Source organism: Mustela lutreola, chromosome 2 (genome assembly GCF_030435805.1).
Source record: "Mustela lutreola isolate mMusLut2 chromosome 2, mMusLut2.pri, whole genome shotgun sequence".
In the NCBI taxonomy this organism is placed as follows: Eukaryota; Metazoa; Chordata; class Mammalia; order Carnivora; family Mustelidae; genus Mustela; species Mustela lutreola.
In genome coordinates, this window is record NC_081291.1 from 93784248 (window position 1) to 94051066 (window position 266819).

At 39.0% G+C, this 266819-nt stretch overlaps 2 protein-coding genes and 1 pseudogene across 6 annotated transcripts; all 3 read left to right on the forward strand.

Annotated features, from left to right (window-relative positions):
- Positions 1–2084: 2084 nt before the first annotated feature.
- On the forward strand, positions 2085–72644 carry ACP3 (acid phosphatase 3). Of its 4 annotated transcripts, XR_009350893.1 has the most exons (14): positions 2087–2302; positions 9586–9681; positions 19957–20043; positions 20695–20847; positions 25952–26050; positions 30170–30262; positions 32020–32152; positions 36456–36538; positions 38725–38828; positions 43166–43335; positions 54765–54928; positions 59023–59064; positions 68838–68984; positions 71525–72644. XR_009350893.1 is itself a non-coding variant. In XM_059162606.1 (12 exons), the coding sequence occupies exons 1-11, from the start codon at positions 2186–2188 to the stop codon at positions 54881–54883; spliced, it is 1254 nt and encodes a 417-aa protein (XP_059018589.1). In that variant the 5' UTR covers positions 2087–2185; the 3' UTR covers positions 54884–54928; positions 59023–61768. The 4 variants fall into 4 exon arrangements, 3 of the variants coding, with proteins under 3 accessions (XP_059018590.1, XP_059018589.1, XP_059018588.1); XM_059162606.1 differs by lacking the exons at positions 68838–68984; positions 71525–72644 and having other exon boundaries at positions 59023–61768; XM_059162607.1 differs by lacking the exons at positions 54765–54928; positions 59023–59064; positions 68838–68984; positions 71525–72644 and adding an exon at positions 44010–44796 and having other exon boundaries at positions 2085–2302.
- Positions 72645–109630: 36986 nt separating this feature from the next.
- On the forward strand, positions 109631–234394 carry DNAJC13 (DnaJ heat shock protein family (Hsp40) member C13). 2 transcript variants are annotated; one of them, XM_059162608.1, is made up of 57 exons: positions 109631–109950; positions 129184–129264; positions 146093–146168; positions 146962–147111; positions 147613–147654; positions 150523–150723; positions 154104–154310; positions 154402–154497; positions 154865–154956; positions 158909–159075; positions 159180–159259; positions 159342–159511; positions 160478–160577; positions 162739–162846; positions 163448–163603; positions 164686–164742; positions 166745–166866; positions 168997–169072; positions 169348–169443; positions 170224–170367; positions 173414–173428; positions 173998–174080; positions 175639–175792; positions 178887–178990; positions 179078–179237; positions 180912–180974; positions 182890–182991; positions 184398–184502; positions 185313–185515; positions 186596–186680; positions 189574–189728; positions 190249–190294; positions 192331–192485; positions 193797–193998; positions 195605–195720; positions 196550–196628; positions 198024–198159; positions 199903–200087; positions 200525–200599; positions 202190–202309; positions 203480–203659; positions 204396–204563; positions 206845–206958; positions 208471–208587; positions 209902–210079; positions 211515–211606; positions 213256–213355; positions 215498–215572; positions 215790–215902; positions 220637–220806; positions 220955–220997; positions 221340–221513; positions 223060–223239; positions 223533–223673; positions 225416–225559; positions 227742–227841; positions 233528–234394. In XM_059162608.1, exons 2-57 carry the CDS (start codon positions 129197–129199, stop codon positions 233632–233634), a joined length of 6747 nt encoding a protein of 2248 aa, XP_059018591.1. In that variant the 5' UTR covers positions 109631–109950; positions 129184–129196; the 3' UTR covers positions 233635–234394. The 2 variants fall into 2 exon arrangements, with proteins under 2 accessions (XP_059018591.1, XP_059018592.1); XM_059162609.1 differs by lacking the exon at positions 173414–173428 and having other exon boundaries at positions 109632–109950.
- On the forward strand, positions 147195–147262 carry LOC131826106 (U4 spliceosomal RNA; annotated as a pseudogene).
- Positions 234395–266819: the final 32425 nt, after the last annotated feature.

The following is a 266819-nucleotide window of genomic DNA, read 5'->3' on the forward strand; positions in this document are numbered from 1 at the left end:
TTGACATAAAAATTACTGGCACCCTTTCTTGGGACACCCAATTTTTTTTTTAAGTCTCACCTTTTTTCTTTATTTTTTTAAAGATTTTATTTATTTATTTTTGAGAGAGAGCACAAGCAGGGGGAGCAGAAGAAGGAGAAGGGGACTTGCTCTCCACTGAGCAAGGGGGACTCGACCCCAGGACCCTGGGATCATGACCTGAGCTGAAAGCAGAGGCTTAACTGACTGAGCCACCCAGGCACCCTGAAGTCTCACCTTTAAAGCTACCATATCTGCATATTTATTCCAGACGACTCTTTAAGCCTTCACAAAGGCCTTATGAATTCAAGGTTCAAGAAACCAAGGAAGATTCTTAAGTGAATTTAATCTGAGTATTCAGATCTATATCTATAATCTTCTCCTCCCCTTATAATTTAATAATCAAAGTAGAAGTTAGGGTGATGACTATGGTAGAGAATAGAAGTATAAACTATCCACTTATTCCAAACGGAACCAGTTTAGGTTGAGATGTATTCAATATAATTATCGTTTTTTGGTTTCTCTCTCTAAGAATTGTTTGCTGCTCCCGCTACTACTATTGTTGCTACTTGGAGGGCTACAAGATCCCAGAGGAGGTGATGCAGAGAAAGTAGGATCTGGATCAGAAGTGGGTTTTATCCAACCCAACACAACAAGGCATAGGTGGGTTAGAGAACCAGAGACATTACCAGGAAGCACTAGGCCTATAGCCAGGCATCAAGCCAGAGGTAGATAAGGAAGAAGACAGGACAACAAAGGAGCCAACCTGATCCTTGAAAAAACATTGAACAGGATGATGTATCTGGTACAATTTAAGGCATGTGGGTCGAAGCCAAGTGAAAGGTAAATGGGAGCTGGAGCTTCCTCGGTCAGGTTGCCTGGTGCACACAGCAGGGACCATCAGTGCAGCAATTTCAAATCTGCCCTGGACCAGCTCTCAACCTCCATCCCTTATCCCTGAATGCATCTCCTCAAAATGTCACCCACTGAAAACGACAATGGGGACTGGCAGGTGAAGAATGTGATAGCAAACATAGGGTCCCCAATCCCCTGAAATGTCTAACCCTTCCACACACTCATTTATTCTTCACACACGCTCTTCCATACCAAAAGAAGCACCCACTTCCCCACACACCACACGCTTGGGCATTCTGTGATCCCTTCACCACAGAACCCTCTTGCCACAGGTACAATGTACCAGAGACCACCTTGTGAGACCAACCATTGATCTCCCTCTGCTGAGGGGGTAGGTTCAGCCTACAATGCGGCTGATGGGTTGAGGGGAAAAATGGAAAGCTAAATTCCCTCAGTCCGTCCCTGATGAGATCAGGGCTGGAGAGGCAAGGCTGTGACTCACCCAGAATGCAGAATGCAGGGCTCAGGGCCCACGACGGTGACTGACAGCATAGAGTTACGAGTCAGTTTGTTGTTGCTGTCATCGTTTTTCAATTGTGTCAGGTTAGGAAAGGTACTTCTAACCCTAATTTTGAGACACCATAGATAAACCCCACATATCTGAAGGTGTCACTAAAAGTTTTCAAAATAAGATTTCTCTTACTTTTCTTCAATTCAAAAACACCTCTCGAAATTTTTAAAACAGATAATAAAATAATAAAAACACCTCTCTAGGCTACATGAGAGTTTTACAAAAGGGAGCCAAGTTCGGCCTGGGGAATAGACCTAAAATATGCCAGTACTCGCAGTCCCTTCCATATTTCTGTGCCTGTATTTCTGAATTTCCAAATTCCCAGTTAGGAATAACAGGCCTAAGGTTTCTAAAGTTGAGGCAGATCCCTTTCCCAAGTGACAGCCACAAAGAAACACTGTATCACACCTTATCTAAAGAAAAGGGAATGGTAAACTTTAGGGGGAAAAAAGTGTCCCAACATGCTCCCTGACCTTGAGCAACAGCTTTCCCCTCTCCGGTTCTCAGCATTCTACCTTCAAACCAGAAGACTGGGATCTCTAACTCCCAGCCCTCAAATTACCCAACCAGACAATTGCCAAACCCCGCCCCAAACTACCTGGTGATCTTAATATTTCTGCGTCTGGCTCCGCCCAGGGACTCCTTCCCTTCCAAGCCCTTTGTTAAATAGCTTGCCCTCTAAATGGCTTTTGCTCTGGAAACAGCACCTCGGAACTCCAGCCCGAGAAAGCACTCCCCAGTATGAGGGCTGCCCTGCTCCCCGTGGCCAGGGCAGCAAGCCTTGGCCTTAGCTTCTGGCTTCTGCTCTCCTGGGTAGACCGAGGTGTGGTCGCCAAGGAGCTCAAGTTTGTGACTTTGGTGAGTAGACTTTTCTCCTTGTTTTTCCCTTAAAACTGTTACCAGCTGGGGCTGATACCCAGGTCAGGTTTCACTTTACCCCCTACTGTGGTCTCCCAGAGTCCTAACTCAGAAAGTGCATAATCAAGTTTCGCAAGCTCCTCCTAACGAATACTTAACGTGTCCTGACAAAAAGTGTTTGCTTTGGCTATTTGTGCCTTTGCCGCTGTTATTTATTTATTCACGTATTTCACAGCTGCCCTGAGTGTGTGTTTTCCTCCTGACAGCCACAGACGCTGTGCCGGAAGCCCCAGCTGGCCACGTTAGCCCCAGGAGCTAACCAGGCTTCCCTCAGGGTGATGATTATTTGCTTGCAAACCAAAGAACAGCCATCTTCTGCATGAAGAAGCCCCTTCCCCTTTTCTTTATCAGGAAATTGGAAACTCTATCTGCCAACCGTCTTTGAAGCATAAAAGTGAAACTAAATTCGAGAAATTTCAGGGAGGACTTCCTGTTATGTAGATTTGATTGATCATTAAAATAATGTTTTTCTCCACCTCCGTATGTGTGACAAGTTGTGGGGAAAGCGGGGTGGCTGATGTGTAATGGGAAGGAAAGAAAATACACTGTGGACGTTTTCTTAAAAGTAGGTAGGAAGGGGGTTTGCGAAGTGAAGGGGATTTATCACTTTCCTGGGAGTCCTGGGGTTGATCCCTGTGTGTCCCTGGGTTTCCTTGTTTGTGATTTTCTCTGTATCTCTAATTCTCTTAACCTGTTGCACTCACTGTCTCCACCCCCTCCCGTCCTGCCTCTGCCCCTTTCTTTGTCTTTCACACCTGCTCTCTCAATCTCTCTCTCCCTCGCCTTTTTTGATAGATGGAAAATACGCTGGTAAATAAGTAAATTTTCTTCCTGTGAGAATACTCAAAATTTATTTCTATAATTTTCAGGGAGGTCATCCTTGACCTAAAAAAATCAAACATAAAATTCCTGTTTCCTCAGCTGAGTGTTTTCAGAACTCCTTTCTTTCTCTTCCACAGAACAAATTTCATAACCATATGATTATGCAAATTATGATTATTAGTGCAATAAATCTTTACTAGGTCATGAGTCAACAAATGAGAGAGAATCAGAGAAACATATCATCAATTTATTTACAAGTGATTTACCAGCTGTCAGACTTCTGTGCTGAAAAAAGAACCTGTGTCATATCGAGTACCTTCTGTAAAGAAATCCATGCAAGTGGGACTTTTACTTATATTCATGGGTTTCTTGCCAACACATACATTAAGCAAGTCTGGGGGACACAGCAGAAACTGCACTCTCAACACTGTAGACCTGTGGCAAGTTGGCTGAGAGGTAATCGTCTGTGAGGTATTACAGTGAACTTGGAGTTAACCGCATGTGGTCAATTCTGTGTCTGTTTTACTCCATCCAGCACAGGCTCACTCCCCTTGACTACCAAATGGTCGAGGGCTTCCTTTCTCCCTCCTCACTCTCAGTTAACAGGTGTTCAGGGACTACAACTTAATTCTACCCTAAGAAAAACCTGACAGACACACCTGGGTGGCTCAGTTAAGCAAGCATCTGCTATCACCTCAGGTTATGATCTCAGGGTCCTGGGATGGAATCCCACTTTAGACTCCCTGCTCAACAGGGAGTCTGCTTCTCCCTTTGCTTGCTGCTCCCTTGCTTGTGTTCTCTCTCTCTGACAAATGAATAAATAAAATCTAAAAAGATTTTATTTATTCATTTGTCAGAGAGTGAGCACAGGCAGACAGAATGGCAGGCAGAGGCAGAGGGAGAAGCAGACTCCCTGCTGAGCAAGGAGCCCAATGCGGGACTTGATCCCAGGACGCTGGGATCATGACCTGAGCCGAAGGCTGCCACTTAACCAACTGAGCCACCCAGGTGTCCCTGAATAAATAAAATCTTAAAAAAAAAAAAAAAGGAAAGAAAGAAAGAAACGACAAGAAAACCTTACAAAGATAGCTCTTTTGGAGCTATAAAGATTAACATTTATCACACAAGGCTAATGTTAATGATTTTTCCCAGCAAGGCTTTCTTCCATTAATGGTAGATGAAAAGCAACTTAATACAGCTTCTTGGCCCTTACCAAAGAATGTCTAAGGACTTGAGCGATGAGATACTACTTTTTTTTTTATTGATTATGGAGAATATTTGACCAAAAATGGTTAAATTATATACCCAGGCAAATCCTTAGAAAATTATTAGAACCAGAATAAAAGAAAGGTGCCTCTAATTAAAGTGGTAACATTTGTAACAATAACCAATCATCACTCGATGTTATTATATGCCGGGCACTGTTCTGAGAGTACGATATGGAAAATGTCCCTCCTTCCAACAACCCTGTGAAGTAGGGTTCCTAGGAAAACACAGGACACCCAGTTAAGTTTGAATTTCAGATAAACAGCAAATAATTTTATAGCATAAACTATGTTTCGTGCAATATTTGGGCATCCTGCAGTTTGGTTTGCTCCATCTGGCAACTGCTCTTTAAAATTTTACAGAAACTTTACTATCTCTGTTTTATAGATAAAGATATTGAGACGCAAAGAGGCTAAGCAACTTGTCCATAGTTACGTGGTAGCCGTGGTTTGTCAGGATATGAATCCAGGCTGTGTGACGGAGGCTCTGAGCCTGATCCCTATACATAGCCCATTCCTGCTGAAATGGAGCCAGCACATGGAGCTGAGAGCTCCCCCTGGAGGTTAGGTGCGCAGACAGCTCATAATCAGTAGGTAGTCTACTTGCTGTTATTCTGTGATCCAGGAAAAATAAATCTTTCCCACTTCTGAGACGCTGTCCTTGGCAGAAAGAGCAGGAAACTGTCCTTGGCTCTTGTTCTGTCTCATGAACAGAGTTATCACACAATCTTAAAACAGGTTTATCAACGTGTGTCCCATGGAATGCTAGTTTGACAAGTTGTTAACAGGAGTTGCTTGGAAGAAAAAATGGGTTTCAGGAGTCAAATCCGTTTTGGGAACAAAACAAGAGTCACATTGTATTTCAGGTCTCTAAAGGGCAGGACTCGTCAGTCTTTAATCAGTCTAACATCTCTGGGCACCTGAGTGGCTCAGTCAGTTAAACATCTGCCTTTGGCTCAGGTCATGATCCCAGCCAGGGTCCGGGTATCTGGCTTCCTGCTCAGTGGGGAGTCTGCTTTTCCCTCTCCCTCTGTCCTTCTGCTCATGCTCTCTTTCTCTCCCTCTCTTGCTTTATCTCAAATAAACAAATAAAATCTTTAAAAATGATAATAATAATATTTTAATATGTGCTGTGGCTGTAAAGGAAAGGAGCTAGTAGGAAACTATATTTCCTAAAATTTGACCACAGAAACCACCTCCTCTTTTCCCAGAGCGTCCCATAGAAAACCCTTAGAGAATCATTATTTTTAACTTTTTAGAGAACGAGTAATAAGTATGGTGAGTCTGGGAGGTCAAAAGAGACCTCTCTTGGTTGCCTTTTTCAGAAGGGAAGGGACCTGGATTCAGTGACCACCAGGATTAGAAGTAGGAGGAGGACATTCCAGGCTGATGGAACTTCACCGCCCTGAGGCTGGAACAATGTATTGGATGCAACAGCAGGGGCTCTGTGGCTAAGCATGTTTAACAAAAGTGTAAGATAGTAGCATCAAGGTCGGCAGGGCCAGATCAGGTAGGATGATGTAATACGGCAAACCCACTCAGCAGACTGGATAGAGATGGATCATTCCTGGGAGAACCAGACCATGGTTCTGTTTTTTAGAAAGTCACCTGTGATCTAAAAAGATAAAGTGAACGTGATGTGGGGGAGAAAACAGTGGGTAGCATTCATGGAAACCAAGGGATCTGGATGGCTCGTTCCGTCTCTTTGAACCTAAGTTTCCTTTTTGGTTCAGGACAGCAATAGGGCCAGCCTGGCCTTGCAGGAGTTCTGAGAATTGAAAGAGAGAGCAGGGAAGAGACTGTACAAAACCCTGGAGGGTTACACGGACATAAGAGGTTGTTATCCTGGATGTCTTCCTATTGCAGTTACCGCTGGGGCTGCAGAACAGTCCTGGGGCTGACCCTACATGTTTAGGTTTCTGAAGGATATCATACAGTACGATTGCTGGACTGAGAACAGCAGTTACAAATTTGGCAGAGCAGCTGTTAAGAAGTTTGCCTTACCACAGGCTTAAAAGCACTGAGGCACAGTCTAAAGGCTCCAGCTGAAACTCCAGGAGCTCAAGAATGGCATATGTGTACTTGAGGGCGCTCACTGATATGCATACCGACACATGCACACTGACACACACACACACATACTGATTTCCAGCGTCTGGGGATGCGGAGCGGGATGGTTTATTAATTGTCTCTGGTGGACACCCCTTTTGAGGAGCTCACAGCTTGTTTGAGCCACTATTTAAAAAATCCTTAAACCTTACTGCAGTATAGGGAGGTACAATTATTCCTGACCTGTAAGGACTGAGTAAGAAAGCTTGTTCAAGCCTGTGATTATGTTCCAGGGCTCTGCTGTTTAAATAACCCTCCTCTAAGGGCACCATGCTTATTTTTCTCCCTAGGCTACACTGTCATTTAGATGCATAATCTCAGTTCTATTTTTTAAGTAGTATTTGGGATTGTTGCTTACATCAGAGTTTTCCTGTAGTGCAACACCACCCCATCCCCTGCAACACAGAGAGCTTCTGATCTTAGAGGAAAAGTTCATAACGAAGCCCCAGATCCTGGATAGCCCACTGAAGGGATGCGAGGGTGTGTTTTAGCAGAGAAATGAGCCTCTTAACACGGGTTAAGAATGCTCGCATTGCAGGCACACCGTCTATGCTTGGATCTCTACTGTGTCATTTACATGCTGTGTGACCTTGGGGAGGTCACTTAACTAAGACTGATTTCCTTGTTTGTGAAATGAAGATAATATTCATAAATGCTTTGTAGAACTGATGAATGGATTAAATTATGAGAAGCACTTAGCACAGTTTCTGGGACATATCAAGCATTCAAAAAACCTTGAGGGACGCCTGAGTGGCTCAGTCGGTTGAGTGTCTGCCTTCGGCTCAGTTCATGACCCTGGGGTCCTGGAATCAAGTCTCCTTCTCCCTCTGCCCTTCACCCTACTTGTGCTCGCACACTCTCTCTCTCAAATAAATAAATAAAATCTTAAAAACAAAACAAAACAAAAACCTTGAGCTATTGTGGTTAAAGGCTGGTAAGAAGCATTGTAAATTATTTTACTATATCTCTCATCTAACTTCCCTTTGGCCAACTTAGGCATTCCCAACCAGAGATGATTTTGCCCCCTACAGCACATTTGGCAATGTCTGGAGAACTTTTTGATTGTCACAGTTAGGGACTGCTATTGCACTCTAGTGTGCAAAGGCCAGACATGCCACTAAACATTCTACAGGGAATAGGATAGCCCCTCACAAGGAATTATCCAGCCCAAAATGTCAACAGTGCTGAGGCTGAGATGCCCTGGAAACTAAACGTTGTAGGATTTATAATCAACTGAAACCACGTAACAATTTTAGTTACTCAGATCTAAGGAAGTATTTTGCACAATTACCTGGGATCTAAAAAGTCCAAAATATGTTTAGATTATAGAAAGAGAACTAATGAGGGGCCCCTGGGTGGCTCAGTCATTAAGCGTCTGCCTTCAACTCAGGTCATGATCCCAGGATCCTGGAATCAAGCCCCCCATCAGGCTCCCTGTTCAGCGAGGAACCTGCTTCTCCCTCTCCTGCTCCCCCTGCTTGTGTTCCCTCTCTCACTTTCTCTCTCTCTATCAAATAAATAAAATCTTTTTTAAAAAATTAAGGAAAAGAAAGAAAGATAGATAGATAGATCCACTACACCACGGTCTTTGTTTACAATGGCCTGTTCTGCTGCAATTTTTATTTCTCACCAGTTTAGGGGACCAAAAGGTAAGTTTTCTTTAGACACCAGAGACACAACCCAGGTCCTGCAAGCCTCCCTCACTTTCCTGGAATCCCATCTGAAAGATGGCTAAAATTGACAACTCTTCCTTACTCTGTGTCTCCTGGAGCATCTTAGCCAGGATGCTAAATGACAAGTGCAGGAAATCTCAGATAATGCAAGGTATCCTGCGGCCCTCCTCTGTATTAAAAATGCTTGCTGGCATCAGTATAGACTTCATCTTGGACTTCTGGAGTATTTTTCATGTCTTATCTTTTGCTGATAAAACAGCTTTGTATTTAGTTTGGTATTTTATTCAGAAAGCGTATTGGACTCAGAAAATACCAACATTTCGAAAGTCCTGACTACTCTCTCCAAAGAGGAAAATGTGCAATCAAAATAGCATGACATGTATACAAATCCTAAGGTATTAAGAATTAGCTTTTCTAATCTCCCTTTCCGTAAGTCCTTTATGTCTCATCTCCTAAAAATTAATAAATCATTGGCTCAAGATGGTCACAAATTGTATGTGACATTTAAAAGCGACTAGTATTATCATATGTAAAATCTTTTACACCGTAATTAAGAAAGAATACTTCTCATCAGAGCCTGTCTGCAATAAAGTGTTCTTGCAGAGTACCTGGGTGGCTCAGTGGGTTAAGCCTTTGCCTTTGGGCTCAGGTCATGATCTCAGAGTCCTGGGATCGAGGCCCGAATCGGGCTCTCTGCTCAGCAGGGAGACTGCTTTCCCCCTCTCTTGCCTCTCTGCCTACTTGTGATTTCCCTCTCTATCAAATAAATAAATAAAATCTTTTAAAAAGTAAACAATAAAGTGATCATGCTAAACTTTGTGTTCCTCCTTGCCCCAATATACAAACCAGTCTCTGTGTATGGCTCGTCTGCTTCCTAATGATGGACTGTCTCTTCACTTACATTACCTGAAACACGGGAAAGTGTTAGTGAGATGCAAACAGTGGTTCTTAACCTGAGATTTACCTGGGAGGCCTTTTTTATTTTAAAGATTTATTTACTTATTTATTTGAGAGGGAGAGAGAACCAGCAGGGAGGACAGGGAGAAACAGACTCCCCACTGAGCAGGGAACCAGACGCAGGACTTGATCCAATAACCCTGAGGTCATGACCTGAGTTGAAGACAGACACTTAACCCACTGAGCCACCCAAGCACCCCTTAAATGAGGAGGTCTTAAAAATCCTGATGCTCCGAATCACTTCTCGGCCTTTTAACTAAGATCAAGTGTAAAATCCTGATGCCCTGGCCACATCCCAATGTTGAGAACCAGTGGTTTAGAAGAATATCTATGAGGATGAGCTGAACTAAAACACCTAAGTGAAATTTGTAATGTTACTGTCTTGATCTCTTTTCAGGTATTTAGGCATGGAGACCGAAGTCCCATTGAAACCTTCCCTAATGACCCCATTAAGGAATCCTCATGGCCCCAAGGATTTGGCCAACTCACTCAGGTTGGTTGGATTTTCAGCTAAAAGGTTGCTGATGAGTCTTAAGGGAAACTGTGGAGTTTGTAATACATTGAAACCAAATAACCACTTAAGTTACTCAGATCTGGGAGATTATTTTGCATAATTACCTAGGAACTAAAAAGTCTAAAGTGTGTTTTGATCATGAAAGGCGAGGCAGTAATGGTTAACTTTGATAATTTCTGATCATGACCAAGTCACCCCTTGTGACTAGTAACTGTAGGAAAATTGTATAAAATTGCCCGTTTTGATCTTTTTTTTTTTTTTTTTTTTTTTTTTTTTTGCCCTGTTTGGCTTTATTAAAGTATAAGAGCTGTGCATGGCAACAGATGAACACATGAGCTTAAAGATGCTGAGGAGAGCCAAGAGATCCTTGGAAGCCAGCCCCTGAGTTGCTCAGCCTCCCTCCAAGGAAGCAGACAATAATCTTGTAATTGATAAACTGAATCAGCAGGTTTGGGAAGACAGGATTCCTTTGGAAGTGCTGATGCCAAATTTGATTTTTTTTATCAGCTAGATATACTGGGATTGGGCCTTCTTATAAGCGGTTCCTAAAAAATACTAAAGGAGAAGGTGAATGGGTGGGGGTGGGGGACAAAGGCACTGTAGTCCCTGCTCCAGAGCACCACTCCCTTCTCTTGCAACAGAGGGTGGCTCTTCTGTTCGGAGTCGGAGGCCCCATGTGTTGCTTCTGCTCTGATCAAAGCACTGTTTAAATACATTAAGAAAATGTCATAGACTGTTTAGAGTAGAATATCCCTAAACTTTTAACTAAGCATTTAAACCAATGGGTCTCAGTCTTGGCTAAACACTGAAATTATTTGGAGAGCTTTAAAAAATGTCGATGTCTGTCTGCCTCCCAGACAGAGGTTCTTACTTAATTCATCTAGGGTATAGCCTGGACATTGGGATTTTTAGAATCCCTCAGCTGATCAGTTGACTCTAATGTGCAGCCAAGTCTGAGAACCACTTCCCTAATTCAACCACAATGTTTCATAAAGGAGAAACCCCACAGAGGCTGTTTGAGGTCAGCACTTTTGGGCTCCCCGATCACAGCTCCTCCCACCATACCTTACTCCTACCCAGCTTTCAGCCCCTTAAAGGGATGGTAGGGGATGGTAATAAAAATTCAGGGCTACTTCTTTTTTATTTATTTATTTATTTATTTATTTATTTGACAGAGAGAAATCACAAGTAGATGGAGAGGCAGGCAGAGAGAGAGAGAGGGAAGCAGGCTCTCTGCTGAGCAGAGAGCCTGATGCGGGACTCGATCCCAGGACTCTGAGATCATGACCTGAGCCGAAGGCAGCGGCTTAACCCACTGAGCCACCCAGGCACCCCAGGGCTACTTCTTAATACCTGTGGCTGTGGGAAGACTCTTCCCTTGTTCAGCTTTTCCAGTAAGACTATAAGATTCTTTCAGGCTGTGAGATCTGGATTCTCCTTCTGGAAGTCTCTTGACTAGCCATCACATTTCCTAAAGCAGTGTTTCTCAAGCTTCCTAGAATGAATGTATCATTTGGGGATCTTGTTAAAATGTAGGTTCTAACAGTCAAAGGAAATGAAAACACTAATTCAAAAAGATATCTGCACCCCTGTGTTCATTGCAGCGTTATTTACAATAGCCGGGCTATAGAAACAACCTAAATGCCCATCAACAAATGGATGAATAAAGAAGTTGTGGTATAGATAGATAGATAGATATTATAATGGAACATTATTTAGCCATAAAAATGATAAAATCCTGCTGTCTATGACAACATGGATAAAACTTGAGGACATTATGCTAGATAATAAAAGCCAGACAAAGACAAATACTATATGATCTCGTTTATATGTGGAATCTAAAAAAATTTTAAGAACCAAACTCATTGAAAAAGGAATCAGATTTGTGGTTAACCAGAGGCAGGGGGTTGGGCGGGGGAGAAAACTGGGGAAAAGGTGGTCAAAAGGTACAAACTTCCAGTTACAAGGTAAATAAGTAGTAGGGATTTAATGTACAGTGTAACAACTATGGATAAAACAGCTCTATTAACACATGTGGAAGTTGTTAAGAGGGTAAATTCCAAGAGTTCTCATCACAAGGAAAAACAATTTCTTTGCTTTCTCTTTTTTTTTTTTTTTTTTTTTTTTTTTTTTTTTTTATTTTTTATAAACATATATTTTTTATATACATATATTTTTATCCCCAGGTCTGTGAATCACCAGGTTTACACACTTCACAGCACTCACCAAATCACATACCCTCCCCAATGTCCATAATCCCACCCCCTTCTCCCCAACCCCCTCCCCCCGGCAACCCTCAGTTTGTTTTGTGAGATTAAGAGTCACTTATGGTTTGTCTCCCTCCCAATCCCATCTTGTTTCATTTATTCTTCTACCCACTTAAGCCTCCATGTTGCATCACCACTTCCTCATATCAGGGAGATCATATGATAGTTGTCTTTCTCTGCTTGACTTATTTCGCTAAGCATGATACGCTCTAGTTCCATCCATGTTGTTGCAAATGGCAAGATTTCATTTCTTTTGATGGCTGCATAGTATTCCATTGTGTATATATACCACATCTTCTTGATCCATTCATCTGTTGATGGACATCTAGGTTCTTTCCATAGTTTGGCTATTGTGGACATTGCTGCTATAAACATTCGGGTGCATGTGTCCCTTTGGATCACTACATTTGTATCTTTAGGGTAAATACCCAATAGTGCAATTGCTGGGTCATAGGGCAGTTCTATTTTCAACATTTTGAGGAACCTCCATGCTGTTTTCCAGAGTGGCTGCACCAGCTTGCATTCCCACCAACAGTGTAGGAGGGTTCCCCTTTCTCCGCATCCTCGCCAGCATCTGTCATTTCCTGACTTGTTGATTTTAGCCATTCTGACTGGTGTGAGGTGATATCTCATTGTGGTTTTGATTTGTATTTCCCTGATGCCAAGTGATATGGAGCACTTTTTCATGTGTCTGTTGGCCATCTGGATGTCTTCTTTGCAGAAATGTCTGTTCATGTCTTCTGCCCATTTCTTGATTGGATTATTTGTTCTTTGGGTGTTGAGTTTGCTAAGTTCTTTATAGATTCTGGACACTAGTCCTTTATCTGATATGTCGTTTGCAAATATCTTCTCCCATTCTGTCAGTTGTCTTTTGATTTTGTTAACTGTTTCCTTTGCTGTGCAAAAGCTTTTGATCTTGATGAAATCCCAGTAGTTCATTTTTTCCCTTGCTTCCCTTGCCTTTTGCGTTGTTCCTAGGAAGATGTTGCTGCGGCAGAGGTCGAAGAGGTTGCTGCCCGTGTTCTCCTCAAGGATTTTGATGGATTCCTTTCGTACATTGAGGTCCTTCATCCATTTTGAGTCTATTTTTGTGTGTGGTGTAAGGAAATGGTCCAATTTCATTTTTCTGCATGTGGCTGTCCAATTTTCCCAGCACCATTTATTGAAAAGGCTGTCTTTTTTCCATTGGACATTCTTTCCTGCTTTGTCGAAGATTAGTTGACCATAGAGTTGAGGGTCTATTTCTGGGCTCTCTATTCTGTTCCATTGATCTATGTGTCTGTTTTTGTGCCAGTACCATGCTGTCTTGATGATGACAGCTTTGTAATAGAGCTTGAAGTCCGGAATTGTGATGCCACCAACGTTGGCTTTCTTTTTCAATATCCCTTTGGCTATTCGAGGTCTTTTCTGGTTCCATATAAATTTTAGAATTATTTGTTCCATTTCTTTGAAAAAGATGGATGGTACTTTGATAGGAATTGCATTAAATGTGTAGATTGCTTTAGGTAGCATAGACATTTTCACAATATTTATTCTTCCAATCCAGGAGCATGGAACATTTTTCCATTTCTTTGTGTCTTCCTCAATTTCTTTCATGAGTACTTTATAGTTTTCTGAGTATAGATTCTGTGTCTCTTTGGTTAGGTTTATTCCTAGGTATCTTATGGTTTTGGATGCAATTGTAAATGGGATTGACTCCTTAATATCTCTTTCTTCTGTCTTGCTGTTGGTGTAGAGAAATGCAACTGATTTCTGTGCATTGATTTTATATCCTGACACTTTACTGAATTCCTGTATAAGTTCTAGCAGTTTTGGAGTGGAGTCTTTTGGGTTTTCCACATATAGTATCATATCATCTGCGAAGAGTGATAATTTGACTTCTTCTTTGCCGATTTGGATGCCTTTAATTTCCTTTTGTTGTCTGATTGCTGAGGCTAGGACCTCTAGTACGATGTTGAATAGCAGTGGTGATAATGGACATCCCTGCCGTGTTCCTGACCTTAGCGGAAAAGCTTTCAGTTTTTCTCCATTGAGAATGATATTTGCGGTGGGTTTTTCATAGATGGCTTTGATGATATTGAGGTATGTGCCCTCTATCCCTACACTTTGAAGAGTTTTGATCAGGAAGGGATGTTGTACTTTGTCAAATGCTTTTTCAGCATCTATTGAGAGTATCATATGGTTCTTGTTCTTACTTTTATTGATGTGTTGTATCACATTGACTGATTTGCGGATGTTGAACCAACCTTGCAGCCCTGGAATAAATCCCACTTGGTCGTGGTGAATAATCTTTTTAATGTACTGTTGAATCCGATTGGCTAGTATTTTGTTGAGTATTTTCGCATCTGTGTTCATCAAGGATATCGGTCTATAGCTCTCTTTTTTGGTGGGATCCTTGTCTGGTTTTGGGATCAAGGTGATGCTGGCCTCATAAAATGAGTTTGGAAGTTTTCCTTCCATTTCTATTTTTTGGAACAGTTTCAGGAGAATAGGAATTAGTTCTTCTTTAAATGTTTGGTAGAATTCCCCCGGGAAGCCGTCTGGCCCTGGGCTTTTGTTTGTTTGGAGATTTTTAATGACTGTTTCAATCTCCTTACTGGTTATGGGTCTGTTCAGGCTTTCTATTTCTTCATGGTTCAGTTGTGGTAGTTTATATGTTTCTAGGAATGCATCCATTTCTTCCAGATTGTCAAATTTATTGCCGTAGAGTTGCTCATAGTATGTTCTTATAATAGTTTGTATTTCCTTGGTGTTAGTTGTGATCTCTCCTCTTTCATTCATGATTTTATTTATTTGGGTCCTTTCTCTTTTCTTTTTGATAAGTCAGGCCAGGGGTTTATCAATTTTATTAATTCTTTCAAAGAACCAGCTCCTAGTTTCGTTGATTTGTTCTATTGTTTTTTTGGTTTCTATTTCATTGATTTCTGCTCTGATCTTTATGATTTCTCTTCTCCTGCTGGGCTTAGGGTTTCTTTCTTGTTCCTTCTCCAGCTCCTTTAGGTGTAGGGTTAGGTTGTGTACCTGAGACCTTTCTTGTTTCTTGAGAAAGGCTTGTACCGCTATATATTTTCCTCTCAGGACTGCCTTTGTTGTGTCCCACAGATTTTGAACCGTTGTATTTTCATTATCATTTGTTTCCATGATTTTTTTCAATTCTTCTTTAATTTCCCGGTTGACCCATTCATTCTTTAGAAGGATACTCTTTAGTCTCCATGTATTTGGGTTCTTTCCAAACTTCCTTTTGTGGTTGAGTTCTAGCTTTAGAGCATTGTGGTCTGAAAATATGCAGGGAATGATCCCAATCTTTTGATACCGGTTGAGTCCTGATTTAGGACCGAGGATGTGATCTATTCTGGAGAATGTACCATGTGCACTAGAGAAGAATGTGTATTCTGTTGCTTTGGGATGAAATATTCTGAATATATCTGTGATGTCCATCTGGTCCAGTGTGTCATTTAAGGCCTTTATTTCCTTGCTGATCTTTTGCTTGGATGACCTGTCCATTTCAGTGAGGGGAATATTAAAGTCCCCTACTATTATTGTATTGTTGTTTATGTGTTTCTTTGATTTTGTTATTAATTGGTTTATATAGTTGGCTGCTCCCACGTTGGGGGCATAGATATTTAAAATTGTTAAATCTTCTTGTTGGACAGACCCTTTGAGTATGATATAGTGTCCTTCCTCATCTCTTATTACAGTCTTTGGCTTAAAATCTAATTGATCTGATATAAGGATTGCCACTCCTGCTTTCTTCTGATGTCCATTAGCATGGTAAATTCTTTTCCACCCCCTCACTTTAAATCTGGAGGTGTCTTCGGGCTTAAAATGAGTTTCTTGGAGGCAACATATAGATGGGTTTTGTTTTTTTATCCATTCTGATACTCTGTGTCTTTTGACAGGGGCATTTAGCCCATTCACATTCAGGGTAACTATTGAGAGATATGAATTTAGTGCCATTGTATTGCCTGTAAGGTGACTGTTACTGTATATGGTCTCTGTTCCTTTCTGATCTACCACTTGTAGGCTCTCTCTTTGCTTAGAGGACCCCTTTCAATATTTCCTGTAGAGCTGGTTTGGTATTTGCAAATTCTTTCAGTTGTTGTTTGTCCTGGAAGCTTTTAATCTCTCCTTCTATTTTCAATGATAGCCTAGCTGGATATAGTATTCTTGGCTGCATGTTTTTCTCGTTTAGTGCTCTGAAAATATCATGCCAGCTCTTTCTGGCCTGCCAGGTCTCTGTGGATAAGTCAGCTGCCAATCTAATATTTTTACCATTGTATGTTACAGACTTCTTTTCCCGGGCTGCTTTCAGGATTTTCTCTTTGTCATTGAGACTTGTAAATTTTACTATTATGTGACGGGGTGTGGGCCTATTCTTATTTATTTTGAGGGGCATTCTCTGAACCTCCTGAATTTTGATGCTTGTTCCCTTTGCCATATTGGGGAAATTCTCCCCAATAATTCTCTCCAGTATACCTTCTGCTCCCCTCTCACTTTCTTCTTCTTCTGGAATCCCAATTATTCTAATGTTGTTTCGTCTTATGGTGTCACTTATTTCTCGAATTCTCCCCTCGTGGTCCAGTAGCTGTTTGTCCCTCTTTTGATCAGCTTCTTTATTCTCTGTCATTTGGTCTTCTATATCACTAATTCTTTCTTCTGCCTCATTTATCCTAGCAGTGAGAGCCTCCATTTTTGATTGCACCTCATTAATAGCTTTTTTGATTTCAACTTGGTTAGATTTTAGTTCTTTTATTTCTCCAGAAAGGGCTTTTATATCTCTCGAGAGGGTTTCTCTAATATCTTCCATGCCTTTTTCGAGCCCGGCTAGAACCTTGAGAATTGTCATTCTGAACTCTAGATCTGACATATTACCGATGTCTGTATTGATTAGGTCCCTAGCCTTCGGTACTGCCTCTTGTTCTTTTTTTTGTGGTGAATTTTTACGTCTTGTCATTTTGTCCAGATAAGAGTAAATGAAGGGGCAAGTAAAATACTAAAAGGGTGGCAACAACCCCAGGAAAATATGCTTTAGCCAAATTAGAAGAGATCCAAAATCGTGAGTGGGGAGAAAGGGGATAAAAAGAGGTTCAAAAAGGAAGAAAGAAAAAAGAAAAAAAAAAAAAAAAAAAAAAAAAAAAGAAAAGAATTTTTTTTAAAAAAGAAAACACCTAAGAAAAATGTAAAAAAATATATATATATATTAGATAAACTAGTAAAAAATCGTTAAAAAAGAAAAAGGTAACAGTTAAAAAAAAAAAAAAATTTTACCCGAAGGCGAGAAAAAAAAAAAAAAAATGAAAAAGAAAAAATTAAATTAACTGCAAGACTAAAAAAAATCACAGGAAAAAAGCCATGAGTTCCGTGCTTGGCTTTCTCCTCCTCTGGAATTCTGCTGCTCTCCTAGGTATTGAAACCGCACTCCTTGGTAGGTGAGCTTGGTCTCGGCTGGATTTCTTGTTGATCTTCTGGGGGAGGGGCCTGTTGTAGTGATTTTCAAGTGTCTTTGCCCCAGGCGGAATTACACCGCCCTTACCCGGGGCCGGGGTGAGTAATCCGCTCGGGTTTGCTTTCAGGAGCTTTTGTTCCCTGAGCGCTTTCCGTAGAGTTCCAGAGGACGGGAATACAAATGGCGGCCTCCTGGTCTCCGGCCCGGAGGAGCCGAGAGCCCAGGGCCCCACTCCTCAGTGCGCCCTCAGAGAACAGCGCCCAGTTACTCCCGTCTGCCTGACCTCCGGCCGCGCTCCGAGCTCACCGAGCCTGCGACCGGTTCAAGGTAACACGGAGCTGCGAGCTTACTGTCGGCTCTGTCTCTGTAGCCGGCTTTCCCGTTCCAATACCCGCAAGCTCTGCGACACTCAGACACCCCCGATCCTTCTGTGACCCTGCGGGACCTGAGGCCACGCTGACCCCGCGTGGGCTTCGCTCCGGTTTAGCCTCTGGAGCGATGTCCCTCCGCGGAACAGACTTTTAAAAGTCCTGATTTTGTGCGCGGTTGCTCCGCCGCTTGCCGGGAGCCGGCCCCTCCCCCCGGGGTCTATCTTCCCGTCGCTTTGGATTCACTTCTCCGCCGGTCCTACCTTTCAGAAAGTGGTTGTTTTTCTGTTTCCAGAATTGCTGTTCTTCTTCTCTTCGATCTGCCGATGGATTTTCAGGTGTTTGCAATCTTTAGATAAGCTATCTAGCTGATCTCCGGCTAGCTGAAGCAGTCTCAGCTTGCTACTTCTCCACCATCTTGACTCCTCCCCCTGCTTTCTCTTTTTATTGTATCTCTATGAAATGACAGATGCTAACTAAATTTATAACAGTGATCATTTCCCAATATATGTAAACCAAATTGTATGCTGTATATCTTAAACTTATACAGTGATATATGTCAATTCTATCGCAATAAAACTTAGGGGGAAAAATGCAGATTCTAATTCAGCATGTCTGACATGGACTTAAGAGTCTTTATTTCTAACATACTCCAAGGTGAAGCCAGTGATGCTGGTACATGGCCTCTCTTGAAGTCACAAAGTTCTAGAGCTCAAATTCCTGCCCTTGGCCAGGTACTTGCAATCTACATCATGACAAGGTGATGGCCTTCCAGGTCAGTGGTTCTCAAAGTGTGGTCCCTGGACGAGCAACATCACCATTACTTGGAAACATGTCAGAAATGTAGATTGTCTGGCCCTCCCCACTGAACCAGAAACTCGGGGCTTCAGTTCTTGGAACCTTGTTTCAGTGACTCCTCCAGGTGATTCTGTGCACACTGACATTTGAAAACCACTGCTCTATAGAAGATGACTCTGGTCAAAATGCAGCTGTCAGTTAGTACAACAAATTAGGCCCAAAGTACCTGCTTCTTTACCTACCCGTGTCATCCAGGAAACTAGCAAAACTCAAAGCACGCATTACTCTTTTCCCATCTCCTTCCCCAACCTAGGGGTCAGTGATGATCATGGCAGCTAGGACCACAAGCAAAGGCACGAGTGGGACCAAGCAGAGGCTACAAGGACCACAGGCTTTCTAACTCCTGAAGCTCTAATAAAACTCGGGATTAAAGACAGACTTGAAGGCAGTGTTTCTCAAAGCATGGCACTCTACTGCATGGATCTGAATCACTTGGGGTGCTTGTTAAAATGCAGATTCCAGGGCCACCCTGGGATCTAACAAACAGGAAATCTCTGAGGACAATGCTCAGGCATCTGCATTTCAACAAGCATCACTAGATAATTTTGCTGCTGATGCACAGTAATGCTTGAGGATCACTGAACTAAATCAGCATTTCTTAATGATTACTGGCCATCAGAATCTTAGGAAGCTTGTTAAAAAAGGCGTTCCTGAGCTCCACCCCCTCAGTAGATCAAGATGGGGCCTAAGAATCTGGTTTCTAACATATTCCCAAGTGATGCTAATCCTGCTGATCCCCAGACCACACTTGGAGTAACAGGCTCTAGTTTTTCATGAACCGGGCATAAATAAACTGTGCAGATAATAAATCATTACACCCAGAGGTTGAAAGTGATCTTCAGATTCATCAAGCCCAGCTTCTTATCAGGTGGTTGAATTTCTTCCACAAAAGCTCCACTGGTTAACCAACTGGTTAACCTGCTCTCTTGAATGTTCTACCAACAAAGATGAGCCAGTGATGTTCTACCACACCAGAGATGAACCATTTACTTAGATCAGTCACCAGCTATTAACTGTGCAAGGCTCTATGTGTAGTGCTAACGAAGGTTACATGAATTTTCTCAAGTAGTCATGGCTGAAGAGCACAACTCTCTTTTCTTGTTTTTATTTAAAAATATGTAAATATGTCTATATTTCATTTACATAAAATATGTAAATATGTTTATACTTCATTTTATTTAAAAATATGTAAATATATTGAATTACTAAATTACACCATGGTTTGCTTTACACATTGAATAAGGAAAGATGAGACTCGTACATGAAATGCACAGAATTTACTTCTACTGATTTTTGCTTTTATTTGTTCCCATAGCTGGGCATGGAGCAGCATTATGAACTTGGACAGTATATAAGGAAAAGATATAGAAAATTTTTGAATGAGTCCTACAAACCTGAACAGGCAAGTTGGGGAGCCAGGCGTGGGAACCTTTTACCATGAAAGAATTTAACGTAATGTTGCATTTGCAAAAGTGCTTTTCCTGGTTCTGAAGAACTTACACAAGTCAGAGATCTTATTTACAAATGCACTCCTCTTTTTTTTAAGATTATGTTTATTCATGAGAGAATGAGAGCATGAGTGGGGGAAGGGGCCGAGGGAGAGGAAGAAGCAGACTCCCCACCAAGCAGGGAGCGTGATGTGGGGCTCAATCCAAGGACTCTGGGATCATGATCTGAGCTGAAGACAGTCATTTAACTAACCGAGCCACCCAGGTGCCCCAAATGTACTACTTTTTATACAAATACTTTGTTCCTAAAAAATGTATGAATATGAGTTAAGTTCAAAATTTTATGGACACCTATGGTAAATACTTTGGCTTGGCAGGTAGCTACCACTTAATTGGTCTCTTTGTCAATTCAACTATTGACATAGCTGGTGGCATTCTCCCAATACTGTCTCTTTCATAGTAGACATTATGATCATGATGCTACCACAGTGTTTGCTAATGTTTTCCTGTGAGGGTCCTGGCCTCTCTCAGATGTACTCCTTGCTCCACAGGGAAAAATGCACAGTTCTGATCAGTTGGAATCTCCTTTGATTTTCCCACTCTAGGTTTATATTCAAAGTACGGACATTGATCGGACTTTGATGAGTGCTATGGTAAACCTTGCAGGCCTGTTTCCTCCAGAGGGTGTCAGTATCTGGAATCCCAGCCTACCCTGGCAGCCCATCCCGGTGCACACGGTCTCTCTTTCTGAAGATCGAGTGAGTATTCTGGAAAAACCACCTGTTTGGCCTAGGAGGAGGAAAGCAAGTCACCTCGTACTTGTGGGTTGGGAGGTCTGGACACTGCTCAGTCTGTGCAATCTTAATCCTTTTCTGTAAAGGGGCACAGGACATAGTAGGATATAGGAAGCCCCAGGCAAGAGAGAGTAGCAACAGAATAACAGAATTTCAGTTTCGATCTTTATCATCATTGTTTTGCCACCCCTTCAACAAATGGCAATATGGGGGCGCCTGGGTAGTGCAGTCAATTAAGTGGCCAACTCTTGGTTTCAGCTCTGGTCATGATCTCCCAGTCGTGTGATCAAGCCCCACATTGGGCTCTGTGTTCCACACTCAGCGCCAAGTGTGCCTGAGTTTCTCTCTCCCTGTCCCTCTGCCCCTCCCCACTACATGCTCACTCTCTCTAAAATAAATAAATCTTTTTTTTTTTTTAATGGCAGTTTGCCCCTCTCCTTCTTCACATGTACACACACATACACACACACATACATAGTTCCCCCTGTTCTACCTTCAATTCCCAGGTTTTTGGTGTGCCACGTAGGGTTCTCCTGCCTCCAGATTCTTCTAAGACTTCTCTACCTACAAAATACTCCTCTCCACATGAAAACCCCATTCTGAGGCAGGGGGAAAGAAAATTTGAGGGCATAGTCAGTGACCAGCACTTTGATACGTGTCATCATAGTTACCTTTCATAAATAACCTTGAAAGGACACTATTACTGTTCTCCTTTTATAGCCAGGGAAATATGTGCTCAGAGAGAAAAACAAAATGGGCCCAGGGACACAAAGCTGGTAATCATCACCACTGGGACAAGAACTAGGCTTATCTCATTCCAGTACCTGAAAAAAAGTGTTTAAATCCTGGCACCGGGGGCACTCTCTATAACAAATCAGGATCCCTGAGGGTAGGACAGAGGCATCAGTACTTTTAAAATATTCTCCCTACATGATTCTAGTGGACAGCCAAGTGTAAGAACCAGTACTGTAAACCAAGCTGCCTGAATGAGGCTATCTGAAAGAAACTCTCAAATTTATTTGTGCTGGGTGGGATGCACCAAAAGCTCTTTAACATTTTCAGAGGAATTGCTTTTGGTTTTAAATAGCATTAAATAACTCTAATCTCCCAGGTGTGGAATTTAAGACTATATGTAGGAGGGGCACCTGGGTGGCTCCATCAGTTGGGCGTCCGACCTGATTTTGGCTTGGGTCTTGATCTCAGGGTTGGGAGATTGAGCCCTGCTTTGGGCTTTGTGCTGGGCATGGAGCCTGCTTTAGTTTCTCTCTCTCCTTCTCCCTCTGTCTCTCCCCCTTCTAAAAAGTAAAAACTGGGGACCCCTGGGTGGCTCAGTGGATTAAGCCTCTGCCTTCAGCTCAGGTCATGATCTCAGGGTCCTAGGATCAACCCTGCATTGAGCTCTCTGCTCAGCAGGGAGACTGCTTCCCCCTCTCTCTGCCTGCCTCTACTTGTGATCTCTCTCTCTCTCTCTCTCTGTCAAATAAATAAAATCTTTAAAAATAATAAAAAGTAAAAATTTAAGAAAAAAAAGATTATATGAAGGATATAGCTTGGGACAAGGAATCCATCCTGATTCCCCTGCAGCCACTGTCAGCATGACCGTGTGCTCTCTCGGTAGCTGAGGCTTAGCATGACTTCTGCACTCGGACTCAGGAGCCCCCGGGGTAGGCTTCCATCCTCTTTGCCCTGTCAGTACTCCTAGACACTTGACTTAACTGTTGCAACTGATGACATAAGAATCTTTCCCAAATACTTTGTAGAAAACAGCCTGACCCTGTCAATCTCACTCTAGGTAAATCTGCTCCAACCACTTTTTCTGATGTTTCCTGAAAAGCAGGATTATTCATTTGTACCTCCTTCCTTCACAGAATCAAGAGAGAAGTATTATGATGATCTGTATTTTTAGGAGTTTGTGAATATTTTCTTCCAAAAGGAAAAAAAAAATCACTTTGGCCTTTTCTGCATAGACAGACACTAGAGAGCAGCACCAAATTCAGCCAGCATAGACCAAGGCAGATGTTTAATACTTAATCCTAAAAGATAGTAATTAAATTATGTAGTAAGGAGATTATAGGAGCTATTAGAAGAGGAAAAGAGAGGGGTATCTGGGTGGCTCAGTCGGTTAAGTGTCTGCCTTCATTGTGATCTCAGGGTTCTGGGATCACGTCCTGTGCCGGGCTCCCTGCTCAGTGGGAGCTGCTTCTCCCTCTGCATCCTGCTTGTGCGCTTTTCTCTCTCTCTGTCAAATAAATAAATAAAATATTGGGAAAAAAAAAAAAAAGGAAAAGAGAAAAAGGAGAGTGAGCAAGAGAGAAGCAAGATTATCCACTCATGGCTTCTAGCTGTGTCCTCACTAAGGCAAAACCATTCTGACATCAACCAAGAAACCGGACAAACATCCATTGGTCAACACACAATTATTCCCAGAGCTGTGATAAGTGCTGTAGAGAAATATAAGGCCAGGTTTCTCCCCTCATTTATCATCCCTTCGATGAAAACAGATTTGCATTGTTGACACGTGTAGACCACGATACAAAGCGATGGGCAATGAAGCAAGGACAAGCTGCACCTGCTAGAGGAACTCACAGAACGACGCCCCCGTGGCGCTAACACAGGACAACCGTTCTTCACTGAGAGAGTGAGAGCTTGAACCAGACCTCAGAGGGGAAGGAAAGGAGAAGAAAACCCCCAAAGCATGGCAGTGGGTGACTATACAGAGGGCTTGCCCTTCTGTGTCGAGTTCTTATTTAGAAGGAATGAAAATGTCTGACTCTGTTGGGCCCAGACACGAGAATCTGAATACTTCAGGATGATTTGTGAAAACCCGGTTAAGAAACGGAGGAGCTTTTGTGAATTGCAGAATGCTGGTCAGATATTTAGGTGTTTAATCCCACTTATTTTCACCCTCTTTCAATATTCGGGATGAGAAAATGAAAGTCTAGGAAGGTTGAGTAATTCACTAAAACCTAGACCTTTAAATGAAGAGTCCTATGCCTTTGGTACTACTGGTACTACTCCTCCGCAGTACCGTTCCTTCTGTGGGAAAATCGGAAGACCATGCAGGGAGATTGAGCTGCAAAGCAGCGGGCATAAAAAGAACCCATGCACATTCGTTCTTCAGTACTGTGCACACATGATGAGCAGTGCTCCAAGGCATCTTGTATGACCACAGTTTGGAAGGAAAGGATACTGGAGCCTCACAGAATAAATGTGGAAGCCATTGAGGAATGAGGAAATGAAGCTCTGAAATTAGATGGTAAATACTGAGAGGAAGGAAAGCAAAGTTAGGCAAATGTCACTGCATCAGGAAGCAACTTATTTATTTATTTAGATTTTATTTAAGAGCGAGAGTGTGAACACAAGAGCGTGGGGGAGGGGCAGAGGGAGAGGAGAATCAGACACCCCCCTGAGCAGGGAGCCAGATACGGGACCCCAAGATCCCAGGATCACAACCTGAGCTGAAATCAAATGCTTAGATGACTGAGCCACCCAGATGCCCCAGGAAGAAGCTTATTTTTAAAAAGTTTTCTGAGCAGCTACAAATAGGCCAGACTCTGTTCTAGGCATTGACAACACAGCAATGGATAAGACAGACAAGATCCTGGCTGTCCTTGAGTTGATATTTTATAAGAAATAGATGATAAAGTAAAAAGAAGTAATAATCTGAAATGGAGATGAGTTCCCCAAAGGAAGTAAAGCAAGGTGACATGATCATGGCTGGGGCTGAGTTAGAAGAGCCTGGTGGGAGTGTCTGGGGGCAAGGTCTCAGGCAGGGAACAGTCCCCTAAGCCTGTGGATTCAGGGACCACAAGAGGCCCAAGTGTTGCTGGAGAAAAATTAGAGGACAGTAGCAGGAAAGCAGCGCAGTGATCTCTAGAGTTAACTTAGTTTGAGTTTTATTCCAAGTAAGATGAAAGCCAGTGAAGGTTACAAACTACAGAATGGCATGATCTAATTAATGCTTTAGAAAGATTGGTGTTTATAAAAAATAAAACGAAAAGGATTAGCATAGCTGTGGACGTGGAGAATGAACTGTAAAATGGAATGAGTGGATGGATGCCTACTGACCAAATACAAGGCTCCGACGTCAGTCAAATCACAAGTTATGATGGTTTGGACTGGGAGGGAACAATGAATATGAGGAAGAGAAGTCTATTTTGGATGTATTTTGAAAGTAAACAAGCAAAACTGATTAGTCTATGAATCAGGATGATAAATTTTACCATCGGCCAAAGAAGATTACAAAGGCGAAATGGTTAAAAATGAAACTGACTTCAGTTTTGTACGTGTTGAACTTGAAGAAAAAGAGCAACATCCGAGTAGTGGTATCCACTAAGGGCTGGAAATACAGGGCCGGCCACAAATAAAAAGTCAGAGCAACAAAATTAGCTGTGGGCCACCAACCTATAGATTATATTCAAGACTAGAGAAGATTGTCAAACTTAAGCTCATCCTTTTGTCCTCATAATGGGTTTTAAAATACATTTTTCTATATATTTAGCATATGCCTTTATTTTGACCAGAACATAAGTTAATGAGGGGTTAATCATTCTCTTAAGATTCTTTCCAGAACCTCTTATTCATTTCTCTGTACTTGGGGCGGGGGGAGGGGAAGAAGCAGTGTTGCAGGATGCCTTTGCCCACACATGTGTATCTTGTGCTAGAAATTACATTTCTAGCACAAGATACACAGGTCCAGCAGGAAGTGAAATAATAGTTACATCAACATGGAAAACCAGAAAGTGTGAGTATTTACCAACAATGCAGGCCTATTTAGGCAAGCTCATGAAAGAAGTGTGAGTACTTACCAACAATGCAGGCCTATTTAGGCAAGCTCATGAAAGGAAAAAAAAAAAGCTTTTTGGTTCTGGGTGCATATCCTACTATTTAAGACCACAGATCATTTATCTCTTTTTCCTCAATTTTAGAATTTCCATTCAGTTCAAAACTCATTTGAATCTTTTATTCAGGTCACTTTGTACCTAATGAAGCTTAAAATATGGCTGCAGTTTCTTTAGCAAAGTTCTTCTGACTAATAAAGAATTCATGATCTTTCTTTTGTCCTCAGTTGCTATACCTGCCTTTCCGGGACTGCCCTCGTTTTAAAGAACTTAAGGAGGAGACTCTCAAATCGACAGAATTCCAGAAGAGGTTGCATCCTTATAAGGTTAGAAAATGTGTTCTTTTGCGGGGTACAGGAAGGTGGGGAGGGCCAAGACAAAGGATGAAGCCCCAGGTTCTTACAAGTGTGGGAGGAATGTGTCTGCCAATGGCCAGTTATTGCAGTGGGTTAAAACATTTAATGAGTGCCAGTCATAACTATCTGGTCCTCTTCCCTACGTGGGGCCACAGCCAGTAAAGAAGCCAATCCCTTTCTGATCCTATCCCCATGTGCCAGAAGGAACTAGATGAAAGTACATGGCTGGGTCAGAATAAAAGCAAGTCTAAAATGATCTGCCTTAATGAGGCTGAGGGGCTGCGACATTGATTTCACATACAAAGGATAGTCTTTTTTATTTTATGTTTCTACTTTGCAAAATATCCCTTTTTAAGACTATGCAAAAGGTAGATATAATGCTTTGTGTATTTAAAAATAAAATTTTAAATCTCTAATACATTTACATGGTTCACAAATTTTAAAAATATAAAAAGGAATACAGTGGAAAGTCTCTTAATGACCCCACAGGTAACTGGTGGCACCATTTTCTTATATAGTCTTGCAGTTTCTTTATGCTTATATAAATAAATATGAATATATTCTGGTAGTTTCCCCTTTGCTACACAAAAGGAGTATACTGTCACAGAGATGGACACCTTGGATTTTTTTCATTTAACAATATACCTTATAAATATCACTCTATCTGTACATAAAGAGTTTCCTCATTTTTTATAACTGCATTTGGATTTGTGGATGTACCATACTTTTTTAACCAGTTCATACTGAAGAACAAGTGAGTCGTTTCTAATCATTTACAGTCTATATGACTATCTTGTGCATCTGAATAATTTCACAAGAATATCTGTGGAATGATATCCCAGAAGTAGAAATTCTGGGGAAATTTGAAATATTGTCAAATTGCCCTCCAAAGAAGTTATGCTAATATCTGCCCCAGTCAACAAAGCATAGGATTGCCTGTTCCTCTACAGCCTTGCCAACAATGTATAGACAACTTCGGGGATATTTGCCAATCTGTAGGTAAAAAATGGTATCACTAGAAGCCTTTCCTCTAAAATCAGCAACAAGGCAAGGAAGCCCAGTATCATCACCATAATAAAGCATTGTGCAGTAGTCTTTTTCTCTTAGGATGAGTGAGTTTAGGATATCTTTATCTAGTTAAATGCCTTTTGAATTTTCAGTTGTCTTCATATTCCTTGGCCATTTAGCTTCTGGATTCTTGATTTTCTGCTTTCTATATATTTTAGGAGCTTTCTCCATGTATTTTGATTTTTTTTTTTTCCTGTGACATAAATGGCATGGTTTCTATTGTCTGCCTGTTGATATTAGTTATAGTATTTTCACCATGTAATAGTCTTAAGTGTGCTGATGTATTGATACATGGTTTGTATATTTATAGTTATATTTAGAGAAGCTTTCTCCATTCCTAGGCTTCAAAGGAAGTCTGTAATGTTTTCTTCTAATTCCACTATATCTTCTTCATTTTTGTGTGGATCCATTTATACTGGGGTTAGGTACAAAATTTGTATCCTGATTAAGTTTACCCATATTAACTAATCGCCCAATCACTACTGAATAGTCCATCTCTTCCCTTTAAATATATTACAATTCCCCCATTTGTGTGGTCTGTTGCTGGAATTTTTATTCTATTCAATTATTCTTTCATTTTACTAGCCAAAACTACAATGTTGTACTTAGTAAGACTTTATACCTGCTTTAATATCTAAAAGGCTTGTACCCCTCATTCTCAACTTTCCTGAGTTTTCATGGCTCTTTTTTATTTTCTTTGTGAATTTTAGAATCAGCTTGTCTCGGTTCCAAAAACATGTTTTTTACTGTCTAGTGTTTTTATTGGGATCATATTGAATTTATAAATTAACTTGGAGAATTTGCAACTCTATGACATTGAAGTTTCCTTTCTAAGAACATGGTACATTTTCCTATTTGTTCTTCAAGAATTTTTTAAGGTTTTCTTCACATAGGTCTTTACATTTATCTTTAAGTTTGTTCTAAAATTATAATATCTACAAATAACCTTGACTTACCTCTACTTTTCCAATATTCCTCTGATTCTTTTTTTTTTAAGATTTTATTTATTTATTTGACAGAGAGAGAGACAACAAGTAGGCAGAGAGGCAGGCAGAGAAAGAGGAAGGAAAGCAGGCTCCCTGCTGAGCAGAGAACCCAATGTGGGGCTCGATCCCAGGACCCTGAGATCGTAACCTGAGCCAAAGGCAGAAGCTTTAGCCCACTGAGCCACCCAGGTGCCCCTGATTTCTTCTTTTTTAAAAAAAGATTCTTATTTATTTTTTGACAGGAAGAGAGTAAGAGCACAAGTAGGGGGAGTGGCAGAAGGAGAGGGAAAAGCAGGCTCCCCACTGAGCAGAGAGCCTGATGTGGGGCTCCATCCCAGGATCCAGAGATCATGACCTGAGCCAAAGGCAGATGCTTAACCAACTGAGCCACCCAGGTGCCCCCTACCTCTGATTTCTTTTGTGCCTTTGCACTGGCCAGCACTTAGAGTACAGTAGGACATAAGGGCATTGACTGTGAGCATTCTCATCTTATTTTTTATTTTAGAAGTGTTTTTCTATTAAGCATGCTGGCTTTAGGACCAAATAGAGATATTTGTACCAAATTAAGGAACTAACCATCCTTCCTATTTTATTGATTATTTTGAACAATACTTGTGTTTAACTTTTCGAAAAATCTTTTTAGCATTATTTAAATATAATCAAGGAGTGCCTGGGCAGTTTAGTTGGTTAAGTGTCTGACTCTTGACTTCAGCTCAGGTCATGATCGAAGGTCCTGGGATCAAACCCCACAAAGGGCTCCATGCTCAGCAGGGAGTCTCCTTCTCTCTCCCTCTCCCTCTGCCCCCTCCGCACCATCCCCCCACCATGCCCATGAACTCTCCCTCTCTCTCAAATAAATAAATAAATCACGTGTGTGTGTGTGTGTGTGTGTGTGTGTGTTATCAAGTTATTTTTCTCCTTGGATCAGTTACTAAGATGAATTATATTCTTAGATTTGCTCTAATGAGCCATCTTTACATGTCTAGGCTCAAGCCCCTTTCTTCGGATATCAAATTATTTGTCAATATTTTACTCAGAGCTTTTGCATTCATATTCAAAGTACCATTGGACTACAGTTTTTTTTTTCCTGGCCAGTCTTTTTGTCAGTGTCAGTGTTGCACTTAGTTCTTAAAAATGTTTTGGAAGTTTTTTTTTTCTTTCCCTACATTCTATAACAGTTAAAATAGCACTGGAATAATTTGCTCCTGAATGTCTTGGTAGAATTTCTTTATAAAGTCATCTGGCCCTGGAGTTTTTGTTTCATTTGGCTTGGCTTGGGGATGGGGGGGGGGGGTCTTTAATATATTTATTTTATGGATATCTGTTTGGGTTAATATTGGCAAATTATATTTTCTTAGCAAATTTATCCATCAAATAATACCTCCCACAAGGATTCCTAGAAATTGCTGCCTAATTCATCAGGCAGATAGCCGAGTAGTGGGTCTCGTGACTGTGACAATCCAAGAATAATACAGAAGCTAGAGAAATGTTTACATCCCACCCAGATTTCAAATTTATAGCCAGATAGCGGGTCCAGTTTCTATGGTATATTCCTGAGGTGCTCCAGCTTAAGAAATGTTTTCCCTTCTCACCTTGACTTGTCATTTTTATGTGAGTTCTACTTCACCTACTTCCCCCCAAATTTTGAGGGAGTACACTTGGCCTGATTCCGGGACAACCCAGGAACGCGCGGCAGTAAGCCAGCATGCACCCATACTTTTAATGTAATCATGAGATGCTCAATTAGTATTCGTGAAATTGTTTGGGTTCATATTACCACAGCTGATGTTTCTGGTGCACATTTCAATGGGTGGCACATTTGCCCCACAGGGAACCCTGGTAATGTTTGGAGACACTTCTGGTTGTCACAACTGAGGGATTAGGGCTGATGGTAAGCATCTTGTTGGCAAGAGGCCAGGCAGACAGCCAAACACCCTACAAAGCCAGAGCACCCTCCACAACAACCAAATAGCAGTAATGCAGAGACTGACTGACTCTAATGCAGAAATGTTTTCTCTGTCCATGTGTGTTTCAGAATTTTATAGAAACCCTGCCAACATTTACAGGATACCATACCGAGGACCTTTTTGGAATGTGGACTAAAGTCTACGACCCTTTATTTTGTGAGGTAAAAGAAAAAATATCAAAGATTAACTTGCAATCTGATTTTTTTACTTATGCCTACTTTGAAACAGATAAATACACTTTCTTACACTTTTTGGCAGATATATTATGCTTCCTTTGACATTGAAACATAATTCGAGACTTCTTTATATTAAATTGAAAACTCTAACTTTTTCTCTCCATTATTTATGTTTTCACCTTTTAGAAAATTGTGGGCAAAATTGCTTTTCTTTTGTCTTGCCATTTACTTATTTGTCAGTCCCTCGGGAATGCTGGGCTCCTGTCATGGATTTTAATGAAAAAAGCAATATTATTATAAGACAGAGAAAAAAAAAGTACCTGATTTCTGGATATACAAATAAGCAAGACAACTTTAAGCCAGGCTATTGAAATTGGTTTGTTGGGAATCTCTTTCTTGCTGTACGTGCATATGAAATACTACATCAGTTAACTGTTGGGGTTTTCAAGGCTACTTGGTATTTTTCACTCACTAAACACCATCTACTGGCCTAAAGGAGTACTCCATAATCCTGTTTTTCCCACTGGGTTTACTGAATCCTGGGGCAAAATTCTGACCACCCATAGGACTGATAACTACCTGTGATCTTGAGATCATCTTGAGGGCCCGGGAACCAGCAACTACGTTCATGGTTCTGTGTCAGTAACAAATGACACAGTTTGCCCCCTCCACAACAGAGTTTATTGACCTTCACATGACCTTCCTGATAGTTTCACTAGATCATTAGCATCTGTTTCAAGGAAGGTTTATTAGCCTTATAAAAGACTCTCCAGGGGTGCCTCCTTGGCTAGTCAGTTAAGCATCTGATGCTCGGTTTAGGCTCAGGTCTTGATCTCAGGGTCATGAGATGGAGCTCCATGTCTGGCTCTGTCCTGGGTGTAGAGCCTGCTTAGGATTCTCTCTCTTCCTCTGCCCCTCCCCACCTCAAATAAATAAATAAATCTTAAAAAAAAAAAAAAAAATACCTTCAGTGGACACAAGAGCCCACATTTTGGCTTAAGTCTTGATTTTTTTTTTTCTTCCTTACGATGGGTTGATCTGAGCTGCTCTGTGCTGTGGCCATGGTGCTTGATTTCCTCACTTCTCTCCCACTTATTTCCTCACTAGAGACTCCACTTGGATCTCTTTCAAGTACTCTCAATCCTACCTTTAAATGTGGGGGATTCTTAATGAACTTTTCATAGCAAGTAATAAATATTGGCAGGAAGTCTACACCAGCTCTGCTCTCCAGCTTATTCATCCATTTAATACATATTCACCAAAAGCCTGCTGTGTGTATGCTTCACATTCCCCAGGAGCGAGTAAACTGAAAGCTGATGGGAGTGGAGGGTCTGGTACTGAAGCTCCAGAAATACACTGCCTCTCCCAGCTGTCCTCTCAGGTTGACAGAAATATCATCTAACCCTGTCAGTGTTACCTTCCCCACAGGTTCATAGATTTCTAAACCTTTCATAAAGGAATGAGGTATATTCTTGCCCTACCTTACCCTTACTCTGCAAAACAGAAATCCTCCTTTGGACCCAGAGTTTAGCCAAAAGCTATGGAATTCCTAGGAGGGAGCTAATCAGTCTCTGTGAATGTCCCTTCTGAAAATCAATACCACTACATACGACAAAGCAAAGTTTTCCTCGAAAGAAAGGGCTGGATAAGAAAGGCTAGACCCAGCAGTTCTTACAGGGCAAAGAGGACAAAGGAGTCAACGAATAAAAATACACATTTTCTTCCCTTTTTCTTTGCTCCAGAGTATTCACAATTTCACTCTACCCTCGTGGGCCACAGAAGAAACCATGTTTAAGTTGAAAAAATTATCAGAATTATCTATCCTGTCCATCTATGGAATTCACAAGCAGAAAGAGAAATCTAGACTGCAGGGGGGTAAGTATATAAAAAAGTGAAAGGACTATACTAGATCTGTGGTTGAGTGATTGGGGTCTGAGTGCTGTCCCACCAGTAATCCGCTATGTGACATTGGACTAGTCACTTTATCACTACTGCACTAGTTTCCGTTCTGCAAAATGGGGATAATAATGATACCTCCTCACAGGTAGTAAGGATTAAAATAAATGTTCATTTTAAATATTCAAAAAGTTTGGGACAAACAGTACCTGGTACTTAATACACTGTCAATAAACACTGTGTGTTTTTATAGTCCTTAATATTGCCCAATCTGAGTCTTGGTTTTCCCATCTGGAAATGAAAGCTTTGCCCTAAAGCTAAATGATACTTTCATGCTTTCCAAATCAAACACTGAAGGATTTTGTATCTAAGCCCATGAAAAGCAATTGTGTCTGGTGGCCTATAGGATGAATTTTTCAAGTGGAAAGTATGATAAAAAGGGGCCTGTTTTCCTGAGGTCCTTGATGGTAGCCATTGCTAAAGTTAATAAAACCTATTTTCCAGACTAATTATGTTACATAGATTCATACATATTGCAATTGACAATTAATGACACAGCTTAAATTTTTCCATTGGCGTTGAAAGTGATGCCTCCTTTCAGCTGTGTTTGGCCTTTCCTAGCAGAGGACATCCTATCAGAATGAAAGTAGACCTAGGCAAAAGGCTGCCAAGCCTTTATAATCAGGATAGCTGGGTGGAAGAAAGAAGGTAGAGCCAGGACAGCAAGAGATGCTGATGCCTCTGAGGTTGGTTGGGCAGCAGGCATTGGACTAGTCACTTTATCACTAGTGTTAGTGTAGTCAGGGGGTGTCAGACGTAGGTGTTAACTAGACCTTAAAAGTGAGGAGGGAGAGCAAGAGAAGGTCCATTATGTCAGGTTAACAGTGAAGAAATTCTAAGCCACAGGAGGTGTTCCAAGTCATAGACTCTAGACAGTTTGGGAAAAACAGAGCAATCCCATCAAGACTCCAACCATCGCCAGACCCTATTCACTGTGGGGCCACATCCAGTTCAGCAGGGCCCCAGGAGAAGGCTTAGAGTCAAGGCATCCTGGCTGTTGGACCAACTGGGCAGATGTTCAGTCATGGCTGTGTGTAGGGACCTGGCCCAGGCAGCAGCCCTGTCTGATGCGCAAACAAGGAAGGAGGCAAAGGGTGGACTTTGGGCCCCACTGGCTACATATACACTGGGTCTTACTCCTGAACCCCCAGTACCACACCGGGTACCACCCAATCCCAAGTCACATCAATGGTGGAGATAGGGCTCTTGATTGAGTTCCCCCAACTAGTCACAATGGGCTGAGGTCTTCAGCCCCTCACTACTCGACATGCAGGCCAGGGAGCAGCAGCAGCAGCAACTGCATCAGCAAGCTGCTGGTTGGAAATGCAGGATCTCAGGCTCCACCCCAGACCGGCTGGATCAGAATCTGCCTTCTCCTGAAATCCCTAGGCACCTCACGAAACACAAAAATTCAGAAGCACTTCTCTCGATGCAAGAAATGCTAAAGACGTGGGTAGGGGAAGCCAGACAGAAACCGAGAACAGTCTAATAATAGATGTAGGCGTCTGTATAGGGAGAAAAACTGGGCGTTTTCCTCAGAGTTTGTTCACGTTTCTTCTTGTTTTCCTTTGACTACTAGACATGGCATTTCAGGGAGGTCACTTCCCGGCTCAATCTGGGCTTCCCCTCTGATGAGTGTATTAAACTAGATCCTGTCTGTTTAGAGTCCTTCCTTCAGGTGTTCCTTTTGGTTTCGGACTTCAAAGGCGGGTATTGGTGTGAACGCACCTGTCCTGTACTCTGGAGAAGTCCAGGCTATTGACTGGCCAGGAAATCCTTTCCTGAGTGATTCCTGCCAAAACCCAAGTTCTGCCTATTGTTTGGATCTGGCTAGGCAAGGGAGATCTGTCAGCTGCGTGCTTGTTGGATGATGAGGCGGCTAAACACAATCCTACAGAAAAAAACACGTATTGTCCGGGTGACACAGAGTCACACGGGAACATCAGGACTTTGACCGGCATCTTCCCATATTTGCCAAAACTTTTGTTCCATCAGTTGGTTTTAGGGATGCCACAATCTGGTACTCTGTACTCCTCCACCCACCTCCTTCTACACACACACACACACACACACACACACACACCACAAAAATTCCTATGATTCGTGTAGGAATTTTGGATATATGGCTGGTTGTATCTGTAGTAAGACCAACATCTCCTTGCTCTGTGCTGCAGGTTGGTGTAAGCTAGAGCCTGCAAGCCAAATCCAGCCTCTGCCTATTTTTTATAAGTAAAATGTGACTGAAACTCAGCCATGCTCATTAGGTAGGACTATGGCTGTTTTGGGGGCTTCCCCCTGGAAGGGAACAGTTATGGCCAACCGTAGGGTCCCAGAACCTAAAACGTTGACTGTGGTCCTTCACAGAAAGTGTGCCAGCCCCTGCTATAGCTCAAGAGTGTGGGAAGGGAAGTGTGTGTCTTCTACTTGGTGATACTTCGTCGAGTGTAGCAGTCACCAGATGATGCAATAGGGAACTCAGAAGCTAGCCTGTGATACTTAATCCTTAGGGTAGCCTAAGGATTAAGGGGGATGCTGGGTTCAGAGAAATTCATCCCCTCTATGCACATGGTGTGGAATCTTGAACAAGTTGCTGAATGTCTCGGAACTTCAGTGTCCCCTGCCATGAACACAATCATTGGCATGCCAGAGTCTGGAGAAAACTGTGGTGGTTACCCCTGGGTTCTTCTGGGGCGAGATGGACCATCACCCCAGAACCAAGAGCTGATATCATATCCCATTATCGACACTGAAGCCTGCTGCAGAGACACTTGTGGAAGTCAGGTTTCTGATAGATGATGGTATTGTCCCTAAAGGATGCTGAGAAAGCCACCTTCTCTGAAGCAGAGTGATAAAGACTTGTTGGAGATGTGGCTTCCTGCTTCTTCCATTCCTAGTCGGGGGTGTCCAGAATCTACAGAAAGAGCAGACTGCCTCCCTTCCTAATTAGCCCTTTATGGTGCTTCTTGGTAGACAGATAAATAAACAGTCTCTTTGTACTATTTTATGAGCTTTTTAAGGGCAGGCGTCTGATTCACCTAGCATAGTATCTGACCTGTGGTAGCTGCTCAGTGTGTTGGCTGAGTGGACCACAGAGTCTAGAATGACAGTCTGTTAACATCAACGCCCTACTCTTTACAGAAACAAACTTGTCATTCTGGAGCCAGGAGAGTACACATGTAGTAAAGAAACCATCCAGGGGGTGGGGGAGGGGTGGCACAGTGGGTTGAGTACAGCTCTTGGTTTTGGCTTGTGATCTCCGGGTCATGGGATTGAGCCCCACATCCAGCTCCACATTCAGGGTGGAGTCTGTTTCAGTCTTTATCTCTCTCCCCCTTCCTCTGCCACTCCTTCCTGTGCTTACTCTCTCTCTCTCTCAAATAAATTAATAAATCTTTAAAAAAAAAAAAAACACCAGAGATATAAGGAGTCTTCCAGTGATGGTTGTGGAAATCCCTGGGGCACCATGTCCTCAAGCCAGGACCTAGCACCCCAAGATACCCCTCAGCCTTCAGCATCTGCCAAGAGGATGGAGACTCAGAGTGGTGTTCCTGGTGAGGAACAACAAATATGAGGGTGAGAGCTCTCCTCTAGGGAGCCCTTAGATGGAAGATGCTGGCTGCCCTCTAATAGTAATCCCCAGGGTCACCTGAAGAAATGGTCCACAGAAGATATCCCATGACCTGTACAGATATCCAGAGAGCTGCTACTCCCATGGCCTCCCACAGGTTTGACTACCTCAGAATAGTCAAAGAGGGATGCCAGGTGCACAGAGTTGTGCAAGAGGGATGAAGAAAAAGTAGATAGATTGTCTACAAAGTAAATGCCAGGCTGTCATTTCAGGGCTTCCCTAGAGAAAAGCTCCAGCTAGCAACTGTCTGAAAAATGCCATTTGTAATTCCTTCCAAGTTCCTCAACCTCCTTTCTCATGTTTGGACAAAATCTGGGGATAGTAAGGTCCTCGTGTGCCAATCCAACTCTCCTTGCCCAGCCTGTATATGAGTCACTATATGTGGCTGGGCCTCAGCTTTCTCACTATAAATGGGGAACAGAAGTCAGAATCCAGTAAAATAACATAAAGCACACAGTAGGTGCTCAACCAGAGTTCTTTCTTTTCCTCTCTTAAGTTCTGAGACTCAGGGCAGAGAGAATCGCAAAGTAGGAATTAACAAAATGTTTAAGCCCATGTTTGGTTCAGCTCCGTTGTTGGTCTGTCTTTTTGAAGGTGTCCTGGTCAGTGAGATCCTCACAAACATGAACAGTGCAACTCAGCCATCGAACCACAGAAAACTCGTCATGTATTCCGCGGTAAGTATTTTCACCTCCACTCAACAGCCATCCGTTCAGGCAGTGATCTCTTTAAGGAGGGAGCCTCATTTTCTTCATCATCACCTCCCTTTTGCCCAATAGATGGTAAATATTTTAGATATTGATTCTTCAGCTGTCCTAAATATGTGTCTATATGACCACTGTGTGGTTGGCACTTTTAAATTTTTTTTTATTTTAATTTTTAAATTTGATACATAATTCTGGCCCTTGAGGAGTTTACAATCTAGGACTCACAAAAAAACATAAACACCCTACAAAGCAGTATAGAAATGCAGCACAAGCAAGTCTTTGGTGGCATGGAGAAGGGAAGCATCCCTTCTGTTCCAAACTAAAAGCAGAGCAGGAACGGGATGCGGTGATGAATGGGATGTGGGCGGGGAGTAAGGATGTGGAGGGAAAACCACAGGTGAAGGCTATGTTTCAAGCCTCCAGGACTGGAAGGAGGGTGGAGCCATTAACAGAGGTGCTCTCGGGCCAGGGAGATGTAGCAATTTAGACAGCTGGGTTTGAAATGCCAGGCAGCGCCCAAATAGAAATTGCAAGAGACAAAGGGACTAGAAGAGAGAAGGGGGGAAGAGAGCTGCAACGTGAAGTTAGAGCTACATTGGATGCAGAAAGACTTCAATCTGAGGAGCAGGAGCCAGGGAAAGAGGCACTGTTCAGGGAGTTGGGGGGTGGGATTCAAGGGGTGCATTGAGCACTGAAATGGCTGTACATGGAGTCTGCAATGAGTCCTGCAATCAGGACACACAGTATGGGAACTCGGCTTCCCACCCACTTCTTTATGATGGAGCATTTCTCAGATGTGACTTGGCTGGAGAAAGCCACGTTTTCATTCTGCAGGAAGATGGAAGAAGTAACTCCAGATACAGGGAAGTCTGTTTATCATCAAAGGTTCTGAGTGGTGTAAGACAAAAGCTCATGGATGGAACAGAATGTAGTCCTTCTGGAGAGGGGCTTCCTGAAACCAGTCCATTCTGCCAGTTTTTTTAGTTTCTCATCTGGTTTCCTGTTCTAATTGGTGTGACTTCTTGCAAGTTATAATTCCGTAACTAGTTCCTTGTGCAGGAAATCAGTTCTAAGCCCTTTTTAATATGTGTACATGCCATATAGTTTAGGCACCCAAACATTTTGCCCATTTTGTAGATACAGATGCTGAAGACTTTCAAAGATTATCAAGTTAATTAGTGGCAAAACTGGGATTGAAAACCAGCCCCCTGTGCCCTCCAACCACTCGGGGATAAACAACTAACAATTACTTTTGAGCTATGCTCTCTATTTCCTTACATTTTGACCTCTCTAACATTTATAACCTTATATATTCTTCCCCAGCTTTACTTTTTAAAGATATTTTTTATTCATTTATTTGAGAGAGAGAGAGCACAAGCAGGGGGAGAGGCTGAGGGAGAAGCAGATTCCCCACTGAGCAGGGAGCCTGACATGGGATTCAATCCCAGGACCCTGGGGTCATGACCTGAGCTAAAGGCAGACACTTAAACAACTGAGCCACCCAGGCATTCCTCTTCTCCAACTTTAAAATCAGATTATTCTAATCTGTAGAAGAAATATAATCTAGCATTAATATGTTCCAAAATGTTTTAAAATTTAAACAATCTAGAACAGAGATGTTCAACTGGGGAAAAGCATGGTACAAAACCTGAACACCAGACTCAAATTTACTTTCTTCCATTTTGGGGTTATATGACATCAAGCAAGTTATTTAACTTATCTGGGCCTGTTTGTTCTTTTTTTTTTTTTTTTTTTTTTTTTTAAGATTTCATTTATTTATTTTATAGAGAAAGGGATAGAGAAGAGGGAGCAGGGGGAGTGGTAGAGAGAGAAGCAGGCCTCTTGCTGAGCAGGGAGCCTAATGTGGGGCTCTGATCCCAGGACCCTGGGATCATGACCTGGGCCCAAGGCAGACACTAATGACTGAGCCACCCAGGTGCCCCCTGTTTGTTCATCTTTTTAATGGGAATGTACTGCCTAGCACACAACAGATGCTCCACCAAAATTAGCCCTTCCCCCTCTCTACCAGGGGGGTATGACAAATTTAAGTGATTCAGAAACCATCATGGTTCTCTACAAGGGCTTAGTACTACCTGTGGAATGTACATCTGAACCAAAGGTAAAGATGGAAAATGATTTGTTTCAAATTCCCACAGCATGACACTACCGTGAGTGGCCTACAGATGGCACTAGATGTTTACAATGGAATCCTTCCTCCCTATGCTTCGTGCCACATAATGGAATTGTATCTTGAGAAGGGGTAAGTATCTAAGAGGTGCTTTTCACACTTAATACTGGACCCCAGGGTTTATTATTATTATTATTATATAATATTATTGTATTGTATTAAATATTTCTTAAAATATTTAATTTTCAATTAAGTACATAAAAAATATAAGTACCTAAAATAAAATACTAGGCAAAATAATTCCCTAAGTTAAAAATATTGCTATTTTTTTACACTTTCAAATTTCATGAAACAATTTTATCCAAACTCTTTGTATGCATCTTAACTTGTGTCTTCATCAGTAGAGGCACTTTGAGTCCCCTAAAACTGTTTTACAGATATATTAACAGGGGCGCCTGGGTGGTTCAGTCCATCAAGTGTCTGCCTTAGGCTCAGGTCATGATCCCAGGGTCCTAGAATTGACCCCCACAACTGGCTCTTGCTCAGCAGGAAACTGCTTCTCCCTCTCCTCCCCACTTGTGCTCTGTCTCTTGCTATCTCTGTCACTGTCTCTTTCTCTCTCAAATAAATAAATAAAATCTTTTTTAAAAAACATATATTGGGACACCTGGGTGGCTCAGTTGGTTGGACGACTGCCTTCGGCTCAGGTCATGATCCTGGAGTTCCGGGATCGAGTCCCACATCAGGCTCCCAGCTCCATGGAGAGTCTGCTTCTCCTTCTGACCTTCTCCTCGCTCATGCTCTCTCTCACTGTCTCTCTCTTAAATAAATAAATAAAATCTTTTAAAAATATATATATATATTAACTAATAAGGGTAATTTTGGTTACCGTACAAATGAACCTCAGATTCTCAGAGGCTTATCCCAATGGACACTTCTTTTTCATTCATCTAATACTCCACCAGTGATGTCCGTGGTTGGTTGCAGCACCTGGGGGGCTCAGTCGGTTAAGTGTCAACTCTTGATTTTGGCTGAGGTCATGATCTCAGGGTCATGATCTTAGAGTCATGAGATCGAGCCACACCTCAAACTCAGCACTGGGCATGGAGACTGCTTAAGATTCTCTTTTCCTTTCCTCCCCCCCCTAAAAAAAAAAAAGAGAGAGAGATGACCTGACCCATTAGGAGGTGACTCAATCATACTGTGATTTGGGGACACAGGGTTCTATAGGAAGTTATGTACCACCCCCCTACAGTCAGAGGCCATCAGCACTGAGGCAAGACCCTCTACCAGCAAAAAGATTACAACTCGCTGCAAGCTCAGATGATGACTAGCATTTTTTTAGCAATAAAGTATTCTTAATTAACTTACACACATTTTTTAGGTGTAATGCTATTGCACATTTAATACACTTCAGTGTAGTATAAACATAACTTTCTATAGAAGGCTATAACTCCCATAGGTACACTAGTGATTCCTCTTTGATGGATTTGGGCAAAGTAAATTGAAAGGATTCACCATTTTAAACGCCATTAAGAACATTCATGATTCAGGAGAAGATGTCAAAATATCAACATTAACAGAAGTTTGGAGGAAGTTGATTCCAAAGCCCTCATAGATGACTTAGAGGGATTTAAGACTTCAGTGCAGATGTGGTAGAAATAGCAAGAGAACTAGAATTAGAAGCAGAGCCTGAAGATGGGACTGGACTGCTACAACCTAATGACCAAACTAACGGGTGAGGAGTTGCTTCTTATGGATGGGCAAAGAAGGTGGTTTCTTGAGATGGAAACTACGCCTGGTGAAGATGCTGGGAACATTGCTGAAATGACAAAGGATTGAGAATATCACATAAACTCAGTTGATGAAGTAGCAGCAGGGTTTGAGGGCACTGACTCTAATTTTGAAAGAAGTTCTACTGTAGGTAAAATGCTCACAAACAGCATCACATGCTGCAGAGAGATGGTTGGTGAAAGGAAGGGTCAATCAATGTGGCGACTTCACTGTTGCCTTATTTTAATAAATTGCCACAGTCACTCCAGCCTTCGGCAACCACCACCCTACAGTCAGAGGCCATCAGCACTGAGGCAAGACCCTCTACCAGCAAAAAGATTACAAATCGCTGCAAGCTCAGATGATGGTTAGCATTTTTTTAGCAATAAAGTATTCTCTTTTTTTTTTCTTTTTTTTTTTAATTTTTTATTTTTTATAAACATATATTTTTATCCCCAGGGGTACAGGTCTGTGAATCACCAGGTTTACACACTTCACAGCACTCACCAAAGCACATACCCTCCCCAATGTCCATAATCCCACCCCCTTCTCCCAAACCCCCTCCCCCCAGCAACCCTCAGTTTGTTTTGTGAGATTAAGAGTCACTTATGGTTTGTCTCCCTCCCAATCCCATCTTGTTTCATTTATTCTTCTCGTACCCACTTAAGCCCCCATGTTGCATCATCACTTCCTCACATCAGGGAGATCATATGATAGTTGTCTTTCTCCGCTTGACTTATTTCACTAAGCATGATACGCTCTAGTTCCATCCATGTTGTCGCAAATGGCAAGATTTCATTTCTTTTGATGAGCAATAAAGTATTCTTAATTAACTTACACACATTTTTTAGGTGTAATGCTATTGCACATTTAATATACTACAGTATAGTATAAACATAACTTCTGTATGCACTGGGAAACCAGATAATTGATTTGATTCACTGTATTATAATATTTGCTTTATTGTGGTGGTCTGAAACCAAACCCACAGTATCTCCAAGGAATGCGTCTAGTTGCTTGGTCTCACCTACATGCAAGGGAGTCTGGGAAATGTAGTCCCTTCTCAGCCATAACTCTAGTATGTGGAAAGAGAATCATGAATTTTGATCAACTATTAGTCATCTTTGCCATATCATCTTGAGAAAAAAGATACTGTCACTGGGAACATCATTCCAGGGTATAAGTAGTCATTCACATAATATTGGGAAGTTTTGAAAAACATATCTCTAGGAATGCCTGGGTGGCTCAGTCTGTTAAACGGCTGCCTTTGGCTCAGTTCATGATCCCAGGGTCTTGGGACTGAGTCCCACATCAGGCTCCTTGCTTGGCAGTGGGGAGCCTGCTTCTCCCTCTGCCTGTGCTCCCCCTGTTCATGCTCCCTCCCTCCCTCTCTCTCTCTGACAAATAAGTAGATAAATCCTAATACACACACACACACACGTACATACATACACACATATACTTGTGGTTACTACTGGTTATGTGGCTTTTAAAAGTGAAATTTTTTTAATGATTTATTTATTCATTTTAGAGACAGAGAGAGCACAAGCAGGAGAGGTAGAGGGAGAGAGAGAGAATCTCAAGCAGACTTCGCATCTAGCAAAGAGCCCGACTCAGGCCTCAATCCCCTGACCATGAGATCATGACCTGAGCCGAAACCAAGAGTCAGGTGCTTAAAAACAACTGTACCACCCAGGCACCCCTGAAAGTGATATTTTAAAAGGCTTACTTATAAAAACACCCAATGGTTGCAGTTGTGAGGTTTCTACCCCAAGAATGATCACTAAATCCTACCTGAGCTTCTTTCCTGCCTCTTTGGCAAATGACTCCATAGGCTCTCAAACTAATTTTATAAGGCTGGCATACACCTTGTTTTTTCAAATAAAGTATCAAATATGAGAGAGTATAGGGACTTAGGTATACACCCACACCTTCTCTCTGAGGTATAATTTTTACAAAGTCTGGATGTATATTTAATTAAGCAGATATGTTAAATATTGCTCAGTTCCATGTTTATTACCTGAATAAGGAGAGCAGAGATACCTTTGTTCAGAGGAAAACCTAAAAGAAATCCTGAGAGAAGAAGAGAGAAAATGAAGTAAATGAGAATCATGAAGGGGAGAGAATAAGAGAAGGAAAACCCAATATCCCACCTGCTCCCCACTTCTTATTCAAAGTCTCTTCAGATCACCCCAATTCCCCCCAACCATCTCCTTTCAGCTCCCTCTCCAATTAAACTTTCTGGTCCCCACCTCTTTTGCCCCTGGTTATCTAACAAACCAGCCCTCCCATTTCCACCCTCTGGATCTGGCCCACCTGTACCAATCTACCCATCTCACACCTAAGTTAGCTAATATTCACTCATTCCTGTAAATTCTTCCCCTCTTAACCTGTGTCTTCTTAACATTTTTTTTTAAAGATCTTTTCTATTTGAGAGAAAGAGCACATGGTGGGGAGGGGCAGAGGGAGAAGCAGACTCCCCGCTGAGCAGGGAGCCCAATGCAGAACTTGATCCCAGAACCCTGGGATCATGACCCAAGCCGAAGGCAGATGCTTAACCGACTAAGCCACCCAGAAGCCCCTAACTTCTTAACTTCTTAACTACAGCTGACATATTATGGGCCAGGTGGAAAATAACTCAATGGCAATTCAACAACACAGAGCTAACAGCTCTGTCTTCTACCTTCCCCCACCAGGGAGTACTTTGTAGAGATGTACTACCGGAATGAGACACAGCACGAGCCATATCCCCTCACGCTGCCAGGCTGCATTCCCAGCTGTCCTCTGACGGAGTTTACTAAGCTGGTTGCTCCTGTGATCCCCCAAGACTGGTCCACGGAGTGTATGACCACAAGCAAAGACCAAGGTACCGGGGATGTTTGAGTTAGTGTGTCTGCAGAGCTCTGCAGAAAAGGCAGAATACCCTTTCTCCAGGCAGATGTGGCTTTGAGAATATGACTCGGCCATCACCCCCAGATTTGAGGGAAATGGGTTCGGGGTGATAATTGTCTGTTTCAGGGGCCCCCAACTTCAGTCAACTCCTACCTCTCTCCCTGCCCCCCCTTGCCTAAACCTTGGCTTGGTTTTTCTAGTGTTAATAGAAAAGGGTATCATGTCAAAATAGAATCAGAGATTAAACTTAGATCAAAGTTCATGGGCCTGCCATGAGCTATATGATTGGCCACACAGTTTTGGGGTCATTTTTTAAGAATTCCCAGCTATCAGTTGAGTGGGATTAAATGAGGTTGTTCTTTAAAGTGTCTGAAGTGAAACAGATTTCAAACAAAATCCATAATCTAGAGTGAGAGCAAAGAAAGGAAAAAGTTGATCCTAGGCAGATGGGCAAAGGACCAGCTTACCTATTGGTTCTGGCCTTCTTGCAAGGAAAGGCAGAAAAATGAATACAGTGGAACCATCTACAGAAATCGTCTACACTGGGAAGCTGGTCCTATCTTTTTCTATTTATGTTAAAACATATGGGGTAAAAAAAAAAAAAAGAAAAGAAAAGCTGAAAAGTAAATACCTCTTTGTATCCTTTAGCCCTGGAAATTGTACGTTACTTTTGAAGAAACCAAAAGCAAACTTTGCCGGAAAACTTTGTTGTATATAATATATATGGCAGCTCTTGGAGCACAGACATCCTAGCAAATAAGTAATATTATTTAAGCACACAACACACCAGAGATGAGAACCCTGCATGGGTGGTTTCCCACGAAGCTGGTAAGAGATGCCGACTCTGGAGTTGGTTTTAAGAGAGAAAGTACGATGACATGTATCAAAGTGGAATAAAATTATAAATGTAAGAATGTTCTAAGTGCCTCCAAGATCAAAACTTACTGGAATATTGAAAGTATGGCTGGGTGATGGCTGTCCTGAGCACAAGAGGGATGTGTAAGGCTTTGGATCCTGGGATCTTCAGAAAACCTAAGCAAGTTCACAGGTCCTGCGGAAATGACTCACTGTGCAAGAAGAACTCATGTGCCAATGACACCCTTTAGACTTGTGTAGATTGCCCGGGTGGCAGGTGCAACACATCTAGAGAACACTGTGCCACGTGACCATGACAGATAAAGATGAAACGGTTTCTAGAGATGGTATCTGCTGGATGCCAGAGTCCAGAGCAAAGCTATTCCCTTGCCTAGTGGGTTATGCGATGACTGACATTTGACATTGGTATATTTATTTGTATTACTTTTTCCCAAGTAAATATTTGTCCCCAGCAGTACCATCTAGTTACCCTTCCCTCCCTGTGCATGTAACTTCCCTCCAGCAGTAAGCCAAATGTAAAACAGTGAATAAAGTCGCTAGTAGGGAGTTCAGAACATTACTGTTACGATGAATTGTGAAAAGTGTGTATGTGTTAAATTAGAATGAAATCCAAGAAGGACCTATTTGAGGGGCTCTATTTTTGTTTGGGGATTTTATCTTAATGTAACTGGAAGGAAAATATTAATGGAAAGTAAAAATGATTTTGACTGCTTGGATGAATATCTTACATTGAAAATGTACTAAGTTCGGACTTTACTGCTTCAGAAAAAGGCTAAGCTGATGGACGGCTCTGCTTCATCTGTTAAGGGGGAACTTGCAAGAAAACACCCTGGGAAAATGTATAATGTAGCGGGGAAGCAAAAAGATACATATTACACAAGAGTTGTATCTTATGACTATAAGGGCTGCTAGGGGACTAGAGTTAACTGGATTTAGAGGGATGGAAGCAGTCAGGAATGGCAGCCAAGGCAATCTGTAGGAGGTAACAGCTGCACCATATGAAATCAGTTTGGATGGAGGTTTCTAATGGTGTGGCACAAGGTACTAGAAAGCCATTTATCAAATGTCTTAGTGGCTTGAACCTGGAAAGGGTAGTAGAGTTATTCAGCAGAAGATTCTGGGTCTAAGGAGATTCCCACACGTAATCAAGGGGCCAATTCTAATAAGATAAAATATCATCTCCACAAGAGCAAGGATCTTTATCTGTTGTGTTCTCTCTTAGATCTGTCCTCAGAAATAGCTGTGCCTGACATGGATTATCACTCAATAAATATTTGCTCCAGGAATGTATAAATTGCTTACCGTTCCTCCCTGAACCTACTGTCTCTATCTTGATTTGCAGCAATACCCAGTAATCTGGGAGTTAACTTTTGATCCCAACCTCTCCTTTATTCTCCATAGCTGATCTGTCCCCTCTTCTTACCAAACCTACCTATAGAGTGTTTATAAAACTCTTTTCCTCAAGACACCAGTGTCAGGGCACCTGGGTGGCTCAGTCGATTAAGCATCTGCCTTCAGCTCAGGTCATGATCGCAGGGTCCTGGGATCGAGCCCCATGTCAGGCTCCCTGCTCAGCAGGAACCTGCTTCTCCCTCTGCCCCACCACCCTCATGCTCTCTCTCGCACACTAGGATCAGCAACTTAATATTCAAATAGAGTGAAACTAATTACAAAATATGTTAATAAAGAGAAAACTTAGGGATTGTTGTGCTGGAGCCAATACCTACCAACCTCAAGAGTGCCACGTGCACATCTTTCCCAACTCTGAACTCAAAGACTTGACTTTGGCAGTGTGAAATTGGTCATGGTGTCCTAGCAGGAGCATTTTCACCACAGAAATCAGCATATGCCACAAATTAGTTTTGTTTCTTGTGGTTTTGATGCAGTTTACTAGCACGCCACTGGCGTTAGCTCATAGAGAGCTTGTTAAGAGTCTATAACATAAGGTGGTTTCCAACAAGATGAATTCAAAATCTGAACTCCTTTAAGGAAAAACATTTAGATTTGTTCCATGTGGTCTCAAAGAGTGATGGTTGGGGAAGCAGGTGAAAATTTCAGAAAGACAGACTGTGATCAGTGTGGGGAAATTCCTGGAACAGAAAGTCCTATTTGCCTTGACAGAGACACCATTAAGCAGGCCAAAGTATAAGAGGTTATAGGTATTGAGTGATTTCTTAGTAGGGCCACAAAATTTAGCTAATAAAAGTATGGGGTGCCCAGATACATTTGAATAATAGTTTTAACTACTGGATTTTTATATTATATTGGGGGGAAAATATAGATGACTACAGAATATTTAGGGTATCCTGAGAAAGCCAGTACAGAAAGCAGGACAGGGGTGCCTGGGTGGCTCAGTGGCTTAAAGCCTCTGCCTTTGGCTCAGGTCATGATCCCAGGATCCTGGGATCCAGCCTCACATGGGGGGGGGGGGGCTCTGCTCAGCGGGGAGCCTGCTTCCCTTTCTCTCTCTGCCTACTTGTGATCTCTGTCTGGCAAATAAATAAATAAAATTTTTAAAAAAAAAAGAAAAGAAAGCAGGACAAACCATTAAATAAAGTACACGCAGAATGCCTGACAGTCCCACCACCCATGAAATCCTACCCTCACCTATAAGCAGTGTTATTTACTTGTGCTAGTAGACCCAATCAGTTTCATTCTCATATCAACTAAGTTAAGCAGAGTCTTTGCTGGGAAATTCATAAGTCTAAGTTCCACACTATGTTACTTGAAAATGATAAAATTCTTTTTTAGAAAATACTTTTCTTAATTGCAGAATTTTACTGACACTATCAGACTTTCTTTGCTAACAGTCTCCCAAACCCTTTCTCAGTCTCCAACACCACATATTTCATGGGAAAGAGAATTAGTGGTAGGAAGTTCTAGTTTCCACCCTTATAGTCTTTATCAACCTGAGACTTCACAGTAAATATCCACATGCCCAAGGCAAGATCCAGACCTTTATACACCTTGAATCTTCAGACAATGCCTAGAACCTGGTACTTTCTGTCAAAATTTACTAAGTGAATAAATGTTCAGCCCTGTTGTGTCTGGGTGGCTCAGTCGGTTAAGCATCTCACTCTTGATTTTGGCTCTGGTTGTGATCTCAGGATTGTGAGATGGAACCCTGAGCTGCACTCCCCACTCAGCTGGGTGTCTGCTTAAGATTCTCTCTCTCTCCGGGGGCCTGGGTGGCTCAGTGGGTTAAGCCGCTGCCTTCGGCTCAGGTCATGATCTCAGGGTCCTGGGATAAGCCCCACATCAGGCTCTCTGCTCAGCAGGGAGCCTGCTTCCTCCTCTCTCTGCTTCTCTGCCTAGTTGTGATCTTTGTCTGTCAAATGAATAAATAAAATCTTAAAAAAAAAAAATTCTCTCTCTCCTTCTGCCCTGCCCGCCTCTCTCTCTGTCTCTCTCAAAATAAATAAATAAACCTTAAACATAAATCAACAGGGGCGCCTGGGTGGCTCAGTCATTAAGCGTCTACCTGAATTCAGCTGGGGTCATGATCCCAGGGTCCTGGAATCCAGCCCCATATGGGGCTCCCTGCGCAGTGGGAAGCCTGCTTCTCCCTCTCCCACTCCCCCTGCTTATGTTCCCTCTCTCGCTGTCTCTCTGTCAAATGAATAAATAAAATCTAAATAAATAAATACATATTCAGCCCTTCATACTTAGCCTGACTTCTTCGTGCTGGGCCCAGATATCAGAAGCCTAGAACCCAAGTGTTCAATAAATAGGGGAGAGAAACTACAAATGAGCCTCAAATGTGACTACACTATAAAGGCCCAGTCACTAACTACAAATGCATATGTATATGCCAATATGTCTGTGATGTTTGGTCTGTTTTCATCACAGTTACCTTGGCATTCTCTTGTTCCCCCATTGCTATTTAGAGCCCCTTCCAGCACCACCCCTCCCTCAGAGAGAAGGCCAATGACAGCACCCATTTCTCATTCTTGTTGCCACTTATCATCAGTTTCCCAGGACATGGGTCATCCTTCATTAATGACATTGGGAACTTGCTTTGGTATACACCAACTCACTCCTCAATTCCACACCTGTCCTCCATTTTAGGCAAGTCTGACATCACTCTAGTGGCCCATCCCATATACGCTGCCCACCACAGCAATATCCAACCCTCGATTAAGCCAACCACACAGTTTCTACATTCTGATCGGCTGAGTGGAACAGGAACCTATGGTTACCACTGTAGATTATGAACGTTGAAATTTCTATTGCACCCCAGCTGGATCTTTCAGCACTTCTTGGCAAACACATTCACCCTTACTGGATTCTTCTCCTGTATTCTACAGGAAAGCCTTGTTATTTTCCCCAAACTTTGAATTCCATCTTGGCTTCTTTAATTCTTATGAGATGTCCTAAGAAGAGCAAGACGGTCCATTGAAAAGTCTTTTAGGTTCTCCTGTCACTACCTCAAAATATGTTAATAGCCTTAACCTGCCTTTACTGCTGCCCCTCAGGAAAACATGTTCCTCCCTGAGTAACCTAACTCCTTTTCTCATGTATAGGATCCCACCGCTCATCTCCGAGGACCTTGACGAATCTTACTTAGCTTCATTTTCTTCCTCTGCTCTGGCTTCCTTCTACTAGGAACATTCCCAAATCTCTCATCAAAGAGTAGCTTCAAGCACCTGCTCTCAGTCTCTTCAATCCCAATTTTCTTGAACTAATTAATCATTTACATTCTGTATTTCCTCATCTCTCTCACTCCTGAGCTATTCAAAAAAATGATGGTCTTCCTACTATCCCTCTTTGGAAACATCCCTTTTGAAAGTCATCAGTGCCTAATCCAGCAACCTGTCTTTATTTTCCTGCCAATACCACACATCCCCATTTTACAGAGAAGAAAACTGAGCCTCAGAAAATAACATGCCTCAAGTGGTAGGGTCAGGATTCAAGCCTCACACTCTCCACCATATTTCTACTGTATCATCTTCCCTTTCTATCCCACACCAGCTTCTTGACTATCCCCCTGGGTCAGATTCCCAAAAATTAAATTAGTGGATCAAAGTATGTGAATATTCAATAAACAGTAGCTTTTTTTTTAGTACATATTATGTACCTAATCAGTGTCTGTGGAGGAGGCATTAAGTCTGCTGAGGAAATAGCAGCAAGACAAGAAAATTGCCCCCATGTGACCCAGACCCTTTGGCAGAGGCATGGGGAGGCAGGCCGGGAGGACAGGGAGATAAAGAATTAAAGAAGCCCTGATGGTTAAGGATGGTGAACACTATAATAGAGGACAGATGGGAAAGGCAATTAGCTTGAGTCTAAGCGGTCAGAGAAGGCTTTTCAGAGGAAGTGATGTTTAAACTAAAGCCTAAAGGAGAGAAAGAATTAACTGAGAGAGTAGAGGTGAGGAAAGAGGGGAAAGTTACCAGAAAAAAAAGAGAGAAAATGTGTAGAAACCCAAAGGCTAGACACAGCATGCAGCGTTTTAGGAATTAGAAGAACTATGTCTCACGAAGATGCTGAGGAGGTGGGCATTAAGTGTCTTAGGACAAACTGAGTAGCTCTGGCCATTAAAAGGTTTTAAGCAGATGGCACCTGGATGGGTCAGTTGGTTAAGTGTCTGCCTTCAGCTCAGGTCAGGTCCTGGGATCAAGTCCCACATCAGGTCCCCTGCTCAGCAGGGAGCCTGATTCTCCTTCTCCTAACCCCTCCCTCTTCTCTTCCCCCTGCTCCTATTCCCTCTCATTCACTCTCTCCCAGGTAAATAAAATCTTTAAAAAAAAAAAAAAAAAAAAGGTTAGGCAGAGGACATATGATGGGACTGGCTTCTTGTTTTAGAAAGACCTCTGCACTCCTTGGGGAGAGCAGATTGGAGAGCGGTGGGACTGAAGGCAGGGAGCAGGGCTGGGAGGCTGTTGCAGTAATCCAAGGATGCAGATGAGGGCACACTTTCTCAAAGGGGAAAAGAGGACAAGCAGGGGGGACTTGGAGGTAGGGGCTTTTAATACTTATTGCCAAAATAGTTTCCAGCAAAGTAATGCTGATTCACACTGCCTTCAGCGGCTTTCACGTGTTTCACGTGTCCCCGTGTGGTAAGAGGGCTTTCAGTCATTTCCAGCACTGTCTCTTCGCACGAGATACAACTGATCACGCCCTCTTTTTCTCAGATTCTAGAACATGACTCTGTCAAACTCACAAAATCCTTCACAGTACCAGGGAGTGTGTAATTTAAAAAATTAGGGCGAGAAAGAGAGAGACTGTCTCCTGAGCCTTTTCTGTGTTCTCAGGCTCATCCCTTCTTCCAGCCCCTAAATGTTCACATCCTATGTGCCGTCCTTGGTGGCCCCACTCTACCCTCACCATGAGCCGGTATCACCCAGGCCTCCATCTTCTACAATCCTTATTTCCATGTCTCCATGTAGCATTCTAGACCTGTTTTCTCCAGCCGCCTAATGATCGTTTCTACGAGGATAAGACGATATCTCAATCCTACAACTGAAATGAAAATTATTATGTCCTCCACTCCAAACTGATCCTTTTTAATGTGCTTCCAGTTTCAGTTCATAGCCTGATCATCTCCTTTACCCAAACGAGAACCCATGGGTCCCCAGGATTACACTTCTCCTTTACCAGTACATTTAGTCCCCAGCAGGGCCACTTCGGGGTCTGCTAGAATTCCCTCGTCCTCACTGTCAGGACCACACTTCCAGTGCTGAGCCCTCAGTATCTTGTCAAAGACATTTCTGCAGTTATCAGGCTTGGAACATCTCCACCATCCTATATTTCTTTGCAGTGATTTTCTTGTTTTAAGCACAAATGGAGCCCGGTCACTTCCATGTGTCCTACTTGCTAATGATTTCCATGTGCCCAAGACAAACCAGACCTTCTAAGACCTAGGCCCCAACGTCCCTCTCTGAACCTGTACTCCACCAGAAGCTATACTGCAGCAACTGCTCATCATTTCCCAAACACACTCGTGTGCAACTCATTCTGTCTCATGGCAAAGTCTTATTTACTTCAAAGGTCAGCTCAAATCTTAGCATCTCTCAAAAGGCTTTCCAACCTCTTTCTCTTCTAAATAGAAAGCTTTGTGTTAATCTCAGTTTTTTCTCTACTCCAGTGGCAAGTCTTTTACACTTTTATTTTACTGTTGATCACATGACCTCATAACTGTCTATCAGATTCTCCCACTAGATGTTGATGATCCCAAAAACAAGGGTCATGGAAATCCAGAATCCAGTACTGGGTTAGGCCAATAACTGGCCTACCATATGGTGTGTTCCCACTGCATGTCTAGGAAAGAAGGAAGGAAGGAAGGAAAAAGATTGAGAAAGCATACTCCATGGGACTACTATGACAACATGGCCAATAAAAATAATTGTAAATAAATTTTCAGATACGGTCATCCAAGGACATTAATTTTAAAGAATCATTAGTCTCTGCCTTCTTCGCTCATTTCCATTTAGTCCTTTCCTTCCTTCTTCAAGTCTGTTCATTTCCCTCTACCTTTTTATTAACTGCATTCACAGTGGTAATGGCACCTGTCCACTAGGATCTAACTTTATTAATATTCACCTTCTCATGATGCTAAGAGGCATCCTGACATCAGGAGAAGACCACTGAGTTCTAGATCAGTAGTTCTTTCCACAAATATTTATCGAGCACCTTCTATGTGCCAGGTACTATTGTAAGTGCCTAGATTACGTTCATGAACAAAAAAGACAAAGATTTCTGCCTTCATGAAGCTTATGTTCTATTAAAGGGCAAGAGGGATGGATAATAAATAATAAACATTGTGGAAGGTGAGGATTGTAAGTGCCAAGCTGGGGGTGGGCATGGGTAAAGGGCATATTGGGTTGTCCCTTTAAATGGAAAGCCCTCAGGGTGCCTGGGTGGCTCAGTGGGTTAAGGCCTCTGCCTTTGGCTCAGGTCATGATCTCAGGGTCCTGGGATCGAGCCCCACATCCAGCTCTCTGCTCATCAGGGAGCCTGCTTCCCCCCCTCTCTCTGCCTGCTTGTAATCTCTCTCTGTGTCAGATAAATAAATAAAATATTTTAAAAATAATAAAAAAATAAATAGAAAGCCCTCACTGAGAGATGAGATTTGAGGGGAGATTGGGTGGCTCAGTTGGTTAGGCATCAGAGTCTGGATTTCAGCTCAGGTCTTGATCTCGAGGTTGTAGGATCAAGCCCCAAATATGGCTCCAGGTTCAGGGATGAGTTTGCTTCAGATTCTTTCCTTCTTCCCTTCCCTCTGCTCACTTTCTTTCCTTGAAATAAATACATACATCTGAAAAATATATTTATATGAGATTTGAGCAAAGAAGGTGATGGAGTTACTTAATGCAGAGATTCATGAGAAGAGCGTCTAGGTGAGGGTAACAACTATAGCAAAGGCAGTAGATGGGGGTGTTTCTGGGATGTCTAAGAACAACAGGAAGGCCTGTGTGGCCAAAAGAGAGTAAGTGAGAGGAGAGTAGAAGGAGAGGAACGCCAAGAGGTTAATCAAGCCAAGTGTTACAGAGCCTTATACACTGTTGCCATTACGACTTTGGCTTTCATTCTGAGTGAGATAAACATTAATTGCAAACTTTGTTTTAAGTAGAAGAGTGTCATGATTTGACTTTAAGTCATTCAGCTGTTGTGCTGGAAATAGACTGTAGGGGAGAAAGGAAGAAAATAGGGAACAAGTCAGGAGGATGTTGTAGTGATTCTGGCAAAAGTTGATTGTGGTTCAAAACAGGGTGGTGGCAGAGAAGGGGAGAAATCATTGGTTTCTGGATATCATTTTTGGTAGAACCAACAGGATTTCCTGAAAGATTGATTACAAAATGTGAGAGAAAAAGAGGAAGTTTCCAAGACTTTGGGGCTGGGACACTAGAAGGAAGTTTCCATCAACTGAAATGGGAAGTGTGACAGGAAGAACAGAGTTTGAGGCAGGGGAGGGCACAGGGAATTGAGAGCTTAGTTTTGGACTTGTTGAGATTGAAAAGCCTATTAGATGTCCAAGGGACTATGTCAAATACGCAGTTAAATATATGAGCCTATGAATATATTTGGGGCAGATTTAAATATGGGAGTCATTAATGAATAGATAGTTTTTAAAATCATGAGACTGATAAACCCACATTTCTAACCCAAATACAATTATCTGCTATCCTTAGCCAAATTACCTAATCCCTCTTCTTTTTTTTCCTTCATCTCTGCAATGATAAGGTTAGGTTAAATAAGTGATTTTCAGCTGTGTTCAGTGGAGCACTTGGGCTTCCGTAGACAGAGCTGCCACAGTCAGAAAGATGTTTGCTCTCCCACTGCCTAAGCCAACAAGCAATCCTTTATTTTTACAGTCAGGATCCAACATACCTTTAGAGATGGTACAAATTGATATTTATTTTTTATACAGTATCATGGACTAGTGTGTGTGTGTGTGTGTGTGTGTGTGTGTGTAGAGGGTAACTTTCCAGATGAAATAATGAATAGCATCTCATAAAAAAATGACCCTGTGTATTTCCCCACAACTAGTCAGCTACCAAAGGGATATGTATAAATAAAGGTACAGATTAGCAATAGTACACAGTTATCCTAAAAATGCTTGTCATTGTTAACATGTGCTCAAGGTTTCCTCTCTGAAAGATACTTACTGAAAATCATATTTAGAAACTAAAAGATGTTATTCCATTTCTTTTAGACCCAATTAATGATAGCACTTCCTTTGACCCTGAAACTATTAGCAATTGATCATTTTAACTATATTATAATGTGTAAAGTTAATGCTGGGAAAAGACCTTAGAAATACTTCAGTCAAAAAAAAAAAAAAAAAAGGAGAGGGAAGGCAGCTGGGGTGGGTCAATCAGATAAGCATCTGACTGCTCAGATCCTGGTGTCAGGGTCCTAGGATCCCGTCCCGTAACAGGTCGCCCTTCCATCCCCCATCCCACCCTACCCCTCTTGTGGTCTCTTTGCCTGTCTCCCTCTATCAAAGAAATAAATAAATCTTTTATTTACTTAATGCATTTTTTTTAAGTTTCATTCATTTATCTGATAGAAAGAGAGAGCATAAGTGGAGGGGAAGAGGAAGAGGGAAAAGCAGACTCCCTGGGGAGCAGGGAGCCCTATGCAAGACTTGATCCTGGGATGCTGGGATCATGACCTGAGCTGAAGGCAGACACTTAACTGACTGAGCCACCCAGGCACCCTACATAAATAAATCTTAAAAAAACAAAAAAAAAAAAAAAAGAGAAAGAAAGAAGGAAAAGAAGAAAGAAAGAAAGAAAGAAAGAAAGAACAAAATACTTCAATTACCCTCCCTTTATAGTGGAGCTTAGGCCCAGAGGTCAAAGGTCATACCAGAACTGGACCCTAGGTCATCTCCTGACTCCCAGTCTAGTGTTCTTATCAACACAGTATGCTGATTTCAAGGTTGCCTCAGAAATGTCACTGAGGTTTACCATTAAGGCACTGATGTATGATCTTCCTATTTTTCTCATCTATTAATTTTACAATCTTTATATTTTCCCAATCCATTAATGTTACATTATTGCTTTTCCAATTTTTCCACAGTTCTAAGGGTCGTCCTTGCTGTTGCCTTTTGCCTGGTGTCTGGTGTCCTGGTGGTGCTGCTGTTTACCCTCCTCCGCTATGGGCCCTGCTGGCACAGAGACCCCTATCGGAACATCTGAGCAGATGGCTGGATAAGGACGGACCCACCAGACCAAACTCCTGGGGTGCATGATCTCTCAGTGATGCCTCATTCAAAGGACAGGCTTTCACAATGTGGCCATCATCCTGTCCACACCCTTCCCTTCGAACCTGTCTAGAGCAGGGTCCAAACTCCAAGAGACCCAAGGACTAGAGAATGAACCCACAAGTTACTTGGTTAGGTCTCCTGATGGTTGCCCTCCTCATAGCAGTATGGGCTTCTTATTCAGCTAGGAGGTCTTCTGCAAAGGATGGTAGTCCTCTAGATCTAGCATGGATGTCCAGAAAGAAAGAAAAATCGAACTCCAATCAGCCTTTTGCCTGTAAAGAGCAAAAGGTTGCAATGTGTGACAAAGACGTAGATTAAAGAAGACTGGATAATGAGGACAATTAAACTAGAAGTAGTATCATGTAGGATGATTCTTAAGAAGTAAGACCCAATTAGAAGGTATAAATGAATCATTTCTTTAGTTGTTAAGTAGATTTAATACAAATATGTACACACCCCTGAAAAGAAACCCCGCCCAGTGTTTAGTAGCTAACAGATTTCTGTGTGTGTATATGTGCTAACACACATAACATACACGTAGCTGTATTGAAACTGCCTTCGGGAGAGGGATTTCATTTTCAGAACCTGTAATATCAACTACTGTAATGGTAGCTCAGGTCATCTCCCCCACAACTTCTATAATGTGAAAAAAGCTAGAAAATCCAGGCAGCCATGGTTTTTTTGTTGTTTGTTTGTTTGTTTTTACCTCTACTGTCATCAGACCTCCATATTTTTATAGTTCCAATTTCTTTGTTTCATCTCAAAGTAAGAGATTTACTTTAATGAGAACTCTTCATGGCCATGATGAAATACTAATGTATTTAATCATCACAAATAGATCTGAATTTCTCAAGTGGCATGGCAGAAAGAAAAGTGAGCTGAAGGTTGATGACACCCTGGCACATCTCCGTACTGGCTTCAGGCCAATAACTTGGAACAAGTTCTTTTAAGTCTTAAAACTTGGCTTCATAATCTAAAAAAATGAAGAGTCTAGACTAGATGAATGAACATAGAAGTAACATCTAGTTCTCATGTTCTGTGAACAATTTATTTTTCATTTCATGCTGGGGATTCGTCATTGTCCAAGCAAGCACTTTCATGATTGATACCATTGCATTTAGCCTGAAATGGATTCTAAACAATCTTATCCCATGCTGACACTTTTACCATCCAGTTGGTGGGAAATTCAGTGTCATTCATTGGTAGGATTCTTCACCTTCTCAGGTATTACTAAAGGTCCCAGAATATAATTGGTGGGAAGAGTTGGATAAGAATCCTCTAGGCTACTGTCCACACTGGTATCCAGTAAACACACTGTCCATTCCCACATGGTCTCCTGAAGGTAGGCAGAGGACATCTGTGCATGGCCTCCAAGGCCATACACTTGGACTTTGCCATCCTGGCATTGTCCAGTCCCCTTCCTGGGATGATACCTATAAACCAGAAACTCTCCTAGAATCCTGCCCCATCTCTTAGTCTAGGAATCTTCCCCTCCCCTTGGATTCCACAGCTTTCTCCTGTAAACTTCAAGCGCTTACCTCTATCACTTTCTACATAATTCCTACTGAGCCAAGACTCTTAGGGGGGGAAAAAAAGCCTGAGAAGGAGGGAGTTATATTCTCTTGCCTGGCAACTGCTGCTTCCTCCTGCAACACAAAAGGCATGTAGGCAAAGAAATGCAAGATCCGGCTTCATCCTCAACCTGGGAAGGGGAAAAACATCTATAGCTGCAAGAACAAAGGACAAATTACCGTCTCTGTAAAGTAGCCAGCCATTTAGTAATGAGACCATAACATCTTATGCTAATACGTAATGAGATTTGAAAATAGAAGTAGAAAATAGAACCGTAAGTCATGGATTTTTTCACTTATTTAACAAACATTGATAGAGGACCTATTTGCTAAAAACTGGCTTAAATGCTAAATTGTCCATCCTTAATCTGACTGCCAAGGTGTTTGGCCGCAACAACAGCTTTATATAGGGTTGATGGAATATAAAAGTTTTCACCACCTTTCCCTAATATCATCTTTTAATACTGTCAGTAGCTAAAAGGACCCCTACTTTCTATTGTTTCTGGATTCTTTTTTAATATCCCTCATTTCTCTTCTTTTACCATCTCTTGATTATTGTAAAGAAAGCTTTCACGCCTGGCTTGGTTATTTCTTTTACCTTCCACAGAGCTGCTCTGTTGATAAACACTGTCATTGTTTTTCATAGTTAATGGCAGAGTAAAAAACACAAATGACAAATGATCTATAGTGACAAAGCTGGCAACACAAATCCACTGTACCATTCCTCAGGAAATAAGCTAATTATCTGTCTTCAACAGAAAAATATTCAAATTCCCTCTATCGATAAAAGTAACCTTTTCAGATGGATCAGAGAAGCTCAGTAGACATAAGGATAAATATTGTTTGAAAGATAACTGCTAGGATTGAGATAACTTCCGCTCTGAAATGTGTTGCCCACTTTGAATGGAAAATTTGAATTGGTATAGAGGTCTTGGAACAGGATTAGAGTAATGTAATCATTACCACATCACTTTAGGGAAATGTCCTAAAAAAATAAAATTCTAAGTAAGATGTACACAGAGAATTCCTAGCTAGAATGGCATTATGTAAAGAAGTATTAAGAGAATATGATTATATAAAAAGAATAATTTATGGTATTAGAAGAGTACAACACTTAGAGGCAAACATTTTATTGGAAGTCATTCAACCAACAGAATTTTTTATATCAGGACTGGCATTGCTTCTCCCTGAATTCAGTCGTGTTCCCATTCTCCCAGCTTCCTGTTCTCGAGCCATCTTGTTCTAATATTACTAGCATTGATCCTTTCTTCATTGCCAGGGGAGTTTCTTGGCAAGTGAAAGCCAAAATGAGTTTTCTCCTTCAGAACTCTCTTTATACAAACCCCATTGAGTAGTAATGAACATGTGCTACATTTTGGTGCTTTAGACCAGGGCTGTCTAACAGAAACATAATACAAGCCACAAATAAGGACCCCATATGGGATTTAAAATTTTCTAATAGCTACATTATAAAAAGGTAAAAGTCAATATAAAATTTATTCTAATAAAATTTAACCCAGTGTTTCGCAAAAAATCACTTTAACATGTCATTAATGTTTTAAAAATTATTAATGAGATATTTTTCAGGGGTTTTTTTTTTGGAGTAAGTATTTGAAGTCTGATGTGTATTTTACCCTTAAAGCATATCTCAGTTTGAACTAGGTACATGTCAAGTTTCAACAGCCGTATGTGGCTGGTATAATTGAACAATTATACTTTAGACAAGATGATGAACAGTTTTGAAGGAGAAAGAATGTTTTGGGTTGTTTTGTTTTAATTTGCAAGATTCACTTTCAGGTGATTGTGAAGAAGTGAAAGTCATCTTTCGTATACGTCTACATCTTCCTGTTTTTTATGTGTGCTGAATTGATCAAGGATTTTTCTGAAATGTTTTACTTGCAAACCTGTCTTAACAACAGTACCTTAGACTTTTTCCAAAACCATCCTATGCTAAATGAACTATTCCTCTTCCTACAAAATTTCTAAAGAAGGAATCTGACAACCCACTTGGACTATAAGTATTGCTAGATTGGGGGAGGGGTGCCTCTTAAATTTTTTATTAAATTTGTTGTTACAAGTAACTGTTTAAAACAAAAATAAATTCAGATAATACAGAAGGGTCTAAAATACAAGGTAAAAGTTCTTTCTACCCACTTCCACTCATCAGAGGCAAGCTTGTCAACAATATTTGGTTTTAGTTCTTCTAGTGACTAGCATGAATTTTATGAACTAACTTACACTTAGATTTTTCTGAAATTTCGCATCTTTCATTGCTCTTATAATGCAAGATGTCCTCTTTCTTGTACTGTTTTTTTTTCATTTTCTTGAAGTAATTTTTTAAAGGCTACTTGAGCACTAAGCTTTCTGATTCTGACATGTCCAAATATGTGTGTATTTGCCCTTTCACTTACCTATCAGTCAGCAATGTTTACATTTTCAGGTTGAAAATCAGTTTACCCCAGAATGTGAATGCAGTATTCTGTTGTTTTCTAACATACAGGACTGCTGATGAGAAGTCTGATTGGTATCGTTCTTATCCAATGTAAGTAATCTGGTGCTGTTTCCTTTCTTTTCTTTTCTTTTTCTGAAACTTTTTAAGTATTCTTTTTATCCATGGAATTCTGAAATTTCTCTAGAATGCATGTAGGCAGTGTACCTGTTTCCTATTTAATTATATCTGGCTTACACTTGTCTTTGACTCCAGAAAATTATATCCTTGAACTTGTATTTCCTGGATTTATCCTCCATGCTTCAACTTTTCTCACATATTTTCCAGCTTTTTATTTTATTTCTCTACATTCTAGGAGATTTTATTTTCCAGAACACTAATTTAGTCTCCAGCAAATCCATTCTTTTTTTATTTCTAAGAATACTTTCCTATTCATTGATTGTTCCTTTTTCATGATAGCCACTTCTTATTTTATGAATGCAATCTATTCTTGAATCTTTAAGAATCCTACTTGAGGGGTGCTTGGGGGGTTTAGTTGGTTGGGCACCTGCCTTTGGCTCAGATCATGATCTCCTGAGAGACTGAGCCCCAAGTCCGGGTCCCTCCTTAGCAAGAAGCCTGCTTCTCCCTCTCCCTCTGTCCACCCTGCCCCTGCCCCAATCACACACACACACTAGCTCGCTCTCTTTCAAATAAATAAATAAAAGCTTTAAAAAAAAAAAATTCTACTTGGAATTTTTTTCAAGTTCTCCTCTGTTCCCTAAATTACCTCTGTTTCTCTGGGCTCAGTTGTTTGAATTTATTAATCTTGGTCTTTCTCTTCCATGCTCTGGGTTTTTCTCAAATATTCATGAATCATAATCCACAAATGAAGAATTCTGTGGATTCGTAGGGATGGCTAATCTTGATTTCCCTTTTAGTCATGTATATCTCTTTTCCCAACAATATGTTCTTGAATAACTTCATTAAAATTCTTGTTAGCTTGGTATATTACTTACTGTGTGATGAGAGAAGCTCTAACCTTCTCTTTGGCTCTTTCCGAAAGAACCATGTTCATCTCTTGTGGGTCTGACTACAATTTCCCCATTTTGACTTCTTCATCAGTTCAATCTTACCTGTTTATCTTAGAAGAATTTCTCCAAACATCTGCTCTGCCACCGTCCCTCTCTGTAGCACTGTTATGATTTCATTCTTATTTTTAACATCTTTTATTTTACTGCAGGAAAACATTGGGAGGAAGGGAAGTTAAGTGCAATGGGTCTTTTTTTCCCTAAACAGGAAACCCTAAGTTTGTTTTTCTAGCAAAGGGGTCTATAATTGCATTCGTCAAAGTTTAAAAAGTTATGCTATTCAGTGAAGGAAAAAGAAAAAAGATATAATGCTATGTACACAATTTAATTTAATCTCACTAACATTTGCTAAGTTAATCTCACTAACATTTGCCAAGTGCCTGCTCTTAGAATGAAGTAGGGCCCATAGTTTCTCTCATATTTTTCTCTTTTTTTTTTAAGATTTTATTTATTTGTCAGAGAGAACACAAGCAGGGGGACCAGCAGACAGAGGGAGAAGCAGGCTCCCTACTGAGCAAGAAGCCTGAGGTCAGACTCCATCTTGGATGACCTGAGCCAAAGGCAGATGCTTAACTGACTGGGCCACCCAGGCATCCCTCTCTCATATTTTTCAAAGAAAATCTTAGCTCAAGGAAAGGTTAAATACCATTGTGCCATTGTTTGATGCAAGGAATACAGTACTGAATTATTTATAGACCCTGCCTTCATAAGGCTCACAGATAACATTAATTTCTTTAACTGGGTTTTTCTGTTTTTACTAGCTTATACTATTTTTCCTTCGTAGTGCCTCAAGGACTTGGCTCTTCCTTTGTAGTGCCGCCACCCAATTTTGCCCTTCAGTACCGAGTCTGGTTTTAAACCACGTGGCCTCCTTGTCCTTCTGGCTAATTTTGCACAACACTATAGCTACCTTCGGGGAGAAGGTAGCTATAGACGTCTGGACTGTCTTGGCAAGAAGGGGCCTGCTTGGCTGCCAGGGTGTCTCCAATATGAGAAACCTGGGAGCCTTCGTGACTGGTGAACCCAGGACTCCATAGGCAACCACTCCAAACAGGGTCTGATGCCACCAGCTTAAAGCTGCTGCCTCAGAAGGAGTTTTGGGAGGTGGGTTCCCTCCACCTGCTGGGGGTTATACAGGTGGTTCATGACAGACTGAAACTGCAGGCCCAGAGGCAGCTGACCAGATAGGTTCCCGTGGAGCCAGGGTCTTAGAACCGGGCAGCTACAGGGAGTATGTGCATCGGCCTAACCCAAGCCATAGCTGAAGCAAATGCGTCTATTCTCCCTGTAGAATCCGGACTGCCTTGCCTAGGTCGGGGTGCACCAGATGTTCTCCAATAAGAGACGCTCGCTGGAGAAACCAATACCGCATCAAGCCCCTAGTTCAAATTGGGGTTGACTGTTGCCTGCTGAAAGCTGCAGACTCAGAAAGCTTTGGGGGAGTGACCCCCCCTCCTCCCTGTAGGCTCATTCTGGAGCTCCCACACCTGGAGTGCTCCCACAGGCTGAGGCTGGCCCACAAGGTGTGGTTTGCACCTGCACACGTACGCAGTTCAGGGTGGCCAGGGAACCCGAACAGGGCAGGTGGAGAAGGAGGCTGGGTCAAAAGAGACTGCTGTTTCAGGTATCTGGCATCCCCCTAATTCTTTTTTTTTTTTTTAAGATTTTTTAAGATTTTATTTATTTGACATAGAGAGCAAGATCACAAGTAGGCAGAGGCAGGCAGAGAGAGAGTGGGAAGCAGGCTCCCTGCCGAGCAGAGAGCCCGATGTGGGGCTCGATCCCAGGACCCTGAGATCATGACCTGAGCCGAAGGCAGAGGCTTTAACCCACTGAGCCACCCAGGCACCCCTGGCATCCTCCTAATTCTAATCTTAACCTACACAAGTACCCATATTCTCCCTGAAGTTAAAGTCGGAGGAATCTGGACAGCCTTGCCAGAATAGGGCCTGGAGGGCAGCCGGGGAATCCTTCACTAAGGGACACCCGGGAGCCTCAATTATTGGTACAGACCCTATCAGACAGCCAGTCCAGACGGGGACTGACGGGGCCATCTAAATTGCCTCCTCAGAAAAGAATTTTGGATGGTGTGCTCCCTCCACCCTAGAGGCCATGCAGATGATTCCGAACTGGCTGGAGTCCACAGGCCCGGAGGGCTCAAGGGTTCCCAAGGCAGGCTGAAGACGTGTGCGCAGTACCAAGGGCCAGACCTGGGAGAAGACAAGTGTCTGGAGAAGCCAAGTCTCATGGGAGAGGGCTGTTGGGGATCCAAGGCATCTGCCTAATTCCAAGTCTTAACCAGCACATATTCATATGTAGGCATACCTCAGAAATACTGGGGTTCAGGGACGCCTGGGTGGCTCAGTGGGTTAAAGCCTCTGCCTTCGGCTCAGGTCGTGATCTCAGAGTCCTGGGATCAAGCCCCGCATCAGGCTCTCTGCTCAAGCAGGGAGCTTGCTTCCTCCTCTCTCGCTCTGCCCACCTCTCTGCCTACTTGTGATCTCTGTCCGTCAAATAAAAATCTTTAAAAAAAAAAAAAAAAAAAGGAAGGAAAGAAAGAAATACTGGGGTTCAGTCCCGGCTACTATAATAAAGCAAATATTGCTTTAAAAGGAGACAACTGAAATTTTTGGTTTCCCGGTATATATAAAAGTGATATTTGGGAACCCTGGGTGGCTCAATTGGTTGAGCATCTGACTATTGATTTCAGCTTAGGTCATGATCTCTGGGTTGTGAGATCGAGCCCCTCGTGGGGCTCAGACCATTGGGCAGGGAGCCTACTTAAAATGCTCTCTCTCGGGCGCCTGGGTGGCTCAGTGGGTTAAGCCGCTGCCTTCGGCTCAGGTCATGATCTCAGGGTCCTGGGATCGAGTCCCGCATCAGGCTCTCTGCTCAGCAGGGAGCCTGCTTCCTCCTCTCTCTGCCTGCCTCTCTGCTTACTTGTAATTTCTCTCTGTCAAATAAATAAATAAAATCTTTAAATAAAATAAAATGCTCTCTCTCCCTCTGCCCCTCCCTGCTCACGTGCTCATTCTCTTTCTTTCCCTCTCTCTCTCTCTAAATTAAGGGAGGGGGTATATTTACACTATACTGTAGCCTATTAAATGCAGTGCAATAGCACTGATGAGGGAACAGAAGGCTACCTGAGGGCAAAGCATAAACTGACGCCCTGCAACCTCCCCGCAGACCTCACCCCTGCTTGGCACAAATGTGACATTTTTCTAGGAATCTCCTAACTATCTTAATGTTAATGCCTTACTAGGGAGGTAAATAACCTTAACTTGACAATGGAAAGGCCTCCATTATCTCTTAGGTCCTCTTTAGATATGAAAATTCTTTCCAAAACTTCCGTTTCATTACTTCTCTGATTCCCAAGTATACAGTTACCACTCCTGAAGCCCACTCCATCCACCCGACCCGCTCCGTGTAGCTGCTCTTTCTGCCCACTAGTCCTGTCCCTGTGCTTTTCTTTCTTTTTTTTTTTTTTTAAGAATTTTTATTTATTTGACAGACATAAGCAGGCAGAGTAGCACATAGAGGGAGAGGGAGAAGCAGGCTAGGAGCCAGATGTGGAACTCGATTCCAGGACCCAGGAATCATGACCTGAGCCGAAGGCAGTCGCTTAACCAACTAAGCCACCCAGGTGCCCCCGCCCCTGTGCTTTAATAAACCACCATTTTGCACCAAAGACGTCTCAAGAATTCTTTCTTGGTTGTCAGCTCCGGACCTCACCCCACTGAACCTCACCAGTATTCCAAAACCACATCAGCATTAGCTCTTTAAAAAAAAAAAAAAAAAAAAAAAGTACATACCTTAAAGAATACTTGATTGCTAAAAATGCTAACCATCATCTGAGCTTTCAGCAAGTCATAACCACTGATCACAGATCACCATAACAAATATAATAAAGTTCAAAATACCGCAAGAACTACCAAAATGTGACAGAGACACAAAGTAAGCAAATGATGTTAGAAAGATGGCACCAATAGGTTTGTTTAATGCAGGGTTGCCACAGACTTTCAATTTTTAAAAAAAACAGTTATCTGCGACGCACAAAAAAGTGAGATACGCCTGTATTCTTAAGATTTCTTTCGGCCCCTTGTTCAAGAATATACATTGGTTTGATTCAAACCACATTCTCTATAAATACTTGATTTACCCAACCAGTAGTACTGTTGGTGCCTCATCACCTTTGGGTCAGTTTCAAGCTGGAGGAGTTCCATGCAGCCCCACCTGAAATTAATTAATTAGAGACATTGCCGAAGCATAACAAAACCAGCGGTTTGTGCCTAAGAATCCACAAGGATGTGAGGCACCTGGGTGGCTCAGTTGATTAAATGGCTGCCTTTGTCTTGGGCTGAAGCTGGAGAGCTAGGTTTTTGTCTCAGGGAGTCAAAGAATGAACCCCGTGGACAACAGAGTGAGTAAAACTATAGCAGTTTCTTTCTTTCCTTTCTTTCTTTTGAATTTTATTTTATTTTTCAGTGTTCCAAAATTCATTGTTTATGCACCACACCCAGTGATCCATGCAATATGTGCCCTCCTTAATACCCACCACCAGGCTCACCCAACCCCCGCCCCCCATCAAAACCCTCAGTTTGTTTCTCAGAGTCCACAGTCTCTCATTGTCTGTCTCCCCCTCCAATTTCCCCCAACTCACTTCTCTCCCAGTGTCCTCCATGTTATTCCGTATGCTCCACAAGTAAATGAAGCCATATGATTGACTTATTTCACTCAGCATAATCTCCTCCAGTCCCATCCATGTTGATACAAAAGTTGGGTACTCATAATACTCCATTGTATATATGGACCATATCTTCTTTATCCATTTGTCCCTTGAAGGACATTTTGGTTCTTTCCACAGTTTGGCGACTGTGGCCATTGCTGCTATGAACACTGGGGTACAGATGGCTCTTCTTTTTCTTAAGTGAAGATACACAAACAGCTCTCAAGAGTGAGAAGGGTTCTAACAGGGTTGCCAATGAAAACCTTTAGGGTTGGTCTTTTATAGAAAGCTAACCAGGGAGCTTAAATCCTTTTAACATCTCTATTGATAACCTTCAATGGCTTACTTCCTTTTTAGCATTGGTTATTCTTTGTTGGTCACAAGTAATTATCATAAAGACACCCACCCCCACACACTTAGAGCAGGGTGCTCCTATTTGTGCCCTTATCTCTGGTTTCCCCACACCTTCACATTCTGGGGATTTCTGCGAGCCTCATCACAAAGCCCCCTATCTATCTCTCCCTACATAGCCCCGTCTCTCCCTCACTCAAGGTCATGATCTCAGAATCCCAGAACGAGCCCCACATTGGGTGTCCCTGCTCAGTGGGGAGTCTGCTCCTCCTTCTCCCTCTGCCCCTCCCACCTGTTCATGGTCGAGCCCCCACACTCACTCTCTCTCAAATGAATAAATAAAAAATCTTTTTAAAAATCTTTTTTAAAAACAGATTCTACAAGGATGCTTGTTAAAGATTCAGATTCCCAGTCCTCAATCCCCCAAATTTCGATTTAGTAAGCCTAGAAATCTGCCTTGTTAGCAAGCACCACACCTGACTCTGCCATAGGCAGTTCCGGACCTGTTTGGAGAAACCCTGCTCTAAACTAGGCAGAAGCCCTCAGGCTGAGCCGAACACTCACCTGCTACTTACTTCAGGTTTGTCAACTTAGTCAAGAGTCTGTAAGGAACTCAGAGATCTCAAACTGCCTTAATTAAGTCGACATTGAAAATGTATTTTCTTTTTTTTTTTTTTTAAGATTTTATTTATTCATTTGACACAGAGAGATCACAAGTAGGCAGAGAGGCAGGCAGAGAGAGAGGAAGGGAAGCAGGCCCCCTGCTGAGCAGAGAGCCCGACGTGGGACTCCATCCCAGGACCCCGAGATCATGACCCGAGCTGAAGGCAGTGGCTCAACCCACTGAGCCACCCAGGCGCCCCTGAAAATGTATTTTCAAAAAAAGAAGTTGGAAACAGGCACACATTTGAAATGTAGTTTTAGTAGGTCTCATCTGAAGAAAGGAGGAAATTAAAGAAGTAAGCCCTATGAAAATTGTGGGTTTTGAGAACAAAGAGTGATGGCTCCTCAAAAGGTCGGCCATTCACAGTTTGTGGTTCCCAAAATAACAAATTTCGTTAGCAAATAAATAGAAATATGCTTACAGTGATCATATTTTCCAGGCCTAAACATGGGAAAAATAAACTTACAATGCAATCAAATGTTTGAAACAATAATTTCTCTGAAAAAACCTAGGACAAATAGTAACTTTACCGAAGATAAGTAAGTAACATACCAAAGAAAATTTATTTTTTGTTTTTATTTATTTATTTTTAATTTTTTAAAAAGATTTTATTTGTTTATCTCAGAGCAAGCACAAGCAGGAGGGCGGAAGGGAGGAGGGGAGGAATGAGGGGTGAGGGGTAGAAGCAGACTCCCTGCCCAGTAGGGAGCCTGACCGGAGGCTGCATTCTAGGACCCTGACCACCTGACCTGAGTCAAAGGCAGATGCTTAACTGAGTCAGCCAGATGCCCCTAAAGCCAAACTTTAATACATAACTCTTTGTTGCTATATCTTCTAAAACTACATGTAAGTACCACCTTTTCCTATCTATCTTCCATCCCCCTTACATGTGTTGTACAAAGTAAATCATACTTGAAATGAATAAGATAGGTGGGGGAAAGAAAACATGTGTGTCTCTCCTTCAATCTTTAGAAGTGTATTTTTTTTCCTTTTTCCCCCTTTTTTTGGCAGTGTCTTTTCACATTTATGTCTGATCTACATATAATGAAATTATTTTAAAATTTTATACAAGACGAGCTAAGTCTTTTAAGCCAAATTTTTGTCAAGTGCTTATGTGTTAGAAGTTACTATTCTTGGGGCTCCCTTGGTGGCTCAGTTGGTTGGGTAGCCAGCTCTTGATTTTGGCTGAGGTCATGATCTCAGGAGGGTTCTGACATTGAGCCTGGCATCAGGTTCTGCATGGAGTGTGGAAGCTGCTTAAGATTCTCTCTCTCTGCTCGGCAGGGAGCCTGCTTCCTCCTCTCTCTCTGCCTCCTCTCTCTCTGCTTGTGATCTCTATCTGTCAAATAAATAAAATCTAAAAATAATTTTAAAAATTAATAATGAAAACAGTTACTATTTTCAGTAAAGTGACTCAAGGAAATTTTTATTCAACACCATTTTCAAACATGGGGAACAAAAGAGAATAAGGTAGTAGAGCCAAATTTCATGGGTCTAAATCTGTGCCTGCCACTTGCTAGCCATATGATCCTGGGAAAGTTATTTAACATTCCCATGCCTCGGTTTCCTCATCTGTAAATGGGAATAATTATAGTACCTGTCTCAGAGGATTGTTATAGGAATAAACAGGTTAACATTTATAAAGTGCCAGGAAGAGTGCCCGGAACATAGTAAACACCATATAAGGGTTTGTTAAATAAAATATTGAATGAAAAGATAAGACTATCATTCCCAGCTAAAAACACTATGATTTTGAGTTTTATAAAGTTAAAAGAAGTAACCATGAGATGTCATTTTTCATTAGCTCTCTGTATAATCTTGAAAGCAAGGTTTTTTTCCCCCAATCTTCTTATACCACATTTTGAAATGACAACTATTATTAAAATGATGAAAAGTTTCATTTGGTGGAAGAATAAGAAAACTTGAGATCTTATTAAAAATATTACTTTGGCTGGGGATTTATTTCTGAGAGAGGATTCTTAATGTTCTCTGGAAAAATCAAAGCAAGATTTTAGCACAAGGTCAACTGTAATAGAATGCTTAAATAAAAGTCATTAAAACAGGAAGAGAGATTCCACAGTGAGGCCGGCTTAAGTTATTAACAATTCAATGGAAAGGTAGATACTGCAAACAAATGAACCAAAAACAAGCAAATGAGTGGTTTCTAAAGATGTTATCTTGTTAATGATAAAATAATTTCAAGTAGACTAATACTGAATATAGGTGGTAGATATCTCTCTTTCTTTGATCTCTTGCTACATACAGGGTAACTTCTTTCTTATAATTATAGATATAAATTACCTCCTCTGTGCCCAGGTTTCAATGACCTCAATGAAGCAGACATGGCAATGTCTCCAAAATTGAACAGCTGCTGGTGAACGGGAGCCCTTCAGTAATTAGGTGATTCCAAGCAGGGTCTAGTGATCCCCACAGTCAAATGATGAAGCGGCTTTTCCAGGCAGTGTTTGCATTCTCTCTGTAGTACGTCCATAGAAAATCATGAATGATCATTTCTCACAGCTTGGAAATCCTGAATAGAGTAGGCTACCAAGTTATTAAAACAGTCACTTTGTTCATCTTCTTTTTCCTTGCTACGCAGATCACCTTCCTGGCCTCTTAAGGGTGACATTCAGTTCAGATCATTCATCATGTACAAAATTACTTCTCTTGGTTTTCCGAAAGACTGACAGGGACAAATGGAGATGAGAAAAGCATTTACAATGCTTTTAAAGCAATGACGTTTCCAAACATAAGACATTAAGAAGCTGTTATTTTCATAATTTAAACATTTTACACACACACACACACACACACACACACACACACACACACGCAATTCTTAAGAAGTTACTCTTTGTTAAAATGTGGAAAAGTACCCATATGAATGGGATTGTGTGAACCTGGAACACCCTAGTTTCACTAAAGCAATTGATGACACATTCCTGTGGTCAACAAAGATATTTTGTACATTCATTTAACAAACATTTATATGGCACTTACTGTGTGCTGGTCCTGTGAGGTAGGTACAAATAGTAATATCATGTCCATTTTATAGGTGGAGAGTCAGAGGCTAAGTGATCTGCCTACAGTCTCAGAGCTGGAATGTGACAAAGATGTGATCTGAGCCCAAGATGTCCTCTTCTAGACAACATCCTTTTAAACTGCTAAACCATACTACCTTCCTTTGAGGAAAAGTACTCAGGTAAGATTCTCAGAAAATCACATCACATTCTTATTTTATTTTGTTGTGTTTTTTCTATCCAAAATGTCTCACTGGTGTGATGTGAATGCCTGAAGAAAATGACTGCTAAGATGATATGTGATTCCCATTCAAGTAGAATGTCCTTTTATTTTGGTAATTTCAAGCTTAATGTCTCTTAATGAAATTGAGGTGAGTGTTTTTTTAATTTTTTTTTTACTTTATTTAAGATAATAATATTCTTAATCTGACCATTTCAAAATCCCTGAAAGATTTAGGAAGCGACTCTATATTCACAGAATATATTATTCTCCCGATTAACTCTGACCTGCCACAATTACATAGACATGACCTTAAAGTGGTTTTTATGTAGATGCAATAGAATATGAAGATAAGATCTGATAGTCTCACATTTCATGAATGACATTTTGGGGCTAAGATATTCAAGTTAACAATCTAATATGTTGATGAAATAACCAGATATGTGTTAATAATTCAGCTCTCCCTTAGCTCCACTTAACAAAAAATTAGTGCTGAGAACTCTGAGTTGTCAAATCATCCCTTCATTTTAGTGCAGCAAGATCACTGCCAAACCATATCATCACATCTGAACAGCTGATTAGTATTGCAAGTCCATTATGAGCCCCTCAAAGAGGGCTAAACCTTGACCCCTAATTAATTAATTAATCAATAAAGACAAGTTTCCAGAAACCAGAGCACATGAACCAGAGCACATAACAATAAAGGTAGTCAACCTAAATTTAAAAATAAATTTACTAACCTAAAGTTAGTAAATTCAAATCTACTTTTACCAAATTAACACAATAACTTTATAGACCATAATTAATGATCCTTTTCAGGAAAATATGCTGAAATGAAAGTATTACTGCTTGCCCCATGAAAGATACATTGTCCTGTTGGAAGGCAGATGTAGATTCTAAATAGTGTTGCCCATTTTAGATCAGTCAAACATAAAATAAAATAATGCAAAGAATTGCTGGCATTATATGCTGGTCAAGTGACTATGAATAAGTGACTCCGTTTCTTCTTCTTTTTTTCTTTTCTTTTCTTGTTTTTTTTTTAGAAAGGGAGGGTGGGAAGGGACAGAGGGAGGAGGAGGAAGATCTTAAGGATACTCCACATGGCCAGCTCAGATACTGACACGGGGTTCGATCTCATGACCCTTAGATCATGACTTGAGCCAAAAATCAAGAGTCAGAAGCCTAACCCAGTGAGCTATCCAGGTGCCCCTAAATGACTCCATTTCTGTATTCCTCTCTCCTTTGTTGGATTTGCAACCCCTACATGCCAATTTCAAGCATTTTAGCTTCATCTTCACCATTTGGGCCATAACTATAGCAGTTATGGCCTAGTGTATCTTATAATTGACCCCTTTAAAAATATACTATCTCATGTGTGAACCCAGAAATGCTAGTTGTACATATTCTAATATATGTTAAGTTAAATTTGAACTACTATAATCATAAAAAGTTGATATGCACACTATCTGAAAGCACATGTGGCACATATATATTTTAGGAACCACTTCAATAATTCAGGAATCACTGAAAGTATTTCAAGAGAGATCCATTTGGGGGCACCTGGGTGGTTCAGTCGGTCAAGCCACAACTCTTGATTTCGGCTCAGACCCTGATCTAAGGGTCCTAGGATTGAACTCCTGTCTGGCTCTGTGCTCAGCATGGAGTCTGGTTGAGATTCATTCTCTCTGTCTCTTTCTCTCCCTCTGCCCCTCCCCTTCCTCAAATAATAAATAAATCTTTGGGTGGGGGAAGCTCATCTGGGAAAAAAAAGGATCCATTTGGTCCTCAGAGAGACTATGTGTGCCAAATAATGTTTCAAATGTATTAACTCATCTAAATCTCATTATACTTGAGAGGATGGAGGATCCTATTTTATTCCTAGTTTACAGATATGTAAATTGAGGTAGAGACAGATTAAGTCCCATGCCCAAATCAATAGCAGGCCCTATGGTGACACAGATTTCAGTCACAACAGGTTGACCTCAGAGCCCATACTAACAGCCATGACGGGATAGTGCTCCTCTGAGTCTGGAGAGTTCCTATGTTCATGTCCATATGTACAGAGATTGCTTCCAGCACAATGACACCATTTTAACTTGCATTTCCATTATCCTCTCTCAAATCCTCTCATACTCTGCCTTGGAGAGAATGTAACCTCTGAAAATCTTTGGGAGCCAAACCAGGAGTCAGCATTTGGGAAGGATCCTAGGGCGAAGCTGAGATCTTAGAAACAAGGCTGGGTACCTTAAGAATCATAGGCCAGGGGTGCCTGGGAGGCTCAGTCAGTTAAGCATCTGACTCTTGGTTTCCACGGAGGTTGTGATGTCATGGGTCCAGAGATCAAGTCCCGTGGTGGGCTCCTCTCTGAGAGGAGACTGCTTGAAGATTCTCTCTCTCTGCACCTCCCCCCACTCACGTGCTCGCATGCTCTCTCCTTCTTTCCTTCTTTCTAAAGTAAATAAGTAATTATATTTTTTAAAGATTTTATTTGTTTTTTCACAGCAAGAGAGAGCATGAGCTGAGGCGAGAGATAGAGGGAGAGGGAGAAACAGACTCCCCAACCGAGAGCAAGCCTGACACGGGACTCTATCCCAGGAACCCAAGATCATGACCTGAGCCAAAGGAAGATGTTCAATTGACTGAACAACCGAGGCACCCTAATAAATAAATCTTGTAAAAAAAAATAATCATAGGGCATTTATTGGACAATATATTTTGATTCGATCCTGTTACTCCCCGTAGTTCTTTAATGTCAACAAAATGCTATGCAATCCTCAATATGTCAAGAATTCCAGAGTTTCCTTTTTCTGCCTGTTAATTTGCTAATTAATATGAAGGATACAAAAGACATGTGGAACATGGATGGTCATGGTCCTCTGTTCTGTCTGTTACTCTCTAATGACCTGCCCCAAATTTCAGTGGCTTGAAACAGGCATTTTATTTTGCCCACGATTTTATAGGTCATGGATTCTGGAACAGTTCAGGGGAGTAACTTACCTCTAATCCACGTGGCATCTCATAGGATGGCTAAGATTGAAGAATCCACTTCCAATATGGCTTCTTCACCCAAGTGTTTAGTACTTCAGTGTTCCTTGGTTGCCTTTTCTCTCCATATAACATTTCATCCCCCAGGTCTCCTTCAGAGGAATTAGTTAGGTTTTTTTACAGCATGGTGGTCCAGGTTCATTGGGCTTCTAACATGGTGTCTTGCTTCTATGTGGAATAAAGTAGAAGCTGACAGGTCAGTTAAAGCGCCCATGCTCAAACTCAGGCTGGTCTGGCATCCCTTCTAACATATTCGGTTGGTCAGAGCTGTCACTGACAGGTTCGAGGGAGTGGAAAAAGAGTCTACCTCTTGATGGGGGAATGCCAAGGTCATATACTGAAGGAGCAAGCATATGCAGGAACACTGTTGCCACCTTCTCACGAACACACCGTCTGCCACACCTCAAAGAGCTTCTACTCTAGGACAGGGTTTCATAAACAAGAGTCTCTGCATAAAATTCAGGAGGTCTTTGAACTTAGGGAAAATTCTGCTTTCAGTTTCCCTAGTCTCTATGCTTTAGCATTTTTGGTCCGTTTTGAATACAAGCACAAATTACAATACTTAGAGCGACACCTGTGACTTTGTTACCAGTAAAAATTGCATATATTTTTACAGCACATTTTGTTGTTATAAGTGCCTCAAAATATCATTTATACTCATCACTATTTTGAAATTATAATGACAATAAAATCCTCCACTAGATCTTATGTGAAGTGTTAATAAAGAAGCAGTATAGAGCCTCCTGGGTGACTCAGTCCATTAAGCGTCCAACTCCTGATTTCCGCTCAGGTTGTGATAACAGGTTGTGAGATAAAGCCCTGTGTTGGGCTCAGCACTGGGTGTGGAGCCTGCTCAAGATTCTTCCTCGCCCTCTGCCCCCTCCTCTCTCTAAAAAAAGAAAAAAACAAAAACAAAAAAACAATGTATTACTCTGTTACAATTTTGGTTTTTAGCATTTTGATAGCTATATTTCAATTTAGATGGTCTCTCTTATAATCTTATATATTTTACTTTAAACATTTAAAAGCATTACTCCAGAAAGGGGTCTACAGACTGCACCAGAAAGCCAGAGGGTTTCATGGCTCAAAAGAAAGTTTAAGAATTCCTACCTTGGAGGAAGATCAAAGCACTAAACATATAAATATAAAATAATTAGAGAAGCCCTACATAATGGTAAAATCTAATGTTGAATGCTGTAGCACGGGCTTTAAGTACTATAGGATTTCTTCCTCCTGGTGCTATTATTTGATTCAAGATAACATGTTTTTTTGTTTGTTTGTTTGTTGTTTTTTGTTTTTTTTTTTTTAAAGATTTTATTTATTTGACAGACAGAGATCACAAGTAGGCAGAGAGGCAGGAAGAAGCAGGCTCCCTGCTGAGCAGAGAGCCCGATGCGGGGCTCAATCCCAGGACCCTGGGATCATGACCTGAGCCGAAGGCAGAGGCTTTAACCCACTGAGCCACCCAGGCGCCCCAAGATAACATGTTTTTTTAATGATTTTTGACAGTTGTATATTCTCATGTAATTATGATCACGGGAGGAATTAAAACAAAATGAAATCAACCTAAGCAGTTCAGATCTTCAAGAAATTTCTTAACTGGAGTGACTGGGTGGTTCAGTTGATTAAGTGTTGGATTTCAGCTCAAGTCACAATCCCAGAGTCCTGGGATCAAGTTCCCCATCAGGCTCGCTGCTCAGTGGGGAATCTGCTTCTCCCTCTCCCTCTGCCCCTCTTTCTGCTTGTGCTCTCTCTCTCTCTCTCTCTCTCTCAAATAAATAAATAATATCTTTTTAAAAATTTCTTAACTCCTAGTATCTAAAGAGTATCCTAAGATCCCAGAGAGGGAAAAACATGGCCTACAAGGGAATAAGAATATGATTTCACCTTAGGACTCTCTGAGAAAAATAATTATGAACTTAAGATTCTATACCTAGTAAACATGTCAATCAAGTGAGAAGGAAAAATAAAGTCACTTTCAGACATATAAGAATTCTGAAGTTTTATTTCTTATGCACCCTTCTAAGAAAATTACCTGAAGATATTCTCAGCCATAACAAGAATAAAATCCAAGAAAGGTAAAAATTTGAGATCTAAGAACACTGGCTTCAACCCAAGACAAGGGAAAAAGGAAATCAGGACGACAGGCTGGCATCCAGCCCAGAGCGCTCTCTGGTCCAGGTTGGAATAAGAAGGCAGAAGTTTCTGGAAAATATATCTTCAATAATTATATTGCATCTCTTACCGTGGATGGAATATGTTTAGGAAGATAGATGATCTTAGCGACTTGATAAAGACATATGACAAAAAAAGTAAAATAAAATAGAGACACTTTGCAATTATAGAATAATGAACAATATTAACACAATCACAATAATGGAAATACTGTGTGTTGGTGTTATCAATTTTAGATTCAACCAACAGACAAAGCATTCAAGGATTAATTATGATTACAGAAAAGAAGATGAAAGTTCTCAAATTTGGAGGAGATTACAGATAGAAAAGTAGAGAAGGAGGCAGAGGGAAGAATAGGAGTCCTAACTTACTCACGCTATTAATAATAGCTAATACTGAATAGTTACCATATGTTCATCCTGAGAGATAATATGAATTAATTCATCCAATTTCCCACAATGAGGACACTGAGGCACAAGGAAGTACCTAACTTTCTATCATTCGTTGCTTCTTACTCCATGAAAAGTCTAAAAAGTACAAGAATCACTTTATGATAGATCAAGAAAATAGGAGATTTATGTATATTATTTCTAGAAACTATAATGTATGTACCAAATGCATAATGGCACAAAAATGGGTACGTAGATGGCAATGTGATTTTTATAACTCCACAGGAACTGAATCAGTTTTGTACAGGTTCATGAATAGACAACCCAAAGGGAGGGAAAAGAATATAAATTCCAGAAATATGCACAAATGATATAAACTAATATACAGCACAGGTGATATTTCAGTGAAGAAAAGAGAGGGCTAAGCAACTGGCTAACTATTTAGAAAGAATATAAGAAAAAGTTTTCAGATGAACTACACATTTATATATATTATGTATATTTTATATATATATATATGGTTTTATTTATTTATTTTAGAGAGAGGCTGAGAGAGACAGAGCATAGAGGGAGAAGCAGACTCCCTGCTGAGGAGTCCAACGCGGGGCTTGATCCCAGGACCCTAAGATCATGACCTGAGCTGAAGGCAGACGTTTACCTGACTGAGCCACCCAGGCACCTCCATATTTATATTTTTAAATGAAATCATACATAGTATACCAAGAAAACTTGTAAGATTATACAGATATAACATATACATATAATTTGAGGAGTAGGAAAAGTTTCTCTTAAAGGCTTTCACTTAGAAGTGATGATCTATGAGATTAATAAATAAAACTACAGGGGCACCTGGGTGGCTCAGCAGGTTAAAGCCTCTGCCTTTGGCTTAGGTCATGATCCCAGGGTCCTGGGATGGAACCCCATGTCAGGCTCTCTCTTTAGCAGGGAGCCTGCTTCTCCCTCTGCCCCTCCCCCACCTCATGTGTTAAAAATCTTTAAAAATAAATAAATAATAAAAATAAAAATTAGAGCATGGAACAAAATAGCATAAGCAAAGTTAACAAACAACAAATAAACCTGGGAAGAAAATGGCAACATGAATGATAGCGGGCTTTTTTCTTTCCCGTGCAGGTAAGGAGTTCTTAGAAATTAATAAGAGGAAGGCCAACAATCCAATAAAAAAATACCTGACAAATGACAATACATGAAAAAGAAAATGCAAGTCACTTTCAAAGGGAAAACTTACTGAATGATATGCAGTTTGAAATGCAGCAAACTATCCAGGGATTTATGAAATTTTGTTTACATTAGATTCCACAGTTGAACCAACATTAACAACCCTCCTGAGAGCACTTCTGGTGATTTAGCAGGACAAAGAACAAATTAGTGGGATGGTGAACTAATGGAGCATAAGGAAATAAAAGTGAAAAATGTAAAGAGGAAAAAGGGAGGGAACTGGACAAGACTGGAGTTTGCTAGGTCAAGGGAAGAAACAATCAGCCCAAAAAACATTTCAAGCCTTAAAAAAGAGGTGCTGGATTAAGAAAGTCCAGGGTTAGTTGTGAATTTCAAGCTGGACAAGGAAAGAGAAGTGGGAAGAATGTGGCGCCAACACCAAAGGGAAGTTGGCTAGACGGAGGGGATCTGAGGTTTTTATGAGGCTAAATGGAGTGCAGGCATGAAAGAGCTAGAAGGATAGAAGTTTTGGTCAGTAACTGGGATTTTAGACTCATTTCTGAGATGGCTCAAATTTCCACATGCCAAATGTGACCCACTTAGTGAGTAACTGAACTGGAGAGAAAGTAGTCATTGGAGTTGAATTTGGGCAAGATTAATATTTTAGATGGACCATCTATAACACCTACCATCTGTAACAGTACTGAGACCCAAGAGTGGACATCGTCAGAATGGCCAGCAGATGATGTAGGGGAAGCAGCTGTTAGCAGGCATCCTGAAGGAGTACTTGTGGGAGAAGAGTAGGAGTGTGGACCCTGGGCTCTGCAAGGTCATAGTGTCGTGATGTCCGAGCTGGAAATGAACTGAAGAATTGCAAATTTCCGGTAATTAACAGATCTACTTATAATATCTATTTCAGCATACCTGGGTGGCTCAATTGGTTAGGTGACTGCCTTCAGCTTGGGTCATGGCCCTGGCGTCCTGGGATGGAGTCCCACATTAGGCTTCCCCTGCTCTGCAGGGAGCCTGCTTCTCCCCATCCCTCTGCCTGCCACTCCCCCTGCTTCTGCTCTCTCTGTGTCAAATAAATAAATAAAATCTTAAAATAATAATAATAATAATATCTATTTCATAAAGCTGTTGTGACAATCCAATGACATAACATATGTAAATAGCCTGGTGCAGTGGTAGCCAGCCTTATAATCAGCATAATTAGCCTTATTATGTATTCCTGGGAGCAAAGAGGAAATACATGTAATTAATCACTTTTCACATTTTCATTTGGGAGATGGAATACTGGAAAGCAGACTAAGGGACGTTCTATGTCATGCCACGATTCTGGAACTGGTTCCTTATTCCCAACACTGAATTAGTTCTTTCTTGGGGGTGGGGACAGGGAAGGGGAGGAGTTGGAAGGGTGGGGATGGAAAGCTGCATTCTTCAAAAACTCTCTAAATGTGTGTGGGCAAACAGAAATCTTTCAGTTTCACATGGGCAACAGAAAATACCGTAACAACTCCGATGAGTAAAGTAAAATAAGTCCTTGAATATTTTTAGGGAAAGATAGTACACTACTATAAAAAAGGAAAATATAGCTCAAAAAAATTTTTTTAGTCAGTTTAGCATCTTGATATAAAATACACTAATGGAGGGGTACCTGGGTGGCTCAGTGGGTTAAGCCTCTGCCTTAGGCTCAGCTCGGGCCCTGATCTCAGGATCATGGGATTAAGCCCCGAATCAGGCTTGCAAGTCAGCAGGTAGCCTGCTTCCCCTCTCTCTGCCTGCCTCTCTGCCTACTTGTGATCTCTGTCTGTCAAATACATAAATAAAATCTTTTAAAAAGAATGTACTAATGGGGGGCGCCTGGGTGGCTCAGTGGTTTGGGCTGCTGCCTTCGGCTCGGGTCATGATCTCAGGGTCCTGGGATCGAGCCCCGCATCGGGCTCCCTGCTCCGCAGGAAGCCTGCTTCCCTCTCTCTCTCTGCCTGCCTCTCTGCCTACTTGTGATCTCTGTCTGTCAAATAAATAAATAAAATCTTTAAAAAAAAAAAAAAGAATGTACTAATGGAAACTTTAAAAGAGCATGCCTTTTGAATTTTAATGAATTTCAATGAAATGTAGTTACAATTTGTAGTTACATAGATAAATAGATCGGTGGAATAAAGGTCTATATACTCATATATGTCCATTAATGAAACTGTTTATTATTAACTTGTTAGTTAAGTTTTTGACAAATTGCAATTATATTTTTGTGTGATAGAACTAGTTCATGGTTCCAGTTGTATATGATACAGATAAATAGCAGTTGATAGCTCAACAACAATCATTTATTTTTTAAAGCATAAAGCTATTTTCAACCATATGTCCATAAAAGACTTTTTTCTTAGGCTCACTCAATAGCTGTGTTTTTGATGGAACAAGATCGAAAACTGAGCAAATGTTGATGATTCTGATTGAGGGGTTAGAATTTGGCTCCAACCTCCTTCTTTTCTTCAAGAGCTCTTTAAAGATTTTATTTGTATATTTGAGAGAGAAAGAGCATAAGCCGGTGGCGGGGGGGGGGGGGTGGGGGGGACAGGGGATGGAAGCGGGTGGGTGGGTGGAGGATGGCAAACAGAGGGAGGGGGAAGCAGACTTCCTGCTGAGCAGGGACCCTACTGGGGCTCAGGACTCCAGGATCATGACCTGAGCCAAAGGCAAATGCTTAACTGACTTAGCCACCCAGGCGCTCCCTTCAAGCACTTTTTAAAAGAAAGGGACATTTAAAAATTTTTGTTATTTTTTTCTTTTTAAATTTTATATTCAGTAAAATTGCCCTTTGTCTTTTGGTATACAGTTGTATGTATTTTAATACATGTATAGATCCATGTATCCACCTCCATATCCATGTACAAAGCAGTTTCTTCACTCCCAAATATCCCTTGAGTGATCTCTTAATGGTCACTCCCCCTACCCATAGTCCCTGTGAATTTCTTTTTTTTTTTTCTTTTTAAAAATGTTATTTATGGGGCGCCTGGGTGGCTCAGTGGATTAAGCCGCTGCCTTCGGCTCAGGTCATGATCTCAGGGTCCTGGGATCGAGTCCCGCATCGGGCTTTCTGCTCAGCAGGGAGCCTGCTTCCCTCTCTCTCTCTCTCTGGCTGCCTCTCTGTCTACTTGTGATTTCTCTCTGTCAAATAAATAAATCTTTTAAAAAAAATGTTATTTATTTTTTTGACAGAGAGAAACACAGTGAGAGAGGCAGCATAGCAAGGGGAGTGGGAGAGGGAGAAGCAGGTTCCCTGTAGAGCAGGGAGTCCCACTCCATCCCAGAACCCAGGGGTCATGACCCAAACTGAAAGCAAATGCTTAGCAACTAAGCCACCCAGATGCCCCAATCCCTGTGGCTTTCTAATCTGGTTTTCTTCGTAGGTTAGCCTTTTGGAGACAGTCGTCTCAATGAGATCACCTAGCATGTAACTGTTGGAGAGTAACTTCTTGCACTCAGCATGCTTTTAAGATTCATCCAACTTGTTTTCTGTATCAAGGAGTCCGTTACTTTTTACTGCTGAATAGTACTCCTTAATACGGATTTACTACACTTAATTTATCTATTCACCCACTGAAGGAAATTTGTGTTGTTTCCAAATGTAGGGAATTACAAATACAGCTATGATAAACACTTCTGGGGTGCCTGGGTGGCTCAGTCATTAAGCGTCTGCCTTTGGCTTGGGTCATGATCCTGGGGTCCTGGGATGGAGTCCCACAGCTGGCTCCCTGCTCCCCCTGCTTGTGTTCCCTCTCTCACTGTGTCTCTTTCTCTCAAATAAATAAAATCTAAAAAATAAAAATAAATAAAATAAAACATCTGTGGTCAGATTTTTGTGTGGATATGTTTTCATTTCTTAAAGCAGTTACCAGGAGTGGAATTTTGGGGTCACAGCAGTAAGTTTATAAGAAACTATCAGTTTTCCAGAGTGGCTCTACCATTTTGCATTCCCACCAGTGGCACCTGGTGTGTTAGTAATTCCTATTTTAGTCACTCAGAAATGTAATGCTATCTCACTGATTACTGGAGTTTCCCCAACAGCTAATGATATTGAACATTTTTTTTCATGTGCCTCTTTGTCATCCATTTGATCTCTATGGTGAAACATCCACTCATTTCTTTGGTGGATTTTTAATTGAGTGTTTGTTTACTTATTGTTGACTCTTGAGACACCTTCATCTAATCTAGATTAAAGTCCTTTATCAATATGTGATTTGCAAATATTTCCTTCCCTCCCAGTCTGCAGCTTATATTTTCATTCTCCTAACAGTGTCTTCTGCAGAGCAAAAGGGTTATTTTTTTTTATTGTGACAAAACTCAATTTATCAATTTTATTATTTTTTTTAAGGAGAATACTTTTGGTGCCATAAGTAAGAATTCTTCACCAAATCTTAAGTCTTCTATGCTTTTTTCTAAAAATTGTACAGGTTTATATTTTATATTTAGGTCTCTGGTCCATTTTGAAATGATTTTTGTGTATTGCATCAGGTTCTGGTTGAAGTGCTTCTCTCTCTTTTTTAACCCAGGGATGTGCAATTGTTCCAACACCATTTGTAGAAAGACTGTTTTCATTTATTTATTTGTTTGTTTGTTTTAAGTAATATCTATGCCCAATGTGGGGCTTGAGCTCATGACTCCAAGATCAAGAGTGGGGTGTTTGTGTGCCTGGGTGGTTCAGTGGGTTAAGCCTCTGCCTTCAGCTCAGGTCATGATCTCAGGGTTCTGGGATCAAGGCCTGCATTGGGCTCACTGCTAGATGAGGAGCCTGCTTCCACCTCTCTCTCTGCCTGTCTCTCTGCCTACTTGTGAATTCTGTCTGTCAAATAAATAAATAAAATCTTAAAAAAAAAAAAAAAAAAAAAGGTTGGGTGTTCTACCAACTGAGCCAGCCAGATACTCCCAGACTTTTTTTTAATACTCTAAGTGGCTTTTGCATCTCTGTCAAAATTATAAATTATATGTGTGTCTATTTCTGGACTCTCTATCCTGTGCCACTGATCTCTGTGTCTATCTCTTCAACAACACCACACTGTCTTGATAAGTGTAGCTTCCTAGTGATTTTGGAAATCAAGTAGTGTGGTTTGTTAAAACAATTTTCTGAAAAAGATAAAAGCATAACTCAAACAGATTAAATGAACAGATTAATTTCTTTAATAGTTATATTAAAGAAATGTTAACTATTTTACTTTACTTGCCACTGAGGGAACTGAGCTGATATTATAAATCATTCAAAAGAAAGGTCAAGAGACACACATTTGTTCAGAGTAAAGGAATATTGAAATGAATTGTACATGGAGAAGAAACTGGTGTTTCCAGAGTGTGAGGGAATACATTTGAACCTCTACCAAATGAAACAGAAGGCCTATCTATCTTACAGTTATAAATCAGTTAGAATCAGAATCTGATTAGAATTAGAATTACAGTTAGAATCAGAATCTGATAAAGTCGAAAAGTACGCTTATAGAAAATGCATGGTTTTCCACTGAAGTACAAAATGTTCTTTCTACAGATTGCTCCAAATTTCTTCTTCCTTTAAAAAGTTATCTGACCTCTTCTACTTCCTTTGCTTTTTTTTTTTTTTTAAAGATTTTGTTTATTTATTTGTCAGAGAGAGAGCGAGCGAGAGCACAGGCAGACAGAGTGGAAGGCAGAGCCAGAGGGAGAAGCAGTCTCCCTGCGGAGCAAGGAGCCCAATGTGGGACTTGATCCCAGGACGCTGGGATCATGACCTGAGCCGAAGGCAGCTTCTTAACCAACTGAGCCACCCAGGCATCCCTCCTTTGCTTTTTCATATAAATGTTAGTATCAGCTTGTCTATATCTACCAAAACACCTGCTTGCCTTGGATTGGTACTGTATTAAGTCTATTGTTAATTTGGGGAGAAAATGAGATCTTTGCTTTGCTGAGTTTTCCAATTCAAGAATATGGTATGTTTTTTAATTAATGTCTTCTTTGATTTATCAGCATTTTGTAGTTTTTAGCATACAGTTTCTGTACATATTTTATTAGATCTAGACCAAAGTAGTGAATTGTTTGACCTATTATAAATTATATTTTTAAATATTTGCTTTCTAGTTTTACATTGTTCATGTATAACTGATTTTTGAGCATTGACTGTGTGTTATAACCCTGCTAAAGTTGTTAGTTCCGGCAGCTCTTCTGGGATAGCTTGAGATTTTCTACTTACAGAATCACGTTATCTGAGAATAGGAACTTTTTTGTTTTTTCTTTCAATTTGTATGTTGGGGTTTTTTGTTTTTTGTTTTTCTTGCCTCATTGCTCTGAGTTAAAATTTTCAATACAATGATGTAAAAGTAGACATTCTTAACTTATTCCCGACTTTAGAAGAAAGCATTTAACCATTAAGTATGATATTAGCTGTAAAGATATATATATATATCTCAAATATGTATATATATATATTTAAGAGAGAGAGAGAGATGCTCTTTAGCAGGTTGAAGAAATTCCCTTCTAATTCTAGTTTTTGTTCAGGATGATCTTTCTTTGTCTACTTCTGGTATCAGAATAATGCTAGTCTCATAAAATGACCTGGGATATGTTCCATTTTTTTCTATTTCATGGATGTTATTGTGTAGAATTGTTGCATTTCTCCTTTAGATGTTCCAAGAATTCATCTTTGGGACCATTAGGGCTGGGCAATTTCTTTTTGGAAGGCTTTTAACTACAAATTTAATTTCTTTAATAGTTATATTAAAGTTATATGACAGCTCATGTTATAGATTTTTCTTGGTTGAGCTGAAAATGGTCCATTTCATCTAAGATATTAAATTGTGTGCATAGGGTTATTCATAATATTCTCTTGTTAATCTTTTAGTGATTACAGAGTCTGTACTGATCTCTACATTTTTAGTCTGATATTGGTAACTTGCATCTTCTCTCTGTTTTTCTTTTTCAGTTTTGAAGTTATTCAGTTTTATTGCACTCAGAAACCCGCCTGTAGTTTAACTGATTTTCTCTATTTTCTGTATTAAGTTTTGTTAATTTATAGTCTCATCTCATTTTCCTTTGTTATCCTTGATTTGGGTTTAGTTTGCTTTTCTTTTTTCTAGCTTCTTAAGGTAAACGTAAGTAATTGATTTGATTATTTTTTTTCTTTTCTAATATAAGCATTTTAATGCTATAAATTTTCCTCTAAGCACTCCCTTAGCTGCATCCCACATATTTTGATATTACGTTAATTTTCATTTCATTCAAAATACTCATAATTTACTGTATAACTTCCTTTCCAGCCATGGATTATTTGGAAGTGTATTGATTAGCTTCAAGTGCTTAAGGATTTATCTGTTATATTTCTCTTACTGATTTGTAGTTTGATTTCATTATGGTGTGAGGATACACTTTGTATATTTTGAATTTTTAAAAATTTGTTAAGGTTTGTTTAAAGATTTAGAATACAGTCTGTCTTGGTGAATGTTCCATGTACACTGAAGAAAATATTTTCTTCTGTTGTTAGGTGGAATTTTTTCAAATATCTGTTGGTTGCTGGCTTTGTTTAATCACTCTATATCCTTGATATTCTATTAGCTCTATTACTGAGAAAGGAGTGTTGATGTCTCCAACTCTAATTATGGATTTGCCCCTCTCCTTCCAATTCTGTTAGTTTTTGCTTCATGTATTTTGAAATTCTGTTGTTAAATACACATTTAGGATTGTTACGGTTTCTCGGTTAGCTAACCCTTTCTATCACCAGTAATTTTCTTTTCTCTGAAGTCAGGTCTGACATCAATATAGCCACCTCAGCTCTCTTGAGTAGTGTCTGCATGGAAAATTTGCTTCCATTCTTTTACTTTAATCTATGTGTATCATGACATTTAAACTAAGTTTCTTGGGGCACGTGGGTAGCTCAGTTGGTTAAGCAAATGCCTTCAGCTCAGGTCATGATCCTGGAGTCCCAGGATCAATTCCCACCTCCTGTTCCCTGCTCGGCAGGGAGTCTGCTTCTCCTGCTGACCTCTCCCCTCTCATGCTCTCTCTCTCTCTCATTCTCTATCTCTCAAAACAAACAAACAAACTAACTAACTAACTAAAAATAAATGAAGTTTCTTATAGATGGCACTGAGATGGGTCATGTTTCTTTTTTTTTAAAAAAGATTTTATTTATTTATTTATTTGACAGAGAGAAATCACAAGTAGACGGAGAGGCAGGCAGAGAGAGAGAGGGAAACAGGCTCCCTGCTGAGCAGAGAGCCCGATGTGGGACTCGATCCCAGGACCCTGAGATCATGACCTGAGCCTAAGGCAGCGGCTTAACCCACTGAGCCACCCAGGCGCCCCTGGGTCATGTTTCTTAATCCATTCCAAGAACTGTTGTTACTAAACTGGAATGTTCAGATCATTTACATTAACCTTATTATTTATATGTTTGGATTTTGACTGATAGTATTCCAAATTCTGGTGTTCTCCTCTAATCTGTTATTTGCTTTCCAGAGTCTTCAAGTATTGTTCCATGCTTTCTGCCCAGGTTTTGTAGTTATAGTCAATGAAAGACAAGATATAAACTGTGCTTACTCCAGCTTATTTATAACTGGAACTCTGGGAATAATTATTGTTAGAGCTCCCCTTAATCTAGGGATTAGATTCCAAGTTTCTGACTGTCATGTTCAAGTTCCTATCTAATCCCAGGATCTCAAATTTGCCATGAATCCAACATACTTACATAAATACTTTCCTTCAGCAGTTAAAAAATAAAACAAGATTCTCAGGATTCCTAGGGAGAGCTGCTAGAAATATACCCAGCTGACTCAGAAGTTCCCCTTAGGACAGAGAGGCTTGGGGTGAGGACCCACAATGTTATAGACTTTTCTAAGGCCAAACCAAACCAGAATCTCTAGGTTGGTAGATGGCTGATGTCTCAAAATCATGCCATGTAGAGAAGGGTCATTTTTGAAGGTTTCACTGCCTTTCCCTCACATATTGCTTAAGTATACTCACATTATTTTTCAACTAGACACTGCTAAAGACTTCAACGATCCACCTTCTTTCAAAATTCCTAATTTAAGGCAAGTTTCAGTGTCTGTTAGCTCCATGTATGATAGCTTAGAATCTATAGGACTGAGACTGGGATGTTTCTGTCACTAAAATATTCTTTCTCTGGGCCCAGAGCATCTGAGATGTCTATTTACTGTGAGGAGGTACTTTCAGTGGTACCAGGACACAGAAAGTTCCTATTATTCCAGCATTTGTAGATATCCTTCATATGTACCTTTTGAATGGTCTAATCTTTGTGATTCAAGAAGCTAGGGCAGGTTCTTTTCCCAAAGATTTGAGGTTGCAGAAGGCTCAACTACTAGTTTGTGGGTGTAGTCTGCCACCTACTGTCCAAAAATAGTATTTGCATGCTTGCTTTCAAAGCTTAAAAACATGATTCAAAATACAAATTATGTTTCAGTGTTTCTTACGAATGAATGTGACGGCAAATCTGGATTTTTTTTAAATCCACAATCTAATGATATGCCTCCTCCATTCTAAACACTGTATCTCTATTCCCTTAATATTGGACCAGAACCTGGGCTTTAATTAATCTGCAGAAAAAAATATTATTAAGGGAGTGGGTTATATCAATCAAATTCTAAGGTGTTTTATTGCCCATGCATAGTTTGAGGTTTGATTAAGGTCTTCAGCTACTTCAAGGGAAAAAAACTTTTCTTCATCTAGATTTATATTCTGTGGTCAGGAATAAAGAAGAGGTAGAAAAAAGGGTAGACCAGACTTTGGCGATTTCATTTCTCTTCCCCTAGAAACTTCTGCCCCTACATCTTCCCAGGATTCCCTCCATGTCAACATTCAGATAGCAACTCACATGCTTCCTAGTGAGACTTTCCAGACCTCCTGAGTAAAGTAGCCACCCCTCCCCACCCCAGTCACTCTGTTACCCATTACCCTATTTTTATTTCTTCCCAACATTTAGCAATAACTGAAACTATTTGATTCATTTGTTTATCAATGTGTCTATTGTCTTCCTTCCCTACCCCAAAACCCACTAAAGGTAAGGGTCATTTTCTTGTTGACTGCTACATCCCAAACACTCAGAACAGGATCTGATCCACAGTATTTGTTGAAAAAAACTAATAGATACAGTTATTTTGTGAAATCAGCCATCTGCTTTGTACATTGTTTCCTACTAAATAGAGCCACAGAAGCTGGACAGAATGCATGGAATAACTCTGTGGAAGACTCTGGACAGTAAATAACAATGGGCAGGTTGGGGGGTGATGGGACACCAGAATTTGGAGTACCATCTATCTAAATCCAAAAATCCTGTCAAAAACAAGACAACAAGCCCAAAATGAAATCATTTATACTAAGTGCCATGTCATCAAACTTAGATTTAACTTAATTACAGTTTCATCTCTCCCAGAAATGAAATCTTAAACAGCCAATCACTACTGGTTAGGTATTCTTCCTGGTAGACCCCTTCCCTAAGGAAAAGTTCCTTTGCAATAACCAACTTACTTTTTCACCTAGTGTAACTTTCTTGTTCCCACTCTCTTCTGGCTATCGTGGTCTTTAATTTTATACAGGTCTTCAGGGCTTCTTTCTATCTGCTAGATTGGATGTTGCCCCTTATTCAAATTAGTTTTTGCTCAAATAAGCTCTTAAAATTTTTCATGTTTCAGTTTCTCTTTTAACAGTATCAATAATGACATAAGTGTAAATGATCTAAGGATACTTACTTAAACACAGGAAGTGTCAGGATGGATTAAATGACATGACCCAACTCCATGCCATCTGTAAGAAGCTCAGTTCAAATATGATACACGTGGATCAAAAGTAAAATTTTGGAAAAGATATACTTAATCCCAATAGGGGAGCAAATATCCCATTTCAAGCAAGTATCACATCATTCATTTGTGCATTCAGTCAGCAAATACTCATCGAAAATATACTGGGCTTAAGACATTACATAGCACAATTTTAGGGGTTACCAGGTAATCTTAAGAGCCATAGCTAAGGAACACCTGGATAGCTCAGTTAGTTAAGTGTCTAAATCTTGATTTTGGCTCAGGTCATGATCTCAGGGTCATGAAATCGAGCCCCAGGGCAGGCTCCACACTCAGTGAGATATCTGCTTGGGGTTCTCTCTTCCTCTACCTCTGACCTTCCCCCTGGCTCACTCTCACTCTCTCTTTCAAAGAAACAAATCTTAAAAAAAAAAAAAAAAAAAAAAAGCCACAGTTAGGAGTGAATTGCATTAGTTAGGTCATTGGGTCGCTGTGGGATAGGTAAAAATGGCAAACAAAAAACCTGCAACTCAATTCTTGAGATGGCTTTTGATCCATGAAGGTAAGGTTTCTACCTGTTCATGGAGATTTCCAGGAAAAGTGGTTAAGTGGAAATAAAATGGAAACAGCAAAATCAATTGATAGAATTAATCCTTTATTGGGTTGTACATCCTCTTTTTCAACAAAGCGTGTTTATTGAAACTAAAGTAGAGGGGCACCTGGGTGGCTCAGTTGTTTGGCATCTGCCTTCAGCTTGGGTCATGATTCCAGGGTCAGGGGATCGAGCCCCATGTCGAGCCCCATGTCGAGCCCCATGTCGGGCTCCCTGCTCAGTGGGGAGCCTGCTTCTCCCTTTCCGCTGCCCCATCCCTTTCTTGTGCTCATGATCTCTTAAATAAATAAATAAATCTTAAAAAAAAAAAAAACCCACTAAAGTAGAATATACACTAATCAGTCCTCCTTGTCACCTAAATAATAGTTTTACAGTTAGGAAAAAAGTTGAGACAAAGTTAGGAATCCTCACTAATGGATTTTCCATTCTATTTTTTTGTTAAACAGATACTATTTTCTTTAATGTAGGGGTTTCATTTTGCTCTGTTTTATCATTTTTACCATCCCATCATTTTCCAGGGACCATCTTGTGGTCTGCTGATGAATAACACACTCTTAGAAGTGTCTCTTAAGATTATGAATTAGTACCTAAAAATATGCAGAACATAAATTCATGTCTTAAACTTAGTAAATGTCAATATTTGATGAATGAATACATAAATGAATATGATATTTGTTTGATGTGAGGTATTTGTTTGCTCCTTTACTGGAATTTATAGATTCCAGCAACATTAAGTAGGATATTGCTACAATTTTAGAAAAATAATAGCAGGCAACACTTTCCAACTGCTTATCATGTGCCATATACTGTTCTAAGTGCTTCACAAATATTAACTGGTTTATAGTCTCAACAAACTTGAAAAAATATTCTTACCATCCCCATGTTTCAAAAGAGGAAACTGAGACATAGAGAGATTTCCTATCTGGCCTAAATTCACCTTTCTTAAAGAGGTAGTCAATGATAGAAATGGGATTCCCATCCATATGGTCTGGCTCCAAAGTTCTGGCTCTAAGCTACAACCAAGTTGTAGTCTAGGAAAAAGTTGAGTGTCCTGCAGAACCACCAGGAAGTCTCGTTATGACAGAGCCTTCTGTCATGGCCCCACCCACAGAGACCTAATTCTGTAGAACCAGGGTAAGATCCTAGAATTTGCCTCTTGTTAAGTTCTCAGTTCATTTAAGAGGGAGACAAGTTGCACCTGTGGACATTCCTACTCTGGCTAAAGAGGTCCCTGACCTTGAGAGATACTGCTCCAACTTCTCATGCAAATTGTGAGAGCCTAGTGAATTTGAGTAAACTAAACTATAATGTAGTATTCCCGCTCCCTGCTAGTTGATCCTATAAAGTATTATCTTCTTTGTGGTGATAACAAAGTCAATCCCAGATTCTAGCACTTAGCCCCAAATGAAATGATGCTGTTGGTTGATCACCATTGCAACTTTCTGTTGATTTCTCCCTCATTACCTGTCCCCTTCAATTTTACCTGAGCTATGCAGCCACTAAGAAAGGATACTATTCTGAAAAAGTATTTCTTACAGTTTTATTTTGCTCAAGATCAAAAATTTTGAAACTGTAGAAAAAGCACAGAAGTTAAAAAATATTTCTTATGTACCACTACCAAATGCTAACTGATTTTAATGTATTTGCTTCTAGTCACTTTTCCATTCCTATCTTTTTTTAAATAAAAAACTGGTATACCCTTATTAGAAGATCTCAGCAAATAGTGCTTGAAAAGACACACTGGAAATCAGGCTGAGCTGACTGGAGGCTGCCCCAGGCTGGCCTCAAATCTTTACAAATTTCATCCTTGAGGATACATCTGAGCAAAGAGGCATGTTCTAGAATATACTGATCTAACTCCTATCAGCAAAAGCCCAAGTTGCCTTAATAAGACTTTATAAATGTCCTCCTTGTTAAGAGGGCAAGAATTATGCTGATTTTATCTAGTTACGCTTTCATCCACAAAGAATTTCTCCTGTTCTCAGTGCTCAAATTACAAGCCACTAAAATCTGATCAAAAACTAAAACAAAGAACATTTAACCAAGACGTGCAGGTTCCTATTAAGGCATGTCTAATATCTCAGTTATTTTATTACTTTGAGCATGTAGTCTTATATTACCTAATTTAGCTACCTATAGTGATTAAATTCATGGTCAAATTTCCATTTCATTTCATAGCAACAAGTAAAAAGCAAGAATTCTTCTGACCCACTAGCTCAGAACCATGTTCTTCAAAGCTTTTCTACTGTTCTTGGAGTAGTTACAAAAATTACTTTCAACCTGTCTTGACTTGGACAAGCTCTCTAATCTCAGTTTCTTGATCTTTAAAATGTGAATGATAACATTATCTATTTCATAGAATTTGTTGAGGATTTACTGAGTTGATGCCTACAAAGCACCTATCAGTGACACATGGAGAACACAAGAAAGTAACAACTCCTATCTATTCTTTTTTTTTTTTTTTTTAAGATTTTATTTATTTATTTATTTGACAGAGAGAGATCACAAGTAGGCAGAGAGGCAGGCAGAGGGTGGGGGGGAAGCAGGCTCCCTGCTGAGCAGACAGCCCAATGTGGGGCTCGATCCCAGGACCCTGGGATCATGATCTGAGCCGAAAGCAGAGGCTTTAACCCTCTGAGCCACCCAGGCGCCCCAACTCCTATCTATTCTTAACAAGGATTGCATAATGGAAGTCCTGACTTGTTTTCAGACAATTTTGGAGAAGCAACGTTAAAGTTCATACTCTTGTGATGAGTTCAATAATGGGTAAAAGCAGATATAATGGCTACTTTAGTGGAGAAATGTGATAGGATATTAAATGGAAGTGCTGTTGTGAGAAATGAATTAAATGTACATGAAGAAATATGCTTTGTTAAGGACATGAAGGCAAGCAGAATCATAGATCACTTCCCTTTTTAGAGTATTGTCTCTAAGCCTGCATTCAACACCTTAAAACAGCCCAGAATAACAAAGAAGGAACAGAGAAATATATAACAATTTGTGTTTAATACATATAAATCATATCTATTATATGTGAATAATACATAAAAATTATATGCAAACAATAACATTGACTTAAGAGATAATTTTTGTCACTTTGCCATACAACTGAGCAATTCCACACCGAGGTATCTATCCAAGAAAAATGAGAACATGTCCAACTAAAGATTTGTACAAGAATGTCCACAGCAGCATTATTTGTATTCACCAAACACTGGAAACAATCCAAATGTCTGTCAGCTAGTAAAAGAACACATTGTGGTACATCCCTACGATGGAACACTTCCAGGAAATAAAAAGGAATTAACTGCTGACACATGCAACGGCATGGATAAACTTTGTAGACATGCTAACGAAGTCAGACACAAAAGACTGTATGTTATATGATTCTATTTATATGATGTTCTAGAAAAGGCAAATCCACAGAGACAGAAGGCAAATCAGAGTTAGCTTGAGGCTAAAAGTGGGAGCAGAGAATTACTGTAAACGAAAATGAAAAAGCTTTCTGGAGTGATTGAAATGTTCAAAAACTGGAGTGTGGTGATGGCTGCATAGCTGTACGAGTTTACTCAAATACAATGAACTGTGCACTTAAAAATGGGTAAATTTCATTATATGTAAATTGTCCATTAATAAAGCTGTTAAAAAGCTAGCAGGGGAAGAAACACTTTGTGGGTTGGAAAATAAAAACTAATGAAGACTGGAATTGTTAAGATTAAATCCGACAAGACTGAGACTCAGCTAAGTAATTACTGTCCAATATTGGTCCCCAAAGCATAAAGTACCCAAATGACTCCAATGACAAATTTAAATGCAGGAGAAAACAAATCCCATATATAAGAACTTGTGATAATATCAAATGAAAGTTACCTTTTACCTTTGTTTCAGCTTATACCTTTAAACAATGGTAAGAATCCTGAAAAGCAGCAGATAATTCAAATATGCTTAAATGGAAATGAATTTTTGTATAACAAAGTAGAAGCACTCACTGCATCTGAATAGACTGGAAAAATTCAATCAAATAGGACAGTGCGAAGTGTTAATTTACTAAAAGCATACCTTGTATGGTGCTGCAAACAACAGGAGAACTACATTTGTCCATCACCTGACTGTGCAGCTGACCTATTTGCTTGCAGGAGGACCAATTTTTAGTAAGCAATTTAGACCAATTTCTTTAAAATTTCATATGTGTAATTTTTTTAATATAAAAAATAAGAAAACATATGACAGCATTGTCTGGAATGGCAGGAACCTAGGAAAAAACTAAATATCCATTAATAAGGGAATTTAGAATAACGTGGAGCTCTCAAAATTACAGAGTTAGAGTTACATACACTGACACAGAGGAATATCCCTGGTATGCTGGAGAAAAAGCAAGATTTGTGGGCAGGTATAGAGTATCATCCCTCTTTTGTAAAAAATAAAACTGTGTTGGTCCAGATGTATGTAGGGTTGGTAAAAGTACAGAGAAAGGCTTGAAAGGATAAACTCCAGCAGAATGTAAATAACCTCAAGTAGCTGGATTTAGAGAGAGGTGGGTGATAGATCTCTGTATCGATTTTGTTTTGCTCTATCTCTCTGTTGTTAGACTGGTTACAATGAACAAAAAATTAGTTTGCAATTTCAAAAGTCAAATAAAAAAGTTGCTTTTGAGTGTTCGTTTCCTCATTCCTCATTGTATTCTCAAAACAGCAGAGTTAATCCAGAGAAACTGAGGGGTGTTTGTACTGTTTGAGAAAATTGAAATGACCGTATCATAGGAAAATTGTGCTCCTAGGACTCGATCGACTTTAGTCCCTCCTCCTTCCTCTGCCCACACTCAGCCAAATTCTTCATGTTGATATAGTAGACTTCGAATGAAATAAAACGGCAGAGCTGATTTCTTTCCTAAATGTGGAAGCAAAGGATAGCCACACCTGATCTCCTCGATGAACTTGGCTACTGCTATGTATGGATCAGCTGCCTTTTGTAGATGATTTACTGCCGAATCTCAATGTCAGTTGTTGATTTTTCCTGTTACTGTATTCCACATTGTTCAGATAAATTGTTTTTGGTAAACCAATCAAGCATATAAACCTATCTTGGAAGAAATTGATAGATGATACTTCAAAAATAAGCAAAATGGAAGCATGGCAATCTAAGTTTATTCAGTAACACAGGGTTTCCTCAATCTCAGTAGAATCTCAGTGGAATTACAGTAATTAGAAATCAGTTTAAACAGGGGCGCCTGGGTGGCTCAGTGGGTTAAGCCGCTGCCTTCGGCTCAGGTCATGATCTCAGGGTCCTGGGATCGAGTCCCGCATCGGGCTCTCTGCTCAGCAGGGAGCCTGCTTCCTTCTCTCTCTCTCTCTGCCTGCCTCTCAGTGTACTTGTAATTTCTCTCTGTCAAATAAATATATAAAATCTTTAAAAAAAAAAAAAAAAAAAAGAAATCAGTTTAAACAACGTGTGTTTCAACTTATTATTATTATTCTTTACCAGCCCTGTTCGTTGAGTTCAGAAACAGCTGCATTCAAAATAAAAGAAATAAGGAAGTGTAAAAAAGAAAAGAAAAGAAAAAAATCAAGTAGTCGATTGGAGTTGAAATGAAACTTTTTAAAAAACGTATTTTCTGGGGCACCTGGCTGGCTCAGTGGGTTAAGCCTCTGCCTTCGGCTCAGGTGATGATCTCAGGGGCCTGGGATCAAGCTCCACATCAGGCTCTCTGCTCAGCGGGGAACCTGCTCCCCCCCCCCCCCCCGCCTGCTTCTCTGCCTATTTGTGATCTCTCTCCCTGTCAAGTAAATAAATAAAATCTTTTTTTAAAAGTTTTTTCTTTATAAAGTGAAATGGTTAAAAGTGTAAGAACTGAATACTAGCTCTATGTGTGTATATGATTTAGGATAATTTTTCTTATCTCTAAAGTAAGAACTAATAATTCCATGTCTCTCATAAGGTTTTGAAGGATTAAATAAGATAATGCATGTATAGTGTCATTAGCACAGTGTCTGAAAAGAGGAAGTATTCAATAAACACCAGCTGCTGTTATTATTATTTGGGACTGTTCTATGATTAGGTATAAAACTGAGTCTTAGCAATACCTATCATGAACTTAATGTTCTTGAACTTACTGATACTTCTCAACCTGTATCAAACTCCTTTATAATGCAGTTGAATATAATCCTTATTCCTATGGGAGTTTAGATTTGCATTTTCAACATTGATTATTTATACTGAATTCCACAAGATTGCTCTACTGCTGTTGGTAATTCCTTTGTCTTGAAAATGTTTAGAACTTCCTTGCTTTTGGAGATAGCTAAAAGATAAAAGCAATAAAATACAGAATATGAGAGATGATCAGGGGATAGATGAGTCCAACTCCAAGAAGATCTAGGATAAAACATGACTGGAGGCTGTAGTCCTTAAAGGGATAGGATACTTAGATCACAGGATTGAAACATAAAAGAATCAATATCAGAATTGGGAGCGGTTGTTTTCAGGAAATCTTTGCAGACATTACCCCTGTGTTCATGTACTTTATTTTTGCAACATGCTTGGCATTTGTTATTACATAATAGGTATGCATATTACAAAAATAAGATAACTGTAGAAATATTCTAAGCCACAGGAAGGCTACAATTTATTGCAGAATGAGAAAGAATTGTACCAAACTGGGGCACCTGGGTGGCTCAGCAGGTTAAAGCCACTGCCTTCGGCTCAGGTCATGATCCCGGGGTCCTGGGATCGAGCCCCACATCAGGCTCTTTGCTTGGCAGGGAGCCTGCTTCTCCCTCTCTCTCTCTGCCTGCCTCTCTGCCTACTTGTGATCTCTCTCTGTCAAATAAATAAAAAAAATCTTAAAAATAAAAGAATTATACCAAACTGGATAATAAAAAAAGTCAAAAGATATCCTTACACATTTTTTAAAAGATTTTATTTATTTATTTGACAGAGAGAGACACAGCAAGAGAGGGAACACAAGCAAGGAGAGTGGGAGAGGGAGAAACAGGCTTCCTGCTGAGCAGGGAGCCTGATGCAGGGCTCGATTCCAGAACCCTGGGATCATGACCTGAGCCGCAGGCAGATGCTTAACAACTGAGCCACCCAGGCACTCCTCCTTGTACATTTTTTGAAATGACCTATGTCCAGTGATATTCGTTCCAGCCTTGTTCGTAAAAGCAAAAGATTAGAAACAACTGAAAGGTTCATCAATAGGGAGAAGTTGAATTATGGTTCATTTGTACAATGGAATAATTTTCAACCTTCACAAAGAATGAGACAAATGAAACCAATTTTGAAGATGTGTCATTAATCAAAAATATTAGATATCAAACTGTGGGTATGGTTTGCTACCATTGTGTCAAAATTAACTGTATATACACACATGTATACATACATATACACACATGTCTATCCATTATACATGTATACGTCTGTTTATTTATGGGTGTAAGATCTCTCTTGCAAGAGAGCAAGCAAGCATGAGTAGGAGGGAGGGAGGGGCAGAGGGAGAAGCAGACTCCCCACTGAATGGGGAGCCTGATATAGGACTCCATCCCAGGACTCTAGGATCATGACCTGAGCTGACTGAGCCACCCAGGCAGCCCCCTACAACTCACTCTTGTTATATCCTAGAATAGCTGGGATTAAAAAACACAGAAAAATTGAAATGCTATCAAATTTGTTTTTTTAATATTCTACCCATTTATTTGACACAGAGAGAGAGACAGAACAAGTAGGGGGAGCAGCAGGCAGAGGGAGAGGGAGAAGCAGACTCCCAGACGTGGGACTCGATCCCACGACCCTTGGATCATGACCCGAGGTAAAGGCAGATGCTTAACCAACTGAGCCACTCAGGTGCCCCAAAATGCTATCAGATTTTTAAGTGATATCTTTTTAGGGACCTGAGTTTAGCCTTCTAGGTACCTCAATGAAACAAATTATCATTGCAACTGTAGTCCTAATAGTAATGACAGCAGTATCGACTGTGCTCTTGCTATGTTACAGGTACTTTTCCATGCACTTTGGATATGCATAGAATTCTTCACTGTAACTCTATGAGGTGTATGTTCTTTTTACTCGTTTTAAGGTGACGAAATGGAGGCAGAGAGACTGAAGTAGCTTGCCTAACTCTCTCCCTCTTAAAGTGGGAACTGCAACTGTGGTCTTCATTCATCAAGGAGGGACAGCCAGTATCATTCTTATCGTCAAAATTCTCCTCTGATTTCAGCAAGACCCCTGCCAAGATGAATTCCTGGGTTGCTCTGAGCATAGCGCTCAAAATGCCTGCCTCACCCCATCCCAGCCAGCTTTAATGGGCACCAAGAGATGAACATGGGTGAGATGGGTTAACATCTTTGAGAAGAATGATGTACATTCTATTAATTCCCAAACACTTAAGCTAAAACAAGGTTTTTATAATCTCAATACAGGTAACATTACCATTTACCTAGCTGGTCATTTCTATAAGAAAAGTCCCTTTGTTCTCTGGACCTCATGTATTTTAGGAAAGCTATTGCTCTTTTTAAATAAGTCTAAAAAAACTTCCAACTGAAGAAAATTGTGGCAGAGATCTCCACACGAGGGCACTGGGGACAACAGACAATAAGGAGCAACTGAAGAAAGAGAAGGAGGTGACAAAGGAAACTGCTGACAGCTCCTACTGGCAAGCGGTAAGAAAAAAATCTATCTGAGCCGAGCTGTTTCCTAGCCTTCCACCTCCAGTAAGGACAGAGCTGGCTCAGAACAGGCATAATTCTGAAAATTATGAAATACATTAATGCCGGTACTGTGTTTTTTATGGGAGATTATAAAAACATTTTCCCCAAAGAGAGCAAGTTGACAACCTCTTTATTGTCCAGAGCAAATCTTTTACCCAGGATATGGAGGTTTAACCAGAGCTGATACAAAAGCAGAGGGAGACTCCTGCCCTTTGTTTCTGGGCTCAAATTCCCTCCCTTCTAGAACACTGGGCTCGTGAATGCACAGCATTGACACTTCAGACAAACAGCAGCAAGAAAACGGTTGACTATCTAGTGAGAGGGCGTCGTGCCTGGATCGCGGAAAGCCTTTTCTCAGCGACGTCAGCTCTAAACTAGAAGCCAAAACCTGGCTTATGGCAGCAGGAAGGTTACAAAGCAGTAACATCTTTCCTCTCTAAGGAGTCCGGCTTATGAAGAGAATACTGGTGTTGAGGCGGTAGCATGCAATACAGTAGCAAGTGGCGAGAGCCTGGAGCAGAACAGGGTCAGAAGTGAAGAACTGGGAGAAAAAAACAATCATCGATTTTACTTATTTATTTTTATGAATTTCGTTTTTAAGCCTTTGATATCAGAGAATGGAGCTGAGTCTGGTTCTGGCTGCCGTGGACTTCCCAAAGCCAGAAAAGGGTAGAAAGGGGAGAAAATACCTCCCTTTTTTGCTTTAGAAAGAGAAGTGTCAGCAAAAGGTATTGGTTTGGGTTTTTTTTGTTGTTGTTCTTTTTATCAGCAAAGCCAGTGTGCTGCTGTTGTTTGCTGGCCTAACAAAAATGAAATCAAGGCTTTCACCGAACAGCCTTCTATTCTTCTGCCAAATGCTGAATCAACAGCCCAGCTTCTGCAACAGCTTGCTTTAATGATCCTAGTCAGTTTCTGTTCATGTCATGCACTGGGTCACAAAGAGGAAAGAGGGAGAACAGAAAGCAGAGTGGGACAGAGACGAGTGCTTTGAAGGCTCTTTGGACTGATATCAAACCAGTTCCTCACAGAGGCGTAACCAGAATTATTTATTAGCTTCCTACTAGAGATGTTTTGTAGTTATTTCATGTAGCGTGGTAAAAATTAATGTTTTGTGAAATTGCCATCCTTCCCATTCAGTGGAGTACATTGAACTGTTCTTAACGAATCCTGTTGTGACCTTTAAAACTTCTCTGGGAATTTTGTTTTTATGGGTTCTTAAAACTGTGGTGACACTATCTGACCTGCAGAATCAAGGTTCTGTGTCAAATGAGATAAGCAAGGGTGCCTGGGTGGCTCAGTGGGTTAAGCCTCTGCCTTTGGTTTGGGACTTGATCTCAGGGTCCTGGGATAGAGCCCTGAATTGGGCTCTCTGCTCAGCAGGGAGACTGCTTCTCCCCTCTCTCTGCCTGCCTCTCTGCCTACTTGTGATTTCTCTGTGTCAAATAAATAAAATCTTTTTAAAAATAAATAAAAAAATAAAATGAGATAAGCAGCCTCCACGCAGAGGCTTGTTAGGGTCTGGGAGGGCTGCATGGTTCACTCTGGTCCCTCCCCTGTCAGGGCTCCAGTCCAGACCGGCTCTCACAGTCCAAATTGCTGGAGAGTTGAGTGAGCCCCCAGGGCTGTGTGTTCACAGGGATGACTTGTAGTAACAGTGTTGGCGTTCTGAGCCAGAGGAAGTCGGGCCTTCTTTTCAGATGCTCAAGCCGCCACTCCCTCCCGTCTGGATTTGCCATCATCCAGGACCCCAGCTGCAGAAAAGATGTTCAAGACCACAGTCATGGAGGGACAGCAGCAAGGAGTGATTTATTGCCTCATTCAACGAGAAACAACTCTAATAATCTGAAATTGTATAATTAAATACCACCTAAGTCAATGCAGCATCTTAACAAGCAAGGTTTATCAGCGTGTTTTTTTTTTTTTTTTTTTTTTTTTTTTTGTTTTTTTTTTTTTTTTTTTGTTTGTTTTTTTTTTTTTTATTTATTTTTTATTTTTTATAAACATATATTTTTTATATACATATATTTTTATCCCCAGGTCTGTGAATCACCAGGTTTACACACTTCACAGCACTCACCAAATCACATACCCTCCCCAATGTCCATAATCCCACCCCCTTCTCCCCAACCCCCTCCCCCCGGCAACCCTCAGTTTGTTTTGTGAGATTAAGAGTCACTTATGGTTTGTCTCCCTCCCAATCCCATCTTGTTTCATTTATTCTTCTACCCACTTAAGCCTCCATGTTGCATCACCACTTCCTCATATCAGGGAGATCATATGATAGTTGTCTTTCTCTGCTTGACTTATTTCGCTAAGCATGATACGCTCTAGTTCCATCCATGTTGTTGCAAATGGCAAGATTTCATTTCTTTTGATGGTATATATACACAATGGAATACTATCAGCGTGTTTTTATAGTGAATGTTGCCTGAGTAATGGACTATGTAGGAGGCCTCTTCAGCTCCATTGATGGGTTAATGGCCAAAGGGCTGTCGGTGATTTTTTATGTTAAAGTCCCCGTGAGTGAAGTTGAGGGAGGGAGTGATTAAAAAGTGAAGTAAAAAGGAAAAAAAAAAAAAAATACAGCTGGAGAAAGAGAGAGAAGAAATAAAAAGAGGTCAATTAAACATGTTTGAAGAGAAAACCAGCTTTCCTTGCTCATCCTTCAGGGGGCTGTCACCACCATTAAGGGCTGTGGTAATACATTCATCTGCCTACTTCTTTTTCTTTCTTTCTTTCTTTTTTTTTTTTTTAATAATTCTGCATTTTTTTTCAAGAAATTCAACATTTATTGTGAAAGTGCAGAGTCAATGCAAGAAATCTTTTATGGTTTTTGTCCTATGAACTAAGATTCTAGCAATTATTCTGAAAGTAACACACTCTAAAAAGTTCTAAGACTGGCCTCTAGAAACCAAAAGTCAATTTCCATGTCATGGTGCTTCAAAACACCAAAAGTGACTTGGCAATGATTAGATGGTTAGTAGTGTTACCAAATTATGCTGTTTATAAACATAATGGGGATTTAAATGCAAGGAGTATAATGTACTCTTCATTTCTGAATTCGTCTCACTTCTTAAAATATTGGGAGATGGTTCCCAATGTTGAACTAGTCCTCCTTCTTTTCCCAAGACACCTTCTGCTGGAAGAACAAGTGAATGAGTTAAGGAGTACAACTAAGGGAAACGAAGTAAAGAACCAACAGTTTCCAGGACCTCATTTCTTAATATACCTGATACTATACAGACGTGGACTCTGGGTGCAAGTCAACTGATAATGTAATAAATGAACTCAAATCCTAAGATATAGCCATTTTACTTTTTTTTTTTTAAATAAAAACATGAAAATGTCCTCCTTAATCCATCAGCTTTCACCCTATGCAGTTTAATTTCAGTTGATTTTGGATTATTTTGCAGTTTCACTTCCCCCTTGCCATTTATTGGATATCACTAGAAATAGACTATTTGTTTTCCACCTCTGCTACTCCTTTTTTTTTTTTTTTTAAAGATTTTACTTATTTGACAGAGAGAGCACAAGCAGGGGGAGCGGCAGAGGGAGAAGAGGGAGAAGTAGGCTCTCCGCTGAGGAGAGAATCCTCCTTTGGGCTCAATCCCAGAAATTTGGGATTATGACTTTGAACCAAGGGCAGATGCTCAACAAACGCCCCCATTTCTGTTACTCCCAATTTAACCTAAGTGGGCTGGAACTGAGGGATCAGTTGCTGTGAGGATAAGTTATATTTTCTGTGATTTATTTTTTTTTTAAAGATTTTATTTATTTATTTCTCAGACAGAGATCACAGTAGACAGAGAGGCAGGCAGAGAAAGAGGGAGAAGCAGGCTCCCTGCCGAGCAGAGAGCCCATGCGGGGCTCGACCCCAGGACTCTGGGATCATTACCTGAGCTGAAGGCAGATGCTTAACTGACTGAACCACCTGCAATGATAATTAAATCAGGGACACCTGGGTGGCTCAGATGCTGGGCACCTCCCTTTGGCTCAGGTCATGATCTCAGGGTCTTGGGTTTGAGCCCGCATCAGGCTCCCTGCTTTGTGGGAAGGCTGGTTCTCCCTCTCCCACCTCCCCCCGCTTGTATTCCCTCTCTTATTGTGTCTCTCTCTGTCAAATAAATAAATAAAATCTAAAAAAAAAGAAAAAAATTAAATCAGTTGATGCATTGAAGCTTATAGTTTGTAGCACAAAGAGTAACTATTCAATAAGTGATAGACATGAGATAGGTTGACATATGATATGATATTACTTTGAAAACTGGTCCAGGGGCGCCTGGGTGGCTCAGTGGGTTAAAGCCTCTGCTTTCAGCTCAGGTCATGATCCCAGGGTCCTGGGATTGAGTCCCGCATTGGGCTCTCTGCTCAGCAGGGAGTCTGCTTTCCTTCCTCTCTCACTGCCTGCCTCTCTGCCTACTTGTGATCTCTGCCTGTCAAATAAATTAAAAAAAAAAAAAAAAAACTGGTCCAAACTTAACTAAAGTTGTGGATTAACTGGAGTATCTTTTCCTTAGCCTTTTGAGATAGTATAGACATCCCTAATAACAAATTAAGCACCTTTTGGAAGAGGAAGGTGCTAAATAATGGTTTAGCACATTTTGCTTGTTTCTGACTTGGGGCACCGTGGTGCCACCATCTACTTGAATTTCTCACTGTATTATTCATTGGGGATGTTTTTGCAAAACCTGGTCTTATTCATGTTTTGGAACCAATTCAGTTGTTGACAAAGATTTAAATTTAGACATAAAAACCATTTTATCTTCATATTTGTAAATAATCTTAAATTCTTTAACATATATAAATGTAGAGGTATCGATGGCAAACATAGTTCTCTAATAGTTACATAGCTTCTCAAGGAAACAATATACAAACACAGACACATAGGTTAAAGAAATCCATGTTAGAGAAAATCTGTCTTCTTAGGCTATATAGAAAAACAGAATAAGAAGGACGTTATGCTTAGTGATTTGGTAAACTTTTATTTATCTATTATTATTTTTTAAAAGATTTTACTTATTTATTTGTCAGAGAGAGAGAGAGAGAGCTCAGAAGCAGGGGAAATAGCAGGCAGAGAGGGAAGCAGGCTTCTCGCCATGTAAGGAGCCCAACACAGAACGCATCCCAGAGGCCCGAGATCATGACCGGAGCCAAAGGCTCAATGGACTGAACCACCTAGGTGTCCCATGATTTGGTGAACTTTTAAAAAGTTCCTTAATCTAAGCTATTAATATGATTTTTGAAAGATTCTGTTATCAGACCATAAATGATACAACCTACAGATAAGACTGTCCGTTGGAAATTCCTTGGTTTAGAAATGTTAATGACCCTCGTGAAAAACTTAACCCCTAAACTTCTAACTAGCTATTACTATATTCATTTTCCTCCCTGGTGGAAATTCTCATTTGGTCATTCTCCTAAAACCATCTGTGTCTCTGTTAGGCATCCTTTTCTCCACCTACTGTTGGTACTAATAATCAAAACACAGTTTGTGTTCTTGTCATGGCAGAAAATCTTCAGGTTCCTAAAGAGTACTGAGGAAGGACCAGATGATCTAAACTGTCTATTGTTCAAAGTGTGCCATTTCATCTATAAATAAAAACAGGGGGCACCTGGGTGGCTCAGTGGGTTAAAACCTCTGCCTTCGGCTCAGGACATGACCTTAGGCTTTGGCACCAGGTGGATGTGAATTTAAATTCTAACTCTGGCACTTCCTTAAGGGGGAGCTTTGGGCTATCCCATTAGCCCTCTGAATGTTGGTGAGTTTCTCATCAATACAAAACAGGTAACAACATGTTAAAACAGATCAGGGCACAGGGTCAACTCTCAGGGCACAGTAATGCTGCTCCCTTAAAACTCTTCTTTGGGGGAGTTGCGTGGCTCAGTGGGTTAAAGCCTCTGCCTTCGGCTCAGGTCATGATCTCAGGGTCCTGGGATTGAGCCTCGAATCAGGCTCTCTGCTCAGCGGGGAGCCTGTTTCCTCCTCTCTCTCTTTGCCTGCCTCTCTGTCTACTTGTGATCCCTGTATGTCAAATAAATAAATAAAATCTTAAAAAAAAAACTCTTCTTTGATCTCTCATGCCTATCTCCAACTTCCATTTTCAACATAGTAATATAAAGCATCCTATTCTGTGAATATGTATTCACAGATTTTTTTGAATAAATAAGTAAACAAGCAAATAAATACATAAATAAATACCTCTCCATCTCAGAGCTGGGTTTAGATCATTAAAAGTCCTCAATTCTAGGGACACCTGGGTGGCTCAGTTGGTTGAGCGGCTGCCTTCGGCTCGGGTCGTGATCCCAGAGTCCTGGGACGAGTCCCACATCGGGCTCCTTGCTCGGCAGGGAGCCTGCTTCTCCCTCTGCCTCTGCCTGCCATTCTGTCTGCCTGTGCTCGCTCTCTCCCCCCCTCTCTCTGATAAATGAATAAAATCTTTAAAAAAAAAAAAAGTCCTCAATTCTATACCCATGAAATAAGTGAAGGGAACTCAACAAAATTGTGATTTTTCCCATGATTATTATTTTGGTGCTCTCTATAAAACATTAACTAGCAAATGCTTTTTAAGTTTCTTTTATCTTGGGAGTCCTTGCTTTGCTGGTGTCCTAAGAACTTTCTTAAACTGCTGACTGTGTAATCCAGCACTGCCCCAAATGTTCCATTATTTGCTTCTAAAATTACAGAGAAAGAGAACAAAAGGTATATAAGGAAGAGAGGAAGTTAACACTTTTGGAACAAGAATGGTGCTTACTAAGTGGTCCATAAAAGTTAGTTTTCTTCTGCACTTCTTTCTTGGTCTTTAAAATTCAGACAGTATGGGGTGCCTAGGTGGCTCAGTCAGTTGATGGTCTGCCTTTGGCTCAGGTCATGATCTCAGGGTCCTGGGATCGAGCCCCATGGAGCCTGCTTCTCCCTTTCCCTCTGCCCCTCCCCCTGCTTGTGTATGTGCTCTCCCTCTCTCTCTCAGATAAATAAATAAAATCTTAAAAAAAAATTAAAACTAAAACTTAGTATTAATTTAGTCTGTATTATGAAAGATAAGGATGTGACACATTTAGACTCTCTCCCTCTCCTCCCTTATCTCATGTTTAAGTTTATGATTTTTATTCTTCTATTATGAACATTTATGATATTAAATGATATTGATCTATTGTTATTAGACAGTGTGTCTTGAGTCTTAATACTCAAAACAACTGGAGTTGATAATATATTTTGCCTTCCTTTCACTGATAAGGAAATTGAGGTTAAAGTTAAGTAGCTAATAGATGGCAGAATTGGGATTTGAACATTTCCAAAATGAAGAAAAGATAAGAGAAAAAATATATCTCCCCAAGTAAGTAATTGCAGTGGCCAAAGATAATTATAAATGGGGGAAACATGGGGCCTTACTTGTAACTATACCATAGTTCCTTTCTAGTATAGTATGCTGCTTTCTACTGTCAAAGGTTTGTTTGACAGGCAGATCTGTAATAGATCGAATTTAACTGTGCCATCTTTTGAAACTGGGTAGCTGCGATGACTAGAAGATGTGAGTTACTTTTATATTAGTAAGATTTTTTTTTCAAATATTTTTAAATTAGAAGTTACCTTTTATTTTGTTTTACATTGATTTACTTTCTTTCTTTCTTTTTCCAAATCTCCAGTGCAGATTTGAGAACCAGTAGCTGAGCTTGAAACATTACTTCCTATATTAGTTGTATTTTCCTTTATGCTAAGTAAGTGGTTGCCACCTCATTTTTACTGCTGCTCAGAAGGAAAAAAAAGGTCATATTTTTCTTGGCAAAATTAGGTTTCACACAGAAATGACAGTCATATCATCTTCATATGCACAAAGTCAGCAAGAATTTAATTGTGTAATTAAGTTTTATGTTCTTAGATGAACATAATATGAACAAGTCATAATCCAGTATCAACAGATAGACATCTTTTCCTTGTAGTTGAGATGAATTTTGATGAAATCAATGGGAAGGAGAAGGTTCTATTGTACCTGATTAACTTTAGAGGATGTTTTCTCACCTTGATTTCTGTGCAAATGGGCCATTGGCATTCTAAAATGATCAAAATTTGGCTCATTATTCAAATATTCTATTGCACAACACTGCATGCATCTAGCTCTTTTCATATCATTAATATTCATGTATGACGTTAGCAAGGCGACTCTATTCTCTTGTAAGAAATAAAAAAATAATGACACCTTTTTGGCATGAACTATTTTATGATTTTTCATGATAAGAATATTCAGACACAATTGTCCAGAACTTGAACTTCCCCTGTTTTGTAGAATAATAGGCAGCTTAAATGTCTTTTTACCTTGTCTTGGTCAAACACAAGGATTATATAAACCAATTGGAGACCCTGAGATTAACTATAGTGGGGAAATCAGCAAGTAATGGGTAATCAGTAAGCAGGTGCTCCACATAGGTAATTTTGACTCTGACAATGATCTCTCAAGATATCAAAACCCTAGTTTTCGGATGAGGGAACTGAGGCTCAAAGAGAATCAGGGACTTGCCTGTGATATTTTACCACCTTATATTTCCTTAAAGAGCTGATGACTAAAAATGTCTGACTATAATAATTTCATAGCAGATTGAAAATCTTGTTCACTTCAAAATTTATGGGAAAACATATAGAAGCCTCTAGATTTTTCTCAAATCTGGTAATACTGGAAGTGTTTGCATTAACCAGGAAGAACATTTGAATTGGGAAAACTTCAGCAATGTGTGTATTGAAAAAAAGGAGAAAAAAGTCTTTGCGGTTAAGTTTATTTATTTATTTATTTATTTTTATTTATTTATTTTTAAGATTTTATTTATTTATTTGACAGAGGGAGACACAGGGAGAGAGAGAACACAAGGAGGGGGAGTGGGAGAGGAAGAAGCAGGCTTCTTGCTGAGCAGGGAGCCCAATGCTGGCTGTATTCCAGGACCCCAGGATCATGACCTGAGCCAAAGGCAGATGTTTAACAAGGGATCCTCCCAGGTGCCCCTGGGGTTAAGTTTAACAAAAGAACACAGAAAGGACTTTTCCTTAATCAATTAATTTTTCATTAATGGTTTCAAAGTGTGAAACGACAAACCAGGTATTTCATTTTCCCTCTTGATCCAACCTTGAAAATACGGTCAGAACTAGACAATCTTCTGTAATTAAATGAAAGTATCTTTTTGTTAATATAAGTGCAAAATCCTTTATATAACTTAATTACACTTTTTAAAAAGACACTTTCATTCATATTAATTAGTGACGTTTTAGAATCCTGGTGAGGTCCAGAGCTGACGGCCAAGAAAGAATTCTTGAGGCTTCTTTGGTGCAAAAAGGTGGTTTTATTAAAGCAAGGGCACAGGACTCATGGGCAGAAAGAGATGCTGCCCTGGGATTGGGAGGAGCAATCGATTATTGTAAGGGCCTATTTAGCCAGAGCGATTCCATCTTGGATTAAACAGTCATTTTGTTGTTTATGCAGGAAAACTTAAACTGACCCTGCCCTCCCACCCAGGGGACTGACCAGTCCCAGGTAACAAAGACCAAATACAAGGATGGGTCAGGCCAGGTGGAGGTATCCAATCAGTGGGGGCGCATACTGTCTCCCTAGCTACCAAGGAGTGTGGGTCCTGCCTTGGTAGCTAGGACTTTTGGGCGCCAATTCTGACTAAGGTGATAGGCTAGTTCAAATATCTATTAGGGGAAGTTGTAATTCAATTGGTCACTTATGTGTGACCTAGCATGACTGTGCAGCTTTCTCTGTGTGTTACAATCTCATTGGCCACCTGTGCGTGGCCAGGTTCAACCACATGGCCTTTGCCCTTAAAAGCTAGTCTGTAAGGCAGAAAGAGATCTCCCTCTCTGTAAGAGGTGCACCCCGAACTGTCGGTTTGATAAAGCTTTGCTTGACCTTCGCTTTGTATCAGTCTTGCTCCTTTAATCACGGACCCATTATTAGGGGACCTTTCAATTATATACTTTGGGGCTTAGGGAAGTAAAGATGAGGGAAGTTTCAAAAGGATTTTTTATGTGCTAAAGAAGACTCAAGGGATACCAGAGGCCTTGCAAAACCAAGCTCATCTTTCCCTCTAGCAAAACATTAACATTAAGAGGGTTGGCAGCTTCCTGGAAGAACATTTATAAGGACCTTTAATTTTATCTACATTTCCTTCTGCTTTGTTTTCCACATCATTCATAATAAAATTAGAGATCTTGGGGTAGGATTAAGTGAGTAGGGGAAACCAAGCTAAGATTTTTTCTTCCAGTTGTGGGAACTATGTATGTGCACAAACATATGTATACGCATCAAGGAATCCTTGTGTCAACATCATTTGTCACATGTTGGCAAAGATTTCAACTCTATATAACTATTACAATAGTAGAGAGGAACACAAAAAAACTGTATGTGGGGAGATAAACCTTGAGAAAAACTGAAAACACCACCCACATAAAAAATTAAAATTAAGTCTGGTAGGAGATGATCCTGCAGGAGTCTTAAGCTTGCCAACTCAACTGAAAAGTATTTTCTAACTCTGTGTTTGCACAAGATGGTCTAAACCAGCACTGTCCAAGAGAAATATAATAGGAGCCACCTATAACATTTTACATTTTCTAGTAGCTACATTAAAAAAAAGAAACAAGTGAAGTTAAATTTAATAATGTATTTTTTTTTAAAGATTTACTTATTTGAGAGTGGGGAATAGAGAGAACAGGAAGGGCAGAAAGAGAGAGAGCAAAACTCCAGTAGACTCCTCATCGAGCTCAGAGCCCAATGCTAGGCTCCATCTCACAACACTGAGATCATGACCTGAGACAAAGCCAAGAGTGGGATGCTTAACCAACTGTGCCACACAGGCGCCCCTTTTATACTGTATTTTATTTGACCAAATATATATCCAAAATATTATTTCAGTATGTTGTCAATTTATGTTATTAATGCAATATTTTGCCATTCTTCATACTAAATCTGATATATATCTTAGCTTTATTTCAAGTATTCAGGTGCTACACGGGGTTAGTGGCTACTGCACTGGAAAGTGTTCCAATCTTGCTGAATTACATAGAGTTCATAGGGATTTATTTTGGATCTGGACATTGATTTAATTAGGAAGAGCAATTTGACAGTAATAGGGAGTTTGAGAAACAGGTGGTTGACCATATTGTGGGTTCCCTAAACTCTGAAACCTCTCCTGACTTGTAAACTAACTTACACCACTGATGAAAGCTATTGATATCTAAAACTCTGTGAAAGACTGTCAGTATATGTCACACAATTTAGAAGGGCATCTTCTCTGTGTTCTACTTTCCTAACTAAATTTGATTTGTGTGCACTATGAAAGTGTCAGGAAAGCTGATGCAAATTTAAATTTTGAGTTAAAAGACAAATCCAGAAAGAGAAGTCTGAGGGCCTGCCTAGTATTTGTCACTCTTTTTAAAAAAGAGCGAGTATATGTGTTGGGGGTGGGGAAGAATAAGGAAAGAAGGGACAAGTCCTCCTATCCTTCCTGACTCCTGCGTTTAGTTCTAGTGTCTTAAGAATGACACCGACAAATTTGTACAAATCAAATTAGGATCAACCAAGGCAATTGTGAAAAAGACTTGAAACCACATCCTGTAAGCAACAGCTGAAAGCAAGAGGGATATGGCTTCGGAAGATAGGGAGCTGTGGCTGGGGTAGTCAGAGTGATAAGCAGAAGAGACAGAGACACACACATACAGAGGAAAAACAAAACAACCAAAATGTTCATGAAAGTGAGGTCAAACGGGTTCAATCCAAAGAACATAGTTTCTAAAAATGAAGATAAATGACTTTGGGAGGCAGGAAATTTTCCACTACCCAGGATGGGGGCATTTCATAATACCTAAGTCTCCTTCCAACTCTGAGAACCTATTTTATCTGTCCCAAATAGTGAACAGAAAGGCAGTGCGGAGGTTTTACTACTTCACTGGCCCTGATGTTACAAGTCCTGTGACTAAATCTGTTATCCTTAACCCACTGAGCCACCCAGGTGCCCCTAAATCTGTTATCCTTTAGAACAGGTCACCTTGGGCAAGTCTTGGACATGTCTCTTGGACACTCTGGGTTTGCTTCCTCTATAAAATAAAAATAATAAACTCCATACAGACTTCTGGAATTATCGGAAGGCTCTGGAACCTACAAAATGCCACGTTAAGTTTCTTTTTCCATGGCATAAGACAAGAAGACCTCTTAACTCAGCCCTCTTGTTTTTTTCTTCTTCTCCCCTTCTACTCTGTTTAAGGTGCTGTCCACACCCAGCTATTCCTGGCACCACCCCTTAGATGTACCTTATCTTACTGGGCAGTCAGTACAGGAAAGACTACTATCAGGCTAAATGCAGTCGTTTTCTGCCCCAAGGTAGGGCAAAGGGTCAATAGAGTCAAGAAGCAAAGTCTGTAAAAACCACTGTCTGTATTTTTCATTCTGCAGTCACCATCTTTAAAAACAAGCCAACCCCTGAAAGGGACTCTGAGACCTCAGTTTCACCATTGCTTTGCAGAATATTAAACCCCTTATCAGACACCTTTAACCCTCATAAAATAATGTATCCATGCAAGTCACCGCCATCCGTTTTTTGAGCTTTGCAGCAGAATCTTTCAGCAGAAAGATTCAGTTCTGGGAGAGATGATTGAAAGAACTTCCACAAACTTGCTCACAGCTAACACACAATGTCCCCTCTTTTCTCTAACCTGACGCCCCACTTCCGGCTGCTTCCCATGTGCGTTCAGGGAGATGGTATTGAGGGTACAGACTATGCAGTCGGACTGTTAGGGATCAAACACCAAGTCCATTACTGTGGGGAGGTGCCTTAATTTACCTGCAAAATGAGAATAATTCCTACTTTAGAGCTGAGGTTTAACTAATGCAAATGAAACCCTTGGGATGCGATCGATCAGCAGACAATAAATGGAACTACCAGTATTATCTTCCTGGCATTCCCATTGACAACAAGCCGTAGGCATCTCCCAAGCTTTAGTCTTGGCGACCTCCCAGACCAACCAAAATTTAAACCCTCAACTGTCGTTCTGGGTCTCAGCAGTGGTGAGCCTGCTGGCTCGCAATCCAGCCAAACAGGGTAGCAGGCTGAGCCTTCGGATTGCCTCGCGGATATTCCAAGGCATCTGAAGTCGGCCGAAGCGGGGGAAAGGCTTTAAAACAGAACTCCAGGGGCGCCTGGGTGGCTCAGTGGGTTAAGCTGCTGCCTTCGGCTGAGGTCATGATCTCAGGGTCCTGGCATGGAGTCCCTGGCATCGAGTCCCGCATCGGGCTCTCTGCTCAGCAGGGAGCCTGCTTCCCCCTCTCTCTCTCTGCCTGCCTCTCCGTCTACTTGTGATTTCTCTCTGTCAAATAAATAAATAAAAATATCTGTATTTAAAGAAAATAAAAATAAAAAAAAGATAAAACAGAACTCCAGGGGATTAGCAGTGCAAAGAACCGGCAAACAGCACAGCCTCCCGCAGGACTCGGAGGCACACGCCGAGGGGCGTGACTTTAGGAGAACACGCCGGAGGGGCGTGACTCCACCCGTGAGCGCGCGCGCGCTGCGGGGCGGGCCTTCCTCAGCACTGCGTGGACTCCGGATCCCACAGCCGGCCCCGTCACTCTGCGCATGTGTAAATTCTGGGGGCGGGCGGGCCGACAGAACGCGGAATTTCTCGGAAAGCGGGCAAATGGGACCGGGAACGCCGAGAAATGTGTGCGGGGAAGGGCGGGGGTAGAAGGGCGGGACAGAAGGCGGAAGAGTTGAAATCAGCTGACCTGGTCTCGTGACAGCCTGGGCGGTGGCGACGCAGGCGTATTGGAGCGCGGTTGCTGAAAGCCTGAGTGAAGATGGCGGCCTCCAGAGTGAGCCTCTGAGAGGCAGAGGGAGGAGGCGGAGGGGGCGGGGAGCCCGGGCCGCCGCGGCACCAGGAACCCGCGGCAGCGGAGCTACAGGGCCCCGACAGTGGAAAGGGGGAAGTGGTGAGGGGGAAGAGGCCGGAGGGCGCCTCATCTCACTCCGGACGCAGAGCCGGCGGCGGGAGGAGCTCGGGCTGGAGCCTCTCCAGCCTCCCGCGAAGGTAAACCACTCCGGGCACCGGCCTCTGGGGCTCTGCTTTACCCCTTCCCCACGTCACGGGGACTTGGGGGGCTAAGGACAAGGAAAAAAGAGGGGTGGCATTTTGGCCGCCGCAGCCCCCAGCTGCTAAGGAGAGCAGATTACCCTCCCCCAAGGCTGCTGGTCTGTTCCTCACGTCGGATCCCCCCTGGCACCAAGTGACATTTTCCCTGGGCACTGCCTTGTTCAGCCCCACCCCCTTTTTTTGGATTGTTTTTTCGTTTTATACCCACCATGGTCCCTAGATCCCCATTGTACATCCTTAGCCCCACACACCCCTTATTCCTCTCTGGGCTCCGCCCTCAGGGTTCCCTTCTAGCTTCCTGGCCTGAACACACTTTCTACTGGTTGCCGGCAACTCTTGTTTCCTGGGGTCCGCGACCCTTCTTCCCCCCCACGTCCGGTGTAGACTTTGACTCTCTTTGCTTAGCTTTGTTTCGTTTCGTTTGGAGATGGGGAGCACCCGCGTCGTTTTTTCAGCCTCTCCCTTTTTCAAAATCAAGTTTTTCCTTTCCTGCAGGGGAGCTTCTTTTCAGTGGCCTTTCCTTCACTGCTGTGGTTTTGCCTCTGCATGTGGTCTTTGGAATGGGTGAGGTTATCAGACGCTCAGTGAAGTGGCGGTTAAACGCAGATTTGACTTACTAGACTTAAGAAGAGTGCCTTCCCGTGAACTCTTATTGTAGGGTGTCCTGAGATTGTTTTCTTTATCAGTTGATGTCTTCGGATTGTTTCCTTTATCAGTTATGTGGGGCGGGTTAAAAAATCTCTCCCTAATGAAGCTGTAATCTCCCAAAATGATGATTTCTCTCTTCCCTTCTTTTCCCTTTTACCCTCTGTGATTTCTTGTAAACAGGAGGGCCTGTGCCTTATGCTTTTACCTCTTCTATGAAGGGCTTTACACTGTAGGGTTATTTTGAGCCTCGTGGAGTATGATGTCTTTCGAAAAAAATTTCAGAATATTTCTTCAGGATTTGCCCCTGTGATTGCCTTTCTTGCTATATTTTCTTTTTTACTTTCTGGATCTGATCGATTTCTAGGTTTGAAAGTACCCTCTGCAGAGTTCGAGGAAATTACAGTGGTCAGGTTTTGTAGTGATTATCAATATTCTGAGTCTATGTGAATATGAAATAGGATTTGCCCTAAAAAATTTAAAAAGGGAGATTTCAAAAACTCGCCAGAAATTCGGTATCCAAAAAAAAAAAAAAAAAACTTGATTCACATTTCTTTGGTTTCTGGAAAGTGCTAATTTTTTTGACTGAATTTAGCATATAACCTAAAACCTTGTTAACATTTTAAATGTAATATGAAACTGTTTAAGTAGTTATATCTCAAACTTGGCTATTGTTATTAATATCACAAGTCGTGTTTAGAAAATGTTACACTGTATTCCCAGTTTGAAAACAGGAAGTAGAACATATTAAGGGAGGAAAAGAATAGTCAGAGGGTTATTAAGAGATAGGAATGTCAGGAACCTTAAGTCTATAGTCCATATCATGGAAAATACCACTGTTTGTATTCCACTGGGAGGCAATGGGTGTTCTCTTTTTCTAAAGTGACAGTAGTAAATAGACTAAACTATATGAACATTATCAGTTCAAAAGTAATGGAATCATGGAAAGCGGGAATTATTGGTAAGAATTTAACTTTATCCACAAATATATAGAACGTAGTTGCTGAGGTGAACTATAACAATGCTGGCTTTATTAAGTTTGTAGAAAGGTTGATAGTGGAATCTGGTTCTTAGTAGATAGCAAATTACAATTGAAATAAAAAGAGGATCTGTTTTAACTAATTTGGATCTATTCCTTAACCAGGTCTGTTTACACAGGTGATTTTAATTGCTCTTACCCTTCCCTTGCTTCTCTGAGATACTAATTTTTAGTAAGGTAGAGGTAAGGCTGTGCACATAAACTATAGCAAAGATTTGGTTGCTAATAGTTTTAGGCTTAAATGTTGACTGTCATATTTAGCAGTGGTTAAAGTGCAGTTGTTTTGAAAGAAATCCTTTGAGTCTGTGTTTCCCAACTTCATTAAACCCAATAAGACTCCCTTTTTATTCCAAACAATTTGTAATACCTGCTCTATTACCTGGAGATTTTAAATAATATCACCACCTTCTGACTTTGGTCCTGGGTCAAGAAGAAGGCTTGCTCTCACTGTTGTACCAAAAAACAATGGGACTCACTTTAAATTCTTTTTTTGAGAACTGTTAAAGAACAGAGGTCACAGAGCCAACCATTGGCCAGTCTTTTAAGGAGAGAGTATACATGAATTGAGCGTCACGTTCATGGGACAGAACAGGACATTGGTAGGAAGAGTTCAGCTAGAATAGCTGACTAGCTGATGAATGCTAATTCTGAGTGCACCTTCTTCCAAGCTTTTTCTCCACAAACTCACTAGGCGTTCTTAGAAAAGATTGGAAAGAACCCTGGGGAGTGTCTGTTGTGGTAATGATCTAGAGGAATGGAAAAGCAGCAGAGCTTTCAAAAGGGGCACAAAACTCTGATTCTTTCTTTGTATCTTTTATAGAACAATAACATTTATCTGTGAAGGGCAGGGCATCTCTGCTGGCCTGTTGGTGAGCATTCATTGAGCTGGTAATGAAAGAAAAGGGGAGAGAATCTTCTCTGGGAGGAGCACTGAGTTTAAAACTGCAGCCTGGAGGAACAAGAAGATCACACCCCTGAGATCCAGGGATATAGAGTATCCCTAAGACTGAACCTTAATCAGAACTGCAGAGACTCTTTCCAGCCCCCTGCCACTATACGAAGTTTTGAATAACAAGTGAATGCATAATATTACTAGGAACAATATCATGCGAAGAGGCATAGCACAAAGAATCAGATAGACATTGCTTTAGTAAACCATCCCCCCGCCATAGGCACCAGCTATTCTGTAGATTTTCTGAAGCCTGTGGTACACTGAGAATAACCATAGCAACAGCAAATCATAAATCCAGCTCAACTCCTAAACAGATTAACACAAATTTTGCACTAAAGACCTACCAAAATAAAGACGTGCCCGTTTCCAGTCACAGAATTACTTACTTACTCAGTCTCTACTGTTCTGTACATGTCCAGCTTTCAACTGAAAATTATAAGGCATACATAAAAGGCAAAAAAAAAATTTTCTAGAGAAAGCAATCATCAGAAGAACACTTAGATTAACACAGATGCTGTTATCTGCGAGGGAATTTAAAATGACTATAATATGTTAAAGATTGAAGAGTGGATAATATGCAAGATCAGATGGGTAATTTTAGCTGATAGAAAGTGTAAGAATCAAAAGAAAGGCTAGAGGTATTGTTACACAGTAAATGAAAAATGCTTTTGGACTTACCAGAACTGACATAGCCAAGGAAAGAATCAGTAAATTTATTAATGGTAGAAGAAATTACCCAACTGACACACAAAGTTAAAACAAAACGAAATACCCTAGAGCTTAGGGATAGTGTTAAACATTTTAATATATAAATGATTAGAATCCCAGAAGAGAGAACAGAGTAGAAGAACTACTAAAATGTTTGAGGAAATAATAGAAAATTTTCCAAAAGTAATGTCAGACATCAAACCATGGATCCAGAAGCTTAGAGAACACCAAGCAAGATAAATACTGTCCCCCACTACCACCCACAAACTCAAAGCGCACATTGTACTTAAACTGAGGTAAACCAGGGACAGAGAGGAAGGTAACCAAAGAAAAGAGAAACCTATACAGAGGAGCAAAGAGTTGAAGCAGAGAAACCATTCAAACAAGAAGACAGTTGAGTGACAATTTTAAAGTACCAAAAGCAAAAAACAGCAAAAATATTTTCTTCAAAAATGAAGACAAAATACAACTGTCAAACAAAAGCCAAGAGAACTCAAAGTATAATCTCTCCATTTACATGATCGGTTCATTCCTAGAAAATTATATGCCTATTAAACTTTATGAAATGTACTTTGTGATTTATATTTAATACAGAATTAAAATTGGGATTGGTTATAAATAGGTTTTTACCTATGTTAATGCCTAACTGGATATTTGAAAGTCAGTTGAGGGCATTTCAACCTGTGGGACTGTCTTGTACATTGAGGGGAATCTAGCCCCATTCACTAAATCATAGTACAGTAGTCATCCTTTATTCACTTTTCATAGTTTCAGTTACATGAGGTTAGTAGCAGTCCAGAACCAGATGATCCTTCTAATATAGTGTTAGAAGGTCAGTAGTCGCCCAATGCTATATCATAGTGCCTGTGCTATTTACTCATATAATCTCATCACATAGGCATTTTATCTCAAATCAGAAGGCTAAGTGTAGTGCAGTAAGATATTTTGAGAGAGACTACATTCATATAACATTATAGTATATTGTTAAAATTGTTTCATCTTACTGTTAATATGTCACTATACCAAATTTATAAATTAAACTTTATTACAGTTACGTACATACAGGGTAAGAGTCTGTATGGGATTTGGTACTTTGTGGTTTCAGGAATCCACTGGGGGTCTTGGAACAGATTTCCTGAGGATAGGGGGTACTACTGTAGTGTTGCTCTCTTTTTTTTTCCTTTAGATTTTCTTTGTTAGAGAGCAGGAGGGGGAGGGGAGGGGCAGAGGGAGAGGAAGAAGGAAACTCCTTTCTGGGCAGTCAGCCTGATGTGGGGCTGGATGCCAGGACGCAGGGACCACGATTGGAGCTGAAGGCAGACCTGTAACCGACTGAGCCACCGTGGAACCCCTACTCTAGTGTTTCGAATCATAGCATCTTTAAAATTATAGTCACTAGTTTTCAACACATCTTTATGCTTTTGCAGTTTTTACTTGGTCAGCACATGCCAATCAGTAACATCTCTTGCAGTATGGAGTGATTTCTAATTGCAGGAACTCCTTTGAGAATCACTGATTTGGGAATATTTTTGTAGTAACTTAAACCAACGTGGTTGTGATCCTCTTTACTAACTTAGACTAAGTGTTCAGTAAAATCTTTATTTTATCAATAAAGCTAAACATAATTTGCTAGTAGTTCTTTTCACAGGCTCTTAACTTTATTCAACAGCTTGCATATTTGAGTTTTACTTGCACTTTTATGGACTGCTTATGAGGAAGTGATCTCTAAAACAACAAAGTTGGGCACCTGGGTGGCTCAGTGAGTTAAGTAGCTACCTTTGGCTCAGGTCATGATCTCAGGATCCTGAGATTGAGTCCTGCATCAGGTTCCCTGCCTTCTCCCTTCGCCTCTCCTTCCCCCCTGCCCATGCACACACACACTTCTCTCTCTCAAATAAATAATAAATAAAACTTTAAAACAACAGCAACAAAATCTACATTCAATGGGATTTTATTATTGCAGCATTCTAAATTGCCTTTAAAAGTAGACTACGCTGGGCGCCTGGGTGGCTCAGTGGGTTGAGCCTTCAGCTCGGGTCATGATCTCAGGGTCCTGGGATCGAGTCCCGCATCAGGCTCTCTGCTCAGCAGGGAGCCTGCTTCCCTCTCTCTCTGCCTGCCTCTCCATCTACTTGTGATTTCTCTCTGTCAAATAAATAAATAAAAATCTTTAAAAAAAAAAAAAAAGTAGACATACGCTGCCTAAGCAGAGTTCACATATTTAGCGCGTGGCCATCAGGAATACCTTTATGAAGCTGATGAGTAAAAATTTGATCTTTGGTGAACAAAAACAAAACCCGGAAGCAATATAAAATACTTAATTTGTTTTAATTTTGTCAAGTGTAGTTGCCAGAACATAATGGAGGGATTGATAAAGTTATGAATATAGGAGATTTTCCCAATATTTCATAAATTCTATGCTAATTATAGTAAAATTTAAATTCTTATAGATGAATTTCAGGCATGTATTCTTAGTCATCTAGTGCTTTGAGGTTTCTCTCCCCCTCAAATTTCTAGTTAAGATACAGAATGTATTTTGGATGTTTAGCAAATCTTAGAGCAGATTAAAGCCATTCCCCCTCCCAACCATAGATATGCTGGGTTTAATTTTAAAAGTGGAATTTTCCTCTTTTTCTTTTTTTTTTTTTAGTTAACTGGTAGATTGGGGTTTTCTTTAAAATCTGAAGAACTATGGCAGAGTTTGGAATAACAGGGATATTTCAGAAAGAGTCAAGAATCCTACATGTTGCTGTTTTGTGTTGGGTGAAAGGGAAATTGTAGTAGCCTAAGGTCCTTATCTTTTTTTTTTTTTTTTAAAGATTTTATTTATTTATTTGACAGAGAGAAATCACAAGTAGGCAGAGAGGCAGGCAGAGAGAGAGAGAGAGGAGGAAACAGGCTCCCTGCTGAGCAGAGAGCCCGATGCGGGACTCCATCCCAGGACCCTGAGATCATGACCTGAGCCGAAGGCAGCGGCTTAACCACTGAGCCACCCAGGCACCCGGTCCTTATCTTTTAATAGTGTGTTTGCCTACTAGGATGCTTACTGTAAAACTTCCTCTAAGTAGAATTTGCAATATGCTTAGGAAATTTAGTTCTCCATTATACCTTCACTACAGTGATAGAAAAAACAGCAACAAGTTAAAACATGGCAATCGAAAATCTCTTACCCATTAGGGTCTCTTTCGTGTAATAGAGGAAGATTATTAATTACCTGTTCGTGAGCTAAAGAAGAGCTTATTGAACAAGTACATTTTGTTCTTTCATGAGCCAGGTTAGCTTCAAAGATGAAATAGAAATTAGGTCTAAAAATTTTCAGGAATGTGTACAAACTAAAACTATGTAAATGATTATTAGCATCGGTTTCACAGGATTGCTTAAATGAGCACATTTGTTTGGGTTTTTTAGGTGACTTTCAGCATTTTTAAGTTCTGTAAAGAAAAGTCATAGTCATGCATATTTCTTGGAAAAAAACTTTTGTGTGTTACGACAGCTGTGAGAAGTAAGAATTATTCTCTTGGATGAAATCAGAGATTTAAAATACATGTGATAATAAAATACAGAGATAATATAAATAAAATACAGAGATAATAAAATAAAATACAGAGATAATAAAATACATGTGATAAAAATGTAAAGACGTATTTTTTTCAATATTTATATTGAATAGGAATGGCCAACAAAATTAACTGCTGTGGTATTTATGCTTGCCCCTTCGCCAATTAAGATACTATTAAAAGTGTTTCTTCAGATTTAGGGATTGCTTTTGAATCTCTTGCCCTTTATTTCATGAATCTGTATCTGATTTTTCATTGGAAAGGAATGGATTTTTAAAGAATGGGGAGATGAATCTTAGATTATTTGGCCTACCTGGTGGTGGTGGAAGTATTTAAAAGCTCATTTTGATGTGGCAGACAATGCAAAGGTTTCAGTATTACAACTTCTGGACAATTATTTGGATATATGATTGTCAGCTGAAATTTGATAGTATCACTGGCTTTCTTCTCTAGCCACATTTATCTTGAGTTAGTGGGTCCTTCAGAGCTTTTAGAAAGCTAAGGTAGGATGTATTAAAACTTTGCTTTGTGATCTATTTTATTTATTTATTTATTTATTTAAAAGATTTTATTTATTTATTTGACAGAGATCACAAGTAGGCAGAGAAGCAGGCAGAGAAAGAGGGGGAAGCAGGCTACCTGCTGAGCAGAGAGCCCAATGCGGGGCTCGATCCCAGGACCCTGGGATCATGACCTGAGCCGAAGGCAGAGGCTTTAACCCACTGAGCCACCCAGGCACCCCTGTGATCTATTTTATAAACTATTTTTTAACAAAGATTTTATTTATTTGAGAGAATGAGTTAGCATGTACAGGGGGAAGGGTAGAAAGAGAAGCAGATTCCCCCCTGAGCTGAAGGCAGGCCCTTAATGACAGCTACCCCCTGCTACCCCATGCCCCTTTTTAAACTGTTTGAAGACCCCTGTAAAGGAGTGTCTGGGTGGCTCAGATGGTTGGACGTCTGCCTTTGGCTCAGGTCATCGTCTCCAGGTCCTGGGCTCAAGCTGAATGTCAGGCTTGCAGCTCAGCCAGGAATCTGCTTCTCCCTCTGCCTCTCCCCCTGCTTGTGCTCTCTCTCTTTCTCTCTCTCTCAAATGATTAAACAAAAACTTAAAAAAAAAAAAAGACCTCTTAGGTATTATACACATTACACATACTGATTTGTTACTTATTTAGAAGGAAATACTTTTGCCTCTACTTGTGTTACGTATTAAAACATGAAGCTGAAAATTAAAAATTAAAAACGAAGGTTAAAGTTCATATCAGTTTTTCCCCATACACAGCACATTCTATCTAAGACAGTTGTAACTTTTTAATCTGGGTAAAAATTAATGTTCTATTAACTTTATATTTTGTGCTTGCTTCAACGGGATATCTAAAATTGGAGCTCTAACTATATATTTTTTAAGATTTTATTTATTTATTTGACAGAGAGAGGTCACAAGTGAGCAGGCAGAGGGAAAGGGGGAAGCAGGCTCCCTGCTGAGCAGAAAGCCCAATGTGGGGCTCCATCCCAGGACCCTGAAATCATGACCTGATCTGAAGGCAGAGATTTAACCCTCTGAACCACCCAGTTGCCCCAGCTATTTATATTTTAACCTTTTATTTGAAACAACTAGCATAGTGATATAGTTCACTCAGATTTTGAATCCATTTACAAATAAATGTAGGTCTTTAAAAAGCTAGTATTAAGGGATTCTCTCTTTGGTTATTACTCCAGATTAGCCCTTGCCTTAGCAGTGGTTCTCCCTCCCCCTGCATTTTTAATAGGATTTAGCTGTATGAGGAAATATTAAATTAATAAATTTGTTCCTATTATGTGACTGTATACCATATTTTCAGGTGTAGTGTTACAATGGAGCAGAAAAACAGGGTTTCTGTAGGCGATCTAGGTCAGAAAATAAAGGTAAAGGCAGTTCTTCCTCCCAAATTAATTTTTCATCTACAGCAAAGTTGAAGAACTTTACAGTACTTACTTACACTTACTTACACTTATCTCTGAGATTTTCACAATAACATTTACTACTTGCTTTATCATATATCCATTTTATTTTTTAATGCATTTCAGGACAAGCTCATGTTTTTAATTCATTATTTGAAATCAGAATTCTTTATGTTACAGATTCAAGGTGTAAAAATTAGTATCTTATCTGCTCTCTCTGAGTTGTTGTAATTGTGTAAAAATTCGTCTCAGTGGGTCATGCAAAATGTGTGCTTTAAAGGCAAATACCCTTTATTAAAGCCATTTTCTTAAACGTTATTTTTTTTTTAAGATTTTATTTATTTATTTGACAGAGAGAGATCACAAGTAGGCAGAGAGGCAGGCGGAGAGAGAGAGAGAGGAGGAAGCTGACTCTCTGCTGAGCAGAGAGCCCGACTCGAGATCATGACCCAAGCCGAAGGCAGCGGCTTAACCCACCGAGCCACCCAGGCGCCCAAAGCCATTTTCTTTACTCACTAGTGTATCACAGATGGTTCCCAACTTTATGATGACTTGACTTAAACTCTTTCAACTTTATAATGGGGTGTAAGTGTATGTATTCAGTAGAAACTGTATTTTGAATTTTGATATTCTCTCAGGCTAGCGCTATGTGGTATCCTATTCTCGTGATGCAGACAATGGCATTGAGCCGCGGCTCCCAGTCAGCCACAAAGTCACAAGGGTGAACAACTGATATGCTTACAACAATTCTGTTTTTCATTTTCAGTACAGTATTCAGTAAATCACATGAGATATTCAGTACTTTGTTATAAAATAGACATTGTATTAGATGATTTTGCCCAACTGTAGGCTAATGTGTTCTGAGCACATTTAAGGTAGGCTAGGCTAAGCTATGATGATTGGTAATTTACCAATCATCATATTAAATGATTGTATTAAATGCATTTTCAGTTTACAGTGGGCTTATCAGGAGGTAACCCCATAGTAAGTCAAAGAAGATCTGTATTTTTCTAAGTACATGCATTCATCTCTGGTTAAATGAGGACTCTGTTTTTACTTAAACACAGTACTTGCACATACACTTAAGTTTTGCTGTGTGTGCAGATTCTTTTGCTTATAGCTTGGCTGTAATCTGTCTGGGTTCCCATGGTGTTGAGGCCATTCAACCTGCTTTTTGTGCTTCATATCAGTTTGGTGTAGGCTTCTGCTTAGTGGACTCTCACATTCTGTGGTTTTGTGTCAAAATCGTGTCTTCTGAAAGATTGGTCTCATTTTATTCATAAATGATCTCAAATAGATTGCCAGTTTTACTGCCAGTAATAAATTAGAGAATGTGAGAACATTAAATGTTATTCGAAAGCATGAAGCAAGGGAATTCACTGAACAGGGTGAATCTAGCCAAACTGCCTGTGTTGCCCTGAATTTGACTTTTTAACCCTTAGAACAGTTCTCTCAAAAGAACAAACTGCTAAGTTGAAAAAAAAAAAAAAAACCCTCTGTAGGTGGTATAATAATAAGGTATGGAATGAGAACAAGCAAAGGCAGCTTAAAAAACTGGAGATACTTTCATTGTGTTTAGTTACAAATAATATGTAAATTTGTGTTTTTCTCATTAAAGAAAAGGTGTATCTTTGAGAATTTGAGGTGGTACACACAGAAATGAAGGAGATGAAATTTCTTTTTCTTTTTAGAGTTTCTTTAATGTACTTAGAGTGAGTAAGTAAGTGAGGGCCTGCGAGAGAGTGAGTGCACGGTGGGGCCGGTGTGGGGAGGATGAGAAGCAGCCTCCCTGCTGAGACAGTGCTCCATTCTAGGACCCCTGGATCATGACCTGAGCCAAAGGCAGAGGCTTAACCAACTGAGCCACCCAGATGCCCTGAAGGAGATGAAATTTAAGCAATAATTAGTTTGAACAGATAAATTCTTGCTAATTTGGGTACATCTCAACTACTGGCAGGGTGGCAAGTGCTGACTAGGCAGCTGCTACCAAGATCTCCTGCAGCAAGTTTGACATTTTGTTAGTTGGACAGTTCATTGCTATTTATAATTGCTATTTAGAGAATGTGCCTATAAATGACTTATTGCACTTACCTGCTTGATGCTTGAGCTGCTTGATACTAGAAGTTTTGCACATTTCCATCACTATTAATGGGAATTCTGGTTGCTTAAGAGTTTTGTCTCTGGGCAACAATTTTAGAAACACTTCTGGAGCTTATTAAAGAAATATGTAAATATTAATGGAGAAATACTTAAATATTAAATGGGACATAGATTATTTTTAGGGAGTGAAGTTCTTTTTTCCAAAAGTTTCTCAAACCATAGTTAACTTGTAGATACCAAAATAAATTAAAAAATATGTTGGTTTCACGTAAAGAGGTACTCTTCTAATGAGTGAGATTCCAGATACCTAAGTAGGCGATCTAAAATGTATTAAGTAACATTGACTTGAAAAATCATAGTATTTTGTGGGAATAAAGTTGGGAATAAAGTTGAAATAAAGAGAAGCTTAAATGTGAGATTACAGCTGATTTAAGGTAATTTTTAAAAATTGCATCTATCATGAGTATCTTAACCTTATATATATAATATATAAATATAAATATATAATATTTATGCCTTTTTATTTTTTCATTTCATTCATTTATTTTTGAGAGAGAGATAGTGAGCGTGTGTTCAGGAGTGTACACAGGCTTGGTGGGGGGAGGGGCAGAGGGAGAGGGAAAGAGAGGCTCCTAAGCAGTCTCCACACCCAGTGCAAAACCTGAAGTAGGGCTATATCTCACGACCCTGAGATCATGACCTGAGCTGAAATGAAGAGTCGGACTTAACCGACTGAGCCACCTAGATGCCCTTACTTATTTCTTTTTGAAAACCTTTTTAGATAAGATAAAATTGTAAAAAATAACAAGGAATGCCTGGGTGGCTCAGATGGTTAAGTGCCGCCTCAGGTCATGATCTCCAGGTCCTGGGATCAAGCCCCATGTCAGGCTCCCAGCCCAGTGGGGAGTCTGCTTCTCCCTCTCTCTTCCCTCTCCCCCTACTTGTGCTCTCTCTCTCCATCTCTGTCTCTGTATCTCTCTCAAATGAATAAATAAAATCTTTTTTAAAAAAGAATAAATAACAAGGGATAATAAAATAATGACACCCTAATTATATTCAACCTAGCTTAAGAAATGTATATTGCTATAGTTATCTTGGAATGAGCAGGTAAAAACTGCAAATACTGACTAAAGCAATAAAACACTGTACTTCTGAAGGTAGAAATCCTAGCTGATACTCTTTGGTGATATACATTGAATAAATACTACAAAGATTGAAATTAAAAGTTAAAAGACTTAGGATTAAGTAATTTAATAATTTTAACTTTCCTACCCAAGATGCCTTAAGAGAGATTACAGGGCCTTGTAAGCCTGAGAGTGAGAGAGGTAATCATAGAGAGATATGAAACAACTATTTCGTATCTAGAATAGTATGTTTAAAGTACAATAATCATTATTATGATTGCAATTAATATTTTTAGTGCTTATTCCGAGCCAGGCATCACACTATCCCGTTTATTTATATCATTTACTCCTTACCAAAGCCCTTTGCTACAAATACTGTTCTCTCTTTCTCAGATGAACCATGATTCCAAGAAGTTTAGGAAGCTTTTCTTCAAGTTACGCAGCCAGTAAATGGCAGTTTTTACTAATCTGTCTTCAACCATAAGTAACATCTAAAAAATTCACCATCTTTAGTTACACTGATGGTAGATTGAATATTAAAACTAATTTAGTGTGTATACTAATGTAGCTTCTTGTGCTAGTTATTAGTTATGTTTATGTGGTTTGGTGTCTGTGCAGTATGAACTATTTCCAAGTCTGTGTTTCAAAAATTAAACCATCACTTGAAGGACGCTGTGCTTGGTGGACCCCCTAGACTTGCCTTCACTCATTTTCCAGTGGTTCTCTTGAGGTTGTTCCAAGTCTCACTTTGAATGATACGTACTCAGTACAGAATATTTTATCCTGTTTCTTCTGCATTTTTCTGATATTTGTGTATTGCCATTATCCACTAGTGAGTTATTTGTGTGTCCAGGAGTATCCTCATGGTCTGAAAGAGTTACTGCAGTTTCCAGACCAGTTGCCTTCATAAGGTGAAATGACTGTATCACAAAGTGGTTAAGGTTTGATTGAGAATATAAAATAGATTTACCTGAAAATTTGGAGAGGTTAATATTACACTGTTGAGGGGTGCCTGGGTGGCTCAGTGGGGTAAGCCTCTGCCTTTGGCTCAGGTTATGATCTCAGGGTCCTGGGATCAAGCCCTGCATTAGGCTCTCTGCTCAGTGGGGAGCACTAACAGTGGGCTTCCCCCTGCTTCCTTCTTCTCTCTGCCTTCTCTCTTCCTTCATATCTCTGCCTACTTGTGATCTCTCTCTCTGTTGAATAAATAAATAAAATCTTTAAAAAATATATATATATATATATGTATATATATATATAAAACACTGTTGGGAAGTAGGTCCCAGCCTCAGATCTCATTAATCTGGTTATTTTAAAAGTTCATTGTTAGTTAAAGTAGTATTTTTCTGTTTTTGAACTCCTTAAAGGCTATTCTGGAATCCTATATTCATAACAAATTTCTGTCATGTTTGTTTTGAACACTTATTTAAAAAAATTTTTTTTCAGTTATTTTTTTAACTTTTTATTTATTTATTTGACACAGAGAGAAGGAGAGGGAGCAGCAGGCCCTTTGCTGATCAAGGACCCTGATGTGGGGCTCAATCCCACAACACCAGGATCATGACCTGAGCTGAAGGCAGACGTTCAACCCACTGAGCCACCCAGGCACCCCACTTAAAAAAAATTTTTAAGCTTACCTGTAGACAGAAATATTCAGCCTTGGTGCCTTGCCTTTTCTTTTTCTTTTGCCTTGTGTTGAGTGTGGCAGGTTGTTTCATTGTTTGAAATTGTGTGAGGGTAATAATTGGTACTAGTTCTGAATTAATCTAGGAATGTGCTGTCAAATGATAAACCTGTAATTACATGGTCAGAATGAATTTATTTTGAGTTCTTAAATTCAAGGGAAGGTTTTATTGCTTAGGATAAATACATAGTGTAGAGTTAAGCAGAGTGAATCCATAGTCTGGCCCAACTATTTACCGTAGTGACCTGGGAGAGTGGTATAAATTCTCTGTAGTTTTCTTGTCACTAAAATGGAGATCATCATATCATCATATCTATACCATATCATCATATCTATACCATATCATTATATCTATACCATAGTGGTGTTATGAAGACAAAATGAAGTAGGTGGATAAACGCATAGCCAAGGTCTGGCCTAATCATGAACATTTGATGAATACTCCATGAAACCTAGTTTTTGCATAATTTCAGGACATGATTTAAATCTGTTTATTAGAGTCACCATGCCTCCCCAATTTCAGGATAATCTTTACCAAGGGCTCAAAGTAAAAAAAGGATTATTCTGATTTCCATTATGAGGCTCTGCAGAAAGTAGTAATACATAGCACTGAATTATCCCCTTATTTGGCTATGTAGGTGAGTATCTCCTCCCTCTCTTACCTCTCAGATATACCTCTGCATGTATGTAATATGACTGAAGGCAAGCTTTTTTGGGTAGAGGAGTAGTTTTCTTCCAAAAAAGGCACTTCCATTTTACTGGCCTTTTTTGGTGGTGATTATTCAGGTTTGGAAGCACAATAGCAGTATCACTTGTTGCTTCCTAAAATGTTAGAGATAATTGTCAAATCTGCTGATTTTGGCCATAGGAACAGCTACTGATGTCCAGAGAGAGTTGAGGTACTTCTTTAATCTTATATTGTATTTTTTCTGTCAACATAGTTATCTGCATCGGTATTTCTTCTATTAGCCACATAATCAGTAGTTTAAAATTTTCTTAAATTTTATTTTATTGTGGTAAGAACACTTTAACATGAGATCTGTCCTCTTAACAGATTTTTAAGTGTGCAGTACAGTATTGTTAACTGTAGGCACCATGCTGTATAGCAGATCTCTGCAACTTAATTATCCTGCACAGCAGAAACTTTATACCCATTGATTAGCAACTCCCCCTTTCTACTGCACCCCAGTTCCTGGCAGCCACCATTCTACTCTCTGTTCTATGAGTTTGACTATTTTAGATAACTCATATAATACAGCATGGACTAATGCAGTATTGGCCCTTCTATGGCTGACTTATTTCACATAGCATCATGTCCCCCAAAGTTCACCTATGTTGCATATTGCAAGATTTCCTTCTTTTTCACGGCTGAAAAATACTCCTTTGTGTGTGTATACCACAATTTTTAATTTTTTCATCCATTGATGGATTTGAAGTTGTTTCCATATCTTGGCTCTTACAGAAAATGCTGTAGTGAACATGGGAGTTGACTCTTGAAGATCCTAATTTCAATTCTTTTGGATAAATACCTGGAAGTTTTGTTGCTGGATCTTATGTTAGTTCTATTTTTAATTGTTAGGAACTTCAGTACTGTTTCCCATACTCCCTATACCATTTTGCATTCTCACTACCAGTATTCAGTTTCTCTACATCCTTGCCAAAACTTGTTGTCTTTTGGCATTTTTGTTTGTTTTGATAATGGCCCTCATAACAGGTGTGAGGCAATATCTCATGCCTCTTTTTATTTTTTTAAGGTTTTACTTATTTATTTAATTTTGGGCAATCTCTACACCCAACGTGGGGCTTGAACTCACAACCCCGAGATCAGGAGTCATGTGCTCCACCAACTGAGCCAGCCATGCACCCCCTCTGGTGCTTTTGAGTTGCATTTCTCTGATAGTGACATTGAACATCTTTTCATATACCTGTTGGCCATTTGTATATCTTCCAATAGTTTAATTTTATACTAATGTGTATGTTAGATCTTCTCTCTCTTTCTTCTTTAACTATCCTAACCTAAGAACTCTGGAGTCTGGTGCTTTTATCACCACCAAGTTCCTAGGTCTTTAGAAAGTTGTAGATAAGCCTTCTTGATATAAACTTGGTTTAATTCTCCTCCTAAAAGATCTGTTTGAGTTAAGTATTCCCAAATCAGCAATACCTACAAAGTCATCTTTAGGAGTACGCCACCCCCCCCCCCCCCACCGTGGTCCTGGGGTCATGCTCTTAAGTTCCTTGGCACTATCTTTTTTTTTTTTTTTTAAGATTTTATTTATTTATTTGACAGAGATCACAAGTAGGCAGAGAAGCAGGCAGAGAGAGAGGAGGAAGCAGGCTCCCTGCCGAGTAGAGAGCCAGATGTGGAGCTCAATCCCAGGACACTGGGATCACGACCGAAGCCTAAGGCAGAGGCTTTAACCCAGTGAGCCACCCAGGCACCCCTGGTGCTATCATTTTAAAGTCTTTATTATTTTTCTCTCACCTTCATTTTAAATTTAAAGTCCCTTAATGATACCAGTCACTCTTCACTCAAGTGGATTTTCTTGTACAATTTTCTTGGTACAATTTTCTTGTACCAAGGTAGGCCTTGGCACAGAGTCTGTCAGTCAGGTAAGTTATGGTCTAGCAGTCCAAACTCCACTCCTTAGTATTGGTCATCACCTTTTGTGTCCCCCTTTTTTAATCACTTATTCCAATATTCAGTCGTAGTATATGAGGGGAAAGATAACATCTGTAGACCTATATTTTTCACTATTTTGCCATATTCTCAGAGATCCTACCTAAGTTTCTTTTCAGCAATGTCGTTTACTGCAAATGATTTAGAAGCCAGGAAAAATGTCTGCTGGTTTTAATAAGTCTTAGTTGGCTATCTGTTTCATCTCAGATACACAATCCAGGGGGGAAAAAAACAAACAAAATGCACCAACTGTCAGGACTATATTTAGCTGTCTCCATACACATTAGAAAGGAGGATGTCAGTTGACTGTAATTTCCTCTCTAGTAACATTAAAGGTTTCCCTAATCTTGCTGTTACTTGTGGTTCTCCTATTCCTCAGAGCATGAGTTGATGCTTTTCCAGAAGATTTGACAAAACCTTATTTAGGAGTACCTGTTAGAAAATCAAGTTTAAAGTGGACATCAGGATTTCCTGTGGGGTTGCTGCATTTCATTCATTCACTTAAGTACTTATTGAGCACCCATTCTGTGTCAGGAACTCTTGTAGACTTTGGGGATATATGTGTATAAATTAGCTTAACAGACAAAAATTCTTCTCTCTTGATAATGGTAGCAGGATTAGATGGGTAATAAATTGCACATTGAATAAATTGACAGTGAAAGTGCCATAGAGCAGGAATCAGGGGGAATTGAAGATGTAGAATGAGGAGAGTGATTACAATTTATAACAGGATAGTTAGGGTAGGCCTCATTATAAAAGTGACATTTAAACACAGATTTGAAGGATATGTGTACCATGTAGGTGTCCAGGGGAAGAGTGTTCTACATAGAGTATAGAGGCCCTTGCCACTTTGCTAATACAAAAATAGTAGGAATGAAGAAAGCAATTTCAAAATGGCAGTGTCTTTTAAAATGTTTTTGCTGTGGAGGTATATGTACTCAAGAGAAATAAAAACATGTTCATACAAATGCTATAAGCAGCATGATTCCTAATAGCCAAAAAGTAGAAACAACACAAATGTCCATCAACTGATAAATAAACAAAATGTGGTATATCTATACAATAGAAGGAAACTAATGCATTCCAGAGTGTGGTGAACTTTGAAAATGTCATGCTACATGAAAGAAGGCAGTCACAGAGACCACATTTTGTATGATTCATTTATATGAGATGTCTAAAATAGGCAAATCTGTAGTGACAGAAAGTAGATTAGTGGTTGCCAGGTGCTGGGAGTGAGTGGGAATGAGGAGTGACTGCTAACAGGGTTTCTTTATGGGATGACAAAAATGTTCTAAAAATGGCATTGGTTGTAGAACTCTGAATATGCTAAAAACCCCTGAATTGTATACTTAAAAAGGGTGAATTCTATGGTGTGTGAATTGTATCTTAAAAAGCTGTTATAAAAGTGTCCTTTTGAATGAAATTCGTTTTATTCACATTATTAGAAGACTACTTGCTGATTAAAAACAAATTAGACCAGTGTGAACCATAATGTGGTCGGAACCATAATTCTAGCTATTTAGTGTGCCCTGACACTTTGGTATGTGTCCAGTATTTTTTTAAGTACATTTCTAAGTAAGGGTGGGGAAAGATGGTCAGGTCACAAAAGAAGTAAATGACCATATTCATTTTAACTTTTATGCAGTATGAAGTAAACTATGTAGTATCTTCAAAATTTATGAGTCTTTTTTTAGTAAACAGTTCCAATAATTTATCCTGTACAATTAACTAAATTTAAATTTTTTTCATGAAATAGTTGGGTTCTGGATTTCATACACTTCTAGGTATAGTCAATAGACTAATTTTAAAACACGACACATAACATGGTCCCTCTGCATGAAGCTGGTTGGGAGCTATTACCCTGTGGTCTGTCGTACAAATTGGAGAGTCCTGAACTATTTGGTCTGTGTACTCTTCAGCCAGTTCACTCACCAAATTGTTTTTAGGTTTCTAAACACTTACTGTCAGTTTCTGTACTTAGCTTGATGCTTGCGATTACACTATAAGTAGTATTGTTCTAGTATATTCATATAGTGGAATACCATATAGCCTTAAAAAATCACTTCTTTTTAAAGAATATTTAATTCCATAGAAGGTTCTATAGAAGAAGGTTAAAATTGTGTGAAAACAGGCTTAAGCAGTATAATTGACAGTCTCAATTTTGTTTTAAAAACGCCTATTCTAAATAGAGGAGGGGAGGCTAGGATGATTATCTTTAGATGCTAGTATTTACTTTATGAGCATTTTAGATTTTTTGCCATGGACATTTTAGATTTTTTAATATTGTCATTTTTAAGTTAAATTGTATTTATAGTGGGTCTCCTTAAAGTGACAGTGACAGCAGAACAGCTGGCACTTAGTAACTCAATGAAAACCTTTTTGAGTTGATTTGATACTTGGCAGACATTTTTAGGTGCCCATATTGTGCCAAGGCATTGTTTGGTAATGTGTGATTTAAAGATGCATTTACTTGAACATTTCTTTATTAGGTCTCTACTCTTGGGATGTTGAAGGCAATTCTTGTCCTCAAGAAACCCAGTGTAGTAGAGAAGAGCAGGCAATCACAATATGGTGTGCTAAAGTCTGTGACAAAGATGTGAATAGATAGTGCCTGTTCCCTAAAACCTATGGTCTTGTGCCTTAAAATCAGTACTATATGGCAAGCTCTGAAAGTATGGTATGGGAGATTCAGGAAAAACTTGAAGGATAACTGTACTGAATTCAGCCATATTTTTATCTTCCAGGTTTCAGCACAAAATGAACATAATTAGGGAAAACAAGGATTTGGCATGTTTCTACACAACAAAACATTCATGGAGGGGAAAGTAAGTATTTCTGTTGGTTTTATTTTTCTGTGCTTCTATGAAGTATCATTTTAAATGTAACTTTCAATATCTTGAGTAGTACCACACAGCTCAGTTATGCCATTTAGCCCTTCTCTTCTGAAAAGCGTATGTGCATATTTTAAATGCAAATGCTACACTTGGAATCAATTATTGTTCTTTTTTTCTTTTGACATTTCTGGTTTTCTGTGTCTGTGTTAGGAGGGAGTTGGTAAGAATTAACAGTACCAAAAGGAAAACAGACCATCTATCTACCTTCCTGGATGTTGTCTATTAGTGATTGGATTATGTAGTGGCGGCAGAGTCTTAACTCCACAGCTTTATTGCCTGGAGACGAACCTGTGTGTGATGGCTGCATTTTTGTGTTGATTTGCCTGTCAGAGAAATGTGCTAATAGTGCATTTTATAATCTTTCTTTAGTCCTGTAATGAATTTTTAAAAATTGAGTTTGATCTTATTTTTTCCTTGGGGGAGGCAGTGACATTTTTTAGTAGCCTGCCTGGTCAGACCAAGATGTTGATGCTTCTGTTTCCTTTTTATAAAACCGGTGGTAATTCCTACTCCTCAGATTGCTGTGGGGATTAGGTGAAGTGACATGGAGTATGTGAAGGTTTTAAAATCATGCTTTAAACACACTGAGTATTCAGTAATGGGACCTGTTGACCATTACCAAAAACAGTTTCCTGTCTAATCCTTTTAGGTACCAGTAAGTAAAATGAGTGTTCCATGCTTTTGACAGTTAGGTGACCACACTATTCCACATCAGACCTCAGATAAACCATGCTATGTATACAAAGCCAGCCAACTTTAGATCTTTTGCTGGACTTTTCATCTTTTAGGTAATAGTGTAGTAACTTCTTAGAATGGTGCAATATCTGAATTCTGTAGTGTTTCTCATTTGCATTAACAAACTGACTATAATTTTGAAAGAGTATTTGTTTCCGTTTAGTAACTCAATTGTACGAGCTCCTAAATAAGGGAGCATAACTGTTACAAACTTGTAGAATATTTGTCTTGAAATTTTTTCTTCATTTGATTTCATTGAGCAAAGTTAGAAAATTGATGTACTCAGAGCAATGTGAGTCTCTTCAGTTCTTTGAATCAGCCTTTAAAAAATTGTATGTTGAAAAAATTTTTATTTTTTCCTCAAGTGGTAGATTGCTCTGATTATCATACTATAACTTCTATTTTTAGTACAAGTATAGCATACTGAAACATGAATTCTAAAGAATAAGCCTACTGCGGCACCTGGTTGGCTCAGTGTGTTAAAGCCTTTGCCTTCAGTTCAGGTCATGATCCCAGGGTCCTGGGATCGAGCCCCATATCGGGCTCTCTGATCCATGCGGAGCTTGCTTCCTCTTCTTTCTCTCTCTCTCTCTACTTGTGATCTCTGTCAAATAAATAAATAAATAAATTTCCAAAAAAAGAATAAGCTTACTGAATATTTATGTTTTGTGAACTTATCAATAATTCCAATCATCTGGAAAAAATTTTTTTGATGTTTTGGGAAAGTTGGGACTAAGACTTAAGACACCCTTTTTTTTTTTTCTTACCTAATAATTTGGAGCAGAACTGTTCATGTGCTTTCAGCACAATTCCTTGCCTCCATCATTGACACCTTGAAACTTTTTTGTTTTGTTTTAATAATATCTTTATTAAGATAAAATTTTACATAACATAAAATTCACCTTTTTAAAGTGTACAATTCGGTTGTTTTTAATATATTCAGTAGAGTTGTGGACACTAATCATTTTTGGAGCATTTTCATCATCTCCCCAAAAATCTTCTCTAATAATATTAGCAGTTACTTTCCTTTTTTCCTATCTTCTCAGTATCTGACAGCCACTAATCTACTTTCTATCACAAGATCAGCTTTTTTAAAAGATTTATTTATTTATTTTGAGAGTGAGGGTGAGTGCATGTGCACAAACACAGAGGGGAGGGGCAGTGGGAGAAGGAGAGAATCTTTTTTTTTTTTTTTTTTAAGATTTTATTTATTTATTTGACAGACAGAGATCACAAGTAGGCAGAGAGGCAGGCAGAGAGAGAGGAGGAAACAGGCTTCCCACTGAGCAGGGAGCCCGGATGCGGAGCTAGATCCTGGGATCATGAGCCTGAGCCGAAGGCAGAGGCTTTAACCCACTTAGCTACCCAGGTGCCCTGAGAAGGAGAGAATCTTAAGCAAACTCTGCTGAGTGCAGAGTCCAAAATGGAGCTCCATCCCAGTGACCCTGAGATCATGACCCGAGCTGAAACCAAGACCATGAAACCAGACTCATGACTGTTTTTCTCCTAGCATAGTGTTTGGAAGTTCATATTGTAGCTTGTGCATTTCATTTCTTTTTATTGCCAAGTAGTATTCTATTGTACGGATTTACTGCATTTGGTTTATCCATTCATCAGTTGATGGACATTTGTGTTGTTTATACTTTTTTACTGGTATGAATAATGCTGCTGTCAATGTCTGTGTGTAACCTTACAGGTGACTATTTATTTCCAGTTCTCTTGGGTACATACCTAGGAGTGGAATTGATGTTATATAGAATTATATAGTAACTCTACATTTAATTTTTTGCAATCCTACTATCAGGGTATGAGGAATCCAATTTCTCCACATCCTTACCAACACTTGTCATTGTCTGTCTTTTTTTATTTTAGTTATCCTAATAGATAGGAAGTGTTACTTTGTTGTCATTTTATTATTTTTAAAAATATTTATTAATCTCTTTTGAGAAAGAGTGCGTGCACTTGGTGTGTGAGTGGAGGGAGGGGCAGAAGGAGAGATTCTTCAAGCAGACTCCCCGCTGAGTGCAGAGCCTGAGGTGGGGCTCAGCCCCACAATCCCTGAGATCATGACCTGAGCTGAAACTAAGAGTCAGATTATTAACTGACTGAGCCACCCAGGCACCCCTTGTTGTGGTTTTAATTTGCATTTCCTTGATGACTAAAATGTTGAATATCTTTTTGTGTGTTTGTTGGCCATTTGTATATTTTCCACAAAATGTCTGTTCAAATCATTTATCCATTTTTTATTTGGGTTAGTCGTCCTTTTATTATTGAGTTGTAAGAGTTCGTTATATATTCCGAATACAGATTGCTTATCAGATAAATGGTTTACAGATATCTTCTGCTATTTTGTGGGTTGTCTTTTCACTTTCTTGATGGCTATCTTGATGGCTATCACCTGAAGCACAAAGTTTTTTATTTTGATGAAATCCAGTTTATCTTTTTCTTTTGCTGTTTGTGTTTTTGGTGTCATATCTGAGAAGCCGTTACTTAATCCAAGCTCTCAGAGATTTAATTCTATACTCGAAGAATTCTGTAGCTTCAGTTTTGGGTTAATTTTGTATATAGTGTGAAATAGGGGTCCAACTTTATTCTTTTGGCATGCAGATATCCAGTTGTCCCAACATCATTTGTCGAAAAAATTATTCTTTCCTCATTGAATTGTTACAGCACGCTTGTCAAGAATAATGGGCCATTCATATAAAAGTTTATTTCTGAACTGCCAGTTTTGTCCCATTGATCTATATACCTGACCTTATGCCAGAACTATTTTGTCTTGATTACTGTGGCTTTGTATTAAGTTTTTTTTTTTTTAAGATTTTATTTATTCATTTGACAGAGAGAGATCACAAGTAAGCAGAGAGGCAGGCAGAGAGAGAGGAAGGGAAGCAGGCTCCCTGCTGAGCAGAGAGCCCGATGCGGGACTCGATCCCAGGACCCTGAGATCATGACAGGAGCTTAACCCACTGAGCCACCCAGGCGCCCCTGTATTAAGTTTTAAAACTAGTAATTTGAGGTTCTAACTTTGTTGGTTTTCAAGATTGGGCTATTTTGGGTCTCTTGCATTTCCGTATGAATTTTAGTCAGCTAGTGAATTTTACAGAAAGGCTGCTGGGATTTTGATAGGGATTTTATTAAATGTGTGGATCAAATAGGAGAGTATTGCCACCCTAACAATATTGATTTGATCCATGAATGTGGGATGTCTATTTATTTACGTATTTAAATTTTCTTTCAGCAGTATTTTGTTGTTTTTAGTATACATACCTTGAAGCTTTTACCTTCTTGAAAGATCTTGCATTTCCAGAGTGTGATAGTTATTTCATTAATTATGTACATTATGATGTGGCAATCAAATTTTTATTATACTTAACCTATTTTATGTGGCCAGTTGTAGTCTTAATTTTAAAGCATTCCTCATCAGTGTTAATGTAAAAAACAAATGGTTAACATTAAAAGCTCTGTGTTGTTTCAGAGTTGTTAATTGCACCCTTTCTCTAGAAATAGGTCTATTTACGACAAATTTTACATGTGATTTTGGGGATTTAGGGCCTCAGTTTTAAGTCTCTTCGTGCCTGTATACATACTGCTAACCCAGGTACAACATTCAGAAAAATGTTATTGATAGTGGCAGCAAAGATGAATAAATATTTTTCTTCCTATGTATTTCTAAGTTAAAAATATATGTCTAAATTAAATATGTCGATATATTTAGAGGTGTTCTAAATTAAAAATAACCTTTCTCACATATTCCTTTGAGGATATTCATGTGACCTATTTCATGTTACCTTTGTAATAGTTTTCTTTTTTTTTTCTTTTTTCTTTTTTTTAAGATTTTATTTATTTATTTGACAGAGAGAGATCACAAGTAGGCAGAGAGGCAGGCAGAGAGAGAGAGAGGAGGAAGCAGGCTCCCCGCCGAGCAGAGAGCCCGATGCGGGACTCGATCCCAGGACCCTGAGATCATGACCCGAGCCGAAGGCAGCGGCTTAACCCACTGAGCCACCCAGGCGCCCCTGTAATAGTTTTCTTGTGTCTCATTTTGCAACCACTGTTCTGTGCTCTTATTAATTCAGGTTTATTCATGGTTAGTGTAGTCTCCTTAGCTGGCCAAGTAGCCTTTTCTTCTGTGCTTGTCATTTTCCCCCTTGGAAATCATATAACTGTATGTTTGTTGTGGCAGTAGCTGGTCAACGGAATAGATTTCAGGAGTAAAAAGCACTTTGCTTTCATGAAAGAGCAAAGTTTCCTTTTTGGCCTAAGCAAGCCATTTCTTTTTTCCTTTTTTTTTTTAGATTTTATTTATTTATTTGACAGACAGAGATCACAAGTAGGTAGGGAGAGAGGAGGAAGCAGGCTGGAGAGAGAGAGCCAGCCGGATGTGGGGCTCAATCCCAGGATCCTGGGATCATGACCTGAGCTGAAGGCACAGACTTTAACCCACTGAACCACCCAGGTGCCCCCCCAAGCAAGCCATTTCTAATAGGAAGAAGGATACATATATTTCAGTTAAAGCAGAAGTGCCGGGATGCCTGAGTGGCTTAGTCAGTTAAGTGTCTGCCTTTGGCTCTGGTCATGATCCCCAGATCCTGGGATGGAGTCCTGCATTGGGCTCCTAGCTCAGCAGAAAGTCTGCTTCTCCCTCTGTCTGCTGCTCGCCCTGTTCATGCTCTGTCTCTCTCCCTCTCTCTCTCGGACAAATAAATAAATCTTACAAAAAAAAAAAAAAAACAATGCACATTCACTTTGGGAAACTTTAGAATGATTTTCAAAATACAGATTTTTAGTTTTTTTCTGGGTAGAAATTACAAGTAAAATCTATGTGTGGATCACTTTGATATTTGCATACATTAATTATAGCAAATGCTCTGCATTTTAAGAGTAGCAATTTAGTGTCTGCACTAGATTTTAATATGTTGGGATGGATATATATGGTAATCAGTCTGTGGAATTAAATGGCTATGCTTATGACATTCATATACAATATGTGTAGTGACTAGATACAGAAAATTGAGAGGAAAATTGACTGAAAATGAAGCTGGCAAATTTCTGATACCTTTCTTATGTGTAGAACTAGAATCCTGCAAAAGAAGAGAATTTACAAGTGTTAGCCATCTGGAATTTACAAGTGTTACCAACTCTGATAATCCTAGAAATCTTGAGGATTTTTCACTTGCTTTGTTGATCTGGCTCTTGACCGTGCCAGCCTCTAAACCTCAGATGAGTCCATCTTGAATTATTTTTGTGTTTTCTTTATATAATTCTTTGTGCTTATTATCAGGCAGTCTGGGATTTGAACATTTTTCATCCAAAAGTGCAAATAATAATGTATCCCCTTTTTAGGAATTTTGTATTTACACATAGTTTTGCTTGTATTTAAAGCTAGCTTCAGGAGCAAAGATAGTCTTTTCAACAAGTGATGCTGATCATTTGGACATGCACATGCAAAAATTTAAAAAGGGAAAAGAAAAAAAAGAATCTAGGCACAGACTTAAACTTTTCATAAAAAATAACTAAAAAATGGATCACTGACCTAAATGTGAAACACAGAAGTCTTAAAGGATAACATGGGAGGGGCACCTTGGTGGCTCAGTGGATTAAGCTGCTGCCTTCGGCTCAGGTCATGGTCTCAGGGTCCTGGGATCGAGTCCTGCATCGGGCTCTCTGGTTGATGGGGATCCTGCTTCCCTCTCTCTCTCTCTCTGCCTGCCTCTCTGCTACTTGTGATCTCTCTCTGTCAAATAAATAAATAAAATCTTTTACAAAAAAATAACATGGGAGAAAACCTAGATGAATCTTGGGTTTGGTAATGACTTTTTAGATAAAACACCAAAGATGTGACCCATGAAGAAATGAATTGATCAGCCAGGTTTCATTAAAATTAAAAACTTCTCTGTGAAAGACGCTGTCAAGAGAATGTAAAAACAAGTGGGAGAAAATATTTGTAAAAGACACTTGACTATTTGACTATTCAAAGTATACAGAGAACCCTTAAAACTCAACATAAGAAAACAACCTTTACAAAATGAGCCAAAGACACTGGAGGCACCTGGGTGGCTCAGTGAGTTAAACCTCTGCCTTTAGCTTGGGTCATGATCTCGGGGTCCTGGAGTCGAGCCCCACATTGGGCTCTCTGCTCTGTGGGGAGCCTGCTCCCCCCCCATCTCTCTGCCTACCACTGCCTACTTGTGATCTCTCTCTGTCAAATGAATAAATAAAATCTTATTTAAAAAGAAAAATGAGCGAAAGACTTTAACAGGGATCTCACCAAAGTAGAAATACAGATGACAAATAAACATATGAAAAGATACTTTACGTCATCATGGAAATGTAGAGATCAGAACACTGGGCATGCCAAATGCTGGTAAGGATGTCCGAGCAAAGGGTCTCATCCATTGCTGGTGGGAATGCAAAATGGTATAGCCGCTTTGAAAGACTGTTTGGTGGTTTCTTATAAGACTCAAATCTCCTCTTACCGTATGATCCAGCAATCACACTCTATAATATTTACCCAAAAGAGTTGAAAATTATGTCTACACAAAAACCTGCACACAGATGTTTATAGCACCTTTATTCATAATTACCAAAACTTGGAAACAATCAAGATGTCCGTCAGTAAGTGAATGGATGGATAACCTGTAGTATGTGCAGGTAATGACTTATTCAGTGCTAAAACGTAATCAAGCATCAAGCTAGGAAAGAAACTTAAAAGCATACTACTGAGTGACAGTCTGAAAAGGTTGCATACTGTGAAGTCCAACTATATGATGTTGTAGAAAAGGCAGAACTTTGGAGACCGTAAAAAGATGAGTGGTTGCCAAGGTTTAGGGGGAGGGAGGAATAACAGACAAAGGAGCACAAAGGATATTTGGGGCAGTGAAACTTACTGTGTATGATATTGTAATGGTGGATACATGTCTTTATACATTTGTCCGAACCCATAGAATGTACAACACCAAAAATGAAGCCTAATGGGAACTGGATTTGTGTTGAAAATGATGTGTCATTGTAGTTTCAGTAGTTACAACAAATGTTATTCAAATGGAGTTTGACCAGAATCAGAGTATTGTGGTACTATATGCATAGGAACGATCACTTTGCCCATTAATTTTGTTCTGTGTTAGGTATGAATTTAGCAGTTGTGGTTACTGGAAACATCATGATACTAATTATAATTAATTCAGTTACTCTACTGGAGTTTTAAACCCCTCCTGTTACTCAACAGAATAATAGCAATAAGAATATCTAACATTTATTGATTTTATATAAATAGCAAGTGACAAATACTTGACATGGATTAGTTCTTTTAATCCTCATATTATAAGATAGATACATATACTGTATCTTTCAGATGGAGAAACTGAAGCTCAGAGAGGTTAAGCAAATTATCAGAGGATACATAGAAAGTGAATAGAATAGTCCAGATAGTATTCGAACCCAGGCAGTGACTCCAGAGCTGGCGGGGTAAACTATTATGCTGTAGTGCCTCCTTCAGCATTGCTTACCATTGATCTAACTCCTTGAGAGACCTTGCACTTTAGTTATCCTTAGTTTCATTATTTGATGGACTAAAATTCTAATTCAAGTAACTGGATTGTGAAGCTTTTAATAGTAAAAGGAAAAACCCTAGGTTCTTTGAGAATCCTAATGGCTTCCTAGAAATTGGTAGCCAAAACTTTTTTTTTAGATTTTATATATTTATTAGAGAGAGAGAGAGAGAGATCACAAGTAGGCAGAGAGGCAGGCAGAGAGAGACATAGAAGCAGACTCCGCACCGAGCAGAGAGCCCAATGCGGGGCTCTATCCCAGGACCCTGAGATCATGACCCCAGCTGAAGGCAGAGGCTTAACCCACTGAGTCTCTCAGGCGCCCCTGCCAAAACTTATTTTAAAATGGTTGAAGGAATTAGTGTTCAGCTTAGGAAAGAGGATTCAAAGTGAAAGTATGGTTGGGCAGAAATAATTTTGTATCCTATGTGAAGTTGAAAGACAGAACTTGAACCAGCAGGTGAAATTTGTGGGAAAGAATATATTGGCTTAATTCTAAGAAACAATGGTTAGTATCTGCAGTACTGGAAAAAAGAAATAGAATTGCTCTTAAGTTCCCTTGCACTGTAACGAACAATTAAAATTAGCCATCTTTGCTCAGGTTAAGGGGACTAGACTGGGTAACCTAAAAGCTGTCTTCCAACTCTGCTTAGATCTCTTTGGCTTATTTGAGGCCCATTGCATAGACTATTTGCTGAAAGAACTGAGGTTCAGTCTATAGCTATAACACCCTGAATGCTCCTGATCTGCTCTGATCTCAGAAGCTAAGCAGGATCAGACCTGGTTAGTACTTGGACAGGAGGTTCTTAACTCTTAAAGTAATACACAAAGGTTTTATAATCTCAGGAAATTTGAGAACCCATTTTTTTATAGTAAACCAAAAGCCTTTTTTTTTTTTTTTGTACTTTACAAAAAGAAAGTAATATTGAATTTTCTCTAAAAGAGTTGAATGGTAATGAAATTTTGTGTAGCAGAATATGGTGATGTTGACCAGTATTTTTGGAGCGTCTGTTGACACTTTTGTACATTTTTCATTGACACATGCTGGTTAAGAGTATTCAAGTCTGGAATTAACTTTCAAACAATGACTGACAAGTAACTTATCTCTTAACTACTTTGAAATTCATTTCAGATGTTTGAATTAGTTAACTTAATAATAAATAAAACATCAGAGGGTGCCTGGGTGGTCACACTCTTGATACCAGCCCAGGTCATGATCTCAGGGTTGTGAGATATAGGCTGGCTGTGACTCTGTGCTAGATGTGGAGTCTGCTTAAGACTCTCCCTCTCGGGGCACCTGGGTGGCTCAGTGGGTTAAAGCCTCTGCCTTTGGTTCGGGTCATGATCCCAGGGTCTTGGGATCGAGCCCTGCATTGGGCTCTATGCTCTGCGGGGAGCCTGCTTCCTCCTCTCTCTGCCTGCCTCTCTGCCTACTTGTGATCTCTGTCTGTCAAATAAATAAAAATCTTTAAAAAGGTGGGGGGCACCTGGGTGGCTCAGTGGGTTATTCCTCCGCCTTCAGCTCAGGTCATGATCCCAGGGTCCTGGGATTGAGCCCCGCATTGGACTCTCTGCTCAGCAGGGAGCCTGCTTCCCCCTCTCTCTCTGCCTACTTGTGATCTCTGCCAAACAAACAAACAAATAAATAAATAAATAAAAAGATTCTCCCTCTCTCAGGAACATGGCAAGGATGTCCATTATCACCACTGCTATTCAAAATAGTACTAGAAGTCCTAGCCTCAGCAGTCAGACAACAAAAAGAAATTAAAGGCATCCAAATCGGCAAAAAAGTCAAACTATCACTCTTTGTAGATGATATGATACTATATGTGGAAAACCCAAAAAGACTCCACTCCAAAACTACTAGAACTTGTACAGGAATTCAGTAAAGTGTCAGGATATAAAATCAATGCACAGAAATCAGTTGCATTTCCTTACACCAACGACAAGACAGAAGAAAGGGAAATTAAGGAGTCAGTCCCATTTACAATTGCACCCAAAACCATAAGGTACCTAGGAATAAACCTAACCAAAGAGGCAAAGAATTTGTACTCAGAAAACTATAAAGTACTCATAAAAGAAATTGAGGAAGACACAAAGAAATGGAAAAATGTTCTATGCTCATGGATTGGAAGAACAAATATTGTGAAAATATCTATGCTACCTAAAGCAATCTACACATTTAATGTAATCCCTATCAAAATCCCATTCATTTTTTTCAAAGAAATCGAACAAATAATCCTAAAATTTGTATGGAACCAGAAAAGACCTCGAATAGCCAGAGGAATATTGAAAAAGGAAGCCAAAGTTGGTGGCATCACAATTCCAGACTTCAGGCTCTATTAGAAAGCTGTCATCATCAAGACAGTATGGTACTGGCACAAAAACAGACACATGGATCAATGGAACAGAATGGGGAGCCCAGAAATAGACCCTCAACTCTATGGTTAACTAATCTTTGACAAAGCAGGAAAGAATGTCCAATGGGAAAAAAAACAGCCTCTTCAACAAATGGTGTTGGGAAAATTGGACAGCCACATGCAGAAAAGTGAAACCGGCCCACTTCCTTACACCACAGACGAAAATAGACTCAAAATGGATGAAGGACCTCAATGTGAGAAAGGAATCCATCAAAATCCTTGAGGAGAACGCAGGCAGCAACCTCTTTGACCTCAGCTGCAACAACTTCTTCCTAGGAACATCGCCAAAGGCAAGGGAAGCAAGGGCAAAAATGAACTATTGGGACTCCATCAAGATCAAAAGCTTTTGCACAGCCAAGGAAACAGTTAACAAAACCAAAAGACAACTGACAGAATGGGAGAAGATACTTGCAAACGACATATCAGATATATGGGCTAGTATCCAAAATCTATAAAGAGCTTATCAAACTCAACACCCAAAGAACAAATAATAACAATCAAGAAATGGGCAGAGGATATGAACAACATTTCTGCAAAGAAGACATCCAGATGGCCAACAGACACATGAAAAAGTGCTCCACATCACTCGGCATCAGGGAAATACAAATCAAAACCACAATGAGATACCACCTCACACCAGTCAGAATGGCTAAAATTAACAAGTCAGGAAATGACAGATGCTGGCGAGAATACGGAGAATGGGGAACCATCCTACACTGCTGGTGGGAATGCAAGGTGGTGCAGCCACTCTGGAAAAGAGCATGGAGGTTCCTCAAAAAGTTGAAAATTGAGTTACCCTGTGACCCAGCAATTGCACTACTGGGTATTTACCCTAAAGATAAAAACGTAGTGATCTGAAGGGGCACGTGCACCCGAATGTTTATAGCAGAAATGTCTACAATAACCAAACTATGGGAAGAACCTAGATGTCCATCAACAGACAAATGGATAAAGAAGATGTGTATATATATACAATGGAATACTATGCAGCCATCAAAAGAAATGAAATCTTGTCATTTGCGACGACATGGATGGAACTAGAGGGTATTAGGCTTAGTGAAATAAGTCGATTGGAGAAAGACAACTGTCATATGATCTCCCTGATATGAGGAAGTGGAGGTGCAACGTGGGAGGTTTGGGGGGTAGGAAAAGAATAAATGAAACAAGATGGGATCAGGAAGGAGACAAACCCTAAGAGACTCTTAATGTCACAAAACAAACTGAGGGTTGCCAGGGGGAGGGAGGTAGGAAGAGGGTGGTGGGATTATGGTCAGTGGGGAGGGTATGTGCTATGGTGAGTGCTTTGAAGTGTGTAAACCTGGCAATTCACAGACCTGCACCCTTGGGGCTAATAACACATTATATGTTTATTTAAAAATTTAAAAATTATTTAAAAAAAAGACTCTCCCTACCCACCTCATTCTCAAATAATAACAATGAAAATGTTGGTTCGAGACTGGGTCTTTGAGGGGCTGACTCCCTTATTTACTGCCATGTCCTTGAACCCAGCTCAAATAGGCTGGGTTTTTTTAATAGTTTTTTTTTTTTTTAAGATTTTATTTATTTGACAGACAGAGATCACAAGTAGGAAGAGAGGCAGGCAGAGAGAGAGAGAGCGCGGGAAGCAGGCTCCCTGCTGAGCAGAGAGCCCAAGGCGGGGCTCAATCCCAGGACCTTGAGATCGTCACCTGAGCCAAAGGCAGAGGCTTAACTTACTGAGCCACCCAGGTGCCCCTGATATATGCTCTTTCAATACTGGGTCAATCCATGGTAATACTTAATACAGTATCTGATCTAATACATTAGGATTTTTTCCCAAAAAAAGTTGCTGTAGAAAAAAAGTAGTGTCATGAAACGTATTTCAAAGAGGAAAGCAGTATTTATAAGGATTATAAAATTTAAGAAGGGCGTAACAGGGCCTCCCTGGGTAGCTCAGTCAGTTAAACATCTGACTCTTGATCTCAGCTCAGGGCTTGATCTCAGGGTAAGTTCAAGCTCTGCATTGGTTCCACATGGGTTTGTGTAGCCTACTTTAAAAAAAAGAATGGCATAGCATATTTTTATCTGCAGGAATTAGAATAATACAGGAGTGTTTGTTTTAATGTAGATTAATGTAACTTTAGTCTGTTGAAAAATATGAACATCACCTGTCATATTCAAAACTGGATTACATCCCCAGGTTTTGCTTCAATTGTCTTTGTTTCAGATGATCTTTCTCATCTCTGTCGGCAATATCATTAGCAACTTTTTACTGGTTCTTTTCTTTACCTCCAGTTGTTATGGGAGCAAAATGCCCCATAGAAAAGGTGCCTCAAGTATGTGTATTTAAATATTAGCTTTAGTGTCTTGATTCTAAATAAACATTAGTGTTAGTGGGTTATGTAAATTATGTTATTTATTAAGCTATCATATTAGAATAAATCTGTGAGTTAGGAAAACTTGAGAGAAGAAAATCATGTATTCCCTATATACATTTAATGATATGTATAACTTCAGTTCCTGAGTAAGACAGAAACAAGTACAATAAGTAAAGTCAATAATGAATATTAATTTTTCAGTTGGGGGAAAAGGTGTTTGTATATTTCTTCATGTTATGTAGATGGTATCATCTGTCCTAAGTTTCTCATACATTTTGTTTACTTTAGTCCTTGTTCCTTTTGTCATTTGATTTTAATATAGCTATATTTTATAAGAGCCTTTAGTATGATAATTTTAAGTAATTAGCCAACAAATTCATTTCAGACGAGATTGGGCGCGTTCAGGGTGGTATGGCCGTAGACCCAACAAATTCATTTCAAACCCAGAAGAACAGCAAATTAAGTTATAATTTATAAGGGGCATTTTCTGTTTGCAGATAGCAAATGGGAGTATTTCATAAAAATAAGACCTTTGTCATTTCCTGATGTTATAGTGGTTATGAGTAAAAAACTGATGTGAAATTAGTTGCTATTTGACATACATTCTTTTTTAAAAACAAGAGAAAATGAACATATCGTATTTGAATGCATGTTGATTTATGATTGAATAGGTTGGCCTGTTAAGCTATTTGACACTGAGCATGTGCCATATGTGTCCTGTGTGAGGAGATAGAGTTTCAAGATAATGAAGACTTATACCTCTCTGAACTTAGAGAATTTTGTTCTTTATGACTTAGGACACCAGTGACTTAGTAAAAGATATAAAAAAAAAACCTCTCAAGTTTGCAAGTGTTGTGACTAACACATGATACATGTGAGATCATTTAGGTTTTAATCTCTTAATCTGATATCTAAGGAGGCTTTACAGGTAATCTCTGAAGGTTTAGGGCTGCTTTTAAAGGTGTTTTTAATGACCTAGAAGTATTTGTTCTATACTTAAATAAAGTGCAGCAGCCGTTCTAGGGGGCAAAGAGGAGAATAGAAGAGAATTCTCTTAAGAATTTCCTTATAGCTTTCTTCTTAGGAAGGCTGTAGAGCTCAGTATTTTGTCTATAAAATAGGTCTGAATTCACTAGTCTTGACAGTATTTTGGGCCTAGTGGACACTTAACTCCAGGATCCTTTGTTGATGGATCTAGAATTTGCTCTCTCCAGTTATGGGAGTCACTAACCGCTGTAACTATTTAAATTTAAACTAATTAAATATAAATAAAATTTAAAATTTACTTGCATTAGCCACATTTCAAGTGCTCAGTAGTGACGTGACTCATAGCTACCTCTTTAGACAGTGTAGATATAGAGTGTTTCCATCTTCTTGGAAAGTTCCTTTGCATAGCACTGATCTAGACAAAAGTTACATGATAAAGATGTTAGAAGGGCTTTAGTTGTGTGGAGGAAATTAGTTTAGAATCGAAAAGAGTATCTTTTTAGCTGAGAGCCTTTAAGACTTTGAATGTGACATTAGTTGACACTGGAAACATTTCAGGCATTTAATTCTTCTATGTTTACTCCCAAAGTAAAATAAACAAATTCTGTAGTTCCATTTCAGGATTGTAGAAATAGGCATGTGTGACTTTCTAGATGATTCTGAAAGTTAGAATTTGTGAATTCACATTTCTGTCAGATATTTGATTTCATTGTGCAGTCTTCTGAGGCAGATACTGATTCAATAAGATCTTCTTTCTTTTCCCTGTTAATTGATAAGCCTCTGTAATAAAGCCTCTGAAGTTCTGAGACTTTTTAGCTGTTTAGGTTAATCCTCATGTACTTCACTAACCTCTCAACCCTCACCTGGCTTTAGAAAGCAGCAAATGAATGTTCTTACATTCAAAGAAGGTATCTGCATTCTTTAGATCTTTTCCCACTCCATTTTAGACATGTGAAAAAGATATTTATAATATTGCCATACTTTTTAAATATTTAATATTATAAAGATTAGTGAAATCTGTCATTTTCTTTTTTTCCCCAAATGGAAATAACATCATCCTTTTTATTATATACTAATTAGAAAAAAATGAAAATAGAAAAATTAAATTGTGAAAGATTTCTCTTAATCTCAGTGGAAATCCTTCTAGTACATTACCCTCAAGTCTGATAATGGCAGTTGGTTTAAGGCATGTGTATGTCTTTTTACTGTATTAGTAGCTGAAAGCAGAAAAACATGAGTTCCATAGATATCAAAAAGGCATTTGATTGTATTTAACATCCAGTTTTGGTAATTTAAGAATCTCTTAACTAAAATACAAATAGAAACTTCATTAAATATGACCAGTTAGATTAACAGAGTTTTCTAATATTGAACTCTGTTTTCTTAAAATGAACCTTCTTTGGTCATGGTGTACTGCTATTTTAATAAGCTACTTGATTTTTTCTTTTTTTTTTTTAAGATTTATTTATTTATTTGATAGAGAGGGAGAGAGAGAGAGAAAGAGAGAGAAAGAGTAAATACAGTCAGGGGGAGTGGCAGGCAGAGGGAGAAGCAGACTCCGTGCTGAAGAAGGAGCCCAGTGCTGGACTCAATTCCATGACCCAGGCCCAAGCCAAAGGCAGACGCTTAATGGACTGAGCCACCCAGGCGCCCTGAGCTACTTGATTCTTATTGCTAATATTTATTTTAAAAATAGATTGGAGTGTCTTTTCTTCTTTTTGTGTTGTCTTACCAGATTTTAGTTACCACTAAAAGAACTGAGAAACTGTTCTTAGTCTGTTTCTTGAAACAACTTAAGAAGCATGGGACTTACCTGTTCTTTAAGGTTCATCTTCTTGTTTGAGCCATGGTGCTTATGTAGGTTGTAATTCTTTGCAGCTTTCTTAAATTCTTCTGTATAGGGATTGATTTATTTGTAACTTTCAAATTTATCTGCATAGAGTTACCCACATTATTTCTTCTGTATCTATGATTATAAATTCTTAAATATTCTTAATTTTGTTTTTATGTTTTCTTAGACTAGCTGATGTTTTATGTATTTTATTTTTAAAGACTAATTCTTGATTTTTAAATTTTTCCAATTCAGTTTCAATTTTTATCTTTATGGATTCCTCTCCTAAAGGATTATTGATATCCAAGTGATTTTTCTCCTTAGATGTTACTTTAAGTGAGGGAAGTAAAGTGAGAAGTGAAACTTGCTTGTCTGTGGTGTAGGCTTCTTACGTCTATAAAATTGCTACATTTAAATTTAATAGGTACTTTCTTAAATAGAAATTACTAAGATTCCAGAATATTGCTGTGATTGACCACTTGCAGGCCATAGCTTTTCCTTTCTTTGCATCACAGTTTTGTTGAAAGGATATTTTTAAAGAATTAGTGTGTGTTGCCGTTGTTGTTTTTAATAAAATTTTTCCATTTAGAATCTTGGTGTCCTCAGGCAGTATGTTGTTAACTTCATGTATACTAACAACTCAAGCTTGCATAGATCCTACTTCTCTACTTAAAGATCTTACTGGTTCACAGTCAAGTGATTGGTGGTGGGTAGGTTTTTAATAACACTTTAGAATATAAAACCAAGCTATGTTTAGTTAGCATTAGTCAACTTATACATTTCCATTTGTTGAACTCTTCCTTTTGTGTTAATAGCATATATTTTATTATAAAATTTGTTTTTATTTTAAGACTGAATTTAAGTACTTGTCTTTCTTTTTAGGTATAAGCGTGTCTTTTCAGTTGGAACCCATGCGATTACTACATATAATCCCAATACTTTAGAAGTAACAAATCAGGTAATCATATTAGAAGCTGTTAGACATTTTTTGAACTTCATTTGATTTTTAAAAGCCAGATAATGACCCATGATTTCCTTGGCCTGAAATCAGTATTTTAGGTTAGAAGAGTCAACTTTGAAAGAGATTAATATGCTTAATACAATACTTCATGCCATGTACCAAAAATTAGTAAATAAAAGAGGTTAGTGACAAATGTTTTTCTAGGCTCTAAGTAGTATAACTTTTTGATATGTTGCTTTTGATTGTAGCCATCTCTTTTATGTAAATCACTACACCAATTCTTTATAATTTTAAAGACCATTGGAACTGCAGTAAAGGCATACGTAAATTAAGTTACAATGCAGTGGTTGAAAAATACTTGTTATGGAAGTAGGATTACTATTTATAAAGGCAAGACCACATTGAATATGGATAGTAAATAAATATATTCTAGCTTATTTTTAATTCTAAATTAGGCACGTTTCACAGATTCCTTTTTGTCTGTTTTAACAGACCTGTAGGTAATAATAAAATTTTATTCCTCATTTCTTTTCACTTTTATGTATATTAATTGCTTTGGATTAATGTCATTAATCATTAAAATTGGAATGCAGATGGGATTTTTATTGTTGTCTCTGATAACTGAAAGCCTTTAAAAGAATCTGTTACAGAATTACTGTAAGATATAACATCTTCTAGGCCTCTGTATTATTTTGTAAGATTTTTCTCATTTAGTCAGTGATTGTGAAATTAAAATAGTAAAAATAGTATTTAATCTAGCATCAGTTGGAAGAATTTTTCTTTTTGTTAGTGGCCTTATGGAGACATTTGCAGCATCAGTCCTGTTGGAAAAGGACAAGGAACGGAATTCAACCTCACATTTCGTAAAAGCAGTGGGAAAAAGTCAGAAACTTTAAAATTTTCTACAGAGCACAGAACAGAACTTCTTACAGAAGCATTGGTAAGAACAGTTCCATATAAATAAGCTAAATTTCTCTGTTCTTTTTTTTTTTAATGAAACAGTTACATTAAAGTACAGATATTAGCTTTGCGCAGTGGCAGTATTGTAGCCAATGAGGTTTATCCGAGGCGTGATTATTGCTGATTAAAGTACAGATATTAATGTTATGAGCCTTTGTTCCCATACTTCTTTTTTCTTATTGACTGTTAACTTGATTCTGTGAAACTTTCACTTTCTCTAACTGAAAGTCTGAAAAATCCTGTATAGTTAATAGTGTTTAGACTTTTTAAGCATATACAGAGCAAAGCAGTTCTGTTTAATCTGTTTTGTGTTTCAGTGAAGTTACACACATTTTTTACAGCCTTAATGTATAACATCCAATATTTTTTAATATCAGTGTTACCAAGTTGAGATTTTACAGGTTTTGGATAGAAAGGACTAAACTGTGAGTCTTCCTTACCAGTCTGTTGTCATAAACTATGATTATGTTTTCTCTTTCAGAGATTTAGAACTGATTTTTCAGAAGGAAAAATCACAGGAAGGGCAAGTATTTAACATTATTAATACCTATTTTTATTTTAATTTTGCCTGTTATTATAGAAATCATGCTGTGCTGTGTGTTTCTTTTATGGCAAAGCTAAAGGGAAAAAAGGAATCATCTTTTAATGTGGCACTGTGTGAGAGATGAATGTAGTTTAACAGGAAACTCCAACAGGAATTAGATTTGTGATTGTTAATGTTGATGTTGATGGTTGGAGAAAAAGTTTTCAGGCAGAACTATGGAATGTTCAAACCAGTATCATAACCATTCATGTGCTCTTTATTCAATATTCTAAACAGCTACAGTAAGCATCACACTGTGGATAATACCTGTTGGAACATGCACTAGTTGTTTGGTATAGGATTTTGCTATTTCAGAATACTAAGGTTTTAAGTTTGGGGTATATCAAAACTATCATATATTCTTGCACTGGATCTGGCTGCTCAAGGCTTTGAGTGGTGCACTGGCAGCTTTGGGGAAGTCACAGGTGCTTATTAGAATCTTCATAACTTTCTCAGGTGCTTTCTAGTCATGTTACAATAGCATTTTAACTAAATCAGAGACTTCTAAAGAGGGCAGATGGAAGTTTATGCTTTTTTCACTCCTTTAAAATACTAAATTTCTTTCCATGAGAAGTTATTGCTTTTATAACGGGGAGAAGGGCAAAATAATGCCTAAAGCAGTAGTATTGTTCAGAGCTCTGGCTTCTAGTAAAAGTCAGGAACTGAATTCTGAGAAGCTGGCAGCATCATTTCCTTGTCTTTTTAAGCCCGCATCCTTCCTATGGATGTTCTGCTGCTAGTTTTAGCATCCCAGAAGCCTCACTGATGTCAAGTCAACAACTGACTGGCTGCCCAGGAGCCATTTAAAATAGATTAATGGCAGTTGGCAAGCTGCTTGTTTCTTGTTCCTCTTGAGCCACAGTCAGATTTGTATAAATTATAATTTGGGGGTGCACCTGGGTGGCTCAGTGGGTTAAGCCTCTGCCTTCAGCTCAGGACATGAACTCAGGGTCCTGGGATGGAGCCCCACATCAGGCTCTCTGCTCAGCAGGGAGCCTGCTTCCCCACCTCTTTGTGCCTGCTGCTCTGCCTACTTGTGATCTCTGTCAAATAAATAAAATCTTAAAAAAATTGTAATTTGGTATGCTTATTTTAATTACTTTATGTTAGCAGTTGAGTTTTCCATATTCCTCCATTTCCTGTTTGGAAAACAACTGCTTCCAAAAACATACTTTTAGATTTTGTTTATAAGCTCCCCTTTATATCAGTTAACTTTAGCCACTTAATACTTTTCAAAACTGAGGTGGAAACAGTGTCTCTAAAAGATTGTCTGAAAGTCAGTCTGCCTAGTTTTAATCAGGAATAAATGGCACCTCTTCTTCTCCTAAATGCTCTGCCCTCAAATACTTTTGCATAAATTGAATTTGACCCTCATGTCTTCAGTTGTCCGTAGATGTACTCTAAAGCAGATCTCTAAGTCTCTTTCGGCCTCTACAGTCTAGAGGGATAATGATGTGTTTCCGTCAGCCCAGCTCATTATGACAGTTGATTATCAGCTGGGGGGAATAGAGACTATCCTGCAGAGTGGATTAGGGCATGCAAACAAGCATAGTTTGGAAAAGCACCACCATTTTTGTGGCTTCCCTTCTGGAGAGAAGTGTCACTGGTCCATCCTTTAGTTCAGAATCAAGGTTCTAAATATATTGTTCGGTTAATGTGTGCCCTTTATCTTTCTGCAGAATTCCTTTTATGGAGCTATAATGTGCATTATTATGCCATTGATCAATAATGCTCCAGGGACCTGATGTCATATGATCATGAGCCAAACCGAAGCTCATTGCTGGGTTTAGTGTTTGGGTGTTGTGGAGGTGTTTATTAGTTAATGCCTTACTCACTTTTCTGAATACTTTTACAAGAGAATTTCTCTCATGTCAGTATTAGAAATAGTTGTACTCCTGAGTCAACCAATTTATTTTTACCTGAGGAGTCCTGTAATTGACCATGTGTCATATTGTTGGGTAGAAAACTTTGTGGACTTTTTGGATGGGTGAGGGGATATTTATTTCACCTCTGACACTTGGTTTCTTTTCTCTTGCCTCATTTTGTCTTTATTAACATTTTGGTTAGCAGCCTCACCTAATTTTTTTTTCTTTTTAAGGATAAAACTGGGTAGTAAATGGATTTTGACCATTCTAATAATTTCTGATACTAGGTACTTTAATTTACAAAGGAATATTATTATCTTAAGTGGAATTTTACTTGCTAGTGCAGTCAAATTTTTAACTTTCTATTGGTGTGATTAGAAAAGCCTAAGGTGAAACTGGGGCATCAGCATTTTTATGTGTGTAGAAAGAAAATCTATATTAGCATAGTGAACCAGCTCAGATTGTTTAAACCGAACACTGTAACTTCCCCCAAACGTGACTTAGCCTCTTTTCCGTATGTAAGCTGAATAAAAAAAAGAATCCATCAACACAAGTTGAAATCTTTTATTCCCAATGAAGCTTTCAGAGTAACATTTCTTTTAGGACTTCCTTTTCTTTCTTTTTTATCCTCATAGATTTGCATAAGACTTACTCAGAATTGTTTCACAAAATACTGTAACCCAAACCTTCATTAGTTTAAAAAAATATTTTTGTTAGTTTAAAAAAATATGTAGTATCTTCAGTTTGAGTGAACATTGTTACTTAAATACAAACCTCCAAATAGCTGAAATTAATGTTTTCAATAATTTGGATGGTAGCTCTAAATATTTATAACATTGTTTAGATTTCTGGTTGTTTTAGCAGTGAGTGATACATTAAATGTAACTTTATTGTATGGTAAGCTTAAATATGAACCTAAAAGTAATATTATTTCTCTCTCTAGAGATATAACTGCTATAAACATCACTGGAGTGATACAAGAAAACCTGTCATTTTAGAAGTAACTCCTGGAGGCTTTGACCAAATTAATCCTGCAACCAACAAAGTCCTCTGTTCCTATGACTATAGAAATATTGAAGGCTTTGTAGATCTCTCTGATTATCAAGGAGGGTTTTGTATACTTTATGGAGGATTTAGTAGATTGGTAAGTAGTATTTTTTCTAAAAAGTCATTTAAAAAGAGGCATGACCATTTGAAGGAAAGCAGGATTTTTATACTTCATTTTCAAAATTCACATGAGTTTTCTGGAAGGAAGTTTGGTATTAAGAGTACAGGATTTGTTACCAAAAAGACCTGACCTGGAATCCCAACTTAGAGCTTTTTAAAGTGGGAGAGTGGGGCACCTGTGTGGCTCAGTTTTGTTAAGCATTTGCCTTTGGCTCCGGTCATGATCCTGGAGACCTGGGATCAAGTCCTGCACTAGGCTCCCTGCTCAGCAGGGAGTCTGCTTCTCCCTCTGACCCTCACACCTCTTGTGTTCATGCTCTCCCCCTCGCTCAAATAAATAAATATTTTTAAAAAGTGGGGAGAGTAATATGTATGTCATAGGTTTTTGTTTTCTGTTTTTGGGTTTTTTTTTTTGAGGATCCTGGGAGATAACTTACGTAAATGTTTAGCATAATATGTGGCTTAGTATTCAATAAGTGGTAGTTACAGTTGTTATTTTCATTAGTATTAATGTCTTAACTGAAAGATGCTATGCTTTCTTTGAAAAAGTAATTCATGATTTTTTTTTTTAAGATTTTATTTATTTATTTGACAGATAGAGACCACAAGCAGGCAGAGAGGCAGGCAGAGAGAGAGGAGGAAGCAGGCTCCCTGCCGAGCAGAGAGCCCGATGCGGGGCTCGATCCCAAGACCCTGGGATCATGACCTGAGCTGAAAGCAGAGGCTTTAACCCATTGAGCCACCCAGGTGCCCCCAGGATTTTTTATTTTTATAGTCTCCCCTCCTTTACCCAGCTATTTGTAATTTGAAATCTACATATTCACTGAAACTTCAAATTTGGAGTTCATTACATGTTCTTGTCTTGAAATCCTGAATTACATGTGAATTATGTGGTACGGTAGAAGCTGCTTAAGATGCTCAGACCCCATTTGTTAATGGGTAATAGAAGCTGAGCTATAGATGATGACCATCTTTTCTGATGACCATCTTTTTTTTTTTTTTTTTAAAGATTTTATTTATTTATTTGACAGAGAGAGATCACAAGTAGGCAGAGAGGCAGGCAGAGAGAGAGAGAGGAGGAAGCAGGCTCCCTGCTGAGCAGAGAGCCCGATGCGGGACTCGATCCCAGGACCCTGAGATCATGACCTGAGCCGAAGGCAGCGGCCTAACCCAGTGAGCCACCCAGGTGCCCGTCTGATGAGCATCTTTTTTAATAAGAAAAATTTTGTCTTCTTTAATTAAACCTTGCATCTCAAAGATAAGGAATAAAGTTTGCACAAGAGAGGCTCAGTTGAACTTACTCTCACGATTCCTTTCTCTTGGGAATTTTAACTTCTGTAGCTATCTTAGTGGCCTGGGAACAACTACTTCCAAGATTTAGTGTTGTATAGATAAATTATCCTTCTCTGGGTAGCAGAGCCAGGGCAGGCCTGGAACTTGTAGATACACAAGAGGTTATAAGGTAACAGAAGGGAAATGGAGTGATAATGGGGTAGGGATGCTAAACTATTTGATATACAAAATATGTTAGCTCTTCAGAGTCACAGACCTTTTTCCATCTTTTGCTCTTTGCCCAGGTGATGTCCTAGTGTCCTTCATCTAGGAGCACACATCTAAGCATTTTGTTACTTCTGAGTCTAGACCTACAAGATGAAGGCCCAAAGAGAAAATTAGTTCCCCTTCCCAGCCTAAAGCCAGTTGTTGAAGTGCTGTCCAAGGGCTTACCTCTTCCATGGACAGCAAAATTTGTAATGATTAACTTCTTGGGGGAGGGGAAGGGGGCTCCTTGTTGGGGAGGGTGTGGAGTGGGGGTGGGGGGATGACGGGTCATGAGGGTGCCTGGGTAGTTAAGCATCTGACTCTTGATTTTGGCTTAGATTATGATTTTAGGGTCATGAGATCAGACCCGGAATCGGGCTCTGTGCTGGGGGTGAGGCCTGCTTAAGATATTCTCTCTCTTCCCCTCAGCCCTTCCTCCCCACTTGCAGTACTCTCCCCACCAAAAAATCCTTTGTGGAAAATGTATCTAATTACAGGATTACATATAGCATTATAGACCTTGATGGGACAACTATACCACAGTAATTCAGCCAAGCTATACAATGCATAAGGTAAACGTTAAAGATGAGAATTGTTTGATACTCCTCAATTGGCAACAGTTTTTTATTGCTTAATGGCATCAAGCAATTTTAGTTTCAATCATCTACTTTCTAAGCATACTTTGCCTTTTAAAAGGCACTAGCTAAAATGAGTCAATTCACTATAAATATGATACCATGATAGATTCATTCAGCAAAACTCTATGTGGTACCTTCCGCATACGTAGTGACTATACTGAGCAGGTGGGAATAAAATCAGGTTTTAGGATTTTATGTATTTATTTTAAATAAACTTTATACCCAGCATGGGGCTTGAACTTAACCTGAGATCAAGAGTTGCCCCCTCCACTGACTGAGCCAGCCAGGTGCCCCTAAAATTGGGTTTTAAAACATGATTGCAACCACTGTTTCTCAGCAGGGAAGCTGTTGGACTACGGACAGGACAGTTGTTTATTGTTTATTGCACGGCACTTTCCTGCCCTGTCTTTTGCAGCACATTCAGTGTTTCTGGCCCAGCCATCAAATGCAAGTAGCAGTAGCTTTGTAAATACACTCCTGGAGGTTGATTTGTAATGTCCATTGGCCAATGGCTTGTAAACATTTAAGCATTCTTCAAGGTAATTTTTCAGGAAAATGCACTATATTAAAAATATTAGGTCAGAGCTACTTTTGTTGAAATTGGAAATCCTGCCCATGTAGTACCCACTACCCCCACTGGACTTGGCTGGGGTCCCTGGACCTCTTCCAGAGGCTCCAGCATGCTGTTTTCTATGTGGTGATGGGAATCAGACTTGGAGAAGTTATGAGATCATTTCCTTACAGTGAGTTATTTGCAAGGCTTTATATCACAGACTTTGTGATTTTAACTTAGTGTGATAGTGGTTCAGATAACACACTGCAGGGCACCTGGGTGGGTCAGTCAGTTAAGTGTCTGCCTTAGGTGCTCAGGTCATGGTCCCACGGTCCTGGGGTCAAGCCCTGCATCTTGCTTGCTTACTCAGTGGGGAGCCTCCTTCTCCCTCTCCTTCTCCCTCGGCCTGCTTCTCTGCCTGCTTGTTCGTTCTCTTAAATAAATAAATAAACAAATAAAATCTTAAAAAAAAAAAACCACCAACACACTGCTTATTTACCTTTGATAAAATCAACTACCATTGTTTTTCTTTAGACTTGCTATTTCAGTCTCTTTCCTGTGAGTTGATTCAAAATGGTCACATTTTAGTTGTTTCAACCCTGACTTTAAATTTCAAAATTTGTGCAGCATTTATTTGCATCAGAGCAAAGAGAAGAAATTATCAAAAGTGCAATAGATCATGCTGGCAACTACATAGGTATTTCACTGCGCATCAGAAAAGAACCTTTAGAATTTGAGCAATATTTGAATCTTCGCTTTGGAAAATACAGCACTGATGAATCTATCACATCTTTAGCAGAGTTTATTGTCCAAAAAATATCACCTAGACATTCGGTAAGATGCTATGTTAAAAACAAAAATTTGTTCATCTGCTTTTGACATTTTTCTTCAATGACTTTCTAATGTATGTCAATTTTGTTTGAAGGAGCCTGTAAAACGAGTTCTAGCCCTTACAGAGACAAGTCTAGTAGAACGTGATCCAGCAACCTATAACATTGCGACTTTGAAACCTTTAGGAGAAGTAAGTTTGGCGTTATTAGCCTATGAGATTTCTTCCATATTCCTATGGTTAATTAGAATTATTTTCTATTTTAACATTTTTAATGCTTAAAGAATGGAAAATGAAAATCTTTCTTCACATTATTATATTTGTATGTAGAACAATGAATATTATAAAATTTATTTTCGAGATATAGAATAAATGGAACTTTTTATTCAACAATTATATGAAAATTTGCACGAGACTTTTAAGCAGTTCTTAAGTTCTGATACTATAAACAGTTTTTAAATATTGACTTTTGTAAGCTAAAATGATGGTGTGTAGTTCTTCTAAGGAAATGCCGTAAAACTAAACATCTTTTGTTGAACTTGGTTTTTGTTTTCATTAGGTATTTGCATTGGTTTGTGACTCAGAAAATCCACAAGTTTTTACCATTGAATTTATAAAAGGGCAAATACGGAAATATTCTTCAACAGAAAGGTATTTTTTTTTCTTTAATTCATCGAGCTTTTGAGATCCTAGTATATGCAAGGCCAAGTCCTCCATCAGAGGAGAGGAGCAAAGATTTATAATCTAGAACTTTGAAATCCTATAATTTAGGAAAAGACAATATTATTATGTTGCATGTTGACAATGAACTTTAGGGCGCCTGGGTGGCTCAGTGGGTTAAGCCTCTGCCTTCGGCTCAGGTCATGATTTCAGGGTCCTAGGATCAAGGCCAGAGTCAGAGAGCCTGCTTTCTCCCCCTCTGCCTGTCTCTCTGCCTACTTGTGATTTCTCTCTGTCAAATAAATAAATAAAATCTTTTTAAAAAAATGAACTTCATTCAGTTTTCAAATTTCTAGAGAATAAAAATGGTGATTTGATTTTAAATAGAATGATGAAAATAAAATGTGTTTCTATAATTTGTACTTTTAAGGTATTTTAAAATAGCATCTCTCACTTTCATTGTTAAATTGTTTGGATAACAGTAGCAAATTAAAAGTTAGATTTTTTTTTAAGTTGCATCAGTAGGCTAGTTACTAATTTTCCAGTGGAATGTGCCTGATTTATTTTATATTACTGTGACTTGGCTGTTGCCATGAAAATCTGTGAGATGCCATAGCTCATAAACTCCTCCTGGAAGATAAACCACTTATACCTATTCTACTGTGATGACTTGATCTCCCTTCATATACTGAGCCATTGTCATGGGTTTGGTAGTTCTTACATTCCAGGAAGTTCTTTTATGCTTTTGTGAATAGATTGAGACTGAATCTTTTTTTAAAAGATAGTTGAAACAGTTGCAGTGCATTTTGCCGCTGTCTGCAATATGGCCTTATTGAAGTATTTTTACTTCCTAGAGTATGCCCAATAACTTGTTTCTTACCTTGGAAGGCTTTTGATCTAAGTTCAACAAAAATGGCATTCTAAGCAAAAGGTTGTATTTTTTCCTGTCCTGAATTCAAGGAAGAGAACATCTGGGGGGGGGGGAGGAAGAATAGTGCAAATGTTCTAATCAGAGGAAGGTATCTCAACATTTACAGTTTGTCATGTGCTTTATGTATACTACATTGTTTAATTCTGATCCCTAGGAAGAAGATGCTATTTTTCCCAATAAAGTCTGTCTGCAGAAAGTAAAGCAATTTCTTTGTGACTTTGGATTGGGAAAAGATTCCTTAGATATAATACCAGAAACACCATAAACACAATTATAAAAGTCTGATTTATCATACTTTGTCAAAATTGAAAACTTTGACCTAATTGAGAAGAGGAAAAGACAAGACAGAGGAAGAAAATATTTGGAAAACATATAGCTAGTTAAAGTCTTGTTTCTTGTTTCTTTTTTTTTTTTTTTAAAGATTTTATTTATTTATTTGCGAGAGAAACAGTGAGAGAGAGAGCATGAGTGAGGAGAAGGTCAGAGGGAGAAGCAGACTCCCCATGGAGCTGGGAGCCCGATGCGGGACTCGATCCCAGGACTCCGAGATCATGACCTGAGCCAAAGGCAGTCGTCCAACCAACTGAGCCACCCAGGCGTCCCTAAAGTCTTGTTTCTAAAATATTTAAAGAACTCTTTTAATTCAGTACTAAAAAACAAATAATAAATGGGCAAAAAAATTCAAATAGACACCTACTTTATCAGAGAAGATATTTGAATGGTAAATAAACACATGAAAAGATCGTGATTCGTTAGGGAAAATTAAAACCATTACATGTACACTAAAATGGATAACATCAAAAAGACTGGCAGTGTCAGTTGTTGGCAAGCACATGGATTCTCATATGTTGCTGGTGAGGATATAAAATTTTAAACTGTTTGAAAACAGTTTGGCAGTTTCTTAAACATATAATTATCATATGACCCTATGTCAGTTCCACTCCAAGAGAAATAACATCTACCCCAAGAGAAATAAAAATATATGCCCACATACAAACTTACATGTGGATGTTTATAATAACATCACTCATAATAGCCAAAACTAGAGACAGTTGTTATATACATCACCTGGTGAACAAATAGGCTAAAATGTTGATTATCCATACAGTGAAATATTCCTCAGCCATAAAAAGGATGAACCTTAAAAATGCATGATATATAAAATAAGCAAGACATATAAGGCGATACATTATATGATTCCGTTTATATGGACTTTTTAATAGACTTTTTCTTTTTTTTTTTTTTGGAGTATTTTAGGTTCACAGCAATATCCAGCAGATGGTATAGAGATTTTTTTCCTATACCTCTTATACTCTACTGCCCTGCCTGCTAAGTAGGTATAGCCTCTCCCATTACCAACATCCTGTTCCAGAGTGATATATTTGTTAAAACTGATGGACCTCCAAGTTTGAACAAATGTTTAATGACATTTGTCCATCATTATAGTATCACACAGACTATATTCACTGCCCTAAAAATCTCCAGGGATCCTCTCCAGCAGTAATAATGCCACTCCACTGATTTCATCTGTCATTCCTCCCTAAATATTGACAGCCACTCATCTTTTTACTGTCTCCAGAGTTGCTTCTTCCACAGTCTCCTAGTCAGAATTGTATAGTATGTGACCTTTTCACATTGGCTTCTTTCATTTCCTCCTCCTCTTTTCATGGCCGGATAGCTCATTTCTTTTTAATACTTAGTAATATTCCATTGTCTAGACCTGGCCATGGTTTATCTATCCATTTGACCTCTTGGTTGCTTCCAAGTTTGGGTAGTTAGGAATAAAGCTGTAGTAAACAACTGTGTGCAGATTTTGTGTGGACGGAAGTTTTCATCCTTGGTGTTAATACTGTGCTTGCTTCGGCAGCACCTATACTTTGTATAAATACTAAGTAGTGTGATCACTGGATCATATGCTGAGAGGATGTTGAGTTCTGTTAGAAACTGCCAACTGTCTTCCAAAAGTGGCTGTGTCATTTTGTACTCCAAGCAGCAGTGAATGAGGGTTCCTGTTGCTCCAGATCCTCCCCAGTATTTGATATTATTAGTGTTCAGTTTTGGTCATTCTAATAGGTGTGTGGGGCTTTTTTTGTTGTTGTTTCAGTTGCATTTCCCTGATAACTGTGTTATCTTTTCATATGTTTATTTGCCATCTGTGTATCTTCTTTGGTGAGGTGTCTGTTAAGGACTTCTGATCACTTTTTTTTTTTTTTTAAGATTTTATTTATTTGACAGAGAGATCACAAGTAGGCGAGAGAGAGGAGAAAGCAGGCTTCCCATTGAGCAGAGAGCCCAATGCGGGGCTCAATCCCAGGACCCTGGAATCATGACCTGAGTTAAAGGCAGAGGCTTTAACCCACTGAGTCACCCAGGCACCCCTTCTGATCACTTTTTAATTGAGTTGGTTTTCTTATTGTTGATCTTTAGGATCAACAATATGTGTATTTAGATAACAGTCCATTATCGGATATGGTTTTTGTAAATATTTTCTCGTAGACTGTGGCTTGCCTTTTCATTCTCTTGATGAAGTTACTTGGAAACAAAACCATAGAGATAGAAAATAAGTGGTTGCCTGGGACTGGGTTGTTTTTTGCATGGGCAAGGGAATTTTGGGGGGTTGGGAAAGTGTACCAAAATTGGATGGCACAGCTATATAAATTCACTAAGAATTCTTAAACTGTACATTTTAATTGGTTGAATTTTAATTGGTTGAATTTTTGATTTGTAAGTTATGCCTCAGTAAAACTGTTTTAAAAAATTTTAAGAAAAAACCCAAAAGTGTTACATTCATAGTGCTTAAGTAACTTGTACAAGGTATGTGACAGCAAAGAACAGAGCTAGTAGCAGAATTCCAGGCTTTCTCTTAAAGTCCCTGTTCCCTTGTGCTTCTCCTTGTACCCTCCTGAGCTCTTCCTGAGTAGGTTACCTGCTAAAGGGCCTATGCTATATTCTGAATCAAAATTACCCTTAATTATCAGTCCTAAAACCTGTTTATTTTTTTACCTTGCTTAGAGATTCTTTATTAGCAAGTTTGCTGGACGGAGTAAGAGCCTCTGGTAACAGAGATGTTTGTGTAAAAATGACACCAACTCATAAAGGTCAGCGATGGGGGTTACTCAGCATGCCTGTTGATGAGGAGGTAGAGAGCCTTCATCTCAGATTTTTAGCCACACCTCCAAGTAAGTATTGATCTAAGTATAATTGCATTTCCATCCATCTCCTTAATAATTTAAAAATTAGGAATGCAAACCTCTAAATCTTTTTGAACCTTTTCATCTTACAGATGGCAACTTTGCAGATGCTGTATTCAGGTTCAACGCTAATATTTCGTATAGTGGAGTTCTGCATGCAGTAACGCAGGATGTAAGATAAATTGTGTTACAATTTGTTCATTGTCATTAACTTCAGGAGTGGAAACTTTTTGAAACATTCTTCTCTTACCTAGGGTCTCTTCTCAGAAAACAAAGAAAAACTGATCAATAATGCCATAACAGCTTTACTGTCGCAAGAGGGTGATGTTGTTGCTTCGAATGCAGAACTTGAGAGTCAGTTCCAGGCTGTGAGGAGGCTTGTGGCTTCCAAAGCTGGTTTTCTGGCCTTCACTCAGCTTCCAAAGTAAGTTGTCTTTAAACGTCTTGTAGAGAATACAAACAACTCAAAGTAGCAGATAATTAACAGTTTTATCTTGTTACATCTGTCTAAAACTGATATCAAATAATGATACAATAGTTTTTATTCATAAATAATTGAGGGTGAGTGGAATTGAGGGGTGTGACTGTTGTCTCCTACATACCTGCAATGTACTGACTTGTTTGTTTTTAAGATTTTATTTATAAGAGAGGAGCACACTCCTGTGAGCATGAGGGAGGGGGAGGGGCAGAAGGAGAGAGAGAGAGAGAGAAGTAGACTCCCTGCTGAGCGTGGAGCCTGCCACCCAGGTGCCCCATACTGACTTTTTTTTTAATGACTTTGAATAGGAAGTTAAAGCCCGTTAAGTGGTTTGTTTTTGTTTTTAAAGATTCATTTATTTGAGGGGTGCTTGGGTAGCTCAGTGGGTTAAGCGTCTGACTGTGGCTCAGGTAGGGTACTAGGAGCAAGCCTCCCATAGGGCTCCCTGCTCAGTGGAAAGCCTGCTTCTCTCTCCCTGCTTGTGCTCGCTTGCTCTCTCTGTCAAACAAATAAATAAAATCTTAAAAAAAAAAAAAAGATTTATTTACTTGAGAGGGGCAGAGGGAAAGAGAGTCTTAAGTCTCCTTGCTCAGCACGGAACCCAACGTGGGGCTCCATCTCACACCACTGAGATCATGATACCAGCGGAAAACAAGACTTGGAAACATAACTGATTACACCACCCAGGTGCCCCAAAATCCCTTTTAGTTTTAATTAACTTGAAAAAAAAAATCTTTGCCCTCAAAGGAAAAAACTGTTACGGGAACTGATAGGTTCTAGAGGTGTAATTTAAAATCCGTACTTGCTGAATGCAATAGAAACTCAAGAGGACTTATTATGTTACATTTTAATAATAAAATAATGCTCTGATATTGCTATTATATATTTTTTTTCTTGTTTTGTTTTCCACAGGTTTCGGGAGCGTCTAGGAGTGAAGGTGGTAAAAGCACTCAAGAGGAGCAACAATGGAGTAATCCATGCAGCTGTTGATATGCTCTGTGCCCTCATGTGTGTAAGTAGTGTTTTTTAAAGGGAGACTGGTTTTTCTTAAGTTGATTGATGTTTTAAATTTCTGCAAACCCAGATTTTCATTGTAGCAATTCAATTCAGTGTTTCTGTATTTCCTAAATTGCTCTCTTGGCAGTTTATTTATTCAGGTAAACGTTTGTTTAGCACATTTTATAAACCTGGCACTGTGCTATCTACTAGAAATACAGAGTTTGTTCCTTCCTTGAAATTGCTGACAGTCCAGTAAGGTGGGCATATGTGTGTAATCTAAAGTAGCTGGGCCTATGGGATCCCTAAAAAGGCAGCACTTAGTGTTTTTGGTTTGTGGTGAGGGGAAGACAAAAGATTCGAGGCCAATCTTTCAGATGTTACAAATGAACTGAAGCTTAAAGCATAGGCAGGTATTTTCCCTCTATGAGAAGGATTTCCTGGGAAAAGGGGAGAGCATATGCAAAGGCATGTTGGGGAAGAAGCAAATAATTGAAATGGCTAGATCATAAAGCTTGTTTGGAAGTGTGTGGGATTAGGAGTACAGCTAGAGATGTATGCAGAGATGCAGTTATCAGAAGCCTTTTGTATCAGACAAAGAAGCTAGATTTGTATCCTTTAGTAAGGAATAGCGGAAAGGTTTTTCATCAGGGAATCAGTAATACTAGGCTTGAACTTCCGAAAGCTCACAGATGTTACGTGGAGACTCTATTAGAGGTAAAGTTAGAGACAGGTGGACCAAATATGTAAGAAACAAGATGCTGAGGTAGGATGGGGTAAAGATTTGAGGGTAAAGAAGTTTGAAAGCTGAGGGTAAAGAAACTAACTTGGTGACAGCTTATATAGGAAAAGCAATGAATTGTTCAGTATAACTTTGAAATTTCTGATTTACTTCAATGTTGTATTTAGCGTATGGGACTAAAGTGGTTCAGGCAAGTTTAGTGGTATAGAATAAAACCTAAGTAATCACTTGGATAAAACCTTGCATTTTTACGCAAAAGTCAGTTTTACTATCTTTACTAATGAATTATTAATAAATTATTATTATCTTTACTAACAATTCCTAATAATTCCATTGAAAGAATTCTGGGATGGGGTGCTTGAGTGGCACAGTTGGTCTGAGCATCTGACTCTTGGTTTCTGCTCAAGTTGTGGTTTCAGGGTCGTAAGATTGAGCCCCTTGTCTATCTCGGCTCTGAGCATGGACTAATGAGAGATTCCCTCTCTCTCTGCCCCTCCTCAGCTCATGCTCCCCAGGACTATGAGAGTGAAAGAGAGTGAGCGAGGACAGTGAGGGGAAGGGCAAGCGGAGAGGGAGAAGCAGACTCCACACTGAGCAACGGCCTGGACGTGGGGCTCAATCCCAGGACTCCTGAGATTATAACCTGAGCCAAAGGGAGCCGCTTAACCTACTGAGCCATCCAGGAGCCCCAATAAATAAATAAATCTTTTAAAAAAAGGAACTAGTTGGGTAACTGGATAATAAAATACCATAGTGTGAAACAAATACATTGAGCTCTCATTACATACTAGATTTTGGCTATATATTTTATACAAGTTATCTCATTTAAGCTTCATAATAGTCCTATGAGCTAAGTACTACTAATCTCACTTGGATGGCTGAGGAAAGTAAAACTTAGAGCTGAAACAGCTTAACCTTGCTAGAGGTCAGCTGTGGTCAGTAGCAAAGTTAGGATTGAATCTTTACTCCTAACCATCATACTGGAATGTTTTTCCCATTCTCATTTATTCCACCATTCAGAAAAGACAAAGAAGTATTTGCTGCTCATTTTAGTACCTGTTTTTAAACACTTAAAAAAAATAATCAAATAAATGCTAAGTTTTATCTTATCATTTCAAATTTAAATTATAAAATTGGAGGAGAGGAAATGGGTGTCACTTGCATTTTAAGAAGGAGACTTGGGACTTTCAAGAGAGTACCTTGTGCAGTACTCTCTATGGGTACTTGCTGGGCACAGTGTCTATGAAGCCTCATCAGACTCTGGGGGAATCTCACTTTGCCTGCTTGTCTTATCATGAGTTTCCTTTCTGCCTTCAACTTTAAAGGCTGTGATTTTTAATTCTTTTATTATTTAATGAATACTCTTTATAAATGACTTGCACATGATGCCAATATGTGGGCCTGCTCATGAATTATCACTATTTTTAATCAATAGCCCATGCATGATGACTATGACTTAAGACAAGAACAGCTGAACAAAGCTTCGCTTCTCTCTTCAAAGAAGTTTCTGGAAAACTTACTGGAAAAATTTAATTCCCACGTGGTAAGTTGTAATTAAATTTGTCTTAATGAGAGATACCATACATTACTGAAAGGTATTCTAGACGTGCAGTTTGGCAGTTTTTTTTTTTTTTAATTGCAGCTCCCAACTTTGGTCAATATTGATTGTACAACAGTTTGGTCAGCTTGGTCATTTGCTAAGAGTAAAATATTCTGTTTTAGGACTGTCTCCATTTATCTGGGAAAAATAAGTTGCAAAGACTTTAGATTTTTTTCTTTTTCTTTAATGTAAAAAATAAAATAAACTGCTCTTTAAAAAAAAAAAAAGCCAAATCAGCTCCTCAGTCATTGCTAACAGCTTTGGAGATGGGCAACCTATAGATTTAGAAAGAACAAATTGTTGGAGTTGTTTAAATGTTGTCAAAGATTGCTTTTTATATAAATACTAAACATATTAACCTTAGTTATTTGTATTTGAGGAGTCTTGGTTATTTTCTTGAAATTTGACCAAATTTTAATTATTTTCCTTTTGAGATATGGTAAGCAGTGGATTTACTGTTTAACTTATAGGGTAACAGAAGCACGTTATTGCTGTGTTTTACTTGAATTTCTTTATCCTAAGGCAGTATGTTACTTTGTTTCAGGATCATGGGACTGGTGCCCTAGTTATTAGTTCACTCTTGGACTTCCTTACTTTTGCCCTCTGTGCTCCATATAGTGAGACAACTGAAGGACAGCAGTTCGATATGCTTTTAGAGATGGTAGCATCCAATGGAAGAACTCTCTTTAAGCTTTTTCAGGTGAGAGCTTGTATCTTTCTTATCAGAAAACTACTTTTTGGGTCAGTTTGGTTTTAAAATACGGGATGTGTGGGCATCTGGGTGGCTCTGTTGTTAGGCCTTCAGCTCGGGTCATGATCCCAGAGTCCTGGGATCCAGCCCCCATCTGGCTCCCTGTTCAGTGGGAAGCCTGCTTCTCCCATTCCCCCTGCCTGTGTTCCCTCTCTGGCTGTGTGTGTCAAATAAGTAATAAATAAAAACTTCAAAAAAAATAAATAAATAAAGGACGTGTGCTTCCATAGTAATGCTGATAAATACAGCCTAAAACATTGTCATCTTAAGGTTATCTAATTCCACAGATTTCTTGGTGTTTCATGTAGAACTTTGTTGATGGTTTTTGACCACTGTTTTGACCCTATTGCCTATCTTTTCTCAGAAGTAGTGAATAACTTATTTTCTGATAGGCCCAGAGTACCGTTTTCTTTATAAATTCCCCCCAAATAGGGCTATTTATAAATAGCTGAAAACAGTGTTACTTTATATAATACTATAGTATTTATTATGTACATGTGATGTTTGTATATGTTGCTTATATTTTTATTTTATCTTCATTTGTTTTGTAAACATTAGTTTGTATTATTTTACATCATTACTGTTTGATACTTATCATTCAGATAACTAATTATTCAAATAAGTACCAGCAGTTTCCTGCTAATGTTTTAATTCTTAAAGCTATAAGAATTCCTAAATTTTTTTTTTTAAAGATTTTTATTTATTTATGTTTTTGACAGAGAGAGATCACATGTAGGCAGAGAGGCTAGCAGAGAGAGGGGGAGGCAGGCTCCCAGCTGAGCAGAGAGCCCGATGTAGGGCTCAATCTCAGGACCCTGAGATCATAACCTGAGCCGAAGGCAGAGGCTTAACCCACTGAGCTACCGAGGTGCCCCAGAATATCTAAAACTTTTAACCAGACTGTGACTTTGAGATGTAGCCTTTACTAATTTTAATGGCTGATAAAATTGTATATCCTCCTTAAAAGCAATAGCTAGTATGTTGCAATAAAATTCTTTTATTCTTTAATTCTTTTTTCCCCTATTTTAAAGCATCCTTCCATGGCAATCATAAAGGGAGCTGGATTGGTTATGAAAGCAATAATAGAGGTGAGAACATTTTGAAATTTTAAACCTACTTGAATGTTGATTGGCTATTTTAATTGAAGCTGACAAAATTACCTTCCAGCCTTTATGGGAAACATGCAGTTTTTCTGGGTCAGAAAAGTAATTTTGAGTCTTTATTCAGAAATTAGTTTTAAACTACAGAAACAGTTCTCAATATTTAAAGTTGTGAGGTAAGTGGGATTTGGGCAACTAAATCTTTCGGTTCCTACATTATTTGTATTTTGTTTGTTTTAAAAGAATTAAAAGTTAGCATTTTTCCTCTCTTGCTCTCTTTGGGGGTGGAGAATGGTGGTATTGATGGTATTGAAATCTTTCGGTACTGAGGTTACATAGAAGTCTTTTAATGGAGTTAGTTCATACCAAAGTGGTATTAAATAAGAATGGTAACAAAAATTAGTTCCTCATGCTAAGGTGCATTTGTCATTAAGCTCTAGAGATCAGGGCATGGTATCATGGGATATTGTTTATCTAAGATAGTTGCTTAGCATTCTGATTTTTAGAAAATAAAATCATGGTTTTAAATATCAACTTGCATATTGGATGTCTACAATGACATCAGATGGCTTTGAATTCTTTTTGTTGTTTGTAGTGATTTGGATAAAATGTGAGAGTGTTTGCTTCTTTTACCAAAAAACTCAGTGATATAAATATATCATAATACATAAATATATATTGTAAATATAACATGTAGCTAAATGAATGCATAGAAGTAGTATACTCTTAAGTAGATGTTAAAAAAATTACACCTCAAAGGTTTTTTTTTTTTTGCATTTTTAGTGTGTACTTACAGCTTAAGCCAATTTTCTTTCTGTAGCTAATGGGTTTTAGCTTCCAAAGTAATGTATCTCTCACAGACCTGGCAGCCAAGGACAGCTAGGACCGTGAGACCAAACAAAAGTGTGTTCCTGACCCTCATTGCCATTCATGGAAGGCCAGATATAACCAAAATGTAAACTTGGGCATCATATAAGCCACAGTGTCACACTCATAGCTAGTGACTAGAGCTGATGTCTGTGTAAGGAACACTTTATTTACACTGAAATACTGGCAAGTATCTTAAATTATTATTTTTTTTTAATTGTAAAAGTAGTATGTGGTATTTGAAGAAACATTGGTGTTTACAGAAAAAAATTCAAGGAACAAATAAAATGAATCATTTATATTTTTATCATCCAGAGATAACTACTATTGGCATTTTGCTAAATTTTGTCTTAGACCGTGTAGTGTTCAAAATTATATGTGTACATATGCTAATTATGTATATATATATACCTACTATGTGTATATTTGTATTGATACTGTCAGAATGATATATACATAATACATATTCAGTTGTACTATATACTTGTGCTTTTTTTTTTTTTTTTTTTTTTTTACTAATATTGTGTGCATTTTTGCTTTTTGCATTTAGGCTGTCTTAAATATCACATTGCTTACTTAATTCATAGTTCTGTGATTACCTTTGATTAGTAGCCCTGTCTTAACTCTGTTGCCAGAATGAGTCCATCTAAAAGCAAAGTAAAATGAGGATGAAAAGAACTACTCCAGTTTATCACATCATTCTTTTAAAAAAATAAAAAGCTGTGTTCACCATGAAAATGAATATCTTGTTAATAATAAAAGCAAGGCGGGTTTTGTAGAAGCCTTGGATAGTAATTACTGATTTCCCTGAGTCACCTTTCCTTTTCATTGGCTGATATAAACTCAGAGAATGAACCTAATTTTAATATTAAATTAAGCAAAGCATAATTCATAAGATAAATGTATCTGTAAACATTTAAAACCTTGTTCCACAGGCAAATACTATTTTTAAAATTATTTGTATCAGCTGTGTTATTTTCGGGTAATTAAGTTACATTTCAAATTTTTATTACATTGTATACTATATAATTATTTTACCTAGAGATGTAAAATTAGTTCTATAAAATTAGGATAGTTTGTTCTGGAATGCTGCTTTAGGGATCATCTTGCCCTTTTTCCAAAGGAAGGTGACAAAGAAATTGCTACAAAAATGCAGGAGCTTGCCCTAAGTGAAGGTGCCTTACCTCGACACTTGCATACTGCGATGTTTACAATAAGCTCAGATCAAAGGATGCTTACAAATAGGTAGGTTAAATTTAATTTGCTATAAATTAACTTGCTGCTTATAAAATGGATTCGGATATTACATAAAACAGACTGTTTGGATTATGGAAATGTTTCTTTTTCTTTTGATTTACCTAGTTCTCCTTTTCCTTTCCTTATAGAAAGATTGTGCCTAGATGATCATTACCCCTGCCCCTGGAGAGCTTGGGGGAGGAAACAGATCTGTGTGATTTTTTTCCCCTTACTTTCCTGTTATGGCTGTACACACATAGTCATGGGACTGGAACATGGAAAAGAGTGCCTAGAAGCTTATGGAACTAGAACCATGTGCCCAGGCTTTTTTCTCTTTGTATTTCCATCTGGCCATCGTGTCAGTTTTTAAATATCTTTGGTCAGTTAGGCACTCCAAGAATAAAGAAAACCTTGTCTAACTGGCTTAGGTATTCTAAATCTCTTAGAGTTAAACATTTTCCCCTTTGGTAAATTGTCTTTTTTTTTTTAATAATTAAATGTATAGAAGTACATAAATCTATTCACTTACTCCAGGCCATATGAATTCCATCCCTTTTAATTTTTCTTTATGATTCCTGATGTGTGACCCTTCAGATATCCATAGCATACTATGACTCATTAGTTTTAAAAAAGAGAGAATATCATAAAATATTTTCATCATATTCTTTTGACTTTTTAAATGATAGCAGTAATTGCTGACTTAGGTTTACTTTGTTATGATACCACAAATTTCCTTTTTTTGTCGCTTATATCCAGTTATTAGATGTCGTGGTGGTATGCTGCCTTGCCAGTGGTTTTCTGTTGTTTATACTATTTTAGAGACTGTCTGCATCCTTCAATTTATAAATGTTAGCCATGAAAGTAGTCTTTTACATAGCCTGAGAGGACAAAAAAAGATCTAAAAGAATGATTATTTCTTTGATGTATTGTCTTATAAGTAATACTAGATACCATCTTTCATTAAAATAGAGACAATTTAATGTCTTACTCCGTTAAACCCACATGTAAGATGTTTGCTTGTTGTGTTCCTCTTTATATTAAACAACCAGTTAAATTCTTTATTGTGGTCAGTCACAGTATTGAAAAACTGTCAATGTATAATACAAGTTAAGGCTTTTCATTTGCATTGCTTTATCTTTTACAAATTACCATGATAAAAAGTTATCCCATTTATCCCTGTTAAAAGCCTTTTTAGGAATCCCTGATAAATGATACCTACCTGATACATGTGAAGGAAATTATAAGTGTAATTAAGTAGTTAATTTTCAACTAGACATAGAAATGAATAGTTTTAGTAGTGTTCATTTTTTTGGTGATAGTGCAGAGTACAGTTTGGGTTTTTAAACTTTTTTCTTTTGGGAGTGTAACCTTGTAAGGACATATATCTATAGTTTGGTTTATTTCTCTTACAGGTTTCATACCCATTCTTGTAGCAAATGACAGTGTGAATCCCTACTGAAGCACAGAAGGGTCAACAGTGAATTAAATATATTCTCTAAAAAATATATATATATATTCTCTGCTTATGAGGAGCACATAGTGATTAATAAATCACTAAGTCATAAATTCATAAATTCAGTTCCTAATTGTTCACTTTGAACCAAAATATGCTTTTACCTCTAAAGTGGCATGAGTAAAATAATTTGCTTTAAGTGCTTTAAGTCTCCAGACTCCAAAACTGGAAATATTTTCTATTTCTGACCTTGCCAAGTAGGTTATATTAGAACATAGTTATTGACTTTTACTCATGTGCGGAATTCCAAAGAATGCCAGAATGCTGTATGACCACTATATTAGGACTTGTTACACAAACTAAGAACATCATCATATCTAATTGTCTTGTTTTCTCTCTTTAAATGAGGTAAAAACCTACTTACTTTTTCATGTTCAAGTCCATTGAAAATTAGTGAGTTAATCAGGAAAGCATTTTGATTTGGAGAAAATTCTAAAATGTTAGCAATATTTTGAATTACTGTTTCATACACCTCTGCACATTAAAATACTGACTTTAAGTATTTAACATCAGAATGGTTTCTTTGCTGTAGCTATATTTCTTATATGATATTTTGTTCTTAAAAATTCCTTTCTGTTCTAGCTGAGATAAAGCAGCAAACCTTTCTCAACGTCTGCTTTTTTCAGACAGCTAAGTAGACATTTAGTGGGACTCTGGACAGCTGATAATGCAACTGCGACGAACTTGTTGAAACGCATTTTGGTAAGTCAGTTGAATGCCGGGAAGATTAATGTATTTTTGCCCAGTAAAATTTCATTGAGTGAGTTTATACTGTTAAAGGATTTTTTTTAGTTTCTTTTTTATTTAAAAGATGCATATCATAGGAGTTGTCACATAATTGCTAACATAAATTGTGACATAAAAGCTAACCTCAGTGGCTTAAATCATAGTATTTATTTGGGTTTTGAAAGCTAAAATTTTCTTTGGTGCAGTTGTTTTGAAAATGGATTTTATGTTCTGTGTTTGTTCGCTTTTAGCCGCCAGGCTTGCTGGCTTACTTGGACAGCTCAGATCCAGTTCCTGAGAAGGATGCTGATCGGATGCATGTTAGAGATAATGTGAAAATAGCAATGGTAAATAATGATTGTCCTAAGTGTCTTTTCAGGTTGAAAAGACCACTCTTTGTAAAACACACTAAAAATTCTAGACATGAACCAAGAATTTACTGTATTGAATAGCAGTACTAAAAGTAGTAGTATTAGTAACAGCTTTATTAAGGTAAAATTTACATCCCATATAATTCACCTATTCTAAGTGTACAGTTCAGTAATTTTTCATGTATTTATAGAGTTTTAAAACCATCACCTCAATCTAGTATTATGAATAGTAGTAACCTTGTATGTTTTGTTTCCTTAACTCAGCTTATTGGCACATTCAGGAATGGATTTGTTTTTAAGTTTCAAATGTATAATGTGATATTTTGCATATAATGTGTGATTGATAAATGTTGAAAGTAACTTAGGAATTTTTTTTTTCTAACAAAAGCTGTTTTTTTATTAAGGTTAGGCTATCTCTGAGAAAATTACTTAAACATCTTTCAAGATACACCATTGTAATAATGTCTTGTATGTGTTCTTTTCCTTTCCTCACTCCATTTTTCTATTTATACCCATCTCCCATTCACATCTTGCCACCCTTCACATAGGAATCATCTTGAAACTTAAGCAGAAAAGTTAAGATTTCTTGGACAAAAGTATAATTTATTGTAGGAATTTTCACTTTGTTTCTTCACTGAGTCCCCAACATCCAGTATGTATTTTATGTAAAATAAATAGTGTGACTCAGCTTTACTTAGATTTAAAAAAAATAAATTTGCAAACAGGACTATAATGGATTTTAATGTTATTTTACAGGATCAGTATGGAAAATTTAATAAAGTTCCAGAGTGGCAAAGACTAGCTGGAAAAGCTGCTAAGGAAGTTGAAAAATTTGCCAAAGAAAAAGTAGATCTTGTGTTGATGCACTGGAGGGATAGAATGGGCATTGCACAAAAAGAGGTAAAAATCTGCTTCCAGACTTCTAGCACTTCTGTGTATTGTAGGTTTGCTTTCATTGTTGTTCACAGAGACGGTAGTCAGATATTTCTGAAAACATAGGAAGAAGTGTCACCTAATTGTGATTCGTATTTTTATATAAATTTTTCTTAATCCATAGTTATATGAATCAGTGATTAGGATTTTAGTTAGGTATTTTATATGAAATTTAATATAAAATTCCACTCTTAGGTTTTCTTCCATGACTTCTAGTTTCCATGCTAATTTATTTGTATGAATCTGCTTTTTTCCTTCCTTCTCTGAATTTTATTTTATAGCTATAAAAATAAAGTGCTCATCTTTAGCATTTTTATTCAGAGCTAGACAGGTGTTTTGGTAATAAGATTCACATTTTTAAATTTACTGTGTGTACTTAAATTTTTCAGTATTAGCTCCTCAAATCAAGGCCAGGTCAAAAACAGTTTTGGTCTTACTCTTTAGCAAGTAGTATGATCAGTAGAACCTAATTTAGTAATGCATATTCTTCTCTCTAGGATGGAATCAACTAAAGTTTAAGTCAACTAAAGTTGACTTGATCTCACCATTTTTATTAACCACACTTACATTCGTTCCCTTAAACCATCTCTACTTATGGTAGCTATTTCTTTATACAAAGAAAATAATATAAATATCTCACTAAACAGGTTTCTTACGAATTTCCAGAACATCTAGACGTAGGAGTCAGTGCTACAGAACAATTGTAGTCTTTTGTGTGTATCTGAAATTGAGCCCAAAATTCAGTTCTATAGAACTTGAGCCTAAAGTGTTCATGCTGATCTGTGTAAATGACATATGCAATACAAAGAATCACTAGACATACTTTAGTTTTAATTTTTTAAATTATTTTTATTAACATAATGTATTATTTGCCCCAGAGGTACGGGTCTGTGAATCATCAGGCTTACACATTTCACAGCACTCACCATAGCACATACCCTCCCCTATGGCCATAACCCAGCCACCCTATTGCTACCATCCCCTCACCACCCCAGCAACCCTCAGTTTGTTTCTTGAGATTAAGAACTAGACATGCTTTCCAAATGGCTAGGATAGTGAGGAGAATCTTCCATGTTGAACTGTTTAACCTACATCTGAGCCTAATTTTGTGGTTTATTAACCCATAAAACAACTTACGGCATTACTTTCCTCTTCCATAAAATCAGAATAACAGTGCCTCCCTTTTCTACTTTGTAGGGCTGCTTTGATGTAAAAGTAGGGTAATTATAGGGGCACCTGGGTGGCATAGTCATTTAAGCGTCTGTCTTGATTTCAGCTCAGGTCACAATCTCAGGGTTGTGCGATCAAGCTCTTCGTCAAGGTCTGTGCGGAGTGTGCTGTTTAAGATTTTTTCCACCCCACCCCACTCACTTGCTTCTCCTATCTCTCTCTCTTTCTCTCTAAAAAAAACCAAGGTAATAATAGAAGCGCTATGTACATGTTTGGTCATGATAATATTCCTATACCATTTGAGTAATTAAAAATCAACAGATAGGATATAAATGATTTTCAGTTATTAAAAATTATGACCTTTGAGTTCAGGTAGTTAAGCCCCATTTCTAAAATAATAGTTGTTCAAGCTGTTGGATGTAATTAACTGAAGTAAGTTTTTGGCATTGATTTCATATACATCTATCCAACAAAAGCTTGAACGCAAAGCTCTTTTAGCTGTAAATGCAGATAGCACATGCTATTTAAAGACAACAATTCAGAGGAAAAATAGTATATTTGTAAATATCAATAATGTTTTATTGTTCTGTTGGTTTCATTTATGTGGGTGTTATCTAAAACTGAGCAAATAAGGATGCCAAATAGAACTGCTGGTCAAGAAACTGTTTCGGTAGCAAATGGATTTTTTTTGCTGTAGTGCCATTTTTAATGTTAATTTCTTTAGGAAACAGTGAATAATCTTTGTGATTCTTTTATTTGTAGAAATATTAACACCCAAATATGGAATGATCATGTGCTTTAGCTAGTCTGAAAACTAACCATTGTCAAGATTAACTGGCTAGGCTTAAAAGGAACTGCATTTCTTACATAATCAGAATGTTTTTAAGTCAATTTCATTTGTAGCTAATGCTGTGTGTTCGATTAATAATAAACATTGGCTAATGTATAATACTGCTTTTTCTTCTTTTATTTTAGTTGAGGTATTTGTTTAGCTAGATAGGGGTTTTACCCTAAGTCTCTTGAATCTGTGAACTCTATTTATGGAGAGAACTGATTGTGCTTTTTGTGTATAGCATTTACATTTTCACTACTCTGTACTCCCAGCTTTTTGTCTTGAGAGCAGGGGAAATTGAAGAAAGTGCTGCTTAATTAGAAGTTACAGAGAAAATTTTATCATTAAAATTAAATCTTTGAATTGTTTATGTGCTTTGTTCAAGTCACCTTTCATTAGTTTTCATGAGGGTGCACAGAATTAAAATTTGTAGGAGACAGTTCCTTACATAACCAGTAGGTTTTGTATTTTAAACAGTATTTACTTTTTAAATTTTATTACTCATTTAGGCTTTATTCCTTCTATTCATTTTTTTTCTGCATTGTTTTATATAATTTGTCACTTCTTTAATGAAGTTACTTATAGACTTTTGTGTTTTAATCTCTACTACTTTCTACTTTTTGGTTCTGTCACATCAAAGGTCAGAATTTTAATGTCTACCGTATCTTCAGGCTTCACTTGGAGAGGAGATTCCTAACTACCAGCCCATGTATAGACTTCAAGAAATCTTTGAAATCCTCCCCTTCAGTTAGTTACAGGCCTTACATATATGTCTTCCTCTGGAATAGGGGCTATAGCTTTCTTTGTACTCTCAAAAGTGTTTATGACTTCCTAAAATTTGAGTCATAGACTTAGAGAAGCAGGTGGGCCGCCTTCTGTCTTAAAATGAGATGATTTATAATTGAGACCTCCTCTTGAAGTTTGTATGATAGATACAGCTTAACACATACAGGCTCATTCTCATTTTTGTTTAAAACTTTTTCATTTTTTCCTTTTTAAACTTAAATTCAGGACAGAAACAATACGGTGAGTTTAAGTACCTGCTACATGTGTGAAATGCATTCAACTGCCTGGCATGTGGAGTTGTCTTTGAGATTCTTTGTCTAATAAATTCAAATCTCACCTTACATGTGTCTGAATGTAGATTCTTATTTCTTGTCCATTAGCTGTTTCAATTTATACTTGCTCCTTATGGCTTTGATAGCAGTTTAATAACCTGTAATCTTTTGCATTTATTGTTTTCCCATGACTTATGTATTAACTGCATGTAAATGTTTAAAACAAGTCACTTTTTGATCACTATAAATTTTATCAGTCATCACTATAAACTGTAACAATTTGGCATTGAAACAATAACTTTAGGCTACTTGGAAAATATTTCAACAACACTAGAATTATCTGCTAGTACCATACTTATCACATTGTGATACAAATGTTATATTCATATTCTATGGATTTGGCTTCATTAATTTATTTCTGCTGAAATTTGATGTAGAACATGTTTTTCATCACTTATAAAGAGATGATTTTTCTCACTGAGCCTATTTGGTAGCCCCAGATTGAGCATTATGAAATTTTATTTCTATTTTTTCCAGAATATAAATCAAAAGCCAGTGGTTCTTCGAAAGAGAAGACAAAGAATAAAAATAGAAGCAAATTGGGATCTCTTCTATTATAGGTAAACTTAAAGCCTCTTTTCCAACAGATTAAATTTGGCATTGCCATTAGAAGAACCATGATGGGTTTTTCTTGCCTGAAACTAGTGCTCTATGCTATGGGTATTTTTACGCTCTCAAGGTCAAGAATTTTAACTGTTAATATTAGTATGATTAATGATGCTTCCATATGTTAATGTCTTTTAAGAGTGTTGGTAGACTGAGGAGCTAAAGTTATCTTTAAATTTTTGAGATGAGATGGTTACTTAAAAGAGGTAGATGATGAAAACATAAGGAGACATGTGGGAAATGGGTATCCAGCTTAGCTGGCTGAATATACTTTTCCAGCTTTTCTGACCTTTTTACCCCTTCTCCATCTACTGGCTCTGCCCACTGTTCCTCCATGCCAAACACACACACACACAGACATACACACATACAAAGACTTTGAAATAGTTTGGAGATTTGCTAACTCCAAATTGGGGTAATTTACAGTACTTATTCTGGAAGCTGACATATTGATTATACCTTGGCTGATAAAGGAAAATAACGTGCTTTGGAAACTTCTCACAGTATTTTTAAAGTATAAATACAGTATATAGTATGGTCTTAAGAATATTGGTTTTCTTTCTCAGAAATCCTTCAATTATGTTGTCTCCCATAGAACTCTCTTGAACTCTAACATCATATTTTCTAGGAGTGTTGCAGAATGAAAACGGAAGGATATGATGCCCATCCACCTCCAATTCAGACCTGTGTCCAAATTTATTACAGCAGTTAAATTATTCTAGGAGTAAAAGGAAGATATTTTACAAATATCTGTCAGAACTTGGCTGTTTAGCTGTATTCTTTCTTGGGTAGTTTGTAACATTTTAATCTAGAATGTTGCTCATCCTACATACTTCATACTCAGGTGCATAGTTCAGAAATTCTTATTCCCAACCTGAAATTTGATAGTCGATTGTAATTATTTTCTGACTGAAATTTATACTAGCAATAAATATTGAAAGTGAAATATCATTTCCTTGTTTTGAAATCCACACAGATTTGTTTTTGTGGTTTGGGTTCATTTTTTTTTTCTTTAGTGTTTTATTATGAAAACTTTCAAAGATACAGAAAAGGTCAAAGAATTTACAGTGTACACCTGTTACCTATCACCAAGATTCTACCATTTACATTGTACTATACTTAATTTACAGAGATTTTATGTTCTTCATAAAGAACATAGTTTTTGCTAAAGTTTGTTAATTCTGCTGTTTTCTTTTTTTTTTTTTTTTTTTTTTTTTTTTTTTTTTTAAAGATTTTATTTATTTATTTGACAGATAGAGATCACAAGTAGGCTGAGAGGCAGGCAGAGAGAGAGAGGAGGAAGTAGGGTCCCTGCAGCGCAGAGAGTCCGATGTGGGGCTCGATCCCAGGACCTTGGGATCATGACCGGAGCCGAAGGCAGAGGCTTTAACCCACTGAGCCACCCCGGTGCCCCAATTCTGCTGTTTTCTTATTATAAAATGCAGTAAGTGATGCTTATAGATTTTTTAAAAGTGTTTATTGCTTCCTACTATTTTCTGATTATATGTATAGGTTTGGTCAGGATCATGCCAAGTCAAACCTAATTTGGAATTTCAAAACACGAGAAGAACTGAGAGATTGTCTTGAATCTGAAATGAGAGCATTTAATATTGATAGAGAGCTTGGTAGTGCTAATGTGATCTCCTGGAACCACCATGAATTTGAGGTAAAGTTTAATTTTTATAATACCAATTTTTTCTTTTTGGAAGCACATGTTATTTTTGGAGTGTTTTTCAAAGATTTATGGCTATATAACTTTTTTTTACCTTTCCTTTTTAATTTTATGGAGGAAATACTAGAAAACTTTTATTTTTGTCTGAGACAAAAAATAAAAATTCATTACATTAGGTAACTCAGCTTTGTACCTGAACTTTTGTACCTGAGAATGTAGGAGTTTCAATGAGTTTGGTCTTCTGCTTTCTAGATCTGTTCTTTGCTTATTTTTTTTCCCCTTAGATTTTTTTTCTCCACTGAAATACAGCCTGTTTTCCTTTTTCCCTTGTACTTGTACCTTGTTTAACTAACTTTTTTTGTGGTAGTTGATTCTGAATGTGGCCATATTTTACTTTTTTTTTTTAATTAGATGGAGAGAGAAGAGCACAAGTAGGCAGAGCAGCAGGGAGAGGGAGAGGGAGAAGCAGGCTCTCCGCTGAGCAGGGAGCCTGATGCGGGGCTCAATCCCAGGACCCTGAGATCATGACCTGAGTCACAGGCAGATGCTTAACCGATTGAGCCACCCAGGCGCCCCCATATTTTACTTTGCTATTAAAATATTCATGTGAAGAACAATAGAATAAGATCAAAAAACATGTGTGTGCGTAATGTAAGCTTTCATAGCACTTGTGAATTTGAACATACTCATGATCCTGTAGGCTTTGGTTTAATCCAGCTGCATTTGCAAAATACAATGATTTGATTGTGCGCAATCCCTTCTCCTCAAAAAACTTCCTTTACTTTGGTTTTGGGAATCTGTATTATCCTGGATTTTCTCCTCCTTCACTATGCACTCCTCCTTTGTTCATTTTTCTTATTTTCCCTACTTCTAAACTGGCACAAAGGACCAGTTCTTGGATCTCATATTTATATTCATTGTCTTATGGCTTTAACTGTTTTTTCTTTGCTGGTGGCCTCCAGATTTTTATCTCAGATTTTCTTTCTGAGATCTCATACTCTTGTTTTATAATTGGATGTCCAATAAGCAACTAGAATGTAGCTCTAAAACTGTGCACTTGGTCTGCTCCCAAACCTACTTCTCTTGTAGTCTTTCTGGTCTTAGATAATGGCTCCTTCTTAATTTCTAGTCAAAGCCCTTGAAGTCATCTTTTCTCTTATGCCCCACTTCCAGTTTGTCAGCAAATCCTATTTAGTACACTTCCAAAATTTGTCCAGAACCCAACTCTCCTCTTTTTGTGGGATTATAGCAGTATCTCTGCTTCCACCCATGCCTCCTTGTAATCTCTTCCACCCATGCCTCCTATGTAAACATAGGAGCATTGTGATCTTGTTAAAATAAAGTAGGTTATGTCACTTATGTGTGCAGAGCTCTCTGGTGCTTCTCTCACTTCGAAAAAGCCTGGGATCCTTCGAATGACTTATGAGACAAGACTTGCGGGGCTCCTGGATGGCTTAGATGGTTAAGCCTCTGCCTTTGGCTCAGGTCATGATCCCAGGGTCCTGGGATTGAGCCGCGCATCATTCTCCTGGCTCAGCAGGGACCCTGCTTCTCCCTCTCCTTCTGCTGTTCCCCTGCTTGTGCTCTCTTGCTCTCTCTGTCAAATAAATAAATAAAATCTTTAAAAATAAAACGAGACAAGATTTGCGTATCCTCTAATCCCAAGCATTCTTTCTTTGATCTCATGATCTACTACTCACCCTTTTCACTGTTGCTACAGCAACACCAAGTTCCCTGGAAACCACCAGATTCATGTTCTTGACTGAAGATCTTTCTCTACTTGCTATTCCTTCTTAGTAGAATATTCTTTTTCCCTGGATAGTTTTATAACTTGTTTTTTCCCTCAGGTTTTTAACTGAATGTCATCATCTGAATACGCCTTCCCTGGCCACTCTGTTTAAAAATTCAGCCCTTGGTGTGCCTGGGTGACTCAGTTGGTTAAGTGTCCAACTCTTGATATCAGCTCAGGTCATGATCTCAGTGTTGTGAGATTGAGCCTCGTGTCAGTCTCCATGCTCAGCAAGGATCCTGCTTGAGATCTCTCCCTGTCCCCCTCCTGCCACCCCTTTACTCATTTCCTCTCTAAAAATGAATAAATCATTAAAAATGCGGCCCTCTGTGTGTGTACATACAACCTTCTACTCTTTCCTCCTCCCTCTCCCTTTCCCTGCTTTATTCCACCCCATAACACTTACTGTCACCCAATTATCATGTGTATTTTGCTTTTTTATCTGCTACTCCTGCAAGGACCGTAATTTTTATGTTTGTTTATTTGATGACTAGAACAGTGCATGGCATGTACCGTATATATTTAGTAAATAGAAGTTGAATGAATTGAATGCTCAATTTATAGAAAGAAAGTGAAATGGATATACGTATATATTTATATTTGATTTTATATAGTTTATATTTTTAGAAATTAGTTATTTTAGGCTTTGGAAAAAGAATTTTAATAATCTGGTCAGTAGAATTCCTTTTTACAATTGCTTGCAAATCTTTACTTTAGACAAGCAGCCTGAGTACAAAGGTCATGGTGCTGCCATAACTCCTGATCATCACAGACTTCTCCTTCATGTGTCACCTCCTTTGTAATCTGGGGTAATGTGACATGCAGAGAATGAATAAATAAAAATACACCATAAAGTGTAGTTGATGTTTTGGGAGATGAGGAAAAACCTGGGGTAACCTAGATGAATTGCACAAACTGTGTGTGGTACAGGATCATTTACTCCATAGTTGATTGTGACAAACTGAGAAAGGAGTGAAGCAGATTATCTCTTAACAGTGTTTTAAGTCTTCCTTCTCTTCAGCATCATTAATACCATATAGTCCTGTGAAAGTTTTTATCAGCAAGTTTTACATTCGTAAATTTGGCATAGAATACCAACTCAGTAACATTTAACTAGAATATTAAGTTATATTAGTAATAATGAATTATCAAATATTTTAAGAAATGAATTTTTTTCCTAGTAAAGGTGGTCTTACAAGAAAAGAAAAAAGCTCTGAACAGAATTTAAGAAGTATTATGTGGAAACTGCCAACACTTTCTTGTAAACTAAAATAATCTAATGTGTGTTTATTAATAAAGGTTAAATATGAGTGCCTGGCAGAGGAAATCAAAATAGGAGACTATTACCTGAGATTACTATTGGAGGAAGATGAGAATGAAGAAAGTGGATCAATTAAGAGATCGTAAGCTACTCTTCATAAATTGTTATATTTGATTTCATTCTTAGTTTCATGGCTGATTCCATTGTGAACTTTCTCTAAAAAATCTAGGTATGAATTTTTCAACGAGCTCTATCATCGTTTCCTGCTCACCCCAAAAGTAAACATGAAGTGTTTATGTTTACAAGCTCTTGCTATTGTTTATGGCAGATGTCATGAAGAAATAGGACCTTTTACAGATACAAGATATATCATCGGAATGTTAGAGAGGGTAAGAATATCATTTAAGGAAACTGCTACTTGAAAAACTTGCATTTTGGGTACTTGTTAAATTTTCAACTGAATATAAATTCTGTTTGATTACATTGTTAACATAACTTTCTGTATGAGTTTTGTGTGGTTTATATTATACTTAATTAAATATAAATTAGATGAATAGAAAATGACTAATGGGTTAGTGTTTGTTCATGTCAGTTTATTTTTTTCAGTTGCTGCTTTTGAACTTTAGTGACTTATTTGCCAATCTTTAAGTATGGATGAGTTGGACCAGTGTATAAAAGAAATAGTGACTGTTGGGTTTGTGTATACACTTGGTTTTCCAGTTCAGAAGAATCTTAAATTATGCTAGCACACTAAATTTTTTTTTAATATTTTATTTATTTATTTGAGAGAGAGAATGATTGGTGGGAAGGGGCAGAAGGAGAGGGAGAAGCAGACTCCCTGCCAAGCAAGGAGTGTGATGGTGGACTTGATCTTGGGACTCTGGGATCATGACCTGAGCCACAGGCAGACGCTCAGCCAACCGAGCCACCCAGGCACTGGCTAGCATACTGAATTTCAGTGTGAAGATTATAAAAGGTTTTAGAACTATAATGATAGCCAAAAAAGGGGAAACTTGAGTTAGTACATTTTAGAAAGTTTGTCCTTTAACACTTGAGGTTGGCTGGGGGAAAGAACATAGTGACCCATTCATCTATCCTGCAACTCAGATATGAGTATAACCTACTTGTTGCTGTATATACACTTTGTTCTTTCATTTGTGATTATAGTCCTCTTATATTTAACATTTTGAATTTCAGTGAACTGCCTAGAACCATTTCACCAGTTTTTAAATGGCCATCAGTGCTTATTATAATTACCTTAACTGTCAATCATACTTCGTATATTAGAAAACTGATTCTGGATAAGATCATAAAAGCATACCTAGGAAATAACATAACCAGATGAAAATTTTTATTGTTTGTTGTTAGACCAGATTGTACTGTTGAATTCTAATTCGCTGTTAACTCCAGCAAACCCGAGTACTTATAGCATAGCCTTTGTATTTTTTAGGCAGATACATTTTTTTTAAGGATTTTATTTATTTATTTGACAGAGAGAGATCACAAGTAGGCAGAGAGAGAGGAGGAAGCAGGCTCCCTGCTGAGCAGAAAGCCCGATGTGGGGCTCGATCCCAGGACCCTGGGATCATGACCTGAGCCGAAGGCAGAGGCTTTAACCCAGAGCCACCCAGGCGCCCCTAGGCAGATATATTTTTACTTCTTGTTTCTGTTCATCATGATGTGATTTATATGAAATAATCATTCTTTAGAATACTTCCTTAATTGAGAAGTGTCATCTGGGGTAATTTGTCTCAATTTTCATATATTAAAGTATATATTTGTATATGTATACACTACATATTAAAATAATCTATTTTTGACTTTTAAAATATATGCCTTTCTAGGGAAATTAGATAAGTTATATAAAATTTCAGGGAATGTAAGACATTGAGGAATTAAAGAATAATGAATAGTCTTCTCTCATGTTCTTGATGTTTAAAAGATGACTTTATTTCTTATTGACTGTTGGAGTCAACAGTCTTATTGACTGTTGTTTGTCTGGAGATAATAACTTAGGTTGTGTTTCTGTTCACTTCTGACTAAATTCTCATTTATTTCAATAGTGCACAGATAAACTTGAAAGAGATCGGTTGATCCTCTTCCTTAACAAGTTGATCCTTAATAAGGTACAGTATTTTTGCTTAAGTGTACAGTTATTTGGAAATAAATCACACGAATATATAACAAAAAGATAAATTACTACAGTTTGAGCTAATTATCCAGACATGATTCTTTTCTCATCTAAAAGGAGTTTAGATCGGAAATCTCTTTGTGCTATTAACTTCTAGAGTGAAAATTTTTTGCCAAATACTCTCCGTACATTCTGTCATACTGATACAGATACTAAGTAAATTAATGATAATACAGTTCTGAATGAAGAATAATGAGAGATGAAATCTAATAGCTGATTTTTCTTTAGGGACTCTTTAGGGTTGGACTTGAAGTAAAATAAATATTTGACATAAAATGGAAGGTTTCTTATTTATTCAGTGTACATTTTGATGATAAAGTAAGAGGCACTTTAGCTCTTCATATATTTTTTTTTTTAAGATTTTATTTATTTACCTGTCAGAGAGAGAGTGCACGCATGTGAGCACATGCTCACAGCCAGCAGTGTGGCAGGCAGAGGTGGGGAGAGAAGCCGGCTCCCTGCTGAGCAAGGAGCCCAATGCGGGACTCGATCCCAGGACCTTGGAATTAAGACCTGAGCCAAAAGCAGTGCCTTAACTGACTGAGCCACCCAGGCGTCCCCACATTTTCTTTTTTAAGACATTTTAGGGAGCTCAGTTGGTTAAGGGTCTGACTCTTTTATTCCCCCCAAGATTTTATTTATTTATTTGATAGAGATCGATATCAAGAGAAGGAACATTTTAAGTATGGGGGAGCTGAGAGAGAGAAGCTGGCTCCATGTTGAGCAGGGAGCCTGATGTGGGGCTGGATCCCAGGACACTGGGATCATGACCTGAGCTGAAGGCAGATGCTAAATGACTGAGCCACCCAGGTGCACCTAAGCTTTTGACTCTTAATTTCAGATCCGGTCTTGATCTTAGGGTGGTGAGATTGAGCCCCACTGTGTGGAGTCTGCTTGGGACTCTCTCCCCCTCCTCTGCCTCCCTCTCACATGTCCTCTCTCTCTCAAATATCTTTTTTTTTTTTTTAAGGAAAATTTCATTTGTTTTTAAGATTTTATTTATTTATTTGAGAGAGAGTTCAAGCAGTGGGGGAGGGCAGAGAGAGAGGGACAAGTAGATTCCCTGCTGAGTGCCGATCCTGATATGGGGCTGGATCCCAGGACCTTGAGATCATGACCTGAGCTGAAGGCACTTAATTGACTGAGCCACCCAGGCACTAAATCTTAAAAAAAAAAAAAAAGACATTTTAATAGGTTAATATGGGTTTCTAACAAGAATTCATAGTTGTAAATGTAGCATTAACTCACATTTATATGATGTTGCAGTGAAATCTGAGCAAGTCTTTTTATTTCTAAAATTCATGATATTCTCCCTTGCTTAGTTTTATTCTCACTTTGAGAAAACAGTGCACATTTTAAAATGAAGTATAATAAGTTTTATGAAAATTTAAATTATAATCTCTTCCTAACTTCTAAGAAATTGCCAGTTTTTATCTTAAGTTTATAAGAACTGGAACATTAAAAGGTTTTTCAATATACCAGATTTTATTTCTGATTATATGATAATCTGGTTATTAACAAAAAAAAATCTAGGAAAATGCTGGATAATTCAAGAACCAGAGAATTTATCATGGGTGTTGCTCCTGCCAGGCTTTGTTTATTTTTATTTTTATTTGCTCAGAATATGTTTAAGTAAAAATTCTTTATGCTCTCTCTTTGCTTTGGCCTTTTCACATTTATCTAAATTCATGTTTGTTGAACACAAAATCCTGAAAACACTTAAGTAATATCAGTTGTATGTCAACTTTTCCAAAGAGATCCTAAATGTTTTCTTCTTTGAGAGTCTTTTTGTAATAGTACCTATTGGAAAGATACATTTTCAGTTAGGTCAAAGTATTTTTGCCTTCCAGAGAAATGTTAAAGATCTCATGGATTCAAATGGAATTAGAATCCTTGTGGACTTGCTTACCCTTGCACATCTCCATGTGAGCCGAGCTACAGTACCACTGCAAGTATGTATACTTATCTAGATTTCACAAAAAGAATCCTAAAAATTGACATGAAAATGTGTCAGTATATGTGGCCCTGAATGTGGCCAGTAAAAGTTAAAATCACCATAAGAACAATCTCAAATGGACAGTGTTGATCCAGTTTTATTTTTCAAGTGTCTCTTTTGTCTTTTAAAGTAACTGTATTTCTAATGTGGTTTATTTTGAGGCAGTGCAATCTGTAAGATTTAAACTGAATTTGTCAGTTATGTAATTAGAACTTATAGCATTAACAGCCACTGAAAATATATTTTGCCTTTAGAAATCTGGAGGCCTTATTGAAACCAGACAGTAAGAGGATAGAGCTCCAGGTCTCTACTGAAAGCTAACTTTCAGTACCTAACTAGTAGAAGAGATCCATACCTAGTTAACTAGTGATTTTTTTGGTGTTACATTTTGGTTTTGTTTAATCTCCTGGTTTGGGGAGATGTTCCATGTTAGTTTTTGGCTGAATTATGTACAGAAGTGATATTCAAATATTTAGAATATGCCATTTTCTATTATCAGGTATAAATAATAGTAATTGTAATGCTTCTGTAGCATGACAGTATACCCGGTACTATTTTGGAATACATGATATATTAACTCTTTAAATTCCCTGGTGGCCCTCCCATTTTATAGAAGAGGAAAAACTGCAGGACAGAGAAGCCAAGTATATTACCCAGGACCAACCATTATGGAATAGAGCCAGAGTTAGAACCCAGATTCTCAGGACTTAACCACTTTGCTGTGCTTCTCTATATGAATCTAATCATAAGTAGTAATTATGAGGGTAGTTAAAAACCTGTTTTAATAAAATAATACTAACTACATAAAAATTTTATCTTTGGTTCTCATAAATATTGATATATAAAATTATAAGAATTACTGTAGGGAGGGAAGTAGATTGAAAGTGTTTAAAAGCATTAAAAACCTTACTTTTAGTATTTTAACTCTTCAATCACAGATGATTATTGAAATTTTTAGTTGGAGTTTTCTTCTCTCAAAAGAACTCGAATATTTTCAGCATTGTGGTTTAAAGTTAATGTTATATTTATTTATATAGCTATTTATAATATTCTTTGCTACTAAAATTTTACTGGCCTGAAAATTTATTAATGACCATAGGGAATGCAGATGTCTTTGAATTTAGTTTAGACTGCCAAGTGAGTTTAGGAAACCATTTATTTCAAATGCCTATTAGTAGGGAAATAGCTTTTTTGGACTGCTCACTTGGACATCTAATACTTTACTCTTAAGATCACCTGAAATTTAGGTGATTTTTTTCAAGGGCATATAAACCTAGAAAGTTAGTACTGTGTTACTTTTTTATGATATCTGCCCCCTTAGATTTCTGCCTTGAAAAATAACTACATCTTTTTAAAACTTAGAGCAATGTAATCGAAGCTGCTCCAGATATGAAAAGAGAGAGTGAAAAGGAATGGTACTTTGGCAATGCAGACAAAGAAAGGAGTGGCCCATATGGATTTCATGAGGTTGGTGTTTTAGAGGAACTTTCTGTGATGGTCTTTGTTCTTGTTAGGCCCTCCTGCTTAGCACACATAGCAAGAGATGTTGAGTATTTTTAAACTATGATTGGAAGTACTGTCATCAGCTTCAGGGGCTCTGCCATGCAATTTCTACATGAAGGATTAACTGGCTTGCAGTTATAAAGGACCACATATGCAGACGCAGACACAGCCCTGTCTTCAAACCTTGTTGTTTATAGGCTGTTGTTACAGAGGTAGCACTTAGATTTTTAATGAACTTTAAAGTAATAATAGCAATTGCTACATTAATAATTATAAGATATTATAAATATTAAGGCTTTTCAAACTATAATGCTTCTATATGGAATGAATAGGTAAATTTTAATATGCAGTCTGAAATTCATTGAAAATTTCCAGTGCAATCCAGGGGCAATTTCCATCTTAACATCTGCTGATATTTGTTCTTGGCCTCCCAGGCTCATTTGGAATTTAGCTGAAGATAGTTTTATAGAAGACCAAGCCTTCTGCTTGTATATATCTTGGTCATTTTACACTCAGCCTACTGTTTTCATTCTTTCCAGTGTTCTTTATGCTCTGCAGGCAGGTTGGCAAACTCAATGGTTATTTTCTTATATTAGTAACATATTTCAGGTTCCTGAAGACTTGTCAACAAAAGTTTACTGTTTTTTTTTTTTTTGATAGTTGACTTGGATGTTAATTACCATCATTCATGTATTTACTACAAAATAGAAAACCTTAGCAAATCTCATTTTGCTTCGTTTGTGTTGGTAGTAATGGTTCCTTCCATTGATTTAGATGCAAGAATTATGGACCAAAGGAATGTTAAATGCAAAAACAAGATGCTGGGCTCAAGGCATGGATGGATGGCGACCACTTCAGGCAATACCTCAGCTTAAATGGTGTCTGTTAGCCAGTGGACAGGCTGTGCTAAATGAAACTGACCTTGCTACCCTTATACTGAACATGTTGATCACAATGTGTGGATATTTTCCAAGCAGGTAAAATGTAATTGAACATTTCCATGGTTAACAGGGACTCTGAAATATCTTGTTCTCTCCATTTTTATGGGAGCTTCCTCAGTAGCAACATGGGATAACCCTGGTGATTTAGAGCAAAGATAATTCCATTTGTGACCTTGAGGGAATGCTGCTTTGAGTTTTGGAGCTTTTGAAACACACAAATTATTTGCAAAATATACTGAAAAGGTAACTAAAAAGTGGCTTTCTCTGGGAGACTTCAAATAATGTTACCAAATTGAGACTTACTAGCTGCACTCTAGCAACAGTAACAATTGTCACATTCCTGTGAATCAAATATGAACATTTGAAGTAAACATACTTCAGTCTGCTGCAGTCTAATGGTGAGTGCCACTGGCTCTTTGTCAGGTTAGCTACTCTTAGTATAGAACTTGAGTCTAAACCCACATCTTGGCCCTATCTTGTCCCACTTGACAAGTGAAGGTGAGAATGTGTTATTCAATAATAATTATAACTTTTGCGTGGACTTTTGATATTTATAGAATATTTGCATATGTATCATTTTGTTTATTACTCTACTAGAGACATTTTGTGATGGAAGTTACTGAGAAATTATCAGTTTCATAACACTTAAGGCTTTTATGGTGCCAGTTATCTTTAAAATTCAGATCAGACTCAAAAGCATACAGTTAGCATTTAGAAGGAAGGTAACATTAAAATTAAAGCTATATGTGGAAAATACTGAGAGTAGTTAAGGTTTAAATTTATGTGACAAAGTTTGATATGCCCTTTGGGGGGAAATATCCTCTGACAGTGTGTTGGACAACACCAAGTTTAATCAATTAAATAATAAATAAGAGTCTTTGGCTCTTCTAGGGCACTGTTTTTCAAGGAAATCTTATGGAAGGAAATGAAGTCATATTAAACAGCCAAATAGATTTAAACCAAAATACCTAATCATGTTCCCAGCTGTATGAGAGCTTAGTCTTCATTAACAAAAAAGTAAGGTAACATGCTTTGTGCCTAGTAGAATGTCATATCCTCTGCACATACAAATTTTATTAAATACATTAAATGTTGACCTTAGAAAATATTTTCTAGGGATCAAGATAATGCCATCATTCGCCCTTTACCCAGAGTAAAAAGACTGCTGTCAGACAGTGCTTGCCTTCCCCATATTATTCAGGTGAGTTACCTTTCTGTTACCAAATTAGGAACAGTATTTTAAGAATCATTCTCCGTTATTCAATTTTGGCATGAGCCCTAGTTTTTGTTTTATTGTAGTGTATTCCACTTATAAAAAACCTCAACCCTGATTTACATTTATTTCACTTAGTCCTAATTGAGTCAATATTCTGAATACACTATGGAAGATTGTCTATCCAAGAACCTAAACATAGGAAGCTTCCAGACTCCAGAATTACTCTCAGAAGGTTTTATTTATTATGCATTCTTCAAATCATACCATTGAAGTTAGGACTCCTGGGAAGCACACCAGTAGGCCACAGAAGTGGACATGTGTTCCAAGAAATTAATCATAGCAGTCTTGCCAGCTTGCCTTAGAGTTTTACTCTTTTCAGTTAAATGTTTTCATGGATAACAACCAGTCCAGCGCATTGAGTTGGAATTACATAGGATATACTAAAGTATTTTTTCTCCTTTTTTCCCCTTATTATTCTGCTTTTTAGAATTATGCTATTCAGATTCACATTAAATCCAAGTAAGTCAGGTCCCAGAGATTTTAGGTCAGTGTTTCCCTCCTATCTGTTATTAAATCTCTTTTTTTATTTATTTTTAAAGATTTTATTTATTTGAGAGAGAGAGCACGAGCAGAGGGAGAGGCAGAGAGCAGAGAGCCCAATGTGGGACTTGATCCCAGGACTCTGAGATCATGACCTGAGCTGAAGGTAGACGCTTAACTGACTGAGCCACCCAGGCACCCCTAAATCTCATTTTTGTATTCACCATGCATGATGTGGCTTTTGAAGTATATGGCAGTAACTTCTGTTTGTACAGTTGTACATTGGTGTGAGAAGGGAAAGAATTACTTCGTGTATTTTTACATTCATAAATATGCAAGTGCCTGTGTAAGTCACTGATAATGAAAACTGTCCTCTGAAATACAACAGTGACAGTGCCCTATTTAATCCCCCCACCCCTGCAACTTCTGTTATTTAAGTATATCAACATTTCAAAATGTGTATGCTTTTCTGTATGGACCTTTTTGTTTCACTGCTTAAATGAAAGAGTGCTATAATTACTGTTTCTTGGAACCACCACCCACTCCGGTCTGGAGCATTATACAACTGTATGTGGGGTGGTACAAGAGAAGGATTTGTTTTCTATTCTGGGCATGTAGGTAAAGGCCTACCTCTCTCAAGTATTTTCCCAAGACTTAGGAAGCTGGAAAGAAAGAGGTAAATGCAAACACTGTTGAATTTCAGGCCAGGAAAGAATGACTAAAAAAAACCTTCTAAGAGATATGGTTGGGGTAACATGAAGCTTTGGAGGGAAAGAGTCCATCTTTTAAAATTATTTTTTTTTATTTTTAAAGAGTTTATTTATTTGTATGAGAGAGAGAGAGCGAATCTAAGTAGGGGCGTAGCAGGCAGAGGGAAAAGTTGTTTCCCGGCTGAGCAGGGAGCCTTATGTGGGGCTCAGTCCCAGGACTCTGGGATCATGACCTGAGCTGAAGGCAGAGGCTTAACCCACCGAGCCACATAGGCGCCCAGCCTATCTGTTCTTAATAGTTTATACTGCTTATATCTTTTATGCTGAGTTCAAAAAATGTTTTTTAGAAGCTCTTTTTATTTTTCCTCAATTTCCCACATTCTGGGAGATTGTAATTTTTCTAAACACAGGCAGCTATAGTAGTTTTTAAGAACATGCTATTTACATTGGTTGGTACAAATTTCTGTACTTCATTTGACTTTAAGAGCAATCACTGGCTTGACCTTTTTGGTAACATCTTCAGAATTTTTAGAGAGTATCTGAGTGAATGTCCTAGGTTTTCTGGTATAGTCAGTTTCAAATATTCTGAGTTTGTGCCTCCTAATTCCTATATATTTTTTAAAATGATGTAACAAGTCTTGAACTACAACTGCTATTAAACTAGGGAAAATCCTGTGCTACTGTATCTCAGTTTTTCCTTTGTAAAATATGGCATAGTACTAAACACTCAGTCTAAATAACTCATTGAAAAGGTAAAGACACCAAAACACAGAGAAATCCAAATTATTTACTTAAAGACATATAGCAATTCAGTCTTAGAACAGAGTCTACAACTTTGACCTCCTAATATGAGCCAGAATTTACTCGTTATTGCAGTTTTTTTACTGGTAGAATTTGGCCCACTGTTGGGGATTCTTGTGAAGTGTTTATAGAAAATTGAGATGCTACCTATATTAAGATAAAACTTACCAAATATCTTTGTCAGTTGTTTATTCATAGCAACTCTGTATGATTTTTTTAATAGCCTGGATTCATTATGGTGGTCCCAGGTGCTCTCTTCAGTACTCTTAGCTCAAATTTCTAGAGACCTCCTCTCTTGGTACTTTCTGGCAGTAGAAGTACTACTGGTATTCCGTTACCTGTTTGCCCTCTACCTGCATTTGGACATCTATTTTTCAGTGCTGTTAGTGTGCACTGACAGTTCTCTGCTCCTTGAGTTCTCAGGTAGTCTTCAGGGAACGCTTCTGTTCTGAAACTAACCCAAAGCATAGCTACTTTTCCTTTTTATTTTTTCATTAACAAAGAAGTCCACTCTGAAAGAATCCTGCATAAGAAACAGTTTTATCTGTAATGATAACATAGCTTCCCGTGTCTTTGGGCCTTTTCTGAATAAGTTTTCATCAGTTCTCAGTGTTTTACTGTCTGTGCATTAAGCTGTAAAATGATCTAATTTTCAAATCTATTGAGTCTGGTAGACAAACAGAGTTACTAAATCCCACAGTTTTTATTTTATAACTCACAGAAAGGAAACTATAACTTCAGCACATGAAATACATACTCCTAAAGTAAATGATGTTATTGCAAGTTTTTTTTAATAATCTGGTAACAAAAACAATTTATTTTTTTAGCTACTGCTGACCTTTGACCCTATCCTTGTTGAGAAGGTTGCGATTTTGTTACACCATATCATGCAAGATAACCCACAGTTACCTCGTCTTTATCTTAGTGGAGTATTTTTCTTTATCATGATGTATACAGGTTCCAATGTGCTTCCTATTGCTCGGTAAGAACTTTAAAGGTAATCTTCAAGTTATTTGAAATGTAGAGGGATAGATTTTTTTAAATTGATTATTTTTGTGAGTACATCATTGCTTTTGTTAAGTTTTTCATTATAAAAGCTGTTTAACTATATGTCTGAAAATTTGGCAGTTAGAGTGAGTAAAAAAATAACTCAGAATTATGCCACTTTACCACATCTAACCGAAGAATTTGTCACCATCTTTTATAATACATACAATTCTAATAATATGTGTTTAATATAACTATACTCATACTACACATACAGTTTTACATTTTGATTTTTCTTCAAATTGGGTGATTTTTCATATTATTACATAATCTTACTATGACTGTAATTTTAAAATCTTCCTAATTTATTTAATTTTTTTAATTAGAAATTAAACAATTTAGGAATATGTATTTTGCGGTTTTTATTTATCTATTAAAAAAATCTGATCTTTAGAAAGCTAAAGTTACTTAATTTAAGTCAGTTCCTATGTCTGACAGGTCATTTTTTCCCCTAGATTTTTGAAGTATACGCATACCAAACAGGCTTTCAAGTCAGAGGAGGTAAGTCAGATTATCCTCTGAATATATAACTTACCACTGGATAAGCTATCTTAGCACTTAAGTTCCCCGAGCTGTGTATGTTTACTAGAATGTAAGCACTTGAGGGCAGGTACTGTTTAACTCATTTTTCACATGCCTTGTGTTACCTTGTACATAGAAAGTTGTAAGGTAATTTTTTTTATTAATTAAATTTATTTATTTTCAGCATAACAGTATTCATTATTTTTGCACCACACCCAGTTCTCCATGCAATCTGTGCCCTCTATAATACCCACCACCTGGTACCCCAACCTCCCACCCCCCCACCACTTCATTCCCCTCAGATTGTTTTTCAGAGTCCATAGTCTCTCATGGTTCACTCATAAGGTAATTTTTTTAATGAAAATAAATGTTGCCCATTAGACTTAACATTAAAATTTTAGATGTGAATTATAACTTGACACTGTGACTATAACTTGTTCGCTTTGTGTGAAATTTAGATTAATAATTTTCATAAATACTTGAGTGTATAACTGAATCTCATATAATCAGCTAAAATTTAGTTAAGACATCAGTCTTCTTTTTGTTCAGATCACAAGGTGGCAGAAGTGCCAAGTTTCTTTTTTGAAGCTGCTTAATTTTTCAGGCACTCTCAAGTGTCCTTCCATTTTTACTGAGGAGGAAAAATAGGAATCCAAAAAAGATAAGACTCATCCAGATAGCTTTTGCAACTTGAAACCTTATATTTATTGTCAAAACATAACTAAAGGATGTTTCAAATTTTGTTAGGGTTTTCATGGAGCATTGATTTTCAGATCTTATTGAGAGTATAAAAATAAACCAAAACCAGACCACTGTTGAGGTGACTAATCAAGGAATGTTTATGCCACTTTAACAGTGGATACTAGTTCAAACTGCATGTTTTCTAGAGAAACCAGTGAAGCCCTGGAAATAATCTGTCTAATGCTATTAAAGAGATGTCCATGGCAATATAATTTCCACAGTTTTATACAAATAGAAAATGAGAATATTAAGAAAGTTTTTTTAAAATTGCTTCTAACGCTACCACTGTACTGTAGCATTAGGCATTCTTCAACGTTCTTTTTTCCCTTTTTTTTCTGTGCAGTTAATGAGTATGTAATCTTTTTTCCAAATTTTTATAACATGAGAAATGATACATCATTTCACCTAACAATATTTTGAATAAACTGTGTGACAAAACTCTGGGTACAGGAATTACCAAGTAATAGTAGTCTAAAGAACAAAGCAAGCATTTCTTCCTCCTAAAATGTAATGGATAGTGAATTTATGGCTTTTATTAGCAAAAAGCCTGCAAGTATTTATCATCTAATTTGTCCTGGCACTAGGTGGTAAAACTGTGTCTGGGTTTTTTCTTTGTCTTTGTCAGATCTTAGAGAAATAAAATATCAGTTTGCCTAGAAGGAGAAAAGAAAATTATTTCTAGTCCTTAGCATTTTATTTCTATCAGGTAAAGAAATGAGTTTTAAAATTTAGTATGATAAAGTATGGTCATTATCCTGATTACATTTGGCCTGCCAGAGAATATAAAGTCCTTAAAATAGTTAATTATAATTACTTTGAGTAGATATTCTCCATCTAAATAGCCATACTTCATGAGGACTGACTTTAAGATGTTGATTTTCTGGACTTACTTGTTTTTGAAAACAGAAGCAGGTACAGGTGAAAATTGTAACCAGCAGCATAACACTGAATTGATGTAAATCTTTAGTGGGATCTTCTCCTTGTGTTTTCCATTCCTGTATAACTAAGCCAGTTGTCCTAAGTAACTGTCGGCAACACCTGACACCTGACTGCTGGAGGCCCAACAAATGTTAATTCTATCTTGGGAGCTCATGCCAAAGCCAGTTAATATCAGACATCTTCCCCTTCACATTTTGCCATGTTTTCATCTTAATTTCCAAAGCATAAAAGCAGTTTGTTCCAGTTGTTTTCTTAAAATGTTCTCTAACCCTAATTCATTTATTAGAAAATTGAAAGATAACTTTAGTGTTTCTATGTCTTGTTTTGTTTTAAAGACAAAAGGACAAGATATTTTTCAGAGAAGTATACTTGGGCACATCCTTCCAGAAGCAATGGTTTGTTACTTAGAAAATTATGAGCCTGAAAAGTTTTCTGAGATTTTTCTAGGAGAATTTGATACTCCAGAAGCAATCTGGAGCAGTGAAATGAGGTAAATAGCCCATTGACTGCATTTTATACTCAGAATCTGTGCATCTTGCCATCTGGTTTGACTTCTGTTAAAAGAACTGTTTTAACTAGCTACATGATCTAAGCTACAGTAGTCATTGGTGCCAAATCGGTGATGAGTTTGATAAGACTGGGCTGTAAGCTTTTTTCTATTCTAACATGATTTGACAAAGTTACTGTTACCTTAATAGAGCTTTATATAAGGGTAGAGCCTATTAACCACTGGTGATTCTTAAACCAGTTTATAGAACTGGTAGAATTTTAGGCAGTATGTATGAGGAATATATGGAGATAAAATCAAGACATACCTCCTTGGTATTTGGAAATAGAATTGTACTCCACTCATTAAAAACTATGCCTATGTCGAATGAATCGCACCAAAGATAACCCCAAATCATTATAGAATGAGGCCCCCTAGTCAGCTTATTTTGACCTTAATGTGGAAGTTAGCATTCCTAAAGAATGTCCTGTAGGGGGAAAAGAAAAAGTAGAGGCACAGAAACAGTTGTCAGCATCCAGACAGGCTGTGGAAAAGAGTTTACACTTTGTAGATCAAATGTCAAGGCCACTCAGTCCTCTTAGCTAGATGGCAGTTGATCTTCTGAGTCAGTTATGCATTCCCTTGGCTAACTTCACACTTACGGTGCCACTTGCTCTTTATCATTTGGCTTAGGTTGACCTGTGGACTTGGCATGTGCGAGGCACCAACTTGAATATGTTCTGTATGACAGTCCTGTTTTTCACTGGGTACAAATGAATAGGAATATGAAAAGTCTTACAACAGTTTTTCTTTCTAATATTTTTCTCCTCTGATTGGTTAATATGAGTCCCTTTCTAAAAGATACAACTGTCTGTGTACTAATCACATCACGTTTTTGCTGAACTGAAGGTCAGAGCCCAGATTGTTAACTAAAATAAATACCATGTAGTGGGTTTCTTTGGGGTGCTGGGAAACTTAGTCCCCTGGTTATGCCCTCATGCCTTGTGTATGCAGATGCCATACCATTTGACCTTCTAATGACTGATTTTTGAAAGGACTGGGAATATCAGCCTTTTGTTCTATAGTTGTGTTTATAGATAAGTACTACAAATAAGTTTGTATCAATTGAGGATTTTTACACAGTAACTTTAGAATGCCCTCAGTAACGTATTTTGAACACTTAATTTTAGGCCATTAATTGAATTATTCTAAAGAAGATCCATGTTATTATTGTGCATGATTACCTGTCTTAACCTTTTTTTTTTCCCCACTGAAATAATCCCTCATAATGCTTGGAGATTTTTGTAATTGCAGGCGCCTCATGATAGAGAAGATTGCTGCCCATCTTGCTGATTTCACACCACGTCTTCAGAGTAACACAAGAGCACTTTATCAGTATTGTCCCATCCCAGTAATCAACTATCCACAACTAGAAAATGAACTATTTTGTAATATTTATTACCTCAAACAACTTTGTGATACACTCCGATTTCCTGATTGGCCCATTAAAGATCCAGTAAGTCAGTAGATTATTTTGTGCCTTCTCAAACTGTAAAAATAGCCTCTAATCACTTCTGGATATTTTTTCCTCCTCTTGTAAGGATTATAGCTTCCTTAAGTGTTCCCCCTTCCTTAAGCACTATGCATCTCTGAGTATAGTTCAATATATTTGGGTAAATCTCAAACTGAAAGATAACTTTTTGAGAAATTATTAAGAACTTTACAATCTATCTTTTTGACAAATATAAACATAATTTCATATATATAAGAAATCATATACTGTAATGGCTTGGTGGAAACTTGTCTTTATAGCATACTGAGTAAGCTCATAGATATTAGAGTTAGGCAGTCTGGGATTGAGTCTCATTTGGGCCATTAATAGGTCTGTTTAACATTGCTTGATTCTTCTAGGCCTCAGTTAGGGTAATAGTACTACTATTACTAATAGCAACTATCTCATGTGGTTGGGCAAATTGAGAACTCATATTAAAAAATAGCATAATTCCTGGCACACATAGGAGGTACTAAGTGAGACCTGCTGATTTATACAGCACTGCATTTAGGAACTCTCCAACTTGAGCCCCTCAATATCTACTGGAAGCCTGGAATGAAGCCTGGGTGCCCATGTTGGTTTGTTACTGTAGCAGAGGTTATGCCATCATCCTTACCAACAAAAGATTTCAGAACAATTCTGTTTATACCAGTAGACACTGCCTCTTTACAGTACTGTGACCAGATGAAGACAGGTGTCTCTGCTACTTGGTCTGGATTCAGCATGAAGTAATAGAGGAGTATGGGTTTTTTAGGAGGACCTAGGATTGAATCCAGTTCCATCACTTCTAAAGTGAGAAACATTGAGCTATAGCTCAGAATCTGAATGGTTTTTTAACGTATTATTGAAATTTTATAAAAGAATTTAGTCTGCTACAGTGCTACAGTCTGTAAAGCACCTAACTCCTTGGCATAGAGACATGCATAAATACTAGCTTTCTTCTTCTGACCTACTATCCAGACTCCCTTGTTTTTACTATCCCTTAGATTTGTTTGAATGCCAGCTTACAGGGAATTACATGAGATCACCTGGAGAAGCATGCCACCATAGACTGCTTTCTTTCTTACTGCAGTGTCTCATCTACTAGTTTCAAATTTTTCTGTACTTTCTGAACTTTTAACAATTAAAAATAAAGACCTAAAAATTGGCAGAGAATAAATATTTCACATAAGAGGATTGTCTGGGTCTACTCAGTCGGGAAAGTGTCCAACTCTTGATTTGGCTCAGGTCATGATCTCAGGGTTGTGGGATCAAGCCCTGCATCAGGTTCTGTGCTAGTTGTGGATCTAGCTTAAGATTCCCTCTCTCCTTCTCCTTCTGCCTCTCCACCCCCTCTAAAAAACAATCACATAAGATAAAGAGAGGGATGTAGCCCTATAGCAGATACCTTGCTGTTTAACAGTGCCAAGAAGGTGATTTTGATTATTTGTATTTCAATAATTGTAGTAATTGGATAGCCTAGAAATGTCAGTTTAAATATATATATAGCACAAGAATTCTGTAACTTAAAAATTACGTTCAGAAATAGTTTTACTTTAAGAGATACAAATTTTAATCCTCTGTCTTTAAGGTTAAGCTTCTAAAAGATACACTTGATGCCTGGAAGAAGGAAGTAGAAAAGAAGCCACCTACAATGTCAATAGATGATGCTTATGAAGTGCTTAATCTCCCTCAAGGACAGGGGCCGTGAGTTATTTTCAGTATTTCAGTAGTAACTTTCTGCCTTGTCTTAGGATATTAATATCAAAGATGAAATTCTTAAACCAACAACTTCTAAATTTTTTTGCTTATTTGGTATACACACCTATGGGAATAGCCATATGGAACTGTATCCATATGATTATCATTTACTGTACATTTATTAGCAGAATTAACACTTCTCGGTCCTTGCTGGTAAGCCTTCGCTGTCTATTAATTGAAGTAATTGTTGCAAAACACCTGGCACTATACCTGACACATGGTGGATACTCAGATACTCATCTTTGCCTTTCCTCTTACAGTTTGTGTTATACATGAGAAAGAGACTTGGTAATAGTATGTTTAGGTCACTAAGTGACAGATGTGTAAGAATGCAGGTTTACTTCACTAATTTATTAGAGATGATTTTGTAGTAGAATATATAACATTAGAGAAAAATGGTTTATAGGACATTTTCTCAAGTATAGACTTAATTTGTGTATTTTTGGCAAGGCTGATAGTTAAAATTACTTAATATTACAGAGTTTGAAGTGTCATTTTGAAAAATTGGTTTGAAAAAAACATACTTTAATTTTTCAAATACAGTTTTGTAATTTGAAGTGATTGATAACTTTCCATAGGGAACATTGAGGTTTTATCTTTTAGATGTAAAGTTAGCATAGAGAATATTCTTTCTTGACTCTTGCTGGGTTTAATTTGATGCCTAATTTATGATCATATACAATAAAAGTAAGGTTCTTACAGTATTCTTTTAAATAATGATACAAAATATTTTCTTGCACCTTACTCTTAAAAAAATAATTTTGCTGTTTAACAGGCATGATGAGAGCAAGATTAGAAAAGCTTACTTCAGACTTGCACAAAAGTACCACCCTGATAAGAATCCAGAAGGGAGGGTATGTACTGCCTTTGGAGTTGGGACTTTCGGATTGACTTTCTTTGGCTCTATTATTATGGTAGATGGACAAAAGATATACTTACTCCCTCTGCTCGTATCTGCCTCATAATATAATGCCCAGTGTATGGTAAATTAACTTTTAGCCCACGTGCTCATGGTTTCTGCATAAATGGTCCTCCGTCAGTTTACCAAAAGGACTGCCCTTATGACTCATAACTTCTGGATATTTTCTCCCATCTGAGAATTAATGCTAATGGACAGTTGTATAAATAATTGAACATCAGAAGTGTGGATGAACTTAATTCACTTGTAGGTGATGTTATTGCCATACGAATTGCTGTGAGTACTTTTTTTTTTTTCTAATGACACCTGAAAAAGTAGAAAATTTGGATCAGACTTGAAGTTAACAGGTGTCAGCATTTCCTGATCCTCCCTCTTCCAGCTTCTTACTAAAATATCAAGAAAGATTCATAAAAGATGAAATCACACAGTAACTTCTGTAACTAAGACTGGTAGTTTATTGCTAGAAACTTGGAGTAATTTTCACTGATTTCAAGGTTAATACTTTTTTTATTGGAGATAGTATTCCTAATTGGGAAGACTTGGTATTGAAAAGATAATGCTTTTATATATTTGAGACTTTTTGATCAAAAACTAGGAATTTTTTGAGAAATGGATAGCAGTGCAGATTCATCTGGGAGAGAAAACAAAGTAGGAAGAAATTTTTGAAATCAGTGTTAAATTTCTAGACTTAACCAACCAGATGTTAAAATACTCTGTAAAGCTATAATAATAAAACAACATGACCCTGACACAAGAATCAACATGTAGATCAAGGAACATAATACAGTGTTGGAACAGTTTAAGAGAATGAATTTAGGAGTCAGACCTGAGTGTAAGTCTTAGCCCATCACCAGTTGGCTTTGTGCTCTTAGACAAGTTATTTGACATTATCTAAAAAATGAGGATATAACTGTACATACCTCATGTGGCTGTTTGGAGGCTTTAAATGAGATAATGTTTGTAAAGCATATTCAGTACAATGCCTGCTGTAGTACTCAATAAATAGTATCTCTTCTATTATAACTGTCTTTACAATAGCTTAGAAACTGTCTTTAATGTGTATGAACTCAATGTGGGTATAAACCCAGTGAAGAATTTTTTTAGTAATGGTATTAAGATCAATAAAATCTATTTGGGGGCGGGGAGAGAGAAAATTTCACCTTCTAAGTATACCAGCTAGATTACAATTGGAATGAGTTCCTTAATGTAAAAAAAAAACAAAATAATAACTAAAGAAGTTGCTGGTAAAATACAAACCAGCTGTGTTCTGTTGAAGTTGTGGTTTGAGATGTTCCAAACTAAAAGTTAATTATTTTTGGTCATATTACAGGATATGTTTGAAAAAGTAAATAAAGCATATGAATTTTTATGTACCAAATCAGCAAAAATAGTGGATGGACCAGATCCAGAGAATATAATTTTAATTCTGAAAACACAGAGTATCCTCTTCAACCGTCATAAGGAAGGTAAGGCATATGTTAATCTCAAATTTTAGTTTACCTTCCATTTAACTCTACAAGGTTACTTGTTTCTGTGGCATATTTCAATAGATTTAGAGTTATTATTGCAAAAGATTCTTAGAATTGCATTTCAGATATAGTGAAAGAGTAGTTTTCTGTCAGAAGGCCCAAAATGTTGTTTGCATTATACTTTCTACTTCCTGCCTATGTTTTTCAATATTTTACATTTTCAGCAAATTTTCATTTTTCTTTCCTGAAGGACATTTGTATTCTGTGGAGGTACTTGGGTAGTTTTTTGTGTTTAGCCATTAAGCAGCAAACATTAAAGGAGATCTGTAATGGATCTGGAATTTAAGGATCATTTCATGTTGTTTTTAAGTCACAAATCACAAGTAAAAGACTACACCTGTTATAACTTTAAAAGCTTCTAAAGGCTGGTCTGGTCTTTAAAACGCAACAGAAACTTTTCACATGATCATATGCTTCTCTAATACTTCTCATTTCCTTTATGATCCTGGGGCCCCCGGTGACTCAGTTAAGGGTCTGCCTTCAACTCAGGTCATGATCCCAAGCCCTGGGATCAAGCCCTGCATGGGGCTCCCTGCCCAGTGGGAAACCTACTTCTCCTTCTCCCTCTGCCACTGCCCTTGCTCATGTTCTCTGTCTTTCTCTCTCTCTCTCAGTCAAATAAATAAAAAAAAATAAAAAATAAATAAATAAAACACAAAAACCTTCTCTGATCCTGTGGGACAGTTTGAAAAACACTGTTTTAAAAGAAATAGGTATGATTTCAGAATACAGGGTTATTGGGAATTTCCGGCATGTTTGCGGGGTCATTTGCAATAACAATAGCGTCTACAAAGCCAGGAGTATGTTGTAAACTTGAAAGGCTTTGTTAGAAATGGGAAGTTAAGTTCAAGACAGCAGTTATTTTTTGGCTTGGGAAATGAATGGCTTGAAGTGCTGTGTGGGAGACCCATTTGCTCTGTAGGATGATTTTAGGAGAGAAGGAAGGGAGGACAGTAGGGATTTGACATAAGCAGGACTGTTGGGTAATTGAAGAAAAGTGGGCTTGCAGTTTTACTATTGGAGGGGACAGCATGGGGATCTAGCAATTTGAGAGCAGTGATTAATTGATTTACTTTTGCATGAGTTGAACAGAACACATTTAGCTATATCACATTTACCACTAATAAGAATGAGTTTAAAGAAGTCGTTTTCAAACCATTGGTTGTGTTTTAATGGCTAACAGCTATATAAGAGTAGTAGTTGTGGCTTACCATTGGTTTGTTATCAAGGTCATAATGTTTTTTCAGGCTGTGTATCCCACTTACCCAAAGGGGATTTATACCTAATTAATTCTGATGTGGGATCCTGATTTGTCTGTGCTGTCTGTGATCAAGTAAAAAGTTACAAAATCCCATGGACAATGTAGAAAGTAGATATTTTGTGAAGGATCAAACCACTACATACTTAAGTTCAGTAAATGTATCAGAAAATACTCTATTTTTGGTGGAAGCATTTTGGAGAAATGAGCCAAATAAGTGTACTAGAAAAAGAAAGATCCAAGAAATACCATTTTAATTTCTTTTTATGAACTAGAATTAGGAGACATTTAAAATGTCAAATGTTTTATCACTTTCTTTAAGGAAACATAACTAAAAATAGTGTTAGAATTAACTTAAAACCATAATAGTCAGTTTTTGTTTTGTTTGCCATTTTTCCAACACTAACCATTGATTATTTCAGATTTACAGCCTTATAAATATGCAGGATACCCCATGCTAATTAGGACTATAACAATGGAAACTTCAGATGACCTCCTTTTCTCAAAAGAATCACCACTGTTGCCTGCTGCTACAGAGCTGGCTTTCCATACTGTCAACTGCTCAGCCCTCAATGCTGAAGAGCTCAGAAGGGAGAATGGAATTGAGGTAATGTGGAATGTTCTCCGTGCTTCACTTCAAGCTCGTTCAGGCACATTGTATGACTTTTGTCAATAGAGAATTCACCAAGTATAAGTGAAATTGATATAATTTCTTTTAATTTATTCCAGCAAATAACATGCTATAGTCTCCATATTCTAGTGTCAAAATTAAAAATAAAATGGAGCCTTATTTCATAATATGAATGGGAGAGTATTGGATTCAAGATTGGTAAACTTGCAGCTTATAAACTAGCTTATTGGGAATGTTTAAAAAGAAACTTATGGTAATCCTTTGTTTATTTAATAAATGTTAATTAAGCGAAACACCTTTATTTACCAAGTATCTAACATGAAAAGATTTTTAATATTTTATTCCTATAAGAAAAGGCTTTTCTGGCTTCAAGTCCAAATGTAGAATTAATGGCTGATCTTCTCTTTTTCCAGGTGTTACAGGAGGCTTTTAGTCGCTGTGTGGCTGTCTTGAATCGTTCTAGTAAACCAAGTGACATGTCAGTACAGGTGAGGCTAACATGTATAGTTCTGTGAAAGTTATACTTGACTAGTAGTAGTTCAGACTTGAACATCTATGAGGATCACTTGGAGAGCTCATGAAAATGTGGTTGGCTAACCTCCACTCGCCCTGCTGCCCACTGTTTCTGATTCAGTGGTTCTGGGGTGGAGGACTGAGAATACGCTTCTCTAACAAATTCCCAAATGATGCTGATGCTGTTGATCTCTATATCATGCTTTAAGAAGTACTGCACTAAATTACTTGTGATCTAGTGGCTTAATTTTTTTTTTCTTAGAGAATAATATAATGAAGCTTTCTGTCTCCATCACTCAGTTTCACACATTTGTCATTTTGCCATTCTTGTTTCCTTTATCATCTGCCCCCTTCCCTAACTTTCTTGTTTATCTCTGTCCATCATCCCTTATACTTTTTTTCTAGTTGTGTTGAGAAATAATTGGCATGTATCATTGTATAAATTTAGGGCATTATAGCTTGATGCTTGTGAAAAGATTACCACAGGTTCAGCTAACATTCATTGTCTTATACAGATTCAATAATCCACTCCTATTATAGTTTTTTTTTTTTAACGGTTTATTTATTTATTTGACAGACAGAGCACAAACAGGGGGAGTGGCAAGGAGAGGGAGAAGCAGGCTTTCCACTGAGCAGGGGCCCAATGCAGGGCTTGATCCCAAGACCCTGGGATCATGACCTGAGCAGAAGGCAAGCACTTAACTGACTGAGGCACCCATATGCTCCCCCCACTGCTGTAGTGTTTTAATTGGTTTATTTTCTTTCTGTTAAGTTTATAATTGAATGATAGAAAAATCCATCAGGAATTCATTGAGATTATTGTAGAATGCATCTTTTTATGTGATCCTTTTTTAATGCCAGCAAATTTTAGAATTTAAAACAATCAAGTTCAAGCCTTTTAGTTTCATTCTGTATTTTGAAGTGCAGTGTATACATAGAATTGTAATTCTGCAATGTTAATAGGTTGGACAAAAATACCTTAATCCAGAGTTGGCAAACAGTTTTTATAAAGGGCCAAAGAGTAAAAATTTCAAACTTTCAGGCTATAGATACAGTCTCTGTTGCATATTTTTGTGGTTTTTCTTTGCAGCCCTTTAAAGATGTAAAAATCATTCATTGCTCCCAGCCATGCAAAAATAGGCCACAGTCATTTTGGCCTATGCACTGCATGGCCATTGGCTGCCATCCCTGCATCTGTAGGAAATCATAATCATAACCAGGAATACTGGCAATTCAACAGAGATGTTCTTTTTTTTTTTTAAAGATTATATTTATTTATTTGACAGGCAGAGATGACAAGTAGGCAGGGGTGGGGGTGTGGGGGGAGAAGCGGACTACCTACTGAGCAGAGAGCCTGATGCGGGGCTCAGTTCCAGGACCCTGAGATCATGACCTGAGCCCAAGGCTGAGCCACCCAGGTACCCCAGAAATGTTCTTTTCAATTTTGAAGCGTCATATGTACTATTAAAACATTATTCATGAATCTTTGCTGATTTGATTTCTGCTGTCTTAAATAAGGAATGCACATGTAACTCTCTTGTTTTGCTCTGTTTTGTTGTGTGCAGGTGTGTGGACACATCAGCAAATGCTATAGCGTGGCCGCTCAGTTTGAAGAATGCCGAGAAAAGATCACAGAAATGCCGGGCATCATCAAGGATCTCTGTCGGGTGCTATATTTTGGCAAGGTACAGCTCATTTTTAATGCTTTCTGAATGCAGTAAGCAATGGGTGTTCTTGTCAAGTAAGTAGCCAGTTCCCAATTTATAAATAAGCTGTTTTTCCCAAAATCATTTTTATGTGCATTAGTTGGATCTCTAAAATCATTTTTCACAGAGCCCTTGCTGTAAATGGAGGCTTTTATTCTTAACAGTGGTCTATAAGGAATAAAACTAAAGTGATACTTGTATAGTGAAGTGGGTCTCATCTGAACATTTGAAGAGAGGCAGAGAAGAAATGAGAGACTAGAGTAAATAGATGTAGTGCAAGTAAAGGACCATGTGAAACCTGAAATAGTCAGTAGCTGCCTGGTTAGAAAGGCTCTGTGGAGCTGAGAACTTAGCACTTCCTCCTAATCCAGTCGTGCTGAGGGCAGCTGGCTGGGGTAAATGAAGTGGTGACTGGGAAGGGGAGAGAGATTTCTTAGATAACCAGAGAGAATGAGTTGTTTTGGAGTAGAACAGAATTGGGGTGCTGATCCTGGCCTGAGGTATCTAGAAATAAGGAATCTGATGAAAATCTCTCAACTATATTTACACATTGTCCTTAGAAGTATTTAATAAGAATAAAAACTCTGACATAAGGAAGCAAATCCACAGACCTGTGCTGAAGATATTGCTGATACACTTAGGATCCTAGCGTGTGAGTTGCTGTTAATGCCTTATCACTACTTTTAAAAATTAAAGATATGAAAAATGAAAAAAAACTGAGTTCCCAAGACTTTAAACACTAGCTTCAAAGATAATTCTGTGTCTTGTCACAGGATCACTTTTAATTTTAGGCTTTAAAGGATATTGGATTCAGATTTAAGTTGGAATTGAAAATAGAATAGGAGGTAAACATCTTGCACAGTAAGATAGCTACCTTGACATAAATTCACAGCCAGTTTCTCTTGGGAGTTTTTTAAACCCTGTAATTTCATTATTCTTTCTTTCTTTGTTTTAAAGATTTTATTTATTTGACAGAGAGAGACAGTGAGAGAGGGAACACAAGCAGGGGGAATGGGAGAAGGAGAAGCAGGCCTCCCACAGAGCAAGGAGCCTGATGCGGGACCCTGGGATCATAACCTAAGCTGAATGCAGATGCTTAGCAACTGAGCCACCCAGGCGCTGCTAATTTTATTATTATTATTCTCACAGAGTATTCCGCGGGTTGCTGCTCTTGGAGTAGAATGTGTCAGTTCTTTTGCTGTGGATTTCTGGCTTCAGACACACCTATTTCAGGCTGGGATTTTGTGGCATCTGCTTGGTTATCTGTTTAATTATGACTACACACTAGAAGAGAGTGGCATTCAGAAAAGCGAGGAAACAAACCAACAGGTAACTTTCACACTGCTCTAATCTTGAATTTGAACCCATACCATAGGTTAATGCCGAATTAATGCAAAGCAGAGTTCCATCTATTCAGAGCCCCAGTCATAAACTGTTTTCTAGATAACTTAAGCTTATTGCTCTTTAAGCCCCAGAACTTTTTATCTTAACCACTTGTGCTAGAAGGATACGATGGTGGGAATTTGCAGTAGCATATACAGAATGTAACAGTCTTTTCTTGATTACTTAGAAAGACCTTTATGATTGCAAAATTATGGTTGTGTAACACACGGAAATATAACAGTAATATTGGGTTGTTGGGGCTAGCCACCCATAGATACTTTAGTACTTAACTGATTTTCTTGAATGTTTTTTCCTGTCTCTCCTTGTTTAGTCATTGTCATTCATTATTCCTGTCGTTTATGTGTTTCTCTAACAGGCAAGTCTGCCTGCCTATCCCCTACTCCCCACCCTACCCCTAAATGTGCTTCTTCCAGTTATCTACAAGATACTGTATTGACTATAAATGAGTATACAGATTCTGATTTCCTTTTGTGTAAATGAAAGAGTAAGCTCTAATGCATAAGCTCTTATATCAGTGTTGGGGACTTGCTTTTGCTCCTTAAATGTGTCCCAAATAGTTTTGTTTTGTTTTTTTCCTTATGGTTTTGATTCCATAAAGGTACCATGTTACTTATGTAATATAACAGATCTACTTCAATGTCTTAATTTTTTTTTATAACAGGAAGTAGCCAACAGCCTTGCTAAACTAAGTGTCCGTGCCCTAAGTCGCCTTGGAGGATATCTGCCTGAAGAACAGGCGACCCCAGAAAATCCAACCATAAGAAAAAGTTTAGCTGGCATGCTGACACCCTATGTTGCTAGAAAACTTGCTGTGGTTAGTGCTACAGAGGTATGTTGCTTCAGAATAGCCTGGGTTTTGATGACTGTTCCAAGATCATTTAAATAGTAGAATAACACAACAATGTTGATTGCTCTAGGAAACCTAAAAATTGAGAATGATCATGTTTGTTCTTTCATCCAAGAAATTCAGTTTATTGTGGATTGATCCTGATAATATCAGGTCTGCAAGCCTACTCTTTCTGCAGGGGAAAATTAACTTTGTTTTTAGGCTCTGGAGCCTACCATAATTCTTAGCAGCTTTGTGTCACAAGGGGACAGGAAAAGAGAACAAGCTTGGAAATGGTATTTCACAATGGGCAGAGAAGTGGGAGTTAGGAGACTCTTGAGTCTATTTATGGCTGTTTCTTCTCTTCCTTTCTTTTTTTTTTTTTTTTCCACCTAAGATTTTTATTTATTTATTCAAGAGAATAAATAGGGAGAGACAAGAGAGACAGAGCATGAGTACCGGGTAGGGAGAAGCGGACACCCCATTGAGCACAGAGCTTGATGCAGGGACCCCAGTCATGACTTGAGCTGAAGATAGACGCTTAACCGACTGAGCCACCCAGGCACCCCCATTTTTGGCTGTTTCTTACAGTCTCTAACTTAGACACAGAGTTGAAATCCTAAAAGCTAACACACATACATGCATTCATGACAAAAATCAAGCGTGACTTTGACAGCTCTACCAACCTCTTTGGCCTCTTCTGTGAGGATCATTGAGAAACAATCTAAGAATGTGGCACTGAAGAATTAAACTATAAAAATCCATTCATTTGAATACTATGAAGCCCTAAATTGTAAAGGTATGTTTAAAGACATTAAAAGATGTTTAAAGTATTTTAAGTGAAAAGGCTAAAAATCCCATTTTTGGTATTAAAAAAGTGGATGGATGGATCTGTACTAATATGGTAACTGTAGTTACCCTTGAATGAAAGAATTCTAGACTATTTTTATGTTTTCTCTTATGATTATGCAGTCCTTTTGTAAGGGAAGAAGTCCTCAGTGTCCCAGATATAAAGTACTCTTAGAATTTTTAAATATTTGTTTTTAATTCAGTCTGACTCTTTTTTTGGTGTAGGCCATTGCTTTTCAGTGTCCCCTGGGCAAGAGGTGAAGAGCTTTAGATGCCACTCTTAATCTTCGTACGTTTTCTGAGTTTTGTGTTCAGCAGCATGATGTATTTTACTGGGGAGACATTCTTTCCAGAAATACTGGCAGGTTGTTGATAAACTACGGGGGGTGGGGGGGAAGCATTTCAGAATCTTGGTCTGAACACCATTTGGATTTTTCAGAATGCTTATTTTAAACTACAATTCTCAAAGTTTTACAATTCTTCTAAGACTTTTTTTTTTTTTTTTTTAAGATTTTATTTATTTGTCAGAGAGCAAGAACACAAGCAGGGGGAGTTGTAGGGAGAGGCAGAGGAAGAAGCAGGCTCCCTGCTGAGCAAGGAGCCTGATGTGTGGCTTGATCCCAAGACTCTGGGATCATGACCAGAGCCGAAGGCAGACACTTAACCAACTGAGCCATCCAGGGGTCCTTCCTAAGAATGTGTTCTTTAGTCATTTTAGTTAACTAATAGTTAACATTTTTAAAACAAGTTAGATGGTTTTGTCTAAGACAAAGGTATTAACCCAGTGACTTCCTGCTAGCATAGAGCTTTGTAAATGTAAAATGTACAGAAATTTGTATTAAAACATTTGAAGAGTTAGATGTCTATTCACTTTTAATTGCAGAGGACCAGATAGACAAAGGGAAAGCGCTGTGGATGGCTAAGCAGAAGCTATGCTTTCAGAATTGCTTAATGCAGCCTTGGGTTTGGCCAAGAAAATCGAAAGTGACTCTGCCCATAAATTTTGCTAACCTTCATAGCAGCATGCTTCAGAAAGATTTAGATTTTGTTTTCAGATATGTTTATATAAAGGTAGTATAGAATGATTCTTTCTAAGCCTATGTTTACTAAGAGTTTATTAAATGTTTCAGCACAAACTCTCTCTCATATTTTTCACTGTAGCAGAGCAAATGTTAAGGATGTGAAGTTACACAGAATCCCAGTTTTCCTCCACTTAACGGCTGGTTGTGTGACTTGGGACAAATCATTAGATTGCTCTTAGCTTTGATTTTTCTCAGCTGCAAAATGGATAATATCAACAAACTTGTTAGAACTATTGAGGCCCATTATACTTAAGGCACTTACTACAGGGCTTGGCATGTCATCAGCAGTTTCAGTAAATGCTAACTTGCACTATTTTTTTTCTGTTAAAAAATAGTAATATTCTGTGTCCTAGATTCTGAAGATGCTCAACAGCAACACCGAGAGCCCTTATTTGATATGGAATAATTGTACAAGAGCAGAACTACTTGAGTTTCTTGAATCCCAACAAGAAAACATGATTAAAAAGGTATGTTATTGTTTCATAAACTTCTGGGGTTACTTGGTCTCAAAAAATATTCTCTGGAAACATAATTCAGTATTGACAAGACAGAAACATACTGTTTCTCCATTTGGTGTTAGGCCTACAGGTTTTTGCCACCTAATGGGTGGCCCATGTAAGAACGGCAGTCTTGTACTAAATCATGAATTTGTGTTTGTTGTTGTCCCATTTACATGTAAACATCTTTTAATGTCTTTAAACATACCTTTACATGTCCCATTTACATGTCCCATTTACATGTACATGAACAGCTACATGTAAACAACTCCAAAAACACTGTTGCAGTTGTTGTCTTCGGCTTCTTTTGCCAGTACATCAAAGTTGCTTTCTGGTATCAGAATCAAACCGTTTCTCCTGTCTTGCCACCTTCTGGTGGAGAATCTCTGAAGCTGTGAAAAACAAAAAACAACAACAAAATAACCAAGATAGTCCTGTGGCCAAAGATAAGGCCTGCTTAGTCCATACACTGGATGGTTGAGACTTAATGGTTTAGCAGACAGTTATGTTTATGGGCTTAGATTTTATTAAACAATAAAGACCAATGTTATGTCCTGAATTATTCAAGATTTTTTTTTTAAACTCATTTCATGATAGAACTCTACAGATCAAAGTTTTGAGAATTGCGGAGCTGGAGAGAACAGGTCTCACATTCTTATACATCTCTTCTTTTGCCAGAAGAAACATAATAGCATCTTCTCTTTGTTTAACACTTTACAGTTTATTGTATACTTTTACATATCATTTCATTTCCACCTAAATCTACATTGGTGCTGTTTTTCTGCCATTCCTCTTTTCTGTCTTTTTCCTTTTTGTTAAATGGATACACTTCCCAGTGTAGCAACCTCTGTATTACCATGTCTTCTTTCTTTTTTTTCTTCAGAGACTCTATTTTCTAGCACTTCCATTCAGTGTATTACTTCTCTTTTTTTCACTTATTTTTTACTATTTTTTTATTTTAATTTTTTTTTAATTAATATATAATGTATTATTAGCCCCAGGGATATAGGTCTGTGAATCGCCAGGTTTATACACTTCACAGCACTCACCATAACACATACCAGTGTATTAATTTTTAAAGGCCAGTCCAGATGTGTTCACTTCTTAGCTCCATCACCCTAGAGCTGACCAGGCCAGATGTCTGCTGAGTAGAGTGAGAAGAACCAAGTGTCATACTAGCTTTATAAACATTAGCTCTAAGACACCTCGTTGTGATCTTTTGAAATTTTAGAATGAGTTATAATATTAACCTTTGGACTAAAAAATAACTCATGCCTATTCAAGAGTTAATATTATTAGTTGTAAACATTAATACTGCATTGAGTGCTTTGATGTGTGTCCCACCACAGTTTCCCTCTAGAAAAAAATGGAACTTCCAGGCTATTTATCTGTTAAATTATTAAATTGACTATGGTTAGATTTATAAATCAGACACTGGTGATTCTGATTTACATCTAACAGTCTGTTTTCTTTTTTAAAAAGGGTGATTGTGACAAAACTTATGGATCAGAATTTGTCTATAGTGATCACGCCAAAGAACTTATTGTAGGGGAGATTTTTGTTAGGGTGTATAATGAAGTCCCTACTTTCCAACTAGAGGTAAGCTCTCTACTTCTCATTTTGTCTGATACCCTCAGTCTTTTTTTTATTGAAAGCTGCTAGTTTATTCACACTAAATAAGTTGAAATAATACATGTTCTTTGCCAAGTGTGTTACACTCACCTGGGTATGTGATGTGGTTACCATTAGTAATTTGTAAACCTTTATTTTGCTTGTTGAAGAATTTATTTTGTGGATTCATGAAAATAAGTATTCCTTGCCCGACTGTTTTTTATATTTTATGGATGATGCTACCTAACTGTGTCATATGCATATACCTTTGACTTACTAGTCTCTCCTGGAAGTGCAAGGTCATTTACACATTGACTATATCATGTAGAATATCAAACCACCAGACAGAAGTACTTCTCTGGCCAATTATTAGAGGAAAATAAGAAGATACCAGTGGAAAGCAAAGAGATTTTTTTAGAAAATGATTGAGGTCAAACCATGTCATTTCTTTTGATGATCCCTAATCACTTTCAGAAGCAAACGAGGAGCTTTTTTATCTTCAAGTGCTTGGTGGTCATGTAGGAATTTTTTGTTGTAGTTTTTTCCTTGGATGGAGTGGCAAGGAGGATTTGGTGGTTGGTTGGTCTATAAGAAGGGAAGAAGTGAGGCTTTGGTTTGTTTTTTGTTTTTTGTGTTTTAAAATTTATTTATTTGAGAGAGCACAAGCAGGGAGAGTGTCAGGCTCCCCACTGAGCAGAGAGCCCAACACGGGGTTGGATCCCAGGACCCTGGGATCATGACCCAAACCAAAGGCAATGCTTAACCGACTGAGCCACCCAGGTGTCCCACTGGGGCTTTGTTTTCAAGTTTGCACTTGGGAAAAAGGAATCTACTAAACCATAATGTATATTATGGTTTATCACAGAATAGTATGTATAAATAGCTGTAAGGCAGAGTGAGTTCATTGATTTGTGAAGTTCTTTGAAAACTGTCCTTCAAATTTATATTCTATTTTTTTAAATGTAAAAATATAACCAAATTGTGGAAGTTACATATGGTACTATCAATTACTTTGATTTGTAAAAGGAAGAGATAAACTAATTCAGAATTGGCATACTAAAGTCCTAATGGGACTATATCAGATCTCTAATGTATTGGGACAAAAAAAGTTGAGAAATGCTTTCTAATGCAACTGGGTTTTACTTCTTCCGCCCCCAAATCCATAAGTGTTCATGTATATGTATAATTTAATCGTTCCATACCCTGAAGATTTTTGGGAGGAAGGGAGTGGGTGTTGCTGTGGAGTCTCATAGTTATTTCTGAGGGCACACATGTTTGTAAATATTTCTCCACTCGACTTAGGTCCCAAAAGCATTTGCTGCAAGTCTTTTGGATTATATAGGCTCCCAGGCTCAGTACCTCCACACATTCATGGCTATCACACATGCTGCAAAAGTGGAGTCAGAGCAACATGGAGACCGCTTGCCAAGAGTGGAAATGGCTTTGGAAGCTCTGAGAAATGTCATAAAATATAATCCAGGTGTGTGACTATACCCTTGATCAGTAAGATCCTTATAATAGCAGAGCCCCAAACATTCCAGTTCTTGATTTTATCAGAGAAACTTAAGGAAAACAGTATACTTGGTTATAATGTTTTACTTAATATAATGTAACAAGAATTAAGCTAATAATATTTTTACCTATAAACAGTAGAGTGGAAGGAGGGGAGATGAAGGCATCATGTATAGAATTCATATCTCTAAGAGAAAAATTAGTCTCGATGAGTTGAAAAGACAGAATAACTTGATAATATAAAATTTCATATTGATGACATAAGTTGACCTATAAGTACTTAAATTAAATTGATTTATTAGGTGATCTTATCTGTCTCTTCTGGTATCTAACACAATGCTGTGTATAGATAGGCTCTTATATTTTTGAGAAACTACTTGAAGGTTTTGGTGTATAAAAATTGAAATTAAAAAAGTGAGTTTTCATTCTTACACAGCCTTAAGAGGATATTTCCAAAAATGTTACCACTCTTGCCTGACAACACATGAGTGAAAACTTGAAAGCTTCTTCTAATTCTAACTTTGATAACAAATATGGTGTATAGAACCTAAAATAATATAGATTCAGTTTAAGTAACTTGAGGACCCCAAATCCTTTTTGTTAGCATTTATCATTAACTCTCAATTACTCTTTTGCTTTTTCCACATATATTACAGTGGTATAGTGGTTTGAAAATGAATTTAAAAGCAGTCTATTTATAGAACATTTTCAGACTCCTTTAAATTGAGGAGTCTTAGTGAATTATCTTCTGAAGTCTTAAAAAACTACAGATTATACCATATATTCCACTAACATAGTAAAAGGCAAAATACACTGCACAGAACCTTAATGTTTAATATTTTTATTCAATTAACATAATGATAGTAAGTATATGGGATTGGGGTTTGAGGTGTGTAGGAATGGAAACAGTATTCAGTTTTATGTATTTTCACAAGGAGCCCTTTATATATCCATACAGTTGTTTGTAATGTAGTCCTCAACTGACAGAGTTCTAATTCAGTTTATATTAAAAGCAAATGATGTCACACTCTGCCAAACTGTAATTAGGCTGAGGGGGTAGGTCTAATGTCTAAAGGTAAAGAGTAGAATTATCATTATCTTACACACTTATTTTTTAAATTGCATTTGCATTGTGTATTTGAGATTTGAGATGTTTGGTTTTAGTTTGAAGGCTGGGGATATGGATGCAAATGAAAACAAACCTAAGAAATGTTATCTTACTTTTTGCCTCTTAAGATTTACTGCTGTTTAGAAGGTACTCCATTTATTCCATGTCACAAATGTTGAGAAAGTGTTGTCAGAGACTTAGAATCAATAGTAAGCAACAGTGTAGATCAGTTTTCTGAAGGTACTTAGAACATCTCTTAGAAATAAAAGATAAACCTCTTATTCTTATTCCTTAGGCTCTGAAAGTGAATGCATTGGGCACTTTAAGTTAATATTTTCTCTTCTCCGTGTCCATGGAGCGGGTCAAGTGCAGCAGTTGGCGTTAGAGGTAAAGGAATTTTGTATTAAAGCATGCTGTCTCTCCTACCACTACAGTATGTGCTTTAGGCCTTGAGAACCACTATCTGAAGTTGAATGGAAGTTTGCATATATTTTCTTTTCTTTTCTTTTTTTTCTTATTTTGTCTGTTAAGCCAAGTAAATGTGTTCTCAAAATTTAAATTAGTATACTCATTTTGAAGAACAGTGTTTCACGATGTTGTTCCGGGTGGTTCCCTGGGTGGTCATTGTCTGCCATGCATCAGAACTTGGGATGCATTATATAGTGTCATGCAATGTGTGTTAAGGAATGGGCTTTACTGGGGAAGCTTGGAAGCCAGAGATGACAGGAACAGTGGGCAGGATTTCCCTGATCTCTCAGTGTCCCTAGAGACCAGGGCCTACTGCTGGCCACGCACTGTACATTTGTGCTCAGAGGACTCACTTACCCCCTTCCCTTCAGTTACTGTCCTTTTTTAGTACAAAATTAGATTAGTACAAAAGCAGCCTCTTCACTGAGGGTTACAGACAACTGGGCTGTACGATGTTTATAGGAGCTATCTAAGAAGGTCAGAATCTTTGAGCTTTAATGGTCCAAGAAAAGTTGGAAGTCCCTTTTTTAGGAGAATGAAAGCACTTGTCCCATGGGAAACTGGGTGCAGCCTTTTCCTCTGGGAGAAGCAGGAGGTCTCTGGCTACAGGGGTCTCATTGTCTAGGCAATCCAGAGTAGGCTCCCAAGATCATTTTTCAGATGATCCTGCTAATTATAACATACATGATTTATTGTAAAGAACACCAAATTAAACCCTGCAGCAACAGGTTTGTGAGCAGTTTATGAATTAGTTGCATAACATGTTCTTATGTTGCGTTTTGGTTGAAAAGATTTTTAATAAAATAATAAAAATTACTTTTAATAAAATAATTTAAAAAGCTTATTAACAAGCATGTTCTTTTAATTGGAAAGTGTGTTTCTCTACTTAATTCCTCCATATCCTTATAACTTTTTAAATGAACATCATTAAATCTGTCATGTTGGTTTGAGATGCTGACCATGTGTTTCAAGTGACATTGATCTTCTAGATGTATACTATAAAAGTTAGACTTGAGAGGTCATCTTCTTTGAAAGAAAAACATGCCTGTTCCTTTATAACAGATAGAAAGATAAACTAAATCTCTTGTGCTGGGCACTGAAGACATTTCCTGTCTCCCTCTAAAAGCAAAAAGAAAGTTCCAGTAGTGAGGATCATTATCTTCCTAAACACTCCCCAACCCAGTTCTGTGATTGAAATACATAGTATGGAGCATGAGCAGTGTGGGATTGAAGGCATCTTTATAACCTCGAGATTGTGACTTGTTTCTAAAATATTTTTTAGATAATTACATTTAATTCTTATCTCTAAATTAATAGGAAGTTAATATATATACACACCATATACATGAGCATAAATGTTTTTTAATTATTTTTATTATTTCACAAAAGATCAAAGTAATAAAAGCAATCTTTTAAAATTAAACTGTTAAAAGTTATTTTCTCTTCCAAACATTTTTTTACACTTTGGGAAGCTTCAAACTTTTTTGGGTCTGACTAATTGGACTTAATTTTATTTAGGAGCAAAATTATTTCCCAAACTCTTAATATCTTGTTGATTTAATTTTCAGGTTGTGAATATAGTGACATCTAACCAAGATTGTGTGAACAATATTGCTGAATCAATGGTTTTGTCCAATTTATTGGCTCTTCTGCATTCATTACCATCAAGTATGTATATTTCATGAATGGGAATTTTGGAAACCATAGCATGGCCAACCTATAGAGGGAGCAGTCACATAGCAAATAGAAAACCTCTGACAAAACATGATATCCATATTTACTTTAGAATCTCTTAAGTAGTATTCGTTATATTGAGTTGTCTTAATTATGTTTTACATCAGTAAATAAAACTATTTTGTATTTATCATTTCAAAAGTTGAAAGTTAGAGGTAAGAGAGGTCCAAAAGCAAAGGAAAATAACCTCGGTTTTTCAGTTTATTAGTTTTCTGAGTATGGTATGCACTGAGTAATTGAGAATTGACCCATGGTTTATAAAGAAACCTCATTGCTCTTAGATGATAGGAAAAAATGCTTTAAGATAAAAATTACCTTGGGCGCCTGGGTGGCTCAGTGGGTTAAGCCGCTGCCTTCGGCTCGGGTCATGATCTCAGGGTCCTGGGATCGAGTCCCGCATCGGGCTCTCTGCTCAGCAGGGAGCCTGCTTCCTCCTCTCTCTCTCTGCCTGCCTCTCTGCCTACTTGTGATCTCTCTCTGTCAAATAAATAAATAAAATCTTTAAAAAAAAAAATAAGATAAAAATTACCTTGTTTTCAACTTACAGTTCAATTCTGCATTTTTTGTCCTTTACGGATTTGATGCAGATAGAGATTATTACCACCAAAGTGAGATCAGTTTTTAAAAATACACCTGTCTTATTTCTTGAATACAGCCTGCACTGATACAGGCTTCTTTTTAACTATGCAGTTGTCTAACACAGTCGTGTGTGTTCGTGTCAGAATTAACCTTGAGATTGCTTTTCAAAGGCAACTAGTATAATTCCAGCTTCACCACTGACTGTCAGAATACATTACTTACTTGGGTTTGCCAGCCCCTTGGAAGCCACGTTGCTCTTGGCTTACACCTATCTACCTCCTTGAGAATGAGAGCCTTTCTCTTTCATTTTATGCCTTAGTGCCTTGCACACAGTAGTGCTTCAGTGACTAGAATGGAGTTGAATTTCCATTGAATGATGTTGTTTTCTTTAATAAAGAACATTTGAAATAGTTCTCTAAAATGACAGCTTTTGAAAGTCATTTGCAGATTGCTTGTGTCATACCTACAACCTTAGTTGGTTTTTCTTCTTTATCGGTTTTCAGTGGCTTTGTGAGGCTTTAAACAATGCGAAATCACAATGACTTATGAAGTAAAGAATGTTGCAAATTCATAGTTTGAGAACTATAGTCCAGTCAGTATTTTAAGCTTACAGGTGAAGTAGTTGACATCTAGACAGCTCAGCCTACTCTGCTGTCATTAATATGTTAGACTAAATCACCTGTCTTCCCGCTGGTTGCTAAGGAATATTAAATACATAAAATATTTAACCTTCCTAGTATCCCCTCCAAAGATTTACTGTTCTCCTCTGAAACTGTTTCAGCAGTGGTGCATTTTCACTAAAGTGTTGTCGCTTCTCTTAGGATTTTGAATGTGTGTTCTTCTGTATGTGAGCAGAGCCCAGCCCAGGGAGCATCCTTTGTTGTTGCTTCACTGTCAGCTTAATGCTTGATAGCCTCCACCCTTATTGCCAGCTCTTGCCCCTTTAGTCCCCTGTCTGTCATTGCTGTTTGACTCTGGAAGAGTTAAAGTCCAATAGCCAAATATACTTTGATGGCAGGCGATGAGAGATATATAGGCTGTATCTTTCTACTGTCATGTCTTAGATTGCAGCAGTGTCTTGCAATTGCTGCTTCCTACTCACTTCTCTAAGACCAAAGCACCAGATAAAAATGTTGGATTCCTGACCAGTGTCTTCCGTGTGGTGCCAGGAAGTGGAAAGATTTTGCCTGTTTAATGATCAATGAAGTAGGAAGACAGTATGGCACAGTAGTTACGAGTGTGAAGCTTGGAGTCAGACCTCTCGGTAAAACCCAGCTGTGCCACTCACTAGCCATGACACCATGGACTGGTTAAACTGGGCCTTGTCTTCCCCATTCTAACAAGGCCATAATAATACCTGTCACTGGTTATTGTGAAGAGATAAGTATGATAACACTCTGTAGAACACCTAGGCCAGTGCCAGGCCAGAGCTGATGCCCAGTAAATATCAGCTGATGTGATGATGGTGCATTCCTTGAAATATCTTCTATCCTACAGGTCGCCAGCTTGTTTTGGAAACTCTTTATGCTTTGACATCAAGCACAAAAATAATCAAAGAAGCAATGGCGAAAGGTAACGTATAGAGTGCTTTCTCATCCAGTCATGCTCTAAATAAGCTTACTTTGAACTGTTTCTGTACAGTCTGATAAACTAGGAGAATGCTTTAGAAGGCTTAAAAAATTTTAAAAAATCATACTCCATTAAGTTGAAATAAAGTTAAAAATGAATTCAACTGATCAGAAGTCATATTCTTTATAGTATAAATGCTAATTATTTTTTTCCTTCATAGGAGCTTTGATTTACTTACTAGATATGTTCTGCAATTCAACGCATCCACAGGTTCGAACCCAAACAGCGGAACTTTTTGCTAAAATGACAGCAGACAAACTAATAGGTCCAAAGGTGAGCACAAAATAGGTCTTCAGAAAGAAATTATTTAAGATCTGTTACTTTGATATTGATTTCATGAAGTTTACCAAAGTCTGATGGTGAGGCTAAGGACATGATTTGATGTGAAAGTTGGAAGATCGATATACTTGAAATTGTTGCTCTGCATTACTACTTTGAGAAAAATTATAGATGGAGAAGCCTTTATTGGAATTGAGAAGTCTTAAGACAGTGTTTGGATTATGGTGGTAAACCGTATACCTTCCTTGAAGAAAGAACAAGAGTATATGTAAGGTTTTTTGTTTGTTTGTTTGTTTGTTTAATATTTATTTATTTGACAGAGAGAGGGATCACAAGTAGGCAGAGAGAGGGGGGAAAGCAGGCTCTCCACTGAGCGGGGAGCCCGATGTGGGGCTTGATCCCAGGATCCTGATATCATGACCTGAGCCGAAGGCAGAGGCTTAACCCACTGAGCCACCCACTTCTATCTTTTGACAGAAGATAGTTGGGTTAGACTTTGACACTGTGAGGAGTGGCCTGTGGAAGTAGCTGTAGTGATCTGTGTTCTTAAACGCCCCACATCTTTGTTAGTACAGACATAGCACCTAGGCAAGTAAGTCCATACGGGCACGGAGTGTAACAGCTTCTCCATGTTATAGGGAGGTCTTTCGTCTGGAATCTGAAGATGACTGGATGATCTTCGGAAACATAGTCCTGTTTGTAGACCGTGAACCTGTTAAAACAGTACTTCTGAGTAGAATTCCATCCAGACACAGGTGTAGTCAGTCTCCTTCATTAACTCAGTTTCAGCAGAAGTAGTGCTCGCTGAAGCATTCATTGTCTGTGCCTAGCCCGGGAAGCTAGCACCTCAGAGAAGTGTTTCAGGACTCAAACCCCTGAGCCACCACTTCCAGAGTCAGTCTTACCTCAATAAAACAATCTGGATTTAAGTTTTTTCCCTTGTCTTGTCTCTAGATCGGGATACTGAGAATGTCAGAGTCTCAGAAACAATTTTACTTTGGGAATAAAGTTAACAATTTGTCATTACAAGGGTTGATGAGGGAGATTACATTTGGATTTCTGTAGAAAGGGTCCATAAAAGTATGAGTACTGGTATTTAATACAGAGTTTTCTTAAAGCTAGAGTTGGCTATTACAAAGTTGTAATATCTAATATTACATGATATATATAATGTTTTAGTTGTTTAAACACATACTGGAGTTAACTTTGAGCTCTTTAGTAATTTTTTGTCCATCGAAATACATGAGGGACAGATTTTCTCAAAGTGAATATATTTACACTAAAATTTTTTGTATAGGAACAATACAAGTACCAGCTCCTTCAGTGAATGGTTTGCAGGAAGGTATTTTAGAACTGGGAGGTGTGAACTTTTTTCCTTTTTGGTTAACAGCTTTTTTTTTTTTTTTTTTTTTAAAGTTTTGTATTTATTTAATATACAGAGAGAGATCACAAGTAGGCAGAGAGGCAGGTAGAGAAGGGGAAGCTGGCTCCCCGCTGAGCAGAGAGCCCAATGTGGGGCTCGATCCCAGGACTCCAAGACCATGACCTGAGCCGAAGGCAGAGGTTCAAACCTCTGAGCCACGCAGGCACTCTGGTTAACAGCTTTATTGAGATATAATTCACATAGCTACAGTTCACACATGTAAAGTCACCAGTTCAGTGGTTTTATTATATTCACAGATTGGGTAACCACTGTCTGTTTTCTTCAGTGCAAGGGGAAAAAAAAAAATGTTCCCATTGGCAGTCACTACCCATTCCTCCTCTTCCAGCCCCTGGCAGCCACTAACTTATATTCTGGATTTGTCTGTCTGGGCAGTTCATATGAATAAAATCATGTAATATGTGTTCTTCTGTGACTGGGTTCTGTCACTTAGCACGTTTTCAAGGTTATTCCATACTGTTCATTCCTTTTTCTTGCCAAATAATACTCCCTTGTATAGATAAACCACACTGTTTTTCCATTTATCAGTTGATGATCATGTGAATTGTTCCTACATTTTGGCTCTTCTGACTAAAGATGTGTATTTTATTTCTCTGAGAATGGAATTTTTGGATCAGAGGGTACTATTTGTTTAACCTTTGAGGAATTGTCATACTCTTTTCCAAAATGGCTACAGCATTTTACATTCCTACCAGCAATGTCTGAGGGTTCTTATTTCTCTACATCTTCTCTAACATTTGTTATTAGATATCGATTTTGATTATAGCCATCCTAGTGGGTGTGAAATGGTATCTCATGGTTTTGATTTGCATTTCCTTGGTGACTAACAATGTTGAGTATCTTTCATGTGCTTTTGGCCTTTTGTACATCTTTTTTTAGAAAAATAACTATTTGTTTTTATTTTGCTTATTCTTTAAGTGGGTTATCTTTTTACCATTGAGTTGTAATTGTTCTTTATACATTCTGGATGCCAGTCCCCTATCTAGTACATGATTTGCAGATATTTTCTCTCATTCCATGGATGTCATTCTGGTTTTTTTATGGATATTTATTTATCTGAGAGAGAGAGTGTGAGGGGGCAGGGCAGAGGGAGAGAGAGGAAAACCCCAGGCAGGCCCTTCGCCCAACACAGAGCCTGACAAAGGGTTCGCTCTCATGATTCTGAGATCACAACCTAAGCCAAAACCAAGATCATATGCTTAACTGACTGTGCCACCCAGGTGCCCCATAGCACATAATTTTTTTAGTTTTGATGAAGCCTAGTCTGGTTTTTTTGTTGCTATTATAGCTTGTGCTGTTTATCTCATATGTTAGAAACCACTGCCTAATCCGAGGTTACAAAGAGCTATACCCGTGTGTCCTCCTACTAGTTTTATAGTTTTAGCTCTTGGATTTACATCCTAGATCCAGCTGAATTAATTTTCATAGATGATGTGAGGTGGGAGTGGGACCAGTAAAATTTTCCTATAAAGGAAAAAACACGGTAACTATTTTATCCTTTTTGGGTCATCTGATTTTTTTCACAAATACTGAACTCTGCCATTGTTACGGGAAAGCAGCCATAGACAGTAACTGTAAATGGTCGTGGCAGTGTTCCAATAAAACTTTGTATACAGGGACGCCTGGGTGGCTCAGTTGGTTAAGCGGCTGCCTTCAGCTCAGGTCATGATCCCAGCGTCCTGGGATCAAGTCCCACATCGGGCTCCTTGCTTGGCAGGGAGCCTGCTTCTCCCTCTGCCTCTGTCTGCCTGTGCTCACTCTCTCCCCCAATCTCTCTCTCTGATAAATAAATAAAATCTTTAAAAAAAAAAAAAAAAAAACTTTGTATACAAAAACAGGTGGCAGGACAAGTTTGGCTCCTAGTGTGCCCACTCTTGTTCTCGGATAATTGAGTAGCCTTTACGTAACTCTCAAGCCTTATAGTCAAAGAATTTGCATTATATAAATTGTTCTACTTAAATGTTTAATAATATCAGTGAGTGATCACTTCTATTTGATTTCTCTCATGACTTAGAAAAGTGAAATACTTCCTATTTTGTGAATGTTGTCTGTTATGTAATGGACATAACTTCCTTTAGTTCATTGGCTGCTTAGGAAGTTCAGAACTAAATTTGCAGTATATCACTATCAGTTACATAGTTTTTGATGTTTCCCTTGTGTCCAGACTTTATATTAGTCTTTGTTCAAATAAGTTTTTGACTATCTGCTCCATGCCAAGGGCTGAGAATGCAAGCAATGAGCTAGAAAGACTAGGTCAGGGAAACTTTCCAGAAGAAAAGTTTGAGGGGCATCTGGCTGGCTCAGTCAGTTAATCATCTGCCTTTGTCTCAGGTCATGATCTTGGGGTCCTGGGGTCAAGCCCTGCATTGGGCTCCCTGCTCAGTGGGGAGTCTGCTTCTCCTTCTCCCTCCATCCTCCCCCCTGCTTGTGTTCACTCTCTCTTTCAAATAAATAAAATCTTTAAAAAAAAAAAAAAAAAAAGAAGACGAAGAAGAAGAAAACTTTGAGCATAGGCTCGAGTGATAATGAAGGAAAGAAAATCATGTGAAGATCTCAGGGGAAAACTTAACACTTCCCAACCTTCATTTTATGTTTGACCTTATGCCTCAAACTAATTTTCAGTGCATGCGTGTGTGTGTTGGATGTATTATTTTTACTGCCTCCCCCCCCCCCCCAGAAGTAATCTCTACACCCAGTATGGGGGCTTGAACTCATGACTGTGAGAGCAAGAGTTGCTTGTTTTACTGACTGAGCCAGCCAGGCACCCTTGTATTATTTTTAAAGCTGCATTTTAAGTCCTTTTTGGAAAGAGACACAGTGTAGTATAAAAGAGAGTATAGCAAAATAAATGCACTTGAAAGGCACAAAGGCAGCATGAAAAATATTTGTTTGCAAGGGCAGGGGGCATGATGGAGAGCTGGAGGGACAGGCCAACTAAGGGTATTCTGGGAAGAAGAAACCATGTGTGCAAGGCGTGATCTAGCAAGGTGTGCTCTGGATGGTATATGCATCAGCAATATTGAATCTCTTCAAGGGTCTTAAATTTGAAACAGAAAAAACGAAACTGGATAGATATGTAAGAGTGGGCCATATGAGTCTTGTTAAAGTTATCTTTGCATAAACCAAGGTTGATCTCTTCTCCCACTCCAGGTGGTTTGGTTGATAGTTGAGGCCCAGATCAGCCATACCACAAGTAACAGCAGTAATCCACCCTAGAGAAATGCAAAGCACACCAAACACTGAGCTGTCCAATAGGCCTTTTTTCTTTCTCAAATACCCTCATATAGGTCCGCATTACATTAATGAAATTTCTGCCAAGCGTTTTTATGGATGCCATGAGAGACAACCCAGAAGCTGCTGTACATATTTTTGAAGGAACTCATGAAAATCCAGAGCTGATTTGGAATGATAGCTCCAGAGATAAAGTGTCTACAACAGTTAGAGAAATGATGCTAGAGTAAGTAAAGTCTTCAGGTAAATCTCCAAGAAGGACAGATGTTTGCTCCATCATCCATCATCTCTCTAATATTTATTCTAATGTTTAATGAAAGTTTTTTTAATGACTGAAGCTTGATATTCCCCTCTCCTTTTCTTTCCCCCCCAAGGCACTTTAAAAATCAGCGAGACAACCCCGATATAAATTGGAAGGTAAAATACACTTTTATTAAGAGGAAGGAATTTTACATTTATATTTTTTGTAGATTTGTTGTTTTTTAATTCCTACTGAGTCAGTGTAATGACTGTCAGCTATTTTGTCATTAAGACATTTAAGTATTCTCCTGGAAAATAAGGTTATAAATTCAAAAATGGGAATATTCACTTTTTAAGTAAGTAATCAAAACACCTTTTTTGAATTTTATTAAGGGAAAATAAAACTTACAGTAATTATAATTTGATTTTGTTAATAACCACTTAATGGGATTTGCATTTTTTGTTTCATGTAGGACTAATGATTAAGTGACTTGACTGTGATTCATTCTTTCTTTAAAGTTGCCTGAAGATTTTGCTGTGGTGTTTGGAGAAGCAGAGGGTGAACTTGCTGTTGGAGGAGTTTTCTTGAGAATCTTCATTGCACAACCAGCCTGGGTTCTAAGAAAACCCAGAGAATTTCTTATTGCACTATTAGAAAAATTAACTGAGCTCTTGGAGAAGAACAATCCACATGTAAGCTTCAGCCAGCAGCAGAACATTTGAATTTGCTAAACATGTTGATGGTGTTTCTGTTAAAACACCATCCTCATTGACCATACATTAAGAACTGGCTCCCTCTTCTAAAACCGCGGCCACATTTAAATTCAGATATACCTATTCGTCTTTTTTGGTGCATTTCAAAAGTGCAACTCACTAGTAAAAGAATTATTTCTGAACCAAAGTTGGAGATGAATATTGACAGAATGCTGTTTCTGACAATTACAGAGGCTCTAAAAGAATTTTAATTTTAAGGAGAAATGTAAATGTTCAGTACTCCCCTGGAAGCGTGTCCTGCTAGGGTGTGTTCTTCACTCAGCTTTCCATATGTGACCGGGATGACCCTCGTGAAAGAAGAGTAGTTAACAGTTGACAGCAGAGTAGTTAACCATATGAAGGAACCTAGTACCAAAGCCAAGACTACTAGGGAAGCAGAGTGAGAAAGTAGCCTTGGTCTTCATTTGCTGAGTCAAATCCTGGAAGTATGTAAGGTTTTGTTACTTAAACCTTTAGACCAAAAATACTTGAGGTACGTGACTTTTGTTATATTAAACAGGCGGGCTATGGGGCAAGGTGAGTAAAGAACCCAGGCTGTGTTATTAGATGGTCCTGGACCCAGTACCAGCTCCACCACTGACTGACTGTGTGATCTGGAGCAGTAGTACCTCGTGGTTCTGCCTCATTTATAGATGGATCATAGCACCTGCCGTTAGGCTAAGGTTTTAATGAATTTTATATATAGAGGGTCCTTAGCATAATGCCTGGCACATGCCAACTGCCTGAAAATTACTAGTTACCAACATTAGATTAGCATAGCTTCGGGAAAAAAATTAGTTTACCAAATATTTGCATATGTCACTTGCCATAGTCAGGTTTTCTCTTCACTAGGATTTTTACTATGTATATAGTTTCCTTAAAAAAAAAAAAAATCCTCAAAAGGCAGAAACTTAGGGGGGGGAAAAAGCACAATATTTTCCTCACATCACCTTTCTTGGTAGGCTCATCCGAATTTCCATGTTCATTTGAGATGCTGCGGTTGTATATGTCTGCATATAATGGTGTAAGTTACAGGTCTTTGCAGTCCACAACAGAAAGTGCCTTATCGCAGCCAGACCTGTTCAGTAGGATTTTTAATAGAACTGGAAAACACATTTCATTATTTTTGCATTCTCCTGAACTAGTGATGTTCCCTGATAACTGACATTTCTCTAACATTGACTACAGCTTTCTAGTAATACCTTTTGGGAGATGATCTCTTAAACCTGCAACAGAAATGAAATATGACGTGTCCCAGTGAAAGGCTGCTTAGAGTAGGATATGACCTTCTTAAAGTCCTAGGAATTCATGCCTCTTTTTCAAGATGGGAAGTTTGTTGTTTCTTTAGGATTTGTGAATCAGTTTTCAAAAATCAGCACTTAGAATTTATAGATCTCTAGGTTAGAATATCAAATAATATCCAAGGGTATTTAGGACTTACTTTGTCAGTATTTTATAGTTTGTTTGTTTGTTTTACACCTTCCAGGGAGAAACTCTGGAAACTTTGACAATGGCCACAGTTTGTCTCTTCAATGCACAGCCTCAGCTGGCCGACCAGGTCCCACCTTTGGGCCACCTCCCCAAAGTGATCCAAGCGATGAATCACAGGAACAATGCCATTCCTAAGAGTGCCATCCGCGTTATCCATGCCCTGTCTGAAAACGAGGTATGCATGAATGCATTTTATAGCTTCTAATTCTGGAATTTATGATCCCCTCTTCCTGATGAATGCACATTGCAGTATCGGTCCCTGTCCTACCATGTGCCTCTCTGCATATGAACCAGCAGTATTATAACAACCCTGAGAGTAGTTCAAATGATGTAATTAATAGGAGACTGAATTTGGGTTCATTATTAAACTTGAGCTGAATGGAGGTTTTCCACATATTTGATTATTGTATTTACTGTGCTATATGAAATACTGCTGTTCTACAAGTAACCTTTTTTTTGGACACTTAGCTGTGTGTTCGAGCCATGGCATCTTTAGATACCATTGGCCCACTGATGAATGGAATGAAAAAGCGACCAGATACTGTTGGTCTAGCCTGTGAAGCAATTAATCGAATGTTTCAGAAGGAGCAGAGTGAATTAGTGGCACAAGTAAGTGATTCTACATTTAGTACTATTTTAGGAAAACAAACATAGCAAATAGATTTTCATTATTTAGCACTGATTTGGTTTCTGTGACTTAAATTTGGTAGGGAGATAAGTTGGGGTTTGTGCGTGCATGATTTTATATTTTATACACATACAGGCGTGCATATATATATACATATATATAAATGTGTATACATGTATGTGTACACATACACTTTCTTTCACACATGTACACACACACACACACTCATAAAGGCAGACCAGCTATCAAAAATCTTAACAACTTCAGGGCGCCTGGGTGGCTTATTCGGTTAAGAGTCCAACTCTTGATTTAGGTTCAGGTCATGACATCGGGGTGGTGAGATTGAGTGAGCCCCATGTCAGGCTCTGTGCTGGGTGTGGAGCCTGCTTAAGATTCTGTTTCCCCCTCCTCCTCTGCCTCTCCCCCATCTTGTTCCTGCACTCTCTTTATGAAAATAAGCTAACAAAAGTACTTTTGCGATGTTTAATTTTAAATTTTGGTTTTTTGCTAAGCATTTATTCTTAGCTTGCTTTGTAAAAATTTACTTCCATCTCTTTGGAAGGACTCACTGTCTTTTGATGCCTTCATTTTTTAAGTCATGTTTAAGAAACATGCCAAGATTACTGTCTTTTTCAGAGAGATTACCCTCCCACCTAATGTAGATAGGACTTGGTGGATACTAATGTAGACCAGACACTAAATGAGCAAAACCATTGCAAAAGTGATCTTTCTAAAATACAATTCTTAAATATAACTGGGTCACTGTTCATCTTAAAAACTCTTCTTTGGTTGCCCATTACCACCAGATGACAAAGTGACAGCTGACATCCTTAGCCTCAGTACAAGGTCCTGCATCTTTATATCTGGCCCTCCAATTCTCCTGGCCCCTTTTCCTCTTCCATCTTATATCCCCTTCCACAACTTGCCCCTCATTTAGGCAGGTTAGAAGTACTGGGTACCTCTCAAAGAGGTAACCGCATACTTTGGAATTAGAATTTAGGATTGGCTTGAAGGGGTTGTTGTATTGAAAAAACTTGAGCTAGTACTACCCCTTGATGGCTCTGTGACCTCAGGCATGACGCATAAACTTAGACCATTCAGATTCCTCAGCTGAAATAGTTCTGAATCCTTCCAGGGCTGTTAGGAGAATGCTATCTGTAAAGGGAGGTACACTCACTGTTAGTTACTTCTCCCTCTTCCTTTGGAGCTTCAGGGTGGGTAGGGAAAATTGTGTGATACCTGAGTATTATCTAACTTTTAATAGGCTGATGGGAAATGTTTGGTGAATGCAAAGATTGATGTTTTAAGAAAACGTGAAAAAAAATTTGTGCCCATTAGTGTGGAGTGATCAAAGGAAGCAGTCCAGTGTAGTGGCTAAAGGTCATGTTCTGCATTCTGTGGGCCAACATACAGATTCTGTCACTGCCTGTGATTATCAGGTTTTACCTCTGTGTGATGATTTTTTTCATCAGTAACAATCCTAGTGCCTATGCTGTTACATGTTGTGAGGATTAAGTAAAATGATCAGTCTACAGCATTTAGAACAGGTAATGGTACGGAGTAAAATAGAGTGTCATTATCATTAGATCTATAGAAGAAATCTTTATCTGCATTAAAATGAAAGGAAGGAGGTTGTCTTCTTCCAGGTATGGTTCCAGGGTGAAATTGTTTCTTTGGTGAATTTCTTTCAGCATATTTATATATGTTCAATATTCTCTTCTAGGCCCTGAAAGTAGATTTGGTCCCATACCTCTTAAAATTACTCGAAGGTATTGGCCTTGAAAATCTCGACAGCCCAGCAGCCACGAAGGCTCAGATTGTTAAAGCTCTCAAGGCCATGACTCGAAGCCTGCAGCATGGAGAACAGGTGGGTCTGCACGGGGGTGACTTTAGCTGGTTGGTAACAGTAGGGTAGTCTCCGAGCCAGGGGTGCTGGCCATGGATGATCTGTGCGCCTCTCTTCATAGACTCAAATAGTCACTTGGGGGGGGGGGGGTTCTTTTTTGGAATACTGATAGTGTGATGTACATTTCAGGAAGAAAAATGCTGGAATTCTTCAGCATAAAAGAATATGGAGCATTTAGTGCTGATTGAGGTTAATACTTAGTTGTAGGATTTTTTGCCAGGCAGTGATAACTAACCATAATGATTAACAATCCCATAAGGCCATTTTCGTTTATCCTCTTTCTTTGTTAACACTTAACAGTGTGTGTCAGCCACATGCTTGTGCTGACTTCCACCTGGCCTAGTAATTTAATTTTCCTCTTTGGCTTTATTTGTATTGTTGCTTCTGAGGAGTTCCTCATTCAGTGTTACCATCCAGCATTATCTACTAAAGCTCTCTCTGTTTTTATTTTTTAAATTCAGGTGAAATTTACACAACAAGGGATTAACCATTTTATTTGTGTTTCACCATATTAACAGTGTTGTGCCACTGCCACCTTATCTGGTTACAAAACATTTTATCACCCCAAAGGGAACCTCCATATCCATTGAGCAGTTCCTCCCCATTTCTCCCTCCCCCTAGCCTCTGGCAAGAACCACTTTGTTTTCGTGAATTCATTTATTCTGGATATTTCATATAAAATAGAACCATATAATATATGACCTTTGTGTCTGGTATGTCATTTAGCGCATTGTCAAGGTTCATCATGTTAATACCTTGTATCGATGCTTCATTCCTTTTTGTGGCTGAAATGTTCCTATATGTATGTGCAACAACTCATTTATCCATTCTTCTGGTGAGAGACATTTGTTTTTTGTTGTTCGTTTGTTTTAAGATTTTATTTATCAGAGAGAGCACAAGCAGGGGGAGAAGCAGGCTCCCCAGTAAGCAAGGAGCCTGATGTGGGACTCGATCCCAGGACCCTGGGATCATGACCTGAGCTGAAGGTAGACAGTTAATCAACTGAGCTACCCAGGCTGCCCAAGGACTGTTACTCCCTACTAGTGTTCTTTCAGAGGTTTAAATTGTCTTTTAGTGATTCCACTGTGTTTGTGTAGAGTCTCACCAAAGAAACTTTTGTTATGCCATTGTCCATTCTATCAGTATCACCATTTGAACGTTTTAAAATAATCTTAAAGAAGAGAGGCCACATATCTTGCTGTGGTCATCAACTATGTGCTTAGAAGCATTGGGGTTTTTTTTCTGGGGGTGGGGGGTACCATGTGCAGGCAGTTGTCTTACCTTCGACCTGCCTCCAGATTTCTGTTGATGAAATTAGCCAAGTAACCCTGACACGCATCTTCCAGTCTGAAGAGGAGGAGGGAGGTGTGATAGTTTTCAAAATAGCACCTCCTCCACCACCTTCACAAGTGATTACTTCCATTGGTGCCTCCAAGCTTGGGGCAGGGAGTCTCTTGGACCCGCATGACCCTGTGTGTGTCTCTACTATAGTGCCTGCCACCAAATTACCTGGCGCTCTCTGTGTCCCGCACTAGGACTAGATTGTAAGCGCTTCAGAGACAGACGCTTTCTCATCTTTGTGTCTGTTGTGCCTCCACATGAGGAGGTGCCCAATAAATATTTGATCTCAGTGTTGATACATGAAAGACAGTCTCCGAGTTGGGATTTCCTAAACTTGTTTTAATAAATCTGTATCACACAGAAATATGTCCTTCATCTTTGTCCATTACACTCTACACACATATTTTGTGCTCTGGTATGTATGTACATCACAGATTAGTAGTTAACCCATTTTACATGTGATGCTCTGGTGCTTTCTGTATTAACCTGCTAACCTCAGGCATGCCGATCACAACCCTCTTAATCAATTTCATAAACGTCGAATAGGTCACAACCCATAATTTAAAAGCCTGCTTTAATTTTAGCTTGAGTTGGTAGCATCTTCTCCCCAGACCCCTTCCTTGGGAATACTTCATGGGCTCATGCCACATGCTCAGCCAGTTGTTACTATCATGAAAAAGTCTTCCTGCGCTAATTACAGACAAGCCAGTAAATTACAGGTTCAACTAACAGCGTCCAGCTCTAGTTGGACCTGGTCCTTATTAATTCATTTATGCTCAAAGAGTTTGCTTTACTTCCCTAGGTGAATGAAATCTTGTCTCGTTCTTCAGTCTGGAGTGCCTTCAAAGATCAGAAACATGATTTGTTTATTTCTGAGTCACAAACAGCAGGATACCTCACAGGTAAACCGCACCTAATTGATTACTTTGAGACATAGGGCAAAAGCCACTTGAGCCTTCCTTTTGTCCTGACTAGACTGAATGTAGCGCGTAGGGTTCCTTCCTAGGCTGCTAGCCACCTGTCCTGGGTGCTGTGGGCATGCGGTGGACCTCTGGGGTTAGCCCTGGACAGACACCAACTGCTGTTGTGTTGAACGTGTGCTCACGGAAACGTGGACCTTGCTCAGTTGTGACCCAGTTAATTCATGGTGTCATAGGTTATAGTTGGAGCATGATATTAAAATGTTTGTCTCAGACATGTAAAAAGAGAACTACCTACTCAGAAGGATCAGTATCAGAAACATGATAGCATCGTTCTGTTTCTGGTAGAGTAGCAGTTTGAAGCTCCAGATGTGTACATTCACATGTGAAATACTTTTCTTCTAAGTTTCCAGTGATTGATCTGTAGTTTTACAAAATATTTACAGTTTGTCCTTTCAAGGGGAGAAATAATGTGGTACCATAAAGGAAGGGACATTTTATTATGTAGGGATCAAAAGAACGTATATTTTTGAAGTTCAGGACATTTGCTATTTGACATGCTAATTGCTCAACAATTTTGGAATATTTGTTTTCATACTGACTTCTGTTTAAAAAGAAAGTAATACCATTTTATTGCTATATCTGAAGATGAAATATGGTCTCTGGTATAAGAGTTTTTAGTTTGAAATTAACCTTAAGAATAATAGGTGGGTTTTGCCATCTGCTTGTGTATAATATGTATATTTTAAAAAAAAAAGTCAGTTCTGCGTTCTCCTCTAACCAGAGGTGATGTGGGTAGACTGAGAGAAAAGAAACAGTACCCAGTGGTTTGCATTCCTGTGCAATCGTTTTAGTAATCTAGATCACTAGTATGGAAGTCTCTACATCGTAAAGACTAAATCTTGAGTATTAAAAAACAACAGCTTTAGAAAACATTTTGCTTGGTTTTAATTTTAGTCTCAGTTGTGACACTATTGCTTTTTTCTTCGCTATGACCACTTTCATATGAATCTACTAAAATGTAGAGGCAGCACCCTAACATTTATAAACACATGGTGCTTTGATTGCCAGTGCCAGGTGCACACGAATGAAGGGTTGTGTCATAGGTTTCCCATCTAACTTTTCCATGCCCTGTCCGGTGATTTCTGTGAGGAGATATACTTAGAAAATGGTCTTTGTTTGTCTCTTGTCTCTCTCTCAGATTTAAAGTAATGTTGTAGTTTCCAAGTAAGAGTATGTTCTCTAAACGGCAACTAAAAACTTTTATCTGTTTAGACTTTTTTTTTCCCCAAAAGCCACCTTCCTGTGGTGTTAACGTTCATTACTTTGTATCTAAGGATGCTGTGACTGGAAAATCTGCCTTGTTTTTCCTCCAGCTGAAGATAAGTACTTATTGAAAGTTTGGCCCTGAAGAATAGTAAGATGTAGATTATAAGCTTCCCTGCAGGGAGAACTCTTCTAATTTGTTGTACTCTCCTTTGTGCTTAGTGTTCATTGACTTGACTTAATAGAATAAAAGACTTGAGGTGGTCCTTGACTTACTAACAAGATGTGGGCCTAAAGGTCTATGGTTAGAATACAGAAGAGATAGGGATTTATCTTCAGGGACCTAGATTTCATTTAGAAATCTATTGATCCTCACCCCATCCAAATATGCTAAAACTAGAGAAAAAAGTACAGGGATCAAAAAGGTTCTTTGTGTGCCTTTCCTTCTACTTGGATCCCTGGGGCGGCTTCTGAGTAAGGTGTGAGCTATAGGGGATGATGAGCTATAGGGGATGGAAGAGGGTTGGGGAAGAAGAAAAATGGTCACAGATTTCTTTACAGCCTCCTTTGGGCCTGCTCAAGGGGCAGCAGGTTCTACAGAAAGTCGACTAAGGGGGAGCAGTGGTATAAATCCCAACTTGAAAATGGACTACTGTTACTGTGGCCATCTGGAGGCCCTCCTGAAGCCTACAGACACGTGTGCACGGGACAGTGCGGACTAGCCCAGAGCTGTGTGGGCCCTCAAGTTGTCCAGTTCTTAGTGCATCATCCATCTGGGGTGTTCTATTGGCGAGAAGTTTGAAAGTTTTTTCCCATTAGTATAGTGTTTTTTTCAAAGGACTATTTAAAGAGAGCCCTAGGGGTTGAATTGCTGTCTGCTCATTGTTTAGACTGCCAAATGTTTCCTTCTTGTGTTTGAGCTTTTCCATGGGTGCTTCGTGTTGTGTGTCATGTGTTTGCTAAAAGGGGCAAATTCTTTGTATAACGGTAAAATCGATGTATAACTCTAGGCAGTGTATACAGTGGTGTGTTGAGTGGGAACTTTGATTAGGATTTACCCCACACCACCCTCAGTCTCCCCGAGACGGTTCTCATTGTGCCCAAGCCCCTCTCTCATCAGCGTGCAAATGAAGTAAAGTGCTGTGAGAACACATTTCACTGGCCCTTTTTCTGAAGTGCCCCTGGGGAGTTTGGCAAGTAAGTGGACTTCGTGTAGGAGATGGGAAAAGAGAAAAGAAAATTAATTACTATTTCAGAGTAGGATAAGAATAAAAATATTCCTTAATGATTTTCTTCACCCTGGCTGCTGAGCAGATGCCATTCAGTCACAGGCTAAGGACTGGGGTTATAAATAAGGCATCCTGGGTTGGACTACTCATCATTGATGAATTGAGAGGAGACTGCCTGGTTCCAGAGGCTCTCCAGCCTGGCATAATTGTTTTGTTTTCTGATAAACACTTAATCTAAAAGTATCTCAGTGCGGTTTTACCCAGGATGCAGGAAAGCTGTGGTTGCTTGTGGGCCCTGTTATTTAGCTATTTATTAGGTTCTAGAAGAGCTGGGTACTGACAAGCTCATAGCCTATAAAAATCATTTTAGCAGTGAAAATCCTCAAATTACCTCACTTAAAAAATCAGAATAGAGAAGAAAGGAACAACAGGGAAAGGAAGAGAAACAGACTAAGGTAAACATGCTTGTTAGGAGTTGGAAACGAAGATAAGAGCTTTGTATACACATAAACATGTACACATATATATTTATATTTAATTGGAATTGGAGATGAAGAGCTTTATACACACACGCACACACAGCCCTCCGTATATATTTACATTATGTTTAATTAGAGGCATGTAGAATAGTTAACTTGGCTTCCTAAGGTCATTAAAGGGAAAGAGGGTGCAGTTCTTGGGTCCCTCCTCAAACCAGTATGTCAGTTCTTTACAGAGTTGGATTTTTTTTTTTAACTTGTGTTTTTCTTTTTACACCTGTCCCAAGACTACACAATGTGAGCAATGTTAGCAAAGATTCCCTAAGGCCGTCAGTTTATAGTACGTCACTGCTAAGGCAGAGCTTCCTTCTTTTGATTTCCTTGCTAGGAATCCCGTGCTCATTTTTACCAAAGCCCATGCTCTTTCCACAACTCCATTGCAGCCAGTTCCATTTTGTGGGATTCTTTAATAGTGCATCTTTTCTCGTTCTTAAGTCCGGCAGCCTGGCACAGAGTTGCCGCATACCCCTATTTCTGGCAGCCCCTACTCTGTCCCTCTGCCTTTCTCTGGAGAATACAACTGCTCTGTCCTGTCCTTATGACTCGACTGTACCTTCTAGCTCCTGGAAACCAGACATGCTTTAAAGGAGAGGTCAGAGATCTCATGAGGGAAAGAGCATTTCAGACTTTATTTACAGAAATGTCCAGGAATTGGTTTATCTTTTCTAAAGCAGCAAATGGTGGGGCTAGAATTTGGTCTCTTGTGGATAATCCTTCTAGGCCCAGCATTTCACAATTTAATTTTAGCCCAGAGGTTCCCAGACTTTCTCAGTTCACAGTCCCCTTAATATCTTCTACCCTTAGGCCAAAAGAAATAACCTAACAGTTAAGTTTAAGTATTAGATCCAAACAACTTGAAAGTGGTTGTGTGGTGTCCAACAAATGTTGCTGTGTTTCTCGCCAATGTAAAATACCTAGCAGCATCCCTGTGGATTTGCCCCAGGGTGTCTCAGCATCCAGTTTGAGAACAGTAGCCTTACTCTGTTTTCTACGTAGCATTTGTGATTTGGTCCCATAATCTACACATTTGATGCAAACCAAGTTGAGTCCATAATTGGAAGTATCTGGGCACTTTACCAGTCCAGGGTGTTGGGGCTTTATTCTTCAGGCTTCTATCTTTGGTTACTTGCTTAACAATTCTCTGGTCATCTTGCTGCTGCCTAAGGTTCAGAGTGATAGGTGGGTGGCAAGTGATGGTAACAGCGGGGGCGGTGGCTCCGTCCTGTCCTGTTGGAAGGGGTAGGGTACCCCAGAGGTCTTCTTCTGGGCAGTCTGGGGAAGGCCTGGCTCCCTGAGTTGATAGATGCAGACCTTGTGGCGCCTTCAAAAGGGAAAGTCCCTTTTCTACATTTTATTAGATGAGGGTTCCCAGTGACTCGGCCCTCTGATTGGCATGTGACAGCTCACACGGGTTGAATTGTCTCTGGCTGTGTAATTACACACTAGACGCAGTGTCTGCTAAGTGATGCCAGCCGTTTCATGTCCTCGATACCAGTGCTTGTATGGTGTGAGGTGAACGAGATGAATCTGAACTGTGCCCCTTTTGTCCTGCATAAGTGCCTGTTATGCCTTAGCCTCCATCAAACTGCTCTGCTGTTTGCACTTCCTTATAACTTCCCTTGCTGCTTATATTTCTTTTCTCCCCTCAGGTGTCTCTCCTTCCCTTCTAACTGGCAGCAGCCCCCTTCACCTCAGGAGCGGGCTTTAGATCCGCTCTGCCAGGCAGCTTGCTAACTTCTGTGTAGCTCTCTGAAGCAGGTAGAGAACCATTTTGCTAAATGCATGCCGCTTCCACTGCCTTTCTAGTTCTAACCCTTTGATGTTCCTTAGCCGTTTGCCTTATTTCCTCCAGTTTCAGCTAAAAGTATTGCTCAGTTTGCAGTATTATGCTACAATGTCTCTCACAAGTACTCTGTATGGTTTGTGCACTGCTCCGGGGATGTAATTGTCTGCGATGTTTAAGATAAACTGGAGGGCTAAAGCCATTATAGAGAATGCTCACAGGACACCTCTTGATAAATGCTGGCATACGTAGCATTTCCATGCACTAGAGATGGTTAGGATCAAGGAAGACCTAAAAAAATGAAAATACTGCTCTTTTCCCATGGCATTCTTGTTTTGACCTATGACAGATGTCCAGAGCCTTCCTTTTTTAGAGGCGTCGGTGTAGCTGCCCTTGTTCATTTGGTGTTACTTGTTACGATAGCACTTCTTTGCACCAAGTGAAAGTTGGTTACTTTTAATATTGATAAAGTGTTTTTCTTGGGCATTTCATCAAGGATGACTTTTGGTTGGGCTGACTAAGTACAGTTTCTTTCCTCTACTTGTTCCCTTCCTCGCCCTCCCCATTTGACATAGCTATCCTTTAGTGCCCGGGATTTTTTTGGAAACATTAAATTACCAGAATTGAGAAGGGGCAGTTTCCCATGTTTCCACACCAGTGTGACTGTCCAGCATCAGTTTTGAAATGATTTTTAACTTTGTCATCTATTAACGCCATACCTTGAAAATGGCTTTGTGTAGCTGTTTGTTAAGGTATGATAAGATACTTGACTAGCTTCTTATGTTTTTGTAGAGGTCACTGTTTTCCTGTGGCTCTGCCCTCTAGAAGGTGTGTGTTTTCCTTTCTTGCAGGACCTGGAGTTGCTGGCTATCTTACTGCAGGGACATCCTCGTCAGTCATGTCTAACCTGCCGCCTCCCGTAGACCACGAGGCAGGCGACCTTGGCTATCAGACTTGACACATTTGTGAGAGACAATAAATGCTGAAAGGCCAGTGCCCAGTCCACATTCCTCCAGCTGATACGTTGAAGCAAACTCTTACTGCCTTTCTCCTGATTTCATGACAGTGTTACTCCCTTTTCTATAAAAATATTTTTATTTAGGAAAAATAGTCAGTGATTCTAATTGTATCACGCTGTAAGAAAGCACTCTGGATCAACCTAAGTGGGTACACAAGAATTTTTTTTCTTGATGTATGTAAGCACATTCTGTTCCTTTATATCTGTTTACAAGACTGTGAATCAAAACGACAAAACTTTCTTCCTAGTTTTTATAATGTTTTTTTGAATTAGTGTGACTGTGGGGTTGAACTGCAATCTACGGAAATTGGACTAGGTCACCTACCCCTGGAAAAGGGTCTTTCCCTCTCCTGCATCGAGTCCACGTGGCTGTCCTCCACCGTCAAACACTATTAGGTTTTGTCCTTGCGCCTGTTCACTGGTATTCTCTCCTCAATCATTAACCTTCTGAGAGCTCACAGTACATGTCGGTATGTATAAACTGGCTTTACCAAATTGAATGAAAAAGGAGCTTGTGCAAAAAATTAAAAATTTAAACACGGATGTCAAGATGTTATGTAAGAGATTAGTGTAATTGTGAAATGTTCTATACATTATCAAATATATAAAGCTTTCTATATTGAATGTACATTATACAGATCATTCATATGTGTACATAAAATTTTAAAAATAAAGGGAATTGACTGCTTTGTTAATGATATATTTGTTCTAATTTAATACTTTTCCAATGGAATACCTCTTACCTGTTCCTAAGACAGATTTTAGCAGTAGGAATAAACAGACTTGCCTCACATTCACTGCTCCTCCTACAAACAAGTACATTGACACATCTGATCATCTGATTATTCCTAACGTCCTTGGTTAATATTTCAGCTGCATCTAAATCTCCAGAAACGTAGCATTTCCTTTAGTTTCTATTAAGGAATTCAGTCGTGGGCGAGCCAATTAATACTCTGACGTGTGAGACACATCGCCTGTCCACACATTCCAGTGTTTTTAAGAGGTAAGAAATTGAGAGTGAGAACATATTTCAGATAACATAGATCTCAACATGTAGGTCTCCTAGTATGGTCACAAGCTGCAAGAAAATATGAACATGTAAAGAATACAAACATTTCTTAAAGAATGAGGAGATACACAAACCTCCACATTGACTTTGAAAGCAAGAACCAAGTTTATTCCACAGTTGATGTGTAAACAGAGCTAGAATGGAATGGAATCACTAATTCAGAATTTTGCATAATCTCTCAAAAATTATGGAATAATATGCCCATGTAAGTATTTTAATAGATAACTGATTTTAGTCTCCAGATAGTACTTGTCATAAAAATATGTTCATTAAAAGAGTTTATAACAGCTAATTTAGGAGTAGGTGTTTTAGGAGAGTGCAAATCAATATATTTCCTTTACATACTATGAGAACATAAATATTGCATTGATGATTTCTTTTTTAAGATTTTATTTATTTATTTGACAGAGATCACAAGTAGGCAGAGAGGCAGGCGGGGGGGAGGGGTGGTCGGGGGGAAGCAGGCTCCCCGTGGAGCAGAAAGCCCAATGCGGGGCTCTATCCCAGGACCCTGGGATTGTGACCTGAGCTGAAGGCAGAGGCTTTAGCCCACTGAGCCACCCAGGCGCCCCTGTATTGATGATATTTAAAAGGCTGTTTAATCTACGATCACTGATATTTGGATACCAGTCATAGTTCATCTTCACTGAACAAGCCAAACATCATATAAACTTACACATACGTAGCCTCATTTAATCCTCAGAGCAAGCCTATGGGCTTGATACTGATAAAATTTTCATCTTCCAGGTGAAGAACATGGGCTCTGAGAGGCAAAGCAACTTAGCAAAAGTCACACAGTAAGTAACAGGGTAAGAAATCAAAGCTACTTAGACCTGACACCAAAGTCTGTGTTCTGAGCCATGATCCTGCCACAGCCACAATCTCCAGCAGGTGTACATAACTAGGAAAACTGAGGGGTTTTTGTTTTGTTTTGTTTTAAACATTTTATATTGTAAACCAAAACAGATACAGAAAATCTCACTGTACAGATTAGTTTAATGCATCATTATATAAGGCAAATCACCCTTAAAACTACCATCTCGGTCAAGAACTTTGCTAGCCTCTCCAGAGGCCGCTTCATGTGCACCTATCAAATCACAGCCCCTCCTTCCAAAAGTGACCACTGGTCCGACGCTCCCTCGTTTTCCTTTGTAGTTTATCACCCAGGTGTACATCCTAAACGCTAGAATTTGGTCTTGCACTTTTTCTTCTTTAAGTATCTTTTTGAGTCTTTTTTAATCTTGTGGCTCCCCTTCTATCCCCTTTTCCCCCCAAATTTTGTTGAAGGCCCCAAGGCCATTTTTGTTTGTTTGTTTTTCCCAGACTTTGGAAGTTACTGATCACACACTTACGGTGCAGTTCAACTTAATCCTCTGTCCTTTACATCCAGAATCTTCATCAGATTCAGGTTCTGTCCCTTTGGCAAGACTAGAAGGGTGTTGGGTTCTTCTGTTTAGTCTGTAGGTCATGTGATATTGACAATAATGGAAGTTAATTGTGACTGGATCCATTCATACATCAGGAGTTACCAAATGCTGCGATTCTAAGGCCCTTTCACCTAATAACTGGAATACTTTAATAAGAAATGCTTCCTGCAAAAAAAAGAAAAAAGAAAGAAAATATAAACAAGTAGGACTACATCATACTAGAGTTTCTGCACAACAAAGGAAATCATCTGTAATAAGAAAAAGTAACCTACTAAATGGTGGAAAATACTTGTAAATTATATCCAGTAGGGAATTAATATCCAAAATATGCAAAGAACTCAATAGCAAAAAATCTGATTGAAAAAAGGGCAGAGGATCTATATAGACATTTCCAAAGAAGACCTACAGATGGCCAACTGGCACATGAAAAAATGTTTGACGTCACTAATGATCAGGGAAATCAAAACCATGAGATACAACCTCATACCTGTTAAAATGGCTAGTATTGAAAAGGCAAGAAATAACAAATGTTGGAGAGGATGCAGAGAAAAGGGAACCCTCGTGCACTGTTGGGACTGCAAACTGGTACAGTCACTGTGGAAAACAATATGGAGGTTCCTCAAAAAGTTAAAAGAACTACTATATGACTCAGCTATTCTCCATCTGAGTATCTGATGAAACAAAAACACTAATTGAAAAAGGTACATGCACCGCCTGTGTTCTTTGCAGTGTTCTATACAGTAGCCAAGATATGAGGACAACTGAAATGTCCATCAGTGGATGAATAGATAAAGAAGATGTGGAATATATATATGTGTGTGTGTGAATATCATTCAGCCTTAAAAAAGAATGAGATCTTGCCATTTTTGACAACATTGACGGACCTTGAGGGTATTACCCTAAGTGAGATAAGTCAGAGAGACAAATACAAGATTTCACTTACATGTGGAATCTCAAAAGCAAACGGACTAACATAAAATTCATAAATATGGAGAATGGATTAGTGGTTAGCAGGGGAGAAGGAGTTTGGGGGTAGGGAAAATGAGTGAAGGGTGTCAACTGTATAGTGATGGGTGGTAACTAGAGTTACTGTGGTGATCACTAGTTTCTACAAACACTGAATTATTGTATAACTGAGACACAAAATGTAATATTTTACCTCAATAAAGAGAAAAGGAAATGCTTTATCTGCTGTTTGTTATCCAGTGGTACATTTCTATGGGAGAGGCAGGATGAAGTCTTCATTGGTTTCCTTATCAGCTTTCAGAATAACTAATTTACTCCCTGTCCTCTTCTGAAGGTGACCAATATGCTTTCTTACCATTACTGTTGTATTTTGGGGTATCATAGATTTAAACATTTGCTTTGTTGCACTCCTTTGCAGTTATAAGCGCACCTTGTTTTGTTGCACTTTGCTTTATTGTGCTTCATGATGCTGCCTTTTTTTTCTTTCTTTTTTTTTTTTTTTTAAACAAATTGAAGGTTTTGGCAGCCTTGTGTCAAGCAACTCCTGGCACCATTTTTTCCAAAAGCATTTGTTCATTTCATGTCTCTGTCACATTATGGTAATTATTGGAATATTTTGAGCTTTTTTACTATTACTGTATTTCTTGGTATCTACGGTCACTGATCTTTGATGTTGCTATTGGAATTATCTGGGAGAGTTACAAACCATGCCTGTTAGTTAAGACTGTGAACTTAATAAATGTATGTGTTCTGGCTGCTCTTCTGACTGGTTCTTCCCCAGTCTGTCTTCAGGCTTCCTGTTCCCCAACACACAACAATATTGAGTTTAGGCCAATTAGTAACCCACAATGACCACAAAGTGTTTAAGTGAAAGGAAGAGTTACACGTCTCTGACTCTGATTTAAAAGCTAGAAATGATTGGGGCACCTGGGTGGCTCAGTGGGTTAAGCCGCTGCCTTCAGCTCAGGTCATGATCTCAGGGTCCTGGGATCAAGTCCTGCATGGGGCTCTCTGCTCAGCGGGGAGCCTGCTTCCCTTCCTCTCTCTCTGCCTGCCTCTCTGCTTACTTGTGATCTCTCTCTGTCAAATGAATAAATAAAATCTTAAAAAAAAAAAAAAAAAAAAGCTAGAAATGATTAAGTTGACAGAGGAAAGCATGACAAATCTGAGCTAGGTGGAAAGTTAGGCCTCTTGTACCACACAGCCAAATTGTGAACGCAAAGGAAAGTTCTTGAAGGAAATTAAAAGTGCTGCCCCAGTGAAAACATGAATGTTAAGAGTGAAACAGCTTTATTGCTGACATGGCCAAGTATAAGTGGTCTCAACAGAAGATTAAACCAGCCACAATACTCCCTTAAGCCAAAGCCTAATCTAGAATCTTGACTCTTCAATTCTGTGAGGAAGCTGCAGAAGGAAAAATCTGAAGCCAGCAGAGGTGGGTTAATAGATTTAAGGGAAGCAGCCGTCTCCATAACATCAAAGTGCAAAGGAAAGCCCCCAGTGCTGGTATAGAAGCTGCAGCAAGAGATCCAGAAGGTCCAACTAAGATAACTAGTGAAGGTGGCTGCGCTAAGTAACAGATTTTCATTGCAGATGAAAACAGCCCTCTGTTGAAAGAAAATGCCATCTAGGACTTTGATAGTTAACAGAGAAGGAGTCAGTGCCCGGCTTCCAAGCTTTGAAAGACAGGGTGTTAGGGGCTAATGCAGCTGGTGACTTAAAAGTTGAAGCCAATGCTTGTTACTGTTTGAATAATCCATAAGAATTAACATTAAATCTACTGTGTGCTCTGTAAATGGAATAAGAAAGCCCAGATGACATCACCTCTGTAACCTGGTTTACTGAATATTTTAAGCCCATTGTTGAGACCTCGTGCTCCGAACAAAAGATTTCTTTCAAAATATTACGGCTCATTGACAGCGCACCTGGTCATCCAAGAGCTCTGATAGAGATAACAAGATGAATGTTTCATGCCTGCTGACACAACATCCATTTTGTAGCCATGGGTAGTGAAGTATTTTTGACTTTCAGGTCTTATTTAGGAAACACACTTTGTAAAGCTCTAGGTGTCATAGCTAGTGATTTCTCTGAGGGATCAGGGCCACGTGACTGAAAACCTTCAGGAAAGGATTCCCCATTCTAGATACCATTAAGAATATTTGGGATTCATGGGAAGAGGTCAGAATATCGACATTAACAGGTATTTGGAAGAAGTTGATTCCAGCACACACGGATGGCTTGAAGGAGATCAAGATCTTAGTGAGGGAAGTAACTGCTGATGTGGTAGAAATAGCAGGACTAGAAGTGGAGCCTGAAGATGGGTCGGAGCTGCTGCAGTCTCATGATAAAACTATCAGATGAGGAGTCACTTCTCAGGGTGAGCAAGGGAAGTGGTTTCTTGAGATGGAATCATTTGTGGAGGTAAAAGTCAACCAGTGTGGCAGAGTTCATTGTTGTCTTATTTTAAGGGTTACCAGTCACCCTAGACTTCAGTGACACCACCCTGATAAGTCGGCCATCAACATCAAAGCAGGAACCCCATGCTTAGCACTTCTCAGCAATAAGGTGTTTTTTGTTTATTTTTTAGAGCGGGAGCAGTGTGGGGGAAGGGCAAAGGAAAAAGGGGGAAAGAGAATCCTAAGCAGACTCCTTGCCCAGCCTGGAGTCCGACGTGGGGCTAGGTCTCACAACCCTGAGATCGTGACCTGAGCTGAAATCAAGAGCTGGACTCGATTAACTCAAGTTAAGTTTTGAGTTTCACCACCTGTGACCACCTTCCCTGCCACCCAGGCACCCTGCAATTAGGTTATTTCTTACTTAAGGTATGTACATTTTTTTAGACATAATGTTATTGCAGTTAATAAACTGCAGTATAATGTAAACATTTTGTATATGCACTGGGAAACAAAAAAATTCATTTGACTCACCTTATTGTGATACTTGATTTCAGTGCTCTGGGATTGACGGTATCCACAGGATCTCCAAGGTATGTCTGTATCTGTATTGAAATTGGAATTGTCTTTGTCTTTGTTACTGGAAGCTTCTTCAGCCTGATTCCTAAGTCCTTTTTTTTTTTCTCCCTTTAATGTGGTAAAGTACACATAACATTTATCATCTTAACCACTTTAAGTATACAGTTAGGTATAACACCTAAGTACATTCATAATGTGCTAAGTACACATAACAAATTTATCATCTTAACCACTTTAAGTATATAGTTAGGTGTTACTAAGTACATTCATAATGTGCTATCATTAGCACCTGTATCTCCAGAACTCTTTTTTCACCTTCTAAAACTGGAACTCTGTACTCATTAACTGAGTTAATGTACTTCTGTAATTCCGTACTCATTGACTCATTGCTAACTCTCCATTCTCCCTTTCCCCAGCCCTGGGCAACCACCATTCTACTTTCTGTCTCTGTGAGTTTGACTGTTTGAAGTATCTCAAACAAGTGGCATCATACAGTGTTTATCTTTTAGTGCATGACTTATTTCACTTTAGCATAATATCTTTAAATTCATTCATGTTGCATATGTCAGAATTTCCTTTTTAAGAATAATAATCCAGGGGCGCCAGGATGGCTCAGTGGGTTAAAGCCTCTCTGTCCCAGGTCATGATCTCAGGGTCCTGGGATCGAGCCCCACATCGGGCTCTTTGCTTTGCGGGGAGCCTGCTTCCTCCTCTCTCTCTGCCTGCCTCTCTGCCTACTTGTGATCTCTGTCTGTCAAATAAATAAAAAAATCTTTTAAAAAAGAAGAAGAAGAAGAAGAAGAGTCCATGTATGTATATACCACATTTTCCTTTCTTTTTTAATCCCACATTTTCTTTATCCATCCCTCCATTAATGGACATTTAGGTTTCCATATTTCAGCTACTGTGAATAATGACACTATAAACAACAACTCAATTTAAAAATGTACAAGGGACTTAAATAGACATTTCTCCAAATAAGGCATACAGATGGCCAATATGCACATGAAAAGGTGCTGAATCACTAATTGCTAGGGAAATACAGATCAAACTACAGTGAGATGCCACCTCACACCCAGCAGGATGACTACTCTCAAAAAACAGAAAACGAACATCAATGAGGATGTGCAGAAATTGGAAACCTTGTGCACTATTAGTGGGAAAACACGATGGTACAGCTACAGTGGAAAAACAGTATGGCAGTTCCTCAAAAGAAAGAAGTAAAAATAATCACTCATCATTAAGGAAATGCAAATCAAAACCGCAGTGAGACACAACCTCACACCTGTCAGAAGGACTATAATCAAAAAGATGAGATATAGCAAGTGTTGGCGAGGGTGTAGAGAAAAGGGAAGCATCGTGCACTGCTGGTAGGAATGCAAGTTGGTACAGTCACTGTGGAAAGCAGTGTGGAGAATTTTCAAAAAACTAAAAATAGAACCACCACATGATCCAGCAATTCCACTACTGGGCATCTATCCAAAGGATACTAAAACTAATTGGAAAAGATACTTGCACCCCTATTATCATTGTAGCATTATTTGCAATATCCAAGATCTGGAAGCAACCGAAGTGACCACTGATAGATGAACCGATAAAGAAGATGTGGTTTATATCTAATGGAATGCTACTCAGCCATGATAGAGAACGAGAACTTGCTATTTGTGGCAGTGTGGATGGATCTAGAGGTGTTATGCTAAGTGAAATAAGACATAGAAAGACATACCATATAATTTTTGCTTATATGTGGAAACTTAAATGAATAAAAAAGCAGAAATAGACTCATAAATACAGAGTACAAACGAGTACTTGTCAGAGGGAAAGGACACGGGGGTATGTGCAAAATAGGCGAAGGAGTGTGGGAGATACAGACTTCAGCTTCTGGGATGAATACATCCTGGGGATGAAGGGTACAGCATAGGGACTCTAGTCAATGTTATTGTAATACCGTTGAACCCTTGTGAGCATAGCCTAGAGTATAGACTTGTTGAGTCACTAATGCCGTACACCCGAAACCAATGTAACATTGTGTATCAACTATACTTCAATTTAAGAAAATAAAAAACGGAATTACCATATGATCCAGCAATTCCACTTCTGGGTAAATGCCTAAAACAACGGATGAAAAAGCAGGGCCTCAGATTGAAAACTGAGTTTTAATCTTTTGGAGTAGAGGGTTTACCTAAGACCTACACATGGAGCATTTTGCCTCGGTTCTCAGGTATAAAAGCAAGACAGCACAAGCACGGGGGCAAGAAAGTAAATAGAGGACCTCTAGGGAGTGGAGTTGTCTGTTATGGTTGGTGTATAGGGGTTGAGAAAGAGAACCCAGTCTGTAACCCGGGGAGTGGCTGATTGGGCAGTATCCTGAGAGCCAGATGGAGGTGTGGGCATCCCAGCCTAATTGTGATTTAAGAAGGAGATCTGTGTTTGGAAACAGACAGCAGTGGGGTGTGATCAACTTAACGTTTATCTCAGGGAAGGTGGTCACAGGTGGTGAAACTCAGAGACACAGGTAACTCAGCCCATGTGGAGGAGCAAAGCAAGGGACGAACACAGAGAACAAGCCCTCACCAGTAAAGGTGACGATTATCACCAGGTGGCTGGAGAATACCTTTCAGTCCAGAAATTCTATAATCCCTTTCCTTATCTTAAATTCCATTATAGGATGGAATGTCTCTAAATACCTAAGCTTAGCTAGGTTTTTAGAAAGAGCAGTTTGATAAAGGAAAAAAATGTTACAGATAAATTTAGTCTATTTCTGGCAACCTGTTGACTAGAAATGTAATGGTCTGCTTGAATTTTCAGGACCTCATGGTGTCCTGTATGGTAAGCCACACTTCTTCTGGGGCACCTGGCTCACTGAACAGAGCATGTGACTCTTGATCTCCAAGTCCTGAGTTTAAGCCCCATGCGGGGAGCAGAAACTACTTTAAAAACAATAACCACCACTTCCCTTCGAGTGACCAGAGGAAGTATGAGCAAGGAACGTGAAGACTCCTTCCAGCTTGTTTCCTTATCTACACGGTCAGGTTGATCATTGTCAGTCCGTCCTTTGCAGAGCTGCTGTGAGGACTCTGAGAACCTCGGGCCAAACAATGGCGGTAATAATCCTGAGCGTTGAGGTCAGCAATTGTCAATAGCAATTTTTCTCCCTATGTTTACGATCAGGAATAGGGTAAAACAAATTTCAAGTACTTTAAGGTCTACATTAAACAATTTGTAATGTTTTAGTCATTTTTAGAAGTAATCATATTGCTATGTAATCCCTAACTAAAAAGGAACTATCTTGAGTCCAACATCAGATATGCTGCAGTCTTAGTCAGCAGATCCACCTGTTTCCTACAACGAAAACACCTTTCTCCCTGGGCTGCTGCTTGTGTGCAGGCAGCTGAGGTCCAAGAGGCAAATCCGAGAAAGTGACTTGAATTTGCTTCTGAATTGAGAAGAATGCCTGACAACTGAGTTCAATGAAAAGTTCCATCTGCGGACTGAAGCACAGACCATTTACATAGCTGAGCCAGCCCGTTGTCTTCAAATGAAATGTAGAATTCAGAGTTTGAAGTTAGTTTGATTAGAAAAAACTAGAGGGGCAGCTGGCAGGCTCAGTCAGTAGAGTGTGCAACTCTTGATCTTGGAGCTGTAAGCTTGAGTCTCACTTTGGGTATAGAGGTTACTTTAAAATATTTTTTAAAAGAAAGAAAAAGCTAGAAAATACAGAATTCCTTGGGAAGTGGATTTCTAGCAGGGCTGCAAGCAGTCTCCAGCTTCCCTTCCCAAAAGCAGCACCAAAGCTAAAACCTTGGCCTGCAAAAGTCCAGATCGCAGGGCATGGAGTGACGGCTCTGCGGATCAGCAACACACACCAAAACTTGAAACGGACACTGAGTTAGAACTGAGTAACTGGCTGGCTCCAGGGACCGAGTGTGCGTTTCTAGGTTTGTTGGGCTTATTGAAAGTACGTGTTAAGGGGCACCTGGGTGACTCAGATGGTTAAGCATCTGCCTTTGGCTCAGGTCATGATCTCCAGATTCTGGGATTGAGCTCTATGTTGGGCTCCCAGCTCAGCCGGGAGTCTGCTTCTCCCACTCCTTCTGCCTCTCCCAATTCTTGTGTTTTCTCTGTCTCCATCTCAAATGAATAAATAAAATCTTAAAAAAAAAAAAATCCAAGGGGTGCCTGGGTGGCTCAGTGGGTTAAAGCCTCTGCCTTTGGCTCAGGTCGTGATCCCAGGGTCCTGGGATGGAGCCCCGCATTGGACTCTCTGCTCAGCAGGGAGCCTGCCTCCCTTTCTCTCTCTGCCTGCTGCTCTGCCTGCTTATGATCTCTGTCTGTCAATAAATAAATAAAATTTAAAAACAACAACAACAACAAAAAAGCATTTGTAAAGTTTTGAGTTCTCCACATTATATCAAAATCACCGCTGATGCCCAGGGGTCTAGATGTCGATTCTAAGTAGTCCATACTCATTCACTTCAACCCCAAGAGGTTGTGTGGACTTGAAGTTGAACTGTCTGTGTCTTGGTTTTGTGTCACCCAGTCCATTGAAATGAAAGCAAGAGAGAGGCTACCAGTTGTCCTGGAGTGAGTTGGGGCCATTCAGGCTGCAGTCCTGCCCTCACTGTGTGGCCTCTCATCTTTAAATGAGGTCATTAATGCCTCCCTTAGCCTGCAGTTTTGTCACTAACAAGCAACGGATGTAAACCCTTGATAGGGCGCCAGCCTCCTGGATGGCGTCAGGGAAGTCGCTGGCGTGGCAGGCAGAATCTACCCTGCTTAGGTCTTTGACCTTGGGCATCAATTTCTTCTATAAAATGTCTGAGTTGGTCAGTCAGGAAATATTTCACTGCGAGGAATCTGATGAAAGATAATGTAAGCCCTCTAGGCAAAAGTGTCCAAAAGCACATATTTTTTTAAATATTAGAGAACTCAGTCCCACTCTAATTCTAGTTAAAAAGCCCAGAGGAAGATAGCTTCTAAGAATCATGTGCAATAGGGGCACCTGGCTGGCTCAGTGGGTTAAAGCCTCTGCCTTCGGCTCAGGTCCTGATCTCAGGGTCCCGGGATTGAGCCCCGCATCAGGCTCTCTGCTCAGTGGCGAGTCGGCTTCTCTTCCTCTCTATCTGCCTACCTCTCTGCCCACTTGTGATCTCTGTCTGTCAAATGAATAAAGTCTTTAAAAAAAAAATTATGTACAATATTGTTTGCCACAAATTGGGCTTATCATGAAACACTCTTTTCTCCGCTGTGGAATCTCTCCTGGTCATCAGTGCTTTCCTATTGCTATTTTTTTTTTTTTTTACTACATATCTTTAATATGTTACTTAGCATTTAGAGCAAAAAACTTGACATCTGGGTTGTTGACCATCCCCTAACTTCCAGATTGAAAAGAGTAAAAGGCAAGAGCAGTTTACTCCAGGTTCCAGGGCCCATGAATACAGGAAATAGGGCAGCCAGTTTAAAAGGTTATTTTTCCACCAAGTTTACCAAAAACGTGTACATGCTCACCATTTTTACAAAGCCCCCCCATTTGGGAAAATGACTTTGTAAGAGAAAAGCAAGTTCCCAGAACTGTTCATGGAAAGTCTCAGTTACATATATAAATAAGAATCAATGTTTACGCTTACATCTTTTAACATGGAAAAGGTATATGGTTTATTTAACAAGGTTATGTGGTTAGTATATATAAAGAGTTTTTGGTTAAAGTCAGTGGCAGAGGGGCGCCTGGGTGGCTCAGTGGGTTAAGCCGCTGCCTTCGGCTCAAGGTCATGATCTCAGAGTCCTGGGATCGAGTCCCGCATCGGGCTCTCTGCTCAGCAGAGAGCCTGCTTCCCTCTCTCTCTCTCTCTGCCTGCCTCTCCATCTACTTGTGATTTCTCTCTGTCAAATAAATAAAATAAAATCTTTAAAAAAAAAAAAAAAGTCAGTGGCAGTATATGTACAATCAAATGTCCGAGGAACATGTGGCTCATTCCCTGGCCCTTGCCAAATGGCAGTATCTATGGGCAGGAAAAGAGGAATCCCATGCCCTCAATTTCTCCATTTCATGGAAAAGTTTATGAAAATGTGACTTGAGTCCGTGAGGCAATGAGTCATTTGTCTTCAAAAAGAAAGGTCATATGGAAGTAATTCTGCAAATATTTAGTTGTGTGTAAATGCACTGAAGTTACTTCGACTAGAACTTAAGCTCAAACCCCACTGTCACCCTTGAATATTTTACAGAACTCAGAACAGCCCTCCGTGCACATCTGTCCAGTTTCCCAGCATTCCAAGAGAGGAAATGGAGCATGTTTCCTGGCTTTAAATGTGAGAGTTGGCCAGACACTGTCTTGTCAGCCCTGAGTGATCAAGAGGAATTCAGAATATTTATGCACGTCCTGAGTTTAGAGCAGGAAACGTTATCAGTCGCTACAGAGTTGAAGGATACCCCACCCTTCATATACCCAGGACATTCCTAAAGCAGCTTAGCCTGATGGAAAACCTTTGAAGTCAAACCTAAGCTTGGATACCAACAAGTGTATAGCTCCAGTCGGGATTTTCAGCGTGAACAAGGCCAAAACAGGAAGGAAAAGGTTTATTTGTAGAAAACAATAAAGGAAGAAGAGAACATTGGAAAAGAAAGGTATCATATTTAATACCTTTAGAGATAAACATTGCATGCACAAAATAACAGGATGCCACTTAAAAAAAAATTCTTTTCCAGAGAATTAGAATCTGGTCTTATAAAAAAACACCAAACAGCAGAAATGAGAAACAATGAAAGACACTGAGAGATAACACTGAAGAAATTCCCTGAAGCAGAATAAACAGAAAGAGATGGAAAAACAGGAGACAAAGTTAAAGTAGGGGAGGCCCAGCCTAGGAGGCCCATTTTCCAAAAACAGAGGTGGACCCAGAAAGAGAGAGTTTTGAAAGGGAGATGTTATGGATTTGTGTCTCTCCTCCCTAATTCCTATGAAATCCTAAACCCCAAGGTACTTGGGAAGTGATAAGGTCGTGAGGGTGCCCTTGTAAAGGGACCCCAGAGAGCTCTCTCAAGATCTTTCTGCTATGTGAGAACACAGTGAGGAAGCAGCACTGTGAAACCAGAAACAGGGCCCTCCCTAGCTGCCCAGTCTGCTGGTGCCTTGATCTTGGACTTCAAGCTTTCAAAACTCTGAAAATTGAGCCAACCAGTTTATGGTATTTTGTTATAGCAGCTTGAGTTAAGATGGGTGGAGAACAAAATAAGAAATTCCAAAGCATTCCCAGAAAGGAGGAGTATGCCACTGAGTACCCAGTCCAACAGATGAAAATAAACCCTTACAGACGCGCATCATTGTGAAACTTTACAATACAGAACCAAGAAGTTCTTATAAATTTCCAGGGTGTGGCAGGAGAAGCAGAGAACATTTCTTAGAAAGGAGCAAAAATCAGAATAGCACTAGATTGCTCAACACTGAATGTTAAAACACAAAGGGGTGATGCCTTCAAAAGTCTAAGGGAAAAATAATTTCCCAGCCTAGGATTCTAGAGTCAGCCAAAGTCCCAGTTAAGTGAGGGGACAATATTTAGACTTGAAACATTTTTCAAGATTTACTTGTCTCAGGTCTCAGATTTACTTCCCACGAATGTGTTACAAGAACCTCTTGAATGATGATGTTCTCCTCCTGAGTGGGGTAACCAAGAAAGGAAGGAGGGATTCTCCAAAAGGTGGTGAAGAGATGCTAAATCAAGACAAGAGCTAGCAGCTGACTTGGAGCATGACCAGTCCAGACCAGAGCAGTTCAAGAGACTCTGGGAACAAACTCTTCTAGAAGATGAAGCTGATAGTCTCTGGGCTGAGCATCCTGAGAGGAAAAGAGACTGACATACCTGAGGGAGGGGTTTCTCGAAGAGTCAAAGGGCAGAATAATCTCTGTGGGGCCACGTGGTGCTGTGAGGTTCTGACTGGTACTTCCCTAATGACAATGCCAATAAGATTATGTAGGGAGAATAAAAGAACAGGATGTGTGTGAGAGACCAGTGTATGTTTGGTGGGGAGAGAAGACAAAAGACAATTGAATCTTCCAAGTGCAGAAATCAAAAGATGATGGCAAAAGGTAAAATAAATAAATAAATAAAGCAAGGGGTAACAATATAACAGACTATAGATGAATAGTAGTGTTTTGTCAAGGTCACATTTCCCAAATGTAATCAGTGTGTTCTGGATAAGTGCCACGATGTCTGCAACTAACTCAAATAGCAGAGAGAGAGGAATGCAAATGGGAATCTAGGTGAGGGTATACAGGTATTCATTATACTGGTCATATAACCTTTCTGAAGGTGTGTAATTGCATTATTTGGAAGCAGATGACCATGCTTATCAATTAAAAGTTTTTAAATGGTTGCCCATGAGACTGGGAGATGAGCATATTGGAGGGTGGGAAGGAGGAAGCATTGTGCTTCATAAGTAGCTTTTTTTTTTCATAGCTAGCTTTGAATGGTGCTTGCACTCTTGAACTCAGACATAGACACTTTTTATTAAAAGCTAAATTTTAAAAAGTTAATACAACTTAGGGGAAATTTAAAATTAGCAAAACCAAAGCTTTAAAAAAAACCTTTTTTACATACACTGTATGGGAAATATAATAGAAAAAATATTACCTGCCATGACAAAAAGAAACACAAAATAGTTAGGGACAACCTTAATATGAACTATGCTAGATTTATATGGAGTTTGGCCCTCTACTGAGTGACATAAAGGAATTCTTGAATAGAGAGATGCATCTTTTTCCTGGTAGGATGAATCAAAATCGTAGACGTGTCAGTTGTCCCCAAAGTAAACTCAATGCAATCTCAAGTCCCAATAAAATAATTTTATGGCTTATTTGGGAGAATGCTATAAAAACATTTGAAAGAAATGGATAAGGAATTACTCAACCAGATCTTAAAGCTAGAGAAAATAACTGAAATAAGCACTGTGAACAAAAGGTCAACAGAAGCAGTCTTAAAAATCAGTCCAAGTAGATGACAACTAGCTCGGGACCAAGACGTGTGTACTTGGGTGAGTGGAGAATTGGATCCATCAAGCAAACTGGTCAGCTGTTATGTATAGGCCCCACCCTATCTAGAAAAGGATCTCTATAATGAGCTTCTACCTCCTCATCTTACACGCACATATATCCCAGCTGCGCCAAAAGTTTAAAGTGAGAAATAAAACTATAAAATCTATTAAGTAAAATTGAGTGAACCTTGGGATCTAGCCAGTTGCCTTGCCTTGCCAGGGCCACAAGCATCATCCTTGACTTTTAGCCTGTCCTTCACCACACCACTTTCCTTTAATTCTGTTTGTTGCTTCTGTATCTTGAGTATCTGTACAATGTATGGTCGCTCTGTCTCCACCACTGTGTAGGCCTCTCACCTGTCTTCCCTGCATCAGTGCATCAGGACCCCAACTCCTGTCCTTACTTCCAGCGTAGTCTGAATCCAATCCCTTCTTCATGGAGTAATAGTTCTAAAACTCAGGTACAGTCTTTTTAGTCCTGTGTTTAATGCCCTTCCATGACTCCTCACTGCTTGTAAGACCAAGTCCAGTGCCTCCTCTTGGATTACAAGGCCCTCTGTGATCATCTCTGCCACTGTGTCTGCATCCTTTTTGAAAATAGGGAAATTCTCAGTTTTTAGAATTCGTTAGCCTGTTCTCTCAGATCTTCACACACATGGTTCCACCCAGAACATTCTCCTGTCCTCCTCACACCTTCTCTTCTTCCCATCTGCCGGAGTTGGTGGACTCCTCAAATGAAAGCATTTTGTTTAATTGAGCATCTCTCTACAGGAAGTACGTTTTCTGAGTACAGAGATCATGTCTGTCTTGTTCATCTGTGGATCTTCCAGAATGTAGCAGTGTACGTAGGACATAACGGGCACTCAATAAGTGGTATTTGGTGAATGAATTAAACTGTACTTGTATAAATTAGTTCTTTTTTATGATTAAAAAAAACAGTAGCCCAAATACACATGGTACAAAATGGATGTTAACGTCCAACAGCAACCTTTACCAATTGACATTAGTAAAGTCACGGACTGTGTCTGAATTAGTGCTGTGTGGGCTAGTTTCCAAAATTACAAGTTCCTACTCCAGGCCAGTATCCCCGACTTCTAGGTATATTCAACAACGCCAGTTTTTCAGAATCTGACCTAGTGAGGCTTGGGGCTGGAATTAGTGTCCCCAAATAAGCAGAAATCCCACCTGTTATCTTGCTTCACTTGTAGATTCTTCATTTGAACTTGCTTCCGACTCATCCTGCATACTGTCCTTGGCTTTCTATGGTGGAAATAGACTCTAAAAAGAGAAATTTTTGAAAATACCTTCTTATTATCTACATACCAGTTAATCTCCTCAAGGTTGTATGGTAGATAGAAATCTGGCCCTAACCAGGACAAATGGTTTGGGGTTAGGGTTGAGTGACCTGTCAGCTGGATGAACACCTCCGGAGAACAAGGACATCCCCCATGGGTGCCCAGGAAGGGCCAGCAGAGCCGCCCACGATTGCAGGTGTCCTTTGTCTCAGCTCTATGATTAATCAAGAATTCTTTCAATTCCAGATGATCTAGTTATTGGGTTGTTTCAACTAGATATAAATAAGAAATCTTTTTGATTCAATACACTTTAAAGAATCGTGGGGCAGCAAAGCTAACAATGAATAGGAAGGAAATATCTTAAGTCCCTTAACATTCTTGCTCCACTTCTGGCAAAATGTTAGAACCTCCATGAATAGCTGTTTCTGCTTCTCTTCTCTTCTTTTCTTCTGGATGGTTTTTGTCTCAAATTTTGTCAGCAAAATAAAGGTTAAGAAGAGAGGGGTACCTAGATGGCACACTCAGTTAAGCGTCCAACTCTTGGTTTCGGCTCAGGTCATGATTTCAGGGTTGTTGAGATGAGCCCCGCTTTGGGTTCTGTGTTCAATGCAGAGTTGCTTGAGACTCTCTCCCTCTCCCTCTGCTCCTCCTCTCTCTCTCAAATAAATAAATCTTTTTATTTATTTTTAAGATTTTGTTTATTTGAGACAAAGAGCATGAGCAGAGGGAGAGGGAGAAGCAGACTTCCATCTGAGCAAGGAGGCTCTCATGAGTCTCAGTCCCAGGACCCTGGGCTCATAACCTGAGCCAAAAGCAGATGCTTAACCAACAGAGCCACCCAGGTGCCCCTAGTCCAGCTGTCTTGAAGGATTGGAAGGAGGTTTCTTGCAGAAAGGTTTCAAATGGATTTAGAATTTAAATCTAACCTCAAACAAGGGGGAAGGTAGACTGCCCAGGCCAAGGGTCCATGTTGATCTGGTCCCAGAAGCGGCAGCCACTATCACCTGTGAGAGATTACCTCTGACAGGAGGCTCATTTGCTCCTCAGCCCTCCGGAGAAGGGGAGCATGCTCTTCCTGGCACAGAACATCTGTATCAAGGGAGAACACCTTCTCTCTAGTCGTATTCACGGCTTCGTCCTTTAATAGTAGAAAGTTCATTTAGGATCTTGGAGACAGATATAAGAGTTATGATGGACTAAACTAAATAAAAGGCAATAACTACGACATTTGGAGACCATTTTCCCTGACTCCAAAAACCTCATTATAAACAATATTACAGAGGATAAATTGGGAGAGAAAAATGGATGATCATAGTTCTGTATTTTGTAAAAGAGTCTCCCGTTTCCCATGACAAGATAGGTATTAATTCCCACCAACCTGGAGGGGTACTCTGGATCATAGTTTACACTTTTCTCTTCTGAAATATTAGAGCCAGCCTTTTATTTGCATTCAGAAACCCTAACCACCCTGAACAAATACCGATTTCCCCTGAAATGATCTTTAGGAGTGGTTCTACTGCAGGTCTTTGGTGGACTAGAAATGCTTAGCAGTTCCTTGTCATGCTTAGTTCTTTTCTTTTTTTCCCCTTAAATACAGGAAATCCACTAGACTTAACTTTTCCCCTTCACCGGCTAACATAAAAGATTTTAAAAAATCACTGTCTTCCCTTAGTTGCCATAGTGCACAGTTGTCTTTGGCTGTTCGTCATCTGGTCTCCATTTCTAATAATGCCCAAGGCCTTTTCCCCAGAGTATGATTTGGGTGGAAAGGGGGCCTCTCTCGCTGTGGACTGAAGAGGAGAAGCTGGTTCTCTAATACTGCAGCTTGTCCAACACCAGCCACATGTGACTATTGAGCACTTGAAATGTATCTGAAGAACTGAATTATTTACTTCATTTTAGTTAACTTATTTAAATTTTTATTGAGGTATAATTGTCATATAATATTAGTTTAAGATGTACAACATAGTGATTTGACATTTGTACACATTGTGAAATGGTCACCATAGTATGTCTAGTTACCATCTGTCACCCAAGAATGGTCACCAATGTCTAGTTACCATCTGTCAATACGATACTATTGACTGTATTCCCCATGCTGTACATTATATCCCCCATGACTTACTTATTTCATTACTGGAAGTTTGTACTTACTCCACTCCCTTCTGGCAACCACCAATCCATCCCCTGTATCTATGAATCTGAGATTGGTTTCTTTTGATTTTTAGATTCCACATAGAAGTGAAATCATACAGTATTTATCTTTCTCTCTCTGACTTACTTCACTTGGCATAATGCCCTCTAGGTCCACATTGTCACAAGCAGCAGGATTTCCTTCTTTTTTATGACCAAGTACTATTCCACTCTACTGCACCTTTATCCATTTATCTATCAGTAGACACTTAAGTAGCTTCCATATCTTGGCTCGTGTAAATAATGCTGCAATGAACATGGGGTGCATATATCTTTTCCAATTAGTGTTTTTTTTCCACATTTTTTAAATTTAATTTCTTTTCAGTGTAACAGATTTCATTGTTTATGCACCCCACCTAGTGTTCCCTCCATAATACCCACCACCAGACTCCCCCAACCTCCCACCCCCCTCCCCTTCAAACCCCTCAGATTGTTTTGCAGAGTCCATAGTCTCTCATAGTTAACCTCCCCTTCCAATTTCCCTCAACTCCCTTCTCCTCTCCATCTCCCCATGTTCTCCATGCTATTTGTTATGCTCCACAAATAAGTGAAACCATATGATAATTGACTCTCTCTGCTTGACTTATTTCACTCAGCATAATCTCTTCCAGTCCCGTCCATGTTGATACAAAAGTTGGGTATTCATCCTTTCTGATGGAGGCATAATACTCCATAGTGTATATGGACCACATCTTCCTTATCCATTCGTCCGTTGAAGAGCATCTTGGTTCTTTCCACAGTTTGGTGACCATGGCCATTGCTGCTATAAACATTGGGGTACAGATGGCCCTTCTTTTCACTACATCTGTATCTTTGGGGTAAATACCCAGTAGTACAATTGAAGGGTCATAGGGAAGCTCTATTTTTAATTTCTTAAGGAATCTCCACACTGTTCTCCAAAGTGTCTGCACCAACTTGCATTCCCAACAAGAGTGTAGGAGGGTTCCCCTTTCTCCACATCCTCTCCAACACACATTGTTTCCTATCTTGCTAATTTTGGCCATTCTAACTGGTGTAAGTGGTATCTCAATGTGGTTTTAATTTGTATCTCCCTGATGGCTAGTGATGATGAACATTTTTTCATGCGTTCGATAGCCATTTGTATGTCTTCATTGGAGAAGTGTCTGGTCATGTCTTCTGCCCATTTTTTGACATGATTATCTGTTTTGTGTGTGTTGAGTTTGAGAAGTTCTTTATAGATCCTGGATATCAACCTTTTGTCTGTACTGTCATTTGCAAATATCTTCTCCCATTCTGTGGGTTTCCAATTAGTATTTTTGTTTTCTTTGGGTAAATACTTAGTAGTGAAATTAGTGGATCATATGGTATATCTACTTTTAATTTTTTGAGGAACCTCCATACTGTTTTCCACAGTGGGTGCATCAGTTTACATTCTCACCAGCAGTGTACAATGATTCCCTTTTTTCCACGTCCTTGCCAACAATTGTTTCTTGTCTTTTTCATTTTAGCCATTCTGACAGGTTAAGGTTATATCTGTCTAAGGCTTTGATTTGCATTTGCATTTGATGAGTGATATTGAACATCTTCTCATGTGTCTATTGGCTGTGTATGTCTTTTTTGGAAAAATTCTCAGGTCCAATACCGATTTGTAAAGTGGATTTGTTGTTGTTATTGAGTTGTGTGTGTTCTTATATATTTCAAATAGTAACACCTTCTTGGACATATAATTTGCAGATATCTTCTCCCATCCAAGAGGTTGCTTTTTTGTTTTGTTGATTGTTTCCTTTGTTATGCAGAAACTTTTTAGTTTGATATAGTCCCAGTAGTTTATTTTTTATTTTATTTCCCTGGCTTTTGGAGTTAGGTCCAAAACTTGTATATTCTTGCCTCCTTTGTTATAATTGACCATATGTACAGGGATTATTTCTGGACTGTTTAGTTCCATTGATCTATGTTGCTTTTTTTTAAAATGCCATCTATTCTTAATTACTATAGCTTCGTAGTATAGTTTGAAATCAGGGAGCATGATGCCTTCAGTTTTGTTTTTTGTTTTGGCCATTCGGGATCTTTTGTGGCTTCATAATAGTGGCGGAATTATTTGCTCAAGTTCTGTGAAATAGGGACGCCTGGGTGGCTCAGTTGGTTGGGCGGCTGCCTTCGGCTCAGGTCATGGTCCTAGTGTCCTGGAATCAAGTCCCACATCAGGCTCCTTGCTCCTCGGGGAGCCTGCTTCTCCCTCTGCCTCTGCCTGTGCTCGCTCTCTCTCCCTCTCTCTCTCTGACAAATAAATAAATAGAAATAAAATATAAAAAAAAAGTTCTGTGAAATACGCCACTGGAATTTTGGTAGGGATTGTATGGAATCTTTAGATTGCTTTGGGTAGTATAGATATTTTAACAATCTTAATTCTTCCAATCAATGAGCATGGAATATCTTTTATTTGTTTGTGTTGACTTCAATTTCTTTCATCAGTATTCTAAGTTTTCAGTGTACAAGTCTTTCACCTTCTTGGTTAAGTTTATTCCTAAGTATTTATTTTTGGTGCAATTGTATATGGGATTATTTGCTTAATTTCTCTTTCTTCTACTTCATTTTAATTATACAAATGCAATGGATTTCTGATTATTGATTTTTTTATCCTGTGACCTTACTGAATTCATTTACCATTTCTACTAGTTTTTTGGTGGAGGTTTTCAGGGTTTTCTATATCTTCACATAGTAAAAATTCTACTTCTTCCTTACCAATTTGGATGCCTTTTATTTCTTCTTATTTTCTGATTGCTGTGGCTAGGACTCCCAGTACTATGTTGAATAAAAGTTATAAGAGTGGACATCCTTGTCTTGTTCCTTATCATAGGGGAAAAACTCTCAGTTCTTCACCATTGAGTATGATGTTTGCTGTGGGCTTTTCATATATGGCCTTATTTGTTGAAGTGTGTTCCCTCTAAACCTATTTTGTTGAGAGCTTTTTATCATGAATGCTTTTTATGTATTTGAGATGTATCTATTGAAATGATCATATGGTTTTATCCTTTCTCTTGTTGATGTGATGTATCACATTGATTGATTTGCAATTATCGAACCATGCTTGCCTCCCAGGAATAAAACCCACTTGACTGTGGTGGGGTTTTTTTTTTTTTTTAATGTATTGTTGGATTCTGTTAGCTAATATTTGTTGAGAATTTTTGCATCTGTGTTCATCAGAGATATTGGCCTGTATTTCATCTTTTGTGGGTATCTTTATCTGGTTTTATATCAGGGTAATGCTGGCTCATAGAATGAATTTGGAAAGGACCTTTCCTCTTCTGTTTTTTGGACTAGTTTGAGAAGGAAAGGTATTAACCCTTCTTTAAATGTTTGGTAGAATTCCCCTATGAAGCTGATTCTGGACTTTGGTTTGTTAGTTTTTTGATAAGTGATTCAATTTCATTGCCAGTATCTGTCTGTTCAAATTTTCTATTTCTTCCTGAATCAGGTTTGAAAAGTGACATGTTTCTCAGAATTTATCCATTTCTTCTAGTTTGTCTAATCTGTTGGCATATAATTTTTAATATTGCCATATAATCCTTTGTATTTCTGTGGTGTTGGTTGTTATTTCTCTTCTTTCGTTTCTCATTTTATTTATTTGAGTCCTCTCCTTTTTCTGATGAGCCTGGCTAAAGATTTATGAATTTATAGAACTTTTCAAAGAACTAGCTCCTGGTTTCATTGTTCTGTTCTTTTGTTTGTTAGTCTCTAATTTATTTATGTTTTAATCTTTAAATAGATTTGGGCTTTGGGCTTTGTTTGTTCTTTTTCCAGCTCGTTTAGGTGTAGGTTAGGTTGTTTGAGATTTGTCTGGCTTTTTGAGTTAGGCCTATGCTGCCCTAATATTGGACAGCTGTGTTTTCATTTTCATTTGTCTCCTTGTATTTTTTAATTTCCTCTTTGATTTCTTGGCTGGCCCATTCATTGTTTAGTAGCATGTTATTTCACCTCAACTTATTTATGTTCTTCCAGATTTTTTCTTGTGGTTGATTTCTAGTTTCAGACTTTCATGGTCTGAAAAGATGCCTGATATGATTTCAGTCTTTTTGCATTTATTGAGATTTATTTTTGTGGCAGAAGGTTCAGCTGTTGTGGCCGCAGTCAAACTGGTAAAATGGAGTCACTTTGGAACGTTGCTGGTCCCCTCCAGAACTGCCTGAAGGATGAGACACATTAGGAGCCACGTTGGAGGGACTCCTGCCTAGTTGGGGTGGGGCAGATCTGCAGGAGAATGCAGGGGCAGGTTGCAGGGTGTTAGCATGGCAGGTGGAGAGTGTTCATCCTGGTTCCTACAGATGCCCAGCTATCTAGGCTTGGGGAGGATGTAGGGCAGAGAAGTGTCACCAGCTCTTTTGTTCATAGTGAAGTCTCCTAAAGATCTCTGCCCCTGCCCCCAGAACCAGTTCTGAGAAAAGTAAATAAATCTCTTTTGTGAATAAGCCAGGTGTTTTTCAAACTGCTGCTTCTATCCTGTATCTTGGTGCATTGTTGTTTGTTATGCAGTTTCTTTAAGGTGTGTGTGGCGGGGAGGGGCTCAGTTTCCTATTGTCCACTGGCTCTGCCAGAAGCAAGTTCACTGATTTTAAAGTACCCAGAGTTAAGTTCTACTGGTTGTAAAAAAAACAAAACAATAACAACAACAACAAAACAACAAATAAAAAACTTAAGTCTGACTTGTTATCAAACACAAATATTATGGGGACTTCTCAGTTCAGGTCCTCTGTGCCTGAGCTGCCTGGTATAGGGTCTTCTCTCCCTGTTCTGTGCTTGTACTGTCTGTCCCTCTGTTTGTGGTTATTCTTCTTTTTAAAAAATATTTTATTTATTTATTTCACAGACAGAGATCACAAGTAGGCAGAGAGAGAAGGGGAAGCAGGCTCCCCGCTGAGCAGAGAGCCTGATGTGGGGCTCGATCCCAGGACCCTGGGATCATGACCCGAGACGAAGGCAGAGGCTCCAACCCACTGAGCCACCCAGGTGCCCCTGTTTGTGGTTATTCTTGCTGGGATTTTGGTTCCTGACCCTCCTACAGTTTTTGATATGGCCTCCTTTCTATGATTAGCTGTGAAAGTCTGTTCTGCCAGTCTTTTTTTTTTTTTTAAAGATTTTATTTATTTATTTGACGGATCACAAATAGGCAGAGAGGCAGGCAGAGAGAGAGGGGTATGCAGTCTCCCTGCTGAGCAAGAGCCCAATGCAGGGCTCGATCCCAGGACCCTGGGATCATGACCTGAGCTGAAGGCAGAGGCTTTAACCCACTGAGCCACCCAGGTGCCCCTGTTCTGCCAGTCTTTGGGTCATTTTCTAGACTGGGTATATTAATGTGGCTGTTATCTAGACATGTGTGTGGGATGATGTGTGCTTAGTATCCTCCTACTCTGCCATCTTCCCACCAACTGTTTAAGTAATTATTGTTAGGTATGTACTACTGTTATTTTATTAAATGTTTTCTGGCTATTTTTGTAGTTTCTCGCCATTCCTTTCTTTTCCTTTTTCTCTTTCTCTTTGTGGTTTGACAACTTTCCTCAGTGTTCTGTTTAGATTCCTTTCTCATTTTCTTTTGTGTATCTACAATACGTTTCTGCTTCGTGGTTACCATGGGGTTCACATATATCATCCTATATATATAATGGTCTTATTTTAAGGCATGGTAACATATTTGAACACACCCCAAAACTCTACATTTTTTAGTCCCCCTAAATTTTGTTTTTGTTTTTGTTTTTGTTTTTTAAGATTTTATTTATTTTATTTGACAGACAGAGATTACAAGTAGGCAGAGAGACAAGCAAAGAGAGAGGAAGGGAAGCAGGCTCCCTGCTGAGCAGAGAGCCTGATGCGGGGCTTGATCCCAGGACCCTGAGATCATGACCTGAGCCGAAGGCAGAGGCTTTAACCCACTGAACCACCCAGGTGCCCCTAAATTTTGTTTTGATGTCACTTTTTACAGCGTTTTAAATATATCCTTTAACTATTATAATTTTAGTTGATTTAATTTTGTCTTTTAACCATATTAATAACTTTATAAGTGATTAATCCACTATCTTTACTATTTACCTTTGCAGTGAAAGTTTTGTCTTTATATGTTTTCCTGTTATTAAATAGTGGCATTTCTTTTCAGCTTAAAGAAATCCACTTAATATTTCTTGTAAGGCTGATTTAGTAGTGATGAATCCTTTAATTTTTAATTTTGTTTCATTTTTAAAAATATTTTATTTATTTATTTATTTATTTATTTTAGAAGTGGGGAGCAGAGGGAGAGTGAGAATCTCAAGCAGACACGGCACTAAGCATGGAGCCCAAAGCAGGGCTTACTCAGTCTCATGACCCTAAGATAATGACCTGAACCGGAATCAAGAGTCTAACCCTTAACTGACTGAGCCACCCAGGTGCCCCATAGTTTTTGTTTTTTTGTAAAATTCTTTGTACCTCCTTGTAGTCTAAATTATAAACTTGCTGGGGAGAATATTCTGGGTTGAACAGTTTTTCCTTTTAGTACTCTGTCATGCCACTTTCTTCTGGCTTGCAAAATTTCTGCTGAGTAATCTGCTCATACTTCATAGGGTTTTCTTTGTATGTAAAAAATTATTTTTCTATTGTTGCTTTTAGGATTCTCTATCTTTAAGTTTTGACATTTTATGTCTTTTAAAACTTTCTTTCATTTGAGAGAGAGAACAAGCAGTGGGGAGGGGCAGAGGGAAAGAGAGAGAGAGAAGCAGACTCCCTGATAAACAGGAAGCCTGGTGTGGGGCTTGATTCTAGGACCGTGAGATCATGACTTGAACTGAAGGCAGACACAACTGATTGAGCCACCTAGGTACCCTAATGTGTCTTATTTTTACTTAAAATGTGGCTGTCTTTGGGTTCATCTTATTTGGAATTCTCTGGTCTTCCTGGACCTGGTTGTCTGTTTGCTTCCCTAAGTTAGGGAAGTTTTCAAACATTATTTCTTTAGTTGTCTTCCCCCTTTTCTCTCTTTTTTCCTTCTGGAACCCCTGTTATTTTCCCTGATTTTGTTCCACAGATCCCTTAAACTATCTTCAATTTCAGTTATTTTTTTTAAGACTTTATTTATTTATTTGACAGACAGAGATTACAAGTAGGCAGAGGGGCAGGAAGAGAGAGGAGGAAGCAGGCTCCCTGCCGAGCAGAGAGCCCAATACGGGGTTTGATTCTAGGACCCTGGGATCATGACCTGAGCTGAAGGCAGAAGCTTTAACCCACTGAAACACCCAGATGCCTCCTTCAATTTCACTTTTTAAAATATTCTTTTTTCTCAAGGCACCTGTGTGGCACAGTGTCCAATCTTGGTTTTGGCTCAGGTCATAACCTCAGGGTCACAAGACTATGTTCAGTGCAATCTGCTGAGAACATTCTCTCCCTCTCCCTCTGTTCCTCCCCACCACACTCATGCATGCTCACTCTCTCTCAAAAATAATGAAATCTTTTTAAAAATTTAAAAATCCTTTTTTCTTTTTGCTGCTCTGTTTAGTGTGAGTTATACTGCTATTTTCCTATTTGCTCATCCATTCTTCTGCTTCATCTAGTCAGCTCTTGAACCCCCTCCAGTGTAAATACACTGTTCAATTCTGTTCAGTTGTACTTTTCAGTTCTGTGACTTCTGTTTAGTACTTACATGCTCCATCTCTTTGTTGAAGTTCTCATTTGTGTTCTTCCATTCTTCTGAGTTGGGTGGCATCTCTATGACCTTTACTTTGAATTCCTTTTAGGTGGATCATTTATCTCCATATTATTAAGGTCTTTTTCTGAGATTTTTTTTTTTAAGATTTTATTTATTTACTTGACAGGGGGGGGGGGATCACAAGTAGGCAGAGAGGCAGGCAGACAGAGAGGGGAAGCAGGCTTCCCGCTGAGCAAAGAAACCGATGCGGGACTTGATCCCAGGATCTGAGATCATGACTTGAGCCAAAGGCAGAGGCTTAACCCACTGAGCCACCCAGTGCCCCTTTTTCTGAGATTTTTGTCTTTTATTTTTTTTTCTTTGAAACATATCTCTGTTTCCTCATTTCATTTGACTCTCTGTGTTTTTTTCTTTGTATTAGTCAAAACAGCTACTTCTCTGTCTTTTTTTTTTTTTTAAGATTTTATTTATTTATTTGATAGAGAGAGATCACAAGTAGGCAGAGAGGCAGGCAGAGAGAGAGGAGGAAGCAGGCTCCCTGCTGAGCAGCGAGCCCGATGCGGGACTCGATCCCAGGATGCTGAGATCATGACCTGAGCCGAAGGCAGCGGCTTAACCCACTGAGCCACCCAGGCACCCTTCTCTCAGTCTTGAAGGAGTGCCCTTGTGTGATGATGATCCTTCTTGTTCAACATTGTTCAAGCTCCTGATTGTCTCTTGAACCTATGTAATTGTCTAAATCACCTGATTTATTCTTGATATGTTGCTATTATTGAGAGTATACCAAGACCTGTCAATGATCCAAGAAAAGGAATCTTAGCATCTAGTATTAGGCTGATTGGAAGCCAGACCTCAGGCAGCAGCTTTTAAAATATACAAATATGTGTAGTCTTGTGGGGCAATTGTAACTCCCGTTCACCTCCAGACTAAGAGATCCAGAGGTATCTCTAGGGTGACAGTTGCAAAAAACTGAGGCTTCAGACAAGTGTATAATCTCCTGAGGATTCTCACCATGCTGTAGCAAGGCTGAGGGTCACACAAGGATGGTGTATCCCTGGGAGTGCTTTCTTAGCCTCTAGATGTATGGGAATCCTTCAGCCTGTCCCTGTCCTTTTTTTATAGGAAGACTGGAGTTGTGTTTCTGTTTGCTGTCTGTGCAGTACCCTGGGTATTGTGGACTGCCAACAACTGTCTCTCCAATTGTAATAGTCCTGTGGAGTTCTGGCCACCAGGCCACCTCTCAGCCACTAGGGTCAAGCAATCAAGGGGCATCCCCTTCTATGACTTTCATAAGCATGCAGGCTTTAGCAAGGCAGCTAGAGAATGTAGGGGGTGCGTCATACTTGCTGGCTTCAGAAAGGCAGAGGGAAAATACTGTGTGTCAGCCTGCATTTCAGCAGTGTAGCGGGAGAGTGGCTTGTCTGTACATTTGTGTCAGCTTTAGGCTGGGAGTGGGAGAATAACCTGATCGTTCATCCTAGCCCCAGCCATGGAGTGGGAGTCCATTGCAACTGCTGGCACTCTCTGGAGTCAGCAGTGCCAGGACCACTCCCCCTGCCCATCCATGTGAGAGGGTGTGTCCAGCTCATGTGCCTGTTCTAGTAGGCTATATGAAGAGGGCAACAGTGCTGTCCACTAGTACTTCTGTCTCTGGACAGAGTCTCAACTGTCTCCTGCTCCTCGAGCCAGTGCCCCCCACATTAAAGAATGAAGCTCCCTCACATGCAGTCTAGGTGCTTTTAAACTATTTTCCCCCCCCACTGGGTCTAGAGTGAGTGAAACTGCATGTGAGCCCTCTAAGAGAGGAATCTCAATTTCCACTAGCACTTTGGGACCCCAAGAAGTCAGGTCCATTGGCTTTCCAACTCAGATGTTCTGGGACTTACCTTTCTGGGGTGCCCAATGTGGGGCACCAACCACTCACTCCTCTCCTCCAGGAGAAGTGCCTCTCTGGTGAGATCCCACCCTCTTGTGGTCCACCACACTGGGCAGTGGGGGTTGTGTATTGTTGTTTTTGGCAACCATGTTTCTGCTTCTCTTACCCATCTTGATGTGGTCCTTCTATCCTTTGTTGTAGACAGCAGTTCATCTATTTTTGCAGATCCTTTTCAGAGGGAGATGATCCATATGTGGCTGTAGATTTGGTGTGTCCATGTGAGGAGGTGAGTTCAGGATCTTCCTATGCCACCATCTTGGGTCTCCCTCTGACTGATTTAAATTTAAAAACTAATGCTCAATTCAGTTTTTGAAAAAATTTAAGTATGTTTGGAGCAATTTGAATATATGAAAATACTTTTTCAACTGTGAACTTTTTGAAACTTACAGTTAACTTTTTATAGTTCATATACTGCCAATGAAAATTTAGCCTCCCAGTTGAGATGAGTCATAGTATAAAACATACTGTAGAGATTGTGGGGGGGAAAGCATAAAATATCTTGATAATTTTTTTAATGTTGATTACATGTTGAAATGGTAATATGTGGATATATTTGGTTAAATAAAATATATTGTTAAAATTAACTCAACATGTTGCTTTTTACTTTTTTTAATGTGGCATCAGACAATTTTAAAATCACACATGTGGTTTGACTTATGTTTCCCTTCCCTCTTACTTTTAGAGGACAGGCTGGAGGTAGAAGTGTTACCTGAGTTTGGACAACCAAATGCTGCTTGGAGCCCAAGCACGCGCAGCAAGGACAGAGAAACGATGGGTAGGCTGGAGGAAGGTAAGCCACGGTAGGGGTTGCTCCTCCTACCCGTGTGCATCTCAGGCAGATCCTCAGATGCCCACAGCCACCTAACAGATTCCCATTTGCTCATGTTAGCCAGTCTTCCTGGTGTTTATAGCCAAACACCCTAACAGACCTCATCAGGAAGTGAGTCTCTACCCTCAACCTTTGTTTCACAAAAATCCGTGGCATACCTTGTTACCACTGAAGTCACAGAGTCGCTGGGGCAGCTGAGTCTCTATCAAGCTCCTCAGGGGATTCTGACACTCAGCTAGGGTTGAGAAGCTTCACTTTAGCTCTTTTAAGCATCTGTATGACCAGTGAGCAAACAGGAGCCTGTGCTATCACACTTCTGATATAGAGGTTAAACAACTTTCCTGGGATCCTGCTCTCCTGCAGCTGGAAGAAGTCCATGCATTCAACAAATGTTCATTGAGGATCTATTGTGCATACTTCAAGCATTGTCTTACACACTAAGGGTAGATCAGTAAGCAAAACAAAAATCTCTCTCTGCTGAAGCATACTTTTTAGAGAGAGAAAAGGGGACAATAAGCCAAATAAAAAAAGACAGACATATAGTATGTTACATAGTGACAGCTGTAAGAAGAAAACCAAACCAGGGAGGAGGTAAGGAGAGAGAGAGCAAATTGGAAGGGCATAGAAATTTAGGGGGGATGATCACAGAAGGAAAACCTAGGATGTCACATTTTCAGGAAGGAGCAAGACTTGAGAATATGGGGTGGGGAAGAGCTTTCTATGGCAAACGGAAAAGCAAGTGCAAAGAGGTTGAGGTAGGACCTTGGACTTGAAGTATGTATAAAGTTCCTTAATCAGGCCATTCCTAACTTGTGAGGGTGAAGGCTGCTCAGGGCTTCTGCATGCTGGATGCTGCCACTGAGGAGAAGTGGTAGGCAGGAGTAGGTGGTCCTGATGTGTAAAATGAGGGGGATGGTGGGGTCAGAGTTCTGTGCATGGAGTTGGGGAGACTGTTGCCTTAATGACTTCTTCAGCCTTGTAAAGGTTGGTGTGTCATTCTGGAATTTGCATTCATTCTTGTCAGCTTAAGGAATCTCAAAATGGATTAGGAAATGGAGTAAGTAGCTTCTAGACCGATGCCACCTGTGGCCAGGGGGCTGCCCTACTATACCCAGAGTATTCCTTGCTAAAGAGGGAATCTCAAATTCTCTTTGAAGGCACTATGCATGTTTTCAACCAGATGACTGGGAGCTAGAGCCTTCTTTTATCCCTAGCCAGGAACACCTTATTTCTAGGGTACCATCTAATCCTGGCCAGCACATAGAGATGGGGACTTGAGGCCCACAACTGGACTGGGCATATGTACCCAGGGACAGATAGCCTGTTAATAGTTTTATTTTTATTTTTTTCTTAATGCATGCAAATAATCAAAAGTAAAATGTAAAATTAGAGTAGTCTTATTTTCCCAGGAGTAGGTGGAGAACTTTCCCTTCTACATAGGGAGAAAAGTTTTGAATGGTCAGCCATAGCCTGCTGGGATGAGAAAACCCAGCAAGCCTCTCTTGCACATTCTATCCTCATGAGAAGACCCTATTTTAATAAGAAACAAATATTTCTTTTTTTTTTTTTTTTAAGATTTTATTTATTTATTTGACAGACAGAGATCACAAGTAGGCAGAGAGGCAGGTAGAGAGAGAGAGGAGGAAGCAGGCTCCCTGCTGAGCAGAGAGCCCAATGCGGGCCTCGATCCCAGGACCCTGGGATCATGACCTGAGCCGAAGGCAGAGGCTTTAACCCACTGAGCCACCCAGGCGCCCCAATAAGAAACAAATATTTCTAATTCAAGGAAAAAAATCTGGGATACTGGGGAAACAGCAGAAAACCAATGTGGTTGATTGGATAAGGAAAAAGAATGGTAGAAACTGAAGTCAGAGGTAAGGTGTTGGGGGAAAGAGGTATCTGCAATCTCCACCTCCATCTGTTTTCACCAAAAAGTGAAACAGGAGTCTTGGGGGGGCGGGGGGGCAGCCATCAGCCCAAGGAGGGAAAGATTGCTGCTCAAGTACTATCCTGAGGGAGAGGCAGCACTCCAGGATAATCACCCTTTGTTCACATCTTTTCAGTGAAGATAAGGCAGAGAAAAGCCCTTGTTTCACAGAGCTTATCACACCACACCCTTACACTAGAATGTGTGTGGATTTTCTTCATGACAAACACGTAAGGAGAGATATTGAAAAAAGAAAGAAAAATACTGAGGCGGGGTCACAAACCCTAAACGCTCTTTGCCCTGAATTAAGTGAGGACATTTCCCAGATCCTGTTTATTTGGAAACTTGGAAAGTCTAGCAATCACCAATACTGGTTTTATTTTTCTTTGCAGTCCTGACCTCCCTTTGTACCGAGAGCTGGTCACAACACTCTGGCTGATTAGATTGGATTGGAAAGCAGGAAAGTTTAAAAAGTGTGTGCATGTCCCTGGATTATTAAATACTCACTCAACATTTCATCACCTGATTTGGCCAACTGCTGTGCACCTCCCACTGCTGGGTCACCCATGTCCTCTCCAGCTCCCTGTAACCCATTCTAGGTCTGTATTCGTGTGCCGGAGCTTTAGCTTCTGTGCTCTGATCTGTCTGCAGGCCTATAAAGAAATGCTTTGCCCCCTCACTGACTGCAGTTCAGGGATCATCCATGCTCATTCATTCATTCATTTATTGAGTGCTTATTGGAGGCCAGGCATCGTTCTGAGGACTGAGGGGAACCCGCAGTACACAAAACAGGTGAAATAAGTGACTACAGCAGGGGAGAAGTGGTGTTTACAAAGTAGTAAGTAGACCACAAATATGTAGATACAAAATATGTCAGGTGTTAAGTACTGAGAGGAGAGAATGGCAGATACAGAGGTGGAGAATGACAAAAGTATGTGGAGCTGATTTAGAGCAAGTGCTCAAGAAAGGAGCCTTTGCTAAGGGGACTTAGCCTTTGCTAAGGGGACTGTCCCTCCCCAAGGAGCAGACATCTGGAAATCTCAGGTTAGATCTTTCTAAGCAGAGAAAACAGGACAGAACCAAGCCTCAGAGGCCTGGCCGGGGTTCCTTCTAGCAGACAGGAAGGCAGGATGGAGGGAAGGAGCCAGGGGGATGTGCTCAGATGGTGTCAGGGGACAAGCGCAGATGGAACCTCATTGGCCATGACAAGGACTCTGAATTTTATTCTAAATGAGATGCAAAACCTCTGAAACATTTTGAGAGGGTCATGCTGACTGCTGTGAGAACAATCTAGAAGCCCAGACAACCGTGGTGATTCAGGCAAAAGAAATGATGGAAAAGACTTGCAACAGACAAACACTGGCCCAAAGTGCTAACAGGAAGCCCACTGACTGGTCTGCACCCCCTGTTCTCTGCTCCTTGGGGAGGGATCATCAAATGCCTGTGAAAGAGAGAAGACTGGCCAAGGCTACCTGGCCTTCATTGAAAGGGGGCATTTGTCCATAGCAGACATTTTCTTAAATACATTTCACCTTCTAATATCCTTTACTTAAGACCTTTACCAATTTAAATCCCTTCAGAAGCCTGGGTAAAAAGTGCCTTCCTTCTGAACTTCTCAGAATTGGTTGTAGCTTATTCATGAAAGGATGAGATTTTTTTTTTTTCTTTTTGTAAGCCTTGTGCAACTTTTTATTAAAATATTTTTAAATATTGGGGTGCCTGGGTGGCTCAGTCGGTTAAGTGTCTGCCTTAGGCTCAGGTCATGATCTCAGTGCCCTGGGATAGACCCCTACATTGGGTTCCCTGCTCAGTGGGGAGCCTGCTTCTCCCTCTCCCTCTGCCCTCTCCCTGCTCGTGCT

Coding starts and splice junctions, on each gene's coding strand:
- ACP3 (XM_059162606.1), top strand. CDS start 2,186: ATGAGGGCTGCCCTGCTCCCCGTGGCCAGGGCAGCAAGCCTTGGCCTT. Junction 26,051..30,169: donor AGAGGTTGCATCCTTATAAG/GTTAGAAAATGT, acceptor TGTGTGTTTCAG/AATTTTATAGAAACCCTGCC. Junction 43,336..54,764: donor GACCACAAGCAAAGACCAAG/GTACCGGGGATG, acceptor ATTTTTCCACAG/TTCTAAGGGTCGTCCTTGCT.
- DNAJC13 (XM_059162608.1), top strand. CDS start 129,197: ATGAACATAATTAGGGAAAACAAGGATTTGGCATGTTTCTACACAACA. Junction 213,356..215,497: donor TCTGCATTCATTACCATCAA/GTATGTATATTT, acceptor TCTATCCTACAG/GTCGCCAGCTTGTTTTGGAA. Junction 223,240..223,532: donor ATGCCCTGTCTGAAAACGAG/GTATGCATGAAT, acceptor TTGGACACTTAG/CTGTGTGTTCGAGCCATGGC.